Source organism: Falco punctatus, assembly GCF_963210335.1.
Source record: "Falco punctatus genome assembly, chromosome: 9".
NCBI lineage: Eukaryota > Metazoa > Chordata > Aves > Falconiformes > Falconidae > Falco > Falco punctatus.
The window spans coordinates 41,576,662-41,865,019 of NC_137589.1; the positions used below are offsets into that span (position 1 = coordinate 41,576,662).

Here is a 288,358-nt window from a genome sequence, read left to right on the forward strand (position 1 = left end):
CAGGGGTCGGGGCTCAGCTTGGGAAGTGCAGAGCCTGTCAGAAACAAGGACATCAGTGCATAGGTGAGTGTTGCTTTTATTCAGGGGTACACAAGCCATTGAGCAGCCACTAAAAGGCAATGTCTTGGAAGACAGAAAATGTAGGACATTGCATAGAAGCACCAGTTGATTAAGAATGGTGCTAAAGCATGTAGAAATGGCCTTAAAGAAAACAGCACTTGGGGCCTGAGCTCTGGTATCCCTGGCAGCTCTGAGGCTGGGGCACCGTGTCCACTGAAGTCCATAGCACCATGATTCATCTCTGTGGTGAGGTCAGGGATTTTCCCAACTCTTCCACATCACAATGACTCCCAGGTGCTCTGGAAGACTGATCTGATGTCCCTTTGTAGTTTGAAATGCATGGAAGGGGCCATCTCATTCCTGACCCAGGGAAAAAAAGAGTCAGGAGCTTTTAGGTCCCTGCCCTGAGCCTCTCCTCAAAAGCAGGCCATTGAGACCTTTGGCCTCCGGGATGACCTTGCTGAGCAAAACAGGCCAATTTGGGTGTAGGTCTCTTCCGGAGAAGGATGCGGGCATCTTTTTGATCACAAAACCAGGATGTGGTAGAGCCTGATGAGCGTAAGCAAGGTCCTCATGGCCATCATTCCTGCCCACAGGGGCGTCCTTCCAGCCCACGATGGACTTTCCTTGCCATTGAGCGTCGCCACATACCTAGTGAGATGAGTCTCTTCTCCTTCATTCTACTGAACATCAGTATGATTGATCTTTGACCCATTTTCATACGGCCAGTTAACGCCCAGGTCTTCAGGCTAGCGAACAAGGAGATTTTCAGTGGATTTGCCTTTGTCACTTTGCCTTTTTCGTGGTCAGCATGGCCGCCAGTCACAGTCATTCTCCTGTATGGGAATGTGCAGTCTTCATGCCCACCTTGAACTTACTCATGGTATACAATGACTTGTGGGGAGACATGTCTCCCAGATTTAGCATGAGTGCCTGCCCTGAAAACACTTGAGAGATTTAGTATCCCAGTCACAATCAAATTCCGCTATGAGGGACACATCAAGTCAGCTCTCAAGTGTTTTCAGGGCAGGCACTCATGCTAAATCTGGGAGACATGTCTCCCCACAAGTCATTGTATACCATGAGTAAGTTCAAGGTGGGCATGAAGACTGCACATTCCCATACAGGAGAATGACTGTGACTGGCGGCCATGCTGACCACGAAAAAGGCAAAGTGACAAAGGCAAATCCACTGAAAATCTCCTTGTTCGCTAGCCTGAAGACCTGGGCGTTAACTGGCCGTATGAAAATGGGTCAAAGATCAATCATACTGATGTTCAGTAGAATGAAGGAGAAGAGACTCATCTCACTAGGTATGTGGCGACGCTCAATGGCAAGGAAAGTCCATCGTGGGCTGGAAGGACGCCCCTGTGGGCAGGAATGATGGCCATGAGGACCTTGCTTACGCTCATCAGGCTCTACCACATCCTGGTTTTGTGATCAAAAAGATGCCCGCATCCTTCTCCGGAAGAGACCTACACCCAAATTGGCCTGTTTTGCTCAGCAAGGTCATCCCGGAGGCCAAAGGTCTCAATGGCCTGCTTTTGAGGAGAGGCTCAGGGCAGGGACCTAAAAGCTCCTGACTCTTTTTTTCCCTGGGTCAGGAATGAGATGGCCCCTTCCATGCATTTCAAACTACAAAGGGACATCAGATCAGTCTTCCAGAGCACCTGGGAGTCATTGTGATGTGGAAGAGTTGGGAAAATCCCTGACCTCACCACAGAGATGAATCATGGTGCTATGGACTTCAGTGGACACGGTGCCCCAGCCTCAGAGCTGCCAGGGATACCAGAGCTCAGGCCCCAAGTGCTGTTTTCTTTAAGGCCATTTCTACATGCTTTAGCACCATTCTTAATCAACTGGTGCTTCTATGCAATGTCCTACATTTTCTGTCTTCCAAGACATTGCCTTTTAGTGGCTGCTCAATGGCTTGTGTACCCCTGAATAAAAGCAACACTCACCTATGCACTGATGTCCTTGTTTCTGACAGGCTCTGCACTTCCCAAGCTGAGCCCCGACCCCTGGTTGGGAGAAGTGTGAGGGCCTGGACAAGTTTTCACGGGCATGACTCTGGAGATCCCATGGAGAAATTACTTGAGAGAGGCTTGCCTAACCCTCAGGCCTACTCTTTGCCATTATTAATCTGCCTTTGTTCCCTGGCTCATAGACAGAAAAAACAGGCTGTGGCAGAGCCCAATAAGAATAAGCAAGGTCCTCACGGCCTTCACTCATGCCTACAGGAGGCCTCCTTCCCACCCACAATGGTCCTTCCGTGCCATTGAGCTTTATTACATCTCTGGAGATGTGAATCTCTTCTCCCACCATCACCCATGAGCCTAAATGGCCCGCTAGGAGAGAGATGTCTCCCAGGCTTAGACTGAGGCCGTGCCCCGAACGTGCTTGAGAACTGACTCGAGGTGTCCCTAATAGCTGAATTTCACCATGACTGGTGGCCAAGCTCACCAGGAAGAAAGCAACAAAATGAACACAACTCATGTGATGGAAAGCCACTTAAAATATCTGCACAGCTAGCCTGAGAACACCAAGCCAATTGGTCTTAGCAAGTTTGGACACAAATTAATTATATTGATGTTTGACGATATGCAGCAGGAGCAAAACACTTCAGATGAAAGAGGCAAGGGCTTAATCACCAGCAAGGCCTCAGCAAGCAATAACTACTGGGTTTTCAGATGCTTCATGAGGAAGGAATGTCAGTGCCCCCCCAGGGCCCTGGGACACAGCATAAAAGCCTGCGCTGCTCCAGGCCCTGCATCCTCCTCTCTTGCCTCCCTTTCCTCGACGAACGAGGTAAGCCTGAGTCTGCTCCATCTCTCGCTGTGGGCTGAACGGCTGTCATGGTGGCTGCTCAGGTTGATCCTTGGGCTGCCTCATGTTGGCCCTGCAATAGAACTCTTTAAGGGCTGTCACCTCTTTCCCCCTTGATGGGGCTGGCTGGGGAAGAGGGGGGGTTCCTTCCGGCAGAAGGGGATCAGTGGGGTTCAGCAGCAGGGAGGTCTGCCCAACAGAACTTCTGCCACCGGCAGATGGTCTCTAACCAAATGCCCCAGTGCATCCAGCACCTTCTTCAGTGCAGTGTTTTTTCCGGAGATGGGGGTACGATCAGTCTTTCCACAGGTGCTTGAAACCCACTCTGCTGGGTCCTACTCCAAAAGTGAGCCAGCCTTCCCGTGCCGTGCCACTTGCAGGGCACAATGAGGGTCGTGGCACACCTAGGCACGCTGTCCGTTTTTAAAACAAAGTGTGTCCGTGGAGAGAGCTGAGGAAAGGAAGGGCAGACCGATACCGAGGTTCGTGCTCACTGCCTGCTCTGTGTTTCAGCTTTGCCTCCCTCACCGAGAGATGTCTTGCTTCAGACCCTGTCCTCCACGCCCCTGCGGCGCTTCGGGCGCGACCCCTCTTGCAAGCAGCTGCAGTGAGCCCTGTGTCGCCCGCTGCGCAGACTCGATCGTGGCCATTGAGGCCTCCCCGGTGGTGGTGACCCTGCCGGGCCCCATCCTCACCTCCTTCCCTCAGAGCACGGCCGTGGGATCCTCTCTGTCAGCTGCTGTTGGGAGCTCACTCAGCGCTGGGGGGGTTCCCATCTCTTCTGGGGGCTCCTTTGGTCTGGGGGGGTCAGGGCTGTGTCTGCCTATCCCCCGCTGCAGTCTGAACTGCTGAAGATGGCGGATCACCCCCTTTGGAGTGGGAAGGAAGACAGAAACCCTGCAGCAGCTCGAGCATTCCCTTGCCTTAAAGGCAGGTTGGGTGTCCTTATCCCACCTGGCAGGACGGACCCGCGCCTGCTGCTCCTCGCTGTATGGCAGCGCCCCCCACCCCCCCACCCCTGCCGTGTCTCCTCTGGCTCATAAACTGGTTTTCTCTGAGCCCCTCGAGAAAGGGCTCATTCTCTTCTACTTTGCTGAATCTCCTGATGAGAGGGAGGAGGGTGCTGGAGTTAGGGACTGCTCTTGGTGGCCTGGGATTGCCACCGGCTAGAGCAGAATGGGAAAAGGCAAGCGCTTTGTGTGGAGTTTGTCCTTGGGAAATGGGCCGTTCTCCCTCTGTACCTCCCTGAACCCTGCAGACATGTGTCTTGGAGTCTGTTCTGTGCCACTGCATTTCCTCCTTCTCATTAAAGACTTTGTGCAGCATCACTGGAGACTCGTGGTGGTTTGTTCTCCTCCTCCCTCAGTCAGCTACCCGCTCTGCAAGGGAGAGCACGCCTTCTGTCCAGAGCTTGCCACCAGTTGCAAACAGAGCTCCCTGAACTTATTCCAAAACTCTAGAAATAAGGAAGCAGGCAAGAGAAAGACTGGAAAGCATCAGAAGAATGGAGCACGAGCCTGCAACCTGGTGATCACGGCCCTGTGACCAGCGCTCCACCAACCAGGCTGCTGCAGTACTGACAACTGGCCGCCAGGTGGCTGCAGCGCCCCACCGACCCTGTGCTGAGCACGGGCCGGGACCTCGGCCCAGTTCACACGGCCCGACCACGGGAGCTGCTCGCTGCGGCTGCAGGGTCCGCTTCGCTCTGCCCTTTGCCCACTCGGAGCCCTGCCACCATTGCGCGCTGCCTCCGTACCACAAAGCACCCGCGTGGCTCGCGCGGTTAAATCCTTTGCATCTGATGGCTTTAACAGTCGGGTGGTTCGTGGTTCTTTCTGTCCGTGCCTCCACCCCGTTACCGAGGGAGAGACAACGGTATGAGGAAAACACGGCACAAGGCACGGAGGGCGGTGGGGGGCGGCTGGTGGGGTCCTACATATAAGCCCCAGCGATTGCTGTTGTTAAAGGAGAAACTCACACACACGTGGGTGCCACTGGGCTTGCTTTAGTCACAACTCAGTGCTGGGCCACCACCCCAGGGAGTGGCAGAGACCCGAGGGATACAGCGCAGCTTCTGTACACTTACCAACTCATTAGTCAACTTTTATATCGGACAACTAGTTTGCTAGTTGCTGGAGCTCAGACACAAGAGCAGGATGGCAGACATGCTTTTCCCCTTGGTTATGGGACACTAACCCACACGGGCAGTACACTATGACTCCACTGCTTGCTTCAGAAGAACGACTTTGTAGTCGTTAGCTGAGCAAAACCGAGCTTACTCAGCTTCCACAGGAATGTCGGGCTGTTGCATTAGCAGCCCAAAGCCGCTGTTGTGGAAGCTCAGAAGCTGGAGCAGCCTCCGAACCTTCTTTCCCTGCAGCAGAACAGCTGCAGCATCACAGGGTTCCCGTCTTGTGCCCACCCCAGAGGCACGTTCTATTTTGCTGTGGGAAAGAGGGGGTGCATTTGCTCTGTTTGCATTTGGAAGCATCTGTTAGTAACAGCAATGTCAAATTGTTCTCTTTTCAAATAGAAGAGATTTTGCAGGACTGCACTTTTTTTGAGTAGGAAGAAGCAGTGGTGCAAATATATGTGGCTTAGGAAAAGCTCGTGCACATTTTTTTTCCTTGCACAAGTAAGCCATCTCGAGCTGTTGCACGATTTAACCTCTTGACTTCACAGCCGTTCCCTGTGACGGGAAAGCGAGGTGTTACCAGAACGAAGGGGTGCAGGTGGGACAAGGGAGCGGGGTCTTTCCTACGCCTGCCTCTCGCCCCGCGCCCGGTAGCCGCGCTCGGCGCAGCCCGCACCCCGCGGGCGGCCCCCGCAGAGGCCCGGGGGCCGGGTCGGAGGAGCCCGCGGTGGCACCGAGCCCCTTCGCGCCCCGGCGCAGAGCGGGAGCCCCAGACCCTCCTCGGCCGGTTCGGGCCGCGCTGCCCGGCGGGCCGGGGCCGGTGGGCGTGGGCGGGGCCGGCGGCGGTGGGCGTAGGAAGGTGGGTTTATTTCCGGCCACGCGGCGCCCTGGAGCGGCTGTGGCGGTGCGGGGCCTTCCCCGGGAGCCTGGAGGACTTTCGGGCCGGGACGTGCGGCGGCGCGCTGGGTGAGCGGGCGGGCTGAGGGCGGCCGGGGGCCGCGGGCGAGCCCGGGCCTCGCCGGGGGGCAGCGGCCGGCCGGGGGGGCGTGGCGGGCCGGCGCTCGGCCGCGGCAGGGAGCGCCTGGTGGCGGCTGAGGCGGGCGGGCGGCCCGGGGCCGGCGGGGCTGCCGGCGGGTCTCGACTGCCCGGCAGTGACGGTGGTCAGCGGGCTCCTCACGGTGCTGCTTTCTTTCTTTTTTTTCTCGGCGCCCCCCCCCCGCCGCCTGCGGGCTGCCCGGGCAGCCGCCGCAGCAGCAGCTCTCCGCGGGGCTTTGTCTTTCCCCCAGCCGCTGGCCGTGGCCGTGGCAGCGGGCTGGGGCTGGGGGCCGCAGAGGCTGCCTTGGGCCTGCTGTAACGCTATCGCAGGGGGGTGCCTCAGGCGCCTCTTCCCGCCGTCTGCAGGCGAGAGAAAGAAAAGGAAGCCGGCGGTGGGATCCCCACCCCTCGCCCCCGATTGCTGATTTCTCTAAAAAGCATTACGGAACGGCAAGCGCTTAGCTACCGGGGAGGGTCGGGAGGTGTCTCGCTGATCCTGTGTCTTGACAGTCAGCTCCTGGGCCAGAGCAGCCGAGGGGAAGAGGCCTTTTGATTTGCTTCCGAGTGAAACGGGGCTCTTGTTTTTCCTTTGTACCTAGGTTCATCCGGAACCGTACGCTGACAAATCAAGGGGAGCTAAACTGAAGGTCAGTCTAGATGTTACTTTTCCACATATGCCTTGTGCTTGTGAGTCGGACTGCTGACTGTGGAAGGATAACGTCTGCAGTTGCCGAGGGCCGACGAGGTCCTCGAGTGTGCCCGCTGCTTCAGAGTGCTGCGCTGCTGCTTGGGCAGCAGACTGGGAGGAATTGGTGGTCGCTCGTGGTTACGCAGCCAGGCCTGCTGGGCGCTTAAACCAGGGCGTCCAGTCGGGCAGTATTATTTTTCTGGATTGTAAATGAGCCTGAGGTATAAACCCACTTTACATTTCTGCATGGCGGTGTACTTTGTCAGAGAGCTCAGCCGTACTGACAGAGCTGGCACAGAGTTCCCTTGGGACTCCAGACTTGACTGTCTTGTTGAAAGGCTCGAGAGCCTGCTTTGGAAGTCACTTGGCAAGGCTCAGCTTTGCCGTGACTTTTGTACTTGAATTGTGACTGTAATGCCAATGCCACGGGTTAGCCTTTCTCCAGAAGTTATAAAAGCAGAATGAGCGTTAAGAATCTGATTACCTTTTAACTAAATGCAAAACAAAGTTGTGGGATGAAGTGACTGGAAGTCCTGCAAGTCTGACTGGGTATTACTGCCGTGCATGTTATCTGCCTGTCTACCGATCGTTCCTGCCTCTTGTTCTGTTGTGGTAATGCCTTTGGGTAATGCGCTGGGCTCTAGCTGTAGTGCGTCTTGACTTCCTCCTGACCCCCCGAGTTGTTACCGGTCTTTGCCTTCCTCACGTTTAACAGGGCGTGGGAAGGCCAGAGAGACTGGAAGCCTCGGCTCTTGTGTGCGGAGAAGCTGTCAGCCTTCTAAGAGAGCGTGTAGCCGGCAAGCGCATTGTGGTGCTTCGATACCAAGCTGACAGCACAGGCCTCAATCTTTTTTGTGAAAAGGGATCAGCAGGAAATGTGTTGATGTTGAAGGGGGAAAGGTGGCAGGGGAAGAGGTAGGAGGCAGCTTTCAACCAATTTTAGTCTTAACTCCTGTGTTCCTGAAAATGGTTCTGGGCTTTGAGGGGTTTGCTTTTGGCTTTTTGCCTTAAGCGCGTCTGCCTTTCAGGGTAGCGCTTTCTTGGAAGTTGGAAACGGTCCTTCTTGGACACCGAGCCCTGTACCTGAGAGGGCCATCTAGCGTGCTGCACCGTGCGTTTTATTCCCTGTAGGTCACTTGGCCCTAGCAGTACACGCTCTCCCGGTTTGGCACATTTTTACCCTGCTGGCTGAAAGGTTCTGTCTTTGCACTTCCTCAGCTTGCCGCAGGCCGTAACACTTGAGTGTTCATAGACCGCTTTCCGTGCTCGCTGCTTTCAGATTTGAGCATCAATGCCATGGACGTAGCAGGCGAGCAGCAGCTGGACATAGAGCACAAGCCGATTAAACAACGCTTGGATAAAGCTGCCAGTCGTGTGACTCCAGAAGCAGAGAGACACGGTAAGATGCTATTCTGCCATTGTTGGATGCATGTTCTCTTAGTCTTTCCATCGCCGTGTGCCTGCTATGAGATTCATGGGAACAAGGGACGGCTGAATTCACAGTGTTTTAAACACCACAAACTCTTGAAGAGTTTATAGGACACAAATCTATTACCCTGGCAGATCAGACAAGCTCGTGTGTGTGTGTGTGTGTGTGTGTGTGTGTATAATGCTCGGTACTTTTGCGAGGCAAGTCTTTGCCTAGTCCCTCTGAAACCGAGACAAGGACTCGTTGATGCATTTCAGGAGCAAAGCTGCTGAGTGACTAGGCTTTTCCTACTAGAAATCAAGCAGCTGTTCTGGCAAAACTTGACTTGGGTTGCATCTTTAAAGCCTAGGAGGCTGACAGATGGGACGAGCTGGTTCGAGGAAAGAGCCTCTCTCCAGGGAAGGCTCCACTGGACTTGACCCTTAAGCCTAAACTATCATCTTACTGCGTTTACTTGGTGTGTGTTAATGCATACCTGATAACTGATAGATCAACTGAAATATGTTGAGTTACAAGTTGGAGTAAGTGGTCCTCTGCTACATAAACCTCTTGTCTGCATTTTTTACGTGTTACGACTTCATTGTTTAACTTCAATACAAACCAGGAACGATTCTGGTAGTGTTGCAATGTAATGGTAATGCTGTCCCGACTTTGTCTTTCTAAAACGTGAGCTCCTTATTATCTGTTCTGGGAGATAGTGTAGTTCCGTGTATTGGCATGAACTGAGTTTGCTGATTTGATGTAACGCAGATTTAACTTTTCTGTTCTTGAAGCTGAAAGGCTAAACTAAGCCAAGAGCTGAACAGTGGGGTAGGTACGAGAGCTTCTCCTGTTGTCATGGGAATGTGGTGATGGAGTTCTTCCTATTGTGCCACTTAGCAGCCTTTCTGTATTTAGACTCTGTCCCAGGTGATGCATCTTCTCAGTTCCTAGCTCCTCCTTAACTCACATGCTCCTTCAAGCGCGCTTCGTCTTTGAACAAGGAATTCGTATACTAAATTTTCTAAAAACACTGGCGTTTCTGAGAGTGCCTGTGTGCACAAATTGGTCATCTGTTGTTTCTCTGTTCTCCCACTGATCAACTGGACTGGGTTTTAAACCGGCCTTGGACTAGGGCTACGCTAGGGACGAGGCCTGGTTCTGCCACTTAGCTGCTTCGGCGCTTTAAATTTCTTAGTTAAAAATACATTTTCTTTACCATTGACCTTAAATATTATGGAGTGGTATGTGGAGGCTTTTCCTGATCATAGTTGCATTAAAATAGTTAATAGCTTAATGATTTCTGTGGTAGGCTGCATTCTGTGCTGGGCTGTCATCTCATTAATTTCCATTGGATGGCGATAGAGGGTTGAATTTTTTATTTTTTTATTATTGTTATTTACCGCTTCCTTCCTTTTAACACGGGCCGAGTTTTCCAGCGTCATGTGTCATATCTGCATGCAAGTGGAGGACCATGTTAACAGCATGAAACTTTGCATGTGGGGTTTTGCGCACTGCGGTTTCTTTATGGTATCTAAGCTGTGTGCGGTACCTCTGGGTGCTCTCGGAGACTACTCGACGGGGCAGCTACCGATTACATTCGGAAAGCTGTTACTAGTTGCTGTATCTTGAAAGACTCCGTGTGTTGTACAGGTGGTGTTCTTCAAATGGCAGGAATCATGGCTTTGACAAAGCATGGGAATTATTAAGCTGCATTCTTCCCGACACTATCTTTTAGTGTAATTACAGGATCAAAACCCATACTGGTTGAATTCTTAAGCGTCCTTTCAACTTGTCTGAGTGTTGTAAGCTGTAGAAAGTGAGTCTGGTACAGTGGTTTAAGAATGGGTATACTTTCCTAAAAGTTCGTATTTGCTTGACCATGACTACCATAAAGTATTTGATTAAAGAAGCGAGGTTAATGATTGATTTTCATGCATATTTCATACTTTCTAATTTAAATCTCTTTCTTTTTTCTTTTTTCTTTTTTTTTTTTCCCCCCCCTGTGGCTAATACAGATGTCTTTGATACTCACTTCTGTCCACCTGATCTGCCTCCCAATCTCAACAAAGAGGGTCCCGATAACATTTTTGTCCCCTCAGCAGTGTCTGCATTATCACCTGCCCCGGCCTTAGTTATCCAAGAAGCCACCTTTTTGAGGCTCATAAGAGGGTAGTGCGGCGGTGCCTAGACAGTGGGCCTTAGAGGGCTTTTGTAATCCAGCAGACTTGGTCCTGTCCTTCACTCACAAATCCTGAAACAGCCTGGTTTTCAGGGACCTCTCCTAATAGGAGCCCGTGTTCTTGAAAATCTTAGACGTGCAGTTCCTTGGCTCGCTTATTCCGAGCTCCAAAGCTTGCGGACCTTTGGTATTTGTTTTGGTTTTTGGAAAAACAAAGGTCCTGTTTGAGTTTTCTGGAGGCATGTCTTGCCCTTTGGCGTGTTTCAGCTGTCACCAGCTCTCATCTCCTCTTTTACGAGTCCCTCTGCAGCCTTCTGCACTTAAGAACATAAAACTCCGCGAGTTTGTGCCCCAGCTGTACTGTGGCTATGCATTCAACACACAGGCGGCACAGGCACTGGCAGAATTGTAAAGTCGTGACAAAGACAGAAATTCCTTGGAGATTCTAGTAAGCCAGTGGTTCATGTGTGTGCATTGTCAGCACCGTTTTTCTGGAGGACTGAGTGTCAGTTTTCCGCTTGGGAGATTCCCACTCTGATCTAGTTCCGCAGCAATGTATAACTGTGTTCCCTGCGTATCTTGGGACGGGATTACGCGTTATGCGCTGTTGTCTGCTATTTGAAGTGTCGTTTGTGTAACAATTCCGGTATCAGTTGCAACTTGCTGTTTGGGTCTGCTTTAGACAAAGTCTTAACAAAGCCTTTAAAAAAAAGTGACGCTTGCTTGCATCAAGCTGTGTCCCGTCTCTCAATCGCGGCCATCTGTCAAGTTGCGTCCTTCCCCAGAGAAGTTTCTGTCTTGAGGGATTCATGATTCCGGCCTTCAACTTTTTGTTTTGTCCAGCACAACACGGAACCAAGACAGACTATTGGTTTTTTTTCTGGTGAGCGAGACGTTGTCCAGAGGTAGAAGAGCAATGAAGAAAGTTTGCCGTTAACCCTGCCTCCGATGTCGGCAGTCTTGCCCTAAAAACAGAGGAAGGGAGGAATAGAAACAGGCAGATGCTTTGTTCACGTGGGCAAGTTCCAAGCTGCTCAGAACTGTGGGAGAGTGATGTCGTTTCTGCAGCAAATTTCTTTGCCGAGGATTGACTTGGCTGTCTGAATGGACGGCTAAAGTCCTCTTCAGACTTAAGCGCTGCATTAAAACAGCTTGCATCCTCCTGCCAAAATCTCAAAAAGTACGTCGGGAAGCTCAAGCTCCTTCAGGTGCGTTGGACTGGACACCGAAACGTGGTCCCTGATGTTTGCTTTGATGTTGATTTGTTGAAATGAAATCCACCGGGGATTGGAGTCCTGAGCTGGAGTGTCTCTTTATTGCTGTAAAGATGATAAGATGATGACTGTGCTCTTGCAGGTGCTGCGATACTTGTGACGATGTCAGAGAAGCATACAGGCGACGAGGCTGGACCTTTGGGAACCCGGATAGCATAGAGCAGTGCAAGAGGGAAGGATTTATCTAGGAAATGCAGGAGCAGAAGAACGAGGGCTGCCAAGTGTACGGTTTCCCAGAGGTCAACAAGGTGAGAGATGGGTTTTGCCGTGAGCCTGTTGCGTGGTGGTGATGAGCATCAGAAGGCACAGTCGGGGCATTCTGCTCTTTTTTTTTTTTTCCAGCTTTAGGTGTTCTCAGGACTGTAAAAACCCCTGGGCTCAGCAAGGTACTTCTGCTGGTGAAGGGGTTCAGTAGGAGGGTCAGGAAAAGCAGTAGGCAGGGGCTAATCCTCTGTTTAATGAGGTGGGCTGGTAGGAAGCGTGCTGGCTGGAGAAGCTTAGATGGTAGAAAAAGCTATCTAGTGAGTCTTTTTCTGGAGGGGGATAGGCAGCTTCTTTGAGGTTTAGGTGGTCCCACCTGCCCTTCTAGTCTCAAAACGGAGACCACCAGTGGGTGCTGGAGGAGATAACAGTAACCGACAACTTGTCAGCAGAGGTGCTGGAGGGAGCGAAACGTTCCCTTCTTTAGAAAACCAGTGGAATCAAGACTATTGGAGTTGATTGTCAAGGTTGAAGATGCTCAAAGAGATGTTTTTTGCAACTGGTGTATGAAAATGTAGTACAAGATACACCAGATGAGTATGTTACTACCCTGTCATTTGGCAGGTTACCGAGCACAAAACACTTGGACATGCAGGTTACATACCCAAGTACATTCTAGCAGTCAGGCTCAGGCTAATTTTTTTATTTTACTTTTTTATTTCAAAATCTGGAGGGTTTTTTACATCTTTGGGTACTATTCCTAGTGACCACGTTCTTTATTTGGGGGGGGGGGGGGGGGAACCAAAACAAACACACCCCACCCTTTTGCTCATGAAGCCAGACATCGTGTTTTGAGCATCATCATGGGTGCTGAACCATTACAGGACCCTTTGTCACAAAGTGTGATGAGCAGGAAAGATTCAAAGGGGAATGCTGTGGGTAGCAAGGGTCCAGGGGTGGGTGTCACTAGGGATATTTCTGGGGGCTGCTGTTAGGCCCTTGGACAACTTCGCACATCTCCGTTTTCATTAGGTCCGCTGTTAACATAAGCGATAGGTTTGCACAGACATTCAAAGGTGTATTGTAGCATGTGAGCCTGACGCATTAAAATCTTCCGAAGGAGGGTGTATATGGTTGCTAGTAAGTGTCAGAGAGGACTGACATCTAATACCCATATCCTGTTTACATTCAAGGTTAAAATATTAATTACCTTTGTCTTTTGGGGGATATTTGGGGGGGGTTGTTGATGGTTTTTTTGTGGGGTGGGGTGTTAAGTTTAGTGCTTTATTTTTGAATGCAGCTTGTTTTCATGGATGCATACATAGGACCACTGTTGTTTATTGCATTAAGGGTTTGCTTACCCTCTCATTTACTTTCTGCCTCCTTTTCTGTGATACCTTTTTGTATTTCATACAGCAGCAGTTACTTCCCTCCCAGTAGACTTAATTCCTCCTTCTTCCCATTTTTATGTCCACTAAAATACTCTGCATAGAACGGTTATTGTCAACATCAGTACGTGATGATGGCTTTCCACATGACTGCCTGTTAGGAAGAGGGGAAATTCATACCTCTTTTAGGACAATGTTTGCTGGTATTGTCACCCATGAAAATAAGTTGCTTATTGTCTATCTTAAACAAAAATTTGAAAATCCAATGTCTGGTATGACTGCTTGATTTATGTAGATTCAGGCCTTTTAACAAAAGATTACTGTCTCCTGCAGGTAGCTGGAAATTTCCACTTTGCGCTGGCAAAAAGTTTCCAACAGTTTCATGTACATGGTAAAGTATTTTCTTTTCCTGCTTATTGTGACCTTTAGCTTCCAAGTGTTTCTGACCATTTCCTTTGAACATCTTTGCATTGCTATCTGTGATAACAGCAGCACACTGCTTCAGGGGGGAGGACATTGGTGAAATTTTGTTAGAGATGTTTATAGAACTATCAGGAACAAATAGAAAAGTGTTTTCTGAAGGTGCTGCCACATGGGTGTGGGAGAACATGGAGGAGAATGTGTCTGGGCAGTCTCTCAGCCTCATTTGTTCTACAAAACTTTGCTGCCCTGCTGTAAAACAACCTCAAGTATGGTGTTCGGTCCAGGACCTGAATATCAGTATCTCTGGAAAGGATATTTTGGAGAAAAGCTCTTGGGAATTTCAAAGCAATTCAAAACAGCTTAACCTTCTTTTGCTTGAGGCTTAGTTCAAACCCTGAGAACAGCAACTGGGAGGTCTTGATACCAATAGAGGCTTGCTTCTTGACAGATTTTTGCTAGCTGTTGTTTAATTAAATTATTCATTTTTTTTCTACCTGACCACTAGCCTGTGGTCAATAGGGAGTATGTAACTGCCAATCTATACCTAAGGCCTTGCCCACTTGCTACATTATTTTGTCACAGGAGTTGGGTCACCTATCTAATGAGATTACATCTGGGACCCCAAACTGTAGGATTATGTCATTCAGTAACTTCTTAGTAACTTCTCTAGCCTGGTTAGTTCTACATGGGAAGGCCTCAGGCCTTCCAGAAAAGGTGTTCTGAGTACCAATAAGTAATGATACCCCTCTCTTCTTGGGAGTTCTGAAAAATCTATCTGCCAATGCTAACCTGGCAGTTTTCCCTTTCCCTCTATTTCCCAGCTGGAGCTTTATAGTAATGTTAGGATTATTCTTTAAACATACCTCACATTGTTTGGTTATCTGGTTTATTTTTGTGTACAAATTCTGGCACACCAACTTCCCAGTCAAGTATTTACAGAGGGGTTCTACTCTCCAGTGGGTTGCTTCATGGTCTTCTTTAATAATTAACAGAGTTGAGTGCTCAGGATTCATGATCTTCCCATCAAGAGTGCAGAACCACCTCTCTTTCCTACTCGTGTCTAAGTCTTGTATCATTTTTTGATCTTCCTTGGAGTATTCTGGTGTTATTTCATGCACAAGTTTTTTTACCTTCAGGGATCAATGGCATTTGTTACCATCTGTTCTGCTGCTCATTTTGACACTTTATCTGGAAAGGTGTTTCCTATTTCCTGAAGTTTCCCTTTTGATGGCTCCTACAGTGGATGACAGCCACTTCCTCCAGTTCATTCACTGCTTCCAATAACTTCAGAATTTTGGTAGCATATTTTACTCCTTTCCCTTGGGCCAGTAAGAGCCCTTGTTTCTTCCAGATAGCTCCATGAGCACGCACCACTCCAAAGGCATACTTGAGTCTGTCCATATGTTTATTCTTTTACCCTTGGCCAGTGTTAAGGCCTTGTTAATGCCATCAGTTCTGCCTTCTGGGCCAATGTTCTGGCAGGTAACGGGCAGGCTTTGATTACCTTCTGGTAAGTAGTTACCACATATCCAGCTTTTCGTTGTCCCTGCTGCACGTAACCGTTTCCATCAACATACGCATTCTCAGCATCCTTGATAGGTTGATCCTTTAGATCTGGGCAGCTGGAATGTACCTCCTATTGTTTGTAGACGGTCATGCTCTACAGGTCCAGCCACATTGCCACTGAGGAAACAAGCTGGATTGACAAAGTTAGTGGTTGTTATGGTGACATCATCAAGGTCTACCAGACTGGCTCCCATTTCATAAAATGGGAGGGGGATAATCAATGGTTACCCTTTTTGTTCTAAAACAGCAGTTACCACGTGGGACACAAATACAGTCATTCTTTGCTCCAGTGTAAACTTTTGGGCTTCCTGAATGTTCAGGGTTACTGCTGCTACTGCCCTCAGGCAGCCTGGACATCCTTTAGCTACTTCATCCAACTGTTTGGAGAAGTGTGCAACTGCGCATTTATATGGCATGTCCTGGGCCAGAACTCCCAGAGCTACTCTTTGCTTTTCATAGGAGAACAGAAGAAATGGCTTGGTTACATCTGGGAGACTCAAAGCAGGGGCCTTCATTAATTTCTGCTTCAATTGCTGAAAAGCTTTTTTGCATTTTTTTGCATTTAGACTGTTCTAACAAAGTTGAGTTTCCTTTTAATATCTGGTATAATGGCTTAACCAATAGGCCGTAATTATATATCCACAAATGGCACCACCCGGTCATACCCAAAAAGGTTCGTAACTCCTTTACTGTGGTGGACTCAGGTGTTTGACAAATAGCTTCTTTCCATTCTCTCATCAGTTCTTATCCTTCAGATACCTCATATCCCAGATAATGCAGACTTGTGTAACTTATTTGAGCCCTTTGCTGCGGTACTCAGTATCCATTTAATCTCAGGAAATTAAGTAGGCTTACCATCCATTGGCAACAGTAGTCTTTAGTAGGGATAGCAATTAAGAGATCATCCACATATTGTAATAAAGTCCTGTTTTCAGAGGGAGGACTCCATTCTTCTAATTCTTTAGCTAATTGTTTTCCAAAAATCATTGGACTGCTTTTAAAACCTTGGGGTAACGCTGTCCAGGTTGACCGGGACTTTCTTCCCAAATCTGGATTTTCCCATCCAAAAGCAAATAGCTTTTGACTACTCTCTCAGCCAATGGGAGGCAGAAGAAGGCATCTTTGAGATCCAACACTAAAAAACATTTCCACGCAGATTTTAATTTTGTTAATAGAGCATAAGGATTTGGCACCACTGGGTGTATGTCTTCCACAATTTGATTTATTGTTCTCAAATCTTGCACCAGTCTATGCCCTTTCCCATTGGGTTTTTTGATGGGTAGGATTGGTGTATTATATTCTGATTCACATTCTTTTAATAACCCATTCTGCATAAAATTATCAATTATTTCTCTTATTCCTTGTCTACCTCACAATTTCAATGAGTATTGTTTTATTCTTACTGGAGTTGCACCAGATTTGAGCCTCACCTTAATGGGTTCTGCTCATTTGGACCTTCCTGGTAGCCCAGTGGTCCAAACCCCTGGAAACACCTGATCCATCACTTGAGTGGGGATTCCTATTTGGTTTACATTAGTTATTAATGCCAAACTCCTAATTTTGACCAATCTTTCTTCTTTTACTTCACATATTATTTGTCCATTATGAAACTTTATTTTGGCATCTAATTGTCCCAAAATATCTTGGCCCAATAGTGATTTTGGGGACTTGGGCAAATACAAAAGTCATGTATTTCCACTTGCTTTCCCAATTTATATTCTAACTGTTTTAGAAAATGAGCCTTTATAACCTCACCAGTTGCTCCCACAGTGTTGACAGCACTATTTCCCTCATGTTCCTACCTTTTGATTCAACACAGAATATGAAGCACCGGTATCAACTAAAAATTCCACTTCCTTATTCTGTGCCTAGCTTTATTTTAACCAGTGGATCCACTAGGGTAGATTCCCCAGTTTCCCATCATTCAGTATCAGCTTCAGTTATGAGCCTTGAATTTCCTGATTTCTGACAGTCTCTTTTCCAATGGCCCAGTTCCTTACAGTAGGCACATTGGTCCTTCCTAAGAGGGCCTCTGGACAAATTTTGCCAATTGCTTCTTTTCACAGGTGGGTTGTTCCCATGCTGCATCACTACAGCTATAGTATGCCCCATCTTTTTATGTTCTACCTCATCCCAGTTCCAAAATACCTTCCAGGACTCCTCAAGCAACCTTTCCAAATCCCTGACATCCAGTTCTTTCACTTTCTGAAACTTCTTTTGGATATTGAGGTAGACTGTTCCAAAAATAGTGATATTAATTGCTGTTTCCCCTCATCAGATGAGGGATCCATAGTGGTGTATTTTCTCATTGCTGCCCTAAGTTGGTCCAAAAACTCAGGTGTTTCCTCTGGCTTTTGTTTAACCTCATATAGGGTTGCATAATTTACTGATCTAGGAACCACATTAGCCAATCCATATCATACCCATTCCTGGTATTTCTTTAGAAGTTTATACTCTGTGCTATGGTTTGAGTCCCAGGTTGGTTTGACCAAGGGAAAATGCACATCCACCCCACCTTCCAGGGTGTCGGCATTGACATGGGACTGCACCTGGGTCAGTGCTACCTGGATGACCAGTTGTCTCTCTGTTTCTGCCAGCATGCTTAACATTACATCAGAGTCCCCCCAGTCTGGATCTAAATTTCTGATTATCAAATCATATCTTTTAACTACAGCCTCTAGGTTGTCCCGGTATCCTTTTATTACTCTTTCCATTAATCTAACTCTGAGGTAGTTTGCACCTTTCCTCTCCTCTTTGCTATCAGTAATCTGCTCTCCTAATCCTGCATACACAAAAAGCTTTATGTGCAGGCCTTGTCACTTAGACAGACACACAGGTATTACTTACCACCCTGCCCTCCAGCCTGCAAAGTAATTAGACGTGAAGCAGGGAACACAGAGGCAGGTTGGTATATAAGATGTCCTTAGCAAATATATACATATAAGATATTACAGAATTCCACTGAGTGAAACAACTATATATTTTTAAACCTTTACCTGTGTGTATGTCTATAAATATATTATGTGAGGTGTTACCAGTACGACACTCGCCAAACTGCTCCTAGGACTGAGGGTAATGGAGTCCGGAAAAGTCTCACTTCAAGGGTGATCCACATAGTGGAGTCTGGAGCCAGCCATGCATCCCTGGGGCAGGTCTGGTCTGTCCAGAAGACCTCTCATGCAAGGAAGCTCTGGCAGAGAAGCTCATTTTGGGTGGGTAGCAAGTTACTTTTTATAACGTTTTGGTGTGGATACATAAGTGGGTGTATGACACCAGTTCCTAGAATAGTTGTTACTCACTCACTGTTTTCCTAGGTCAGTTTGCTATCGCAGTTTCTTTGCCCTGAACCCATCAAAGTTTTTCTTGTCCTGCTGACTGCTCCCCATCAAGGGGGTTTCTGGCTGAATTTATCAGGGACATTTCAGGGAGACAGGTTTCTTTGTCAGTATGTTTACCATGTCACCTTTGTGGAAGCTCTGTCATACGGACAGTACTTGAAAGAATAAAGTGATTGTTTATTAATGAATGCACATAAATTACATCCAGGAGCGAGTGTATCACATGGCCACAGGGCCAGCATGCTCCCCTTTCCCATGTGACAGCTGAGGAGCCATTGTTGCACCTTTGTCCATCAGTCCAGTAAGGCAGGATTGCCTCCCGCTCCTGCCCTTGACAAGGCGTGAAACTTTGGTAACTGTCAAACCCACCCCCTTGACACCAGTGATGCCAGAGGGTTAATGCATAACCTTAGATTTAATGTACAACCTTAGTATGTGTACAAACTTAGTATAATTATTAGATTGTAATCATGAAGTCCTTGTAGTAGTGTAATCATTAAGATAGTGATCAAGAAGACCTGGTATTGAATGGATAAGATTTACGATCTAACTTGAAAGGAATATCTAAGATGAAAGAAAAGAACTGATTGAATCTCATGGAAACCTAGCAGGTTTTGCCATGTAACATTGCAAGAGGACTAAGATGGCTGGGTCATGATGTATTTAGAAATCAGTTTGGGCTGGTGGTTGCAAAAGCAGCCCTTTGACTCAATTCAGAAGAAACTATGGCATGTGCAAAAGAAGGAGAGGCTAATGTAAATGAATCCTGTGGAAGTTTCTTTGACTGATCTTTCAGTAACACCTTTTTTCCTTCAGGAACAGGATTCAGCTCCAGTATATGAGGGGGAAAAGCCCTGATTTCACCTCTCTGTACTCTGTCTTACCTCTAGAATAAAGCCCCACAAGAAATCTGCACAGCTCTCGGCTCGCTCATTATCTTAGCAGTCTGATTTTTTGTGAGGTCACTACAACATATCAAATCCAGACCGTAGATGAGAGCACAGAGCTGAACTCTGGCTGGCATAGGGGAAGATGACAAACCTCACAGAAGGATTCACAGCCTAGTGTTTAGGGTTCGGGACTTACAGTTTATTATCTTAGAATTTAGACATTTCCATTTTTGTAAGTCATCAATCCTGAATCGAAGCTATAAACTTCAAATCTTGGAACCAGAATCGTTTTTTGGGATTTAGTTTATGGATGATGATAGATGTTAAACTCAGATGCCTGATCAGTACAATAGTAAACTATAAACCCTGACAAATACCGAGCCTCACAAAATAAACTACAACCTGTGGATAAGCAACCCTCAGCTCTGCACTCTTAAAAACAAACCATAAGTGAAAGGCTCTGAACCCTCAGCTTTAAGTAAGAAACCCTAAAGCATGTATGAGCAGGAAAACAGTAGAGAGACCCTGAAGAATTTTTGTCCATAGCTTTAAAAGCTTTCCTGAAGCAGAATAGGAAGACTTGCATGAGAATGTCCTTCCACTGAACCTACGTGCAAAACCACAAGCATTAATTCATCTGCATTAGGAACAATTAACATAATTTTTGGGGTCCTCTGAGCTCCACAGGCAAACATTCAGAGCCAGTGATATTTATTACCAGCAACCAGCCTTTCCCTAAGGAAAGCAAAACCTATTAAGAGAGAAGCATTTGTGACAATTAGTAATATTCCTTCTGCAGTCACTAACAACACTTATAAAACCTTTGCCTCTGGCCAGTAAATTCCACCCTAAAGACTAACCAGAAAATGCCTTGCAGAATGAAGGTAAAATACTGCATCTGGGGAAGTATTTTTTTTTATGATATAACCCAGTAAATTTTTTACTTTGCTTCAGTATCAAACCTCACCGTCTCCAGCTCCTTCCACCCAGCAGCACAAAGATTGTGAACAGTCTTCCCCATCCCTAACTGGAGCACAACCACCGTCTACCCATACAGCCCCCCTCACGGGACTTAGCTGTACCCATGTTAGCCAGGGAATGAAAAAACCATCTACACAAAGTAGAGAAGCAGGCACTTCTTTACTGCAGCGCTGGGTGCTCGGTGGAATCTCCACAAATCAAGTACACCCATGCCAATTTCACCATTACATCTACACACAAAAATTACAAGGTCATACACTTACAGTTACAATGAATAGTTAGTAATTTGCATATAATTATAATATCTGCTGTATCATCCTCTTCTGTTACCATGCCTGCACAGGGAAAACTTCTTCACCTGGGCAAGGGTCTTCCTGACTTGTGGGTGTGTTCTTAAGTACTATAATGAAAGCAGTTCACTTTTGAAACAAAAACCGTAAGTTTTATTGCCAAGTTGGATGGCTAGGTATTTACCTTGCCAAGTTGCCCTGTAACTCATCCTATACACAACAGAACCCAGGTGCTCTGGTTACGGTCTAGATAATAAGGACCTCAAGTAACACAGCCTCCAATGACAAGTAGCTCAGCAACCCATACATCATTGGTTAATAAGTGCTAATGGAATGCTAACATAGAGGCTAGCTTCTTAAAATCAAGGTATTCATGTAGTTAACTGTTTCACAAACAAACACAAAATACAGAAAGATTCATTAAAACTTTAAGACAATCTGCAGTACCCAGGGTGCAAGCCTAAGCTTGTCCTCCATGGCTGGCCACATCCTTACAGAGCTCCCGGCCGCAACTGTCCTTCAACTGCCAGACTATGTCAGCATCTGCAAAAGACAAGAACGGTGACCAAGTGGCCAGGCGATGGCACAGCTCTCCCAGAACTGTTTCCTACTCTGAGGCCTGTAGTGGCCTATGAAGGCACAGACTCCAGTTGTGGTGCAACCAGAGACACTTCATTGTACAGAGAAGCTCATATTTATATCTCTGAGCCCAGACCCAAAGTCCAGCTGTATGTACCACCCGGCTCAGGGCAGAGACCATTCATGCAGTTACGTAGCTACGTATCACTACAAGCATGCAGACACCTATTTGCTACTAGATAACAATGTTTCTCTTTCTTACTCTCCTTCACAATACCCAGCTGTGCTCTCACCTCCCATCAGACCATTCTCCATCCTCCTCTCACACATCTCTCTTCAGGCACTCTCTATCCTCTCACACAGCCCGTAATTGTTCTCACAGTTCAGATTGACTCTAAGCTGCTTTGGTCACATACACAGCTCCCTTTCATTACCAGGATGTCCCATAGCCCTCAATGGCCATCAGGCTCACTTGGGTACCCAGCAATTCCAGGCTTCGGTTGATGTTGGTACTGAGAGAACCAGCAGCACAGACTGACACTGCAATGCTAGAAGTGTTTCTTTTGGCACAGACATGCACACATGCAACGCAGAAAGGAGAAACGAGCAGTCTGCTCTCACCTGCCCGCCCTCTCACCTGCCAAGTGCAGGAGAAGGAAAAAAGCCAGGGGAGCACTGGTGCTTGTGCTCCAGCGCTACCCCACTGCAGGCGTGCCTCTCGGCCCTGCAAGAGCCGGGAAGCCTGCCCACTTTCTTCCCCGCTCCCCTATCACCCCTGCTCCATGTATGCTTCTGCACCAAGCGGAGCCCCAGTCCTCCCTCCGTAGCGCGTGCCGGCTCCTGACTGCCACAGCACCGGCAGCTCAGACCTTCAGGCCGCTCAGAAAGCTGTGTGCAGCCAAGGCAGGATAAAAGCCACGGCCTCTGAAAACCCCCGACACCGGCGGGACTGCGCTGACGGGAAGCTGGCCCTGGCCGGGACGACGGCAGCAGCAGGGCTTCGCTCCCCTCCTCCACGCCTGCCTCACAGACGGTGCTGCGCCCGCCCCGCTGCCGGCGCCGCGGACCCGCGGGCTCTAGGACCCGGCGGCCGGCGCGGACCGGGGTTCGGCGGCCTGCGCCCTGCTCCGCCGCCGCGGGCCCCGGGCTGCGGAGGCGCCGTGCCGCAGCGGCGGGGCGAGAGAGGCGCGGCCCCGCGCGCCCGGCCGGCCCGCCTCAGCGGGGGAGCGCCGCGACCGAGAGGAGTGCGGGGGCGCCGCGGCAGGAGGGCGTCCCGATGCCCTTCTCAGGCGCGCCGGGCAGCTTCCCCGCCAGCTGCTGCTGGTGCCCGGCGCCGCTGAGAGTCCTCTGGTAACTACCGGGCTCGGGGGCGTCCGAGAGGAGCGGGCGCTCGGCCGGCGGGGTGGCGCTCGGAACCGCCACCGCTCCGGCAGCGCGGGCCGGGGCCGCTGCTGGGGCCGGGCGGCCCCTCCGCAGGGCTTTCTGAGGGGCAGCGAGGCTGGGGGGGCCGAAGCCGCCGGCCTGGGGGGGCCGCCGGGGCGCACGTTCTCCTCCCCCGTCGGCAGCGGCCGCCAGCGTGAGAAAACATAGTAAACCCTTCAGAGATTTGTCTTATATAAACCGACAACCAGAAAGGCTCTGAAGAACTCTTCCGAATGAGGCCTGGGTGAACCTCCAGCCCCTGATAAGGCTGCGTTTTCTTTTGTTGAGATCTGTGGTCGGTACCTGTGCAGTTGCACGCGTGTTTCTGTGTGTACAGGTAGGCGCGCAAATGTCTCAGAGGCGAAGGAAGTCTTGCCCACGGGAAAAGAAATTCTTGTCCTTTGACTTAAAAATCACACAAAGCTCTCCTAAGAACTGTACAGGTGAATTGTTTCATTTAGGAAATTCAGAATTTTTTAAAAAGCAAGACATTCTGTTGTTTTCTTCAAAGCTGATATCTTGGTTTTTTTTTTTCTTGATCCACTGCTTAGCTATTTCAAATATTTGAAATACTGAGAATAATTTTTATGAAAATGGATGGCTCAACCAGTTACCCACAAAAATAGCTGGAGTTCAGTCACTCTTTGACAAGTTGCCAGTGCATTTTAGAAGATAATTACTTTAGTTCTAGCTATGCAATATCATTTCACCCTGCCTCCCAGAGAAATACAGTTTGATGGTCATGGTTATTTCTTTGATACATATTTTGTGCATTAGCCTTCATAAAAATACTCATTGAAGTTTTATCCCTGCGTTGGAGTTGCCCTTGGTTGTTGGTGGTTTTTTCCTAACAGCTAGCATTCTGGTTTGGGATTTATTGGGTTTACTGGAATTTGTTTGGATTTTCACCCCTCTTTGCATCAGCTGTGTCATTGCAAGAACTTTTCTTTCATTTCTAGTAAGGCCCAACTGTCATTCATATGCTAAATTTTCCACTGCACACTGAGATTATCTGTCTGCTTGGTGTCAAATGCAATGCTAACTACACTTCAGGGAATGCTATTGTGGCACTTCTTGTTTCTTACTTTCTAAGTTAAGCCTTTATTTTAGTATTTCATCTGTGCACAAACTGTGCTGAGTGGCTTTTCCTCAGTATTCATTATAATGCTGTCTAGGTGCGTCTTGAATTCCTTAGTTTTTCATCTGGCAGTCAAGTCACCATGTTGAGCCCACTGTTTTAGTCACATAGTGTGAATGGAAGTCGTTCTGGCCTGGTGTCTTGACTTGAGAGCAGCATTCCACAGCAAATCTGACCTACCTGCTTGGCTGTCTTGGAACCAGCTAGTTTCTGCTACTTGCAGGCATACTGAATAGGTATACTTTCCAAGGAAAACACTCTGCAGATGGCTGAAATTATATTACACCTTTGCAATCCATTAAATAAATGCTCAGTGCACAGCAGGGTTGTAAGAAGCAGCTCGGGATCTCTGCTTCTTATGAGCCCCTTACGGTCTTATGGTACTGTGGGTCATTCTGCAAATCTCTTTCTCTGAGCATGAATTATTTTCATACTTCCTCTGTGCCAATCATTGTAATTTTTAAAGTCTTCATGTTTTCACCAAGAAAAAATATATATGTAGCTTAAGAGCTTGCATGAAGTACTTTATCTCTCATTCTGTATCGTGGTTTTGCAGGCAGGCTGGACTTGTGAAAGCCTTCAGAGATGGCAAGTAGGCTACACCAAATGTAGGATCTTAAACTTGCCCAGGCAGTGGCCAACTCAAGCCGCTTCAGGTCTGCACAGGTGCATTGAAAGCACAGTGTGAAGGAGAAGGGGAAAGCTTGAAAGTAGTAATGGTAGATAAAGTTTGGCTGTGCACTAGAAATGTCTGTGGCTGCATGGAAGGTAATGCAGACCTTCTAGCTGAGATTCAACTGGTCTGATTTCTATCTAAGTCCCTAAATGGCTAAATACATTTGAAGGTCCAAACCCAGTGAGATGACAGAAAATGCTGGCCGTGTGGACTTAAGTAGAATTTGAACTATCTTACTCTAGTCCTGTACGTGTCCAGGGTTTTCTTGACTTTGTTACTATTATTGCAAACACTAAAAAAAAAAAACCAAACCAAACTTCACACTTCAAATTTTGTGGCTTAGACTGCTTTTGGGAGCTTTGCTTCTAGGTTTATCTTTTTTTTTTTTTTTTTTTTTTTTTTTTTTTTTTTTTTTTGTAGCTGTCCAATTGTAAAAAATATGAGTGGTTTTGATTTTGTTTAAAAAAAGGAAATCAAACATATCTTCTCTTTTTGGATCATTGTATGCTATGTAAGTACTTGTACTGTGTGCTTCAGACAAATGAGAGAGACATCACCAGTGGAGTTACAAAATGGTTTTGCTGTAAAGGGAAAGTTCATCCTTTTAAAGTGTCACTAAAAGTTACTTTGTGGTCTTTCGGGGAAGTCAAGATAAAATGGATTGATAAGACTTATTTTGAAATCTTAATTGTAGTGTTACTCATCGAGCTGAAATAGATCAGCTGTATTCTCATCTAAGAGTCTGCAATCATTTTCAAAGTATATTCCTTGTCTGCAAGATGCTGAGGATCTCATCTGTCCTCAAGTTTGTTGGAAAGTAAGCTTGTTTTACAGTGCCTTAACAAACGTAATGATGAAGAGTCCTTGTTTTAAGAGAAGAATAACCCTGTTTGAAATTGCTGATGATACGGATTTCACACATCTGGTGAATTGAGCTCTTCACCGGTCTTTGTATTGTCTAAACAACATGGACTTGAATGACTCATGCTATTATGAAGGTGGAAGCAGTTTAAGGGAAACATAATTCAGGAAATTAAAGAATGTAGAGGTCTATTTTGATAGACCTTCAGGTTTATTACCATCCTGTATCTTTTCCAGTGAGTAACTTCTTTTTCTTAATATTCCCGTAAATCTCTTTCTCAGACTTTCTTCTTTATATTTAATAGGCTGTGAGCTTTCATGTCTGTCCCTTTAACTATTTTTCTCAGTATATGCTTATAAAATCCATTTTTATATATTATATTGTTTTTTTTTCTTTTGGGGGAAGTATGGAATTGTCATAGAATCAGCAGCAATTACCAATAAAGCTAAGGCAGTTCTGCTATTTGTGTCTCTGCCAGCCTCTTACTGCAGAGGCATGCTGCATCCTGCAACAGAATACTAGAAATATCTATGATTGCTAAAAGCTGCCAACGGGAATCCCAAATTTTAGCTAAACAGCATCCAAGCCGATGCATTTCCAGCATACCTCTTTACACACTTGTTTTCTTAGTTTGCTACTACCTCTTTTATTTCCATCTTTGCGTGTTTGTTGTTTGAGAAAATGGGAAAAGAATTGGTGACAGCGTGTTGTAAGGGAGGCAGTCCTTTGTGTAAAGAATATTGTGGGGTTTATTGTGTTGAAGATTTATTGCAGCATTGAAATTAGAGCATACTACAGAAATGCCTTTTTTTTTTTTTTTTAATGTAAACATTTGAAAAAAAACCCAAACCTTCAAGCTTTCATTTTTTGTGGTTCTTTTTCATGCAGAGGCTCTGTGCTTGCATTCTACCCTGGCTGGAATTTTAGCACACTGTTAGACTTCAGTACAGCGTATAAGACAGGCCCAGAACTTTCTCAGGCTCTCCCTGTCAGTGTCAGAAGGCATATTTAGAAAGAAATAGCCTGAGAAAAAGCTGCTGTTGCAAGGTATGTTTCTTTGCTGTTTGAAAGATTCATTGTGTTCTGAAAGCTGGTACCCTTCAGGGTGACAGAGGGGCACCACAGAGCATTAGGTTTGAGTGAGTGCATGTGTTCATAGAAACTCTTTTATACCTAGTGCACAGAAGGGAAGAGGAATGGGGTAAGTGGCAATTGCATTAAAGTGGAAATTAAGTATTTGTGGAATATTTTTTTTTCTGTTTCATTCTTCCATTCCACAGACGTAGCTTCTTTTGAAGGAGCCAAAGAAATGAAGCCTCATTTTTGGCAATCTTGTAAAGCAGTCCAGATATTTAGAAAGAAGGAAAGTTGTGGTTGTTGCAAAATACTGAGTAGGGCTTATTGTTGGTGTTTCTTTCAATAAATATTTTTGTTTCTTTAGTATAGAAGTTCCTTTTAAGTTATTTTATTGGGCATGCCTATTTACGTTTGTTAAGGTATTGCTTGACATATAAGCGGTCAGCTTTGAGTTTACAGTGTTATTAGTTGAAATGCACTTTCAAGTGGCACATGGCTGGATTTGTGTTCAGACATTTAAGTTATGATGTAATGGGCCCTATACAGGTAGTCTGCAAACAGATAAAATATTCTTTACAGTGTGTTATTTTACTGGGCTAAAATAAGTTATTTCCATTGATTCCCAAAACTGGAAGATCTTTTCCATGCATGGGTCCTTCAAAACTGCTAACAGTATTGAGTGATACAGTTAACTAGTACAAAGCACTGTTTGCAGTAATTAACCAGTTACCTTATTGGAGTTTCTTGCCTATAGACATAGGGTATTTTAGATTTATTTTTAAAAAACAGAGGTGTCATTACTAAGGTGCAGATTCCTATCTCCTGTCAGCTTTGAGGTTTTGTCAGGGGGCAGACTGTACAGGACTGGCTCATGTCCATACATTTAACACTGTGTGAAAGCACAGTAATAGTTAATGAAGATTACTCAAAAAATTGTTAAATGTTTGATTTAAGTTTGATGGCATCATTTCTAGCTGAATGAACTATGAAATGCTGCATTTATTGTATGAGGAAAAAGGCACTGTGCAGGAGAAAGCACAAAGAGAGATTACTCCCAGAGTGCCCCATGCGTGGAATTCTTACACTTCTCTAGGAGTAACAGCCAGTTGTCAGTGGGAGGATGGGTACAATTTTTTTATTTGGACCTGAGGCACCATCTGCCAAACTGAGCAGCTGTGGGACATGTAACTTTTAGGAGGACCTATGTGATGATGTGAGGTTTGGAATAACAGTATGCTGGGTTCTAAATGCATTTTATCCCTTTTATTATGCTTGCACTTTGCTAAAATCAATCATTAAACTCACAATCAAACTGCATCCTGTTAATTCCCTGGTTAACCAAAAAAAGTCTCTCCCTACCATTTTTTAAATACTTTTTCCCTCCTGTTTTTAACCCCAAGTAACTTTACTGAGCAGCTGATAGTGTGACTCCTCAAACACAATGGCAAAATTGACAGCAAAGAGTGGTGCTGTGACTTAGAAGGTGAAGCTAACTGCTGGATGGTGCAGACTTACTCAGAATTGCTGCCAGGGGCTCCGTTGTGAGGCTATCTAGCCCAGGTGTCAGTGTGTTGGAAACTTTGCTGATGGAGGATCCAAATGGGTCTTCAGTCTTAGTAAGCTTTAGCATTCTATGTTGTCTGAATTCTTTAATGTAAAGCTAATGCTTGACAGAATTCATCAGCAGTACATCACTAGCTTGAGTCCAGCCTGGATCAGCATTAATTAAAAGGTGCTCTTTGGTGTCTTCTACTACGTAATGGGAGTCCTTTGCCCTCTTGTGTTACTCTTCATTTTCTAGTGGCTGATAGAATAAACAGAGACCCAGAATGATATGAAATCTGGAAATTGAACAGTCTTTTAACACTAGGGAAGCTTTTCATTAAGTTCAAACCTCAGAGTTTTAGTGTGTTAGCTGAAGTTACTATTTTGTAATAACTGTTGTAAAGAAGGATGAAGGTATACAGAATCACATCATGTAGTAACTAATTAGTTTACTACATGGATGGATGCAGTATTTAATAATGCACAGTAATGCAGTGCAGTTCATTACAAAACATACAATCAATTGAAATTACTGAAGAAATTTGTCTGAACAGAAGAGTCATGCAAGTTAAGATTACCTAAGATACAGGTTGTTACTCTAGCAAAATACTGGTTCATCTTTAGTTGTAATAGTTGATTGCCATATTGGTTTCAAGTCCCACTGAAAAGTTGTAAAGTTCTCATGCAGTCAAACCACTTGCGGTCACCTTGCTATGCTTTGATTCCTGACGCCGGGGTTCCAACCTCACTCCAGGGTTTCTGTCACACGGCGAGCACAGACTATGTTTACCTCCTGAAAAGGTAGAGAACAGTAGTGTCTGTCTGCATAAAAGGAGAAAACGGAGGGAAGAGCTTTACACACTTGAAAGCGCCGCTGTTCTGTTATGCATTAGACTGTAAAAAGTCACGAAGGTGCAGATCGTTCGAGACAGTAGCGCTGCAGTGAGCGGTGCCGGCTCGCAAGCCAGAGACGGCCGCGTCCTGACTCTTCGGCTTTGTTGAAGCCACGATACCGAACTAAGCTGTCGTGCCTTCCCCGTGAGGCTTCCCGCTGCTGGCTCGTTGCGACCGAAGGTGACGGAGGCCGTCAGTCAGCGAGCCGGCTGCGCTGCTGAAGGGGCTGTGCCGCCGTCCCGCGCCTTACCTGACGCAGCAGCGGTAGCGCCGGGCCCGACCTCCCGAGCGCCGCCGGGGCCGCAGGTGAGTGCGGGGACGGCGAAGGGCTGGGCTGCCGCGGAGCAGCAGCCGGCTCCGGGCCCAGGACTCCAGGGCAGCCCACTTCCCCCGCCCTCCGCCGCTCGCCCGTGGCGCTCGCTGCGCGGGCGGGCAGTTGGCGCTGCGCGGCCGGGGCGCCGCGCGCAGGCCGGGACTACAGCTCCCGGCGGGCCCTGGCGGCGGCCGGCGCGGCGCCTGAGTGGCTGGCGGGCCGGGGCGGGCGCGGCGGCCCTGCGCCGGGGCAGCGGGATGTGTGCGGAGCTCCCGCCGCCTCTCCCGCGCGGGACGGAGCCGCGGGAGCGACGCGGGGGCGACGAGGCCTCCGGCCGGCCGCCCGCATGGAGCTGAGCGGCGCGGAGGCGGCTTCCACCCGCTTCCTCGGCCTCACTCAGCGGTACCGGCGCCGGGGAGGCGGGGGCCGAGCTCGGGCGGGGCGCGATGCGGCGCGGGCCCGCGCTGCCGATGGCGGGGAGGCGGTGCCGCGCCTCCGCGGGGGGCGGGCCGGGGGGGCCGCGGGGCGGCGGGACACCGGGGCCGCGGGGGCTGCGGCCGGCGGCGCATCCGGGTTCGGGCTCGCGGTTTGGGCAGCGTTGGGTAGGCGCGGCTGAGCAGCGATGCAGCTCCCCGGAGCGCCCGCCCCGCGGCGGGGAGAGGTCATCGGCGGGGGGCAGCGCGGGGCGCGCAGGCTGCGCCGCGGCGCTCGCACAGGTGCAATCTGCAAACTCACCCCGCCCCGCGCCGCCGTGCCCCCGTCAGACTCCCGATAGGCAAAACTTGTGGTTTGACACCAGGGTCCTAAAAGCACATGCCTACGTGTAGCGCAGCAGTGTGTTTAAACTTGCGCTGTTAGACTTTCGGGACTGTTCCAATGTGGCAGTAGGTTCCGCTGAAGTGGGAGGAAGCTGTCCGCTCTCCTCTTCCTCATGGCTGCGCCTTTACACCGCCCAGCAGATGGGAGAGGGAGGCCCGGTGTGCGCCGGGCGCTGCACGGGTGTGTGTAAGCTGCTCTTTTTTTCAGATGGATAAAGGCTCGTCTGTATTAAAACACTTTGCAATATAAATACATTTTAAATTGTCAGGTCAAACTGATCTGAGCCACTGGTAAGCTAACGGAAATACTTCAGTGCTGGCAGTTCTTCTTAATAGGATATAAACTATTTTAAAACTGGCATAACTGCAGCCGCACTGTTTTTCTGATGTCAGTCAGGTCAGGACTGAGGAAGGATGTAATCCAATGAAGAAAATTAGTAAGACAATCTAATATTAATGACAGCATAATTTAAAAATTAGATTATGTGGTATGTCAGTGAGTTGACGAGTACAAATTTTCGTAGTAAGTGAGAACGTAGAGCCAAAGATGCACGCAGGCTGGCGTTCACTGGGCAATATGTGCATCTGTGCAAATGGGCTGATAATGTAAATCTCACCTATGCTTTAATTGAGGCTAAGATGCTTAAATTTCATAAGGTGGTCTGTTGTATATGTTGGTGTGACATTCTGCTTTAAGTACTTTATACAAAGCATGTGACAAGTATGATATGAAGTAGAAATGAGATACGAGGTTATTAGGTTGAGAAGAAGCAGAGATTAGCTATTGGGTTTAATTCTCATTTTTAAAAGGACTGTTACTGTGTTTGAAAGTTAGGTATGTTCTAAGTACTTTGAGTTGGGATGCAAATGGATAAAAATTAATATTAAAACACTAGTTTTAATTGGTGTTTTCCTTGGATATACTCCTGTTTTTTTAATTAGCAAGGGTGGTGTCAGAGAAATGCTTTTGGTACCAAAGGGTGTGGTTTGTGGTGAGACAATGTATTTCTGCAAATTATTGGAATATAGTTTGTGGAGCAGTAGGTGTATGAATGTTTCAGGCACAGAAACTGTTCTTTATGCTTTTCCTGGGCTTTGTGTTTTCCATCTATATCCAGTGATGTAAGAAAATAGACTTATGTCTCCCATTAAATGTGTTCTCTCTTGGTCTTCTCCTCTGCATTATCTGATGAATGTACCCTGTTTTGCTGCATCTGTGAATCTCTGTACCCTTAGTAGGGCTAGATATTGGGTATTTGGTTTGGAATGGAGCCCTGTGGGTTCACCTTAGAAAGCATGCATGGTTATCATGTCTGTCTTTTTCACCTGTGTTGCAATAGGGGCCTGTGACCATGGGTTTGCACTGGAGGCTGGCCGCAGTACTGCAGTAACTCTTCTTCTCAAGACCTGATCAAGAGTGATGCAAAGCCTTTGCCAGTTTCCTTGAAGAATGTGACAGTGCCATCTTCTTTTTGTTTTATGTATACTGCTGTTGGCTACTGTCTGCGTGCTTATCATTTTGTCTATCATGCAATGACAGAACTCTGAAACAGCCCTGCTGTCATTCTGTGGCCCACAAAGCTGATTAAATGTGAAATGTTGGAATATGTTGGAGTGCCTCCTAAAGGCAGCTGGTTTATGGCTTATCGTTACGGAAATGCTCAACAAAAGAAAAAAAGTATCTAATAACTGTGCTGGGATTGTTTAGAGAGAAAGTGGGTTTTTTTGAGAATCAGGAATAGAGGATATATTCATGTGATAGAGAATAGTTTTGTAGGCCTCACAACAGTTGTGAAGAGCTTTCTATTTGCAAGTGCAGGTAAAGCATAAATTCTTGGATCAGATGGTCTACTTCCACATCCTCTCTCTCGTAGACATCAGGGGGTCTTTATGCTGAACCTTTCTTTCAGTTAATCTTCCTCCAGAATTTTGCTAGAAGCAATGTTGGGTACATCTGACAGTGTGGAGGACAATCATCTTCTCCATGTTGAGGAAAAATAAGATTTGAATGGTAGAACCAAACTTAACTCCACATCTCACATTGTCTTTTGTTTTGCTGTGACTCTCTGGTTGGGAAATGTTACTGCAGTAGTCATTGTTGGGATATCTTAATGATCTTAACTTTAGTCAAGATCAGACCAGTGTATCTGGTCTGCTCTTAATTCTGCCACCATCTTTCGGACATTACTTTCCAGGCTCTTTACCTGGTCTGCCAGGCATATACCTTAATAGGCATTTTGAGGTTTTGTATTTCTAAATAAATGGCTTTCATGTCATGTCCTCGTTTAACTCCGTAACTTACATTAGTGCATTTGTGTGTTGTATGCCTATATCCATTTTTCAGCTATACAGTCTTTGGGTTTGAATACTTTTTTAATGTGTTTTTTTTTTAAGCTTTTTGTTAGCTACTGACTTTATCTCTGCAGCATTAATGTGCTCAGATCTCAGCATGCTTTTCCTGACAGTTTGACTTTCACTCAGCTGGAATATCACCAAATTAAGGTATAGGACTTATACACACTTAGTTTGTGTGTATGCAGATAGTTCTAAAATGCCTTCATAACTCCCTGGGTTTTTCACGCAGGTAATTCATGAGATGGCATTTTCCTCTAGTGTCGTGCTTTTTGCACTTAGCTTTGCCACAAGGCAGAAAGTAGTTCAGTTTTATAAACCTCAGCTTGTTTTTTCTCCTGCTTTGGAGATCTGTGGCATGACTGATGAAAGTCTCTAAAAATTATCCCGACAAGAGATGGTTCCATTCAAAGCACAGTAGGCCAGATGGTCTTCGTGGTGACTTTCTAATATGTATTATATTTGTGTTTGGGGTTGTCCAGATGTTGGACACACAAAACAGTGACCTGGTTTTCCCAAGACTTTAAAAGATTTGTTGTGCTAGTGACTGTTGCTGGATTTTTTAATTTTTTTTTTTTTACCCATTCCTTGAATTGTCATCTACCGTATATTTCTTCATTTGATCAAAGACTGAATTTCAGAGCTCAGTGACAGCAAAATCTCTCTTGACTCCTGTTTCCATAACATTCTGCCACCAATACTGATGGTGACAAGTGTTCATTGATCGGAATTGCTATTACAGTGGTTTCTAAGGCAACACCTTAGCCACAAAACTGAATTTTGTAGAACAAAAGTAGCATCAAAGAAAATGCTAGGACTACCATAATTGCCTGATTTTTCTGTGAAAGAAAAAAAAAACAACCAAAACCGCACTGCCTTAAAATATATTGCAAATGAGGCATTCCATTTGTTGCATGGAGGATCTGCCAAATTTCATGTCAGGAACTCTAAAAATGGCATTTGATGCATTATTACTTTTTAGGTTTTATCTGAACTTTCCAAATTCTCTCCAAGATTTGTGAAGAGGCAAAGAATCGCTTTCAGCCCATACAGAACTAACGTTGGGAACTCTTTTGTTCTATCTGGAAAGGAAAAGAAAATCTGATGTATTTATTTTCTTTGTATAGATACTAATCTTGAAACACTTTGTTACGCAGTCTTAATAACTGCAGAAAAGAACTTGTTAGCCCGATTGATGTGTGTTTCCTTCTGAAAGGAAAGATGAGAACTCATGAATAGTAGCTTCAAAATTTTTCTTTCCCGCAAACATATTGAAGTAAAGTTTTGTGGTTGGTGGTTTGTTTGGGTTTTTTTATACTTCAGATGATGGAAAGATGGAAGAAAGTGATGCATTTGTAATGAAATGTAAACTTTGTGTGATTTCCTTTTAAAATGTAGGAGTAGAGTGAAAAGAGGCTGTCCAAATAAACTTTGAATGAAGATGTCAATTATTGGTATGAAACCACAAAAAGTAGAAGGTAACTGTAACAGAAGTTACCTGCATTCAGTCTTTTCGCTGCTCTGGGCCATCTTCTCTGTTGCAGGCTCAGAGGGAGCTTTAAGCGTTGAGGTGTGTTACAGCTTCTGTGCAGCAGTGCAGCAGCGTTGCAGGGCAGGGTTCACTCAAAGGTCCAACAGCACTAGTGGTAGGTGTAGAAAAGTAATAGACGTGAAGTCCTTGTGGTGTGTGATTGCTTAAGATTTGAACCTGCTTCTGGATGCTCAGACTTCCTGACTTTCTTCTCTTGGTCTCAATTAAGATTGTTTCATCTTTGCCCAGATCATAAGGCTCTGAAAATCCTCAGTGTCACAAATGTGAAAAGATAAAGATGTACTGCTGCAGACTTTGAAAGTGCCATCTTTGGGCCATGCTTTTTTCAGGTAGCAACTTGAAGTAGCTTTCCTTACTCACTGGAGCAGATTCTTATTGTGGCTCGTTTGTAATTTAAATATGTCTTAATTTTTTAATACTGTTTCTCTTATTTTGTTTCCATCTGCTTTCTGGCCTGCTGTGGGGGGAAAAGGAGGAGTTGTTACTCTCAATTAGACTGCAAGCTGTTTGCATTGCAGGCTTTAACATTTTTTTTTTTTTTATATCAGTAAGTACAGTAAGGCTCTGAAATTCTTATGTCTACAAACAGCTCATCATAAGTAATATCAAATTGTAGCTGCTTTGATGACAAGGGCTGTTAGATCAGGACCCAAGCCCAGTTTCTTCTTGTATCACAGACTTTTTCCATCTCTGCTGTGCAGGTTCCTGATACAGGAACTTATTTTTTTCCTGAAAGATATTTCATGCCGATTCTCAGGAAGGTTAAGATTAATAACTGTCCCCAGTCAAACATATGTTTGTCATACAGGCGACCACAAGCTGAAAGCTTAAATCATTGTATTTGTGTTCAGGTTATAATACTTTTGAGTGGTTGTTTAGGAGTTTGTAAACTTTCTTCTGATGTAGATCAGGCTCAGTTCCTGTAGACGATTTTCCTCAAGTCACTTCTATTACTGCTGATGTGGCATGTACGCGTGTGCCCCCATAGATGTCAACACAGACTGTGGCTTCACTGCCTTCAGGGGTCAAACTGGCTGTATTACAGTCTTTTAAGCTTAGGAAGCAGTGCAGGTATGTTTGTGCGACAAGGGGTCTGTCTGAAAGGCAGCTGACTGAGAAAGTACAGGGTATGCGTTACCAGAAGCAAAAGTGTCATATGAAGGTTTTATTCATGTGAAGTTAGAAAGGCAGCTCTGCTGTTGCAGCAACTAACATTCCTGCTTCAGTGTGGGTCATTTAAAATTACTGTTGTCATGTTCTTATTCTTCCCGCATGATTTATATACTGGAAGCAAATACTAGAATTATTTTGGTGAGTTTTAAAGTTCTGTTAGATATGGCTGGTTTGTATTGCTTCTCCTTGGGTAAAGATGTGGAATCCAACTGAACAGAACTCAGAAATATGAATTGCATTTAAGAAATTTTAAGTACTTATAAACACAGATCCAAATAGAAAAGCTGTCTAAGAGTTAAAATGTTTTGGAGTCTGGTGTTGCAGTATCTCATACAGTCAAGAAGCACATAGGAGGATGTTGCATTAAAATTTAGATATTTTGTTTATCAATATAACATTGCAATTTACAGTACTGATAATTCTCAGAAAAATCAGTCTCTTACTGCTGGAGAGTTTATTGTTGTCTTGTTTGGTTTTCCATTAAAATTACTATATTTTCATTACTGTTGACTGAAGGGTGAACTGTAAGTTTGGAATATGATGGAGGGATTGAGCTGCTAGCCCTGGTACAGACTGGGTAATCAAGGTTTATGTTAAATTTGCATCTAAATCTTTATTTAGCTTGTGTTTGTAACACATATATCCCCATTACAAAGGCAGGAGGCTTAGTGTTTATAGTTAGGGAAGGTGTTTGCTATCCGTTTTAGCCTCATGAAGCTGGGAGTGGTGTGCTTAATGTGATATGACGGCATGAGACTGTATGTGATAATGCACATAGATTTTGAACTTTGCATGCCGGGATTACTTTTGCTTGCTTGGTAATTTTATCTTTGTTAAGGTTATTGGGGGGAAAATCTATGAAATGCTGTTCTTTCCTTATGCTTTCAATTAAAGTAATTGTTTGGTTTCTCTTTGGGCATAGGCTAAAAAATGACTGGAAAAATACAGTAGCAACTTACTAAGTGTGAGTTGAGAATAGTGCAGATGTCCTGTTTGAGGCATTAAGTTTACTGTAGGTTTTTCTTCCCATAGATTAAATGCAGATTTCAAACATGTTTATAAACCACCACCCACTTTGGATCTCTGATCACGTCATGACTAAATATTTAATTTAATCATAGCTTTTGCTTCTGTTCAGGACACAGACATTTCTTTTCCTTTGAGGGTAATATGAAAGCCAGACTGCAATGGCTGCTAGAGATTGTGTATATTTTAAGAAGGGTTCCCTGCAGTAATGGGTTTATACACTGCAAACCTTGTTCAGCAGGAGTGGTGTATGGTAATGGCAAGGTACAATGTTGCAGGAGATGTAAGGCTAGTTGACTTGTGTACACTGATGAAGCATTTCTATTCCAGCTCTGTCTCTGAAGATCTGGGTTGCAGACGTGGAGAGTTTAGCAGAAAGCATTATGGATCAGTGGAGCTTGTAAGTTTACATAGCCTGTCCTTTGATTTTGGCAGCTTATAATGCAGAGCTCAAATCTTTTTCATTTCCAAGTTAAAAAGTTGATCTAGTCTGAGAAATGTGCTTTCTAACCTGGACTTGAAAGTTACAGGGTAATAAAAAGAGGCTTCACAGAATAGGTATTACACCTGTGCTAGGAAATCTTTTTACTACCTTATTTATGAATATTTCATCATAACAGGACAGGAAGTGTTATATAGATACCATGTTTACCTCCAGGTGGAAATTGAGCCATTTTTCCTCTTACAAGCTGAAGATTGCAAAATATTAGGGTAGTATTTGAAAAAGTACTTGCAATTATGTGGGTTAAACTATGTGTGCTGGTCTGTGTACATATGTATGTGTGTGTGTGATTTTATGTGTATAGGCCTCAGAGTAGTGGGAGAGGGCTTAAAATTAAAAGAACTGGTCAGAATAAGGATATTGAAAACTCTTCCCTAAAATCTGCCAGTTATTCTGTGTTTGCTTCAAATTCAAAGATTGAGTTGACACTTCATTTTTCTCACAGACACATTTCCCTGCGGTGAAAATAGCAGTGTCAGCACTTAACAATAACATCACTGTATACAAGGCCATACTGAAATTACATAAACTTACTACAGGAAAACAGAAGTGGTGAGGGGTAAAGAAACTGAACTCCAGATCTCTTACTGTGAGAATAAGTCACTATTTTTCTACTAGCTATAGTCATAATTTAAATTTCTTGGATAGTATATTCGTTAATATGTTCGTAAATTGATGGCTTAGTTGCTGGAAGTCGCATTGCAAGAACACCAGGTATCTTTCTTTTCTTTCTGTATGTTCCACGTATTAGAGGGGGTGTTTTAATAAAAAAAAAAAGTGAACTGCTTTCTGCTGAGCGGGTCTTTCATTACTAGTGCTTAGATTCTTCTGCTGGAAAAGAAAAAAAATACTGGTAATTATAAATTCACAGTAAGCTCACACAAATGGACTTGTGTTTTGATCAATTTTCTTAAAATTCTGCTAGTATTTTATGAAAGTGCATCTTTATCTTTCGGAGTATGAATGTATAAAGGTGCTTGTTACCCTTTCAGATTTCTAGATGTTTAATATTGAACCTTTCTTGCTTAATATTTTCCTCAGCAGCATCTCAATTGCTCAGTTATTTCCACCTTTTATTTATTACAGCACAATTATTTTGTCTCTGTCTTAAACATTTTTTCTTATGTCTTTCCCACTGGTGCAATACAACCAGTTGTCCATAAAATTTCTCTTCAAACTTATACAAGACACCAGTATGTGTTGCAGTTTTAGCCATGTTAGTTTATTCCTGACATAGCCTCAGATCACCTCAAATTGGCAAGCAGCAAAGAGAACTTCCAAGTGTTGTGATAACCCTTCCACCAACTAAAGGGATAAAGTATTATCCTAGAATAATATGGATTGCTAGATGCAAGCAAAGAATGATCGGTTATTGTTGTTCAGGTCCCATTTTGTAAGTTTGGTACGATACATGACAATCTCATTTTTTACAGTTTTGAGAGGAGTAACATGCAATATCGTTGGCAGCATTCTCCTTCTTTTGTAGGGAACCTAAGCAGTGTTGCTGAACACATCAGAATTATGTTACCCTATGTTTTACTGACTTCTCAGAAGCTTTTTTTAACAAAGAGTTTCAGTGTTCTGGGACTCTCTAGATTCCCTTATAAAAAGACCAGGCATTCTTTCTAGAGTATTTATGAAACTGTTGAAGTCTTCAGCTGGAAACAAGCCATATTTTCTGGTGTTAATGCTGGAAACGGACCAGGACATCTCCTGTACCTTATGTTGTTCAGTATCATCACTGTTATGTTTGGAGATTCTTGCTGCTCTCCATCTCCTGAAAAAATCTATAAATAAAATGCAGTAAAAGACTGCTAGTCCCAATAATACTGCCAACAAGTAGAGTTTTAGCCTTAACAAGGTTGAGAGGACAAGTATCATCACATCTGTAAGACTCATTGTTTGGAAAGGTGCAAGCTTCGAGATCAGTTTCTGGAAAGTGGACAAGTCCCTCTGTAGGCATTCTGTGTGTTGGCGCAGCCAAAATCTTGAGACAGGAGAATTTCTGATTAGTATGGGATCGAGCAAAAGAGTGAACAGCTCTCCCACTCATGCCTCCTTAGAGTTATAATTGGGTCATTCCAAATCTGTAGTCTAATTAGTAGTAGTTGTGCTGATCCCTTCCCTGTGGGTAGTCATATAATGCCTGGGAGAAGAGGAAGCCATGGTAAACTTTGATTGCTGGTTATATGGCTATTTTTGGAACTAGAACTTCTATCTTAATGTCTCTTATAGCTTATATCTAGTGATGCTGATGGAGCCATTCAAAGAGCTGGACGGTTCCGTGTGGAGAACGGCTCCTCTGGTGAGGTAAGTGGCTAAAGATACTTATAGAAAGCTGCAGAAATAGTTCTGTTTCAGTTATTCTTCACCACTAAAAGATGTATTTGCATTCAATTACTAAGAAAGAGGACTTGAAAATGGTAAATAATAGGAGAATGTGAGAATCTAAGAGGAGGGAGATGGTGGGTCGTCCCCCCCCACACCAAAGTCTAGCTTAGCTGCTCTTTCAAGATTATGTGGTCTTGACAGTTTAATTTTTTTAAAGGGAAAAAATGGTATTCCATTTAGTTTTGGTAATGTTTTGCTCACCTGATCATGTTAGAAGAAAAAGACCTATCTTCTGAATAACACTTTGCATTCTCTAGTTCATCACTTTATATTGGTGTCCTGGTGGTACTACAAGCTGGTTGCTTGAACCCAGGTACTACTGTTTTCAGCCTTTGTGCTTTTAAGTTTTTCCTTCAGTGTGATGAGGTTATAGCTTCATTTTATTCCCCTTTAGTTGTCTTTCAGCAGCTATGCTTATCTTTAAATAAGAGATAAAGAAGCTGAGTGGAGCCTGAGAGTCATTTGCTCCAGTTCTTTTGTGTTCCCTGTAACCTCTCCAGTGATACTTGGGTTTCTACTTATCCTCATTTTTTATCTTCCTTTGCAAAACTTTTTCAGCTGTAGATATCTTAATATTGAAAGAAAGAAAGAAGACCTCATATTCTTGAAATATATGAGAGGTCCTGGTAAGCTTGTATTGAACTAATACTAACAGTAAACAATGATCATCTGTTTGCAGCAGCACTGGGTGCAGAGTTTAAAGCAATCTAACTATTCTGCATTGATTCTCAGGGGGGTCGTGTTCTGCACACTTTTTAGTTCACTTTCATGAAGTTCAATTAGCTTGTATCACAGAAGGATTCTCTGAGTGTGTGATGAATGGCCATATGGTGAATGGATATGGAGAATGGCTTTTTCTCTGCATACGTGAACTTTTAGTGGAAAAGGACTTGAGGGATGCTTGGGGGTTTTATCTGGCCTATCCAGAAACAACATGGAAGAACTTAAAGAGCATGCTCTGGTCTAGCGAGGAGTCTTTGAGGATTATTTTGGGAAGAACTGAGAAAATAAAAAGTTGAAGGCAGAATTCTGATTATTTATATAAAAGTTTTAAAAACACTGGTCTTCAAATTCCAAATTGAAATATCTTCTTTTCAGTGGGGTGGTACAATAGGAAAAGACCGTAGTTACTTAGAAAGAAAAGGGGGGGTGGGGGGGGGTGGGGTTGCAGGGGAGAAGGAGAGGGAGAAATTTTAGTATCATCTGCACAACAGCTGACTTCAGAATAATTCTTTGCTTTTTAGTACACAGCTAAAGCTCTTCTGGTGAATCAGCCGCTCTTGATTGGCTTTTGCCTATATTATGTTCTTTTTTTGCACTTGGCATTTGATCTGACAGTCTCCCAATTCTGTTTCAGAATACAGACTATACTCCAGGTACATGGCACAGAACGGACGTGCATTTGGAAAACCCAGAGTATCATACACGATGGTATTTCAAATATTTTTTAGGGAAAGGTAATCATCTTTTTGCAAATGGATTGGAAGTTTTGATCAATGAAAATGTAATGTAGGTTTGAATTGCTGTTATTTAAATATGGAAAGAAGTATGGTGTTAATTTAGTATTAATGCATTTTCTGTACAGAAAACAAATTATTGTTTCATGTATTTTCAACCTGAAGACAGGGAATGGGTTTCTGTAAGCCATCAAAAAGAGATGTTTTGAAACCCTTCTTGGCCTTGAGGGCTGTACCTATCTCTTGGTTGTTTTTTTTTTTTTACTCATCTGTATGTAAATACATAATTATTTATGTAGATAAGTATATATTTTTACACATGAATGCATGTATTTACACATTTATACATGTGTGTGTCTGGGTCTGTGCGTGCATGTCTGTGTATGAGCATGTGAGCAGGTATGTGTGTCTTCTTTCTCACTATGTTTCTTGTTTTTCCCTAACAGTTCATCAAAATTATATAGGTACAGATGCAGAGAAGAACCCTTTCTTTCTGTCTGTTGTACTGTCTGACCAAAATAATCAGCGTGTTCCTCAATACCATTCAATACTGTGGAGAAAAACAGTAAGAAACAAATACTTAACTGCTGCTCTGACTTTTTGTTTGTTTGCTTGTTTGTTTTGGATATGTTTATCACAGACCTTTTTGCTTTCTTCAGAATTTCAGCATTTAATACATATGTTTTCATTTTATACGATAAGAATATGTAACTCCACCATAGCAGATAAAATTAAACTAGCTTTGTAGGTAACATTATACTAAACTTTCGGACATAAATCTGTAATGTCAGATATTTTTAAATTGTTCTTACCTGCAACCCTGTGTTATTTTTAGAAATGTTGCCTAAATTGTTCTTGTTTATGCCCTGTGATCAATTTAGGCAATGACTTCATACAAAAATTCTAAAAGCAGTATACAACGTTAAGAAAATAGGCAGGTGTGATACTGTTTTCACTAATATTGTTTAATGATTTATTTATTCTTTTCACTTAACGTTCCATAAGAGCCTTTTATCCAAGCAATTAATCTAAAACTCCTGCATGCACACGTGGTTCACCCCTTTTTTTTTTTAAAGAAATAGCTTGTCACTTTTAGTAGTGTCAGCAGTCCTTATATCACATGCCAAGGTAGCCAAAACTAAGTACAAAATAATTTTTTTCACCTTCCATGACTTTTCACATTCCTTTTTTCTTCTTTATTTTTTTCCCCTTTTCAAACAAGCAGTAAATATGGCTCAGTAAAACTAGCACGTTTTTGTTCTTTTTTTTAACTTGTTTTTATTAATATTCATAGTTGAATACACATAAAAATTCACTATGTCCTGTAATATCTCCTAGCTTTTTTCTTTACAGGGTACTCAGAAAATATGTCTGCCTTATAGTCCCACAAAAACATTATCAGTGAAATCTATATTAAGGTATGTATTACCAAGTAAGTTATCAGTTAAGATATTTGTCTGTATGCCTTGTCCTGTAATTCAGAAGCTCATGTTGCATGGTTTTGGTGATAGATTTGTAAAAACAGGTTTACAAATCTTAATGATTGAAGGCAGCAAAAAATGGTTTTAAAGCCTGTTCTGGAATAATCAAAGTGACATCTTAAAGTGGAGAAGAATCCTTAGCCCTTTTTCTTCAGCAGAGGGACTGTTCTCAGGTTGATTGGAAAGCAGGTGCTAAGTGGAACTGCAGTAGGTGAGAAGAGATACCTTTTTAAGTTAGAGAGACAATAAACAGACCTAAGGAACAGCAGAGACTGACTGGAGGGGTGGTTATTTTGTGACCCTAGCAGGAGGAAGCAAACAGGGGAGAAACCAAGAGTTATGTCTTCAGTTAATGGTCTCCCTGTAAGTCTCACCATGGGTGTTACACACAGTGAAGCCAAGAAAATTCCTTCCTTTAGCCAGCGTCTGTATGGGCATGCTTGTACTGTGTCCTGCCTCTTTTGAGGCAGAAGAGAATATAAAGTAAGGAAGCTTGACACCATTTCCATGTCTTTCAACTTTATAATCAGCTGAAGTGGTAGAAGATCTGTTTGCAAAGTGTTCGTTCAAACTTAATCTGCAGTTTTTACAATCTAATCATGTGGTGTGTTTTTTCAACCTCCTCACTAACCTCTTCAAATGCATCTTCTGTAAGGATTTTACCTCCTCTGAAAACCCATAAAAAGTGTCTTTGTTTGCCAAATGGGTAGCATGTGCCAGGTAAACGAGAAGTCTGCATGTCTTCAGAACCTTTGGTCACTATAGAGTATGAGCGAATGCCTCTTGCTTGGTTGAAGCTGGTACGTGGGATAACACTGCCAGTCCTGATGTGAGAGGAGAGTTCTGGGAACAGGGCGTGTGTTGGGATGTGAAGTCAGTACCATCAAATCTGGATTTTCCAACACCTGTACAAGATGTCCGAGAGGTCCCAGACCACTGAATTTGCCAGAGGGGCTAGCAGGTCCATTGAGCCTTGCGTCTTAATTCTGATTTCCTGAGCTGTGGCTTGTTTGGAGTGTCAAGATCGTGAGCTGGAAACACTTCAGATCTCTTTCATCTTTTTCATCAAGATGAGCTAAATGTTGTCTTCTAGCTCCTATGGCACCAGCTTGAGTAGCGTTCCCAGTTGTCAGTACTGCATGTTGTACCTGCGTGAGCACCTGATCTTCCGTGTCTGCCCACCAGTGCTGAAATACCTCTTCCTAGCCGCCCGTCCTAACCCAGCCTCTCTGTCCACTCTCACCCACACAGACATTTTTGGTCAGGCATCCCAGGGTGGAGAAACTGTCTTCTGTTAACGAGAGTCGTAACTCCTTTGCTGAAGTGCCCTCATGTGTTCCATCCTCTGACACTTCACTACTCTACCAAGGAAAGTGCAGGCTTCTTTCAGACCTTGTTCCCTGCTTCTCCCAAGGTGTGTGCCACGTTGTCACATGAAGGGGTGGGGGGGGTGGGGGGAGCGGTACGTAATCCTCTCAACCCCAAGTGTTTGTCTATTAGTGCCCCAGGAAAGCAGAGACCCTTGTTCCCGACCAGTCTGTCAGCGTCCCATTACAGGGACCCTTCACTGAACAGTCCCACTGGATCGAAGGGCAATTCGACTGACTTGTTCAGAGCAACACACTAGCAGCATTAGGGGGACCCCTCAGCGGGTCTTCCCACTTTGTTTGAAAGTATTACCTGCTGCCATCAACTGCCAGTGCCCACAAAGGACTCACACTAACAGTTCACAAAATAACACTCTTTATTAATAGGAAATCGTGACAAATTAAGGTTTTGCCAGTGATAGGGACTCTCTGCAAAAACAGGCTTGGAATTATATACAACTAAACTACATACAACTAAATCATAATCGCTAATAACAGCTAGCATGAGTTAGTTATTTAGCATGCATAAAACAAAGTTCTTACCCGATAGGTGTCCCTATGGGGGAGAAGACAGGTTCAGCCCATCGACGGATCCCAGAAGTTCTGATGGAGTCTTCCCTAATTTCTCCCCTCATCTGCCTACTTCTTATACTTCATAGTACATTGCATATTCATTCATCATACGCAGGATTAGTTACGAGTTTCTCACTTCTAATACAAATCAGTATGTATCCTCAGATAGCACTGCTGAAGTTCTCTGCTAACTACGCGTGCTCCTTAGGCGGGGTTTTGCCCTCCTTTGGGGGGGCTGTTTGAGTTGGAGGTTGTGATCTCCCACTAAGAATAAGGCAATTATCTTTGTCTTATTTTCAACTAATTTTCTGTTGATGTCAGTGGATTGCAACACCTTATCATCCTGTTTCCTCTCGTAGCCAGAACTTTCCTCGCTTGAAGGTTTCTTTCTGCATAACTTCGATAATGGCGTTGTTTTCACTACCTGTTCTTTGTTTCTCATCCTCCCCATGGCTGACTACCTTGGTGAGAAGTCCCTTCATAACAACTATAGAGAGTGAGTCAGCTTGACCTAGCTTTGTGAACACTGAATCAGAGTTGGGTAATCGGGGAGTTTAGACAATTCCCCCCTGCTTTGGACTTAATTTCAGTCCAGGACCAGTCCATTTCCATCACATTTAGGCGGAGCTTGAGTGACTTTAGTCATGCATATTGTTGTTACTAATTGGTGTTGTGTGCCCAGTGAGGTGTAGTAGTACCTTGGAAGCAGGCAGCTTTGAGATGGAGGTGTGCGTTAGTATTACAATGAGATTATTTCAGCTGAGGAAAGTAATTTCACCATAATGGTTGGCTCAGCCACAGACGTCTCCTGGATTCTTCGTGTGACAACTGGTATGCAGCTTATCAGCTGTGTGGTGCCATCTGGTTCCCTTTCCTGCATGGGGAAAGGGAGCATGACAGCCTGGCCGTGGTGTCTCCACTCCGCACCGTCCTCTGTCACCGCTATCCGCGTGCGCTGAGCTGCCAGGAGGTGTTGCTTAGGGAACATCTGTGGTGATACAGATTCTGTGCATGCCAACCATCCTGAAGGCCATAGCTGTGTTTTACCCTAAAAAAGCTTTCTGTAATACTACGCTTCTGTTAGGACGCAATTTTCTCGTAATTCCCCCCCTCAAGGTGATTTTTCCCACACACCTGCAGGCAGCAGGACTAACGTCATCTCCTTTTGCCCACTTGGGCTTGGACTAAAATCCCTTCCCTGACTATTCTTAAGCTTTTACATCCTTTGAGCCTTCCCTCGGGCCTGGTTGATAGTCCTTTGCCATTTCACCCAGTTCACAGCCAGCATAAGTCTAGGTATAGACAACCTCAAAGAATTTCAGTTACATGATAAACCTGCTTTTTTGTAAATTAATTGTAACATTTTAATTGCTTTCAAAGGGAACTACAGGAAATCCTGTACGCATGGTGACCTAGCATAAGCAATGATGGAAAGGGGCATCAGATGTGACCTCTGTGTCAGCTCACTGTGCCTCAGACAGACTGCGTTTGGCATGCTGTGCAGCTCCAGAAATTAATGCTAGGGAAAAAATGGGCAAAAATAATAGTAAATGTAGAAACATGAGTTAGGAAAAAATGCTGTAAGTTAGGTATTTCTGTTGGTTGAGGCAGTTGATCTTACTACTTATTTAAATACTTTTTCCTGTTCTCTTTGTGGATCTTTGGTGCGTGAATTTGATGCTGAACGGCTCGTTTTTCATTTGACTTGCCTTGAATTATTTTAGAAGAGATAGAAGAGAAGCTTATGAAATAGAATAGGTTATTGAGTCTTCCTAAAATACTCACAACGATTATGTATAAAGCCAAAGTGAAGGATCATCGATGGAATAAAATTCTGTGCTTTATAAGTAAATACAGTACATTTAAACCTGATCTCCGTGCAGGGTCCTAGTTATTTCTGGTTTTAAAATCCAAAAGGATTTTAGGAAGTCTTAGAGGTTAGTATTGTGGGATATAAATGGCTCTTCCACAAAAAATTCCACATAAGCAAGGCTTTTTGAACAATTCTTTTTGAAATCGGTTCTAACTACAACCAGTTAACGGTTTAATGTTGAAATGTATACTTGCTCTCCTATAAAGCAGTATTTCATTTGCATTTCAGTGCTATGAGTCTTGACAAATTTGAGAAGAGCCCAAGGGAAATTTTTCATCCTGAGATACAAAAGGTAGGAGGTGACTTCTTTTTTTGTTTGGTTGTGTTTTTTATTATTTTCTGGAAAAATAAGTCATTAAGTATAAATGCTACTGGTTTGTTTCTTTCAGTAGCAGGGTAATAATGATGAGTAGGGTTACAGTGACAAAATAAACTGTCTTTATCAGTTGAACTGGCTACTTCAAAATTAAACAAATATACAAGTACGTTACAGGGTTTTTTTGTGCTGTCTTCGGTACCAGTGTGCTAAAGATATTGTTTTGTTTACAGGATTTACTGGTTCTTGAAGAGCAAGAGGTAAATGTTAACTTATCACTCCTAGCACTTAGTGACTTATAACAACTTAGATATCAATTGCTTATTGCAGTAAAAAAATGTAGTATTTCTGTGCAACATATGAGATAAAAAATCATTTTAAGCAGCAGCATAATATATCTTATTAATAGATCACCAACTTAGTATATCATAAAATTCATAATCTATGATCAAAAGTAAAGTATTAGGTATCTGCTACTTGAGCATGTAATGGAGCTGGTATGAAGTGTGTATTCCCGTGTGTAGGATGTATACAAAAGATGTATATACAAGTCCTTAGAGGAAACATTATTTTAGGTCTTTTGTTTGATTGTCTGTTTATCCTATAATATTTGGTTTTATTTCTCAGGGACCTGTGAATTTTAAATTTGGAGTCCTTTATGCTAAGGATGGGCAGCTTACAGATGATGAAATGTTCAGCAATGGTGAGTTTTTCACCTTTTTCTTAATTGTTTTATTCATCCAAATTAAAAAAATGTGGGATAGTGTCTAGATATGGAAGCCGGAAGGGAGGTGATGGTTTTGGGAACAGAGGTTTTCATGTTCATTTTGGGGGCAAAATTGTAGCATAGAACCTTCTGCTTCTATAAAAGGTCGCTGTAGGAAACCTACTGTTACAACTTGGAAGATACTGAAATTTCTTTTCTAGAAACGGACTATGCAATGTAAGATTTAGAAAAAGGAAGCAGTAAGATTTAGAAAAGGGAGGCAACTCATATTACCTGCAGGAAGTCACTGTTGTTCTAGTTCTTTCACTCTTATTTTGCAGCATGATCATGTTCTATATGTGCTTGAGCAGTGTCTTGGAGTTAGCAAAAGAGGTCACTGTTTAATGTCACATGCTAATGCCTATTCTGCAAGGCTTGGATGCTTTTCCTGGAGAGGTAGAAGGCTTGGATGACATGAGGAGAAACTAATACAGCTGAAACGTCCTCGTGTCCTGGAAGCAGGACCTGTTACTATTTCTTTATTATTTTTTGTAGGTATTCTATTAGTACGTGTGCTTTTCTGTTGTAACGTTTCTTCCTTCCACATGTAGAAACTGGAAGTGAAAGCTTTCAAAGATTTTTGCATCTCTTGGGTGACACAGTTACTTTGAAAGGCTGGACAGGCTATAGAGGAGGACTGGACACTAAAAGTAAGAACTCATCTGAAAAAAAAAAACAAAACCAAAAACGGGGGAGGGGGCTGCAGTATAAATGTTTTTGCTTATTGCATGTGCATATTATGTATATTGTAGAAATAATGCCAAAACAGACTTCCTCATGTGCATGCTAAACGCTCTGCTTCACCAGGGAAAAGTCAGGTTAGCTTAAATCACTGGTGTGAAATACAGTTGAGGAAAAGTATTTATGTAACCTGTATTTTCAAGGTGAATGATTTTATTTTATATTGGAGTGGGGTGAAGAATAACCTGACATGTTACTTTCTTCATGATTGTAGGACATCATGGCTGGAAGAACCATGTGTGATTTCAGGAGGCTAGTTAAAGGATGTCATAGGTTTTAAGTGTGTGAATAAGCAGATTAGGTTGCAAGCTTGATTTTGGACCCACATAAAACATGCAGCGTGGACATTTTCTAAAATGGATCAGAATGACTAAAGAAGGGTTGGTAGAAGGCCCTGAAATATCTTTTGACCTTTATAAAACTTAAAGGACATATTCCTGCTGAGATTGTTGTCTTCCGTTGCAGATGATACAACAGGAACCTGTTCCATCTATACGGTTTTTCAAGGGCATGAAATTATGTTCCATGTTTCAACCATGCTACCATATTCGAGAGAGAACAAGCAGCAGGTACATAGTTCTCGCTTTCTTTTTTCCTATATTTTTTTCCTCAGTGCTGCAGCTAATGCTGAAAATACTGTATCATATCATCTCTATTAAGGTACAGGAGACCCTTGCAAAGAGAGTCAAAATTGATTGACTGAGAAGTGATTTGGTATTCTGTTATTCAGATGACTTGTAATTGCAGCAGTGAAGATCTACTGTTACCTCAAAGAATTTAGGAAGGCTGGAAGTTAGACTTGTGTGTGAATTGTCAGAATATTCACATACATAACATACAGTTCATGTTTAGGTAGCAATTCATGTAGCTTGACAGAAATTCCCTTTATGAGCATGTTAATGGCAAACTTTGAGCATTTGCTCTAAAGCACTGCTGGTGCCCTCATAGATTGACTAGGTAGGTTCTTGCCTGCTTGCTCAAATGTGCTGTCATCCGTTGCTTGAACCTTTCTATGTATTATATGATGAAAAAAATAATAAGCGCATATCTTTACCTATGCATCACATATCCACAATGATTTACTTAAAATTACTCACAAATTACTTGTTTTACTAATTCCTTGTTTAAGCGATAATTAAATATTATGTATTACGATAGTAATATAATTAGATGACATAATTACATTGTCCTTTTTTTATTTCTGTGTCAATTTTCTCATGCTTTTGCCTTGGATTGATGACAAGATCACAGCAGAAACCAGAAGCCAATTGGGACATTTAGTGTTTTTAAAGAATAAATTGGCATCAGGAGTTTTTTTCTGTTTAGTTCAAGTGGTGGATTTGCTCTTTTTGGAATGCTAGGTGTTCTGTGCCAAATTTGTAAATATTAATTATGGAAATAATGAGTGCTTTGCTAACTTAAAAATATGCAATAGCTGCTGGTTTAACAGTTGCCTTGTGTGTGCACCATGGCATTGCCAGGTTTACTTGCTTATAGTTAAGTAATAATTTTATGTTGGCTTCAATTGTATTGACCACAATTTTTCTGTTTGCAGTTTAGGAATATTGTTTTACCATTCTCTCACAGAATTATTAGAGGTATTTATTTATGTCTTGTAAGTCATTGTGTCTTTTTTTTTTTTTTTTTCTTTTTCCCCTGCTCCCTCCTCCCTTTTTTTTTTCTTTTTTTTTTTTTTTCTTTTCTTTTGTTTTTTCCAGGTAGAAAGGAAGCGACATATTGGAAATGACATTGTAACTATCGTATTTCAGGAAGGCCAAGAGTCTTCTCCAGCATTCAAGCCATCCATGATTCGCTCTCATTTTACACGTATCTTTTTTCCTTACATTTCCTAGTTATTTTTTTATTTTTTAAGATCAATATTACTTTTAATTCTACCCTGAGTCCTTCCTGCATGCTGCTTATGGAATTGAAAACTATTTTGGAAAGACAGTTGCATTCTTTACCTTCAGCTGCTTGATTAGGAGTCTTTTAAGTCTGCCTCATAAAACAATTTTTATGTTGAACCACTTAGAACATAAGGTCAAAGTAAGAATGTGATTTTTGATTTGTATTTTTATTGAAGGCATTTAACTGGATCACTTCACAAATTAGATTTTGTGCATTTTCATAAAATACAAATTCCCAAAAGATTTCTATTAATGATGTGAATGAATTTGACATTAACTACTGAATATTGCCTTTTAATGTTTAGATGCTGTTTATTTTAGATATTTATGTATTTTAGGTCAGTGTTTCTCAAATCTTTCAGACCATAAACCACATATTCTCCAGATTTTAGCAGCCTGTGTTTTTCAAACTCTTGGTTAATAACACTGTGAAGACAATATGATTCAAACATGCATCTGCCAGTCACTTGGATTTATCATGGGGTCCTATTAGTAGTCCATAGATCCCAGTCTGGCATCTCTTAGTCTAGATGGAATGGAATGAAGAAAAATGTTTTTTTTTCTGTCTATGCTGTGTTGCTGATTTTTAAAAAATTACTGCAAAGCCTACAACTTCTAAATGTAGTTCTCAGGCTGACTAACTGTTTTTAGAACCTTCTTACTAGTCTCATCCATGGCTGGTCGTAGTTTTTAGATTTAAGCTTTTAATATTGACCTGTTTTTGCTAAATGGAAGAAGTGAATAGAACAAAAAGAATTGCACACCAAAAAAAAAAATACCTGTAGATATCAGAGGAACCTAAATACTGTTAATAAGAAGTGTTTACCAAGTCGATGTACCTTTTCATCGGAGTGTTAGTAGAAAAGGAGTAATTCTTCCCTTATTGCTGTTAGGAGGACTTGTTATGATGCAATTGTTACACCCCACTCTTTCTGATTCTTAACAAACATTTTGAGGTTCAGCTGTCCTTTGTGTCATAATGAGTTGGAGGAGCAGATGTGCCCTAAATCCATAAGGATGTGTTATCATTTAGGTAGTTTTAAGTGATCCACAGCTGGTCGATGCTGTCATTTCACCTTCCTGATGTTTTCAGTTGACAGTAGCCAGAGATAAAGGTGTTCACTGTGGATTGACACTGATCTGTGTCAGATGTGGTAAATCTCAAAGCTGACTGAATCTGTACCAGCACTTCGTATTCACTGTCTTACATACTATAGCACCCCTTTTTTGTTACTTCTACAATGGGAACAATTAGCATACAGATATCCAGCTGTGCTGTCCTGTAAGGATTTGCTGTATGTCATCTGTGGGGTAGGATTGAGTTACCCAAGTAAAAGCATCCAGCACAGATGTAGATGTCCCAACATATCTGAAGTGTCTGTACAGGTCTGGCAGGTATGACTCGGGACCTACAGGAGATCTGTGCCTCTTATAGCAACTGGAGACTAGGCAATATATTGTCAAGCATCCTAAATAGCACTGGATGCTTGCATTGAATCCCATCATAAGTCTTTTTTTTATTGGGCAGTCTCCGACAGTGCTGATCACAGCTATCAGCAAAGCTCTCAACATTCTATCTGGAACAAACCCATACAGCCAATGAAGTTAGTCAGACTTACAGTTTCTTTAACACTGTTTGTAAGGACTGAAAACTTAGAGACAGTGTTAAGGAAATTTATCGAAGCAAGGTGCTTCTAGTTGATTCCATAAAAATATTTTGCAATGCAACCATAAGAATTTCTTGGAATTTTTTGCCCGTATTTGCCCAAAGTTATGAATCAAAGCATTTTTGTGTACTTGCACTTTAAATTCTCCTCTCTATTTTCTTATAATTCTGTTAGCTAAATTATTTCTTTGGAATCTTCTCTTCAGTGGAAAATTTGGTATAAGCCAAGTTCAGAATCCATACTTTTTTATAAACTAAAAGAATTTTAAATCACAAGTCTGTTGAACACATGCACACACAAAACTATAGAGCGCGTTTTATCCTTCACGTAACAGCAAGAAATCTGTATTTGTGGTACTAGTTCAATTTTTAAAACTGTTGATCAAACACAATAAAATTTTATATGGGATCTCCTTTATAAACAGGAAAATTAGTATAATTTAGAATATTTTCTATATTTACAGACATTAATAGATTTTACCTTTATTAAATTTGCAATCTGCTGCAGGAAAAAAATGTATTAAAATACATGTGAGATGCATTAGTATTGAATTAACATCCTTAACTGTGTGGCAGATATTTTTGCCTTAGTGAGATATAATAAGCAGAATGATAGTTACAGGTAGGTGTTGATTGTAACAAATAACTTCACACTGAATTTCTGATGGTTCAGAGATAATGGGGAAAACATTTTGTATTGTCCACTTATGTGTATGCCAGGAAGCCAAATGAATTTATGAAATTGAAGAGCAGTATGGACCTGGATGCAGATGGCTGTAAACTGGCTATGAATAAGTTGCACGTTTCTAACCATCAGAAAAATGAAATTCTGGAACAGGCGTAAACTAAGGGGGCGAAACAAAACTACTTTTTAGATGAAATGTAACAAAGTGATGGAAGATATGCCTGGAACAGTGTGACCTGGTGAGATCAATGACGTAATGAACTACATGTATGATGAAAGTTAGATGTGATGTTGTGATAGCCATGGATTGTAGATCCTTAAAGGTCTAGGTTTAGTTGTAGCTAAGCAAATCAGTTCATTTTTAGGGATCTTAATAGAGTATCTGTACAGCTGGACATCACATACTTAAAACCTATTGGAATTTTGCTGGTAAATAATGTGTTCTTCATCTGTTTTTCAGTTAGCGTTGGTGACCCTCATACTTGGAGGTATATGCTGTCTAAGTCAGAGTCAGTGTCCCAGTCTGAGTCTGTTAGGTTTCACCAATATCTGAAAAGCAAGCATTCCTGCAGCGTCCTGCCTAGGCTTTAATGAAGAAAGTGGGATTAACCAAATAGTTAATCCAAACTGTTGTTTTGAGATTAATGGTGAGATGCAAGAGATATCTGTCAGTCTTAAAAAAACAGAGTGGCAGTGGGATGTCATTGTCTGAGCCTATGGGAGGGATTCACCTTGGACTTAAAGCAAATAAGCAGTAAAGAGAAAAGAGCCACTGTTCAGCTGACTATGTGTGCTGCAGTTATCAGTATACGATATAGACTTACCACTGTTTTTCTCCTTTACAAAGTACTAGCCATGTCTGTAGCAATCCTTTTTCTGTTGAAAGTGTGCTAAGTTATTTACTACTTAGACTAGGTCAAAAAGAAATGGGAGAATCGCATTCTGTTTTGGATATGTGTCTGAGAAGAGGATTGGTTAGGTTTGAAGTCACTGCCGGCTCAGATGCTGAAGTCTCATATGGCTAAAGAATTTATATTAGAAAACCAAAACATATGATTTATCCAGCACTAGAAGGGAAATGTCAAGGCATGAAACTAAAATTATGCCTCAGACTGGAATGTGTGTATGTGTGTGTATGTTGACAACACTCAAAGCTATAAACTTTGCAAGATGGAAGGGTGAAGTCAATGTGTTAGGCTTTGAATGCAAATTTCTAATGGCTGTGTGGGCCTGTGGGGCATTAGTTATTATTTAGAAAATTTTTCAACTGTTTACAAATCATTCTACCCTACATTTGCAAGACAAAGCTGAAGGTTGACAGCATTGGGTCTGCTCCTTTGAGCTGAACTGCTAGTTGGCTTGCAGCGAGAAGACAGACACTGAACTTAGAAATGGATTCCAGGAATACAGGGTCCTTAGATTAGTTTCGCTTCCTCCTTCCTTGACAATTCCATAACCCTGAAGAGTCAAGATTGTGAAAGAGACCAGCAATATTTCCTGGAACTGATCACCTGGCACTAATGCACTTTTTTTTTTTTTTTTTTTTTTTTAACAACCCGTATCAGTTTGAGAGCCAAGAAATACAGCAAAAGTGTAGAAAGCATTCTCTTAGCCTCTCCCTCGGTGCACAGTGTAGACCACTGACACCAGCCGTGGTCCACAGTTTCAGAAGCTGCTGCTAAGATCCAATCACATAGTTCCAACCATTCTAATGTATGTAAATTCTGGCTTGCTTTGGAAGATTTTTATACTTAATAGGCTGAGCAATCTTCATAGTCATCTAAGAATCTGTTCTTGCTGCAATATAGGTTGCTGGAACTGACTAAGCCTTCTTGCCTAGCTCCAAAACTTAACCGTTAGCCATAAGAGTTTGGTGCTTTTTGTGCAACTGCAGCTCCACCCACTCATTGATGAATGTTACTTGAAATCATTTGTGGTGTACATGCGGAAATGCACAAGAACGTGAAGGCGAGAAGAAACTGAGTTAGTTTTAACTAGATTTTTTCAAGAGAGCTTGCCAATAAATTGTGTCCTATCTTAACTTTGTGTCCCTTCATATATGGGAGTCTTTATTTTGGGGCATGCTGGAGGAGAATGTTCATGCCATCCTTGTTGCTCTCGATGTAGAGTATGAGGTGAGACAAAGCATGTATATGCCAAATAGGTGCAGGAGTTGAAAGTCTCCAAACTTGGGTGCTTGAGGTGCATGTATATCCACAGGGGGAGAGATATATATGGACAAGTACACCTCAAAGGTATTTTTCACTAGAAATAATTTTCTTTTTCAATATAGCTAAGAAATCTTGATTCAGTAAGATGAGAGAAATCTGTATTACTGTGTTTCTGCAGCATGCCATGAAGTCTAGCTCTAGAGAAGGATCCGACAGCATGATACTTCAGTTTTCATGAGTGTGGGTTTTTTTCACCCCTCCTACTTGTAGCTAAGGTTTGTTTTGGAAGATGTCTGTAGTGCAGTTAAAAAAAGGAGTAGTTTTATTTTTGTGAGCACCTTCTTGTATTCTTTTTTTCCCAATTGATTGTCCCCATAGATTCTGCTTTGCAGCATTCCCAAGTCTGAGAGGCACAGAACATGTTCATGATTCCCATGTGCAGTAAAATCTGTTAGTTCTTTCCTTCTTTTCTTCTTGTTTTGAGACAGAAACCTGAACGTACTTCCCTCATTAGTCTTTAAGAAGTGAATGTTGTCTTGTAAACTAATAGCCAGTAGATGGGCTAGCCATAGTAAATGCTTTTTACGTTGCTGTTGATTTGGGGAAAAAAATTAGTAGCGGTAAACGAGAAAAATTTGACTCGCCCTGAGTAACTGACTGCTCTTACTAGATCAGTCCGTTTTATTCCTTAGCTGCTTCATTCTGTCAGTCTTAACACATCTTCCATAGTGCATACCACGCAGTATTGTTGCCCTGTGTGACGGGCTTGATACATTATTGTGTATTTCAAATTGGCCTAATCGCATTTCATTCTGTCCCTTCACCTTAGGCCCGCATAGGACTCTTGTTCCTTCTGTTATTTTTTTGTGAAGACGGTCTTCCAAGTGGCCAAAATTTCAGTCAAAAGAAACAGGGTGTACTCTGGGCTGTTGAGGCAAATTTTCCTTGTTCATATGCAATGCCACTGTGAGGTCTGACACTGAATTTCTGCTTGGAATGACTTTGTATTTTATGTCACTGAAGAAGTTTGTAGGTTTGGTTGGTTTTGTTGTGGTTTTTCCTCATCTTAACTCATTCTGCTCTAGGAATGCAAGGAACATTTCACACTCTGTGTAGTGATAAATGATTATTTTTTTAGCAGGATGGAATAAGACATAGGGCATCTCTAAAATTCTGTCTCGAATCTGCGAAACCAGTATTAAAATGATCGATATTCATACTATGTAATACTGCGTTTCAGATCGTATGCGCAGTTTTTAAGCTTTCATGAAAAAAGACCAGATGAATCAATTGGAATCCGTTTGACTCAATACCAGTCAGTCACTGCTGGTTTTTTGGGCAAGAAAATTCTGACTGGTTTGTGTAATAGTAGAGATGGGTTGAATCTGTAATGTTACCACTTAACTTGCTGCAACCTGTCAGCTGCACATGCCACTTGGAAGATCTTTGTCTGATTGCTGTCTTACAGTGAAGAAAATTGTGCAGCCCATCACTTAATATGCCAAGGAACGATTACTTACCTTTAAAGAAGCTACGGCTTGCTGAGCGTATTGTATGCTTGGGTTTTGTACCTACCATTCATACTTTCTATGCCAGATTCCTTATGGATCAAAAGAACTCAGCAGGTCCAGCTGTCATGGGAGTCTATTCTGATTCTTTCTTCCTCAGTGAAAATGACTTTGCTATTCCTGTATTATTCAGCTGTAGTAAGCTATTGTTGTTCAGAAAGAATCAAATATTCCATGGGCATCGTGAATGCATAGGTGAGGTGGAAATCTAGAAGGAGAACATATTTTGTAGGTGAAGAATGTTCTTTTACAGCTTTTTTGAAAAGGACTAGATTTAGTACCACTAAAAACATTGTTCTGTGAGTAGAACTCCAAAGATCTGTTGTAATTGTTAGTGTCACAGTGTTTGTATAAAGGAAGCAGGATTTTGCTGTAGTGAATCATTCCAAGTGAATGTTTTTTGTTAGACCCGTGGGAATTCTTACTTAAGACATACCCAGCTAACCATTTCCCTTTCTTTCTTCCATTTTGAATAGTGTCTATAGTAACAGTGGGTTTTGAATGTGACTTTCAATATAAAGATTTGTTCTTTCAATAGGCTGAAAATATTTTCAGAAGAAAGTGTTCCTCTCTTTGGGCCTCCCCTTCCATCCCCACCTGTGTTTACAAATCACCAGGAATTCAGGGATTTTGTGTTAGTGAAATGTAAGTCAGTTTTTCTTTCACTAGAAACACTTTTAAAATAAGTGCCTTAATAAATTGAAAGTCATGATGCTTAAAATGTAAACACGTTTTCTTGTGTATGCTGCTGTTCTATATAGATTTTTTTTCCCCCAAATCTGTAGCATAGGTGGGATGTCAGTTCCATCAAAGTGTTCCAATCAGATTAACAAAAAACTGAATTTCTGTCCAGTTATGCTTCTCAGGCTGCTAGATACAGACCGATTTCTGCATTTGCAGAATGTGGAGCCATATTTAGCTTAGCATTTTCTTAAAGGACTTGGAGGTCTGAAAGAATTTATAGTTTTCTTCAATATTTAGTAATAGAAGGTGTTGTGACGGCAGCTCTGAAAACCTGAAAATACAAGCTTTTCTGAATGCGTGCTGCACAGGCACCTTTCAGCACCTTTAAGAACTTTTTGATTCTGTAGTGATTCAGTTCCAGTTTCCATTGACCCTCACTTGCCCTTCTAAATCACCAAGAGAGCAAGCTTTGAGAACCGATAGAGATGATTACAGTTAGAAGCTTACCTGACAGGAACTTGACTAATAACTCATTTTGCATATTTAAATTGGTTTAGTACTTAAATTGATTAGCAGTTTGTCTTTAATTTTTTATTGGTTAAGAGGGTATTGGGATGCCTATTACTAATTTTTCCCTTTTAAACTTAAGTGATCATTATTCACTAAAAAAACATGCAAAAAGGAGCAACTGTAAGTTACTAAGGGGAAAACAGGTATTTTTTACAGAGGCAAACTAGAGTCAGTGGAAGCTGTCACAGTTCATTTAGGTAATGTATCTCCTTTTCCATAATATTTTAGTAATAAATGGGGAAAAAGCCACCTTGGAAACCCCAACATTTTCTCAGAAACGCCAACGCACTCTAGACATGCTGATCCGTTCTTTATACCAAGACCTGATGCCTGATCTACACAAGGTAAATGTAAGTCAGAAGTCTCTGCATCCCTCACATGTGCTTTCCTGTTCTCACTAGTAGACTGAATATTCTGTAATCCTAATGAACACTGAATTGCATACACAAGGCTAAATACCAATTGTCAAGTAATTTGTTTTACAGTTATGTGAAAGCTGGGAGTCCTTTCAGGATAGGACTCTTCATACATTTGTTTAAAACAGCTGTGAGAAGTGTAACAATGTCATACTTTGTATTTACCTGCAGCAAGGGAATAGGAAATTTAGGGTCTGCCAATACAGGTATTAGTCTCGTCACCATAAAAGCTGCACTTACTCGATCCATTACGTGTAAATTTGAATCATTTTTACCCTTGGGTAACGATGAGATAACTTTGTTTTGGATGATGAAGACTAATCTTAACTAAAAAGAAGTTCAATACCTCTAAAATTATTGAGGTGCTGGTTTTTTCCCACTGTTTATTTCTCTCAGCTAAATAGATCTTCTTAAACTTTTTTGTCCAAATGTTCATGTCTGTGGTCTTTGTTATGATTGTACAGAACATGACAGTGATGTACAGAACTATGGCAAGCTGGAAATTAAAGCACTCAAGGATTGGAAGAGTTGTAATTCCTATTCTCTGAGAAACTATACGGTTAGATTCATCACTGCAGGAAAATATCCAAAAAAAGACAGAAAACAAACAATATCATTAACTCAGATTAAAAGATTATGGAAACTTTTGGTTCCATTTAAGAGAGAAATGTTTTCTGTTTTAGAACATGCTCAATAGAAGGTCCTTCAGTGATGTGTTACCAGAGTCCCCAAAATCAACACGGAAAAAAGAGGAAGCTCGGCAAGCAGAGTTTGTCCGACTTGGTCAGGTAGGATCAATTTAGGAGGGACGCACCTAGGTTTACAAAGACTGCATCACCCCTTTTGTTAGAGTTGTATTAGCTTGCAGAGTTATGTCAGGACTTAATGCAGTTCTCTGTAGTCAGAAATAGTTTTGTAGTATTGCATTAGTTTAAGCTATGGTAAAGTAAAATATGAATAGAAATATTGATCTGTAATACCTAAGGTACACAACACAATTGCAAATATTTATAAAATACATAAGCTAAAGGAAAGTTGGAAAAATCACACCTTAGAATTAAACCTGAAAGTTCTTTCCCTACTTTGTGGATGTGTTGGGTCTGGCTGAGCCCCATAGCAGCCCTCATAGTACTGTGCTTTGCATTGGTAGCAAGAAGGGTGGTGATAACACACCAGTGTTTTGGCTACTGCTGAGCAGCGCTCGCCCACCATCAAGACTGCCTCTGCAACCTACCCCCACTACCCCCACCACTAGCATGGGGGTGGACAAGATCTTGGGAGGCGACATAGCCAGGACAAGTGACCCAAAGTGACCAGTGGGATATTCCATACCATGTGACATCTGCTCAGATATAAAAGCTAAGAGAAAGGAGGAGGAAGAGGGGGCATTCATTATTTTTAAGCCGCCTTTATTTTGACCCACCAGGGTTTTTTTTGTTCATCTTACTTTCTGTCCCCTTGTTCTGCTGAAGAGGGGAGTGATGGAACAACTTGGTGGGCACCTGGCATCCAGCCAGGGTCAGTGTGCCACAGTGGAGAAGATGCTTTCTGCCTCCAGACAGAAGAGTGCTCTGTCTTTTTCTGTGCTTTGAAGAAACACAATCTTGCATGGGTTTCCTCTATATGTTTTATTAAGATTTCATTTCTTAGAAATCGTTTACCCTGTTTTAGCCAGGAAGAAGTTTCAGCAGTCTTTCTGCTAAGTCTGAGGTTGCCATACATTTTCAAACGTACCAGATGCTGACTGCAACCTTCTGTGAGCTTACTGACATTTTGATTCAGTGAGGAGTAAAACTTCCTGATGATTTAGATGGTCTGGTTTGATCTGAAAGTTCATTGCAGCAGAAAAAAAAAGGCAGTGTCTACGCTCATCTATTCCCTGGTCCCTTCCCACTTGTCTCTTCTTGATCCTGGACTGGTGACATGGTTCTGCTGCTTACCATAAGAATACTTCTTTTCTGAGCTGATTTAACTCAGCAGAATATAACAAAGAAAAAAAATGAAACAACACAAACAAAAACCCACACCACCAACAAAACCCAAGCCTCCTTCCTTCCCTCCCTTTTTTTTTCTGTGTTAGAAAGCTATAGAGTGAAATTGTCTGAGAAGTTCCAGGTCAGGTTAAAGGTAGAGAATGGAGCCAGGTGGTTGAGTGCTGGTGCAAAAGAATCTCAGGGCTGTTAAAGCTTGGCACTAGCCATGCTGCAAAGTCTACTCCCCTTTGCTTTGCCCACCCTTTCACCAACCACTTTGAAATAGCTAGTCACTCTAGGCAGAAGGGAAAGTGAATGTTTATAACATTCAGACAGAAGTAACCCGATGATTTATTCCCCAAGTTTACTAATTACTCTACAGAAGTTAAAGAAAAACATGGTTATTGAAAGTATAGAAGCCTGTAAGTTTGATTGCCTCCACTTCCCTGACATTAAACTGGTAAGATACATAACAAATCAAGTTGGCACCCATTTCTTAAACAAGACTTCCATCTCCGCTGTGGCCTTTGTAAAAGGACGGCCTAATACAGGGGTTTGAAATTAAGGGATACTTGGTTGCTTGTGTTTTTTCTTGGAGGTTCTTTTCACATTTAAATCTTCTGCTTTCCTAAAAGAACTTTCCTCTAAGTTACAAACTGTAGGCTTGAGCACATTACAACATGCCTTCCAAGTAGCTCCGAATCATTCTTGCCAAACTGTGAATGTTGAGTTTTCAGATGGTAAACAGATCTCACTGATGACTGGCTCAGCAGTATGTTCAAATCATTTATTTATTGTCAAGGTGATCTCTACTGACTGGTGGAGTGAAATTAAAATGTTAATGCAAAAAGGTATTTTATGCATCTTCATAAGCTGACAGCCATACTTCATGCAAATGTGGAAATGGTGTATGCAGCTGATTACTGCCACTTCACAGAGACCATGCGCGATGGTAGGCAAACTTTAGGACAGTAAAATTGGTTTAGGAAATTTCTAAACTTTGCTTTAAAGAATGCCATGACAATTCCATGTGGCATCAGTTTATTGGAACACTGCTGTAAAGGTTAGCAATGAAGATACATAGGCTGTATATATGCTCCCTTAAACAAGCTTATTGTGTATCTCACTGAAACTATGTTAATACAGATTTCTCTAGAGTTCTTCCAGTATCAGTTACTTCTAGTCCTTGAATTTGTGATACTGTGACTGTGTGTCCTTGGCACCTCTGGCAATGTATATATATAGCTTGACTTACGGTTTGTTACAAAGTTTTGCAAGTAAAAGGCCAACTTTTATAATTGATAAAAGGATTCTTTATCCAGGTACCTTATAGAATGAATTACATAGATGACTAGCTTGTATGATTTGAGGTGGAGACTTGTCTCTGTTACTGTGTTCAACACTTCTTTTCTGATTCTGAGTTTCCGTTTAAAAAACAAAAAAATAGAACGCCCAAAAAACCCAACCAACATATGTTTTGGCTGAGAAGAGATCTAGTAGCCCTCTGGTGATCATGTGGACTTTGCTCAGGATATACAGAATTCCACTTCTTTGCTAAATACTTAAAATGTGACAGGAATTCCATAATGGAGTTACTTTGTAGTTCTAAATTGTCCTTTCTTTATAGTCTTTATCTTGGGTGTTGGTGACAAAAGCTCTATCTAAATAAAATATCTGTTTGTATTAGGCACTGAAATTGAAAACCACTGTGAAAGGGGATGCCACAGCTAACTTGGCAACCACAAGCTTTTGTAAAAAAGAGGTGAGTGAGCCTGACTTTCTGAGAAGAGTTATGAAAGAATTAAAAGCTGTTGAGTATGGCATTGTGTATCAGTTCTGCATACTGTTTATTTACTTTTGTAGTTAGATGCTGTAGCAGCAGAGATGAAATGTATGGTGTCAAAGTGATTCTGCAGCCTTATCAAATTAATAAAGGATGAGTCTGGAGACAGAAGCACTTCTCAAGTTAAAGCAAGTGTGGATATTTTTATATCTGAGAATATTTGAAAAAAATTACATTTTCCATACGCAGTCATCTTTAACTTCTGTATCGAGTTTAAAACAAAATTCAGTTGTTACTTCCTGTAGTACCAGATTTTGTTCAAGGGCATTAGGAAGTGAAAGATGCAAGCCACACTCTTCTATATGCATCTTCTATACAGAAACTTCAGAAGTGCTTCTAGAATTTCAGAGACTTCAGCTAATATTTAAATTAGGGGCAGAGGCGCAGACTCTTGAGAGGTAAGTACAGAGAACACATGACAAAAGAAGCATTTGACAGAAAGGCGGTTTTAACTACCATGTGCTAGTGACTAGACATCATGAACTGAGCCATAAAATGTAAGCAAATTACATATGCATGGTGGTACATACATTTTAAGTCATTTGAGTATTTCCAGGGTTGCACTATCAGCTGCATGTGGTTTAATTCCAGTGTTTCAGAAACATGTCTTACACTTGCTAGTTTCTAAACCCAATTAATATAGAGGCTATTTCCTCTGTAACAAAATCAACTAAATTTTGGTATTTCAAATTTTAAAAAATACACTGTTTCAAAATGTATCCTGCCAAAAGCATTTACATGTTATTACTTGCCATTGTCCATCACATTCTGTGTCTGTATGATCTGCATTTCTTAGTGTGCTTAATATGTATCCCTTATGTTACTTCATAGCCTTGGGAATCTCAATCTTTCTGCAGTAATTTTCCTCATGAGGTTGTCTGTGCAGATTCTTGGGGCCAGTCCTTGCTGGTTTCTACAGATGCTGGCATCTTGTTAATAGATGGTTAGTAAATGATCCAGTGTTTTTTGTGTCATTTGTTATGTATCTGACTGTTTTCTTGAAAATGTATGTTCAAAAGCTCTCTTCAGGTGCTGGTAGGTCTTCACCTACAGGGATAGTTACCAATCCAAGTGAATTTATTACATTTATGTAACCTAGTTGTAAAAATTCTCTCTGCACCAGATTCAAGCCATATTGGGGAGACAATGTTAATGTAGGTTTCTGAATGTTTTGTTATTTCATATGTTGTTTTCTTGACCATCTGAAAAGACTTACAGAGTCACATCCAAGCTCAAGGAGTGTTTAAATGGCTTGTCTGGATTTCTTAGCCATTGATGACAGCATGAAGCCAAAGGTTTACGTGACAGTGAAAGCCTGCTTCTTCCATAGCAATAATATTGCTAGTTTAGACCCCTTATCTTCCGTGTGTCACATAAGGCCAGTGGGACTGAGGGAATGAAGTTAGTTCTTCCAAAGGGAAGGTCCCTTTTAGGCTTCAGTTCCATAATCTAATCCATGGTAGTCATAAAACTCTCCTGTGAGGAGGTATCAGCTGTGATGCTGTGGTATACATAGCAGCTTTGTGCAGGTTTTTTCAATTTTGTAAGAAAAAAATGAAGCTTTTATTAAAAGAAATAGCTCAAAACCAGTCACTAGCAAATTTTAGCAGGATTTTGAAAAAATACTTGTGTTTCTTTTTTAGATGGTCAGCCATCAGTGCAAGTATTTGATAAAACTCTCCAAATAAAACAGATGCATGTGTTGGAAGCTCTGGATCTTTTGATTGCCCGAACAGACAAAGGTAGGAGAGGTCCCTGTTCTTTGATTCTCATACAAATGTGGCTGGTGGTGGGTATGTATGTCTCATGAGGCAATTGTATCTATCAGTGGCGAGTATATTCGATGCCTTGTTTAGAATAAGGGAGCACATGCAGCAACTGCTGTTATTTTCTAAAAGGATGGTGGGGAGTAGGGGAATCCCTAAATGCTCATTCATGCTTCCTTCAAGGCAAGCCTGAATCTCGTCATATGCTCTTTCTTCAGCCACTGTTAGAACACAACACTCTTCAGAAATCTCCTTGACTGAATTACATGTTTGTTCACTTACACAAAAATATGGGGGAAATTACTTATGCTGTCACTGTTTTACCAAATGTGCTTTATTGGTATTTATTCTGTTAACTGTCACCACATTCTAGTACTATAGAATGTATTTTCTTGAAGGTTGTGGTTTAAAAGAACTTAAGTGTTGTTTGGACTGAGCATATTTCCCTTTTAGCCTCATTTGGAAGCATTAAATGTGCACTTTTTTAACAAGGTACAAGTCTGTGGTTGAATTTCACAAAGTGAACATACACAAAGCAAGAATAGAATCTTTATGTGTAACTCAGAGAAAACAATTATAAATATGATTGTTTGTTACCATATAATGTCTGTTTGTCCAGTATATTGGCTGAAGTTACATTTACCCAAACTCGGGGTAAAACATGGTTCCTTTTGTATCATTGGGAGTTGCTCAGTTTGGCTGCACCTGATGAAATTCCCCCTGGAACCTTACAGAACTGGCTCAAACTACCCGAGAGCCATGTGTAGTTCTCCCAAGACATCTGGAGGGTGGGTGACATTTCAGAAGATCTGAAAAGGGTAGTTGTATCTGAAGCTGTTTGTGAAGCTTCTAGAAAAGATGATTACGTTTAATTGTCAAAACATCTTACTGTTTGGTTAAACCGGAAGAGAGAGATGTGAGCAGGCGTTTTGAGGTAACAGGGCAAGGTATTACTGGCATCAATTCATTACGCTTCAAACATGATTTTATAAAGTCTTACTCATTTAGAAGATTGCAGAGATTTTTAACTCTTGATATGGATGCTTTCTGAAGCATTTAGGAGAAAGTTCTTTCATACTTGTTAGAATTCTGGGCTCCTGTTTTGTATTTGCATACCACATTGAAATTAAGATCTGGGATGGAAGAAAAAATCATACTTGCCTTTCATTTTCAGACTACATCTCAGCAGCAAAAATTACAAAAATGATGAGTTAGATGAGCAAAAAGCATGCTCATATTAGGCTCATAGATTGGATTCAAAGACTGTGGGGTTTTAAGATAAAATGTTGTGTACTACAAGGTTAATTCTTTAAGCTTAACTATCTGCAAGAGCTTATTCAGGTCAACATTCCAAGAGTAGGTGTTGAAGAAGGCACCAGTACAGCAGGTATCAATGACAGCAGCACAAATTGCGTAGTAGCAATGGCCTCTGTTCTAGTGCAGACACAGTTAAATCTAGCGCCACAGTGGAGTTGTTTGGGACATCTGCTGGTTAAATTTGTCCTATTAATGAGAAGCAAGGCACAGAAATGGATGTTTTGTCCTCCAAATACATACAGGTTTTGTTCCAGCTTTATTTTGTGAAATGCCTGTACACGAGAATGAGGGGGAATGAGGAAGAGCTGCTTTGCTTGGAAGAATCAAGTCTGTGGGAGGTTAAGAAAGACTAAAAAAGCCCAGATGATAGTGACTTTTATAGGCAGCCGCAAATAAATCTAACACCATCGTGCAGCTGTTTGTAACATCTGCAAAAGAACTAGTATTGCGAAAGAGGAGTGACGCAGCCTAGGGGGACACACGGGTCAAAGAGCCAGAGCTATTGTAAACAACAAGGAGAGGTGAAGATTTATGTCTGCTGAAAGGCAGGCTTACTGTCAACCTGTGGAGTGCACATCTTGTGGCCTATGGGGATTTAAACCCCAATTCCTTTTTAAAAGCGTATTAAATCAGTTTCAGTGGAGGCAGTGGTCATTGTTGTGCCTTCATAGTGAAACGCCTGTTTGGGAAAGAAGTTATCATATGTATTGTTCTTTGCTGCACACACATAGTATCTTCACAGAGGTAAATATGGCCTGTTTGATGGAAGCATGAAAGGCCCTCTGAAGTTTGGTGTAACCTTCAAGAATAACAGTGCTTAATATGGGTGGTAATACTTGCTCCCCACTATGTCTGCCTTTTTACAACCACTTCTTGATCTGAAGAATGCAGACATTCAGGTTGGCCAGAAAAAGTTCTTGAGTTTTGCTGTGGTTACACAGTTGTAGCGTTTTGCAATTGCCTGCATCACCAAGAATGTTTGTAAAATATCTAGCTGAAATAGTAGCTGGGGTACAAAGACTGAATACTACAGCTATCACTGAAGAAGCAACTACTTAGAGGCAGAATCTAGGAGTAAATGGTAATAAATTTACAGTAAAACTTTTTTTCAGTCTTGAATGGCTGCACTGAAAAGCAGCAGATCTCTGATCTCAGAGCAAGCAATAGCAGTCATAAGAACTACAGCTGATTCTAGATCGGGAAAGATGGCCTTCCTTCAGGTTGTGTCAATAGCTGTTTTAGCTTAAAATCAAAGTTGGTAGAAATGGAAGAGCATTTTAAGGTGTTTGGTCATGTGCAGGTTTTTGTGTACATGGTGGTGTTTGAAAACACTCACATGCAGCACCAAGAATTGTGCAGTAGTTGTAAAACGGTGGACATGCAAGTCCTTGATTACATTCCTCCTTTCATATTAAAATGTTCCATGAATCTGAGAGCAACTTGTGATTCCTTTCCTAAGTAGAGATGCCACAGGCTTGTTAGGGACTTCAGATTTACAAAAATAATCAGTTAGTTGCTAGCCAGCAAGCACAGCCCTCCACTTGTGGGCGTGATGTTGAAATCTGCACTTTCCAAGGGTTGGCAATAAGCTGTGAGGTGTTCTGAGCAGATACCACATAATCATAAGCGGTTATTGCAAAGGTTGATGACAGAGCTAGTACTCGGTTAACTCGGAAAACTCTAATGATACAAGGTTCACCAAATACTGCATTTCCAATACTGACTCTGCCTTATGCCTTTTCTGATGTGAAATCAGAGCCTCCTATATGTCTTTGTGTTGATTTCCCTAGTCCTGTAGGGTGCTGTCAAAAGTCACGCTTGTTCACTGAGAAAATTCTGGATTACAGATTGCTCCGGAGGCCCAGTCAGTTGTCTGGTTTAGATGTTGCCATGCCACTATCAGGTGATCATCAATAGCCACACCCAAAATTACTGTATCTAGCATGGAAGAAGTTAGCTGGTCAAGTGCCACGGACAACAATGGTTTCAGAGAAGACGAGGAGGTTCTCAGATAAATTGGGAAACACCTTACAGACAGCCTTATTCATCAAGATAAGGCTTTAGAAAAGAGCAGCCTCGTATTACCAGGACTTAAAGCATGGACTAGTTGACTTAAAAGACAAACTACGCTGTAATTTAGGCAACTTGTTTGACATTACAAACATAAGATGTGTGTTTTCTATGCCTTGATGTTTGTCTAATAAGATCTGTCCCCACCACAGAAAACTATATTCATGATCTTTGCTGGTTTGAGGAATTTGCTGGATTCTGATGCCGGATTCTTCGGGTTGTTATGTTTGGAATAACTAACTGAATGCCAAAGGCAGGAGTAAGTCCAAAGAGACTCTGAATTGATGAGAGCATTAATACTGTTCTTGAACATTTGTCTTAGCTCATGTTTTTTGGCCTTCACTCCAAATGGGTATGAATGTTGCTTGCCATTCTTCCACGAACTCGTTTGTAGAAGCACAAATGCTTGTGTGCTCACATTCTTGAAAAGAGAGGGATGGCCTATATTTTATTTTCCTTTTGTCAATATAAGAATTTGCTCTCGGAGTCAAATTACTCAATGTTTCAAATTGTGGCATGCTTAAGGAAGCATTGTATCTTCTCTTCTCTTACACTTGCTATGGGAAAAGAAGGTCATGCAGCGGCCAGATGTCCTGATTCATGTTGCTCTTCTCTCAGAATTGAAGGCAGCATCTGTGATTTTCCTTTTGCCTTTACAGTAGGATCCACCCAGCTATATATTAAGAAAGCATGCTTCATTTTTCCAGCCATACCAGCTAGTTAGTAAAAGAGTCCACCTTTGTCAGAAAATCTTGCCTTGCTTGCATTTTAAGAAACTTGATTTCTTAGATAAGGAACTACTCTTAAGTCGCCTGTTTCCCAACTGCAAGTAGTAGTGCATCATTAATTTTATTTCTTTTAGATGTAGAGGTTGTAGATTCCACTCTTACCTATCTGTAAGAAACAGATTTAGCCATGGAAGTAGGTACTGTATTAACTTCTGCACTTGGAATATGCCTTGAACCTAACTTGCCTACCTTTGAAGAACTGATAGGTAAAACCAGTCTGCATCCTAAAGGGTTTCAGACTCTGTTAAGGACCCAGTCATCAGCTGCTCAGCCAGACGGTTCCAGCTTTTAACATTAACCTTTTTGCTCTGTAGTTCATATTTTCATTATCTTGCAAAATTTTGTAGACTTGTGAAATAGCATACATTTCACTGTTTTAATATCATTCTTTGCTGCAGCGCCACCTGATAGGAAACCCAGCTACTGAACTGAATGGGTTACTTACTAGAATTGTAAAGCCTAGGGAGTTCATAAGCAGTCTTGTATGACATTGCAGCTCATCCCCAGAGAAGCAGTATACTTTGTTTATCTTTGCTTTGTTTGTTAGGTTGCTTTGTTTGTTAGGTGCTGCTCCCCTTTGGAAGTATTTATTTCAAACTACCGCCATAATTTTTAACTTCTTGTTTTGTGGCTCTCTTCATCCTTCAGGGAAAGACTCTCGTCTCCTCGTCTTCAGACTCAGTGTTGTCCAAAAAGATATAGAAACAAAGCAAATTATAAGAAGCAAATATGACTGCAGAGAAAATAAACTGGAGAGAACAAAAGGTGATTTTTATTATCCTGCATTTAAAAACATCCACTGTGTTACAATACCTGTAGTTGCCAGGCACTTACTAGCTCTCTTGAGGCAGTTGCAGGTGTTCACCTTTAGTTTTTCCTCTGGATGGTCAGTCCAAACTTTGTTAAGCTTATATGTGAAAATAAGTCTGGTATAGTCCAGCATGACACTTTAGAACTTTGTAAAAGTACCACGTTACTTGGCAGTCACTGCTGATGAAAAGATATAGAGAAAAATATGTTACTTTCAGGACTGAAGGGTATAAGAAGAATTATGCAGGGATGTGAGACTGAAATAAAGGGAATTGTAAGGTGGAGGAACACTGGCAAATCTCCATTAAATAGAAGTGCTTATATTAGTTTGGATGTTGCTGATTTATTTTAGTAGACACAAGCATTTTCTGGTCTTCAGAAGCAAGCTACTTTGGAAAGCTGGAACCTGCAGAATAGTGAAAATCAGTGTATTTACTCTTTACGTGCAAAAGGAGTAAGGGGAAGAATGGACTTTGTAAGAGTAATAGCCTTCTGTCTTTTCCTAGAAATTAATGTTATCTTGTTGGGAGGTTTGTAATTCTGTGTTGCTAATTAATGTATCAGAGCCCTATTGTACTGATCGTCATAACAAATAGAGAAAAAAAACCAAAAACAGACCCTACCCCAAACACTTACAATCTAGAGCATTATTTCCTCAGGCTGCCATTTGTATGCCATTAATACCCATCATGGCAGTGAACTGAGGATTGTTGCAGCTATTCGGAACAAACTACTTCTGGTCACAAAGAAATACCATCCATGCAACAGTTTAACCAGCAGCTCTCTGCTATCGTCATCCGAATCTCCAGTAGAGGAGTTCCAGTACATCCGGGTATGTGTAATCTAATCACTAATTACCTTAACAGACTGGGCAGTGCTCGGCTTGTCGGGAAGGGGCTGCGGGGGTGGGGGCGTCAGAGGAAGACAAAGAGCATGCATTTTTATCTTTTTGAACCTCCAGACAAGTAAAAATGAGAAGCCATATGATGGAGTTCCATTATATATACTGAAGTCTTTCAGATTTTTTTAAGTAATTTTCTGCTTCTTCTTTGTCATGTTGCTGTGCTTAGAGCACATCCCTTTAAACTTACGGAGTATCTGCAGCACCCACAGTAGGAGCTTGAAAAAGAGAATAATTCTGTTATTTACATTATAGGAAATATGTCTTTCTGACCCTCCAGTGGTTATGACGCTGGTGGATGGACCTACTGAAGAGAGTGACAATATGATCTGTGTAGGGTATCGGCATCAGTTTGATTTAGTTAATGAGAGTACTGGGGAGTCCTATAGATTGCATCATGTTGAAGCAAACAAGGTAAGTTTTCATCATTTAAACCTTTTTTTTTTTTTTTTCAGAACCACGCTGAATATAATTTCTTGCAGACTCAGTGCAACGTGTGCTTACCTCCTGGGAGTGTAATTTATGGAGATTCTCATATCTCTTACTTTTTTGACTTATATAACTTCTGCTTTAGGGCACTCTGAGGTATTTGTTCCTTTTGGGATACATGATAATAATCACTCCCAAGAGAGGTAGTTAATAAGGTATAACATGTTGGGAAAGGGCCTGTGTTTCAGGCTCTGGAATATTGCTGTCAGCATAAATTAATTTTTCTCCTTTCTTAGTCAGTTGTTTGCTTTTTGCTTTTTCTTTGTGGCCTCAGTGTTGTATTGTTTAAGCAATTGCAAAAAATAACTTCAGTTGTTGGCCACTGGTATCTTATTCAAATTTGCCTATTTGCGCGTACTAAGGCTGAAAAATTTACACATAGCTTTTAGTTCTATTCAAAAAACTGCTGCCCAGTCAGCTCATAAATTAACTGAATCTTTCTAATGAGGACATGGGGTTGGAATTTAAGCAAATGTTCTGGCTTTCAGAAAAGAGCTCCAGTGTTTCCTGCTGCTGGGAAGATAATGAACTTCAGCATCTCAGAAAATCAGATAATTGTAATGTTTCTAAATATGGATGTTGGTGTATAGCTTTAGAAAAAAGAAGATTTTACACAGTTGATCTTTTTGTTGTTGGTTTTAAATGACCCTTTTCCTCATATTGAGATAAAGAACTACTCATTTCATTTGATGGTTCTTGTTGATAGGTTATTTTCTTTTTAAATCATCTGTATTTTTATTCAGATCTGATGACGAAGAGGTTTGGTACTCCTAGCATGGGCGATACAGTGTAAGCTTCTCCACAGCACTGGAAATCTGTCTTAATCTGGATGAGGAGAAACTACAAGTAAAGAATGGGGACGGGGAAGTACAGCACCTCCACACACACACACACACCATTCCTCTTCTCCCCAGGAATCTTTGTTTTCTTTGAGAACACAAACAAAGCAGACCATTGATATGAGCTGAGCCAGTGACTTTTGTGATGTTGAATGGGATACCAAATTACTTCCATGGGTAACAGAGCAGAAATGGCTTTCAGTCACTACAAAGGATGGGTCAAAATGCATTTGGTATAGATACATGAACTTCCAGGTTGGTTTAACAATTCTTGATCTATAGAGTAACCTTAGATCAAGAGGTGAACATCTAGCTTATTGTACAAAGGAAAGTCAAAGAACTGCTGATCACAGAATTGGTTTCCAGCCCCTCTCCCTGACCTAGTAGTAAATGCTTGTGGTCTGGGAAGCATTTGTCTCATGTAATCTCAGGTATTTCACTAATAAGGTCTTGTTTCCTGAACAGATACCCTACATTTTATGGCCATTTTGGGCTTTTTAACTGTCAAAGACAAATACAGAGTTGAAATATGACAATTTGTGTAGCCTAGTTATGTAAAAAATACTGTGGTTTTATCAGGCATTGGTTCTCAGTTCCTAAATTCAGGCTAGCCAGTAATCCTTGAGTACAGCCCTATCAACCTCTGTGTTAGTGGTTCTGAACCAGTAACTGGTGCATCTGATCTTTCTGCTAGTCATGATGTGCAATGGAGCTTCTTGGATAATTTTTTGAAACACATTGCTGTTTTTAGCACATCATGTTGTTTCACAGCTGTCCTGAAATCACCCTATTTCCCAAAATTTATATTGCCAAATAAGTTACGTGAGGTTTTTATTGCTTTATACTTTGAGTGTGGTATTGAATATTCAGTACTGTACAGAACTGAGTACAAAAGAAATTGATTTCTATCCTGAGAGCATACTGTTTTAAAATTAATCACCGAAGAGGCTGCATCTGAAAAATTGACCTTTTTTTTTTTCTTTTATCTGTAGTAGTGCCCTCCCCAAACTGTATTGCTTGTTAGACAAAATCTGGTAGTGATAACCTCGGTAGCCTCTGCCTATTCATTATCCTTTCCCATTACCATTGCAGGTTAATTTTGTTGCAGCTATTGATGTATATGAAGATGGTGAAGCTGGTCTACTGTTGTGTTACAACTGTAAGTATTTAGGGAAGACCAAAAATGGTAATACCTCAATTTCCTTATGTAAATCTACTTTTCATTGGGGTCTAGGTATGTATTTTAAAATAAAATCCAGCTTTTCATGGAAAGTTTTTCAATATACATTCTTTTAAATTTAAATGCACGTTATAGGGACTAGAAGTATTATTTTATTGCACAGTATGTTGAACTTAGACATACTAGCTGTTAGGTTTTAATTTTGGTTATATAGATGTATGCCTATATATATATATATATATTTATGGATGTTACCACCTTACTCACAAAAGTCCTATTTCTTCAGATCCAGCTCATTCTTTAGTTATACACTTAGTAGGTGTTTTCAAGACACAAGCAATTTAGCGTGCTACTCCTTTTTTCTCTGTGTGGGGTCCTGTCCTGTCTTTGTGCTTTTTCTTCTGCCGACTTCTTGGCACTGTTGTGTAAATGGCATTGTAATTCTCTGTCTCCTGTTATAAAACAGCCTTGGACATAACATGCATATGCTCTTCTCTGCAGTACACAGGTACTTTTTTATTCTAGTCGTCATGAAAATAGATGCTCTTAGCTTGAAACAGCCTTTGTGAGGCAATGCTGAAGGACAAGGCACAGCTTTCTCTGTTGCAGAAGACGTATCCTGTTTGCCTCTCCAAATTGAACATTGGTGGAGACAGGACAAATAAATCTGTGTTCCAGCACTGGTATCAGACTGGTACCATGAGGCAAAGTTTAAATGTCTCTAAACATCTCTTTCTGTGCTCTGTGAGGCTTTATTGGTTCTGGTAGCTTGACAGATGGTACCTGGTTCTGGTTCACTTAGCAGTGCCTCAGAACTACAAAGCTATCTGACAGAGCACAGTGAATTCCCACCTATATTTCTACATAGAATCAATTCCCCTCTAACAGACCCATCACTGAGCCACAGCTAGCAATCTTAGCTGATCTTAAAGTTAAGATAAAGGTGCTGCACAGGCTTGCAGCAACTTGAATTCCTATTTCTAGGACAGCGTCACAGGGAAACCTACATTTGTTCTTTAGAGAGTTTTAGAATTCTGAAAGTGTCATCATAGAACAAATATGAAAACACAGGATTTGGCAGTGTCCTTCATTTGTATTTAGAAAAAGACCTGTAATAAGTCTCTGGATATAAACTTTGATTCAGTCTCAGAAGATCAATTACAGGAAAAAAATACAATTTTGCCTAAAAAAAAGAGCTAGAAGCAAGCAGCACATATTTGAGAGGGTTATAGGTGTTTACCTGAAGCCACCAGTATACTCATAGAAGCTTGTCAAGGAAAAAAGATAACTGCAATTGCATCTCATCTTTAAGCCTTCTTGTTTGCTGATATGACTTTGTGAGTGCTGAGCTTCAATAGATGTTTGATCAGCGCTTGTGCATGTGTATAAAGAAAAATATGTTAATAGTGGAAGGTTAAGTTCCCCATTATCTAGAGCTATCAAAAGTTCAGAATTGTATTGCCAGTAAGAAGCTTTATAAGCCAGTATTTATGTCTGACTCATAGAAAGACTGTTACTTTCTGAATCAGTGGACTTCACAGCAGCTAAGAAGTAGGCTCGCTAGTTATGTGATTAATGAAATCCTGGTGTCTGTAATATCACATGTGTGTAACAGTCTTCAAAGAAGGTAAACTCTGCTAGCATGGCTACTTGAAGGGCAGAGAAGTACAGTTCTGTTGACACTGTTTTCTGAATTTTTCTTGCCTATTCCTCTATCCCTAGACAAGGTAAAGAACCGATAACTTGAAACAGCAATACTTACTTTGTGAAATATGGCAGCTTATTAAAATGTAGATCTTTTTATTCTGATCCTTCAAATGCCGTGTTCACAGAGGAAGCACGTTTCTCTTCTCTGTTTATATATAGGACTACCACATAAATGCTTGGTTATGTATATAATGCCCATGCTTCTGCAAAATCTGCCTATGAAGTTGGTGTTTGTCACTTGTAGTGTAAGGTGATGGATGATGCTTTTTTCTTTATTGTTACAGATGTTTGCCAATACAGAAAGGTATATCCTTTTAATGGAGGTTCTCCACTGGTCCAGCCATCAGCTTATGACTTCCAGTTCAGCTGGAATCAAGTTCCTTATGCTGTTGGTAAGCAAATACCTCTTTTTTATTGGATGGCTGTGTTTTTCATTACTATTTAGGCTTACACTTGGCTCTTGGTGGAATTACAGTATGTGTGCTAGGAATAAGCATGTTACATTCATGGTGCCACTTAAGCTAAGTTTCTGCATATGATAATTTTAAAAAGTGGAGCCTTGGTGCCAAATTCTTCCTTTGCTGAACTTTTTTTTCTGTCGTGGTTTAACCCCGGCTGGCAACCCAGCACCACACAGCCAGTTGCTCACTCCCCCTCACTCAGAGGGATGGGGAGGAGAATCGGCAAGGGTTCAGATAAGAACAATTTAATAATTTAAACAGAATAAAGAGGTAAGGACAACAATAATAACAATAATAATAACAAAATGGAAAGGTGGGGGAAAACGGTAAAGCAAAAGCTGGGCACGCAAGCAGAGCAAAGCAAGGAATTCATTCACCACTTCCCACGGGCAGGCAGGCTCAGCCATCCCCAAGGCAGCCGGGCTCCATCACGTGTAACAGGTACTCGGGGAGACAAATGCCATAATGCCAAATGTCCCCCCCACTTTCTTCTTCTTCCCCCTCAGCATGACATCATATGGAATGGAATCCCTCTTTAGCCAGTTTGGGTCACCTGTCCTGACTGTGTCCCCTCCCAATTTCCTGTGCCCCCCCAGCCCTCTGCCTGGCAGGGTCCAAGAAGCTGGGAAGTCCTTGATTTAGTATAAACATCACCCAGCAACAACTAAAATCATCAGTGAGTTATCAACATTGGTCTCACATCACAACCAAAACACAGCACCATACTAACTACTAAGAAGAAAATTAACTCTATCCCAGCTGAAACCAGGACATTTTCCTTTCTTTTTCTTTTTTTCTTTTTTTTTTTTTTTGTTTTTTTTTTTTGTTTCTCATTTTTCATTCAGTCTGCATTCTGGGCATGGAGAGTGACAGGCCTGATGGAGCTCAATGTCTATCAGTATGTTAGACAACCCTTTTTGTAGGAAAGGCAGATACCAGAGAGGTCAGATACTCAAGAACAGTTCCCATCAAGCATCCAAGAAACATTTACATTAGCCGTTTTTCCTTGCCAAATATTTTTTGTTTCATTGCAGTCTGTGCTTTTCCTTATATCCTTGCCTTCACTACTGATTCCATTGAGATCCGATTAGTGGTGAATGGGAATTTAGTCCACACAGCAGTTGTGCCTGAGCTTCAACTTGTAGCATCAAGGGTAAGACACAGGAAAATCATGTTTGGCTATTTCTGTGATGTGTTAGGATCTAACTCACATAAGAAGTTGCTGCAGCCAAAAACTAAACAAACCAAAACTGAAATATATTCTCCTTGATCTGTGGTAACTGTTCATCTGTGTGCTTTTAGTTTATATCAAGTACAAAGAGAATCAGAATCAATCTCACTGTCCTTTGTTGCTCACAGTAATGTGGATCTGTGATATTTGTTTATGGGGCGAATGCTGTCCTCAACATCACAGATGTTCCCCCATTTATAGTGGGATAACTTTTCCATGACCAACCCTAGTTGACTTAGCAGCAATATAGCAATAGTGGCAGTAGAATGTAGTGGACAAGTATTTGAGCTCTTACTCAGAAGATGGTTAAGAAAGTCTCACTGTACTAATGATGAGTTATTTGTCATTTCAGTCAGATATTTATTTTAAAGCTACTGCTGCAGTAAGTGGATCATCTGACAGCAGCTCTAAGGAAATGAGTTCAAGGAGTTCTCCTCAAACACCAACAGCTTATGAAATGCCAGAATGTCCTCCTTCTTCTCTAGAAGGTAACATGGTTTCCAGGCAACTTGAATTACAATCTCTGGTCATTTCAACAGTTGTTACATCTCAGTACGGCTGATCTTGAGTAAGATGAAATTGATAAAGTAAAAGCTCCTGGCTGAGTTCATAGCTGAGATTCTGGAGATTTTCTGTTTATCCACAGACAGGAAGCACTTGTCTGAGCTTTTGCCCCATAGTATCTCTTCTGAATGAATGGCAGCACTGTTCTGAAGAAATCATTTCTGTAGGAGGGGAGGAATTAAGCTTAAGTAGCTTGATGAATCTTTGGCAATATGGCCAAGCCTAATAATGCAAAAAGAGGTATAAAATTGTGGGGAAACTTGAGATTCACATACACCATTCCTTTCATTTAAGAAAAGTTAAACTACCACTGGATGAATAAAGCTTTTTTGTGAACCAAAAGGAAGTTACAACCTCGAAAGAGTTCATACAGTCAATTTAGTGTAACATGATCTATGAAAAATGAGTCTATAGGGGAACAGTAATGGAGAAACAAGGGAACATCAACTAAATAATGTAAGATGTGTGTATATCTTCCTCACTTAAATCTGCTGTTGCACTGTTGGCAAAAGGGGAAAGGAGAAAGGAATCACAATTTCAGTTTTTAGAAGGCAATGCTATTTGATGGTAAGTTGTTGTTTTTTCTAGGAATTAGGAAAAGGTGGTATTTTGGGTCACCTAAGAAGAGGAGCCGTAATTTAAATGACTTGGGATTCAGGCTCCAATGTACTTGAAACATTAAAATATATGGGGAATACAGCACAGAGTGCAGAGTCATGGTATAACAGTCAGAATACCAGCCTCAGGACATGCACATTTACTTCCTGGTTCCACTGCTGATTCATCGCATCACCAAGAGTCAATCTTCTTTTTCTCTCTGAGTCAAATTGCAAGTCTGCACAATGTGGCTGCCTTTCTTCCTCCTAGTCTTTTTATATTGAAAGATCTCTGTGGCAAGTGGCATCTTTGTTATTTGGGTTGAAAAGCACACAGCACAAGTATAACTTTTTTGCATAACTTTTTGCTTGTAAGTATAAAGAATTGACTCTGTTCTGAAAGTTTAACATTCTTTTTCCTTCTGTGTTTCAGGTGAAGTTCCATGCAAAAACCTGTACAAAATTCCTCTCAGTAATCTGGTTGGGCGAAGTGTTGAACGACCTCTGAAGTCACCTTTGGCTTCCAAAGTCATCACTACTACAGCATCCAGTGGCATTGCCTCTCTTCCAGTTACTCACTCACTATCCTTATCTCGTATGGAAATTAAAGAAATTGCAAGCAGAACACGTAAAGAATTGCTGGGTAAACTCTCTTCATTTTTCAGTGTTATTATCAATTGCCAAGTATATAGTTTCTGTCTGACTGTGGACAACTGCAGTCAGATTTGTAACATGTAACCAGTATTCATAAATAAGTAGTATAAACTAACAAATGAAACTGTGAGAAAACATTATTTGTAAATAGTCTAGCCAGCATCTGTTCACATACAAGGTGACCATATCTAAGCCAGGTAGAAACTGTTTAGTTAATAATGAAAACCAGTGACAGATACCTTAATGTTTTCATGAACACTTTATTTTCTCTTAAGAGTATTAAGTCTTTTATTCCTCTGTTGAGGCCTCTTGGATGAGCCTATACCCAAGTCACAAAGTGCACAGAAGCAAAAAAAGGTTCCTCGAAGACAGTCGGACCCCAAGCAGGAAGCAGTAAGATCAACTAGTAGTGACAGGTAAACATACTGCCTTTAGAAAAGAATCTTAAGTTAGACTGTAAATGTTTTCAGAATTGATTGTTCATGCTTGGCATGAGGCTCACTGATACCTTTGTATACTGATATGAATTTCATGCTAATGTATTTGTTTAGAGTATCAGAATATTGAAAGTACTGAAACTAATACACTTTTTGCTAAAGGCATGTTACTGAGCAAAGCAAGGCTAAATGGGATTTTGTGGGGACTGGCTGCAGCTGAGCCTGTCATTACAATTTGGACTACTAGATTCGCACTGTGCAGGCTCACTTGCTATTTTCTTCATATGCTCTTGTGTTGCTATTTCCATAATACATTTTGTGAAGAAACACCATAGCATTTGTCTGCTTGGCTCTGCTTAGCTGACCACACTGCCATTCTCTCATTTTCATTGTTTTCATAACCTGTGTTTGTGCCAGTATACAGTAGACTGAGATTAACAAAGCAAACAAAATATCCGTTGCAATGTAAAATGATATTTGATTTATTTCACTATCTAGAAATCATTTGGGTGAAGGACTTCATTAACATTGCCTTTTGATGATTTTCAGTAGAGTAAAACAGGGAGAAACTCGGTTTTAATGGTCCCTCTCTGTCTTTAGGATAACTTGATTGAACCTAGAAAATAGCTATTGACCTACTTGCCCTGATGTGTGTATTTTTTTAGTAACTTTTGTCTTCCTCTTTGTAGGATAATATCAAGCTCTTTCGAAAGCTACTCTGAAGGACGTCATCTTTCTACTAGTTCAGATCCCGACACTTTACCAAACAGGGAGGAGAGCTCACCATCTAGCTATCCATTTCAGCTGATTTCTTTATACGATGAAGATGACATTGACTTGAAGTGAAGACAGTCTTAAAACCTGTCTTCCTTACTTAACGTTTTCTTACAACTCTGTGAGCTCTATGGGAATGTTACAAACACTGCTTTTAGTGGTAAAATGTGGTTGGAAGTATTATTGGTGATTAATCTTTATAGAACCCATGTTGTTCTGGCTAGCTCAGCCTGATTTGGTGATGCTTATATCTTTGACATAGGTATGTTTTCTTTTCTCCATTAATGGTCGTTACTTTTTGTGGCATTCTAACAGTAGATAATCAATGAGAGATTTAGGCTGAACCTGAAGTAAACAAAAAGTATTACTTGTTCTGAGCTTCTTATAATTTGAAGTACCTGTATGACATTCAGCTAAGTTAACTGCTGTTATTACTACCAGAATTTGTTTTACAACAGTTTGTCTTGTGGGGGAAGAAGAATTTTATAATATAAATCACTCCTTTTGGTTTTTCAGTCTTTAAAAAACCAAACCAAACAACTTCAACAAAAAAAGGTTTGCAGGCAAGGTCTTTCCAAACAGTGCAGTCTGTCTGTGAAGTGATGCAGCTGTGGTATGTTCACTGAAGAATCAAGGATGTTTGATAAAGATCAGGTAAGATATAAGATACTGCCTTATTTGTTCTGGCCTGTCTGTGCACATTTTTTAGAGAAACTTAAAAACTGTTTTGGCATTAAGAATCCTTGAGCAGGAGACTTTTTGTAGAAGACGCAAACTTTCAAAATATTCCTTAAGAATTGGAAGTAAAAAACCAAAACAAACAGCTGTGTTTCCCCATCTACTGGAAAACTTATTCTAGTGCACCTACAGGTTTTCCCATTACAGGCAGAAGAGCCAGCCCGTTTTTTTCTTCAGACTACACAAAGATTCCTATGCAGGCATCAGCGTTAGCTGTTGTCTGCTGTTGCACCAATAGTGTAAGTCATTATTCCAGATGATGATATCTTTCTAACAGGATCTGGACTGAAATTTCACTTCGAAGAAGCTAGTTTTCTATGATTAAATAGTCATCTTAGATCTTCTGTTATGTTAAAGGACAGGGTTTCATGTGTAAAGCTTCGGTGTTTTTTAACCCTTACCTCTATGCCAAAAATCAGTTTAAAACAGTATTCTGAAAAGGTTTTGTTTTGTTTGGGGTTTTTGCTTTGGTTTGGTTGTTTTTTGTTTTTTTTTCATGAAAATGCAATGCTTCCAGGCTTTTTATATATGAAGATTTTTAGCTTTATTAGCAATTATTTCTTGTTCTATATGTAGAATTACTTCTGTATCCTTGATTTGATTTTGTAATAGTATTCATGTGTCACGATTTCACTTTCTGTCCAAGCATGACCACCTGGAGACGTGTGCCTTTTGCTTCAGTCTGTCTGAATGTAAAACTGTTTTTGCAAAGTATTTTTTGCTGTTTATTGTATATAATGGCTTAATTGCTCCACCTAGGAAAATATGCAAGGCCTTACCTGAAAGGATCATTTTTGCCTCTCAACTGGAGTGGCTGATCAAGGAAAGGAGCAGTATTTTCACAGTAATTATTATAGGAGCAGAAGCAGTATTAACCAGTGGCTACTATTATTTTAGTATTTTTGCTATTATCACCCCATAGATGTGAGGGGTGAACCTTAATAAGCATCTAAAAAGAAGTGCCAGCTCCAAGTCTTTGCAAGAGCTTGTAATTCTTTTGAGTGTAATTTCCAGAGATTGTGTTAATTTACCTTGTCCTGTTTATCTGGGCAGCTAAGGTTTAGGAAAAAAAAAATCAATCTGAAAGTATCACGTGGTGCTTATTATCCTGAAACTTGTAAACACTTCTGTGGACTTACCGAATCCATTTTAGGGAGTACTGCTTGCACTTAGGTATTTTTAGAAAGCAAAAGCACCACCTTTTTCCATAAATGGATTTCTCAGTGTGGTATTTAATTTGTTATGTGGGTGTTTTCAAAGACTGTACCAGTGTGTTGCAAAACTGGGGATTTAGTTAAAATACAATTGTAACTGAAAACTTAGCTTTTCACTGTTAGGGTATCAGATTTTAAATATATTGCAGATGTTCACCTATGGTACTCCAGCATGATTTAACATGACTAAACCATAGTTCAGTAGCAGTTGAAGCATATATGGAGATTTTAAAACTTGTTTTGAAGAACTGGAACACACACATATTTAGGTATCCCGAGAGACAAGCCTTACAGATGGGGCGCTAGGGGGATCGAGAAGAACGAGGAAAACTTGACAGAAAGCTTGACCACAGCCTATGATGGTAGTTAGGATGCATATAGATGTGGCATTTGTGTCATAACCTAAACATGATTATAGAAAGAGGGGCCATAAAGCAAGAGTTACTTTCTTTAACCAGAACCACAGCAGCAGCTATAAAGTATTGCTGTAAATTAAGGGAACATGTGTGTGTCTGCATGTGTGTGTGACATCTTCTGAAGGTATGCCTGTTATCACAGCATTGATGACATCTAGCAGTAACAGACAGCAAAAAGGACTGTAAGGAGTACAAATTAAATTTGATTGCTTAAGCTAGACAAAACTATCAGACTAGCTTCATGGCACTTATCTGGAACCAAGGCACTGGTATAGTTTGAAGGGGGAAGCCCAGCAACAGCCACCCACCACCTCCCACCTGAATTTTATGCTACAGCTTGACTTAAAGGGTCAGGTGCAAGCTGCTACACAGGTCACAAAGGGAACTACCAGGCCTAATAGACTATTACTCATATAGGACAAGAAAGATCTGAACCCTTCAAACTACCTGTCTTCATTCCTAATGTATGCAGTAAGTGCCTTAACAGGGCTGCCACTTCTTGAGTTTTTGCTTCTGTAATTGATCTGCATGTCTTGCAGGAATAATATTAGACCTAGCAAGAGAAGTTGGGAGGGATCAGGCAATGTTAGTTTGATTTATATGACACCTAGAAGTGGTAGCAGAGGCTTCAGGGTCATGTATATGTAACTTCCTACCTACTTACTGCATGACAGCAGCCCAGAGTATAGGTGGAAGGCAGAGAACATGGTAGTAATGTTCCAATTTTGACACAAGCCACGAGAACCAAATTCTGTGAAGGTCTTCATCATATCTATTGTATCAAAAGAAAGTATCATGCAATAATGTGAAATTGCTGGCACAACTGGACAAATAGCCACCGTACAAGGATGCGGTTTCAGTGGGCTCTTAACAGTCTCATCAGACTGCCCTGAGTTATATGCCTTTCAGTGTGATGAGTTGGCATCCTCTGAATTAGCTTCTAGTCATTGTTTCTCTCAAAATATTGTCTTAGACCCATACCATTCCAGCTGCTAATTAAAGTCAAAACAAAAGCCATCTGGTGGTATTGATATATAAGCTCTTGCATATCATTGATAAAGGCAATACATCTGTGCCGGCTCCCCTACTTCAGACCAGTGTCCGATGACAAGGCTTGTTGGAAGGCTACTGGGATGGACAGCTATATTGTCGTGCTCTCCAGCTTTAAAGACATGGTTTTTCCCTTCTGTTTTTCCAGCATGTGTATGCATCTACTCATTAAAACTTAGAAAGCAGTCTTGGGCACAAACTGTAGCCATGCTCACCCTAAGTATAACGCTTCCTACTTTCATATCTTATGTTAAAGCTGCCTTCAGCCTGCATTCCTGGTGTTGGCTGACCATCTCATGGATGAGAGAAAAGATAATCTTTGTATCTGCAGCTATGTAAGATTAAGGTGGGCATTGTTCTAATTGAGAGGAATACTGAAAAATCTTGCTACCGATGGATGGAAGAAATCCCTTCTGTGAAGGAAGAATTGTTACCGAACTGAACACTTGCTATCAAGCTAAGCTCAACTGAAGGCCCATTCTGGACTCGTAATAGATAAGTTCCTGCAAGAAATGTTTACTATCCCAGCATGCAGGATTTGTTGGAGAAGGTGATGCTCAACCCCTTCCGGCTAATAGTAGAATCACCACTTGAGCACTGTGCCTTAAGTCTGACTAAATTATAGGAATGTTGTTTACTTCGGTGGAAGCATTAGACTGTACAGGCAGTTAGTTCAGAATGTGCTTATGCCTCCTTACCAACGTGGGTAATGATGCATGGAATCACAGAATAGTTGAGGCTGGAAGGGACCACTGCAGATGATCTAGTCCAGTACCCAAACCCACACACCTCCATTCAAAACAGCATCAGTGTCAGGTGGTTCAGTGCCACATCGTTGCATTTTGAGTCCGTTCAAAATGGAGATGCAACATTTTGAGTTAGGTACCATCTTTGTCCTGTATTTGCATTACAGCATGCATATAAACCGGACAGCTTTCAAGTGTGACTAGGACTCGAGAGCCCAGAGACACACAAGCTAATTCTTTCACACACATGCAATATGTAGCTCTTAAGGCTGAGGATTTGATGAGCCCTTCCCAAGGTCTACAGTTTGGGCTTTAGAAACTGTTGCAGACTTAACAGTCCAGATCTTTCTTCTAGTGGCAATGCAGTACACATAAATTTTAGAAATGTTTGAAAGTAACAAAACACTTCCTTCTAAGGAGAGGTAAAGACTTGCATGCAATTTGAAAGGCTAGGTGCTGTTTATGGTAGCGAGAGCTCTGGACTTCTAGGTTGAATGGAAGTACGGATACCTTCAGCATCCTGTTCTGTAAGGAATAAGTAGGACCTGTTCTGATTACAATCCTTTCTGGGTTTGGGGCTGGGGTGGGGGTTTCTTTTTTCTGTTTGGTTGCTTTGGTTTCTTGGGGGTTGGGGTGGGGGGCAGGGAGAGAGGCTGTGGGGTGGTTTTGTTTGGTGTTGGGGTTTTGTATTTTTTTTTCGATGCATAGCGTACACTATACAAGTGGCACCCAGAATGAATAGCAGGTTTGCTGTCTGCCCTCATGTAACTATTTCTGTACATATGCAAGTACTTGTAATTGATTGGTAGATTCAAATTATTTTTATTTTTTTTTTTTTTTTTTAGTGCTAGGCTAGTCAATTGAATAACCAACAGCTCTTAATAAGGCAGGGGACAGGTAGCACCCCTGTGAAGTTTAACACTATTACATACCCAGTTAGATATGGTCAAGGTTGCTGCTCCTGACATTTACTTTCTGCTGTTCTATGTATAGTCCACTAAGCCACAGATTCAAGCTCATCCATGTTTTCCTAAAGGTGTGGGTCTATACCTTGTGCTTGCAGATGCAGCAGCTTTCCCAGAGCTGCTGGCTCAGTCTGCATTTGATATTTAATCCTTTGGGTTTGGATTTGTGTTTTTATATATATATATATACACACACACACATATGTGTATATATATACGTATGTATGTATATACATATACATGTGTATGTATCTGTAATTTCTACCACAAGTTTTAAGGGGTTAGAAGTCCTAAGCGTATTCAGGAATTTAAAGTTATGTGATCTTACAAGGGGAGGGAGGGGGACATGGGAAAATCCCAAATGCAAGTGATAAGGTATTTCTGAATCATTTTTTTCGCATTCTTTGTATGAAAATGACTGCCATACTACTGTCATTATTTCACATATGCATGTTCATATGCAGAGTGCTTGCTCAATCTGTTAAAGCGGTATTTTCTCAGATAGGCTTAGCCTGATTTTGTGGAGAAATAAATTACACCCTGAGAATCTAGTATTAACAATATGGGAAAGCGCCTGTGACAATATGCAGCAAACATCTGTACTTGCATGCAGGTTAGGAAGTATTTTTATACTCTTACTTAGTTGAGCACAGCAACTTCACCAGCCTGTATACTGCCTAGCTGCTTCTTTGTTGCTGATCTGCAACTGACTGACTCCTGTTTGCTACTGGAAATCATGGTATTAGCACAGGATTTGAAGAGAAAATTTAAGAATTATTTTCTGCATATTTATTTATAGTCCTATTAGGTATTTATCTGGTTGAATGGAAAATGTTATGTCTCTAAAGGTTCATGCAAAAAGCGTTATCAATCTGGAATGTCAGTTTTAACTAAGTCTTTGAATGTTAGCAGACTGCTTTGTAATTTAATAATTGCATATTGTTAGGACCGTTGCTGTTTGTGATCAGAAACTCTTATCTACCACTTGTCTTAAATGCTGACGTATTACCATTGTTTTTAATGTCACGTGATAGTGTGTATGGCTTGTGTTTTAGATGTGACATCCAAATAGAAACAGTCCTATCACAGCTGGAACTGTTTTAAGTGCCATTTACACTTTTGTGAAGGAATAACAGACTATTTATTTCTTCATATGTGATAAACTATAAATTTGACCTCACTTCTTTCTTTCACACATGCAGAACTAATAGCTTTTCCAAATTTGGCTCACTAGACAAGAAATTAAAAAGACAGGATGTAGTATGATATCGCATACAGCTCAGCTCTGGATTACTGTTTCCATCTGAGTTCTCCAGAAATTTTGTTTCAGAAAAGTCATTCAGTTAGAAGTGCTGTATCATACCTGTGAGATTGCTATTTGTGTCTTAAGCATTACCCATCTTTGATAAGAACTGTAATCCAGCATTGGCTTGTGTTTCCAGGCATCTTTTAGACTTTCAGAGACCTGCTCCAGTTGAAGATCATTACTGCTTAAATTAATACTACAATAGATGTTTTTTCTCCTTTTCTGGCTAAAAGTGTATTCTTGCTGTTGCCAAGACCTTGTAATTCCTTTTGAGAAAGCAGTGCTCCTTCCTGAATTCCAAAATACATTTTCCTAAGAGCTACAGCTTTTGTGATTTAAATACATTCCTAGCCAACTTGACTGCAGTAGGAAAAATAATGCCAGCTCAACACTAACACTCACGAAAGCCAAGCATTCATCTCCGGTTGGGACCAACACTTATTCCATGGTCAGGCATCCCAGAAACAGTAGCAGCAGCACAAAGGTAAAGTACTGCATTCTGAAATCAACATTACCCAGGCTACATAATTAATTTATTCACTGTAACATGAATACACATGGGAAAGGTAAAGTAGAGCAAGGAAACTCAATATATTTATTTTCAAAACCAAATCTTAATTTACATCTTAGAAAAAAATTATACTGGCCAATAAATTTAACAGTCTTACTTGGCCATTACAGTCAGTCTGCACCAGGTGAAAAGAAGATGGGAATCAAAGAATAAAGAATATGTCCAAGACCTACACAACTGAGATCTTACTGCAGGGAGTACACAGAAGTGTATGCAGATCTGCATAGATGGTTTTCTTAAAAAAAAGAATTCAGATTTTACAATTAAAATTAGTTGATAGGAAGTTTAGTAACTGAGATGTCTGTCATATGATACAGATACTTCCAACTACAGCACTGTAATTCATGATTGATAGGAAGATTCTGTATCAACATAAAAAGCCTTAGGCTTACGGTCTTCTGAAGTAGGCCTCAATTTGTTCCAGGGTTTGTCCTTTTGTTTCGGGAACATAAAAGGCTGTAAAAGTTACATTGAGGCAGCAGAAGGCGGAGAAGAGCCAGAAGGTGCCATAGGATGTTAAGCAACCCTGAGGGAGGGGAAACAACAAAAAAGGCATTATTACAGCTCACTAAAGTACAACTATAGTTCTGTATTGCCAGAGAAGACTCTGGCTCAGGGCTCACTCAGAAGCATCTTTAATAAGTTTCCCTATGAAAAGAAACCAGATTGTAATATATGATGCTTACTATGAAATCATTAAATTCTTTGGTTACCAAGAAGGCCATAACCCAGTTTGTTAACACACAAGCACCACTGGATATGCCTCTAGCTTTAAGTGGAAAGATTTCAGATATCACCAGCCATGGAACAGGACCCCATCCAAGGGCAAAACCTGCAATTACAAGGAGAAGAGAATAAATGCAAATTAAATCCATATTAAAGGGAAGACTGAACGATGCCCAAGTTAGTCAGATAAGGACAATGCAGTTTTTCCTCTAGCTTCTTGGCTGATTCCAGTAAGACAGTGCCTCTAGCAGAAGGAAAGAGAGTAAGATATTTTAGGGCAACATGATAAATGCTAGTTTTTCAGATCAATTACAATAATATGCTTCACAAGCAGAAATTCTTGCCCTGAAGTCTCTGAAGTGGTAAACTGAAAAACTGACCTTGTTTCCAACTGCTGCTGCCTTGTACTGTCACAGAATTCAGTGTGGCTTCGCTAACAAAGACCTTTTTTTTTTTCCTCCATTAATGACTGTAAAGCAGTTTAACCTGAGCAATTACTATTTACCATTAGTACAAGGAGGTATAGATTAATTTTCCAGGAAATTGGCTTAACTAAGCTGCTAGCTCTATCACCAGGGTTGTGAATGCTCAGCCCAACTTTGCATTATGCACCGAGAAGGTCTGTCAAAAAACCTAAGTCAGTTCCATTCATCAGTAATGTGACAAAATAGAACAATATTGTCACATTCATTAGAAAGTTTTGAGTTTTGTGTAATCGTTACTTAGAAGCCTGTTCCACTTACCAGCAACAAAGAGCCCTAGGCTCACTACTGCAAGCCAGGATATGCTGCTTTCTGTTCCTGGAGATGCTGACTTTAGAGTGAGCCATACATCAGGATCTGACGAGTTGTTTCGATTTGGAAGGACCATTTTAAAGTAAAGCCCAAACAATGCAGTACTGAGAGCCATGATTATCCCTGAAAAGTAAGCAACAAGCAAGTTGTCACTGGTTGCCACTTGGATATTCTTCTGAAAGACTGAACATAGTTGGTCTGCCAAATACAAGATATGCTGGCCCTCAAAGAGTTTTTCTTAAAAAGACTATTCTTGGAAATAAACACTGGCCTTGACAGGAGTAAAAGGTACTAGACAAGCATTCTAAACACTAGCCAAACAGTATAGTCTTGACAGCAATCATTACTATTGAGTGTCAGCACAAGAATGATATTAAACAGAATTAGTTTTACTTAGCACATGTATTTGTAAAGTTAAAAATTTTAATTATTTTATATAACTGAACAACACAATGCACCATGAAAGTAGCACCAGCCACAGAGAAATTACTTTGAAATAGCCATTTGGTGACAACTTGGGTATGAGAACGTATCATGACATTGAATCTTACTGAGAAAAAAAATTACCACAGTAGTAAGAACTGTCTCAATGACATAACTATTTCAAATAGTTTCAAGGGGTTCCACCTACAATGTACATGTAATATGATAGTTTCCTCTCACAAGTTTAAGTCTATAGTTCTACCAAATGACAACTATAAAGCAAACCACTTAAAAATGCATAAACTTCAATACTTAATTACCCCAGCAATTAAGACATTTTCTGGTACTATACATAGTAATTTTTCATACTGAACAAAATTCAGTAACATGTTTTACCAGATACATAAAGCAGCACTTTTCGTCCAGTTTTATCTATGATAAGTGCAGCCACAGCAGTGAAACATACTTGTATGGAACCCACAATAACAGAAGCCATTCTGCTGTCCTGAAATAAAAGTAAATAGGGAGAATTTACTCTTTCAGGCTGATAAAAGGATCACTTATCAAGCATTACAAATGCATTTGTTTCTTGAATCTGAAAGAAGATGAACTATGCCATAGAATTAATGGTGGGGGGAGACAATAGGAGGGGAAAAAAAAGAAAAAAAGACATTGACAATTAACATAACATACTGTCTCTTAATAAACTAAGATAAGCCACAGCTTCTTCCTAGAGTTTCACTGCATTTGCAACTCCAATTTAGATGACTACAGTAAGATTTTCTATTAGTATCTAAGTTCAGACCAACAAAACACAACATACTTTCCCCCCCAAAAAAAACCCCAGAACATTCAGGTATGCCAGAGTAACACAGTCAAGAGGGTATCTAGAACCCAAACAAAAAAACCCAAAACACTAAACCCCAGACCCTGATGTTTATGACATAGGCAGGATCATTATCAGGTCAGTTTGTTATGTGTTTTAGACTTACAGGACTGACTAAGCTGAAAGTATTACAGACATTTGTCAGTTTGGAAACACACCCCGATTACCTTGAAGTCTGCATCTTCAAAGATAGTTTCTGCATAAAACATAACTGCATTAATGCCTGTTACTTGCTGGAAGAACATTAGAGCCACACCAATAAGAAGCGGCCTGTAGATTGAGGGATTCTTAAATTCAGAGAAATTCAGTCCCTGTTAAAAAGATTATGAAATGATTTGGTGAAAGATTTCATCTTTTGCATCAAAAAACAAAAGCAGTAACAACAAAGAATATCCTCAGAACATTTCAATGTCTTCAGACTAAGTTTCCCATCCCTGCTTTAGCAAAACTATGTGTCTCTAGCAGTAACAATGTTTACATTTGAAGTATCCGAGAACTCCAGAAAAGCATTTTTCCTTCTAGAGTCAGAAATTGAAGTACTTTGTAGAGAAAGGTAACATGAATGAATCCGCGGTTTGCAGAAACCAAACTTCCAAGGATTAGACCTGCCTATTTACGCATGCATCGCCCAAGAGGCTAGACGATGCTTTTAGAGACACAGGAGAAAATGCATTCATACAACACAAACAATAGGAAATTAGTGTTAAAGATGCTGAGCAACCCTACAAAATTCCTAAATAAAGCAAAAAAAAGGATTCTAACAAGAACATGAGCCTGACTGCTGCTCATATATGCTGATGGCAGCCAATGGTGCCATTCAGCAGCTGCAGCTGAAAGGTAGAGAAAAAACATTCAAAGAACGTCACCAAAAGGTTGGGACCACCATTTGTAGAAAAGACTATTAACTAAGCTTTGATAAAACTCTCTTAATTACACTACATGCTTTCAGATATTATCTCCATACAAAAAGTTTTTTAAAGAGTAAATCAGATTCTCATCACCTCTTCCTGAACAGTAGCTTCAATCTGCCTACATTCCCATTCATGGTCCACATGTGGTCCCCGCAGAAAGCGCAAAGAAGCTATGGCTTCTGAGCGTTTGTTCCGATTCAGCAGAAATCTCGGTGTTTCAGGCATGAAGGACATTAACAATAGCATTATGCAGGATGGAAAAGAACACAACACTGCCAGCCAGCGCCAATTTAGTGTTATTCCTGGGTAACAAAAAGGAAGGAAAGAGGACTATGAAAATCAATTAGTTGTACAGACAAATTAACATTCACTTTCAATTCTTCAGTGTTGTTTTTTCATTACACGTACCAATTCTTCTTTGTAGCCTAGAGCCCTAACCTCAATACCTGCAACGTAGACTCCCAGTATGCCAGTCACCACCATCAACTGAACACAAGAGACAAGCATACCACGGACTTTAGGATGAGATACTTCAGATATATACACCTGAAACATACGGAGAAAGTATTTAATAATTACTTTTATCTAATTTGGGCCAAGGACTTGATAAGTAATTAATTTCTGAAAAAACACAGATGTATTTCCTAGTAACTCTCCTCCTTAAAAAAAGCCTCAATAAAATGGAATGAATAGAAAAGCATTATCTCAGAAATGTATACTGGCATTATGAAAAACACTGAGAAAAAGGGAGGACCTAAGCCAGAAGAATGTTGATGCAGTATCAGAATCCCAAAGGTGAATAAACCTGCATTAGTAAGAGCTGCTTTTGTTAGCCATATTCAACAAGAAACACATTATCACAAAGCAGTCCACAGCTTGAAACAGTCTTTGCATAAACACGTAGCCCAAGCCACATATAAAAGTTTTTTGCAATGGAAGTTTTAAATGTAAACAGTGAAACTACTTCATTCTCCATTAAATTCAAAATTGACAGCTCATCTTAACACAGACTATATGAACAGCATCACACCACATCCAATATTCAGGACCAACTTAAACTTTTCAACTATTTAACATCATGACCCCAAGTCAACATCTACAGTTTAGCTGTATACATTGCAAAAAAGAAATCCCTCATATTTATATATAGATTTCTGAAGTCATAGTTCTTACTTTTTCTGGAAGGAAAATAAATAATCCTTATTTCAAAAATGATTTAGAGCTACAAAAACTTGGTATGCTATGTATGAGGAATCTGAAGAGTTAAATATGACTACAGTAGAACATAAAACAGAAGCAATCAAATAAAAGACTAATAATCTTAAAGACCACATCACTGTATTGGGAATGCATAGCACAGAAGTGCCATTAGAAAAAACAAAAATTATTTTATTTATATTTTCTTCATTATTAAAAACAAGCAAAACTTGACTCTATAAAATTCAGTTTCTTCTAAATCCACAAACTGCCTTGGCTGTACTTGGTATAACAAGTTATTCAGTTACTTCACTCAAGCCACCTATAATACTGCTATGGAAAAAAACCCAAACCCAAACCAAAACACAACCACAAACAAAATAGCAACCATACATGCACACACACCGAGAAAAACATCTTACTTACCGGAACGACAAGTGAAGTAATTCCACTGGCTAAGCCTGTCAGCATTCGTCCAAAATAAAGCATCCAAACATTCTGAGCAGATATAATAACTACGTATCCAAAAACATATGGTATTGAGCACAGCATTAGACTCAGCTTTCTCCCAACTTTATCAATAAGATAGCCTCCCAGTATTCCTCCGGCAGCAGCTCCCAATGTTACTACTGACTTCAAAAAACAAGAAAAATTTTTTTACAAATATGAAAATAAGTAACAGCAATTTCTTTTAAGTCTTGAATAGCAGCTTCTAAAAGAACGTGCAAGAGCATGCAGGTGTTTTGAAATCAAACACAATCAAGAACATACTCAGGAAGCACTACTCACCACAACTGAACATCAAGAATTTTCATATTACATATAAAGCTCTTTCAGCAAAGGAAAAAAAAAAGAAGTGCAGCAGTAATTGTTTCTTAATCTGTCTAAAAAGCTGTCCATTCACAAACAGGACTTTCAAGCTATTCTACAGCCCTGAAGAATGTTATCTTGACTAACCTTAAATTCAGCCTGTATCCAAAAAAACAAATATTCCCCATGTTGACAGACTGCACTGCTTCATAATAAAGTTCATTTTCTGTGGTCCCTTAACAGGTACAACTGAGAAACACGAAGACGACATTTTAGCACCAAAAAATAAGTTCAAGTAACAGGGGCATTTCTTCACATATCTAAGAGTGATCAGAGCATAACTGCACTGTTACTCAAGAAAAACTTGAATCAATCACTGAGTTTAGAAAAATAATTTATTTAATAAATAAGATCTGCATGTATGCTCATTCTTAAGAGGAGTAAGACCCCATCACGTAAGCAGCATCTTCCTGACCTATGCTTTCAAATGGAATCACATAGCGTATCATACAGAGACTTACCCCAAACCACGAGGCTTGATCGCCGTGCAGTCTTAATTTAGGATCGCTGATTTCCCTCAGCACTGGAATAACAGGTGAGCTATAGCCTAGCACGAAGCCAAAGCTAAGCGGTCCCAGGACAGCAGCGAACGTGGCGAGGTACAGCTTCTCGTTCCGCACCCTGGGGCACAGAAAGGCCGAAAGGCTCGGACCGCCCCCGCCTCCCGCCCGGCTCCGGCCCCTCGGTGGGGCCAGCAGCGCCCGGGCGGGCCTGGCAAAGGCCTCGGCTCTCAGCTCGCCAGGGCCCGCCCGAACTCCGGCGAGGCCGGCACAGCCCCTGAGCCCGCCGGAGCCCGGCGCCTGCCCTCACCTCGGGTAAGGGTCCGGGCTCGGGGAACCCAGCAGGCAGCGAGACTCCTCCGCAGCCATGCCCAGCCGCGGGGAGCGCCGCAGCGCGGCCGGCGCCGGCCACTGCCCCGCGGGCAGCCGCTATGAGCCGCAGGCCCGGCCGCGGCTCCCGTCCAGGCTGTGCGGGCCGTGGGAGTCGGCCGCGGGGGCGGGTCGCGCCACCGGGCAGGGGCAGGGGCAGGGGCAGGGCCTCCACCGCGGCGCCGCCAGGCTCCAGCCCGGACGGAAACGGCCCGAGCGAGGCAGCGGGGCTTGATGACGTCAGGGGCTGAGCCGGAAGCCGCCTGGCTGCGGGCCGCCGCGGGTGCTGGGAAGCGCCGTCCCTCCGGGAGCCGGCCGGTTCGCCCGGCGCAGGGGCCGCGGCGCGGGGCTCGCCCCGCCCCTCCCGCGCCGGGCGTGGCTGAGGCCCTCCGTCCCGCCCGAGGGCCGCCTCCCGCCGCGGGCTGTGGTGCGGGCCGCGAAAGCGCCGGGAGCCCGTCCTGCTGCGGGAGTGATGGCCGCGGGGAAGCCCCGGCCCGTGCTGGGCTCGGGGGGGCCGCGCGAGCCGTGGCGGCTGCCTGCCGGGGGTCGCTCCGCGCCTGGCCGCTACCTGAGGTGAGCGGGGGTCAGGCGGGCGGCGGCGGAGGCTGTGGGCAGCGCCGAAAGTCTCCGGTCCCGCCATGCCCCGAGCGGGGGGGGCGGCAGCGCGGGGGGGGCCGGCGGCGGCGGCGGGCGGCGCGCCGGGTGCTGGGTAGCGCGGGGCACCGGCCGCTCGGGCCCGGGCCCCGCAGCAGCCCTTGGTTCCCGTGTCAGCATCGTGTGCTGAACACAACAAAAGCCTTGGGGCTCGCCTGTTTCTTACCCATGGGGAGCCTGTCAGGTTTTTGTTTTCAAGAGAACGCGCTAAAGCCTGTTAGAACGGCAAATACATTGTCGGCCGAATGTGCTGAGGAGAGCGGGTGAGTGCTGTCAGCAGCAGAAGTTACTGTGCAAACCTGTGACTTGATAGGAGCAGCTGCTTCTCTGTGTTTGACACCCAGTACCTTGTGTTTTCATCAACAATCGCACACCATGTGCAGCCTCGGTAGTCAAAACTGTACTGTTTGGGTGCTGCTGTGCCACGTTAAGAGGTGCCTTCTAAGATCTTACTCTATGAAGGTAAAATGCCTGCGTAGAAATAAACGTGTTATTGACTCCCACTCAGATTCCTCAATTCTTTGGGTTTGGGAGTTTCTATGAATTAAATTCAGCCAGTTGTCTAATGAATGGAATGTGATCTTCCAGAGAAAAATAAACAGTTACGGCTTTTTAACTGTTTGCCCAATGTTTATCTTGCTAATCATTTGTCCAAGCTTATTGTAGGGACTGGAGATGCCACAGGATAGTATAAATGCATACAGATCGTACAGTTCGGGTAGTAGTTTCAAACCTTCAGTTTCACAGTTAATTCTTTTACCTGGAAATAAACTGAGAAAGTAGGGGGAAAAACCCCAGGAATTAAAAAAAAAAATATCTATTTAGGTCAAAACAGTGCAAATGTGTCAAAACTGATACTAGACCAGCACGATCTACAGTCTTCACGTGAGCCAAATAGAAGGATGGTTAACACACCCTTCAACACAATTTTTCAGACATCTCTATCTTTAAAAAAAAATAAAATAGTTACCTGTGTTGTGTCTAAAATAGTTCAGGACAAAGATATGAATTAAGTTCTGTCAGTAACTAGCTTATCAGTCTGCTTATATGCTTTGATGTCTTCCCTTTATCAGTATAATCCATGAGTAAACTGTAAGACAGTGTTCATTTGCTGTAATAGGTTTAAAACTTAAACTAACCCTTAGCTTTTTGGATTCAGAATTTTGAAGTGTTAACCTAGAACAAGAAAGATGTTAACATTCATAAGGAATGCTAACATGCAGTAGCTCCATAAATTCACTTCTAAGTCTGATGGGGGACAAATGATAGTTCGAAGTGCATGCAAATTTAGTCCTAACCTAATTAATATTTTAAAGTGCATTTGGTCACTTCAGTCTATGTGTTAACATGCCATTTGGAATACTGATGTACCAGTAATAAAGATGTGATGCTTACCTTATTTTCTGAACGGAACTAATACAGTATTTTGATGTATCACAGGTAAATTTTTCCATAACCTTATGGAGAAAAAGGACTTTGAAGCATGGCTTGATAACATTTCTATTACATTTCTTTCTCTGACGGACTTGCAGAAAAATGAAACTCTGGATCACCTAATTAGCTTGAGTGGAGCAGTCCAGCTCAGGCACCTCTCAAATAATCTAGAGATCCTCCTCAAGAGGGACTTCCTCAAACTTCTTCCATTGGAACTTAGTTTTTATCTGTTAAAATGGCTTGATCCTCAGACCTTACTCACATGTTGCCTCGTCTCTAAGCAGTGGAATAAGGTTATAAGTGCCTGTACAGAGGTGTGGCAGACTGCATGTAAGAATTTGGGTTGGCAAATAGATGACTCTGTTCAGGATCCTCTACATTGGAAGAAGGTTTACCTAAAGGCTATTTTAAGGATGAAGCAACTGAAGGACCACGAAGCCTTTGAGACATCCTCTTTAATTGGACACAGTGCCAGAGTATATGCACTTTACTATAAAGATGGACTTCTGTGCACAGGTAGGAAGGACAGAAAACTTGAAAGTCTTACAATTCTTTGCTTTCTCCCCACCCCCACCCCCTGATTAATGACAATTTGCTTTTCCTTTACCAGATAGATTATTTCCATAGTGTAGCACAGTTTAAGATGATTTAAAATTACTTCTTTTTCAATTTCTGAAACACCTGGCACACCAATAAAGTCATTACTCACTTTAATAGGAAAACAAGGAGACCAGTTTCTTTGTTGGTTAATAAAACAATAACAGCAGGTATCATGCTTCAGATTAGTAAGCCCATTTGAAAAGTACAGGTATGTTACTTTTTAGACAATAACTTCTAATTAAAGGGACATTGAGCTGTATGATCACTGCAGTCTCCCAAGGTGTGGCAGGAAAAGTTTGTTGTCTTTCTTGAAACAAGACCATTTCTCTGATAGTCTGTAAGCACTTTCAGTTCTTAACCTAATAGCTTGTATGAAGACCTATAAACTAGATTTAACCTTGCAACTAGTCTGACTTGTAATGATAATTTCAGCTTCCTCCCTGAAGACTGCAGACTTCAAGATTTCAGTTTGAACTTAAAAATACAGCCAGAACAAGTATGAAACATTAAGTATGAAAGAATAATAATAAAGTTACAAACTGCTGTCAGAGCATATTCCGAGGATTTCCCAATCACTTGAGATAACACAGCTATAGAATAAGTTGGGAGTACTGGTTAAGTACTCCCACATTTGTTGGTACATTAAGATGATTACTAGAAACCAACAACTAGACTGTAGCCAGTCTTTCACTTCCCTACTCAGCAGGGAATGTAAATACACAGGAAACACCCTTGCCAAAACTTTTTAGAAAGTGGCACACTTGTGCTGAAACCACAGGTGTAAGGGTCTAGGGTTTTATTCTGCTCTCAAAAGCCAGCTGTCTGGACTTACTGTTATGACTTAACAACAACAAAAAACAAACAAAACAAAAAAAAAAAAAAGAAAAAAAAAAAAAAGAAAAAGAGGAACTTTAGAGAGAGAAAGGAACCTGGCAGGTGATAGGGTCTGGTATTCATCTGCTGTCTTTTGAGATTTGGTGGGCTCCTTTCCTACCTGAAACAAACTAAATCTTGCATTGCAGTCATTGGCTTTGCAAACCTAAGCATTTAAAACTCATGTAAATCATGTAAAACTTCCGTGCATCTCTTTCAGTAGATACTGTCAATGAGAGGCAGTGCTGGAATCTATGGAAGGTGCTAAAAGGGTATGAGGAAACTGGAAGGCCAGACATCTAGTACCTTAATTAACATGAAAACAGGAGTCTTTGCTGTAGTGCTGAGGCCTAAAACTAGGGCTTATTCCCCCATTCAAGCAGCTTGGAAGTAATATTTAATGAGGAAAAAACTCAACAAGGGGAAATGCAAAGCCCTGCACCTGAGGAGGAACAAGTCCATGACACCAGTATATGCTGGGGGCCAACCTGCTGGAAAGCAGCTTGGCAGAGGAGTACCCAGGGGTCCTGGTGACCACCAAGTCAAACATGAGCCATCAATATGTCCTTGCTGCAAAGAAGGCTAACACTATCCTGGGCTGCTTTAGGAGGAATGTTGCTAGTAAGTTGAGGGAGGTGATCCTGCCCCTCCGCTCAGCATTGGTGGCGCTCCACCTGCAGTACTGTGTTCAGTTGTGGGCTCCTCAGTACAAGAGAGACATGTGGACACTGGAGAGTCCATCGAAGGGCCATGAAAATGATGAAGGGACTGGAGCATGTCTCAAGAAGAAAGGCTGAGAGAGCTGGGACTTACTATCCTAAAGAAGAGAGGGTTCAGGGAGGATCTTATCAATGTACGTAAATACCTGAAGTGAGGTTGCCAAGAAGATGGAGCCAGGCTCTTTTCAGTGCGGCCCAGTGATGGGACAAGAGACAGTTGACACAAACTGAAACACAGGAGGTTGCCTCTAAAACACTTTACTGTGAGAGAGAGTGAGCACAGGTTGCCCAGGGAGATTGTGGAGGGTCCATCCTTGGACATACTCAAAAGCCTTCTGGTTGTGGTCCTGGGCAATCGGCTCTAGGTGGCCCCACTTGACTAGGGGGTTGGAAGAGTTGGCCTCCAGAGGTCCCTTCCAACCATAACCATTCTGTGATTCCATGAAAATACTGTATTTAAGACAAATATGGAAGACGAGCATAGGATTGGGAAATATTTACTCTTTGCTTCCAATTACTCTGTTCTTTTATATTCTAGGATCAGATGACTTGTCTGCAAAACTGTGGGATGTAAGCACAGGTCAGTGCATATATGGTATCCAGACACACACTTGTGCTGCAGTGAAGTTTGATGAACAAAAGCTTGTAACAGGATCTTTTGATAACACAGTAGCCTGTTGGGAATGGAGCTCTGGGGCAAAGACACAGCATTTTAGAGGACATACTGGTGCAGGTATGTTGAACTTTTCAATTTGTAAGTTTGCCAGTCAAGTAACATACATCATCGTTAAACAAATTATAATTTAAGTTAGCTCTTTGCACAGTAGCTTTTTTCAGTTTTTTTAGGCTCTGTCCCAGGTTTTGCAGGGGGGGCTGGGGGAAGCAGTCAGAACAGTTGTAGACCTGTCTGCCCTTGAATAATGCCAAAGCTTAGCCATGTAGTGTTTTGCAGTTGCATGGAAATACTACTAAATGCCATGTTTTTTCAGTACTTTAGAGTCTACCAAAAAGATGCAAACCGTAGGTGTCAGGGAGCACATGGCAACAGCAGTTCTTTATATCCCCAGACTGGAGACAGGCTTATAGGGCCTGAGAAGCTGTATTTGCATTTCCCTCATAATTAGCTTCTTTGTCCTCTGCTGCAAAATATTCTCAACTCAGCTGTAGGTCTGTTCCCCTGTGAGTAATGAGATATATCAAATGTACTATTCCTGCTGGAATTGACTTACTAGAACTCTTAAAATAGGAACCAATTTAAGTTTTGCTTTGTGATAATCCAGCCATAAAGGAACCATTGATGTACCTGTTCTTAATTTGAACAAGAATCAGTAATTTTGCAACGATGTGAGCTTAGGAATCCAGAGCAACAATTCACACATATAGTTAAAGAACAACAGTTAAAGCTGTAGTAGCATATAAATTTAGAGGCTACTAGTTAGTGTCTCACAGAAAAACGTATACATAGAAACTGGTATTCCTTATTTAGTGCACTCTTTGCTTGTAGTTTTTAGTGTGGATTACAATGATGAACTTGATATTCTGGTCAGTGGCTCTGCAGACTTCACTGTGAAAGTATGGGCCTTATCAACAGGAACGTGCCTGAATACCCTTACTGGACACACAGAATGGGTCACTAAGGTGGGAATACTGTTTTTTAATAAATCTTGCAAAACACTTACTTGCAATAAGTTTGTGACATGTTCTGTTTCCTAATCCTAACCCTGCACCTAGTTGTGGAATCTGAAGAACATCAGGAAATACCGCAAAATAACATTTCAGCAGAAAAAACACTTAAGCTGTAATCAAACCTTTCAGACCACCGAAGATATTTCTATTCCAAAGCAGCTGGAATAGTATTAGGAATCAGTGTTTGATTCAAAGACTGAATAAAAACAATGTTACTGAAAGAAAGCTACCTAAAAAATTATGTAGAAAATTCTTAATTCTAAAGCTAATGATCTTGATAACCAAAATACGAGCATGAAAAGTGTTCTAAGTCAAGAAACAGTATTTTTTTCTGAGTATTTCAGAACTTGGAAGGTGGGGAGGTGACTCTAGAGGTGAAGTATGTATGTTCACTTATTAATGCAGTACATTGTCACTAGTAGGAACAAGAAAAGTGTATTTTCCCTTCAGTTGCTAGTAGTATTTGAATTGCCTTTATACAAACGTACAGTAAGCAGACTGTCAATGAAGTGAAAAATTCAAATGAAAGTTATTTAATAGCATCGACATAAATCATTACATCCTTCAATTACAGGTAGTTTTGCAGAAGTGCAAAGTGAAATCTCTTATGCATAGTCCTGGGGATTACATTCTTCTTAGTGCAGATAAGTATGAAATCAAGGTATGTACCATATAACATGCATACATCATTTTGATACCCAGGGAAGTAAAATGCTTGAGTGCTTTGCTCAAGTTTACATATTATATGATTTTTTTTTTCCTCCCATATTCCCTGCTTGTAAAGTTGTGTACAAGACATGCAGCTTTTTGGAAGCCAACTTTTCAATGCTGTCCTTCATGTTTAAATTTAAATTATAGCTCTACATGAATGGTAATGCAAATAGTAAGTGCTTTCAGTGCATGCCTAATGTGCTAACTTGACAGGGAAGCACTTAACTGCAAGTACCATTACTGTTGGGGACTTTTGAGTTGGAGAGTGCTCTAAATAGTCTGTGCCTGTGGAAGTGCTTCATAACCAAAACAGTGTTACATTTCTGTCCAATTGGATGGTTGATTTTTTTGCAGTTCTTCAGAACACCCATTTTCACTGGGATTTTTTAGGCTAGAAACAACACTTAACTGCAACAATACTGTCAGACAAGTCACTTACAGAAATTATGTTCCTATCTAAAGGAGATAAATACTTCTGAAAAAACATGCATACGTTTACGTTCCTATCTAAAGGAGATAAATACTTCTGAAAAAACATGCATACGTTTACCCGATGCTTAAAGAGAGACTGTGAGGCTTGCTCTATTTGTGTGACAGCTTATAATGTGAATGTTTTATGGTCTTAACTGTGTTTGAATTGTAGATTTGGCCTATTGGAAGGGAAATAAACTGCAAGTGCTTAAAAACACTGTCTGTTTCTGAAGATCGCAGCATCTCCCTACAGCCCAGACTGCACTTTGATGGTAAATACATAGTGTGCAGTTCAGCACTGGGATTATACCAGTGGGACTTTGCCAGCTATGATATTCTCAGGTAAATCTTTCAGCTTAAGACTTAGTCTCATTTAAATAAATAAGAACATACTATTTTTAATAACTTACTTTAGATGTAGGCCAGAAGAATCTTGATACAAATTCTGTAAACATCTTTCTTTACACTTGCTGGGTTGAATTCTAATTTATCGTCTCCTAATACGAGTCATTTGATTGCTGTTTTGGTTTCTGGTTGCAGGCTAGTCAGCCATCTTTCGTATTTTCAATCTGAAGTGTTTCAATATAGACTTAAATCAGACTGCAGTGCTGTAGTTGTGAATGTGAAACTTTAGTGACTAGAAGTTAATGTTGCCATGGAGACTGCTCTACAGAGAACCAGGTGGCTATTTCTGGGGGTCCTTTGATAGGACAAGAAATTAAAAAGACACTTTTTCCTTATAGCACTACTACTGATCCGTCATTCTCAGTATTGCTGTGGAATGATAGTGAAGTCTACCAGACTGCAGTAAGGGATCAAGCAGGATGGCATTCTGTTTCCATAAAAAGAGCAAGGCTGTATCTGATAGAAATGGTGGCATTAAAGTGAAAACTGAATTTTAGAACTGTTAGCAGACTCTTAATTGAAATGGTCCAAGTATTTATAGAGTATCTACCATTGGAAGATCTACTCCGAAAGAGCTGCTTCTTATCAGTAAGACTAACAGTAATTTCACCTCTTAGGTTACCCTCCCATCCTTCAAAAGAGAAAGGTATTCTCTTACTGCTGAGAACAGATTATCATCTCTGTAGATTTTTGTGCCTCAGTTCTGTCCTTTATGTAAATACTATGATCAAATGTTCAGTCAGTGGTGGAAAACTTGCTCTTTTCAAATTTCTGTTCCGTTTTCTTTCTTAAGGCAAAAATATCCTAAAGGTGTAGAGGAACTAACAAATACTTCTATTTTTCCCCCCAAGATGAAAATGCTTAATTTATACTAAGCATCAGTAAAACAGCATTCTGTTAAGGACCAGTCTTGAATGACTCTTCTTATCACAAGACGGCCTTTCTGCGTTTTACTTCCAGCTTTTAAAAGAGTGGGCAAAATACTAATAAATGGTTTTACCTCTCAGTTTAACGATATCGAGGATATCCCTATGGAAATTTACTGTAAAACACAAGTACATTTGCTTTTTTCTGTGTATGTGGAAATGAGACTCTTTTTTTTTTTTTCCTTGTGCTGTACAGAATCCCTTTCAAACCCTAACCTTATGTTAAGAATGGTCTGTCCTGAATGCACAAAACCAGAACTGAAACCACAGGCGTGACTGCAGCTAAGTGTTCAGTTGCTTAATTGCAAAAATTTGCATCCAGTTCTTTCTGCATCCTTTCAGAATGATGAGTAGACATTCATTTTCTTTAGACGCATAAGGATAGTAATGAGAGTTTCTAACAGTGTTGTCTTGTCTTCCAGGGTTATCAAACCTCCTGACTTCTCAAATGTGTCCTTGCTGGGCTTTGGAGAGATATTTGCTCTGCTGTTCGATAACAGATACCTGTATATAATGGACTTGAGGACAGAAAAATTGATAAGCCGCTGGCCTCTACCAGAGTACAGAAAGTCAAAGAGAGGTTCAAGCTTTTTGGCTGGTGAAATGTCTTGGTTAAACGGACTAAATGGCCAAAATGATATGGGCTTGGTTTTTGCCACCAGTATGCCAGACCATAGTATCCATTTGGTGTTATGGAAAGAACACGGCTGAAAAGCTCATATATGCAGAATCTTCAGGAATATATGTACTGTCAGCAGTGTGTCCATAAAAATCAGACTTTGCATGAACCAAAGTTGCACACCTAACGGTATCATCATGCAATGCACAATCATTTACTTTTATTTGGGCATTTGGGAATGGGTTGTTTTGGACATAATGCAATACAGCATGCTAACAGTATTCACCACAAAATTTTGTCTGTACTCATGTTTAAGCATACCTGTTTGGGCTCTGAAGCCTAGCTTGTAACATTTAAACCCTTCAAATCCATGATCAAGTCTGAAATGAAGTAGTACTTGACCTGACTTCTGACCTATTTTTTGTTGTTGAAACAGAAGGTGAAGCTACTATTTTAGAACCATAGGCTTTTGTACACATAACAGCAAGTACTGGTTACAGTGCATGGCTGCTTAACTCAAACAAGATGATAGCAAACTCTTTCTCTCTCCAATATCATTCTTTTCAAAATGTTTTTCCTTATGATAGCTTTAAATACTTAGCCTTTGAAATAGACGACTCAAATGAGTCCTTTAACTAGGATCAAATGCTAACAAGAATACTTTGGTCAAGTTCAAGAACATGTCAATATAAACTCTCCTTGGTGAGAATGAGCCAACTTTTTATCTGTCTGACAGCTTTCCATCACAATTAAGGTCTGACAGTATTCCATCATATTTGCTGATGGTAACTCAGAATGGCTTGATCAGTATTTTACAGACCGTATTTCCTATAGTTTGTGTGAGAACTTAATTTAGTTCACAGGTAGGTAGAAATGAACAGGAATATGATGGTCAATCTCTACAGCAAGAGTCACTCTCTTACATTAAATATGTCTAGCGGCCATTCACTTTTTCCAAAAGTTGCAGTTTATATAATCATGCACTTAAAAGTAGTTGCTACATCTAGATTTGGAAAGCAAGGGCAAGCAAAAGTGAGAATGACGCATCTTTGGGGGGAAAAAACCCGCCAAAATACCAAAAGTCTGAAGAAAAGCATTGGAATAGAAAAAGGTCTTGTGCTTTGATCATTGTAGACCTGATGTACACATAACTATTGAGTAGCAAATACCTATCCACATACTTTTGTGGTATTTGACATGTACTGAAAAGCTGTACCTATGACATCACATGCTTTAGAAATGCTTTAGGTTGATTTCCCCACCTCCCTTACAATAAAATTTCCCCTTAATGTCTATTTATTTTTTTTTTGACACAACTGGAAAACATGACTTCAGGAAGATAGGCTTATTTCCTTGAAAAGGTAAAACTGCCTAGCATTACCATTGTTAGTGTAATTTTTTTTCATGCTATCCAAGGAGGCCCAATTTCATACTTAGTACTGAACAAAGGCCAAGGTTCCCAAATGTATGCAGTATGAATTACAACAATGGAAGGGGAGTTTTCATGTGCAAGAATCAGTATTTGAGTGATGCAGTAGGAACTGCATAAAGTCACAGTGGAGCAGTGGCTCATGAATGCAAGGCTAGAGTCTTAAGTACTTGGCTTTCCACCTTTATTCGCACAAACTTACTTTGAAAATTTATTTTCTAGTCAAGGATTTCATCAGTTAGAAGCCAAATTCACAGCTCTGCATTCAGACCCCACTGATTGGGGCATAAATGATCTCTTAGAGCTTTGTCTTCTCACTCAAAAGTGAAGAAAACTTACATGAAACATGAAAGCTTTCAATAACTTGTCTTGAAATCCAGTTCCCACCACTCATGTGAGAGTAGCTACTGTGTGTGGTATGTACAGTAACTCAGCTTACTCTATAAAGGACCCACCTATAAAATTAGCTTTGAAAGATTATTCACAGCAGGAGTTTAGACAGAAACATGCCAGAAATGTCCTTGTACCCAAATCAGTGACATACGGAGTAAATATTTGGACCGCAAGATGAGTGGAAAGTGGACTGGCATGCCAAGCTCAGAGTGGTCATCAGCAACACAAAAATCTAACTGGTAACAAGTTATTAGAAGTGCTCTTCAGGGGCTAGAGTTGATTAACTACTTGATTAATCAACTTTATGATGCAGAAGTCCACTCTCAGCAAGTTTCCAACAACACTAATTTGGAGGGGAAGGGGAAACCACGGGAAGGGGAAGCAGTCAATGCGCAAGAGAACTGGGAATGCTATTCTGAGGGTCCTCAACAAACCAGAGAAGTGGGCGGCCAGAAATCTCATTAACTTTAACCAAAGCAAATGCACCACCCTGCACCTGAGACACAGTCACCCCACACAACAGGCAGGCTGGAGCCTGGGAATGCTGTTGCACAGCACATTGAACAGGATTCAGCAATGCGCCCTTGTGATGAAGACGACCCACTGTACTGAGCTGTACGAACACGGACATCACCAGGAGTTCAAGGGAAGGGGTTCTTCACCTCTACTCTGTGCTCAAGGCCACACCTGAGTCCAGTGCTGAGCTCCCTAGGACAAAACAGACACACACTGGAGCAAGTCCTGTGGAGAGGCCACAGAGAGGTGGAACTCAAGATGTCTGAGAAATTGCGAGAGCAGAGTTCAGCCTTCCAGAGAGAATGGTGGGGGATGGGAAGGGAAGGTGGAGTGGGCATGGGGTAAGGAGGCACTGCTACTGTCTCCAGCTACCCAATATGAAGGTATAGAGAAGACAAAGTCAGGCTCGTCTCGGCATCATGCAGCAGGCCAGTGGTCACAAACTGCAACAAGAGAAATTCCAACTAGTTCTTCACTGTGAGGGTAGTTTAAGACTGGAACAGGCTGCCCAGAGAGATTGTGTATCCAGCTCACCTAGACAAGTGTTGACCAAACCATGCTACCTCACCCTGCTTTGAGCTGGGAGCTGGACTTCTTTTAAACTACACAGGTCTACAATTCTAAACGGACCTCTAGCCAAGCAAGACCGTCACTGCAGCAGGCACCGCCGATGTTAATACAGCTGTCAATTTATTCATACAGACCTTGGGAGATGCTGCTGCCACTGTAAAGCAAATAGCAGTTTGTTAACAGCCATGAAGTTGCAGCTGAAAAGGGAGCCTGCCACATGTATTTTACAAGTTGCAGAAAATTTTTCAAAATTAGGAACTCAAAATTCTCCTTTTCTGCATTGTCCCAGAGTATGCAAGCAGAAAAGCATGATAAGCATGCAATACACGCTACACTGCTCTTCTACCCTTTTAGTTTTAGTTGAATGAAGTTTTAGCCTGTTACAATAGCAGCTGATGATTATTATAAACACAATTAGCAAACACTTATTTCCAGATTGTCTCTTGAAGACTTCCAAGTAGAAGTTCCACCTGGACATATGCTAGCTAACGATAATAATCTGCTAATGATGGTGCTTCTTAAGGGCACAGGTATGTGCCACCACAAAGCAGATGAAGGAATGAAAACATGACACTGGTGTAGAAATTTAAAAAAAAAAAAAAAAAAAAAAAAAGCACACCTGCCCTCACACACACTTCTCTGCCACAGACCAAATTATCAGACTATCACTGCCCCTGGACGTCCCTTCATAGGAAGGGTCTAATACATTACCACATCAGTACACTGCACATAGCTTTGGGGGCTTAGCAAACAGAAAAAAATATGACCAAAATTGTGAAGCTACAGTGAGCAAATACTTCATTTACTTTGCTTCCCATCTGACCCTTCAGCAGAAGTTACAAACTACTTGGTATTATTTTTAGGTAGAGGTTGGATGAGATGCAGCCGTACCCTTAAACCTACATAAAGCAGCAACATAATTCAACTTACCCATTACTAAAGGACTAAAATCCACCTAATGCCTAAGCTTTGTGAATGAAGAAACAGTTTGTTATGAGGCTTCATGGCCCCAGAAAAAAAAAAAAGAAAAAGCTATTACACATCATAAGTTGCTGTTCATACCTCCATCTTTCCACCTGGAAACAACCTTTTCAGTTCACAACAGCCTCCTTTTCTTTAACATCAGTCTGTAGCCCTTGCCTCCATTTTAAAGCTTTCCAACATAACTCAGCACTTACCACTTAAGTAATTCAGAACAGCTGTGGGTAACAAGAAGGCTCACCCTTCTCAAATTTACAAGTCTCACAACCCCTGCTAAATAGTCATTTGGATCAGCACCCCAGCAGCTATGTTTACCCTTACAATACATCACCACTTTAACAAACGCTATTTCCAAGAAGATAAGGGGTTCCTTTTTTTTGCTATTGAATCTGGTAGATTCTGCTCGATTATTTTCACAATGTATTTGTTTACCTTTTACTCAACTTGGCACAAATTTAGTACCAGTACAGTGACATACAAACTTCAACAATTAAGCAACATTACCTTCAAAACTGACTGTAGTTGTATTTTTTGCACGTAGGTAGAAAACTGTGGATAGCCTTTTGCATTATTTGACTCAGTTAAGAAATATTGATTTATTGATTTTTAATTGAAAACAAACTCATTTTACATTTTCCAGAAGAAGTAATACCATCTGCATTGATGCTTTGTTATTATTAAATAACTTACGGCTCTGCTACAGATTCCCGTTTCCCATAAGAAGAAATACCTCTAAAAAGTGGCAGTTCCAGCGCTACAACTGCTGTTTTCTTATCTTGCTTCTGTGATTCTAACGAGTTACAGGGTGAATGCCAATGCAGGTCTTCATCTGGGAAACGCTGTCCCAAGCCACCTTTTAATGAGCATTACTAAGCACAGCTGTACTTTTTTGTCCACCAAGTGATTCAGAGATCCAAATAATCAAAAATCAATTCATTCCTTCTTGAGGTAATTCACAGGTTCATTGTACTAGCTAAAACATATGCGAAGATGTGAAAAGAAAAAGAGAGAAAGGTAGAAATCATTAAATTAACTTTCTAATTTCTATATGGTCACCTCCTAGGCCTTGAATAATGCCCTTCCATAGTTACAGGCTATAAATGAGCAATCTTCTCACTATGCCTCAGCTCTCACACCTAACAAAGCTACAGTAGAGACTTTCCCTGAGGAACCCAACTCTGAACTAGCACTCGATCACTGTGGACTCTTACAAGGTACAATGTCTCTATTCACAAGTCAGATGCGTTCACCTTTGCACAGTACACAAAAGGGCTGTTCTCCCAAGCCTCTGTAAGACGTAAGCTTCATGTGAAAGTGATTTTAATAGGATCTTACAATCTGTCCTCTGCCTGCCCACAGTACGGGTAGCTCTCCACTTTCCCTCCTTACAACCAAGGCTGCGCTTCTGAGCTTACAGTACGGTCTGATACAGCACCTTGTTAACGTTCGTGATTAACGATGAGTTGTATCTCCACAGTGTTGTATCCCTGATGAGGGCTTCTCTGGGAAGGTGTCCCTGAAGGGGCACCCGGCAGTGATAAATGAGGGCAACATCCATGGGAACATACACACTGTCCGCATAAGCACGTAGGACAGAGTGGACTGAAGTCTGAATCACCTTTCGTGGATCGATTATCATTTTCCTGGGATTGATTACATCTTGCCTGTCAGGCTCTCTGTGAACATGCTGTAATATGTTAACACCTGGAACAGTATTCCAGGATGAAATGTTGAACATGTGAGTAGACACGGTTTCTGGAAAGATGTGGTTCTCAAAGAGGAAAACGCCAGCCCTCGGGTGTTGCTGCTGAAGGCTGCTCATCATCGTTTTCCAGTCTGAGTGCTTAAGGGGAAGAATTATTTCATCAGCGTCATTAAGAAGTACAAATCGGCTCCTCCGCATGTTACGGTATATACAGTCATTGAGGGCTGTGATTTGCCCATAGTAGCCAATGTGTGTTCCATCTTGCATGAAGAGCCATTTTGAAGAAACCTTGAGGTGTGAGTTTATGGGCCAGGGAATTATCTCTACAGTTCCTTCTTCCACATAAAACTTCAGGACTTTCTCCATCAGATGGCTACAGTTGTTCTTATAGATCACCACCTTCTGTACCCCAAGAATCTTGTACATTTCCATACTCTGTATAAACTGCAAGACGTTGTTGTAGTTTCCAAACATGGTAGAGATGCATACAGTGAAGTCAGCAGAAAAGGTCTCAGTCTTGCGGTTTTTGATTTCAAACCTTGGCAGCTGGTCAATATTTCCATGTGGAGACTGATGAACTGATACGTGTGTTGGATCGCAGCCTTCGGGTTCCAAACAAATTATATCTGCTGCACCGTAAGGGAACCCAAATCTGTCCGAGTGAACGTCAATTGTTGCTTTTGATACATACATCTTTCTATCGTCCTGACAGCAGAACCAGCAGTATAGTTCTTTTACTTCTGCATGGTGAACAATCCCGATCACACGAGTGACTTTGCTTTCTCTGTTGTCAAAGTATGCAGATATAATAAAAGTTCTGTTATCTTTTAATGGTGTTATTGTGCTATAGGTAATTCTCCCTCTACATCTGCTACCTTCTTGAATTATTTTTGGCAGGTAAGAAAGTCTCTGTAACCTAAGGTAAGAAAGTGTGACCATTGAAGTTAAAGTAACAATGCACACAGCAACAGCAAAATAAGGTTTTTTCCCACCACACAACATTTTGAATGTATCTGAATGTGGATGCAGATTTCTTTTTCCTTGCACTTCATGCTGCCACATCTGCAGAAAAGAAAATATGTAGTATGAGACAATATTACTCATGTTTGTTGCTCAAGAATTTCTCAAACAAGATGGGGCACAGATCTCTCATTGTGCACTACATAATCAGAGACACAGGTACTGTGTTTTCATAAAAAATAGATCACAAAACACACCTTTAATTGAATTGACAATACTGTATGTGACATTCTCAATGCCTCTATGTCAGGTGTGTGGAAGTTTCTGTACATGGAAGGTTCTGTGAAAGAATATGACAGAGGTTTATATATAGGAGACAAGGAGCCATTATTCATGATTTTCTATAATCCAAACTTTAGTATATCCAATGAAATAATCGGGCAGTAATTTTTAAAGCAAAACAAAAGCTGGGGTTTTTTTCTTCTACACAGTGTTTATGTAAATTATACACAAATAAAACCCTCAACCAGACTTCTCACAGGCAAGTTAGGGGCAGATATACAAATTAAATGTATACAGAATTAATCAGCTTCATAAAAAACGTGGCAATTGGGGATTGCAGATGATGGTCTAGATACAATTGCTGATGTATCAATTCCCTAATTTGCAATTCACAACAGATGACAAAATACACACAGAGGAAGGTCAACTGATAAAACTCAGAAGACAGGTGAAACCTATGTGGGTATAAAACTCATTCTCAGTTACCAGTTCTGCCCTCCTTAGCACTGTACGAGGCAGGGCTTGCAGGGAAGGTTGCCTTGTACTACGCTTCACGGAGACCTGGGCCCCCCTCACATGGCATTAATGCTGGCTCAGGCCCTGGCATGGTTTTGGGGCCAGATCCTAAACTCTTGCTGCTGCAGGAACAGGCAGGCATCCCCAAGCACCTGGATGGTCAAATTCTTCAGCAGCACTCATGTGCCAGCCAGTGCCAACGCCTGACAGGGAGCTCATGGCACTCTAGAGCCATAATTTCTGCAAGTAGAGCTCAGATTAGTTTCCTTTACAAATTCATCTTTAGGCATCCAGATACGATCCATAAGACAGTAAGGTGACAGCAAGTTTCTTCAAAGGACTGCTTGTACCACAGAGATTCTTGGAAGAAGAGTGCCCCAGATTAATCAAATTCACGTTATATTAGAGAATTGGACTGGCAGAAGACAGTATCCCCGACTGCCAGCAAGAAGCATGGGGTAAAATGTCAAGATAGAATAAACTGGTTCTATTGAACAAGATGAAGAAAATGTTTCTAGTAGGCATGTCATAGCTGCATAAAGTCAGCTGCTGAGAAAAAAAAATCATATCATTAAAAGACCCAGATTTCTATATTTTGTAGCTAAAACAGGTAGCAATGTGACAGCTGCAGCAGAAACTGGAAAATTCTCATATTTCTTGTCCTTTCACTTACTTCTCAAGACTTAATAAAATCACTTGCTTAAGTACTTATTAAGCTAAGTATGTTCAGAGAGTATGCACAAGCTAAATATCTAACTACTTTTTCCAAAGCATATTACTCAGTCTATTCTAAGATAATAATTAAACCTCATATTTCATGCTTTCCCCCCCAGATTTCACACATTGTGTAAAGCTATTTTGAAAGCCTCTATCTTGATACTGTTTTGTGATGGAACAGAAAACTAGCATTTTCAAAGAAAAGTAAGCAAGATACAAAACCAGAACGAACCTAAATCCATAGTTTTGATCCAGATATCATACTCAGCAGCTTCACAGCTTTGGAAGTTCCTAAAATCACTGACAACTTCACTGTTTGGCTTGAAAAATTCCGCTAGGGTCTGGTTTTGTGCTTAAATACAGTATTTTACAACCAGTAAAATCCAGCTTCTGAATCTCAACAGAGTTTAAGCAAAAAGTAACTGTCCACACCTTCAGAATAATGTGCAACATTTTCACAACTGCTCTCTCCTGAAAAAGCAAAGTAAGGAGAAAGATGGTCACAACACACCCCTTAAAACGCCCCATTTGCCAAGGCTGATGATTTATAGCAGCCTTTCCTAGCCACCAAGAAAGTGCTTTCAGGCCAGAAGAGTCACAGGGCCAGAAATCTCCCCTAGAGCACAGTAGGCACAAAGCAGAGCAGCAGCAGCAGCCAGCGCTGGCTCCTCATCTCTGACCTGGAGAATCAATCCCCCCTCAGAAGCCTTTAGAGCAGAACTGCAGGTATGTGGCAAGAGCCTGCTACTGTCGTACAACCTTCTGCTGGGAGATTTGTGACTGAGAAAACCTCACATTTTCTAAGTCTTTTTATTAAACATTCTAAAATCAGGCAAAAAGTTTCCCCTGGGCATTCTTATTCCCAGGTTGCTATATATTTTAGCATTCTTACAACACAGAGCAGATCATATTTAACATTTTTTCCTTGGTCTTGCCTATTTATGACTTAAATTATTGTTTGGCCTTCTAGAATAACTATTTTTTTACTGAAGAAAAATCAAACCATGTCATCATTAAATAATAAAATTAATTTATTACCTGTTATTTCTTCTGCTTTTGCTTGCTATAAGTAATGAACATTTTAAAAAAAATACTTCAACAGTGTTTTGAACAGTAAACATCAGAAAGCAAAAAGTACCTTTTAAAGCAGATAGCTGAGTGAAGTTCTGTCCAGTCCTCCATTTATTTTTGCTAAGGTATAACCTACAAATTGTGTATTCTAAGCAGGTAAAAACTTAAGTATTTTAAGATTAATATTTAATTGCACAAATTGTTCAGTATAGAACAATACTGAGGAAAAAAATGCTAGTACAATACCTAAGGCACTTGCTGACACATTTTATTTCCCGTGGTTAGTGTTCTTTAATGACGTAGCAGCAGCCACACCTACCAGAAAAACAAGTTTTCCTTGTCTTGTGCAAAGCATACAGTTGCCTCCCAAGAACTTCATTTAAATGACAAACTTGAGTGTGGAGTTGAAGCAAATGAAACCTAGGTGCTTGGGTGATTTTTTTAAGGCTGCTTAAGCATCCTTCTGGAAATTAATCCTGCATGTTGATACAACTGCAGTTCATGCACATACTTATAGGATGTTTTTCTAGTTCTCTTTATATCTGTATTTCTTGAGCAATACATTTTTTCAGTAACATACTATAGACTTAATTAAAATAGGTAAATACAAATTCTGATGAGGAACTGTGAGAGAGATCTGAAACAACAGCAGGTTCTAGAAGCAGAGAAAAAGAGCAAAATACAGAACTCAAGGCACACCAGAACACAGAATCTTAAATAAATATGTCATTATTAAGGAGTTAAATTCATGGTTTTCCCAACATGTGACTCATGACTTTTGATTCTCTGAAATTAACTGCACAGGTATGTAGTCAGAAAATATATAGTCAGGTTAATTAGGAACATTACATTTGTATAGAGTGTACTTGGCCAATTTTGACTTCAAAAACCATGCTTCCAGCATACTTAAAAAGTTTATTTTATGATAACAATAATTCATTCTAGTTTTGTGTCTTTTAATTCCAATTACTATCCAGATAGAACACTATGCAGATTTGCTTTAGTACTAAATTTAGCTAACAGTATCAATGGCTACTTTGTGCCAGTTTGTTATTTGTCAGTATTCCCCTTAATAGCAAAAGAGCCCTTCTTCCACCCTATTTCATTTATGGACTGCAGTCACACCGCCTAGTCTTCCCATTTGCTGCTTTTTTATTAAACAAGACAGGCTGTTCTAATACTCTCTCATAAGAAACACTCATTCCTTGACCAGTTGCTCCTGTGCAGTTGGCCCAGTTTCAGTTAATCTCTAGCACAGGAGATGAGAAATTTCTGTTCCTTGTCCATTTGTACATGACAGTGACAAGCCCTCATCACTGATGGAAATATTCTTTCTTAACATATGCCAGGATTACATTGTTTGCAGATGCATCACATTGCAGAGATACATCTGAGCTGTCATCAGCCGAAGATTAATGCACCTACTCAATCTCTCAGCCAACTGCAGTTGCACAATAAAGAGCACTTGTCCCAGTTAGAATCACAGAATCACTGACTGGTTTGGGTTGGGCAGGACCTTTAAAGATCATCTAGTTCCAACCCCTCTGCTGTGGGCAGGGACATCTTTCACTAGACCAGGTTGCTCAAACTAATCACATTTCTCCTTTCGTCACAGCCCTTCTAAAAATCTACTCTAAAACCTTGTACGTGACCAAGATTGCATTTACAAACTTGCATACACTTATCCCCTTCCTAAACCAAGGAACTGCTCATGCTTTCTCTTGCCACATGGTACCACTACACCCATGACACATTTATGAAACACCCGCTATCAATAGCTTCTCTCTTCTTAGAATTTTGGAATGGAAACTATTCAGTATCACCTTCCAACTGGAATGTTGTTTTTACTTTTGCTGTACAACTTCTATTTTCAGACTGTCTTTTCTGTCACCTTTCTTTAACCCTCCACAACTAGCATTGTCCTTAATAAAAGGTGGAACAAAGTGCTAATTTAGTTCAACAGCCACTCCTAGGTCATTATTAATCTCCTCCATGTGTTCTCTGCATTGTGGCCTTCCTTTGCAGTTTGTTTTATTTGCATTGAGACAGCTGAAGGCCTTTTATGCCACCCATTTCAGTATCTTCGCAATGTCTAGACTGAGTTTAATTCTGGTAACTCTCAGCTTACCACTTCATCTCCCAACCCAGGGTGAGGACAAGGAGCAACTGGCAGAGGTGACTGCAAAGTTTCAGTCATTAATATTCAGTTGCACAGGACAATAAAGAGTCTAATCCTTGGTTTATCCAGGGTCTAACTACAAAGAGCATTATTAAATCATTATTTTTGGAAAAAGTTATAGTCTGCCATCTGCTTTATGGTTTTCCCCAGAAGTGACAACATACACCACTGGTGCATAAACAAAAACAAAAATTCGTAAGACTAACAATCATTTACCATCTTTATCTAGATTGTCTGTTGCTAATCTTCTGATATCTTATCTCTTTCAGAAAGACTCTCTGAAACACTGTTGTCCTTCCTCTCTATACGGTCCAAAGTCCACCAACATGTATTGTTTGAAGGATTAAACTGAGGGCAGTATTATTCCATTATTCATAAAATATTGCTCTAAAAAAAAATTAAGCTGGCCGTTTCTATTCTAACCACCCACCAGGCCAGTGTGCTGGCCCAACACCTCCTGACGACCCCACGGCACAGGGCCTGGCAGCGCTCCCCTGTATGCACACACCTCCTACAGCGCACATACATCCCTCAGCAGAACTACTACTGCGAACAACCGGACCTCGCGTGCTTTGAAAATGGGTCCATCAGGCCAAGTAACAATCCTCTGGCAACACTGAAAATACTGTCCTTCCCGCTGCCGGCCTCGCGCACTGAACTTCCTCAGCTGGGACACGGTTCGTCCCGCCGCGAGAGCTCGCAGCACGCTGCGCTCCGGGCTGGTGACCACAGCGGCGCCCGCGACACTGGCTGGGCGCCCACCGAGCGGCCGGGCCCCCCCGCGCCGCGCCCACCTCCCCGGGCCGGGGGTACGAGGGGCGGGGCAGGCCGCGGGGGCGGGGCAGGCCGCGGGGGCGGGGCAGGCCGCGGGGGCGGGGCAGGCCGCGGGGGCGGGGCAGGCCGCGGGGGCGGGGCCCGGCTGCACCTTGGGCGCGGGGCGCGGCCACAGCTGGGCCCACGCAGGGGCACGCGGCGGTACGGCGTTTGTCTCGGCAGGTCGGCGCGGCGCGTCAGGCAGCCCTGCCGTCCTGGACGTGACGGAACCGCCCCTGCTGCGGGGAGCGGCGGATAGATCCCTTATGTCGCTTTGACTTACCTCTCCGGCTGCCTGGCTCAGCCCACGAGCGTCTCTCTGTCGCGACACCGAACTCGCCCCCGCGGGTACGGAGCTGCCGGCCGGGCCTGGCGTGCTGCGCCCGGAGGGGCTGCGCGGCCTTTCCGTCCAAAATCACGCTCCAGGCTCGCAGCGTATTCAGACGGAGACTTCAAAAAAAAGTGTTTTAATTTACCGTTAGACGGTTAGCACCGGCAAACAGCGCCACAGCTGCCCGCCACCGCCTTTGCCATCCCTTGGGTGGAAACGAATCCGGCCTCGCCGAGCCCCCTCCGCTGGGGACGCCGGGTGCGGGCCCCGCGCAGCAGCCGCAGCGCCGGCGCCCAGTCAGAGCCAGCTGCCGGGCCGGGGCCACCCGTCCCGCCGCGCCGCTCCCACCCCGGCACCAGCTGCCGCGGGGCGGGGCCGCTCGGCCGGGCACCTGCGGCTGCGGGCAGGAGAGCGAGGGGAGACCCCGCGGGCCCCGCCCGGGCCGCGCGTCCGGAGGGCCCCAGCGCCCGCCGCCGTCCCCCCGCGGGCCCAACTCTGGGGTCGCCCCGGCGGGTCGCTACCGGTACCGGCGGCTTGCCGGGGTCCCCGGGCGGGGCGCGGCCCCGGGAGCTGCCCGGCGAGCCAGCGGCAAGCCGCACCCCTTCCCGCCCCCCCCCCCCCCCCAGTGCCCGCCGCCGTCCCGGGTTCCCCGGAGGCGTTTGTACGGGGGGGGCGGGCCAGCGGTGCGTGGGGCCGCGGGGCGGGCCCGGGGGGTGCGCAGCCCGCGCCCCGCAGGCGGCCCGGGGGGAGCGGGGCGGCGGTAGCGCTGCTCCCGGCCCAGCCGCGCCGAAGCGGGGCTCAGGGCCCGACCCCAGCATTTAACTGTCGGTTCGTCTAATTGGCTTGTGTAAAATGGAGAAACACAAGCAAGCCATTGTCTTCAAAATGCAAATCGATTAAAAGACAAATGTAAAGGGGAATCTGATAATTAGGTAATGATAAAATTCAGTTGTTCACAAAAACACTTCTTGGAGGTAGCAGCTGCTACCCCAGTCATTGCTACACCAACATGCAATGTTGGCATTCATGTGAGTTCTGTCCTGGGATTTTTTCTAGTGGTGAAAGCCACACATCACAGACCATCACTCCTGTGAATAACAGATGATTTTAAATATACAGTGCATTTATTGTTGGGGACAGCACAGCAGTACATGCCTATTGCAACACCTCTAAATGTCATTAGTGCACTTACAATTGTAGCACACACAACACAGTCAACTTTCAGTGCCACAGATGTGTAAGATACCTCCAAAGGGATATATCTCTAGTAAGAGGTATGTGACACCAATTTCCTGTGGAGACAACAACATCATCAGGCTTCTCCCAACGGTGTGCGAACATCTCTAGGAAATAGTGGTATGACGCCTCAACCACCCTTTTTGGATCAAATACATTTTTTCAGTTTTGAAAATCTCTTTCCTGGATACCTTGATTCAGTTCACAAGTCAGATGCGTTCACCTTTGCACAGTACACAAAAGGGCTGTTCTCCCAAGCCTCTGTAAGACGTAAGCTTCATGTGAAAGTGATTTTAATAGGATCTTACAATCTGTCCTCTGCCTGCCCACAGTACGGGTAGCTCTCCACTTTCCCTCCTTACAACCAAGGCTGCGCTTCTGAGCTTACAGTACGGTCTGATACAGCACCTTGTTAACGTTCGTGATTAACGATGAGTTGTATCTCCACAGTGTTGTATCCCTGATGAGGGCTTCTCTGGGAAGGTGTCCCTGAAGGGGCACCCGGCAGTGATAAATGAGGGCAACATCCATGGGAACATACACACTGTCCGCATAAGCACGTAGGACAGAGTGGACTGAAGTCTGAATCACCTTTCGTGGATCAATTATCATTTTCCTGGGATTAAAAACTTTTTTCCTGTCAGGCTCTCTGTGAACATGCTGTAATATGTTAACACCTGGAACAGTATTCCAGGATGAAATGTTGAACATGTGAGTAGACACGGTTTCTGGAAAGATGTGGTTCTCAAAGAGGAAAACGCCAGCCCTCGGGTGTTGCTGCTGAAGGCTGCTCATCATCGTTTTCCAGTCTGAGTGCTTAAGGGGAAGAATTATTTCATCAGCGTCATTAAGAAGTACAAATCGGCTCCTCCGCATGTTACGGTATATACAGTCATTGAGGGCTGTGATTTGCCCATAGTAGCCAATGTGTGTTCCATCTTGCATGAAGAGCCATTTTGAAGAAACCTTGAGGTGTGAGTTTATGGGCCAGGGAATTATCTCTACAGTTCCTTCTTCCACATAAAACTTCAGGACTTTCTCCATCAGATGGCTACAGTTGTTCTTATAGATCACCACCTTCTGTACCCCAAGAATCTTGTACATTTCCATACTCTGTATAAACTGCAAGACGTTGTTGTAGTTTCCAAACATGGTAGAGATGCATACAGTGAAGTCAGCAGAAAAGGTCTCAGTCTTGCGGTTTTTGATTTCAAACCTTGGCAGCTGGTCAATATTTCCATGTGGAGACTGATGAACTGATACGTGTGTTGGATCGCAGCCTTCGGGTTCCAAACAAATTATATCTGCTGCACCGTAAGGGAACCCAAATCTGTCCGAGTGAACGTCAATTGTTGCTTTTGATACATACATCTTTCTATCGTCCTGACAGCAGAACCAGCAGTATAGTTCTTTTACTTCTGCATGGTGAACAATCCCGATCACACGAGTGGCTTTGCTTTCTCTGTTGTCAAAGTATGCAGATATAATAAAAGTTCTGTTATCTTTTAATGGTGTTATTACATTTTGAGCAGGTTCTCCTCTACAAGATTGATATGCTGGACTGGTAGTGGTTGCCTGGGGGAAGTGTTTCCTAGTTATGTTATTCTGTTGCTGAACATCTTTCCAGGAAGAGATGAAAATGGTTGCAAAAATAAGGATACATGCAATAACACCACAAATATTTTTTTTTCCACAGTGCATCATTGCTGAATTCCACGATTTGGAACTTAACAGACCTTTACACTGTCTTCTATTCACTTTCTCTGAAACAAAACAAACACAGAAAAAAGCACACTTTCAGCGATTTGCCAAAAAGAAATAATCTTATTTATTGAACTGTATTCTCTTAAACACAATAGTTATTGTTTTGATTCTTCAAACTTTATTATGAAAACCTGACTTTTCATAGAGGTTTGGAAAAAACTGAGAGACTCTTTTACACCCCCTGATTCCAAACTTGATTATATATTTCAGTCTATGACTGGGCCCAGTGCAACATTTTCAGCTGTTTTGGTATATACTAATGACAATAGAGTGCAATTTGAATCACTTCGGAGCATGGAAGAAATTTTATGTTACTGAAAACCCACATTCTTTAACTTTTGGTATTCTGAGAAGCATTTAAAACTGTAGTTATCCATTCCCTTCTTCTTTCTAGAAAAGGTACTGTTAACAAACTCAAACTGCATTCTTTTGTATTGGGTAGGAGTGATCCTGTCACAGTCTCTCAGTGTCCTGCTTGCTATGTCATGAAGGAAATGCTTTCAGAGCCTAGTAGGATCCTGTGGTATTCAACATTATCTAGGAAAACAGGTTTGAAAAGAATGACCTTGTTCAACCTTGTTGCGGGTGAGGTTACTGTAAATGTAAATTGCTTTTGCCACTAAAGATGTCAAGTGTCAGACCTCAGTTCTAAATCAGGAGTTGATTTCAGTAGGACTTTATGTGAATTTTGTGACCCTTCACTAGGACCATATGCACTACTGAACTTCGTAACCTTGCCATGGAAACTTCATGTTCTCCAGGATGTTACCAAATTCAGACTATACAGTGAAGGTTTTCAGTATGCAATCGTAGGTTGATATTCATACGTCCTTAAACCATCAAGTAGATGAAAGGCAAATTAAAACAAACCCAATCCTTGCTTTATTCTGTGAGTGGCCATGAGGGCACGCACGATATAATGTGACACGTCACAACAACACATCGGAACAATAAACTATTGTCTGTACAGTTTTTAAGTATTCTGTCCTCTTTTGTATACACTCAATCTCAGCTGAATAACAACCTCTTTCTAATTACACACAAAACTGACACTTTAGTTACAGCTCTCTTCTGATTTCATAGTACAAGGTTTGAAGACCACGATGAAAGCACTACTGCCTGCTGTAATTTGTAAATTCAAGATGTTGCTCAGCTGTTCTTTTTCACTTTTTGGCCTCAAAAGCTTTAAGAATGTTGTATAATGACCCATTCTCTAAAGTCAAAATCTTGTGTTGCTCTCTGCAAATTGTCATGTGAGTTCTAGTTCTTGTTACTTATCCCCAATTGCTTTTTTTTTTTTTTTTCTTCTCCCTTCTTTGGAGGTGGGATTTAGCTGTCAGTGTTCCCTTTGAAAAAATCAACAGAATTCTTCAGAGATGGGAGTAAGTCTGATGATCAAAAAGCATGTAACAAGGACAGGAGCTTTAACGAGGCTGTAAAAGTAGAGTAGTTTATGGGTCCAATCTTCCCATCCATGAGAACAACACAGTGACTGAGGAAGGCAGAGAAAATCTGAGAATCCTGGTATAAACTTTTCTGGGGAGGATAGGGCAAATTTGCTAAAGGGTGAGATTAAAGAAAGCACTAATAAAGTTCCTCATCATTAATGTCTGTCATGTTTATTTACAGAAATACAGGTTCCAGGGGTTTGGACTTGGTTTTGGGTTTGGTTTTTCTATACCAATGGTAAATGCAAAAATCATTACACAGTTCTGGTGAAATACATTTTCAACTGCCAGTCTTACACCAGGCAGTAACATGCCTTAAAAGCTTCCTGTTAAATTAGGATTGGGAAATTTACATGAAAATTGCATTTAAAAGATTTAAGAATGTTAGGAAACTAGTAGTCTCTTCCTGCAATAAAGACCTAATGTTAAAGTCCACTCATGGCAAGTACTCTCATTTACTCCCTCTTCCTTTTGGAACACCACTACTTTCTAGCCAATGTAAAAAGAGAGCAATTCCTGCACACCCCTCTGCACAGAAGTCTCCATCTTAGTTTTACGTGGAAGTTACACAAAGCAGGAAGTTCACTCAAAAGCTCTCTTGCATTGCACGTCTTCTAGGTGAATCAATCTGTTGTCAACTTTTAACTATGCACAAACAAACTTTTGATACAGTTTCTCTTCACAAATTTTGCATGCATACATTACACAATTTGGGTAATGCAAATTCATCCTAATAGCTTATTTTTAGACTAATAACAATGAGTATCAGCATGCCAAAAGCATTATTAACCACTTGATCTGGAAAAAAGCAAACTTGCATTCCCATCAGAAACCAGAGGCTTCCTCGGGCATGAACGGTGGCTGTGAGTAAAACTTTACAGACAGGGACAATAAATAAAACAAATAGGTCCCTTTTACATAAAGAAGTCTATAAAAACATAGAGATCTATATTGTCTGCTTAAATAACCTACTGTTTTCTCCTCAAATATTTTTTTAGTTTCTGGAGACCTTCAGCGACTGCTACTCTACCATTTCAGTGTTTCATCTTGACCTGCTCAAAGGGAGATTAATTGATACATGAATTTTACAGGAAAAGGATGGCATCAGTTCCCAAATATGAAATATGATTTTGGGTTCCAGCTTGCGCCACCTCATTTGGAGTCCACAGGCTGCAGCCATTAGCTGATGTCCACTGAACAAGGTGACTAAAAATGTTAAGTTTCTCTTTTTCTGGCTGGGATGGGATCATTACAAAAATGCAGCATCTCAGCTATTGTCAGAACAATAATTTCTGACCAGAAATAGCCACTGTCATTCTGAAAAAGGCTTGTACACAATGTTATTAAGAGATGCTTATTGTACTGTCCTTAGTTCATGATGTTATTAAGAGATGCTTACTGTATTATCCTTAGTTCAAATGGATGTATGTTGGCAAAGCCTCACTGCATGCAAAATAATGACATTCCAATGTTGAGCGAATGATCTCTGTTCCACCATGCGTTATATCACTATGGTCTGTGTTACTGAAGAAAATACTTCGTGTGCTCTGAAATGAGAAATTATCCCTCCTCTTTAAAAGAAGGGTTTTAAAATGTGTTAACAGCTCTGGACCTTCTCTGCCCATTCAGGTTAATACCACTTGCAGTACAGAGAAGAAACAGGAACACAATGTTTTACTGCAAGGTACGTTCTATCAACAGAGTTCAGGACACTTATTCACACAACACAGCAAAAGCCTTGCTTTTAATAACTGTTTTAGTGAAGCTTTATATAACTGTCACTCATTTTGACCGGCATAGTTAGACAACGCCTCAGCATTTTTCAGTTGATGCATAAAGAGAAATAATGGAGTCTCTGCTTGCTATATGCAGTCTTCATATTTCACCAGAACACACAAAATCGTGCACTCCTGAACATAAGAGGAATCAAACGGTAGCGTACTTACTCACCGTTTCAAGCCTCTTTGTCTAGCACTTTGTGCTTTCCAGTGCGCCAGTTCTGCCTTACGCTCCCACTGAGAGACCTTGCAGCCTTGCTTGTAACCCAACATCTGCTTCCTCTACAATTATACCAGTACTTTTGAGTGTCTGAGGGAAATCCCGTGACCTGGGCAGCTTCCTGTACAGCACAACAGTTTGCGTTCCTTTCTGTCACTTTCTCAGATAAAGAACTTCTACTTCATTAAATTATACATTTTTCAATTGATATTTATACCACCTCAGCCTCTAGACAGTCATATCTGTTAACTGGGAGAATGGTAGATGATAATTTTCCTCTGTTTATGGTGTCTGTGTGTATGTTCTTGATGATTTATCTAGATCAGGATTTAAATGCTTCCCATTAGATCAGCTGTAACCAAATGTGTTTTAACGAGTCTAATCTTAAAGAGACCCTTGTGTTTTTCAGAGGAGCTTTTGGGTAAGCTTAGTCCTCCTTTAAGATTATCTCTTTCACTGTATAATGACACAAAATCAACAGAGCAATTGTGTGCACCGTTGTGAAACCAGAAAATAAAACTTAGCATTTAATGATACCAACATTTAATCTACTACATCCGGTGTCTGAAATGGTAGGTGGATACAGCCTGAGTCAACACTTGACAGGCTGCTGGAGTTGTATGAATAACTAACATAAATACTAACTTAAATGGGAGAAGTAGACCGGTAGGGAGACATGCAGAAGAATAGAACAGTTGATTTTCTGGGAGCAAACTGGATTTGCCTGCTTTATTAGCTATTTAGAAAGAAAAAATTCCCTTTTTCTTAATAAAAGTGTTGTGCTTGCAATGTTTACTTTAAATTAGTTCTATTTCTATGGAAAGACATATATCTTCAGCTGTCTTAGAGGGAGAAAGGGAAATTGCAGGGGTGGCTTGATTACAGCTGAAGTATTTTGAAAGGGAAATTCAAATTGTAACTACTCAGCAATGGTAATTTGTGACTAAGAAACTATCTGGCATGGAGAGCAAGAAGGCCTAACTGCCGAGGGGGTTAAACTGTCTTAAGCTGTCTGGGAGCAGGTACACCAGGAAACATAATGACTCCAGTGAAGAGAGAAAACTCCCTTGCTGGTAAGATAGGAAATGCTTCAGCAATTGTCAGGTAATGTGTAATGATGGATCGAGCAAGAGTGCTTATAAGCCACCCTTGGCCAGCAGCACTGGCACCGGGGGATGGTCTCGATGGGCTGAGGATGCCATGCTGATGCTCACAGCATGGGTGCTCATTCCAGTGTGGCAGGGGAGCTGGCTTCTGTCACATCTTTGCGGGCTCCTTGTAGAACTGCTGATGGCTGTGGGACTCTGTCCAATGCAGTGTTCATTAAATCTCTATAATTAACAAACATGCTTAATTCACCTCAAGGGGAACAATAAAAATTCCCCAGCAATTTTTACTGTTATGTCTGCTTGTTTCTCTACTATCATGTGTCAGCACAGTCACTGGAAAATAAATAAATAAAAATAAATCAACAGAAGAAATACGTAGTTTTCTCCTACCTCAGAAGCTCTTCAGCAGTGTCTAGGAGTACAGCAACCAGCAAGAACTGTCCACCACTGCTCATGCCTGATGTGAGGCTGCTTCTGCTAGGTTATTGTGCCCTTCAGTTAATAAGTCTCCATGCAATGATAACATTAATATACCTTTATACACACTCCCACCCACCCAGTAAACAAGATAACTAAAGCTAGCATCAGGAACCCATCAGTAACCTTGATACTAAGTAAAACTGATTATGACACGACTAATTGCCTTTTATTTAAACAAACAGTGTGATTTTTCTTGCTAAATAACCTGTTTCAGATAGTTAGGCAACCTTTTATGACTATTCCGACATTGTTTTGTCTTACTGTACATAAAAGCAGCCCTCTCTTTTCTCATCCTATCTCCCCGCACATCTGTTCTTGCAAAAACCTCCCACAGCACTGTGCAGTTCTAGAAGCATTCAAGATTTTTGCTAGGGGGAGACACACTTTTCTGCTTCCCTCCTCATCCTTTTCCCCTTCAGAAAAGGCATAAACTGGGCCTAGAGTTCCGAGCAGGTGTGGATGCTTCTGTTTGTCAGGGCAGACAGTCACAGGGAACATGTCAGAGCTGCAAAGGCTGGGGGCTCCGCACGCAGGAAGCAGCTGGGACCCAAGGGGATGGGGCAGCTGGTGGGCTGGGGGCCTCTGCAGCCAGTGCCCAGCCCTCGCTACCAGAGCGAAGTGAGGGGGGCTGGCCACGGCCAGGGCCAACACCCCCACCCGGACCACCCGGCAAGCCCATGGGATGGGACAGGCCCGAGGCCAGGCGGGGAAGCCAACCCACAGGTCAGGTGCAGCGGCTGCTGGCCGGGTCCGTGGGGATGAGGCAGGACCGAAGCCAAGCCGGCCGGCTGGTGAGGGTCTGCGGGGTCGGTGAGGGGCTGGGCCCCCTCAGGCTGCGTAGCTCAGGTGGGGGCTGAGGGCCTGGAGCTGAGCTTAGGTGGGCTCCTGGGCCCATGGAGGGGGGTGTGGGCATCCCAGGTGGGGCTGGTCAGGGCCATTAGGGCAATCAATGCCCACAGGGCCCCGACAGAATGTTTCCAAAGGTACTTACTTTTTAACCAAGTACAGGAACTTGACATACATGCTCATCATGTAGGGCAGTTACTTAAAGAAACACAAACAAAAAACCACCATGAGAAGCCAAACAATTATTAGAAAAGGAGTGTTTCACCTTTAAGACTTCACATTTACTTGCGCAGAACTGTACCATGACACCAGAGCTGCATCATTTTGCCCTGGGCATTATGAATTTTCCAAAGGGCTTGTGCTCAAGCTTGGAGTCCTCTTCTCCTTTTCTGAAGGATCTGTGTCACCTCATAGGTGGAGGTGACTCCAAATTCCATACTTACCATTGACTTCCAGTTTCTTCAGTGAAATCTCCATTCTAGGAGGGCTTCCCTGCCCCCTGTTGTGATGCTGGGAGGTTACCCAGCTGGCAGGAGTGGCAGTCAGCAAGAGGCAGGTCTCTCAGTCCAATCCTTTGTGTAAACAACCAGCAGAAAGAACCAGGCCATTATCAACTGGACTTTGTACCAATACCTCCATCTTTGCTGGCATGGCTTTCCTTGGTGGCTACATTAATTATTAGAGAGAGGAATGTGTAAACATCCTAATAAACATGCTGAAATGCACTGACAGGTTTCTGTGGAACAAGGAAGTTCACTGAGCATTTCTATTTTGTCCGCCTAGCAAAAGATAAGAGAGAAACAAGGAAGTTCAGAGACAGGTGGGAAGGGAGTCAAAAAGGTCAACCTAAAGACATGAAGGAATCACTTGGCCCATTTACCTTAAAGCATAGGCAAAGAAATTAGCTCATGAAAAAGATTTACAAAATAGTAACTGGAGGAGAAAAAGGAAACCCCCCCCCCCACTCCCCCTCACTCCCCCCCTCCCCCCCTTTAAGGCTCCTTCTTCTCTCATTCTCCCTTTTCTCAGTTCAAAAACTCAGCAAATTTACAAGAGTTTTAAACCTAGACATAATCATCACTTGGTGATCTCTTCAGGGCTGATGGAGCCCTATGCCCCTCAGTGTATGCCAAGGTTGGCATACCAGGTTCCTAAGATTTAGTAAGTCAAGGACTGTGCTACTACTTTGCCATACTTTTGCACCAGAATTCTGAGTAAAAAAGTCCTTGTCCAATAATAAAGCTCAATCTATGCAACGTAACACTCACTGAATGGCAAAGAAAAAGAGAACAGCTAATTACTTTTTTGACCTTCAGTTCTATGAGAAAACAAAATAAGTCAGGAAAAGAAAAATGAAAACCAAAGAAGTTTGTTCCAGCTTCTACTTTGTAAAGATTAAACAGAAACAAAACCATCTAGGGAGCCAGCCACCACTAGAAATCTAAGTAACAGCAAAACCTAAATAAATCTCAAAAGACAAGCATTTAATAGAACAAAATTCACACAAGCCTAGACCCAATCTTCTCTAACTACTGAAACAACATTTCAGACACAGAGGAACTGGATAAGAAGAAAAAAAAATCAATTTGCAAACACCTTCACCTAGACTGCCAGTGTATCATAGTACCAAGAGCTTACAGTGAAGGTGTATCGGTCCTAAACCAATTCACCACTGAGACAGAAGCTCAGCAGGCATACAAAGCTGTAGGGGAAATTCCATGACATCAGCATGCCGGTTTCAACCACCATTAGGATGGTCACAGTTTTACAGAGTGATCTCAAGTATTAACCAACAGCCTTGGCTTAATCAGCTGTCATCTGAGTTCACCCTGGGTAATACACACCCTATGTCAGTCCTTTTCTTGTTTCCTACCTTTTATGATGCTGCAGCATGCTATGTTGTCCTCACTCCAAAGTAAAACATTTGACTTAAACAAATGTGCTCCTGCCATACAGTATCCATGAGTCAGGGGTAGGTGCAGAAGGTGGTACCTCTGACGTTAAAAGGTCTCCCACTTCGTCTCCTCAGAGCACACCGAGGGCAGCAAGACAGAGGCAGCTTGATCTCAAAAGATGTCTAAGGAACTGGATAGCCTTACATATTCTACAGACGTTTCCTCCAATGGTTAATCACAGTCACTGCTCAGCAGTTGCTAGATCTCTTTATATTTTCAATTTGCTGCTAAATGAATGCAATTATCTCATTGGAATCACAGTCTTCTGCATTACTGGAGATGGAGCATGGCCGTAAGTGATTGCATGAGCCTGCAATGAGGGTAGGTATTGACAAGAGCAGTGCCAAGGGCATCCTCAGGTCAGGGTATGCTATGCTGACAACAGTCTCTCTAATGCCTGAAGGGCTTTTATTAACATTAGCAAGCTCCTGCCTCTAATCCTGGGGGAGGACAACTGCATTGTTCTTTTGAAACAAATGCAGAACAACTGTATAAATCTGATCAACCTGCTTTGTTAGAGGTGAGTAGCCACTACCCTCTTCTAACTGGAGACTGCTCCAGAAATTTAATTACTGAAAGAGAAATTTAACTGCGTGCTACCCTACTGTCTTTGTCATCTCATGTTAGTTCTTCAAAAATTAATTATAAATCTGAACTATAATGTGAACATTCTTGTTTGTGTTGCTCTAGGACCTAGGAACCTCTCTCTGGTTGCGGAGGGGTTCCATACACACGATGCTTCTGTTGAAAACAATCAATCTACGCAAAACAGTATATACTGTAGTAACTCTCAGATACAACATATAAGGTGTGCAGCTTCACACAGCGATCCAAAAAATGGCTGGAAAATGGTGTTTTTAATGAGTGACTAATTAACTTTCATAACTGAGTAGCTGTGCCAAAACATGCTTTTACTCTGCCACCTGCACTCACCTTCAGGATGTGAAGATCAAGTCTCCTGAGCAGCTGCAAGTGTACCCTATTTAAGGCTGGTAGGTGAAACAAAAATTATTCCCTCGCCCAACTGTTGAAAGAATTAGAACAACTGTACTACTGAACAATGCAGACAGGACTAGTTGGACTTCCAAGTATGCTGTGCTTGCAAGCAGCAAAGAACATCTTATAATCTTCCTTTTTTTTTTGTTTCTTTGCCCCATGACAGACTATGACATTACCCTCTATAAGACAAGGCATACGTTCACTGTGTTCGCATCAAACAGGTTCACATCAATAGTTCTGTATTATTACAAGAAATGGTAACCATTTTGCTATAATTAACTTTCAGTGTTTCCAGGGTTCTAGGGAGTTCCTACATCTTCAAAAATGACATAAATAATTTTATTAAGATAGTGGTATCAATTAACAAATCATATGTAAAATAATTTAGCTGGTGGTTTACTTTTTTTATTCTACAGAATTGGGTAGACTTTTCTCTATATGTACACCAGAACAGATCTGTTTCTTTTCTGACCTTGCTTGTTTGCTTTATATTCAGTTATATCATGCTTGCAAGCCCAAAGCATGGAACATCTGAAGCAAGTAATCACTTGGAAAATGATCTATTCTTCCTTACAGCTGAAAAGCCTATTTCCAGCACTAAAAGCATGGCTACAGACAAAGTCCAGAGACATAAAGGATACTTCCTCCAATTCATCACTAGCTACACTTTCTTATGCACAACTGCGTTTTAGTTGACGCAAAATGGGTGTTTTCATCCTTCCTAATATGCTTATCTGACTTGCTCTCGCATCTGAGGTCTACTGAAACATGTAAACTTTGACTTCTTTTCTTTTTTCTTTATGGTCCCCCTAAGGAACGATCTGGTATATTTTCAGAATTTGATAAACAAATGTTCATAGTAATGGATCACAGCTATGGAAATACCACAACCACTTCTACTGATTTCAGAAAAAAATTGATGCAATTTACCAGTGCCATCACTTAGAAATCTAGCACAGCTTGACACCTAAAGTAGGAACAAACTTATTAAATATTCCGTTTTGGTTCTTCTCTCCCAGGTTACAAAACAGGTAGTTTGGACATAATGAGCATTTAATAAGCTCTTCAGTACTCATCTTTGGGTGTTGTATCGCAAAAGCATATTACTAATAATGAAATACTGCAATGCGGAAAGTAGTCCCCTTTATCCCCTACGATTTGTCTCTATAACAATAATAACAGCAATCTGGAATACAGTGATTGTTGCTTTTCCTTCCTAATGTGCTCACTTTGTTTCTTTTCTATTATATTGCCTATGGGAATGAGAGGAATTTCAATCAATTTTCCCATTTAAACTGATGCTATCAGCGAAAAGAACCATTTGGCAGATAGAAGAGGCACTTATTGATGCTTCTTTTACAAAATATTTACAGTGAAACACTGGACATGAACCTGGAGGAAAATTGTACAGATCCAAGTGATTTCCAAGACTACAAAGCAATAAAAAAAAGCCTTGAAGCAGTCTTCCTGTTTCTGGGGGTAACAGGAAAAGGAGGTCATTTCAGGAAAGAGGTATGTGCTTTCCTTTCCAGCTCCAAAAGTAGCTATTTTGTATGAACTTATTTTGCTCTCACCTTCACATTAAGCAATTAGGCATCTCTCAGGCAACTGCTCATTAAATTCTGTTTCTGCAGAAATTAAAGCAGCCTCTTTGTCAGTCATGCTGTAGAGCTTATTTACCTTGAATGGGGAATCATGGAATGGTTTGGGTTGGAAGGGACCTTTAAAGGCCACCTAGTCCAAGCCCCCTGCAGTGAGCAGGGACATCTCCAACTAGATCAGGTTGCTCAGAGCCCTGTCCAGCCTGGCCTTCAATGTTTCCAGGGATGGGGCATCTGCCACCTCTCTGGGCACCCTGTGCCAGTGTTTTACCACCCTCATTGTAAAGAATTTCTTCCTTGTGCCTACTCTGAATCTACCTTCTTTTAGTTTAAAGCCATTGCCCCTTGTCCTGTCGCTACAGGCCCTGCTAAAACGTGTTTCTGTCTTTCAATACTTAAGGGGGCTTATAAGAAAGACCACTATAAGGTCTTCCTGGAGCCTTCTCTTCTCTAGGCTGAACAACGCCGACTCTCTCAGCCTTTCTTTAAAGGAGAGATATTCCATTCCTCTGATCACCATGTGACCCTTCACTGGACCTGCTCCCACACATCCATACCTTTCTTCTACGGAGGACTCCAGAGCTGGACACAGTACTCCCGGTGGGGTCTCACCAGTGTGGAGTAAAGGGGAAGAATTCCCTCCCTCAGCACACTCACCACGCTTCTTTTGATGCAGCCCAGGATATGGCTGGCTTCCTGGCTCATGTCCAGCTTTTCATCCACCAGAACCCCCAGGTCCTTCCCAGCAAGGCTGCCCTCAGCCCCCTCCCTGTTTTGATACCGGGGGTTGCCCCAGCCCAGGCACAGGACCTTGCACTTGGCCTTGTTGAACCTCATGAGACTCACATGGCCCTGCTTTTTGACCCCATCCAGGTCCCTCTGAATGGCATCCCATCCCTCAGGCATGTCAACTGCACCACTCAGCTTGGTGCCATCTGCAAATTTGCCGAGGGTGCACTCAAACCCACCATGTATGTCACTGATGAAGATATTAAACAGTACTGGTCTCAATACAGACCCCTGAGGGACACCATTCATCACTGATCTCCACCTGGACATTGAGCCATTGACCACTACTCTCTGGATGCGACCATCCAGCCAATTCCTTATCTACTGGATAGTCCATCTATCACATCCACCTCTCCAATTTAGAGAGAAGGGTGCTGGGGGGGGGGGGGGGGGGCGGGGAGGGGGGTGGCAGTATCAAAGGCCTTACAGAAATCCAGGTAAGATGACATCTGTAAGTTCTTACCTTGTCCACTGATGTAGTCGCTCCATCATGGAAGGCCACTAGGTTGGTAAGGCAAGACTTTATCTTGATGAAGCTGTGTTGCCTGCCTCAAATCACCTCCCTGTCCTCCATGTGCCTAGCATAGCTTCCAGGAGGCCGTGTTCCATGATCTTCCCAGCCACAGAGGTGAGGCTGACAGGTCGCTAGTTCCCAGGGTCCTCCTTTCTACCCTTTTTTAAAATGGGTGCAATGTTTCCTTTTCCAGTCTCTGGGGACTTCACCTGATTGCCGTGACTATTCAAATACCATGAAGAGTGGCCTGGTAACTACATCAGCCAACTCCCTCAGGACTCTGGGTTGTACCTCATCACATCCCAACTTATGTATGTTCAGGTTCCTCAGGTGGTCTTGAACTCCTCTTACAGTGGGAGAGGACTTTGCCCCCCCGGTCCCTGCCATGAGGTCCACCCACTCGAGAGGTGTGGGAAGAGGGATTGCCAGTGAAGACTGAGACCGAAGAGTTGTTGAGTACTTCAGCCTTCTCCCTGTCGGCTGTTACAGGTTTGGCAGTTACGCTCATTGCAGGGGTACACTTTCTTTGACCTTCCTTTTCTGGCTGACATACCTGTGTAGCTTCTTTTGTGTCCCCTGCCAAGTCCAGCTCCAGCCATGCCTTGGCCTCCTGACCCCATCACTACACAACTGGGCAACATCCCTATACTCTTCCCAGCATACTCGTCCCTGCTTCCACTGCCTGTGCATTTCCTTCTTGCCTTCATCTCGATTCATCCACGCTAGTCCCTTGCCTTCCTTTCCTGATTTCTTACACATGGAGATCAAGAGAAAAATGATACATACAAGAGGAGAAATTACCAAAGATGATGGACACCCGTCAATATTTCCATGATCTTTTCCAAGAGAAAGTTCTGCTGGACCTCTGATTGCTAGGCTATCCCTTGTCAGCTGTGCTCAGTGTTTCAAGGTTCTCAGTGAACCTTGATTTCATTACTGAAATCAGAAAGAAAATTTTGGATTTTAATAACAGAAGATATTATTATACACACCTACACTGATACACTGTGTAACGAAGGGCAGATCATTTTATTAGTGGATGAAGTGTTTTTTTTCCTATTGATTTCAGTGGGTGGAGCTGGGAATCCAAGTGTGTAAATAAAGTTTAATTGTAAGTGCAAAGAATTCACCTTGTTACTCAAGTCAACATGCAAGTTTGGCAGCAATAAACTGCATTTCTTAGGAAAACAATAGGATAGGTTCATCTCTACTTCTCTGGACTTTCCAAATCCCACTTGAAAGAACTGCAGGTTTGGAGGTTTTTCAATTTTCTGTTAGAAATTTGGATTCTGTTGTATTTATACTATTAAATGGCTACACATTGTGCAATAAAGTCTGTTCAACTGTATTGCCATTCATTCACAAATAAAACATGCTTGCTGCCTTTGAGCTAAAATGTTCCTTCTATACCTCTACTATTCTTTTTCAGAATATTTTATTGTTAACAGTATACATACTCTGCACAGTTTTAAATTTACAACCAAATGCAATTGCTGTTGAAGTAAACAAACTTTTTTTTTTTACATTAAAGTATTTAATTAGTGAAACAATCATTATCAATGTAACAAACTGAAAAATACAGCAACTCGATACAAGACTGAGGTAACAAAATACTTTGCCAAAAACCTAGATTCCAACACCAGGGTTATTATGGGTGAGACAGTTCACAAGAATTATAGAAAGAATCCTTACACAAATGGCATGCAGTGGACTGCTGGAAAATACAGCCAAAAATAGTGCAACAGTTTTCACACAAAACAAACCAAAATGTTGAGATTGATTTACATTATAATGTGACAAATAAGTTGCAATTTGAAAACTACCTTCTTTGCCTCATTTTAGTGCTATTTGGAAAAAAACATGCATTTTGGCACTGAATTACATGAAAATTGCACATTAATAAATTTATAAAATTGCCTACATACATTTTATATCTTCACAACTCTGAAAGTAGTACTTTCAAGATAATGTTTATTTTTACACAACTATTGCAGTTATTCTCTTTGATGGATGAGAACTTGTATGGTTTGTGATACTTTTGTAAAAATGCTGTATTAATCAGTACTGATATGCAATATGTTGCGTTTCGACAGCAGCTTTCAATTCACCTTGAAAATACCAGATGACAAGCAAATGGTACCAAATGACAGTATGAAACCTCAAATCAGCAGCTACAAACTGTTTAATACTTAAACTCATTTAAAATTGGTTTAAGATATTTTAGTAATATTCTTACACTGCTGTAATTCTGATTTTTTTTACATAGTGCAGCCATTTCACAGCTGTGCTATGCTGAAAAGATGTTCACCTGACTATTGTGTAAAACTATTATTTGCTATGTTGAGGATTGAGTAGGATTGAAGGGTTTAATTTCTGCACAGATTAATCCTCTGACAGTGACAAATGACATTGCCTTTCATTCATGCCACATTGTTCTGGGGCTCATCATGGTTTCTGGCAAAGACACTTCCTTTCTAGTTGGGAATCCGTTTTTCAAGCAAGTGAAAACTGACCCTTTTGTAACTTCTCCAATAGACTCTGTGGCTTGCAATTTTGAGTAAAAGTATATTTTTGAAGGCTAGAACACTCTACATCTTGTCCATACAGTAACATATATGAGACCCTTAAACTCTAAAAGCCATTAAATTCTGAGTACGTACAGGCTCATTCTGTCGCCACTGAACCAGTCAGCAATTACTGTTCTTTCCGAGGGAGGCTTGTTAAACGTAGCCCAAAGTTGTTACAATATCCATTACTTTATCTCAATTGCAAGATGCTGGAAAAAACGTCATGAGTCCTCATTAGTGTTCACTTCCACTACATCACATGAGAAATGAGTAAGTAGTTACATGCCTCTAATATATGTACATTTCATGCCAATAAATATTCCGTTTCAATTTTAGCTTATAGTTAAGACAGATCAGGTGAATCCCTTTTAAGGAGAAAGGGCTGCTAATAAAGTAATAAACTTTAAAAAAACCTCTTGACTTCAACAGTTCTGTTTCGCTTAGCGTGTCATCATTTTGGTCACCATTCTGCATGTGGTTCAAACCCTTCAAATGCTAGTAACACACAATACGCATGGTCACAGGTGGCATATTCATTAAAATGGCAGTCCACGCAACACTTGCATCTTCATAAATAATCTCCTAACTAACCACAAAAGTCCACAGGTACAGAACAATTCAAATTGTATCATAGTCTAACAGTCTGAAGTAATTTACTGGTGACAGGATTTTACTTCATTCATTGTCTCTAATGGCACTGCATGCTCTGCCCTCCCAGATACTGGTATTTTTCCTAGTTCAAAGCTGTCTTACCTTAGCAAAAAAGGAGAAAAAAAGGTATAAATATATTTTGCATTACACTCTTTTCACAGAACTCCTGAGCTATCAAAGAAGTTTTCTCAACTTTACAAACACTTTCACATGTCCCAGGATCTAAATGCATTTGTTGTCAGGAACTGGTTTTCTTGAAAAGCTGGTATGTATTAGGCTTCATTCTCAGGTTTGTAACATGAACACTTTAAATAACACAAAGGTTACAGATTACCTACATTTAACAATATGAGTATTTTTTTTGTTGTCATAAGAGAAGTTTCAGTATCAAAAATTAAAAAATCATGTAAGTCCACAGAATAAATACTCCTAATGCCAGGCAGCTTGTTCTAATACAGGCTTTGTTCAAATAAACTGACTTCCATTTTTCTCATAGTTTGTCACCTAAAGGCTGGCTTGCAAATTTATCCTCTGTGCAATCTTAGGAAACTCAGAAGAAGCTTTTGGATGAGTTCTGAATACTGATGCCTTACGGCAAAAGAGTTTCAAACAGAAAAAGTGCCAAACTTAGCATGGCAACAGAAAAAAAACCCCAACCACAGGAGCACTAGGGCACAGCAGGGACACAGCTATGGATGTGGAGAGAGTTCTTTCAGAGGAGAAGGCTTAGTTACATTCTTTTTTGTTGTTGTTGTTTTCTGGACACTGGTGTGGAAGATTCTTTGTACTGGCTCCACTGTCAGACAGTCTTCCCTAGCTCTCATTGCCACCATCATCTCACAATAGCAGCACCATGTGCCGGCACTGTATGTCATAAAGTTGTGTCATGTACTGGAGTTGAGTGGAGCCGAGTCACCCGCAGACAGAACAGAAACAACAATACAGAATCACCCTGAGGAGCCAGGGCACGTGATACGTAATACCCGATTACCTGCTTCCATGTACCGGGGGATTTAAGATGAACAACATTCAGACCGAATTAAAAACCAAACTTGTAAGCAACTATGCCACTGGTAAAGAGAATGAAAGATGACCTTTAGCACAAAACAAATTTAAACAGCCTTAAATCCATTGTCAGGCCATTCCTGAGTAACAACTGAACAAAAAGAAAACCAACTGTCCTGTGCCAAAATACATTTTTCCCAAATAGCTCAAATGTGAACAGCAGAATTGTCCAGAGATTTGATACAAAATCTGAGGCAGCCACTTCGCCAAGCAACTCAGTGCACTTAGATTATAAAAATGTTGTTCCACAATTTTCTATTCTAGTTGACACTTTGCAGCAAGTTAACACTGTCAATCATTCTGTGCATTAGAAAGAACTGAAACCCAACATGGGCCAAATATTCTTCAGTCACACAAAGCAGCTTAATAGTAAAAAGAACCGTTTAAAAAAGAATAGGCAGAAGATATGATGCTCAGTTTGTGGTCAAACATCAGTTCCTGGCAGTCTCTGACCACAAAAAGTTGAGTGCTCTGGAATCCTGCAGGAGTCGGTATTAATCTTCTGTCCATTTAACCTTCTGCTTTCACTCAGGGCATGAGACTACATCTGGTCCTAAGGACAACATTCACTTTCTGCTTTTAAAAGCTGTGTCAGAATCACTTTCAAGTTACATAGGAAAGTGCTGAAATATTTGTGGCTGGCTCATGTCAGAAAAAACATTCTCCTCTTCCTCCTCAGAGAACAATAGCTTGTTTCTTCAGTTTGGCACTTGAAGTCGCACCAGGTAGGAGAGCAAATTATTCGAATGACATTAGATTAGCAGGTACCTGGAAGAGAATTTCAATTATCCAGCAGCATAATGCTCCTGAGCCTATTATGGCATTGGGAAACTGCAAGGTTACAAAAGGCTAATAATTTATTATCCAATGTGACGAGTGGAATCAGTCCCCAACAGACGTGAAAAAGTGCTAACCCCATAAATGACAGGAAAGATAAAGACTCAAATGACTTTCCTATTCATGGACCAAACCCAGCCAAAGTATTCTAAGATGTCATCAGTATGCAATGGGGGGTGGGGGATGCGTGTGTAAAGAAGATTCTCAAGCTGCATCCTGTTTTAGGTCCTATATGGATGAGCATCCTATTAATTTAACCTCTGGAAATCCTTTTAAGAATGAACCTTTTCCTCAAGAGAAGAATGAGACTGCTATGTAAAGGACACTTTTTTTATAGGACACTCTTCAGTGGCACTTACAGATTCCTCCAGTCATCTGAGGAAATGTTAGCATGTTTGCTTTCTTTATCCATGAGAAAGCCCCTTCTGAAGTAGAGATGTGGTTACCTCACTTGAGGCAGTGAGTGCAAAGGTTATATGCTGTTAAGGGAACCAAACCTAAATCTGTACAAAACCTGATTTGGTGGGAATTCTGTAGCTTTAAGTATTTTTTATTTCTCCTATTGGAAAGCTTGATCAATGTACAAAATGAGAAGTTACATCTGTCCCCACAGGATATGTGTGCACACAGATTGAAAAGAGTTATCTTTTCTAGTAAGGATTTTCTGGAAAATATAATAAAGTGGGTAGAACTTAAGTTTCACAGCCTTACCTGAGGCTTGTTGCTTTTGCATGCATCATCCAAATGCTTATGCCACAATATTGCATGAAACCTTGAACCGGTCTGGAACTTGTAAACATTGCCTGCAAAAATAAAATCAAAAGCTCTAAATTTGCAGACAGACATGTAGTTTCAAGGGATTCTAATTTCTGTGCAGAAGCCAAAATCCTGAAGTAAGCTGTTAAATTTGCACCTCAAATGGTCAAACAGGACATTGCTCATATAACAGAGACCATGTGAAGCATGTTATCCAGCAGTCCCTGGGCGAAGGCAGTATGGGAACATACGTGGCCTGTGAAACTACGAGGGGTGTGCAGGCAGAGAGGCCAAACTACAGCCTGAATTTCTTCTACTCCTAACCACAGTTAGGAGTTGTGGTTACTGCCAAACTTCATATGAACATTTTTTGGTATTTGTGAACTCAGTTTTCTTCAACGGCCTATTGCGAGTTCCCTCTGTGACCCGTTATTTTGTAAATTGTTTCTTGCAATCTTTGTGCATTTTAGTCAACACCCAAGAGATGCACTTTGCACAGTAGATGCAAACGCATGTCCAGCACCGAAGCTGAAAATGTGAAAAGTGAAGGAAGCCTCAAAAAACTTCATGTAACTACTCAAAGTGCAAAATAACTCTGGTGGCTTTCTGATCTTTTGAAGTTTTTGAAGTTTAATCAAGGGATGTTTGAAGGATTTTTGTAATATTTTAATTGGTCTCAGTGTAAGTGACATTGACCAACTTTAAGAAAGCTATTCAGAAACCTGGAGATCAGGGTATGTGCACACATGGACATGCCACAATCTCATACTGGTTCGGCAATTTCTGCAAAACTTACCAGTAACCGTCAAGATACAGCAATACCTCTGTAGGCAGCACAGAAGCACTACGACATATTGTAGAAGTGTGTTCATTTGTACCCTCCCTTGAAAATACTACATTGAAAATCTTCCTCTTCAGTCTTTTAAACGAGTGGCGCTGCAAGCTCTATAATCTACAAACTCATTAACAGAGTATTAATCTACCTCCTGTCACAGAAATATAATGCAGACAATGTCCATCCTGCAACATCTACCTTTGTCAGGGTTATTTAGCTGGAAAATATCAGGATGCTCAGGGTCGTCAGGCAGTGCCACCATCCAGCCCACAACGGAGACTTTTTTACCAGGTGTAGATTTATACTGGAAGAGACAGACAAGTCAGTCACAGCTGAGACTGTAGTAGGAATCAACTTTTGATTATAAAAGTTGTACAGGCATATGGCTTAGCCTGGAACAGCAAGCACACTTCAAACACCCTTCCAGATCTGCTTACGCATACACAATTTTAGTTTATAGAATAAATTCAAAGCTTACATGTTTTCTTTCGGTGCCTCTTAAAGATTTTGCTCCAAAGTACAGAAGAGTTGATCCTGAAAGCATAACCCAGTATCTAGTCCATGAGGAGAGCTGAATCAGAAAGGAAAAAAAATTAGGAAAAACTTTGCTTATCTCTGACAGTTCAAAAATCTATTCACAAACAAGTCCAACAGCTACCGAAGTTAATTTCAGAAGCAAGGGAGAGTTAGGTAAGGAGTATCTCCTGGTATAAATCTGCCTGGCTACCTAAATTTGGATGGATGGCTGTGAATACAATCCATCTTGCGTATCTCATAAAAATATCAGGACTGATTTCTTCACAGCAACATAGCGTGCTGCCTTCTGCTGGACAGATCTTAGACTTCACGCTTGATCAGTAACATTTACTGAGAGGACACCTCTGCAATTCTCAGATCTTTTAGCACTGAACAGTAGGGTTGCACATAAAAAATAGTAACTCTTCAGAAAACAAAAAATTACCAAATGCATAGGACTGGAACCACGTGAAACCTGTGAATTTAGGTTAAGTATGAATTACTGTGACCTTTATGCTACGGGTGGATGCCCTGCAGCCTTCCCATTTCACCACAATACTAAAATTGCTGCCCTCACAGAAATGCATACTGATTTACAGAGCTGCTTTACTCTTGCTCTGCTGTCACAATCTAGAGTCATTACTTGCAAATGCAGGGAGAAGCAAAACTGCTGTAGATCAAATGACATAGAAAAGTTACAAACTTGTTAGAACAGTTAAAACTCTGAACAGAAAATAATTTTAAAATTGATAATAACAAGGAACATTGCTTTGCATGGTGTAAAGCTGCAGGTTTGATCTAATCCTGCAAATCAGAACAGCCACTACTGAATTAGAATTACAGGAAGAATTAGAATCACTTACAGTAGGTTTCTTGCCCTCTTTGAGCAATGTTTTTCTTCTTAATGGCCCTTCCATGGTAATGACTCCTGTGGAACTACCTAATGTGCAGCTGCAGGCGCCTGTTGGGCTGGAAAGACAAAACATTGCTGTATTTGAACAGAAAAATAAGGACAAGAAGCGAGCAATATAATTTAGCTCCAAATACATTTTTCCTGCATTCCCTTGTATCATCTGACACTTGACGGTATATGTATATGTATTTTTCCAGACCTGCATAGCAAATAGGAACCAGGATCCTTGAAAAATAGCAAATCAACAAAAGGTTCCATTCCAGGGGCTGAGACATGTAAAAATAAACCAAAACACAATACATTTTGAGGCTCAAAGTCAAAGGGAAAACAAGCAATTTTCTGTTTTATTTTGGTTAAATTACAGAAATGATCTGGATTTCTGGAAACTGACAGCTTAAAATTTTGGCACTAAGAACTCCCACAAATGTAATTTTATCTTATTATAAACTCTAGCTATCAAAAAATAATGTAAGAAACTACCTTGGCTAAATGGAAAGAAGTTGAGAAAACTTTGTAACAACGTCAAATAATTTACTGCACAGCAATTAAAATATTTTTTCCTTTCCCAGGACGAACATAGAGCTTCCCACATACAACAGTGAAAAGGTGATACAACTGAAAGAACCCATATACAGGCTAAGTTTGAAATGTAAACAGCCATTAATAACATAGCAACCAAAGACTGACTGGTAAGTAATGATTTATTAGAATTATCTGCTCTCTTCATGGCCACGTGACCACAGCCCTGATATTCCTGTAAAGGACAATGTAATCTCGCAGAGCCAACTAAATCATGTCTAATAATGAATACAAGGAAAAGGACATCTGTGTGATCTACGACTCACTATTCTGTCTATGAACAAGTATGACGGTGTCACACAAACACAAGCTGGTTAAAGTGACATACACAGCCACACCACCTGTGCAAGAACAGCACTCCAAGTTGGCAGGTGCATCCCCTTGGATTACATGGAATTGCCTTATCTGTGCTAATGTGTATTGTTGCCAACTCTAGTTTTCTGACAGAAGTAGTAGAAGATTCCAGAAAAGGAAGAATGAACACAAGCATTAGATTTACTTGATGGTGGATTAACACAAGAAATGTATTTTAAGGAATAATTCTTCTTTGTAGATGTAATAGGTTTTTCACATTATCTTCTTACATTTTATATTTCTAGCTTGTATACACTTTTGAAACAAATCTACCGTGGACATGTTAAGGGAGTATCTTCCAGAAGCAGGTATAATAGCTGAAATACTGTTCCAATATTTATTTCTTTACTTATTTATAATGTATGTAGTTTTGTTCCTGTCTAACTTCTAACTCGTGCTGCTATCAGATGTTACTAGCTCATTATATCAACATTTCTACACTACCTGAAGCAAACTAATTTATATGTAATAAAAACTGACTGGATTTAAACTCCAACTAAATCTCAGTATTTGCAGAATACTGTTTTCAGGGCCCTATTTTCTTTACGGTTTGTATATACTTCTTCACTTCCCACTACCACTATAGCTCTGTGACACAAACAGATGTTATGGGTAGCTGTCCTGCAAATCTGGAAATAAATTGTGAGAAAGGGTCAGGAAGGTATACTTCTGGTATCATTATTTGCCATAGAAGGCAAAGGTGGCCTTTGTGACAAACCTGCTTCTGTAATGTCCTAAAAACCGGAAGGAAGCGCTAGTGTTCTGCAATGTGGAAAACCAGATATAGTTTGTTAAATCAATAGCTAAACTGAGTTTTGTCTGAACGGGCCACACCCCTGCTTTAGCACGAACAGTAATTTTTACAAGCAGGAGGGGAAGACTCCCACCAGCTGATACCGCCGTACAAGGATACTTCTGGACACAAAAGGCGTTATGCTAGGAAAGTGCAGAGACCTAAATGGAGGTTTAGCACCATACACTGAGCAAGGCAGACCCTGAACTGTACCTGTAGACACAGCTTCGACTCCTAGGAGAATTCCGGATCGGTACCCTCCAGTTAGGCCCCAGCGTGGCATATAAACGACCCCTGTTTGTGAATGCAAATATCTGATGAGGGAAATTCTAGTCTGAGACTTCAACAGTTACGGTTTGGTAAGCATGACAGAGATAGTTCCCAATCTTTTTAAGTCCACAGAAAGAAAAAGCACAGTAACTTTACACTGCTTTGTTTCAAAATGTTTGCCATTTTTTCCTAACTGATCAGTAATTTGATAAAAATAACTACTGATTTAAGGCTTACCTGTGTTAGGGATAATTTGTGAATTTCTTAGCTAAGCCTGTAAAATGCTCAGTGAGTGCACATGAAGACTAACCTTTCAAGCCCTGATGGCAGCTCCTCACTAAATTCTGAGCTTTCACTGCTATCTAGAAAAAAAAAAAAAAAAAAAAAGAGTAGTACAGAGAAGGAGTAAGAAAACCACCCAAGAGAAAATACAAAGCCAATGTATGTGGATCATCAGAATGATCTTTATATAGTACCATGGAAATTGCTTACTCAAATCATGTTTCATAGTTGAAGTCTTTAGAGTTCATAGTAAAATCTGAAGTTGGAAGAGGCTTACATGAGCCTTCCCATTTATAATATCTGATTGATGAACGAAGTCATTGTCACCGCTGTGTTTAAATACCAGACATCTACATGTTACTTTAATTTTCATTATGCTGCTTTTCTTTTAAAAGCTGACAACTTCAGGAACACAAAATACAGTTACTTTGGATGACAAGATTTCTACCACAAGATCTGTAAGTGGACTGAAGTTATTAGACGTGGTACCACTGTTTGTTTTCAGCACGCAAGCACACCTGTAACAGGGGATGTGCCAGCTGGCTGCTGCTGCTGGGAGCCGTAACAACCAAGGTGACGGTACCGACAACGATAGTCCCTACTTATCCTCCCGTGACCGATCATCCCTCCTTTCCTGGAACAGCTCTTTAGCTCAGTTTTAATTTGCCTGGGACTGATCTTCTAATGCTCTGCGTAACACAACGAGCTCTGCCTGTATTTTCACAAGTTCAAAGATCATCTCAGTGTCAAACCCTTCCCGGCCAAGCACTCCGCCACCTTCACAGTTCATTTCCTACTCTAGAAACAGCCTGAGCTGCACGGAAAGTGCCTTCTCCTGCTCAGAACACAGATTCTCGATCACTTTGGTTTTATTATAATTGTTTTGTTAATTACAATACCATAAAGTAATTGCCGTCCTGTTTCACACGTTCATTTCGTCTCTCTTTTCAAGTCACGGAGAGCGCAGCCAAGAGGTTTTCCCAACCCCTAAGCGACACCGTTCAAGCCGCAGTGTCCCCCGTGCGGAGGCAGCCGGCCGGACACGCACCCCGGGTCAGCGGCGCTCCTCCCCCCGGCGAGCGCCCCGGACGCCGCGTCCCACGCGGGGCGCCCCCGCAGCCCCCAGCCCGCAGCCCCCGGGCAGGCGGCGGGGGCCCGGGGCCGGTACCTGCGCGGCCGCCCCCACGGCTGCGCCCCGGCGCGCGCCGCCGCCCACCTACCTACGGAGAGGCCGTTGGCGAGCGGTGCGCGGTGCGGGGGGCCGCGGGCCGGGCTGTGGGCCTCCAGCACGCTGTCATCCAGGAGGTGGCGCGGCTTCTCCGAGGGGAACGTGGCGCTTTTGCTCTCCACGACGCTGAGCTGGCACATCATGCTGGGACGGGAGAGAACGCAGCCCCCTGCCGTCACCCCAGGCCCCCGCCCGGCCCCAGCCCCGGCCCCAGCGACGCGTTACTCGGCGGCAGGCGGCAGCCCCGCTCCCCGCGCTCCCCGCGCCCCCGGCCCCGCTCCGCACGGTGGTACAGCAGCGCGGGCCCGGGCTGCACGCTGGGCGCCCCTCACCCAGCTGCACCCGCGCATCAACGCGCCGCCAGCGGCCTTCTCCCCGACCCGTTAACTGTGCAATGCGGTGGGTGCTGCGGCCCCACCGGGCAGCGGGTGCTCTCGCTTAGCTGGGCACATGGCAGAGGAACGTGTTTCTAATCCTCGCTACCCGGGTAAAACAGCGCAAACGGGCACAGCTTTCCTGAGTACGGTGTGCCAAACAGCTAGTAAGTCTCCTTAGTTGCATTAGCAAGATGTTTAAAAAGCAAAAGCAAAAAAAATGTATCAGTTACGCACACCAGGCACAGACAGACCAAAGTGGATACACAGCTTTCAAGAACTGCCAGCGCCTGGCACTAGCAGAGAACAGTGTCAGCAAAAATAACAAAGTGTCAGGAGAACACCTTGAGAACACCCAGTGCAGCGGAAGCACTCTCGCAATACAAGAAACAAGAAACGGAAGAGACAAACACCAGAGTGCTCTCTGCTGCTATCTTAAACCTTTGTGATGCATGAAATCGCCCAGCGTGAGACAGCCCGGAGTACCCACTTGTTTCCCAGGCTGTGACTCTTCCTGTGCCTTGGTACAGGAGGTGTAGGTAGGCTGGCTGCTACGGAGGCATCAGGACATGTGGGTCTCCTGCTGAATTTCATAATTGCTGACACATCAGACGGACCTAAAAGACAAGAGACCATTTAACATTGAACTGATGCAAAACCCAGAAATGTCACAGGCCTCTGTGTTTAGCCACCGATTAAAAGGAATTGTTAGGATAACCAAAAGGCACAATTTCTGAAGAACTGTTTCTTGTGCATTAGGGTTATACCATCCATTTCTGTTACGAATTCATCTCTATATTCTTGAACTGTCTGGAAGTAATTTCTAAAACAGCTTTGCACATACTTTTAACAATGAACTCCTACAAAAAGTCTTGGCACCCTTGCAACAGCTGGATGTGCCAAAGTGTAACATGCAGAGCCATGAAGTCGGTTTGTACTTCGGGTGTGAGCAGGAATGCTCACACATGTTTTGAATTTTGTTCACAACTCTGTGTTGTAAATAAACTGTAAACAGTCTGCTCACACTGACTCACAGCTTGAGCATGTAAGAGAAAGCAGGGGCTTTTCATGTATCTAATGGCCAGACAGATGCATTACTTCTCAATCATCTATGAGCTCTAGAGATGTCTAACTGCAATTATCCCTCCTCTCATTTTACAGATTTTATGAGGCCTCACAGAAAACATGGACAAGCTGTTCTTTTTCCTTTTCCAGTTCCTTGATGCTGTTTGCAAAAGGCCGGCATTGAACTTTGCAATACAGTGGAGAACAACATCGCCTATTGTCATCCACAGCGAATGCAAGACTATGCTCGGCTTCACAATAAACAGTTGAGATTTCACTTTTAAACATTTAGTTGTGACACTGGTGCTTGTGAAAGAAGTGGGAACAGTGGTCATGAAAGTGTCATCTGCCCTATATCTACCTCCAGACTTGGTAAAGCCCAGGCAGCAGCGAAACAGACTTCCCCCTGTATCACAGGAACCACTTCTTGGAGGCTCTAGCGACCTTAGCTTTGCCAGCTTCTGGCCTTTAACCTAAAACCACCCATTAAGAGATTGACACATCACACACAACTGTCACCAGAATCCTTACAAAAGCACTGGGACTCAAACTAGTGATAAACAGAAAAAACCACTAACAAACAAACCCCTCGCATTCCAGGGCACAGTTTGACAAGAGGGTACGAAGGTTCGCTTCTAACAGATGGTTCTGAGAGGGTGGTTGGAGACTGCAACAGGCTCCACAAGGAAGTGTTCACAGCACCAAGCCTGTCAGAGTACAAGGAGCATCTGGAAAATGCTCTTAGTAATATAATTTAGTTTTAGGTAGTCCTCTGAGGAGCAGGGAGTTGGACTTGATGATCCTTATAGGTCCCTTACACACTGAGATATGATTCTACCTGCTATACAGGCTACTCTATCTCTCCCCAAGCACGAAGTTATTAATCAGTTTCTTCTGCCTTGAACAGAGGATTCATGAGTCGCAAGAAGAAAAGAGGACAGCCAGTAATGAGCTTGTCCTAGTTAGAGGCAAAAAAACACAAGCAGATGAAAGATGCTTTACTGTTAATACCCCCTCTGCAATATAGACTTGTAACAAGTTGTATGAAATAGAGGAGTTAATTCCAAATTATGTGTATTTTTATTTCCCCATAGCCTCATGAATTTCACTAGGAACTGGGTCATGACTAAGAAAAATTGCAAAGGTTTTTCCCTAGCAGGAAGGGAAAAAAAAAATCTCATCCACACAGTGTTCTGAACAGTTGAGCAAACTGTTCATTGTGCTGTTTTGTTAACAATGAAAGGAGCCTCAAGACAAGCAGAAAGAGGAAACTGCTTCTAGCAATAGAAAAAGGGGAAATGAGTTTGTTAGAGGAACCTTCAGTCGTATCACTCATCAGATCATCAACTGAGTGGGAGAACAAAAAGAGAAAACAGTTACTAATCCTGTTTTCTACCACATTGCTACATAGCATCTTATATAGGACAGCATTTTTGCCTGCCTGTCTTTGCTACCATCATGCAATTGAGAATTTGTGAAATGTGACACCACTGGCACAAGTCACTGGCATAATGTGGCTTCAAAGAAGATCTTATGCTTAAAGGCCACATGCAGTTTTTTTAAAAAAAATAATAGTAAAATGTACTTTTAATCATTACTTGATTCAGAGTAACCAGAACCATACACCTGGGAGGTCGGAAGAGGGCTCAGTACAATGTTCTGCTGCATTTTCAATTAAAATTTTGCATTTGGTCTATAAGATGACGTCGGAAGCTTTTCCTCTAAAGACAATAGGGTCCATCTTCCTCTACTCTGTGGAGTCTAAGCACAAGAATATAAAAAGTATGAATCTGAGCAAAACCAGGTGGTGACTAAAAACTGTTTGAATTCGTACTTCACCATTAGGTCTGAAAACATTTTCTGTTGCATTACTAGCAAGAACATATATTCTCTGAAGTCTTTTACTACAAGTTTTGATTATGAATTCTTAAAATTTCTGCAGGGACAAACCAAATGCATCCAGAAGTTTCAGAAATGATCACAAGCTCTTTTACTTGAAAACCTCCAGCCCTTCTGACTAACTACGTTCACAAAAGGAGTGCTCTCTACGTGTTTTATTTGTATTGCCTTTCCATCAGATATTTTTCAACTCGCAAGCAGTAAAATACTTAGGACTAGTGAGGTGTTTACTACCTGCTAAGAAGCTTTTTAAAATATATTGGAACTGAGACCCAGTAAGAAGACAGTGGCAGCTGAAAGAGAATTTCCCTGAAAGTTATGAGCATATATCAGTAAGAGTTTAGTCTGGAACTCAGCACAAACTTCAGTGTTCAGGCGGCCACTCTGAGGTTACCATCACACCTTGCAGTGCATTAAGTCACTACTTGTCCCTTCGTTTGGCTGCAGGCTTGGTTCAGTTTTCTGTTGCTTCCTGTCATGTCATTCTGCTCGCTCTTTCTGTGCCAGTTCTCAACCCTGACTTACAGTAAGTTCCTTTAAGTGGATGACCTCATAGTTCCCCGAGAGCTACTGAAGCATTTTGTTTAACAAACTGTTGAAACTGCAGCCTGTGAAAGGGCAGCCATCTCAAGGTATAGCCCTAAATGAGTACCAGTATGGGCCAGTGCTTTTTCACACAGAAACTATGCCACATGTTAAAATAACTGTAATACATTAAGAGTTTAAAGGTTTAAATTTCTTACAGTGGAGAGTCACAGAGCTGAAAGCAATAAGACTGATTAATCTGATTCTAAGACAATGTTCATTGAAACAAAGCATGGAGACTGCACCAAAACGACTTTATCCACCAAAGGAACAGCAAAATAACAAGTCTTGTGCTGACACAATCAAGCCATTACAAAATCAAAGCCAGCTGGATTTGACTCCAGGTATTTTAAAGTATTTATAGGTTCAAACATTATTGCTACCACAACCTATAAAAATTAAGAGATGTCTACCAACAAGAACAGTACTTTGAGAGATTTCACTCTACACTCCCTAAGTTCGTTAAAAAAAACCCCTGTAACAAATGATGTAATGCATCTAAAAGGACAGCCTACCTTAGACCGAAAATAAGATTGTAGAATCAGACTTCAGGTTAAAATACTGCCAGGCTAAGGTGAGATGTATGAAGGGTGACAGAATCTGTGGAAATAGGTACAGGAGCCGTACAACATAAGCCAACAGTTCCTGCCTGGATACCTTGCTATTACACGTGGCAATCACAATTGTTTTCATCAGTCCTGTGAAAGGAGGTAATGGACTGACTCCAATTCCTAGTTAGGTGCCTTTAGTGAAGATCGGGATGACAGAGAACAGAGTGCTTTGTGGGGTAAGACGAAGACAGAAATATCAGCTGTGCTGGTGTCACTGGCTGAAGCAGCCATTTTCTGTGTAGTTCTGCATCCTCCTCATTTCCAAGACATGAGATGAAACTAGATACAGTTTGGCTCTGTTAACTCTGTGCTAAGGTAAAAAGAATCTGAGCTTAAAAACCCTTACACCTGCTCTGCTGCCAAATGTCTACGAAGAAGAACTGAGAAGTTGGGAGTTCTCCTTAGGCAGGACCTGTGCTGCAGGACACACTCAGTTCAGCAAGGGGTCTGGGGTGCAGAGGGTGTCAGCGTGAGCTACGGGGCACAGGGGAGGTGACCTCATTTCTGTAAAGGGGTAAGAGACAAGAGCGCATGTGCCAAGAACAATGCCAAAGAGGGTAACTGGTGAGATACTGATGAAAACTGCACAGACCGAGGGATGTTTATGGACATACCAGACTGCTGAGCAATTAGCTGGGGAAGCTATGCCTGATACTGCTGATAACAAAATTCCAATATTTAAATTCATTTGAGACTGAGTTATTTTGCCCCTTTTTTTCCAGTAAGTGAAGTCATCTGCTACTGCTAACTCTCCCCTTTACTCTCCTGGCTCCACTCCTAGTGCATACTGTTACCATGATTGCTATTCTGTTATTTTGCCGTTCACGGAGACAAAGCACTCTTAGTAGGATTTTCCAGTCAGCTGGCATGAACAAGGGTTAGTTTGGTTTTCATTATTTCTCAGCATCATTTTCAAGACTATGCTGACATGCACAAAAATAATGTATAAAAATATTTAAACATTATTAAGAATTTGTTTGCGTTGGGGAACGTGAGACAACTTCATCAGAGTAAGCGGAGTGCTGTTCAGAGATCTGCAGCAAGAACATTTGGAAAAGTTTACACATATCCCAAAGGAACTCACTGTTTTTTCCTTTGCATAATTTTTCCATGAATAATCCTTCAAATGTTATAAATGAATGTTACTTTTGCAATCCTTCAGTGGACATGTGAACATTTACAGTCTCCAGAGCTTTTTTTTTTTTTTTTTTTTTTTAATTTTTTTAAAAAAGGCAACAGGGTGAAGGAGCTACAGTTCACAATTTTTCTCCACTAAAAATCTAATCTATCGATAAAACAATACTAGGCATCCAAACAGAAAACTGAAGATGAGTTGCATATGATGTTTAAAAACAGAGTGACTTTTCAGGAAGGTAAAACAGCCTCAACTATTTACTATTTTTTGGTGAGCAGCTAAGAAGTACAACTGACACTTACCAGCTCTGTTTCTAAAACTATTTAATAAAGACATTCCAAGCCGCAGACTCTCTAGTTAAATCTTCTCTGTAAAGTTTTACTGTTCTGTTGCCATTGTAACCAAAGTCAGTGGGTGATAATTAAAACTTTCAAATAGAAAGACCTACTTACAAAACACACAATAAAGAACTTAAGAAGAATTCTGTGCACAGAATCAAGAATGATGCAAAAAAATTAAATCTAGAATGACGGCTATTGTAAAAGCATAGTTTCAATTTTCAGAGTATTGCTTTGTAATTCAGCTAAAGCCTATCAATGCATACAATATGCAAGGGACATATATGTTAGGGCTGCTTCTCAGACGAGAGCAAACTAAGAACAAGAACCAGTCTTTGGTTGCACCTCTCCATGCGCCCCCAAGCCTCCCAAAAGCCCATTAAAAAAGAAAATGTGTTTTGGTCAGACCAACTGAAGCCTGCCTGCCCTCTTTGGGAACAGTATGCAAAGGATTGTGCTGCAGAGGTCAGGAAGATGATTTTGGTTACTGAATGAAAGTACTCTTTTTTTTCTAAAGGACTATGAACTTTTTCCAATACCATGCCCTGGGAGTAAAGGGAACATAAGCAGGATTTTGTACTTCTGCCACATGATCTCTGTTGCTGTAATTAGTGTCCTATTCTAATCTCTGCCTCCACTCTACCTAACAGCAAAAGGTACAGGCACATTCATAAAAAGAAATTTGGAAACCTTATTGTGTAGTGCATTTTCATTATTTATCTTTTTAACCCTAAGGACAATAATTGGTATGGAATATTAGTCTGTTTACTTTGGCAATCAAAAATTTCTAATTCTAGGAGTATCATAGGAAGGAAAAGATCAATTCACTGTTTCATTCTAGACTTTATATTTTTAATCTTCCCCAAATCCTCATTCTTTTTTTTTTTTTTTTTTCATTTAAGAAGAGTATGTTAAGTCTAGGGAAACATTCAGTAGAAATCATGATTAAGATTGCTGCAAAAATACTGCCCAGCTTTGCTGCACTGCCCTTTCCCCCTCTAAAGTCTTCTTTCACTGACAGTCCAAAGGAACCACAATTTTCTCAAATGCCTTCTACTTCCCTAAAGCACGTCCTGCTGTTTACATTTTCCTTCAAATCATTCTCAGCTTCTTTGGTTTCTATCTTCCACTTCTCCAGCTATAGCTTGTTCTTTTTTTCTTGATTCCCTTCAGATTCTCAATGATCCTTTATTACAGCTTTCAGCAGATTTTCAGGGTAAATGAAGAGGTTTGCTTTCCTTAAATAATCAGAAAACAGCTTGAAGAAGTGTAACGCCAAACTTCATTTAGTAATCAAAAAAAGCCACGATACCGACATTTCCTTCCTCCCTCAAACTCAACTGATTTGCTTTGCGCAAGTAACCTCCCATCCTAATCTTAAACAAGCAAACAAAAAATGAGAGATTGAGACCCAGAGTACATGGTATTCTTTAGCTTCACTTTACTTCTAGGTTCTATTTTTTAGAACCTATTTTATGTTTACAGGACTACAGAATACAACCATTAGAAGATGTTTCTTCATAGCCTCCTCAAATCTGTAACAAGAAGTTTGGCTCCATTTTTTTTTTACAAATGCTACACCATTTACCAGTGCCAAGAATGCCTGGAACAGATACACAGTGTGTATCATCTCTCTCGATGTAGTCTTTGCTTTACGTTCAAATTTGCATTAATTTAAAGGTTAATTCCAAATGCATGGCTTGCAGTGAGGGAATAAACACTGACATGTATGTCAATCTTCTGTAATGTCTATCAATAACAACAATTATGAAAAAGAGAACTTTCAATCACATGGGCATGTTAACTTACAGAATTACTGAATCACAGAATGGTTTCAGTTGGAAGAGACCTTAGAGATCATCTAGTTCCAATACTTTTTCTTCCCATAAATTTAAGTGTAACAGTGAATCATGCTGGGTTGTTACCTCAGGATACTAACATCCCTTAATGGGCCAGTGCAGCTTAGGCAGGTGCAGCTCCGTTCACTCTGTCTCCCTTGCTGTTATGAAAAACCTGAGTGCATGTGTGAGCAACTAGTTCAATCTTCTTGGACCATTCAATTCTTGCTTACTTTTTTTGCTATGATTGCCAGAAAGGGACCAGTTCAGTGATGTGGACACAGAAGGTAGTCTGTTGATACTCACAGATGAAGCATCAAAACGTACAAAACAGGTCCTAGCAGAGTTTGCCCAGTAGTACTCAATCCAGTATCTCCAAGAGTAGGACTGTGGAAGTACGTTAATAACGTAGTGAAAGATGAAATTACAGTACAGACAAGATCACAAGTTTAATATAGTTAGCAAGGACAACAGCAAACTAGACAAGTGCACCAGAAACCTGGGGCACCTTTGGCTGCACCACTCTATCAAGATCAACTAACCATGTCTCTAACATAGTTCAGATGCACAGCAAGCACACTTGAGTGTATTTCCTTCAAATGCTTCCTGAATGGAAGTGGTACTTTCCATTTCAGGTGTTACTTCTATGGAATCGCTAATTGTCAGCATTTGTGTTAGTTACACTGTGCGAGTGGAATGTGCAAAACCGGTACTTACACTTCAGCAAAAATGTTCAATTTCTTGCAGCTGGATCAGCAGGGTAAAGCATGAGCTTGGATGACATCCCTGTTGGCAGTGAAGGCATACCCATTGTGAAAGCATAGCTGCAGGGGAACTCTGAAGTTTGGGTTCAACAAAATACATTAACCAATCCTTTAAAAAAACCCACTTTTTGCAGAAATTATTCCAGGTGACTGCTCTGGAGACAAAAAAAACCACCCAAAACCAAACCAGAGCAGAAAAGTCCCTTGTCCTCTGGCTCTTCTATATATTCATAATATGCCTTGGGAGTAATGGCTTGGTAGTTAAAATAAGCATCAGTAAACTAGGACATTAAAGAGACTTGCTTGGTAGGAAGTCACAGAAAGCAATAGAAAGTGGTAAAGTTAAAAATCAAGCATGAACGTTCTCTTCCTGATAACTTTATATTTGGTTTGACAGAACAGTCCTCTGCAGTTTTGGTGAAGCTTTGGTCTATTAGGAAAAAACACACAGACACTAATTCTGGATGGATTTAGCGGTTGGTAACAACATGTAAATCCCTCACATTTGTCTGGTATTAATATCTTTCAAAAGTACTCAAATGAGTTGTAAAAATTTGTAGGGAAAGTATCACAGAGGAAGAGACTGGAAATGAATGTAAGTCTGAAACTAAAGAGCAGTTTTCTGGATGGTCTGTAAACTTTTGTGACGAAAACTTAATTCTTCCACTTCTACCTTAAGTACAGCGTAAGAAAAGCAGACACTATGGACATGAAGCAATAACCAAGCACTTGCAAAAGGATTAGACAATCCTCATTTCCACAGAATGATTGGCTGCTAAAGCACTTAGCACAAACTATTTATTAGTTGCCAAAGCAACCAGTAAAACAAATGGCAAAATTAAATGTCAAACTCAGTGTTTACATGGAAAATGACGGCGTGGGTTTTGCTTTTTTTCATTCTAAAATGCTGGGACTGCTGTACAGACGTCATCAGTGTAGTATACCTACTTTCAGAGGGTTACAAATGTGTAAATATCCCAGTCTTTCTTCCTCCTGCTTCTACATTTTCTACATTTTTAGGTCCTACATATCAAAAAGCTGAATGGACTCAGCATAGTGGGCTGAATGTTACCCCAACAATAAAAAAGAAAATACACCCATTTCAGACTAATTGCTCCAGATTCCTGACAGAGTGGTAACAAAAAACCTCTGGTCTACTTATTCTCCTCTCAAGAATTATACCAAGACCTACTTGGAAAAAACAAAAAGGAAAAAAAAGGAGGGGGTGAAGGCCCATCTGTGACTATCGCACAACGAAACCCCCAGAATAAGGGCTGTCCACAGCTGAGGCACGGCTGTTGCTAAAAATGATTTCTAAATGCTAACTTCAATGAAGAGGTTTGTTAAAAATCACAGAATCATGAAGACCAGCCTTTCAGTCACTTCAGATTAGGTATGATTTTCTGGATATGGTAATTATTGTGACATTATTTTATCTTTTCATGTTGTCTTCCAGGACAGGATAAACACTGTATTTCAGAGAACAGGTACCCTGTTCTATATTCTGATTAGCACTACACCCTTAACTTTTCAAAATAACATTAAGATGATAAAAGAACATGCATAAAGTTTTGTATACTGAGCTACACTTGGTGTGCAAATCCTAAGGAACTTCAGTTGCTTAGAAGGGTAACTTATTTGCCATATATTACATAGAATATTTTCTTTTGTTCTGGGAAAATGTATTGAGTTATACCTTCCAAAACAATCTTGTCTAATAGCTGTACCATAAATGTACTGGGCATCTCCTAGCCAGCACTGCAGGAACACAGATGTCTTTTACAGCTAATTCAACTGGAAACTGTGAACAGTTAGCATGCTGTAAGCTCTCAGCTACATTCTCTCTCGCAAACTGTAACAATGCAGAATGAACAGACTTAACTTGCTGCCAAGGAAGTTGTGTGAATCAGAGTTCCTTAAAGCATACAATTTAAAGCTCCTTTTTAAATTCTACTTGCAAGAGACAAGAATCTCTGCAGCGTTATGGAAGGCATAAAATCTTCCTGTGAAAGCACTATTCACAATTATATATGCATTTGGTAATTAAATGAGACCATCTTAGCCACTAATACACAAAACATAGCTTGTTGTGAGACATTCACTTTAATCAGATGTCTGCCTCCTGTTTGAATTTACTGGAAAACCAGTTGGCAACCAAACTGGAAAATGGACACATGGTTTTCTCCAGTACTTTGCAAACAGAAACATTGAAGGATTTAACTGTTTTTATTGAGCCACACACTCATAAAGATACTTTAAGGGGAAAAAAAGAAACCCACAATGTCCCTGGCTATAGTAAACTGTTAATCTTCTTTTGAAAGAGAGAAAACTGAAGTTAGGTAGGAGATAAAGTCATAATGATGGGAAGGAAAATCCACTTCCATCATCAACACAAGTAATTACACTTTAGGACATGAAGACACCACTGTTACCTGCACTCAAATGCATTACAGACTTTGGAATTATTAACAGTGACATCAAGCTTTTTCTCCATATCTGGAAACACAGCAACCTGTAAGAAGGCAGTATGTCGCATGCACAACTCAACTAGACTTACTGCTATTAGAAACACATTAACTTTCAGACTATCAGGAGAACTGAACTGATGACTGCCCCTACGGACTATGCCTTAAACAATTGACAGGAACATTAAATTACTGCCTGAACTATTCTGATATCTTCTCTTATCGTTAAAGCTTGCTGACTGCAAAGGATTTACTCCTGGCACACAATGGCTAAAGCGGAAATAATCTCAAATTATAATTTGAATTCAAATAAAGTTGACGCAAGTATCTCAAATGTGCGATTTTAAATTTTTCATGGTCAAATATCTCATTACTGATATCTGAGTATTTTAGCTCAGATTTATTCAAGACTAATATATGGCTATACTTCTATTTGTTGATGTTGTGAAATAAACAATCAATTATTGCCTTCATGCTTAGTTAGATTTCAGTTTGAATTCATGCTAACTTACTTAACTAACCTTCACCAGGAATTAATTTTTTCAGAAAAAGTACACTGGATTCCCTTTAGTAGCATTTTTGCAGCCCCATATGTGCAGGTCACTAAAAAAATCATGTGGGTATTACAAAATGCTGGTGGCATTCACTGTCTAACTGGCAGTAAGTGAGAACTTTCCAGCTAAGCAAGAAATACAGCAGTCCACAAGGGTGTCAAGCTTTGGAAGGAAATACTAACAGAAGAATGGAGCAATCGGAATGATTCAAGACTTGGTTTCTAGTAATCATATTAATTCTCACTCTGAATAAAGCAACTTTACAGAGCAGACAGGGACAACTGCAGATTCAGAAGGGGAAGTTCACCCTCCCCTAACACTGCCAGATACCGTATGATCACACATTCAGCTGAAGAGATACTACCGAACATTGTCCTCCTCATCAGTATTTGTTGACTCCAGATGAGCTCACTGCAATATAAAGCCATATTAATTGCCTGGCTCAGGACGGTTCAAAGTTCTTGTTTCCAACTTCGGAACTATATTTTTAATTGCCTTCCATTACAGCTGTAATAAAGTGTAGTCCCTCAATTCAGAACTGCAGAGTATTGGTCATAATCACACACCACGCTGCTATGACTGAAGTTAGAACTTCCACAACCATCCTAATGAAATGTTAATATCAAAACCCTAGTGTAAAGCATTTAAACAGGAGCAATACAAAGTGAAACCCAGAAAACAAAATAGTTCACGTGTATGTCTGCTTTGCATATGTAAAATATAATCATATGAGAACAACGACTTAGTTTTAAATTTCAAGGTTGAGAAAGTAAATCCTCATGGAAGTAAAATCACCTATTACATGAGGTTGTGGGTTGACCTCGGCTGGCTGCCAGGAGGCCACCGAGGCGCTCTATCACTCCCCCTCCTCCACAGGACAGGAGGCAAGAAAATAACCACACACACAGACAGACACACAGACACATGAAAACAAAAAAAAAATTATCCTCTGCTTCCCATCAGCAGGCAGTGTCCAGCCCCTGCCTGGGAAGAAGGGCCTCAGCACTCACAGCAGCTGCTTCAGAAGACAAACGCCTCAATGACAAATGCCCTCCCTCCTTTCCTTAGCTCTGCCTGCTGAGCACAGCGTATGGCCGGGGGGATCTCTCTGTGGTCAGCTCGGGCCAGCTGTCCTGGCAGTCTCCCCTCACAAGCTCCCACCGGCCTTTGGCAGAGACAGCCTGGCCGCTGGGCGAGCACCGACACTGCTGGGTGAGCATTGACACTGCTGGGCGAGCATCAACACCGGTGCCTTCCCAACACCTTCCAGGTACCAGCACCACGCACAGCACTGTGAGCGCTGCTATGGGAAAAGTTAACTCCTACCCAGTCAGACTCAACATACATATGTACAAAGAATGTCTTAATTCAGAACTCCTTTTGAACTTACCTGTTTTTTTAAAAAAAATTCCTCCTATTTCCTTGTATTTTACACTACAATTAATAATACTAAGCACTGAGGGAGAAAGTGCCTTCCTGAAGAAATGTTCTCTTCCCAATTATTATTTCTATAGATTTTACTCCTTATTCCTTAGAACTGCACAGACTGAAGACCAGGTCAAATATTTATCTGACTCTGGGAGCAGCACTCACAATCCTGACAAATGAGAGTTTCCCTGTAACTGACTGGCCATGTGATACTGAGAAAGGGTTTCACAGCACCCAACACGAAGAGCTGGGACGCGGAAGAAAAACACCCTTATTTCTTTTTCTCTTTCCATACTTAGCATCTTCCTTTTTGACTTCTCTCTTTCATTCACTTTGCATGTCCCTCATTTGGTAAGAAAAGACATTTTGAATGCCAAATGAAACTGCTTGTCAGATGTGCTCTAGACCCCTTGGGTTTTTCATATCCACACATGGTTTAACGTAATTTACGAGACAGAAAATTGGCCATTCAGGTTTAAGAGATTAAAACAGAACAGCTTTTGAGCTAATGGCTCCTATAGTAGTAAGTACATTTCACATAGTCTGATGTTTGTTTAGCCTGTTCATAGAAATGAACTGTGTTGTTACAGCTGACTTGTTTTGGTCAAGTTATGGATGGTACTGTCATTTTTTAAAATGTTGCTAAAAGCTATTACAAATCTTTTGTCCTCCAGCTTTACACAAAGAAATTGTCTCAAATGTATGTGTTCACACAGAAACCTGAAAGAATTTCCCATGTTATTGACTGCATTGATTTGTTTGTACCGAAAGAGTGCTCTTCCTTCTTCACTTATTAAATGGTAATGAAAATGTACGCATTTGTTAAAAAAAAGTAACACGATCTGATTTCTGTTCCAATGCTAACAAACACTCACCCTGTGTTATCCCTCAAACTGCGACTGTGCATATACAAGTCAGCAATCTTTACTGATGACTTATGCTACTGTTAATACCTCTGAATTACCAGGTTTGGCTTCTGGACAAAGCAGCTCACAGCAATACTACAGGGAATCACAGCCCCTCAGTAGACTCTGAAATGTTAACAAGGTTACTGGGAGACTTGGTATCAATACTCGCAACCTTGGCAATTAGCACTGCTCAATGCCAGGGATTAATTTTAGGCATACTGCACTGTAGCTGAGTTTTCAGTCTTGGCAGAGGAATGTCCAATAGGCTTTATGGTACCTATTAAAAATGTGAAATCCACTAATAAATCATCTTAAAAATGCTCCCCTCTGCCATCGAGGTCAACCTGTTCTCTGGAAAGGCAAATAACAGTACACCCCTCCTCTACAATCTCTGCAAATTACATCTCACTTTTGAAATCAAGGTGTTTTCACTCAAGATCAATGGATTTGTTTTCCTAGTCAAATGAATGCTGGTATGTGTGAAAGCAATCTTGATATGTGCGATATAATTTGTTACTGTAAGAACCTCCAAAGGTGAATATCATAAAGGAAGAAAATTATTTAAGACAAAGGACAGTACTAACCCAGGTACAAGATGGCTATGTAGAAATTTGCAATAAAAATCAGATCTTTTATAACCATCAGAAGGGTGGTGTTCTGGACCAAGGATGTTCTGAAACTGGGCATACGCATGGAAAAGGATCAGTTCTCTGATAACCCTTACAAGATAATTCTGTAATTGCAACAAAATCTCGTATTTAAAACTGATTAATTCCTCCAAAAACTCTCTGATACAAATTGGGTTTTCCCATATACTTCAGTGGAGGACTTCTGAATTAAATTATTTCCTTACTCAAATTTTTAAATGAAGTTTTATACCTGCAAGATCTTCTTTGGAGGAAACCAGTCGAGGAGAGCTGTTACCTGGCTCAATTCTTAATGATAATCTGGAAAAACAAGTTTTTAGAGAAATTAACAAAAAAATTTTCTCAATAAAATTTGAAAGAAACTGAAGAAAGTAATTATTTTGGCAGTGGTTAGCAGGAATTTCACTTTGTTGGAAGTGCAGTTATTTATTTTGTGATCTAACAAAACAGTATTTTTTTTTAAAGTAAATCACTACCTGTTAGATCCAAGAAAGAAACTGTGAGGGACATCTATGAAAACAGAAATGGAAATTGATATTTATACTCCCTACCAGTGTAAAACCTGAAGTTCATACAGTCTTTCACCTGGAAAAAAACCACCCTCCAAAAGTTAGTCAATTTAGATACAAACCTAATAGCAAACATTTTATTTCCTCTGTGCACAAAAAGTGAATTTATTCTGTTGCCATGTAGAAATGTGCACTCAGAAATAGCTATTTGGAAATATTAGTTACTATGGCTTATAGAGAAGGAGTGTAAGTGGGTAGAGTGACCAACACTTAATAGTAAAAGAAGATAATCAGAAGAAAGTTAGAATATTATATGCCCCTCTGCCTCACTCCAAGTGTTTTATGGATGCACTCACTGTTGCCTTATCTCAGCACTCCAACACACGTCTTGATCTTCCAGTGCTTATGGCTTCTGCCACCTCTCAAGTTCATGCACTCTTGACATTCATGGGTCCTTTTTTCTGTACCAGTTTGACAAAAAAGTATGGAGGACTACAATGTTAAGTAAATTTTAATGGAGTAGGCAAAACCCCAAAGGAAATAACAGCTGTCATTGCACAGCATTAACATGTAAAAAAGTTGTGCAGGTTTCCAGCTGCAGCCCACAGTACACTGATGTACACAAACACCAGTGAAAGCATTTCTAACTGTAGAAAAAAACATGCAAAGGAGGGGGGGAGGGTAACCTATCACATTCTAAAATACCATGTATGGCTTAACTGTCACGTTCCTTACTACCTTGTCTTTCCTGTACACAGAGTTTTATGGGGAATACCTTCCGGTCCATTCTCCACAGTATTCACACAGTGTCAACTATGTTTTAGGGTGAAGTTAGTTAACAAACCTATGGTTCCTTTTCATGTTTTAGGATTTCTGTTTTTCTGTTCTTTTAACTATCCAAAGTGATGTATTTCAAGTAGGTAATGAGCCACTCCTTTCCAGACTATCTCTTCTTTCTGTCAACATGATTTGTGTGACCAAGGAGTGGCAACATGCCTCCGCTAGAAGCCAACAATGAGAAAGTTGCAGTAATGTAAGTCAGCGCACAATTCAGATGTTAATCATATGGGAATTCCTTTCAGTATGGAAAAATGGCAAACCCCCCCCCCCCCACCTTAATGAAGACTTTCCCTGCAAATGGGGCCCTCCTGTGTGAATTTATCTTCCAAGACCAAACTCTTTCATGATGGAAAAACAGCACAGGTGAAATACTGCCTACGAGTATGTACAGAAGGGGAAGTGCCATGACCTGCTACCAGATTTAAGGCAAGAGCATCTGACAAAAGCAGGAAAGATCAACTTCCATCTAACTTGCACTATGCTATTTCTCTCTTTCTGTTTAAAACTATTCTTGTAAAGAAGAAAAGGGGAAGGTAACAGCAGAAAGTAAGACCTAACACCTTTATGCTTTTAAAAGGCATGTATCTTTACACAAGCTAGAAAGCACCTGTGGTGTGTGCTGCACTTAAAAAGTTCACTGACAAGTCACCAGTGAGTCTTCAGTACTGTAAAATGAGATTACATCACTCTCCACTGGTCAACTCTTTAGAAAATGTGAAGTTAGACACTGTTCCTTATCTGTTTGGTTATGTTAGAGTATACTCAGAGCTCGCAGCCCTTGCTAAGTGTCTGACAGTTTGGTCATTGACTTCAACAATGCCAGAAGTCTGCAATGTTTTCAAAGTGACAAAACCACAATTTAGCTGCTCAACTTAGGAAAATCCAGGATGCATTAAAAGAACAACAAATAAATATTAGCCTAAAATTGAGTTTTGGTAAATATAAAATGCTTATGCTGATATTTTTAACACAATATTTAAAATAAATGGTGAGAAAAGGGAATATGATCAGACAATGAGATGTCATTCCTGGACCAAGCTTATTTCCTCCTCCCTCTCTCCCCAGAAGGCTGGAAACAATCAAACCCATTTTTATTTCAAAAGAAATTCACTGACATCAGTACAGTTTCAACCAGTCTTGGCTTGTTTGTCACCACCCAAACTCATTTTTGCAATTCCTCTGACACTGCATTTTCCACTGAGCACAGGTGAGATGCATGCACACACATGCTCGTCTGCTCTCACCTTGCCACATGTGTGTACAGTTATGCCAGCAGCATGAGCAATGTCTCCCAAGTAGCACTCAGAGTCAGAATCTTTGGCCCCTCTGAGGTTTAGCGTGATACCATCAATAGGTCTGTGCAGACTCTGACCCCCAATGTGCTTATAACCAATGTTCATCATTCATATCCATCACATACCAAATTATATTCTCACAGCTCACTGTTGCCAATGATACCCACTAGTATTACTACAAGTAAAAAACTACCTTTGTTCCAGCATGCCTAATAAACCACTCATTGCTCGTGAAGACACTCTTTTGTGTGTTTGCACCTGTATATGATCAGAACTTCATCTCAGAAGTCACTAAAATTGTCCAATATCACAGCACTGTCAGACATTATTTTTTTTTCAGGAATTCTTTGCAAAACCAAAATCCTTGCTTTACCATGGCGAGGAAACCTACTCTTAGTGCAAAGTCTAAGTGCTGACATGAAATTTCAACATTCCAAAATTATCCAGCAAGAGTTCAGCTAACAGACATGCCAGGATAAATCCTAGATACCAGCCTCAGAAACTGCCCATTAGAAATGGGAATTCCCAAACTGAGGAGTTAGCATTAACAACCTAAAGTGAAACAAAATTTAGAAGTAAGGTTTCTAGGAAAAAAAAAAATCCACCACAGAGATTTACTGAATAAACAAATGATCAATTTACCCTCAGGAATTAAGGCAAAGCTTTTAAAGAACAAGGCACAGGGGTAGTAACTGAAGGCTTCATTCCTGGATAGTAAAAAGATGACATAAACGATTTATTTTTCCTTTTTTAGAAGCCTGATACTAAAAATGTTTTCTGGAATGTGTTAGGGCTGGTATACTCTGCAAAGGAAACTGGACCTCTACCCAAACCTAGTCGTAAATAACACTCTGCTACTGAGTACCACCATATAGCTCATTTAAGAGTAACCTTCTCAATAAGCAGGAAAAGAAGAACCTAACATAATGCAGAAAATAAAATAGGTAGCCAGTCTTGAAGATTGCTTTTCTTCATGGGAGTATGCTGGCCATTGCAGGATGAAACTACTGCTAGGATAGTAAAGCTACTTTTACTCAGTTCACCTAATGTTAAGCAAGTGAATGAAGACACAGAATAGCCTCACATGAACAAGAAATTTAGCAGCTCCATGAGGAGGCTGAACAAAACTTATTCATCTTTCTTCAGACAAGGAAGGTCTAAGTTGCAATAAAGCAGTGTGGTCCTCAAAGCTGTCACTCAGGGCATTTCTGACCAGCATTTGTGTACGATGCAAAAGGGGTCTGACATATCTGGACACTTTGAGCCTGTGTAGCACTTAAACAGTAAGTCCAACAGTTTTTGGAAGCTTCACTGTCCCTGAGAACATCCTGTGGATGAGGTAGCCAAGTTACAACTATAGCTATTGGATCCATATGGCCACCGGAGCACTAGAAATCTCGAACTAACAATGAAGGCTTCCCCCTACCCCTGCCTTCGACAACCATTCTTGGTGGAAAAGCTCCAGGGAGTATAGCTGCCTGGGAGGCCTATTTAAGATGGACTGTGGCCAAGGTTCACTGTCGTAAGTATTAATATTTTAAGCACCTGCCATACAATTCCTGTTACCGTAAGACTAAAAACACAACAGTGCAGCTGGCACTTTTATAGCACCATCATTGTTAGGAGTCAGTATTATGTTGTGATTGCCTATTAATTTCTCTTGGACACTTTCAATAGGATTCTGACTATCTGAATCTAAATTTTAATTCAATTTTCTGTAAATCCTCTTACTAGTGTATGATAATATCAGTGTCTTGCCTAATATGCTCTAAAGAACTGAATTGTATGTATAGATAGCAGCCTACAGAATGGGATTCCAATCCTGATTGCCCTGTCCAGGTAACACTGTAATACAGATAATAGTCTTCAAACTGGCTTTATTAAAAGAACAACTTGCAGAGAACAGCAAGGCCAATTTAGACCAAGAACAACTATGGAGAATACCAGGCCTGACCTGATGATACCAAAAGGTCAGCAAAAAATTGTTTCAGAACTGCTGCAAGGCATGGCAGGTTAGGAAAGGATGTGGCACGGTGTCACGATGTTTGGCTAGCGCTGCCTGGCTCGGGGAAAACCTGCACACCTGGGCCAAGCACTCTGCGCAGATCACTGCTTACGTTGCTGGAAGAGGAAGAAGCTTCTGCAGCCGCTGCACCTTGGTGCCTCTGAAGCCCACTGTCTGCCAAGGATGCCCTGAGGTTAACGAACAGCAACACCTTTTGGGTATAACTGGAAGGAATCCTGATGCTTTAGGTCCTATTTTTTCCCCCTTAGTCTTGTAACTAGCAAATGTTACAATTTCTCGGCTTCTGCAGAGAACAGTATATGGGCTGAGCAAGAAAGATCTGTTATTTTTAGGCTATGACATCATTGTCAGGGGTTTTCTGGAGTGTTCCTACTTGCTGACAGGCACGAACCTAAAGCAAGCCATTGGATTGGCATAAAAAATTGTTGAGAAAAGCTTTGTTTATATAAAGGGGCTGCCAAATTTTCCTTTTCAGTGTAATTGAGGTTCTCATTTGGCAAAACGTGTGCTGGGATCCTGCCAAGTACATTTTAGGGCAACTATCTAAGCTTTTCTCCCTGACAGCCTGGTACTGAGATAGTTCTGTTCTCCCTGCCAAAGGTCAAGCATGCATCTCTTTAGAATAGGCTAACGCTGTCCTGGCTCAAAAAGAGCAGTCACTGGAAAAAAGAGAGAGGAGATCCTTTCCCACTATAAAAACTTAGTAATCTTTGCCTTTTGAAGCGTTACAGTTTCTTCTGGCGTGGGACCAGAAAATGCTATGAAACTCAAGATGCATTAGGGAAAAGTGAGACCAAAATGTGAAATCAAATATTCAAAACTAAATCCAAAAACTTCTTATCAAATACAAAGGCTTGAAGAGGAATGAGAGTTCTTTTTAAGGTTAGTTGTGATGAGTTTTGATGAATACAAATTTTTAAATTACAAGCTTTATTCTGATGAAACAAACATGGTAGAAGAAGGTCACAGTTCTCCAGTGTATATAAACTGCAGCAACCTTACTAAGCTAAGACGCAAATCTTTCCCTCTGTTAAATATGTCTTGTGACTTCAGTTTTTCCTTGCCACAGTGAAGCCCAGAAAGAAAACTAAGTTTGATTGAAATATTCTCAAAAGTGACCAAATCAAAAGTACTAAACAATCTTTAAGATACAGCAAATATCTTCCAGCATTATCAGCAAGGTTGCTGCTAAAGTTAAAATTATTTTCAAATTTGATCTGGAATTACTCATGATTTGTAGTTTTTCCAAATACTATGTTATAGCATCACATACTTAGAGATAACACTTGTTTAATCTACAGTTCATGAAAGCTATTGCGTATATAATGTTAACATTATGCATCATCAGGGAACTCCTCCTAAAAAACAAACTAAGCAACATGACCCATTTCCTGAATCTAATCCAGGGGCTGTAAAGCCTATACTAAATCTACAATTCTCCTTTACAAATTACTACTCAGTTTAATTTTGCTCTGTTTGCGACTTTAATAAAGCATGGAAGTATGTAAGGAAATTTGTAAATAATGACCATTTGTTATATTTTAACACCAAAATTTACGTCTCGGACTACCCTTAACACAAGTCTTGGACTGCCTGACCTCCAAAGGCTGTGCCCAATGCTAATGTTCAACACGCATCTGCTGCGCAGTGCATTCCTATTTGCGAAACACATACAATGTCATGAGCCTGAGAAAAGGAAGAACATACGCATTCTATCATCCGTACCCTGGCAGGAATTCTAATTCCATGAAGCAGATAAACTTTGCTACAAAAACATCACACAAACACATTCTTTTCTTCCAAGTAATTTTCCTACAGAAACATCACTATTCTTAGTATGCGTGATCAACCAGACACAAAAGCACAAACCTATCAAACCACAGGCAGGTGGGATCCCCTGCAGTGAACGACCCAATGCTGGTTCAGCTTCTGCTGCTGAAGGTTACCCTAAGCAAAGGGACAAATTCTGGACATTTTCTATTTGAAGTATGTCCTGATAATACTCAGTTCCAAAAGAATACCTCGTCTGAATGGTGTTACTTTTAGTATTCTTCTCTCAGGAAAAGCAAAGTTCCACACACATTTATCACAAGAATCCATACTGGCAGATCTGGCCAAGGAGCAGCACCGTATGCATGCTGCCCTGCCCACAGCTGAGTGGCACAGCGTTGGCCACTGGAGTTACCGCCAGCTGCAGCTATGTTCAAAATCAAAGAGAAAAGACAAATTGCTTGACTCATGCTATGCTCAAATGTTGGGTTTTGTCTCTGTTATCTTTTTCTCCTGAAGTGTCTCAGTACGATTTTGCATCTGTACGCCAGCAATATCAGCTATAATTGCAGCAAATGTAGAATGGTTAGGGCAGGGCATTCTTTACGCTTGTACATACATGACCCCACACTGGTAATACGCAGTCTTCTGATGCACTGAATCTGTTCTTTTCTTTTCACAAACGTTAACTGGTAGCCTTCAATTCATTAACTGATCAAGTTCTGACTTAAAATTATTTACTTATTTGTTTCACTACCTGATTAAGAAGCTGTTCCAGGCTTCCATTACTCTGCTAGTTAGGAACCACATTTCAACATTTAGCTTAAACTTTTTAACTCATTTATCCTTGTGCTACCATTACAACTTAAATTGCTCTTTACCCTCCCTATTTTCTCCCAATTGTGTTGATACAGAGTGACCATATTACCTAAACTTCTCCTTTTCCAGGCTAAAGCCAAACCTACTTCTTTCATTTTGGTGTTAGAAGACAGAATTTACTCACTTGATTGCACTAGCATTTTTTTAAACCCACCATAAGCATGGATGGCCAGAATTGCATACAGTACTCGACATAAGGTCTTACGAGTTCCTTTTGAAGCAGTATTAACAAATTTTTATAGCAACGCTGTATTTGACAGAGAGGGATGAATTTGTCTTTTTGTGCCTTTATCTCACTTCTGACACACATCTACTGGTCAACACTATAAATTATTGTTAGAGTAAGTATGTAACATTTTGATTTTTGTGTCACTATCATTTTAGTCATCAGGCCATCTAATTCTTCCTTGTGATATCCAAATCATATTCTATTTCCAAGAACCCTTCCAACACTTTCATTAGCATAGGGTCCAAGTACACACAAGTTCTGAGACCAATTTCTTAACTGAAGTATTTAATAAAATTGGTAACAAGACTGGTTTTAAGAAATTCATTAGCAATCCTGCTCTCCAAAACATATTCTAAAATCTTTCATAACACCGCTGTATTACTGAACATCTGGTTGCCTTGAATACTTTAAATTCTGTTCACCTAAATAGAGGTACTATATTTGTCAACAGCTAATTATACAGCATTGCATCAACCTTGGTTGAGTTATTTAAAACCTTGGCTGCTAGACCTATGATTTAATGTGCTAGTTCTTTCAGAATTATTGGACAGGGATTATCACCTCTTTTACTGGAGCACATTCAGATACTGACAAGTGCGCTCTACAGTGTCCATTTCACACCATTGTGTGGGTTAGCTCTTCTCCACTTCTGTAATCGTTGCTTTAACAAGCTTAAGCCCCCCAAACTGTCAGGTTCATACCTTATGTATCGGCTTATAAAAAATAGTTATTTGAAATTGGAAGATGTTTTTAATGTGTTATTTACAATAGCATAGAATCAATCCTGGACATGTTGGAGATGGCTTTAGGGTTTCGGAACAAAATTCCCAGAATATAACTATGATGTAACAGAATAAATACTCGATTTTCATCTGCTTTTAACTTTTACAAAGATATTTCATTTTGGAAATCTGGTTGGCATCGTAAAGGAAGACTGTCATTCTGGATTTTACTCAGGCATGCTGGTATTATCAGCTCCATTTCTAGTATTAAGCACACCAGACAAACCCCAAAACATCTTCAGTCAATGGCCTTTTGTTCAATTCTTAATACCAGCCAAGTGATCTCTCCATTAAACTCCCCAAAACCTGCAGAACAGAACAGTACTTACTTGTAATTGTCATCTTCTACAAATTTCTGAAGTTCTTCAATGTAACGGACAGACTTCAAATACTTTTGCACATGGGGCAGAGTTGTAAGATGATCTGTGCAGTGTTCAAACAAACAAAAAAAGAACATTCACGTAATCCAAAACTAATTATTCTTTCAGGGTTTTATTCTGGTTCTTAAGGCTATCTTTGTGGAATCAGAGAATTTGAACCTTCTTAAAGAACCAATCAGGCAGAAGCATTACTTTGACTCTAAGATGTTACAGATTTGATTGAGCAAAAGTGATGCTCAGTTGTTGAAGAAAACACAGATGCATTTCATCATCATGAAAGTTAGTGGATTTTATTATATACTGTCTCACAGGTGGAAAAGAGTTACTTGCTGCAAACCCTGCTTGAATTTTGTGCTTACTGTTCTGCAGGAAATTGGAGCCTGCAGCCATAGCTGTTAGTGATTCTCATACAAACATGAAGTGACTTAAAAATTACAATGTTGAATGCCAAGACAGACAGACACTAAGTTCAGAATGACAGAAAAATTCTTTGGTGCCTCGTACAGGGACAGGAACACGCCTTGCAGCATCTAACAACTTTTATGCTCTTATAAAGACAACTGTTTTAAAGGCCCCTGTATTCCAGAATATTGTTTCTTCAAGGCCATATAACAATTTTCATTCTGATTTTAACAAAAGTACTCAAAAATAATGCACAGCAATGCTGGAAGATGCCAAAACTGTAAAAAGGAAAGGGTCAATGAAATAATGAGGCTTCTTTGTCAGTCAAAGTATTGTAAGACAAAATGAAACTTAAAATAACAAAGGTGACAGCTGAATAACCTAGCTATTCAGAATCCTGCACCGCTATGCCTAGTCCCTACCTTTAAATACTTTATAATACCAAAGCTGACAACAAAGGACAAGGGCTGGATACGTAGGCATCCACAAGTAACTTCTCACCTCGTTTTCTTACAATCTAATTTAAATTTTTTCCTGTTCAAAACTCTCCAAAACTGTAGCATTTAAATGTTTTGAATTTATTTAATTGCACAGCTGCTCTCAAGGTTTTCCAGCTTGTTTCATGTTTAAGCAATCAAAAGTCATGCTGTTAGCAACAGTACACCGAGTATTTGTCAAGACTCCAAAACCAGCACATTTTTTGACATAAGGCTTCACTAACAGGCTAGAATTGCATAACTGAATTTCGGAGTAAAATCTTGTTAAGAGAAAGAAGCAGCCCCCTCATGTTCCTCACTTCATCAACAAGTGAGGTATGTGGAAAAGCTTAACACACAATTTAACAACTGTTCTATAGATTGAAATATGTGGATTTTGTTTTGTAAACATATCATCAGGATGCTAACAATGAAATGCTAATGAAATTAACGCATTCTGCACTCCAGAGACATCATATCTACTGTAAAGGAAAGGAAAGACATTAAGGTAATTCTCTTTGACTGCCTGGGATGGAAGTAGAATATAATCCAGATGCAATAGCTGTACTTGAAAGTATGTCATGTCCACACTTAGCATTAAACTCTGCACAACTTCTGTAAACAGTTTCTACAATTCAGGATACATGCTCATTTGCCTAATCTACTGATAAGATTGAAACTGCACGGAAGTGGAAGCCACATCATTTACTAGTGTTCAGTTCTACCAATGTTAGCCTCTTGTGTTGCCTTCACACAGGGCTGACACTGGCTTTCATAATGTTGTACTAAACTACAATTTTAGTTAAGGCTTAATAGGTATAACAAGATTTACCAACCATAGTTACAGGAGACTTGCAGATCAGCTATTATTCGGAGAATATTGTTCATTTGATTGGATCTTTGTTCATTCTCCATAATGCTGCCTGAAGCGGGATATGCAGAATCAATGTAGATTAAATCCAAGAGATAAATTCCTGAAACAAACAAACCAATCAACCAATTGATCTAGTGTTTCAAACAGAAATGGTTGCATAATTTTTAACAAATACAACAGACAGCAGCTATTTAGCCCCACTGTGCTCTGGGCCCATTAAACAAAGGAGAGCTTGGGATCTGCATGTTGAAAAATGTCCTAATTAGTGCTTGAGTTCGCTAACACCTCTTAAAAAAGGACAGAAAAATTCTGCTCATGTGCACTTGTATAAGCTAACGTCAACTACAAGCAGTCTGCAGGACCATAACAAGGACACTGAGAACAGAGCAACAGCTGCCACGAGCCGCTGATGGTGGCACGGGCAGCTGGCATGGAGCTGACGGCAGCCCAGCAGCCTGGGCCACGAGCCGAGCTCAGCACCACAGCGCAGCACCTCCTGGGCACGGCCCTCCTCCCCGCACAGCCACTGCTGCGCCTCGGCTGGGGCTCCAGCCTGCGTCTGCTGCAAGACAACAGGAGATGATGTTTAGGTTTTGATTATGTCATGATTTAAAAAAACATAAAGAAAAGGGGTTTATTTATGAATTCCTTAACTGAAAAAAAATGCAGTTATCTGCCTAGGACCATATTTCTTAGTAAATACAGAAAGATGGTGATTACTGTAGTTGCTAAAAATGCCGATTGTTCTAATTTGTATTGCGCTTTTCCAAAGCACTGCCCAACAAGACAAAACTTCATTTTTGGTTGGTAAAGCAGCACATTATATACAGAAGTCACATGTGGCAAGACGTTAGCTACCATCACCATCCAAAATATATCTACATCCCACATTTGATAGGCAGGTATTTTGCAGATTTAGTCTCTGTTGTACAGTACTTTTACCTTCACAAATATCTAAGGAAGAAAAAGGCAGGCTTAAGGCTGAAACGATTTCATGATACAGCATAACATCTCTTGCGTAGTACCCAACTGCTTTTTATCAACACATGCCATTCAGTACTGCACATACCATTATGATTTGCAGCAGGCTTCTTTTACAGCCTAGAGCAGTTAGAGAGCAATCACAGCCCAAGGGGGTAGTACATACAACGCACAACCATCGAGTCTGAGAAAACTGAACCATCACCAAGATCGCCTAGGAAGTTTAACTCTGTAAAACTGAAAGGCAATTCTGCAACACAGTCTTGCAAGACTCATGAAAGCTACTATGAAAGCATAATGCAAGGCCCATCTATTTACTTCAGTAATGAACTGAATGCATTTAAATGAAGATGAGGAAGAGCATCACTTGCTTTTGTGAGGATACTTTAATCAGTTTTAGTATTTCAATTGTATGAATGCAGGGAAGGGGTACAGAGGCTATGAGCGTGTGTGTAAAATTAATTTATTTTAGGACTTCTAGCTATGCTCTCTGTTGATCAGGCCTTGGGTGCAGAACACGGGAAGGAACAAAGTCATAATGCACAGTACTTAATCTCTTAGGGAAGTGGAACAGTTAGTCTGCTGAGGCAGAGTTACAACACACTTCATCTTCAGTGTGTCCTCAGACACGGGCACTCTGTGAATAAGACCTTCTGAAACAAGTGAGGGCAATCACCGTATAAAGGAGACTTGCTGCCCTTTTGCCTCTTCATGGAGCCATGCAACAGCCAGAGATACCCAAACTAGACAATACAAAGAAGAAAGTGCAGCTTCATCCACTCTTAACTTAGGTTTTACTTTTTTTTTATAAAAAAAAATAATCTCATAACTGCACGCTCAATCTGCAGGAAATACGAAATGCTTAAATTTGTAATCAATTACCTCTGAATGCAGGTTTACACACAATTTATACAAAATTTACACAAACACAAAGCCACTGCCAGTAGTGATAAATAAGAATGAAGTGGATGCAACCTAAATACTGTAATACCACTTACATTTGAAATCTTTTCTGTAGAGTCTTCAGTTTTCTTACTTCTACTGATAAACTGAAGTGCAGATCAGATTTTGTGGGATATGCATTTCAAAAAGGAAACCACAGTTTACACAGTGAACTTAGAGCAAAATATAACTAAGTTTATCAGGACTAAATCGATCTTTTTGCATCACAAAATTTAATGATTCTGTATGAGATAAAAAAAGAAACAGAACAAAGCCAAACCCCCTCTGTACAACAATGTGTGTCACTCGCTGTGATTCTGTTAAGCACTCCAGACAGCATGAAAGCTTGTGCCCAGAGAGGCAGCTCAAAGCACTAGTCCTTTATCTGATTTTTGCATATCATACAGAGACAACTGCAAACTAAGGGCAGGGACACATTCATCAAATTTTTTGAGTTGACACAAACATGGTCAAACTAAATTCTTTAGCTACATATTATGTACCTGTTTTGAGACAAGGCTCTATTAAGGTCCACTCTTATCAGCTCCTTTCTCTGGGTGTCTTGAAATCTTACAGCTATCGATGTTGAACATTAGTTAGCAACAGATCATGTTCCATCCGAGAACAGTTTTAAAAACAAGCAAGTAGAAATATTCTAATCCTCTGTTAGATCTGAAATAGAATCATTCTGAAACTATGCTGTAAAGTTTCTGTTGAGCTGGAATCCACTGGGAACAAACAGCACATGGCAATGGTAACATGTGAGCCCTTCACACTGCTTTTTCAACGTTTCACCTTACCCTTCAATTCACATATTCTTCCAATAGTTCAGTAACAGCACTGGATATGCTTTCTGACACTTGTCACAATAAAGTAAGATTTATACTTTTAAATTCCTATGAACTATGGAAAAATGTCTTAAAACATCACAGAACACAAACGTTAACTAAAACACTAGAATTGCTGTGAATAGTGTCACAGAAGTCTGACTTGACATCCACATCCTCCCCAAATATCCCACAGAACACCTTCCTCCAAATCACGGAAGAAATCAAAACCAAACTAAAAGCTCTAAAAGCCCAAACACAGCAGTGTGATCCCAGAAAGCTAACCTGATGGATGTCTTGGGTTTATGCAGGGTTTTTTGGTGTGAATTCAACTGCTAGTAGAAGAGAAGTAGATTAAAGAAACAGAACACCATACTAATCCTTTATGTATGTGTTAGGGACTGGATCAAGAAGTGTGCTTTATGTGTTTGCAAACCACCTTATGTATTAGGAGTTACTAAGTGATCTGTGGAAGATACTGTTTTACTATTAGCTATATACAAATATTAATTGTTTCAGATAAAAATCAGTATTTCCTGTGAGTGATAACTTTGCTCTTTCTGGACTAATCAGATACAATGATTTTTTAAACATACCCTGAATTACCCAAACTAAAGTTCTATCCCAATAACTTCTTTTTTTCTTCCTACTATTATTAGTTCACATACATAATTCCTTTTCTGATCTTGGTCTGCAAAGAAGGTGGGTGAAATTTATCTCATCATTCTTGTTTTCTGAGTTCTAACGTTTGTAAAAAACTCTCTAATACTTTTTTATAGCAGTGCAATGGTATTTTTTTAGAGAAGAACTAGAATCTTAGGATTCCAATCGGTGGCACTTTATGCACACTTTGTGCTGGCATTAGTCATCATCACAGGGTCACTTTGGTCAGAAGGTACGTCCAGAGGTCAATCTAGTCCAATCTCCTGCTCAAAGCAGGGCTACCTCGAAGCTGGAAAAGGTTGCTAAGAGCCTTATAAGTTTAGGGATGGAGACTCTCTGACCAACTTAAGTCGAATGCTCCTTAGCCATTCTAACAGTAGTTTTTCTTGTTCGTGTCCAGTTCTAATATCCAATGTTTACTGCCTCTTGTCCTTTTGCTGGGCACCTCTGAGAAGAATATGACCTGTCTTCTTTATAAGCCACCCCTCCCTGACAACAGAATGAGGTAACGATATGTCCCTCACTTTGCAACCAAATAAAATTAGAAGACTAACAAATGGGAAATCCTATTGCACAGAAGTAAATGCACTAACACACTCTCAGGCACAAATGAAAGATTTCTCATCTGAGTAATGGATGAAATCTAGAACCTGACACAGATTCTTCTACAGCATTAAATTACCAGTTTAATAAACTGAGTAAGAACAAAAACATTGCATGTTTTAAACAACAACACAAACCAGAAACTTAAATCAGCTTTATAAAAGCTTTTCAAGAAGAAAAGGGTAAGCCAGCCTGAGGACTTGAGATGCACTCACATTTCTGGCTTTTCAGCAAATTCATTAGCAGGCAGATGTAACCAACCTACTACCAAAATTTGCTGGCATAAGAGCACAGCGCTACCAGTATCTTCGATTGTTCACTGTTGTGTCAACCAAGAACTTCCTCAGGAACACAAGATAAAATGTCAGTTCTGTAGGAGAACTGTGCTGTGACTCGCAGGAGCAGCGCAGCATTTCAGTGCAGCTCACAGAAATGGGCAGGACAGTCTCAGACACAGCATCTGCCATGAGGCTCTGCAGGGAGGATGGAACCTGACACATTTTATCCTTTCCAAAAACAACCACAGCTTTTCAGGAACACCTTTTTACCATTTATAAAAGTGCTGAGTACAAAAGCATTGCAAGTTTATAGTTGTTACTCCAGTTCAGAAAATACATTAAAAAGATGTTTTTAGTTCATCTTAAGTTAGTGAGCACCCCAGAATAAAATACCCATTAGAGAAAATATTTTTGTGTAAGCATATTTTGCTCAGACTGCAAGGTATTACAGATTGTCCAAGTCCTGGGACTTGCATTACCAGTACTCGATTGCCAAGAAGTCTCAGAAACTTGACATTCCTGTGCTATTTGCTCTTCCACCTCTGCTGAAGCCAGCCTGAAGCTCCTAATGTGTAAATCCTAAATACTTTCCTTGGACAATATAATTCCTATTTCCAGGCTTGAGAAGGAGGGTTAGTAAATGCAGTATCTTTTGAAAGCATTAATGATATACAGATTAAATACTTTTCATAAGTCAGTATTCAGAAAAATCACTATAAAATGACATGCAGTAGAAAAAGCAAGCATCATGTGCATCTTTGCCTAGTTAAATGCTACTATTTTTTGGCTCTGTGATTTAGTTAAAAAGCAAACAACATAATCTCCTAGCCTCCGATGTCATTCATGAAAATCTCACTGACCTCAGTGGTCCTGGAAGGGAAACCCTTTATGAATGCAGAGAGAAAATGCTGTACAAGATGTACCGAGCCTGCTGTGAACGCTGTATTCAGACAGACTGAATAGAAATCACTGTACGTGTTCCATTCAGGGATACTGCAGCTATTGCTAGAGTGTATCAAGAATATTAACCTCAGTCTGATTTTCTTTAAAGGGCTGCTCAAACGTCTAGGGTCAGCTAAAAGGCAGACTTTGATTTAATGTATTCCTAAACTATTCTATGAGCTGTGCAGGGAAGTTAGTGCTTCTTTGTTGCATAACGAAGGAACATTCTTTTGAGCAGGAAAATAACTTGTGCACCATAAAAATCTACCATATTTCCACATGAGATTTTCCACAGTGCTTTTTGAGCATGTTTATAATTAACGACTCTGGCTCCGCCCCATGTTTTCTTGCCCTGCCTTCAGAAAAAAACACTCTTAGTTTCAGGAAAATAGCTAGCTGGCTCACTTTCACTCTCCTAGCTTTAGAACAGTGAATTTTCTCAATAAATTCCAGCTATTAAACCAACAGGAAATGCAACTATGCTAGTCAACTGCAATTTTTTAAAAGGGAAGGAAAGCCACTATGATGAAATGCATACAGCACACCTAAGCAACACACTCCTGAGAGAATTTCAGTAAGCTTATATTAGTTACTGATAATAATCAGATCTCTGGAAGTGTATTAAGTTTGTGCAGTGAAAACAAATTATTTTCTCCTGGTAGTAAGTATGCCTCAAACTTACTCAGATAAAACCAAAATAAAACAAAACACTGGAAATAAGATTTCCATCTGGGAAAATAGAAATACTTTCCTGAAAACAAAATGTTCTTATGTGTTCTCTAGTAATGTCTCATTACTATCATGTAGAGCTATAAGTTACAGACCACCAGCAACAGTCTAGCAAATTTAAGAAAAGTCATGTGGCTTCCAAAGGTTTTCTTCTTTACAGCTTATGGAAAAAAAAGACAGGCCTGGCAATTTTGTTAGATTTTAATAAGTACTGAGTATATGCATGAGCAAAACCTCATTCACATGTTCAGTATATCCCATACTTCACTATCACCTAAGTTTTATAGCTAAGATTCAGTCTTGCCATGGAATTTTGCGTATCTGAAGTGCTGTCTGGAAGATCTCCATTAATGTTTCTGCTCCGAGAGTGAGGAAATCTCTTGCAAGACTTCTCACTAGAGCTGTGCCTGCTATGTATCTGCTTCTTCAGCTCTCCACCACCTTGACAAATAAGTGGCTCACTGGGTGACACTGGGTTATGTCCAGCTTAGCCAGGCTGCAAGCGCGTACCTAATGTCTTTATAGTTTTTAGCCCATTCATTTATGCATTCTGAAAAATCCTACTGCTTAGGGAGGAATAGGTGAAGAAATGATGTGAACTGGCACTGAAAAATCACGAAACGGACCCAGAGGCAGCGACAAGCAAGAACAAACTGTTCATTCTGAGCTGTGAACGCTTTGCTAGGAAACCACGAGGCCATGACTGAGCTGTCCCTCGACCTGCCTCCAACCTGTGCATCTGGACCAAGAATGAACCTTTCAGACCCACTGACATGGTAGGTAGGTAGCACAGAGGGTGCTGCAGTGTTCAAAGGCAATTTGATAAACCCACCAAAACCAAACAGGATGTTAGGTCCTTGTAAAGGAGTGGAATAGAGTTGGATTAACAACATATAAGCAAAACGGAAATTCCAGACACACTGGAGTGAAAACAAAGAAAAAAGATACTTAGAAATCAGGTCAAGTTTTACAGTCTAGTTTAACTTCCTTCACTAGCCCAGACCAGTCCTTTAAAAATTGTCTTCCCATATTAAAAATGCTCTCTCTTGAAGAAGCAATCTCTCTCTCTCATAGCTATGCGTATAGATTATAAAGACAAGGGTCCTCTGCCTCAGACTATCTTAATGCTTTTAGCTTAAGAGCAACTTGGGGCATTTACTGCTTTCTCCCCAAAAAGTACTTACTAAAAACCATCCTGAATTTTTCCTCATTTCCATCTCTAGAGAGACAGAACTGCGTATCATTAAAAGTTACGTATATTTTGTGTAACTGTTTTATTTGTTCTGTTTACTAACAAAAACAGCCTCCGTTTTTGTAATCTGCACTAGCAGTTTGGGGTTCTGGACCCATGGATTAAGTATGCTGATATGCTGCTGCTTCTCTCAGCTACAATAATATCCCAAGCCAAAAGATGGGTGATATTTGAAGGAAGAGGGAGTGACTGAGTTTGCTTTCTGTGTATGCTTTGAGTACAGCTCTATTAACTTTCCACATCCCAGTCTCAGATTTTAGGGGATGAACAACAACCACCCAAAGACCAACCCTTACTTTCAGCTCCTCTGAACTTACCTGTTGCAAGGGGCCCAACCATACTGGGGCCGCGCTTCAGCTGTCACCCAACACACAAGTTACTAACTCCTACATGCTGCCAGCGCAGACCAGGCACCCCACACACCAGAATGAAAGAATGAACCCTGATTTCCCCAGTACCAGGATGACTCTGTAGCAGTCCAATGCCAAGTAAAACCAGACTGAACCACCCAAGATTTCTCCATGACCTGGAGATCTTACCTAGATTTCGAATTCACATTGCTGCTCTTCACTGTCCCCTCTTATCAAGCGGCACATCAAAATGTAGTTAAAGACTCTAAAAAATTCTATTTGCTCAGAGCCTCTATGGTGCAATATGCCTCAAGGCAGCCTCGTTCAAGACTAGATTCTGGCTATTTTGAGCAAGTTTGCAGATATTCTCATTGATATCAAGGATGTAAACACCCTTCCCATCTGTATCAGTAGTCATAGGCATTTCTTCCAGACAAACAGTAAATCTTCCAGGACAATATATGGATGAGGACCGATGAGATACACAAGCAACAAAATGGATGGGGGTGTGTGGGTTAGCATAGCTCTTGTCAATTCCAAATAAAAGTGCAAGGAAATGGGCTTTTTGTGGGTAGTGGGATGCAGGAAGAAAGAAACAAAACTGATGGATGCCAATAAAAAATTAAACTGAATGCTTAATTAATGAATGCTGGCATACAACAGAACATAACCTTTGTAAATACACATCAAGCTACACCTTTGCAACGGTGTTTCTCTCCCTCTGTCCTTTTAAATCAAGAAGGATGATTAGGTTTTTATGATTTTTTTTCAGTGTTATCAGCCTTCATCTGGGCAGTGGCATTATGAACTCTTCTATATATATGACGTGGTAATAGGAATAGATGAGAATCAGTTTATTTTGCTCAAGAGGAATCACAAAATTACTCATTTCGGCAAAAGACTTTAAGATCTGCTTCTCAAAGGAAAGGCTCAGGATAGCCATATGCCAAAGAAAACACACAGCACTAGCTTTTCAAACCTTGGCTTACATTTGTGCTACTGTGCACTGAAAAAAGCTCTCTAAGATGTGAAGCCATCAGGATATTTTCCAGAGGGTGAGCTCATGGGCAGTTGCTTCTACAGGCAAAACATTTTCCAGTGATACTGCTTTTCTCCATTGTTCTTAGAACTAATTTTGCAGCTGTATCATTGTATGCCAACAACACAGTATTCATTAGTTTATGGTATCAGGAAATAATAACACAGACTAAGGAAAAGCATGGGCAAGTAATCCAAAACTAAATTTATCAATGGAAATCACACTGTGTCAAGGGGATCGATTATTTTGCAATTGCCAAAAGAACTATAATAGCTAGCTCTTAATTTTTTATTGAAGAGCTCAAAAAAAAGCAGTAATATTACTGACAGTTTAAAGATTAGGAGGTCGAAGTAAACCAAGAAAGTGACCTTGAAATGTAGTAGTCAGTAACACCCAGATCATGCGTTTTGAGCGCTCCATCCACCAGACAACTTCCAAGGCTACATTTTATTCAAAAAGTATTTATGGAGAACTGCACGTTCAGCAGGATGCAAACCTAAGTCTGTATATTTGTGTCCATTCAGTTAGGCTTCTCCTATTATTTCTTTATTCAATACTCAAGGCTTCTGAGAAAGAGCGAACAGCACTGAGGCAGATAATAAATAAGCAGACTTTGGAGTTGATGGGTACTAACAACATCATCTTAAGAAATATAAACCTAAGCCAGGGGTTATTCAGCTTCACCCAATTCTGATGAACCTCACATCAAACGTACAAGCTTTAAAATTTTCACCAGTAGCTATGGTGTGTGATTTGTTCCTCATTAAGGAAGACTGATGTAACATGCTCTGAAACACAAAATAGTTTCAGTCTAGTAAAGCACATGTACAAAGTTATACCAATGAGAAAAGCTGGGTTGGTGTTACTTTAAACTGCAGTGGCAGAAAGAAATGGAAATGCATTTTCTAAGGCATGTCCCTGGAAGTCAGAAAATCTGGACTCAAACGTACTGTTCTCTCACAGATTTCTTTGACCTGGGCAAGTTATTTTATCCTCTATTTTTCACGAGTTCAGTGAGAGACAGCAAGCACTTTCCTGTCAGAAAGATCTCATGAAAATAAATATTATTACCAAGAAGACATAAGAAAAGCGGGGTTTAAATACCTTCTAGAAAATATGTAATGATGTGCAGCTTGCACAAGGCGCAGCAACATTTGTTCTTAACAATTCAGAATTTCAAATCTCTTTTGGGGATTCACAACAATTTGCAGGCACAAGGTGTAATCCAAAACATAACAGTACCTAAAACTGTCTCACAAATACACACAGATCATAAGAAAACAGTGCAGATAAAGACTAAAAACTCGCATCATTCTCAACTGCATCCTCTTTTTTGGGTTTTGGTTTTTGTTTTTTTTTAAAATGTTTATGCAAGTAAGTTCGGAAACAGCTGCTGTACAGTATTTTCGTCAGTCAGACATTCACTACTTTACAACGAAGAATAATTAGCTTTTGGGGAAGTATATCAGATTAGCCTGGGGACTTCAATTTGTTATTCTTAACATTTTGATCAAGTACTATAATAACCTTCCATATTTGTTTAGTAAATTGTACTGTTGCTGTGACAACCACAAACGCATGCTATAAGAGGAGAAAAACAGAAGTTTAGTTTCCTACTTATCATCACGTACACTTCCTAAAGATATTTCCAACTCAGAAGCCCCTGAACGCACACATGTTGCAATGTACCATATCGCGTTCTTTTTGTACAGGAAGCAGTGACTACAAGACACACAGTAACTGGCACGTGTAACACAAGGGAACCTATGGAAAATAATTATTTTCCCTTTTTTCTCCCCAAAAGTTGAATAATGACACTGGTTTGATAGGAAAACCAGAAGAGACAAAAATGTTTCCAGTCTGTAGTCAGCTGTATTTATGAAAGCCTTTTCCCACATACAGTAGTGTGGTTGTATCATACTAAATAAAGGAGAGGACAGAGAGAAAGCAACTTATCAATTAACTCAGTGGTAAAAAGTCCAAATCACTACAGTCAGCAGTCTGTAAAACCAGAGACACCATTCTTAGGAGATTAGGTCATAGTCAGAAAAGCCAACGGTTTTGTGGTATCATTGGTTTCGAGACGACTGGATATTTTCCATGGACTAAGGGCTGGAAAATTTTTCTACAAAACCAAAATGTATATACTGGTTAACCTCGGTAGGACTTGGAGTACTCTAAAAACAACCTAAGACAAATCTTTGCCAAGGCAACAATATGTGATTTGTAATGCATGCCGCTGGCAGAGTGGCCAAGTGAATGGGATCACTCCCAGGAAAGTAAAGGTGGGATTAGGACCCGGTTTATCGCTTCTGTCTGATGCCGGCTAGCCAGAACACAGCATCACACACGCACACAGATGCAGAACTATAATGAGGCAGGTCAAAAAGACAAAAAAAATTCTCAGTTAAAAGGATTTGTATAATTTTTACTTACACAGCTCTGAATTCCCTAACAGCTGTTCTTGCCATTCTCTGGCATCTCCCCTTGCATATCATCAGTCTAATGCGAGTGTGAATACTCACCTCAATAGCTTTTTTCCAAACGCACACATAAAATCAATGCCTGCAGTGATGTTGCTAGTAGGGGGAGGTAAGAGGGGGTTGCTAAGAGGGGAGGTAGCTAATATGATTGCTTTCTGGAACGTTATTTCTTCAACACAGGAATGAATTGAAAGATACATTTTCTGTATTTTCCAGTCTCTTCTTTGTTGTTGTTTTGTGAACATTTACCTACGTCAAAGGGAAAACAATAATGGCTTCAAACTACATGACTTCTGTCTTTCAAAGACAGTACTGAGAAGTATCTTAAAAGCACATCAGTAAGAGAATTTTCCTTATACAAATTCTCATTCAAGGAAAAATGCAAACTTTCAAAATAGATGCCTATCTTAAATAAGTTACAAATATATTCATTGGAGCTTAAAATGATTATTTAAATTGCTTTAAAGCATTTTAATGATGGTTGCTACAGTGAGAGTTGCCAGAAATAGCCGGACATGAAAATATGGACTACAACTGTTTTCACATTGAAACTATGCTACACAATTAATTTAACTTTTCAGCTCTTGATAGACTGGAGAACCTCTGCTCATTATTTACACTTCCAATAGAAAGACAGATGCAGATTTGCATACATATATTTAAATCAGAATCTCAAAACTGTTCCCCAGTGGGGCTTCATGGACAAGGATTTAAAGTATAGATTCTGTCTACATTTTCTTGTTAAAACAGCAAAGCTGCCTGGCAGAATCCACACTAATACTACAAACACTAAAACATGGATTGAACTAAATCAAAATACTCACTTCTGTAGTTATTTTATTTATCGTTTATGTTACCACACAGGTATGTATTCAGGACAAAATGTCTCAAGAGACATTAAACAATTACCATGGATGGTCACCAAGAGGACTACAGGGTTGGAAAACTTGTCATAGGAAGAAAGGTGAAAGTCGCTGGGTTTGCTCAGCCCAGAGAAGTGAAGGTGCAGAACGGGAATCTAGCCAGGCTGCCAATAGCTAAAGGGCAGTTACAGAGAAGATGGAAATACTCTCCTCAGTGACACACAGCAACCGGACAAGAGGCAATGGGGGAAATTCTGTCTGCAATTTATAAGCAAAAATTCTTCAGTGTGCGAACAATTAAGCATTGAAAGAGGTTTCCCAGAGGAGGAGTAAAACTTCCTTGTTTGAAATATTCAAGATTTGGCTTGTTAGGACGCTGGATAACCTAACCTACAGCCCTCCTTTCAACAGAACGTTGGACCAGATGACCTCCAGAGGTCCCTTCCAGCCACGACGCTATTTATTCTATGATAAATGTGCTAAATGTGCTAGCTTCTGCCTACACATCTATTATTGTAGGACAGTCTGGAGTACAGCAGTTATAGGGACTGATTTGTTACAGCAAGGCTATGCATGTACAGGCAGACAACAGTCACTGATTTTAACTGTGAATAAAGTACTTTAAGCAATCTCTTTTATCATGAGATATAAGCAAAACTGACCTTATAAAAATGTGTGGGTAGAGAGAGCACGTTATTTTGGCTCAATCAACCTCAGCAACATCAACTAATGAAATTAAAATTTGAAGTAGGTAGGATACACATTTAAATATGTTCTAAAGCTAGTCTGGCGAATAAGGAAGAATGTGTTAATTATTTTAATTAGAGATAATCAACACCAACATTGTACCTGAAATAGCATTACATCTTATGCTGAGCAAAAAACTGCAGTAAGCATAAATGCAAGCCTGCAGTATTTTCTTACTTGGAATGGCAATATATCAACCAAAATCCCAAAGATGTTCTGTACCGGGCTGTTTGTAGATTATATGTAATTTCTTAATTGGATCAAACTAACTTCTTCTCATACCAATAATAATGCATATGCTTACTATACGAACAACAATTCCTCTCTTTTCTGTTTCAGAACCAGAAAACAGTGCTGGAGTGCCACATTAGCACTCTGGGCTTGTCTATACCTGGAAAGCACAGACAAACTATTTTGGAATATTTACTCTGGAACAGATAGCCTATTACAGGCCCAGCATTCCTCAAGAATGATCACATCCAAATTGAGACATTCACTGGAATAACTACTTCAGTAAGTTTTCAGTGCAGACAGCATTCACCTGAAAAAAAACTTAGGGATCTTTGAGGCAAAGGTACTTCATGGGTTCAAAAGCTGTGTCACTGTAACACTGACGCATAGCATAACTCGAGTATACAACTCCACATCCATTAATTAAACAGAAAATCACAAGCAATTGCAGTGAACATTCTGAAAATTATTTTACTTCATGGCAAACAAGAAATGTTATTAGGTACAATTAGTAACAAAAAAGTAAAAATATTTGTAGTCTGTTACCTCTGTCAGAACACGATCCAAAAAGTTTATAACTGTATTTTAAAAAAGACAGTATTTCCACAAAGTATTAAAAGATTTGTTCCAACTGACACAGTTATGGCAAATACATTTTTTAAAAATGGATAAAAACAGTAATGGAAACAACACTGTCATTACTGTACTATGTGCCTGAGTACAAAAGCAGTTCCACTCACAAGCAACAGCTTCAACAATAGGATAGAATGAGCAACTACATTGTTCCTTAACACATCCCTTGAAAGGCATGAGCATCTTCAAAATCAAGTATTCATTCAACAAAAATCAAACCAAAATTCCAGCACTGATACAACTGCCTCCGCCACCCTCTGCCAAAAGCATCTCCTATACTGCCCTGTTTCTTTTGGCTCCTTCTGTACCCAAAACAAGAAACAATGATCACCAGCTCCAGAAAAAAAGAAAGCGTTCATATCATGCTGCCTTCTCAGAAGCGGCACCACCTATTTAAGTCTTAGGTGCTAGCCTGAATGCTTCGACTGTTTAGATACGCCTGTGACCTACATGGAAAAAAGTAACTCTCCAGCCACCTTCAACTTTTAAGAAAGCAACATTACAAATTTAACTTTATTTTTAAGGTAGATTGTGACACACAGTTTGCAGGAAATGCCTTCTTATAACATGCAACGTTATGGCATGCACAGGGGTGGCAACCCAACAGCATACAGCTTGTTTTCAAAAGAATTGTGAAGATAAGGCGTGTTTCTATCTACTCAGCAGTAGTGAGGCTGCCTCTGGAACACCACAGCACAGCCCTGCTGCAGCCCTGCACCGGCTGGGCGTTACACTGGAGTGAGGCCAGCGGAGGACCACGTCAAGGCGGGCGAGCGGCAGCACTGGGCAGACGAGGACAGGCCTAAGAAGCTGGGCTGGTGTGGCCCGAAGAAGTGACAGGGTCAGTGGCAGAGAGTGACTGTGGCCATTTCCCTAACAAAATGGAGTGGCGGGGAGCTGCAGAGAGACAACTTTTTCTCAGAGATGCGCCATGACAGGACAAGAAACAACTGACAGAAGCTGCAGCAATGGAAATTCCAATTTGAACAGGGAAAACAAATACACACACACACACAAAACCAAAATCCGACCACCCCCAAAAAATCCTTTCAGAGGGGTCAAGCACTACGCCGCTGCCCGGAAAGGCTGTGAATCCCTGTCTCTGGAGGCCTACAGCGCTCAGCTGGCCAAGGTCTTGAGCAGCCTGCTCCAGCGCCAGGGCCAGCCCCGCAGCCAGCCCACCTACAGGTCCCCATTTCCTACGGGACCTTCTTCCGCCCCCCTGTAACTCCTCATGTGGCTACGGAACTGCCCTGCACACTGTACTGCATGCTTGCGGGCAGACGCCTAGACAAAGGAAACTACCTGTGACAGGTATTTTAGCAGATTATGCCCTTACTAAATACTGTGCTTTTTACAATAATATGAGGGTGAAAAACGCTACTTGCAAAATGTGTATTTAGGTAAAACATAAGTATGCTGTGGGGAATCATTTCAGCACAGATGAACAAATTAGTGGCACAGTATAAGAACATATTCTTTCTTGACACAGTGAAATTAATTTTACTTTTGATGTGTGCATCAAAAAGGAATCAAAATTCTTTTCACAACATTTACAGAAACTGCACTAAAAAGAATCTAAGTAGGAAATTAAATCCTAGTCTGCCCCTTTCGCTCCAGAGGCCTAGGTTAGTCAAAACCCAATCCCACATTACGCTAAACTTCCCTCACAGCCTTTGGAGTCAGAGAACAAGAAATACACATGTTGTAACAAAGTGCATGTGTTTTGTTATGGAAAAGCTGTAATCAGTATCAATGAGTACCAACATTTAACAGAGACTTACATAAACAAAAAAGATGCATTAATCAATAACAATACATCTTACCAAGACAGCTCCCTTGAGCTACTCACTTGAGGGTTTCATCAAATTGTTTCTGGTCTTACTATGGCCACATAAAGTGTATCATGTATCTAGACCTGACTTGGTTCCTGAGTTAGACTCGTCCCATTGATGACAGCTATGAGAAATGAGGCAATATACATACAGCCATGTGATATTTAAGCCTGAAGCCCACATCTGTTTCATACAGCTATTACTACAAGTGCTGTTTTCTCATCTCATTACCTCTATAATTATTTTAATAAGTAAATCAGTCTTTAGAAAACTCTATTATCGAAAGATTCTCAGTTAAAACACAAAAATCCTTACCATACCATGTAATAGCTTGCTTCCTTTTTACAGCACACTTTTGCTCATTCACTCTACCCTAACAACCTGCGTACCTCTGTACTTTCTGAAATGCAGATCTTTAATTAGTCTGAGTAATTCAAAAGTATCTTATACTAGACACTATACTGCAGCGTTATGTTAGAAGTCCAAGATTACATAAACAGAAGAAAGGAAAATAAACATAAGGCAGGTTACTAAAGATTCAGTGGACATATAAAGCAGAAAAAAAATACTTCTTTTTTCACTGAAGTTTTCTCTGAGAAAGCTGGTAAACTGGAAGCTATGAGCATTCTAGTTCTTGGATGAGCTTAAAAAGCATCAAATCTTTTCCCTGGTCCAAGTCTGACAATGGCTCTAGCCATAAAGGCGACTGTATAATGCTTACATTTTTCTTTCCAATCATATCTATTTTGTGGCCTGAGTCATAAGCACAAAGATTAAGAACAAAGCCAAAGCACAACTCAAGTAAACGTGTCTCAAGCTGTTCAATCTAACTCTTCAATTCTCTTAAATATTAACAACCGTTAATTAAGAAAGAGTAAGCTTGGAGTTAATTACTTTTCACCAAATAGTAAATTAGTAAAAAACGTGGTTTTAGTCTTTTCTCAACTATTTGTGAATTGAGTTTAAATTCACTGAGTAGTTCTGAATGGAAGTTTTTCTTTTCCTGAGCTTCATTTGCTAATCAGAAGAGTAACTGTAATTTGCTTATTTAATCAACAGTTCAACGCTGAAACACTTACCTTAGGCAGAGCACTCTGCTAACTTAAACCATTAAATTGCACTTCATTTTTCTTACTTAACATTTTCCTATACAGTTTTGATATTTTTTTTTCTAGAAATAAAGGAAAAAAAATAGTCCTTTCAAGCTTCATTCACCTTGCCGTGGTTTATCAGGTCTATCATGGCAGCATTTATTTGCATGGAGTCCTGTTCTCCAAAGAGACTTTAAACTAAACTAATGGGTAACATCAGTCCTGTTAGGAATACAAAGAATGTAACAGTGACTCCATATGACAAGCATTTTCTACTAACACTTGGCAGAGACAGCTGGAAATACTAGTGCTTGTACAGTGACATTTCAGCATGGTTACAAATTCACAAGTTTTAAAGGAAATGAAAGCAACACAATTTCAATGAACTGACTCTCCAGTTTGACAGTTGGTTTAAAGTGCTTCACAGAAAACACAAAATTCCTGAAAGACATTCTTTCTTGCCTTTTGATAGATGCAATCCTCAACTGAGCAGCCTGCCATCATGTTGTGTCTCATGCAAAGACTGCCACTGATCATTATAAAGTTTTACTCTTCTTCACACAAGCACACTGGTGACTTCAAAGGAAAATCTTTCAGAAGCAGGGCTACTAATCCCGAAGGCCACTCAAGAGTGTCTGTAAACATCTGAGAGTTCTCAGAAAGTCACTATTACCCATAAGGCTAAAGAAACCTGTTTAACTCAACAAACTCATTTTCCGCCATTCCTCTGGTCTATGCTTAATGAAAGAAAGAAAATATTATCACTGCTTCATACTTAGCCCCCCCGAAACTAAGAGAAGGAAACAATCCTGTGGTGTTTCCTGAATAACCTCACCCTAATGGATGACTGCAATTAGTCATTCCACCTTCATCACTGTAGCAATGAAGCCTAATATAGAAAACCAGACAAGTCAGTGCAGTATAAACCAAGCAACTTTCAAAATAAGATACCAGTGCATGAAAGAAAAAGTTACCAGTAATTCACCTAGAATTATATTCAGGAATTTACACCTAAAATCACTTTGGACTGGTGCAAATCATTCTCTTAGCCACTAAAACAGTCAAAAAAAATTCTGAAGCTGTCTGAAGCTTCCTAGTAAAGCTTTCACTCTGAACAAATCAGAATTTCTCAAGAGTATTGCCCTCCCCCCCAGCCCCAACCCCAACTATTTCCTAATGCTTTTCCCATGAGTCAGGAAAAGTATATTACAGAAGATTAAATATTTGTAATACTGATTCACTTCAACATTTTAAAACATATGTTATCCAGTGTCAGAAAGCAGAGAATGCTTCGAAAAGAAATATAGGGAAAAGGCAAAGGTACAAGAGTTGTTTTCCAGATGTAGCTTCCTGTCAGCAGTGAGCTGTGGTTTAGGGGCTTCCTGAGATAGATCTTGTATAAACACTTTTGTGTTTAAGTCTGGGTGGTATTTTTTCTTTACAGTGTTTCTTCTCAGAATCTGTCTGTTCACTTTTTCTTTTTCCTGCTATTCCTACACACAAACTTTTTTTTTAAATTACCTTTGGTTTCAAAAGATCTTGTGGCAAAACGAATTCAGCAACTGAACAGCACACTATGTGAAAAACCCACCAGCTTGATTTCTTCAAGTTTGCCTTTGTAAGATTGGTCCGTTTCTATCTATTTTGTTCACCTTGAGCTTCCAATCACTGAGTCAAAGTTAACTTCTAGGACCAGCTGGTTTACAGTATTTTCACTGTTTCTCAAAGCCAAGTCTAACACCAGACCACTCCTTCCTGACTGAATTACTCTGGTGAAGACAACTGTCAGCTTTCACAGCCAGAAATAACTGCCTATTAGTATCCTACTATTAGGAGGATCTGTTAATTCTCCAACCATGGATTAAAACATAAGCTGATCTTTGAGATTCTCAGTATGAAAAGCAAATGGAACAATTACAAAATGTTTTGAAAAACATGTAACTCAGCCTAAAGTCTTTAACAAAAGCAATGAACTCCACAGTACTACAAATCCAAGGAAAAGGCATTGCCGTTTGGTCCAAGCAGAATGCCTGCACACAGGCTAATCCCATTTTTCTCTTCAGTCCTTTCCAAAGGGCAAACACCTAGCCTTACCCAAACAATTCAGATATACTACAAACACCTAGCACATCCAAATAAAAGCTGCCTGTCACCTATCAAGTTGGCACAACTTCCTTTTTCACAATAGACAAAACTGCAAGAGACAGAAGAAACTGAGCAGCTTTGTCATGCACAGTTTGGAGTGACCCATACTCAAAAACTTCCAGGAACGGGCCATTTAGCTTTAAAAAGGCAAAAAAGCATTCAGCACTTAATCAGAAAGTTGATCTGTGGAAGAGTATGCTGCTTCTTATTCAGAAGAGCGGATGAGCAAAGAAATAGGGTTTGGCTATTTTTTGATGTCTTGAATATTTTTATTTATAACACCATTATCTGTAAGAGAACATTGATGACTAAAAAACACACCACAAGGTAAGTCTCTAGTCTCCTTCACTGGGTAAAATTTTTAGGCATATAAGTGCCTTAAAATCGATGGAACTTAAGCATGTGTTAAAGAGCTTAAAAGAGATTATGGGTAACTTATGAATACAGTCCTAAACAAAAAACTTTATCCTTGGGAAATCTTGTACTTCCAAGGACTTTGGTGCTCTGGAGCACAACACAAGTCAGAAACCTGTATTTTTCTACAAAAGCAAAGAATCTTAAAATACTAATTTTAAAGTGAAAATGGAATACTCAAATAATATAACGTAGGTAGGGAATCACCTTTCCAGCTCTCTTAGTAGTCAGGAAGCTGAGAAACGGATCAGGGCAGGAACAGCCTGCTCAGTGCCTCGGGCAAGGCTCGGGCAGCCCACTCACTCCGCTCTTGCACCCCCCCACCTCTGGGCAGTTGTGGCTGAAAAGGCCCCTGGGCAATAATCAAGGAGTGTGAATCATATGCCAGCTGCAAGAAAATTTAATGGGCCTATTGCTAAATCTGTCAAAAGTGAGTAGAATCACATTCTGGTTCAATTAAACCAGCTTTTTCCATATCAAACCAGTGCATGGGAAAAGCTTTTGGACTGCTTTAACCCCAAGTATCTAGACTATGCTACCCCATAGGGCTGAACTGACTTCAGTGCCTGGTTTTGTGCCTCCTTTCTTTCAATATGGAAAGGTGTAAGTTTTTTGAGTTAAATTAGAAAATGGTGGTAACATAACAACAGTAACTAATAAATGGCATTAATATTCCCTGCAGGAGTCCCAGGCCATACAGCGGAGGTGCAAGAAACTTAAAAAGCCTAAGGCATACCGAATTACTCACGTAATACATTTCCATGTGGTTTTTTCCTGACACAGTAGACATTCATTCTTACAATGGAAATATCTGCTCCTTGTCCACATTTTAACATGGACAGTTTATTTTAATCCAGTACCTTTAAACCTCTTTATTTGCCCTTTGATTAATCTAAGTGGCCTTGTATTGGTTTGCTCCATTTCTTCAAAACCCAGGTTCTTTAAAACTGCCTGAAAAACCATGAACAAATATATCATGTCCATGTGGTACTGCTTTCTAAAGATGACTGTGAGATACAATGACTGAAATAAGTTCGGTTTGCTAAAGTGCTGACAAAAAGTAGCTAAACTGTTTTACATTTTTATACATTTGAATACTATGAAGTTTCACTTTTAATTTTTAAAATTTCTTTGCAAGATTCCCAACAAGTTATAAATGCATCTTTAAAGACACATTCGACGTTAATTCAAACACCTTGGCAGGCGGGTGGGCCCGCCGCAGCCGCACAGCGAGGCCGGGCAGCGGCCCCAGCCGCCGCACGCCGGGCACGGCGAACAACGACTGAACACACGCGCCGGCGTTCCGCCGCGTTACCGATTCTCAACCTGCGTTCGATCATTTTAAGAGTTTGCTTGAATTTGGACAATTTCATTTTCCTCCGTTTCTGGGAGCTGGCCGTTTCCCGACAGGCATGTCCCGGGAAGCAGTGCAGCGGCGCTGCCCCGAGTAACGCGGCCGCGCTTGCCGCTGCCGCCCGGCCCGAGGGGCAGCCGAGGCGCGGACAGCGGCTGCCCGGCAGGCCCGCCCGCTCGGACACTGCCCCGCGACCTCCGCCCGAGGCCGAAGGTCATCGCTTTCACACGCAGGGGGTGCGGCGCTTCTCACGCTGGTCGGCGGCCAGCCCTGAGCCGGTGGCCCCCGGGGCTGCCGGCCCGCCCGCCGTGCCCTGCCGAGCCCGCGGCTGCCGGCGGCGTGGCCAGAGGCAGCCCCGGGCGAGCGGGCGGGCCCGCGGCGGGGCCAGGAGGTCTGTCGCTGGCGGGTCCCGGCGCCGGTGGGAGGAGGAAGCGCGTTTGTCCAACCAGCTCCGTGCGGCCCTGACTTTCTTTTTTTTTCCCTGCCTTTTCCCCCCGCCAGGATGTGAGCCTGCCACAAAGGAGCCGAGGTCCGAGCCAGGCTGCTGGCGCCTGGCGCGGGGCGATGGGCGCCAGGCTGTGAATCCCAGCGCTGGGCTCGCCCCTCTCGCCAGGAGAAGGTCCCGCCGCGCCCCCACGGCAGCGGGGCTGCGCCCGGGGAGCCCGGCTGCGGGGCGCCTGGAAGAAGAAAAACGGAGAAGCCTCTGGCAGCCCGCCGCCGCCGCGCAGCGCTCCCGAGGCTGCCGCGGCCGAGCGGCCCCGCCGCCCGCTGATGGAGGCGCGCTGAGGGCGCAGCAGCGCGGAGCGCGGCCCCAGCCGGCCCGGGTAAGGCAGAGCGCGGCCGGCGCCGGGGCCCCCCACGGGCGGGCGGCCCGGGGCGGGTGGGGGGCGGGGGGAACAGTGCTGCGCCCCGCGACACCCAGCTAGAGCCTGCTCGTTCCTTTCAAAAAAAAAAAAAACAAACCCACGAACATAGTAAAATACAGCTGTAAAGATAGTTGAGACATTAGACGTAGTGTCTCACGTTGAGACACAGATGCCAGGCAGCAAAGAGCCTTCTTGCCATGATTTTCAGGAATATGAAATCTTTTCAGTCTCATCTAATTCTGTATGTAACTCTGGGCTTCATGCTTCCTCTAATGCACCGAAAATGTATACTTGCCTTTCAACAAACTTTCTAGGACATACTAATTTCTGTGATCGCTTTCCTAAAGGACCACCTGTGTCTCTTAACTCAGTCTTACCCTCGTGTCTCATCAAGGGGATGTAAAAGTTCCTGGAACTTCAGTCTATACAATAAGTATTTGAAAGATTTTGCAAAAATTTCATTTAAAAAAGAACCCAGCATTTACGAGTACCTCTGTGTAAGTGTTACATATTTACTGTATGATCTAACTGCTATTTTTCATGGGCAAAATGAGTCACATTTATTAAGACATGAATCTGTTTAAGGACTATTATGGACAATCTGCATGCGCACATATGAGCACACACAGTATGAGCACCTTTTAGTGGTGATTGGATTAAGTGAAAATAAGGTGAGGCCACTGTTAAGGGAAGCAACAACAAAAGCAGTGCCCTCTCAATAATTACATTCCACATCTATGACAGAACTTTAGTAAAGCACAAAAAACAATCCACAAACAGCATGACTAAAATTCTTGGTAATCCAGACAGAAAATTTGTACTTCTTATAACTAAAAAAGCTACCTTTTGCCAAAACTTAAAAAAAAAGTTACATGGCAGCAAAAGATACATAGTTTCTTGCAGCACTTAATAGTACTTAAAAACAAAAGCTCTCCAAGAGCTAATTAAGTTACTCTCATTCTGAAGCGCTGATTTAGTCATCCATTCCCCTCAATGAAAAAAGTTTTCCTTTTAAGAATGAACTAGTGTTTGAACTGAAATTTCACCACAATTTTAAGTAGACAGAAAAGCTGAGTATAGAATACATTGTAGTAAAAGTATCTAAAGCAATTAATTGGTTTCTGATAGTGTGACACTGCTTACAATGTAATTTGTAACTAGTGGCAAACCCCCAAAAATCATTCCCCCTGTGAGTTTGGGGTTAAATTGTTCAATTTAGTTTTACATCATGTTTTCATAATTGAAGCTGCATGCTGTTAGGTGTCAGCCCTTCCTTATCCTCTATGATATATATTTACTTTGAAACTTCAAATGAAACTTTAAAGCTTTCCCTAATACATGTGGCATGCACGGTACTGTGCTGTATTTTCACTGTGAATTGCCATTTCCTTTTATGAAACTGGAAAAAAAAATCCTATCTGTGATCAGGTTTTTAACAGCAGTACTCTTCATCTAAAAATCAAACCACACTAGTTAATTCTGAAAGAAAACCCATACCAGTGGAAGTCTCTCTCCTTAGAAAAGGAGCAAAAATTAAGTCACATTAAATATAAAGACTACCTGAAAAATTGGGAGGATAGATTAATGTAATTCCATGCAAGAGAATGTTTTGGAGAAGGAGTAAGAACAGAGCTCTGAGAAAAGGGGCAGGGAGTAAGAAAGAAAGTAGCTTCAGAAAATTCATGCTTATCTATCTTATCACAATGATGTTGTGAAATCCAGATCATATTACTGGCCTGGTGCCTGGAACATGCCAGCTAACTGCAAGTCCACAAACACTGACTATCAAAGGATACTGCAGAAGCAAGAACTAATGTTTGTTAAGAAAAAACCAAAGCAAGCCCTCTGATCTTCATTTTCGACACCCTTGCTCCATTGTTTTTACAATCCAATTAAAATGTAAAACTGCACTAATCTAAAAATCCCTTTTAGCATCAGAGACAAAAGTATTAAAGAAACAGTGAAGATCTGTTGCTGTTTTTAATGTTTCTTCATGATAGAAATGTGAATTCACACAATCAAATAAAACAGTTTATCTTTTCAAGAATCAATGTGGTAACAGCTGACACCATGCCTTTTGCGAATGTGCCTTCATTTATATGTCTAAATGCTTGAGCAGTTTGCACAAAAGGTACCGCAGCATGTAAGATATGTAGGAAAAGCCAGCTCACTGAATGACTGCTAGCCTCGTTATATTAATTATGGCCAGCACACAAGAACTGATTAACCCACAGAACTGAATTTTGTAACAGCAATTTAGCGTAGCAAAATGAACTCAACTGTATGTAGGATATCACTGCTACCGGTTTCTTCTAAATCAAAACAACTGTACAGGGAAAGGTCAGAAAACTGTGTTGTGCCAAGAGTGTGTACCTCATCCTTCTTATATATGTGTTTTTTTCATCATCTGGGTATTTCTGAAAGGCTCTGAAGTATCAGTTTTGTTACGGTGCATTAGATTCTGGCATGTCAGACCTGCACACACTCTCACCAATCCAGCCTCTAGACTACAAGCCCTTGAGTCAGAGCAAGTTACAAGGATGGGAGCAAGCTGTCAGTGTTGGACCTTGCCTATCCACTCTTTAAAGAAATTAAACTCACCTATTAACAACAACAACAAAGAATGTATGACACAAATAAAACCATGTATAGAAAATAGAGAGTGAAATAATAACACACACACACCCCACTTCTGGAATTAAGTCTCTAAGGGATGTAATACTCTGGGAGCCTTTTTAGGGAGGCCGAGTGACAGCGATAGAAAATGGTAGTGGTTTGTTGTAAAAACAATAGTTGTTATCCCAAAGGTAAAATTACTTAAATGGAGAATCCTATTTTATTTTGACAGTTTACTGAGCACTCCAGCCTAAGTGTAAAAAGTCACATAGGAAAATCTACTCCTTCACCTTGTTTACCATAATTATTATAACTGAAGCCCTGTAAACTAAAAATGCCTCCTTAGTTCCTGAGCTGTGACATACAAGCCATTAAAAATCTAGTCTCACTTTTTGCAGAATTCCTTCTATCTTCATTATATTGCCAGGTTCTGATGTATTAGATCCTCAAACAATCTAATTAAGAAAAAAACCTATCAATTTTACCATCGTAATAAATTCAACTATACTGCCATTCAAATAGTTAATGAAGTCCCCAGAAATCCCCTTCTCTAATATCCTAGTTTTAGCACAGAAAATTGCCTTCTCTGTAAAGCAGTCCCCAAGGATAGACAGTGTCACATATCGCTCGTACAAAAGCTGCATTTATGTAGCTCAGCGCATCACACTTTCATACCTACAGTCCTCTGGCTTAATAACAGTTTACTATATATAGAAAAACAAGAGCAGCAGCAAAAACCAGTTTACTACTTTTACCTACTGGGTTCCTTTATGTTCCTTTCCTGTAGGAGTAACCCATGCATACCAATGCAATTTAAGACAAAAAATTTATATTCCGGTTTGAAATCTAGGCAGTTGTTTTCCATGTTTGTCTTAGTTAAGAGGTTTTCCACACAGGACTTACACAGATCATTATTTTGCTTTTGTATTTCTCCAAAAGGCTATACTACAGGTGGTGTCTTCCTTCAATGTCAAAACATTTCCTCCTTGAACAGACTTGTAATCCAAAGCAAAGCATAATAAAGTTCAGTGTTCAGCCACCACGCAGTGTTCTTCCTATAATCTCAGCTCTTTTTTTGCAAAACACTGAAAAGCATAGCTGTAAAAAGAATATTGTATGAACTCCCAGAGGCAAGTTGCCAATCTCTCAATGGCTGAAAGACTCCACACTGCAAAACTACTTGAGGTCTAGATGCAACACGGCCCACAACATACACTCAGGCTTTCACGAACACCTTTCTTTCCAAAGCAACACTGCAAACATCTATTTTATGAACAAATTTCACGCAACAAAGAACAGCCATAGCACTGAAAGACTATTGGCAGTATTTTCAAATAAGCTTAACGATGCTTTATTTTGTTATTACAAATATATTTTTCATCTGATGGAAACATACCTTTGTTCTCTTCTGTAGAAAGAAAAGCCCAAGAATGAGTAAAATATTTCATAAAACCTGAAAGAGATAGTCAACCCGTCTATTTTGTAAAAATGAGATCCTCTGAAGCATGGCATCAGAACTTATAAATAATGAAAAAGGTATACGTGTTGAAATATCCACAATGAAATGTGTTCAGGTAGCTTAAAAAAAATAAATTAATGCTTCCTCTTATGGCAAGCTGATTAAAAAGTGAGCATTTGCCAAACAGTGATACTTCGCACGTAGAAGTATTTTTGCCTTGTATTATTTCAGGATCATGACAGTGATTAAACTACACGATGTGAAACACCTGCATAATTTTAGATGGTGAAATACTCAAATCATATATCCGTAACAATCAAAAGGCAATATATTTTGACTAACCAGAAGTCCCATATAAGCATGAGAGAGTACAGGACAGAAAAATATTTCAAAGCACAGCCAAAGAAAGATTTTCTTTACATTTTCCCTTTAAAGGACAGGAAAAAACAATCAAATCCTGAAACATCTGATACCCTTTCAGAAAGTTTATTTCCTCTTTTTTCAGCAGATCATGGGAACATCCTCAGTTGGGCAAACAATGAACAAACAAACAAACCAACCTATTATTACCTACTTTCAGTTATATACACAGATAGGGGCCAACATTTGGTCTACAAACTGACATTTCAACCAAAGCACTTATGCTGGCTAGGAGTATGAAAAATACTATGATTATAATCCACACAACAACGCTGCCACAAGTTTTCATACAGATGCAGTTATACTAGCAAAAGACAAATAAGAAAAAAAACCCAACACCAAACCCAGCCATTTTGCCTGAATAAAGCAATCTATACTGCCCAGTAGGGTAACCAAACACAGTTTGAAGTGTATCTGCACTAGGGCAAGTTTGTTCCAACTGAACTCCCATGAAAAGTGCTTTTACGTGTACAAAAGTCTTGAACAGCCAGAATCTGGAAATGGAATTATTACAAACTTCCATACTTTTCCTAATTAGAAGTTCTATTTGATTTTTGATTAAAATGACACATATCTATCTTTCTAAGTGTGCTTCTTTCACTTCTCCTGTTTTTTGTTTGTATGCTTGCTTGTTCAAGTTTGTCAGTGTGCAGGAGGATAAAAGACAGACGTGCTCCATTTCCAGTAATTAAGAAAATCTGCACCAAACCTGCAAGCATGCTTTTGTATAGTGTAGCTTTGTGCAATGGTGAGCTTGAAAAGTGTACAGCTGCCTAAGTGCAGTTCTGCGCTGGGGACAAATATGGTCCAAGTGATACAGTTCCCTCCCAGTCCATGGCAGAAGAGTTACTGGGAGAGGGAGAGAGGAAGAGCAGGGCTGAGCCAGAGAAACAGGAAGAACAGCAATCAGCAAGCAACAGCACTAGTTACGTAAAAAGAACACTAGCTATTACTTGGCATGAGCGCAATAGAAGAAAACTGAAAGCTAGTGTGTTAGACATCAAATAAATAATATCTTCCTCTCCCATGGGAAGAAATTCTGATGTCCTCCTACTCAAAGGGGAAGACACTAAAAAGCATTAAATTCTTCCCTGAAATTGTTCCTCTGGCTTCCCTCCCCACTTCCTCCAGTAAGCTTTTTTCCTCCCTGAAAGATTAATCATTGAGAGTTGCTCAAATAAGCATGATTTATGAATGTCATTTAAATCCAACTGCAGAAAAGAAAGAATGCCATTTATGTTATGTAGTCCATCACAATATGGAAAAAATAGGGCTCATTCAGAACACTTCTTTTTTTAATTGAACAAGTACAGACAAAAAAAGACTTAAGAGATCACTTCATAAACAGACTGCAGGAAGAAGGACATCTGAAGACAGTATGGTGCTTGCTTCTCTTGGTACAGGAGCATTCTCTTACCAATGTACTTTTCCTTCCGGTCTTTTTTCTTACAGGAAGAACACCTTAGAAAAAGTGACATGCAGACAAGGCCATGAGAGAGAAGCATTTCAGCATGGCCTAATCATGCTGGTGTCATTCACTGATGGCTTACCTTCTGCAAACAGTGGTCAAGCCCCAGAAGAGGCATCCCAGAGAGGTGGCTGATGCCCTGTGCCTGTTAGTGTTTAAGAGGCATTTGGACAATGCCCTTAATACTGTGCTGTAACTTTTGGTCAGCCCTGCAGTGGCCAGGCAGTGGGACTAGATGATCATTGTAGGTCCCTTCCAGCTGAAATAGCCTGTTCTGTTCTATTTTGAAAGATGTTTGAACTGATACGTTAAGACGAGTCTGATGAACTCTGTTCCATTTTTTTCCTAAACAGTTCTTAAACAAAACTGGGGGAAAATCAAACTGTTATATGTTGCTCTGTATTTCCTCAGCCTGGAAAAGAATGTGCACCCCAAATGCTCAACTGAAGACATGAGATGCTCTAACAAAGACAAGTGAACTGAGGAAAAAATTAGTTTCTTTTCAATGGTCACAGTAATTACAGTTGGGGGGGGGGGAGAATTTAAATTCAAACAGTGAAATAAAATCCATTTTACACCTATATGTGAGACACATTTGCAAAAACAGTCCATCTGTGCAGGAATATGAGCCTTGGAAAACTGCCAGGGTTTCCAAGTGTGACCTGCTGTGCAAATGCTTATTATGCAAGTTAAAGCTGTCTGGGGTGAATTTATGTTCCCTGTTTTCCAGGGCTCCAAATACCATTCCTTTACTTACAGAAACCATGTCAAACTACAAACTCTTATCTCATAAGTTTTCAAGATTTTTGACAAGTTCTGAAAAGCACAATTCCTTTCCATTTGCAAAACCGAAAGTGAGTTTATTCCAAATAAGAAACTGAGGCAAAAAGGTATATCCAAAAACTTTAAGAAGGATCAGGCCCTGGCGCTTTTGTTTGAAACATTTACAGTAAGTTCTATGGTTTACTGCAAAACAACAGAAAAAAATCTGAGTGACTAACAACCCTATGAATAAGTATTTTAGCATGCATATCCATCAGTATCTTGAAACTCAAAAAAATTTCTTAAAACTCAGCAGCTGCCTAGAATCACAGGACAATTCAGACTGGATGGGACCTCACCTTGATCTTGCGAAGCAAAGCTAATTTCAACATTAGGCAATGCTGCTCAGAGCCTTGCCTAAATCGAAACTATATATTTCCAGGAATGGAGATTCTACCACCGCTTTGGTCCTTTGTCACACTCACTGTGAAATCCTTTTTTTCTAAAACACAAAATGCATTTTTCCTGCAGCAATCTGTATCCATTGACCATTATACTTTCACTGTGCACTTCCAAAAAGAATCCATTTTTACAAACACCCGTTAAGTAGCTGAGGACAGCAGCAAGATGTCTCCTTCACCTTCTCGTCTGGAGGCTAAACAAACCTAGCTCTTTCTGCTGCTCCTCATATGTCATGTCTGCCAGCCTCCAGCTATCCATGTGGGCAGTGCTCAGCTGGACTTGTGCCAGCTTCTCACAGCTGTTACAATTATCATTTCAAGTCATTAAAAAAAAAAATCATTGTACTGAAGATGACCAAGTAGAAAGGTGACAGTTATTTAAGCTTATTTCTTGTTAATTCTTATTTCATGTGCAGTTTTACAAGCAAAGAAAAATATGATGGCAGCACCAACAAAAAGCTGGTAGAAATACATGCTAGCAGAGTGCTGTTCAAGCAGCTGATAAGACTGGTCTGTGACAAGGGCATTCCTGGCAATAGTGACAATGCTAAGCTCATGTTTCCAAGACAACTGTTGCCTACAATGTTCTGGTATTGACTTACTTCTTAAGAGACTGCGATGCCTCAAATTTCCACCTTGGCTATGAGTCTCCTCTGAGAGCTAAGTTACTTTAATTCCACCAAAAGGGTACTGTTGCACTACATCAATAAACAGTACTAGCTAATTTTAATAGCTGGGGGTCATCTTTGCCCATCATGCACATATGTGTTTTTACCCTTCCAAGAAAGGACTAAGAAGCTAAATGATCAGGTTGAGTGTAAAGACAGTGTCTATAGTAAGAGTCACAATAAATATTTTAGTTGTAAATTCTACTAGTCTGGAAAACCAACAAATTTTTCTGCCTATGATATCTGGGAAGTAGAGTTTTTATTTTATAATTATAAGGACTAATATGGAGTAAGTTTTTCCTTTTTTTTTTTTTAACTATGAGGTTCAATACTGCTGACTAAAGTAAAATTGTTACATTTCACCTAAGCTACATTTCCTGCAACATACCTGCAGTTGTAAAATACTGCAAATGAGGTATTTGATATTTTTAGAACTTTTAACAGCACATATTAACTTACATTCCATTTACATTTAAAAGTTATATTTGTAACTGTAAGAAATGAAAATATAATTCCTATTAAAATGAAAACACCAATCCTGGAAACTTTTGTGGTACTTGCCTAGAAGAAAGAACTCTTCAAATTCTGGCATTTATTACTTAGTTTCTTGTGGTTCTTGGCAGGGTTTAGATACACTAGCAACTAGTAACCACAGAATGACACAACTATTGCCCACGACGTCCTTAGCCAACAGAAGATCATGCTGGATAAGAAAAATACCTCATTTGTATGCAGACATACTAGTTACTGTGTAGTATTTTGTAAGTTGTAGAACAGATTATCAATTTTAAGTTTGCATTGATTTCCTATTTGTTACTTACTGTTGAATTTATTTTAAAACAGATTTTAAAAGCTTCTTTGCAGAAGAATATTTGACCAGAACTAGAGGATCATGATGACAACAAGATTCATCTGTTTAATGCTAATCGCTGTTGTGGGAGCTACTGCTAGCAAAACACAGGAATTTGAAGGCAATGATGAGGAAACAGAACAAGAATTCATTTATATGAACAGACATAAGCGTTCCAGTGACACACAGGACAAATGCACTTATACCTTTATTGTACCTCAGCAGAGAGTGACAGGTGCCATTTGTGTTAATTCTAAGGAGCCTGAAGTTCTACTTGAAAACAGGGTAAATAAACAAGAATTACAGTTACTTAACAATGAACTTCTTAAACAAAAGAGACAAATAGAAACTCTCCAGCAACTGGTAGAGGTGGATGGCGGGATTGTTAATGAGGTTAAACTCTTAAGAAAAGAGAGCAGAAATATGAATTCTCGTGTCACACAACTCTATATGCAGTTACTACATGAAATTATCCGAAAACGTGACAATGCCTTAGAACTTTCTCAACTTGAAAATAAGATTTTGAACCAAACTGCAGATATGTTACAGCTTGCAAACAAGTACAAAGACCTGGAGCACAAGTACCAACATCTGATGTCAATTGCCAATAATCAGTCAATAATAATTGCCCAACTGGAAGAACACTGTCAAAGAATGCCACCCATAAAGCCACTGCCACAAACTCCACAGCCACCAAATAAAGTATACCAGCCTCCTACTTACAATCGCATTATTAACCAGATATCTACTAATGAGATTCAGAGTGATCAGAACTTAAAGGTTCTGCCACCTACCTTACCAACTATGCCGGCAGTTACTAGTATTCCAACCTCAACTGATAAACCATCTGGTAAGTAATATTATTGTTATTGATATATCTGCATTAGTTTCTGCTACTATGCAGTGGGGAACATTTTAACTGTAATATAAAAAAATGGAGACAGAATTTATTTAGCAAAATAAATGCAAATTAATTATTTTTAACTAAGTGAGATTTCTTAGATCTGAGGCTGTCTGTATATGTCTTGTGTATTTTTCATATATGTGTTGTACAAGCACAGAAAGGAAGCAAAAAAAAAAAAGAATTCTGAATGTAACAGATTCAGATACACTAGCCCCACAGATTTTTCTCATGTTAGTTTGCCAGGACAAACCCACCATTTATATTACATGTTTGGGATAAAGGAGCTGCAGAAAAATCTTACTAATCAACAGTCAATCATCTAAATTTTATTTACCTGTGCCCAAGACAGAACTGTTACAATTCATGACATCTGAAGGGGTTTGACACTCTTTGTGTAAACATTTATGAAGTTATTACAGATTAGCTGATCTAGCATGTGATACTTTTTGTGCTCATGTAACTCAAAAAGGATTATGTATCTGCTCTGTACCTCCTACAGGGCACTAGTGTTCTAAGGCAGGAGCAAAGGGAAGCAAGTGGTGGAACAGTAAGGGATAATACACAGCTCTCTAAGAGTCTTAAGAGTTCTGCTGTAAGCAAGATTAGAGGCATCTGAAATCACATTAGAGATCAATTGATCTACATGATAAAGAAGTAACAGGTAAAGAACCCAGTTTCATATATGGTGCCACATATTTAAAAAATGTAGTTCAAGTAATATGTGTCCCATACAAGAGAAGTCTGTTCTTCAGTGTCTGGGCAACATGTACTTGCTTCAGAAAAAAGATGGGGGACCAAAAGATACCTGAAACTAAGACAGGCACACAAACTGCACTCAGAATGTATTTCAAGGCTATCTGCAACATATTCCAAAAGACATCATCGAACTCTTTAAAGTTATCAAATAATACCACTGTCACGTTAAAAAAACAACACAAACCAACCCAAAACAAAAACCTTATTTCTCCATGGGAATATCCACAATGAAATAAACTTGAGCAGGTCTTTCAGTCTAAAGCAGTCTCTAAAGCACTTTGCTACAAAGCAGTTTTTCACAATATTGCCAGAGATTAACTCACCAAAGCTTGCATTTTGGCATGCAGAACCTCAGCCAAAAATATCATGATTCTAATGTTCTATGTAAAAAAAAAAACAAACAAAAACCAACAACAAAACCCCAAACAAACACAAAAACAAAACAGAAAAAATTCAGGTCTATTACAATTTCTTTGGAGCAATACACTACAGGATAGCCTCTTTAATAATTACATCTTGACTTCGATCTCAGAGTAGGTTCAAGCTTTATTTCCTATCTTTCTGTAAGTGAAGTATCTTTCAAGTGTTAAGACCTTTCCCCTTCCTGTACACTCTTGTGCTTTTAAGTACCCAAACTGGAGCTGAGGCTTCACCATCACAGAGCAGAATAGAAAAGTTACTTCATGTGCAGAGTACTTTTGTTGATCTATCCTCATACAGCACCTTCCTTTTTTGCAAAGTAAAACACAGACTTGTCAGCAACTTACAGCCCTCTAGAACCTCTCTAGATCTTCACCTGAGGAAGTGCTGCTTTGCTTATCCAGCTATTTTTCATGCTCATCTCCAGAAGTCCCTTCCTAAGTCCACGATTCTAAAATAAGATTTGACACCTACTACTTCTCCCTTATCTATATAACTTATCAGAAAAAGAAGTCTCACATTTCTTCTGCACAAATCCATTACAATGCTCATTTCTCTCTATTTTCTTGTTTGCAGCAGTTTGGTTTGTTCAAGCAAATTTCTGACAACTCAAGTTAAGCTATTCAACTGTTCACATCCAGGGTATCCTCATCCCCTCTCCTCACCTTCCTTTTTGGGCAAGGAACACGTAAATACCTTTTCCTCATCCTCCAGAATATTCTCCCCTCAAAAAGCACATCTCAAACAAAATCCTATCCCACAATTAATGGTGTAAATGATGCTTCAGCCAGGTGTTTAGAATGCACTAGGAGAAACCCACAAAACCACCCCTACCACCCCCCAAAACAAACAAAACCCACCACACAACTCCCCAGCCACTGGGAAAAAATCCATTTGTCCAGTCCTTTCTATACTATGTCTTGAGTTCTCAACCTTTGCCAAAGCTCCTGGCTCTACTAACCACTGATGACCCAACCTAGGCAATGAAACTGAGGCAAAACGGAAGAAAAATGTTAAATGCCTTCTCAAGTTTAATCTGTTGACAGCTCTCCTTCCTCACAAAGGATCAGACCACTATTTTCCCTTGATCATAGACTTACTAGTGTCTTACTACTCTCAGTAGCTTTATTTCATTTTATACGTTTTGTCTGCACTGTTGGGTTTTTTTTTTTTTTGGGGTGGGGGGCTGTTGGTGGTTGTTTTGTTAAAAACAAAGAAGGAAACCAACCCCGCAGACAACAGCCATGCCTAATACCTGAAGCTAGCATCTGCTTTGTCTGAGCCTTCTTCATATCTCCAAAGCTACTGGAAAGGTCATGATTTAGCCAGCTCAGTTTCTTATCCTTTTCCATAGCCACCTTCTACAATAGCAAAGTCTATTGCAACGTCCTCGGAGACTCTTCAACAAACTCAAACTCTTCACTTGTACTGACTGTCTAAAGCATTTTCTCTGTACACACTCTGAATTTGCTGGTGTCTGTTACATTTAAGTTCATTTTCTTAGTTTTGCTTTTCACTTTCCTTTCTTAAGAATTGTGGCCTCTATTATTTCCCAACCACGATCACCTACACTGCTTTCCATTTCACACTTTCAGTCAATTCTTCTCTACTAACTAGGTTAAAATATAATATATCCTGTGGTTTTTTGCTTTCTCTATTTTAGGTATCTATGACAACCTCATCCCTAACAAATTCCAAAAACTTGCTATGTATTTTTTTTATTTGCTGTATTCTTTTCCCAACCAAGAGACAGTTGGAAGAGGTAGGCAACAAGTGTCAAAACCCACACATTTAAGTTAATTATGCACATAAACTGTGTAGAATGTGACTTCAGTTATTTCACTGTTTTAAAACACATCTTGTATTTCCTTTACATTTGTGTTAATGATTCAAAATTAATTAAAAGCTACGTGGACCCAAGCTTCCAGTTCCCCATGAAGCACAATATACGATTACAGACTCTCACCAAATCCATAAAAGTCATATACAAGAGCCTGAAATATGAAATCTAATTTTTGTAAAAAATAATGCAGTGTGAAAGTATTAGTGCAGAGCACAATTAAGTGAATCTTTAATTCATAAAAGCAATTTACATGGACCTGTTGGAGCAGGTCCAGAGGAGGGCCATAAAGATCTCAGAGGGCTGGAGCACCTCTCCTGTGAGGAAGGGCAGAGAGAGTTAGGGCCGTTCAGCCTGGAGAAGGGAAGGCTCCCCGGAGACCTTTGAGCAGCCTGACAGTACCTAAAGGGGCTGGCAAGAAAGCAGGAGAGGGACATTTTAGCAGGGCCTGTAGTGACAGGACAAGGGGCAATGGCTTTAAACTAAAAGAAGGTAGATTCAGAGTAGGCACAAGGAAGAAATTCTTTACAATGAGGGTGGTAAAACACTGGCACAGGGTGCCCAGAGAGGTGGCAGATGCCCCATCCCTGGAAACATTGAAGGCCAGGCTGGACAGGGCTCTGAGCAACCTGATCTAGTTGGAGATGTCCCTGCTCACTGCAGGGGGCTTGGACTAGGTGGCCTTTAAAGGTCCCTTCCAACCCAAACCATTCTATGATAATCCTAGCACCCTCTCCTTTTTATTTTTTAATTGCACATTAAAAAAATATTTGAGAAAATATTTGAGAACATGTTTAGTACAGTTTAATTATTCAAGTTAAGGTCAAAAAATAAAATATGATTAGAGAAATTTTTTATTAATCCAAACACCATTAATGGCTGCAGAAAACAGAAATAAAGGAGATGCAAGACAAAAACAGTTGGGGAAAAAAAAAAATCACGTGGTTTGGGTTAGCAGAATTGCAGATGCAATTTTAAGACTTATTTCACCTTCTTCAACTTGGCATAAATGGGTGCACATCCAAAGCAATACAGTACATCTCACACAGTCAGTTATCAAAACCTGTTCTGGTCTTTATGTAACATAAATGTGTGGTCTCTTCATTACACAGCTGTATCTCCACCCTAGACGTCTAATACGACCAAACTTTTGTAGTTAAATGTGTTTGTGCCAGTAAACATGTACTGTTTAGATGACAAAGGTACTATTCCTCAAAGGTCTGCCTCACTCCCTAGAAGTGATTTTATCAAAATCATCTGTCTGAAAGTCAGGATGCTCTCCTTTTTTCAAGGGAGAACAAGATGAAATCAGAAGGAAGACTTAACATTTTGTTATTATAAAAATAACAGTCCTAGTAAAAAAACCCATCCTTTTCTCCTAACAGTGGCACATAAGCTATAAAGGAAGTTTACACAGTTGCTGCCCAATTTTTTTTGCAAAAAAAGAGGCAGTATCTGCTACTGCTGGCCAACCAGTAATATGAGTGGCCCAATTGCATTTACCTTAGTCAAAACACAGGAATCTGAACTGGAGAGCATAGTAACTGCCACAGAAATGAATTTTAACCAAATTATAAGTCATGTGTATAGAACTCTCTTTAAAGTGCTCATCTTATTTCTACATGAGTATTTTTGAAACAGCCTACTCTGTAAGTTACTTATAATTCAAAATCTTAAGAGCAGTGGCCCTTTCTTTAACAACTTTATGCAGTACTAGGATACTAGACTCTTGTGCTTACACTCAGAGGAAGGCATTTCAGAAGAAAACATTATTATGGCTATGATCTAAAACAAGACAGTAATTCTGAAGTATTTCTCTGGCATATCTGAAGTGGCAGACTTGAGAGACAAGACATAGATGAATAGCATCTTGCTAGAAATTTACTAGTAACATTTGAAGCACTGGGAATTTCAGAGATGTCATGGTCTATTGCCTCTTCAGATGATAAAAGCTGATGACTACATAACAACATCAGCAGCAAAGCAGAAAAACATGATGTAGATAAATTAAAGAACCCCAGCCTCACAGTAAAATGTTCTAGAGAAAAGAAGCTCAAAGAATGTATTGTAAAATGTGGACATCATTGGATATAAAATAATTTTAGAGATACACACATTATAATAGACAAGTTAATTTCTCTGCAAGATCTACCATCATACTTTGATCCACGCATTTCCCATAAAGTCTTATTTTATGAAGTGTAAAAAAGATGCCCCAATGCTCCTGTTGTGCATTCTTTGCAAAAATAAAAGAAAATGTAAAAAATACTTGGTTTTGATTCAGAGTAGAAGAATTTGCAATTTTATCCATAAATGGTTTACTTCAAATTCTTATTTGTGCATTCTTGTTTCCCACTTATGCCCAAAAGAATAAGTTAGGTAAGTTTAATCCTCTCTGCGAAATACTGAACATGTACACATCACTGAAATTCTACAGAAAAATAAGAAAAAATTTAAAAATATCAGTAAATAGCCAGTAAGTCACCTGATGTCAACACCACGATTGTTCAAAATGACTGCAATTATATTGTATCCATTCTACTAAGCAAATATTAACTCCAAGTAAAATTTCTATAGTCCTATTTAGGAACATTGCTCCTTTAGACTTGTTTGAAAGAGCTAGAAGTCTAATGAAAGACTTAAGGATTAAATGGTTTAGCTGTGACACTAACAACAACCCCTTAGAGTTACAACCCAGAGGTTTGGGGTGGGAAGGAGGGCTATAACATACCAAACCCCAGCAACTTTGCATTCATTAATGCTTAGTAACTGCAAGTTTTAATATACCAATGCAAAAATTAGATGTGGTTTATCTACAACAGGTTTTAGTTTACAACATCAAAAAGTTTATCTCACAAGGTCAGTAACTCAAGCAGATCTGATACAATAATTTCTTAGAATGTAGAATTCTACACGCAACAGGACAAGCACTGTTATGTGAAGCACTGCTACATATTCTGCATAAACTAGAGTTACATAAATAGTTTATAAAAATATTCTGCTTTGTATGAATTTGCTAGTGCAACGCTGGAAGATGACTAGACACAAGACAAATGAAAGATGAACTTGAAAACTGAATGAATATGATTCATCATCTTTACCCAACAAATCAACCAATTTTTTCTGAGAACAAAACATTTCCTAGCCAGTTACACCAATTGTATGAATGATATGAAATGTATGTTTTCTTGTGCAACTGCTGTGGAAGACATTATTCCTAGACAAACATGCACACAAACCAGTTCATTATACTCTACCAGATAAAACTTGCAGGTAAACATTTTAACCCCATGCTGCATTATAAAAAATACAGTGAAATAGTTAAATAATGAGCAGCAAGCAATGCTGCTAAGGTTAACGTAATATTAATATACAGTGTATGCTAATCTTATATGGTCACACACTTTTTCAAAAAAGGCATTAGTAGCATAGAAAATTAAACATACATAGTAACAAGACAGACTATATATTCATACTGCTAATTACGGCTTAATGAAGCCGGTGGTTTGAACTGATACATTTTTTAGCTGAAGCAATGCAGATTCTGTAAAAACTCTGGATAGGAGCAATTCAAGTAAGAAATACTGAAATGTGATCTGAAGATTATTTAAACAGGGTAAAGAAGTATTATGCCAATATATAAATGCAAGGGCAAGCCAATCATGTATGTGCTTCCAAATACTACCACTTAAACAAAACACACACATAAAAAAAAAAGGAAAGAAAGAAAACAGATCCAAGAACTAGAAAATCGGGGTTTTAGCAAAATTTGATATAATAGCCTATCCGAAACATGGAGTCACAAACGACACAAAATAGCAGAATATTCTAACAAACAAAAATGCATAAACTAGAAGTGCTAACTGAAAAGGTAAAAAGTTTTTAAGTACCATAGAGACTGTTTAAAGACACCCTACCAGAAATCCAGAACTATCCTTTCATCCCAAAAAAAGGACTTTGAGAAGACCAGGCAATCTTGTCATGGTTAAGCAGCTTGGTAAAAGAGCAGTATTACAAGAAAGATGACATCACTCAGAGCACTGAAGTCATGTCCAAATCAGGAAATAAGAGAACAACCTATTCTGTCAGGTTAAATATAAAGACACATGATTATCTTAAGAATTACTTGCAAAAGGAAAAAAGGGCATAATAAATCTGATTTCTAACACATCAGGAACAGGAAGCATGACTAAAAGTTTATAGGGAAATATAAGATATACTCTCAAAAATGAAGGCAACAGTAGAAAATCTAAATTAATTCTGGTATGAGTATTCACTGAGAGGACACTTTGAGGTTCCCGTGTTGACTAGGTTAGTGGCGAAGAGGGAACCCTGCAGGATTTATCTCAAACCGAAATGTTGGTAGAAGAGGATATAAAGCCAATGGATAGTGAATACTAACAAACTGCAAAGAGTAAAGCACATCTGCCAAGAGTTCTAAAGGGAACTGAATATGAAACAATTAACTAATGTGTAATCTCACAGAATTGCCTTGGTATGTGAGGAATGAAAGGTGGCCAATGTGATATTGAAAAAAAAATATTTCCACTAATTGATAGAAAATATGCTAAGAACAGTAGAACAAGCAGTAAACCAGTCTGAATCACATATCATCATCCAATCACCTTGAATAAGAATCAGCTTGGGTTTTGTAATACCAATTCTGTATCACTTTTAGAGGTATTTGAAGGGCTCAGTGCCTATGCAGACACAGTTCTTGTTGATAACTGTACATACATATTTCCACAAAGCACTGAACAGGTTTCTTCCTAAAGGTGTTGAAATTAAGCTGCAAAGTACAAAGAGCGAGCCACATATAAATAAACCATAAATATCCCTTAATTATTTTTTCATGAGGCAGAATTAGTCACGGTCTCTTATAGAGATCTGTGCTGGGGCCAGTCATCTTCAGTATGTTCCCTTTAATTTCTGGTGCCAGATGACAAATCTCAGACTATACAGCTCAGTAAAAAATTTTGGAAGTCTAACCACCTGTCATGGAAATGTAGTAGCACACTCTGCTTTGAAGTATTTATAACAGTTTATCTTCATCTTAAAGCACTTTCAGAGAAAAGAATCGTGCAGTAGAGCACTGTTGCCATGTGGCCTAAAAAACTTGCAAGATTAGAAAGCTGTAAATACATCATACGCTGCTATGTATTTATGAAGACAAGATGAAAGAACTGTGGTTTACTGTTTTAGGAGTTTCTTCAATAATGACTTTGAACTGACATGCTCTTTTTTGGTTTTGGTAAGTGCCACTCCACACACATTGTGATAAAATAAACAAGAGCAATGTGAAATACCAGCACTCATTACATTTGTCTTCTTCCACGCCACAGAAGTAGCCATGCAACTGTGTCAGACAATACTGCATCTACAGCTACACTGCCAGAAATCCAAACAGTTAGTCACAACAGAAACGGAGAAGGGGCTTAGAAGCAGCACTCTAGGAACAGCCTGTGAACATGACTAAGGAAAGAAGAGCAGCACATGGGTACAGATCAAAAACTTGGACTGCGCCTCTTGGTACACCGACTTGTTGATGAATTAGTCAAAAAGACCAAAAAACCCCCAGCCCAACCCTTCAAACCACTGAGGTTGTTTCTGTAAAATTTACTTAGTACTAACTCAATTACGGAGTACGAGGCTAGCTCTATCATTACCGGTGTTGGAGAGTGAATTACAAAAAAGGGTAGATGAACTGAAATAATTTAGAAGATAAATTACTCTTGAGAGCAACATATGACTCCTCATTCGGGCGGCAGGGGGAATTAATTAGGTCTCTAATCCTAAGGATTCTTGTTGACTTCACCCTTGAACTCAGGCAGCAAAGTAGCTGGGGAAGTCTACCTGCAGGTATCACCACAGACTGGTAAATCGTTTGTATCTAAATTCCTCAAATTCTTAATGAATCTATCTATCTTTCCACTGGAGAAAGTGTCTATAAAAGTCATGAATGTAAGATACTCTTTTTGAAAGTAAGCTCTTTATGGACTCTATAAACTCAAGGAAAAAAGTGCACTCTCCTTCTGAAAATAGGAGAGCAATATCTGTAATCTCTGTGAATGCCAAGTATTTTAAAAGTCTTCTCATTTATCTAAAATCTCTCTCACAATATAAATGGCCATTCCATGTTACAAATCTTCATTTGTATCTTGTGTTAGCATTTATTAAGGTAATACCTGCAACAGTAACACCTACATTATTAATTTGCGCTGCCAGTTCCATTGTTAATATCTGTGTCAGTGACATTTTTGGGGATCTAAAAAGCTGAATTTCTCAAAAATAGAAAGAGTCAAACCACATTTGTTTTCTAAAGGAAATTATTAATACTTATCTATGGAGTCATTCATATTTTGTTTCTTTGACGATATAATCAATGTTGTAAGTGTGGCTGCCTTACAATACATTTTTTAAAAAATATCTACCTTTTATCAGTAATTCATTGTGAAATGTTCCAGAAATGAAGTTACAAAAAACGAACCTGCCTGCAAACACTTAGCAGATACTGTACCTTCAATAAGAGGAAAAACAAATGTACTATTCAGCAGGAGCAAATCTACTGTAAAAATCTACCAACTGAAAACTGGCTCTGCAGTAAAGGTATGCTCAGCTGCATTGTGATGCAGAGTCCTTCTGTTTTGACACAGGGCCCTGGAGAGACTGTCTACAAGCATTAGAAGACGGCCACGATACAAGCTCCATCTATCTTGTAAAACCAGAAAACACAAACCAGCTTATGCAGGTCTGGTGTGACCAACGGCACGACCCTGGCGGCTGGACAGTCATTCAGAGGCGGCTGGACGGCTCTGTCAACTTTTTCAGGAACTGGGAGACATACAAGGTTAGGACAAGTGAGCAGTTTAATGTTTTCTACCCTCTAAAATCATCAGTAGGGTCAATAAGAAAGGTGATTTTAGAATCCGGCCAACAGCTTACTTGAAAAGGAGCTTGTGTTTACCCTTCCAGAAGGGAAAGTCTCTATAAAATAAGTTACTGTGGTTTTCTACTTAAGAATACACTAAGATTTACCACTAAAACAGATACGCAACATTAACATGCTTCTCTTGCTTCCTTTACAGCAAGGATTTGGTAATATAGATGGAGAATACTGGCTCGGATTAGAAAATATTTATTGGTTAACAAATCAAGGCAACTACAAACTGCTCATAACAATGGAAGACTGGTCAGGTCGAAAAGTATTTGCTGAGTATGCTAGCTTCAGGCTGGAGCCAGAAAGTGAGTACTACAAGCTGAGACTGGGACGCTACAATGGCAATGCGGGAGACTCCTTCACTTGGCACAACGGCAAACAGTTCACCACGCTGGATCGGGACCACGATGTATACACAGGTACGAGGCCCCTTTCAGCTGCATTGCTTTTTTTGCCTTGCTCACACCCCTTTTATATTTTTCTTCTCCTTTTTTAAAAAGGAAAAATACTTAGACATACACAGACACGCAAAAAAAGAAACTACATTTTTAGAGATTTGTCAATTAGTAACTTCTGAAGCACAGACTGCTGTGTCGACCCTTATAGGTACTAACACCGAAACAGAAATTCCCATTGAAATATTTATCATTTACACTAAACAAAGGTGTGTAAACTACACTATGGGAGGTTATTTGAAACAGTAATGCAAATAAATTTTCCGGCAAGGGAACGCAACACTAATGAGTCTATCTGTAGAACCTAGCTACAGAGCTGGCTCCTGAAGAAGCCTAAATTCACCTCATACTACATAGTATCTACAAGTTAAACACGCAGTCAAACAAGCAAACAACAAAAAACCAACAACCAAAACCAAACTTGGTTTTGTGCTTTGCTTGCTTGCTGTAAGATTGTTCATTTACTCCTAAGACTGAATCAGAGCTGTCTTTTGCAGGTAACTGTGCTCATTACCAGAAGGGAGGATGGTGGTACAATGCATGTGCTCATTCAAACCTCAATGGGGTCTGGTATCGTGGAGGACACTACCGCAGTCGGTATCAGGATGGTGTTTACTGGGCTGAATTCCGGGGAGGATCATATTCACTGAAGAAAGTTGTTATGATGATAAGACCTAACCCAAACACATTCCACTGAAATAATTCTTGTGTTGGTTTGCTCTCTTGTTCTAAAAATCATGTAAAGCTATGATGTTATTACCTGGAATTATCTTTTCAGAAATGAGGAATGTAAGATATTGTACATTTATTGCTAAGATGTGAAGGATTGTATATTGTATTTTCAATAATCTTTCCAGAAAAAAAAAAAGCTGAAGAAAAAAAAGGAACTGAAATGACATAACGTTCAGAACGTCTCTTGGTACTAAAAGTAGTTCCATTAAGCCTTTTAGAACTGGCAGTTTAGACGGACTGTTGATAAACTTTCTGGTTTTTATTCCCTGTAAATTAAGTCTGGATGGTAAAAATACTGCCATAACATTTAAATATTTTTGTATGTTATGTATAAATATTCTCAAAATACAGGAAATATTACAAACTGTACAGCAAGAGTTTTTTATTATTATTAGCAATCATTTGACACAGGAAATTATATCCTTTGAACTGTGTAGCTGGTATATGTACATTAGTGTGATTATTCTGATTTAATCTTTGTTAACTGCGTGAATGAAGTTAGTACTACATGATTTGATTTCGAGAGCAGATACCCAAACCACTACTGTCATGATAAATCCAGTCCTTCTCCTTCACTTTGAGCATTTTAATAATCTGCTCCTTTAAATCAGAATTCACATTTGATTCAAGTATTTTAGATTAAAAACACTAATGATTTTTCTTACCAAAATGACGTAGCTACCTGCATATGGAAATTCATCCAGATTTAAAACATATAAAACATGCCGTATAGCCAACAATGTTATACTACACAATAACTGTCACAGTATTTTGTACCTGACTTCAGTCATTACCTGCTGCGTAGCCTCTGTAATCAGAAATGGCTGTATATAAATTAAAGGGACTATCCAACTTTGCAGGCAAATGATGGATACCAATATATAAGCTATTTAATATCCTTAGCCAGTAGACGAAAATTATATAAAGAAATAACCTGTAGCCAAGAGAAGTTATATTTACCATATTTCACAATTATAACATATTACTGTCAAATTATTAAATAGATTTACTCATCTATATTTAGAGGTCAGTCACAACTACGAAATACAGACTGGGATAATTCTAATATTATTCTGAGGTAGGTTTCTAGAACAGATTGTTATAAGACCCATTTCAAAACAACAACTACTAAGAAAAACGTAAGTTATAGAATGCGTATAAGAGGGAGAGCAAAAGCCTCTACAAGTTAACTATAACCTTCAGTAAGCCTGTAGAATAATTACTGTGTGTTTGTGTGCGTGTGCTTGCACACTTTTTCCCTTATTACCTCATCACTTCTTTACAACAGTATGATGTGCATTAAACTGACAAGTGATGTAGCATGTGTTGTATATAACTGAAAGCAGGGTTTTTAAAATATTAGATTACCCCTGTAATATTGTAATCTGTTAATAAAGCAACAAATGTTATTTTGACATGTTCAGATTTCATCCTCTTTTAGTTCAGATAACTCATAGCAAAGTACAGATAATTACTTACTTTCACACCACTCTGCCTCATGACTCAGACACGTAACTACTATTAACATGTGTGAAGTGTATAAATATTACAACATCAAAACCAAAGCAATTTTCAGCTGAATTTCCACATATCTCAAGGAGGAAGAACTTTCTGTAGGTCATACGAAAACCCCAAAATTTTCAAACAGCATTCAAACTTTATCTTCCTCTGGTTTATCTACTGGACTATGGAAAACAGTTAAGTTTTAGGTAAGAAATATTAAATGCATCTACCAGCTCTAGATCCTGGCCACAGTGCTCTAACAATTAGGACTGTAGTATTAAGGCAGTAAAACTCCTGCTGACATCTACAACTAACCACTGTTTTTTTCAGAAGAAAACATACGCAGTAGACTGATGCCTACATTAGGAGATTTGCTTATGAGCTTCTTCAATGTGCATGATGTGTATATGTACATTCAACTTATATGTCTGCAACTAAATCATCAAAACATCCTGAAAATACTTAGCATGGCAATATCCTTACGTCAAGTTCACACTCCACTCTCTTCTTGCGCTCCTTTGGTATCATGCTATCACAGCATATCCAGGTAGAACACAACACATAACCCCAGGACTAAGATACAGGGGCCAAACACTGAACAATGCATTAGCCATATGTGTAACTAGTTTAGAAGAACTTCATGCTGCTGGCATAGAGCTAACTACTATGGAGTGTTTGCTCACTTTTAAAACAGGTCACTATGAACATTACTTCCCTATACTCACATGCTGCGTGAAAGACGACAGCAAATTCAAGACTTCATGGTCAGCTTGGTGACAGAATGCAGAGAATTGTGAAAGGTCTTAGCTTTTCCCATTTCTGTAATTGTTTCCAATTCTTTCAATTACATTCTTGTTTCATTGCTCCCCAAAGTAGTACATCTCTGACAACACTACGCTGTCTAAAAAAAATCACATTAAAATGATTTTCCTACCATTACCAAAAGCCCATCAGGTGAGTTTATACAGGAGAACTGCAGCACAATGGAGAACAGTTGTAACAGCTCCAATTCTCCTGTACTTCATCTTCATTTCAAGAAGTACTGTACAGCTAGTCCTGCAGCTGCAGACCTCCTAAAAACTTAGGCTGCTCTCCTGACTTTCTGAATTATCTCTACCTTTTTCAGAACAGTAAAGGAAATGCTAACTAAGTGTGGCTCCACCCATAGCATTTAGACAAAAGGCTGTCTCACAAGATTTAAGAAGACAACTTATGTTGTTATGTTATGAAGTATCACAAGATACTTCAGGAGACAACTCATGATTCTCTTACACACGTATTTCCTAAAACTTATTTCCTGAAACCGTTAAATTATCATTCGAAGTTTTCACCATTATCCCACCATTATCCCCACTGTTATATTCCAAGAAAAAAAAACCAACAAAACACCACAACTCAGTGAAACCTGCAGACTGTAACAGAACATACCCATCTTCATCCCTTCTATAACATACAGACACAACCTGAAAGATCACCTACAATGAAGACAGGAAAAAGCTGTAGCGAGCCACTGCACCCACAAATTTTCAAAACAATGTGATTGCTATTTGTTCTTACATCACACTGGGGCTAAATGCTCCCAGCAGTCCAGACCAACAGCCTTGCCAATCTCATGTTGTGGGGTTTTTTCTCTCTCTCTATTTTAAAAAAAAAAAAAAAAAAAAAAAAATCGAAGAGCTGTCTGAAAAGACAACAACTGTTAAATGTTTTAACATAGTAAGGAATATATTAATCTCTCATATTGTAGCTTGAGGTTGTAAACATACAGCTGTGTTCATCTGGTTACACAAAGGTTCAACTGCACCTCTTGGGACACAGGGAAAACCTCACTTTAAAAGAGCTGCAACACTGCTCAGTCTTTGCCATCACGAGGGACTGGCTCACTGTGATGTAGGAAACCCAAGGTACAACACATGCAGGACAGGAAGCCTAAAGGAGGTTGGCCAGATACTAGCAGGAATTTCAGATTCAACCCTGTAACCCAGTAACATGGATTTTTTCCTTTCATTTTCATTATCTGCGTCTTTAAGTAGGTTTGTAACACTTTTGTCCATTTCAGAAGTATTTTAAGTTTAATTAAAACTGGCTTGGAGTGATGTTCCAATAACTAGATAGCACCAAAGCACTTCTTACACAAGGCTGTGAGCCAGTTCTATAAACCAGAATATTTGGATAATTTTAGCAGTTGTTTCACTCCCCAGCATGTTCTCTTGACCATCTCATCTCCAACTGCCCCAGATGAAATAAGAACCAATGTAACTGTCTTGCAGTGAGAGACAAGAGGCTCTACAGCATGAAATGGGTGCCCCACGAACTCTGCTAATCTTCAGAGACTTCATCACTCTCATTCAGTGTTTTAAGTCCACTATTTACTCCTAATCTAGATCAGTCCACTTGTTCATTTAAGCACATTAAAGAAGCTCTTCCATACCTAATATTGTGTCCCTCCAGAAGATAATTACTCACTGAAACAAGTCCCCTTTTAATATAATCTTTTGATAAGCTAAACATTCCTTCAAACCTGAAAATATTTTCAAAGAAGTTTCTATAACTCATACCATTTTTTCAACACATTTTAAGTATGGCCATTAGGAATGGCTGTCAAATTTATTTAATAAGAAGTATTTTACATAAGCAGGGCTGACTATTATTCACAGGAATTTGTGCTGGGACTCATGCTGTTCAACATATTCATAAGTGACCTGAAAATGGGAGTGAACAATGGAACAAAAATCTGCTGATATTAACTGATTGAGGCAATTGTTAATTACAGAGCAAAGAGAAGGGCTGACTGACAGGAACTACAGAGGGATTTATGAGACAAACTGCTTGGGCAATATGACAGAAGATAAAAAAAATATCTAGACAGTGATACATGGGGCTGGGCGGGGAAAACCCTACTTTCCACATAAAACAGAAAGAGCAAATAATTCCCAATAAAGGGAAGAACTTGGGATTATAATAAACAGTTTCTGAAAACAACTTGCTTTTTTGATTGCTACTAAACTTTGAGCTAACAGAATGTTGGGAATTATTAAAGAAAACACAAAAAACTTTCTGAAGTCACTACATAAATCCAACATGCACTTTATCTTGAATTTTGCACACAGTCCATGTGCACTCTCTTCCCCTAAAAAGGATGTAGAACTGAAATGCTGCCAAAAGGTTGTCAGTGATGTCAAGTGGCATCTGTACAAGGCACGATCAAGTAATCTAAGGACTCCTCCTTTTGGAAGAGAGGTAACTGAAGATTTAGTGTGAAGACAACAGATAATGACTGAAGTCCATAATGTCAGGAGTAGCCTCAAGAAATTGCATTGAGAGCAACGCAGGGTTTATCTAGTGAAGGTAGAAAATGCCACTTTTAGATCGAGGAAAAAAACCAAATGGTACTGGACACAGCTGGGTGCTGTGGATGCAAGGAGTCTGCATGTGTTTAAAGAGAGAGTGCATAAACTCATGGAAGAGAAATCCATTGAGGCATTGACACTCACTAACACAAGGACAGCAATTCTGGCCCAGGAAGCCTATGCAGAAGTCTTGAGCTCCAGTTATCCAGGTATAGTGATTTAAAACCGTACCCTTTTTAGCTCCAGCATCACTATGTCAGCATCACTACCAGCTCAGTCTCTATCACTAAATAAATTCATTAAAGTTCACCAGAAAAAACAGGACCTTGGTTCCCCTCCAACTTCCAGCTAGAGATGCTCTCCAGACATATGCATTATTCATTACAGATGCAGATACAGAATAAGGTACATTTTATGCACATTTAATAAGAAAGCCCCACAGGGAAGAAACAAAATTCTGCTTCCAGTGATCATTAAAGCTACCAAGACAACTATTTTCAGCCAAAAAAATCCAGACAAGAAGTAGCATACACTAAACCAATACAAAAGCAATCATCAACTGGAAGGACTAACAAAACTGTTGTCACACAGGAAGGCTTAATGAAAAGAGGTTGCATGATACGAGCAGTCTGTCCAGATAACAATTCTGAACACGCTTGAAATAAATGGAGGTAAGCTCTGGTATGTCATGCAGACATAGCCTTTTCAGACCTATGCAAACAACCTTGAAGAGAAGATTAGCAGAAAAGATATAGTATTTTATGATTTTAACTTTGACCAAAATCAAACTGAACTTGAACTCAAAGTTCATTCCTTCAAAGGATGAAGACAGCTTAACAGACTACTGGCAGGACAGCCATACACAAAGAGTACACAAATGCATGAAAATTTTACAGTCCTGAATTTATGCCAGTCTTCCACTTCCTAAATACAAATACAGTAAGTAAAATATTCCCAGCTATTGTTCATATCCTCTGCGTCCTAACCTAGTATACTGCCTTTTCAGCTTTTTAAATTAGACTGTCCAGGACAACGCATTTGTCAACATGACTTAGCACATCTGTTTACCAACAGACTGCTGGAAAAGAACAGAACGAAAGCAGTTCTGCAAAGAAAGGGTCTCAGCTTTACAGATCTACAGCCCTTGTTTTGGGGAGGAGGGGGGACACAACAACAAAAAAACCCCAACCAAACCCACTAAACAACTATCTCCTAACCATTAAAAACAAATGCAATACCATGTGTCAGGCTTTTCTTCTGAAGTATGTGTGTTAAATCAACAGAATAAACAGTGAAAAAGGCAAAGGAATTAAGATTCTAAAAAGCCTACTGTGAACTAGATTAAGCTACTGACTGGTTTGAGTGCTTACACATCCACATCAAGGGTTTTTTTTGTAGTCCCTTGGACATTTTAGGACCACAAATAAGCTTGAGTTGCTAAAAAGCCTATGCAGAGTTTTCCTCATGTATCTTTCTGAAATTATGTGAGTATGTCAGGTTAAGTAAGAAGTAACACGATTATGAGAAGCCTCCTAAGAATACAACACAGTTCTCTAAAAACTGTCATGTATCGTTCCTAGAATACTTAAATTTTATTGTCATACATGCGGCTGTAATTGTAGATCATTAGCTGGAATTCCTATGTCAGGAAAACAACCATTCCTAGTACTTCAGGTAAAGGAAAGGTGTATTTCACATCTGATTTTGTGGAGTTCATGTGGCTAAGCACAAGGTTTTTAGATCCCACATCCCTTAGATAAGGGAGAAAGTTGCATTAGAAGTGGAGTTTGTGGTTACACCAATACTTTAAAATGTTTAAGATGTCTCTTTATGGTGTATTCTGTTGCTTATAACTTTATCAAACATTAGCGAATTTTGCTGAGTATCTGTGATGAAAATTCCAGACTTAGTTTGATTTTTCTAAAATATATTTTTTTCTGGAAGTCATATTTACAGAATGTTCAAAACAGGACCATAATTCACATACATGAACTGCTATAGAAAAATCACTGTATTTGTCTTTTCTTGGCACTAGAAAATAATTATAATGAATTATCTTATTGTTTCTAATATATCGCTTAAAGAAAACATAATTAAATACCTTCTTAGGTTAAGTCCTTCTTTTAAAGACCACATCACTAGAAAGATATTCCAGTGTCTGAATGGCCTTGTTTAGTAGGAATCTGGCTCTTGCAGCTTTCCTCAGAAATGCTAGCACAGTTAGTAACAGGCAGGAACTGAGAGTTAAAAAAGTGCTGCTGGGGAAATAATGATCTAGTGTGTCTACATGAATAATACTGGAAAGACAAGTCAATCAACTGAATTGACTACTCAGTTTGTATCTGTTTTCAAAGTACTTACAAGAAACTGACACAAACCAACTACAGCTTAAGATACCAAGTTATGAGGTACCTGAAAAAACAACCCTGCAAAAATGAAAGCTACATGACTGAGGTCTTAAATCACACTCAAGACACTTCTGAAACCCAATGCTCTTGCAAATTCTGAAGACACCAAAAGACAAACTTGTAGTTTCAGATGTCAGTAGTGCCAAAAAGTCACAGATCCTATACAACATATAGCTTAAAAATCTCCACCAGGTCTAATTTTTATAATTAGGAAATGAAGTGAACCATACCTTCTATACAGTGTTCTTCAGGCACACAACATTATATTACATTAGCGCTTGTTGGTCAAAATGAGCTGCAGATAAGTAAAGTAATTCTTCACACTCACCTAAATATGGAATCGTAGGAACCATTTTTAAGCTTCTGATGTACTCCCGTGTCCTTTTATAATTATCTTCCTTAGACAGTAAATAGTCTAACTTCTCAAAGGTGGTCTTGTCTTTGCGATTCAAAAGCTACACAGAAAAAATGAAGATCATAAAATGTTAAAAGGCAAATCCACACAAAGACAACAATAAATAATAAAATGTGTGGAATAATTTTTACCACAGTAAAAAAAAAGCATAGTCAAGATTATATTCATCATCACTACCCAAACAGCACAATATTTGCAAATGTGCTGCCTGTTAAAAAAAAAAACAAACAGCAATTCAGCATGTCTTCAGATATGAACAAATACGATTACTTCTGAAGGGTTTATCAATTATTCATATATCACTACCTCAGAGTTTTGAATAACCTCAGCAATATTACATTTTTAGAGGGAAAAACATATGTTATTAAACTATGAGAATGTTAGTGACTGTATATCAGAATTGCTCAAAATTCTTTTAATTTGAAGGTAGAAATATCAATGGAAAACACTCTAAATGCAAATTGTGCCATTTCAACAATGCCTTATTATATTATGATAAAACATTTTGGGAAAAAGCGTAAGGAAAGGAAATCTCTATGGTACTAAAATCTCTTTTCTATTACTGGACTTACTACAGAAAAATCAGAAAAGTATTTAGCAATGCGAAAGATCCTAAAGTGACAGAGGATTGAAAAGTAAACATGAAATATGCAACTGTAGCTACAGAAACATATTCCCTATTTCAGCTGTTTTCAGAAACACCATCGATGCTTTAAAGATGATTTTAAAAGCCAACTGAGTCAGAATAGAGTGGAGAATTACAGCACCGTACGCTGGGTCTTGCAGTTGTACTTTCTGACAACAGGCAGCTGTTCCACAGCACGTTTCTTAACACAGCTCTTACTCTGTGAAATTCCACCGCTTGTAGCACAGGGCTGTAAGCCTGGCTGTTCTGTCTCTGGAGAGCTGTGCGCCTGCCCTTGTTGTATGAAGATGGCAGCGGGTAGGCAGGAGTTCACTGCTTCCCTCCATGCGGGGCTGGGCTGGGGTCCCCGCAGGCAGCTGCGAGGGGAGCCCCCAGGCCCCTGCAGGCCGGGGCAGTGCTCACTGCAGCACAGTTAAATAAAAAGTAATGCAAGAGGTCCAAGAGTGAAAAGATTTCAGAATAATTTGGCTGTTTTCTTTCTAAACAGCCCTGAAAATTCCTTGAGGCCCTAACTGCACGGTGTGGTATTTTTCAGCTACTGTGCTGACAAAGAGCCTCACACCTCTTCAGGTCCAATTCAGATGATTCACACGCTTAGTTTTCCCTATTTAAGTTCCAACTTCATCAAGCTGCTCAGAACAGCAGGCACTTACGTTTTCACTAGACTATAGCCTAATTCTGAGCAATCAAACCATTACAAAGCTACAGGCATTTTAAAGACATAACAAACTTAGGTAAGTGTTAAGTATAGCTACCTTTATTTATCAGATCTGAACAGTTAATGTGATCCTTGGGTGGAAAACTAAATTAACAAGAATTACCTAATCCTTTGTATATTTAAAGATTATGGCAGGACTGCACTGTAATTGTGTATTCCACTTCAAAGACATAGCAAAACCTACAGTACATTTAAATAAGATATTCTGCCCTTAAGAGAACAAATTTCTGAAAAAGAAATTATCAATGCTTTTTATTTCAAAAAAAATGAAAACTGAAATGCATTGTACAATAATCACAAAATTAATGCTCCTCTATTTGTAATAGACCTTTTTTCTTCCTTCCCTTTAGGGAATGTATTAATGACACACACGATGATTTGGATAATGGGCTACTGATACACACTCTTTAGGAGGGTCTTCTAAGATTACTCATCAACTAAAGTCCTCTTGAGCATATAATCAGTGGCTTCTAGAACAGACAGAAAAACAGGAAACTTCTTACAGGAAAAAAAATAGGCAGACATTTAAACTCTGCTTTCACAAAACATGTAACAGATCACTACTTCTGCTATGATGATACCACAAAAACAAGGACATAAAGAATCCTCTTCCACAGCATGCAATTTGACAATTCAGAAGAGTTCAGGAAAGCCTCAGAATTCAAACAAGACAGAAAAGACAATGGCCAAGAAATAACTTACGGCCCAGGTTTTGGTCAGTCTGAAGATCGGTGCACTTTGCAGGGCTGATACCACGGACATGAGAGAATGAAGGTTATTCAGTTCTAGAAGCTTCTGAAAAAAGTGAATAACAACTTTTAGCACATCAAAAAGGGAAGCTGCATTAATCTCAAAGTTGCATTAATAAAATAGAAAGTTTTCATCAATGACTGCAGAAAACACCAACTACCCAATACTATCAATGTGCAAAATTCTTAAGACCACTTTAGCAGTTATAAATTTTCCAAATATTCTCCTCAAAATAACAGGCATTTCAGCTGTGATCATACAAATTGTATTTAATTTTAATTTATTATTTTCTAAGGCTGTTCCTTCAGGAACATAGAAAGTACAAAAATATTCTATGATGCATTGTTCTTGAAAATGAGTAGAATATGGAAATTAAAAATTTAATCAAGCCAAAACCATCAACCAAGTATGCTGATGACCCTTTCAGAATTAATACAACTTTGTAATTTGTAATCTGTTTTACAGGACAAATTTTCCTCACTTCAACGTACTTTCAATTCACTCTGCGTTGACAATTACTCAAAACACACTGATGTCAAAAGAGGTAATACTGTGGAATAAAGTTGTCTTAAATGATAAAGTTTCCACAACATAGATCCAGAAAGATAGAAAACTGAGAACAGTTGCCACGTAGCTTCTTCATAAATCTTAAAAAGAGGCTGGCTGGATTCATTCTTGAGCAATCAATATACTTATTGCTCAGGAACATTTGAGGGGTATCTCGATTTTACAGAGGGAAAAGAAGTAAAGGGAAAAAAGAAAAAAAGGCGGCAGTGTTTTCCTTTTTACAGGGGGGGCGGAAATCAACCCCAAACACAAAAAACAACCCTCTTATTTCCAAGAGCAAGCTAGCACCTTTAAGCTGACCATTCTCCTAGTACCTGGACTAGGCATTTGTGCCAGGAACTCATTCTGCATAAGCACAAAACAGCCAAGTAAACTGATTGGAAATATTCACAATACAAAAAAAATAACTATTACATGGGAAATGTTATTCTAATACCCACACACACGCACAATTTCACATACACAAGATTAGCACTCAGGCCTTTGATCCAAGTGCTGTTGTCTTACTAGTATTAGTAAGTGTCACAAAAGGTCATACAAAACAGAATGACTTCAGGTCATGAAGCAGAAAAATATTTTTTTAAATAAATAGATTTTTTTAAAAGTTAAGAATGACTTGTAAAATGCAGTGTTCGAGCTCATTACAATAACTGAGCTTTAACAGCAGTGCTTCATACCAGTAACTACATGTTACAGGTAGGAATACAAGTCTCACAATAGCCATTTTAGAAGCAAGAGATTTCTTTTGATAGAAGGTAAGTTTGAATGAGGGAAGACAAAAACCAGAACAGTTTACAACGATGTTCAGTGTTGGCAACACATAGCTGGCCGCCAACAAGACAAACCACTTTTAAACTTGTCAGGCAAAGGCAGAAGAGGACTTACACTGAAGTGGGTAGTTTTATTTAACCGAGTATAAACAACAGATGTCATACCTTTATCTTATTCATGTGGTACAACATTGTAGATATGCTAAAAAAGAACGTTACCCTCTGTAATCCAACAACAGTTCACAGGAGTTGTGCAGAAACAAACAAAAAGGAAATAAGATTTTGAATGATAGTACAAGAAAGTTGCACTTACTTTAGCTATTTTCACAAAATGGCTCAATATTTCTGCCCTTATTTTTAAGGTCTGTGCTGTTAATATTTCTCGTACAACCCAGAAACTGACCTATAAAGTAAACACATATAACTGAATTTATTTACAAAAAAATTACTTTATCAGATGAAATATTTGTATACTTTTATGATGCTCCAGGGAGGAAACAGGGTAAGGAAAGAAGAGTTCTGACCCCATGAATTCTCATCTATATAGCTGCAATTACTGAAGAGCATTACCACTGGATGTAAGAAGCAGGCAGAGAGGTGAGGTAACACGAAGATAACTGAATGAGCAGGTGAAACATAGAAAAAGGAGGAAAAGAATTGCTAATGTTGTACCATGACAGATCAGCAAAAATTAGGAACCAATGGTCTCGAGGAATAACAAGAAAATTTAGACAATGCAAATGAGAACAGGAACTGCCATTTTAAAATTTTAGGTGTGTTTTTCAAAATGAAGATTATGTTTTAATTCACAGGAGTAGTTCTATTTAACTTCATACTCAAAGACAACTGTCAAACAGTACCTGCTCATCACAGTAATCTAATAATTTACCTGGTTAAACCTCCTAGTAAAGGCAACAATATTTGGAGCGAGGATATGTTTTTCTTTCTTATTCCATCCGCAGCTGGCTAGTTCCTAGAAAACACATTTAGAAATTTATTAAAAATTAGTAATGTTGAAAAACATTTAAAAGTGTAAAAAAATGACAGAAGCACCTATCAGATAACTACTAAAACCAACCCAAGGCACCAATTAGATGCCAACTAGTCTAACTGAACACCTCTGTGTTTTCCTGATATAATCTGTATATTCTCCTGATACCAGAAAAAATAGGCATCATTATGAATATTCAGATACAGAGGGACTGTATCAGCCATAACTGATGTCTCTGAAGTTTCATTCTACATTGATTATTTCAGGCCAGGATTCTCTCATACAAGCAACTTGGCAGACACTGCAGTAAAGACTTTGCTAGTGTATAATCTTACCTGGTTCAAAACTGAAGCTAAAGCTAAACACATCCATGAGAGATATTTGAAGTAGTTCAAAGTGTACAAAATTCAGCTGTGCAACTAGAGGTGGGAACCTAGCTATTATTCCTGAATGTCATCCTCATTATTACATTTAATAAAACACCCATGAATACACCACAGTTTGGCATATTCAATCCCTAATTTGTTTTTATTAAAATGTGAGACCTAAAGCATTTGAACAACACTATTATGCAATTTTAATATTACTGTTTACAGTAGTTACTAACTAATTAAAAAAAAAGCTGACATCTCTGTACGTGATACTCAAGACTTAAGAGAATTTATCATTTGAAAAAGGCTGCACAGTAACCATCTTAAGTCTGAAGGTCTTCTGGTGGATAGAAGGTTGGGGTTAGAACTCTGTTTTACTTTGATTTTTATTTTTTTGGCCTGTTTTTAAAGCCATAAATGTTTAGCCAGACCTGACTGGAGTGTGGCATGTACTTAAGAATGCAGATTAGTACTTTGATGCTAATAAAGCAAAAAGTTGTCAGTAGGTTGCACAGTTCAGTCACAGTATATAAAACAAATTCTTGAATGCTCTTTCATTATGGTGACTACTTTGAAGTCAACCCAGTTCAAAATAATAAGAAAAATCACAACTTCTGTTGTACACCCATAACCACAAATAATCAATTTCAATGCACAATAAAATTCCAGTGCTCCATGGCAAAAAATAATCTTTTGCTGGAACTGCAAAATAAATAGTAGAAATTCCTGTGGGACCTACAAAGTAAACAGAAGAGCTAAAAAGCAGGTTAATGATTTTCTCCTTGAATAAACTGTATTAAATTATGCATCAAAAGAAATATGTAATTACAGTTACAAATTTGATTTAGCAAGAAGGAAAGTGTCCATTTTCCAATAGTTATTTCAGGCAGTTCCAAATATATTTAGACAGCCTGGCTCTTTTTAATTAGAGATTCAAGTTACCACATATCTATACAGTCTTTATATTCAGATCTGACAAGTGGTGTATACATACATACTTGAAATGAGTTCTCTGTAACACCAGTTCTAAATCACTCTTCTGTTTTTAGAACCACAAATTTCAATCAAAATGTTGTTCAACTTTCCAAATGTATGCTATTAACTTTAGATATCTTCACACGAAAAGGCAGAATCAGCCAAAGAGAATTTTGCCTCTGAAAAGCACTTTCTACAGTCTGATAAATGAAATACACTCTCAGGATACAGAGGTCTGCATGTTCTTCCGTGAGCACAAGAAAAGCATTTCCAGTTCCAAACATATTTTGTATCCCAATCTTCCAGCATTTAAGCCTTCTGCAGATAAAAATGCCAATTCACATCTGTCAAGACACAGATTCTCCACATGATTTGTGCACATCTGGTCTTAAGAGTCTGGAAATTACATGTTTATGTGGAAAAATCTCAGTCACTCTACTAGGGACAGCAAAATTTACATTTCTCAGAAAAGTGGAAGAGGTCAGCAATCTAAGGATTTTAAGCAGTTGCCAGAGGCCTAGTGAGCAACAATGGAAAATCCTGTGCCTGGTAAAATCGTTTGACTAGGTTTAAAATTGGGACAGAATAGGAAAGTTGATAAGAGTAAATGATCCAATGTGCCTCTGACAAATTTTTCTTACGCTGTTGAAATGTACTGTGTTCTGGAATTACACATCATCTTTTTGTACAGAAGGATGCAGGCAATTTCCTCAGTGCACAGAGTCACAAGAAACTTTCCAATCAAGCATGCAAGAAAACCTTGAAATGTGTGGAGATTGCAATTTCCAGGACTTTGAAAAAAACCTAAATTAAGTTATGCAGAAATAAGCATAGTTATTTCTGCCAGAGAACAAAAAATTGTTAATCAGATGTCCTCTTACTGAACCCTTCGAAGTAACATGCAAATATGTTTTTTTAGTAATAGCTCAAGCAAAAAAAAAAGCCTCAGCAAGTGCTAGGTTTAAAGGATGTTTGTGTGTTTGAGATAAGACCTAGCAACCGGAACTTTAAAATCTTAAGTTTTCCATCCATGCATAAGCTCATGTTAAAGGCTAAAACTTGAAGAAAAAGCAATGTAACACTCTACCTCCAAACCCAAAATTCAACAGGTAGCTCACCAAAGCAGCCATCCCAGCGGCTGCTGATGAAGGCAACCTCCTCTGTGCAGAGCTCTGCCCCGAAGCTTAGCCACATGGCACCTAGCAAAGCATTTCAGCCGCTCCAGGCTTCCTTCTCGCCCCCCTTTCTAGCCCAGGAAACTGGAAGCGCTCCCTCTCACAGCCAGCTACATGTCCACCATCATTCCTGCGTACAAAAGCTGATCCCACAGAGAAACTGCGACCACCTTGCACAAGCAAATACAAAAGAAGAAGTAGGGACCGAACTCTGCCTTCATCATACCCAGCGACATAATAAACCAAGTATCACACAACACCAGTTCTAGTCAGAATATTGGCCTTTCCTTCTTCCATGCAGCACACGGACACCAAAGGGCAGCTCTGACAAAGTGCATCCCAGGGTACAAGGGTGGGCAGCTGCCTGGCAGCGCGGGAGCCAGCGACACCTGCATGCCGCTGCAGGGCCCAGGGCAGCCCTGCACAGGGCATCCACGCTTATGGACACGGGACAACGAACACACCAACTTCATTTAAACAGCTATGGGGCCTCACACAAATGCAGGCAAATACAGACAACACATTAATACATGATCCGACTGGAAAATTTTAACCATCTTAGCCTAGTACCTTACCTAGTAACAAGAGTCAGGTAGATGACAAATACACAGGCTATATCTTGCTTTAAACCCTAGTCCTACAGCTAGCAGAATTTCAGGACAGGAGCAGTTGTTTTAATTGTTTGTTTGCAAAAAGTAATTATATTGGCAATTCCAGCAAGACTAAAGTTGGAAAATACAATTTCAAACTATTAACTTTGTGGCAACTACTACTTCTACGTAGACTTGTATTCTGACAGAAAGTGAACATATGATGTTAGGGTTTTTTCTGGTCATTTCTCACCAAGTTACATCTCTCTGCCAATCCATCAGAGTAGTATTTCAGGAAATTTAATTTCTAAAAGACAAAATGAAGCAATGACAAAGGAAAAGAAAAGCAAATGAATTTTGGGTTTGGAGGTTTTTTTTGTACAAAATTCTATGGCACATATTTCATAGCAATTAAAGCAAATGCGAAATTCATTTTAAATCTGAACATCTAAGTTTTGTGGTTTATTTTGTATTAATTCATCTCCTCAGGGTATCACATTACCTCTGGTTTTGGCGAGACCTTCACTTTGGTCTAACTGATGTTTTTCTTCACAAAATTTTCTCATAAAAAAGCATCTATGTATCTATTTGCAAATACTGATATATTTGCATTAACAGATTTTTCTACAGGTACTGCTATTTTTTTATTGCATTGCTCATTTGCCATTTTTTTCTTTCAGTAAAAAACAGACTTCCTGACTGCCTGGAGAACACATGTAATTTCAGAAGCATGAAAGTGTTTTCACCTACAAAACTGTCTTGGTGTTCTTGAAAAAAATATAAATTAATCTGACAGGGAGGCCAAACAGCAGATAGATTAGAAGCCTTCTATTTTGAGAAAGTACAGGAAAGAAAAATTAATCTCTCTGAACCACTGTAACATACGATGAATTGTTTTGTTAGTGACCAGATTAGACGGATGAGCACCTTCCAAACTGGACTGCCCTTTCTGATGCCAAAAATTCAGTTCTGCTAACATTATAGGTGGGTTTTTTGTCCTTTATGTATTCATGATACTTCACCTAGGCACAAAATAAAGACAATAAAGCTTAATGGATCTAAGGGTATGTCGTTATATTAAAGAACATGAATCTGGAAACATGCAATTCTTGTACCTTTTGCAGAAGATAAGATTATTTTCTCAAAATACTATGTGATAACATATGACTTTTATGCAAGTTTAACATTCTGCTATCTACCATCATTCATTTATAAAATTCTTGGTTCTGATTTTCAAATATCTATGTTAACTTTCATTGCTTTTTCTCAACGGGCCTCAAGTTTCAATCTGTGCCTTTCTTAAAAGGTTAAAAAAATAAAGGACACTAATACATTAACTTTTAAGGGTTTGGGCTGATTTACTCCCTCAGAACTGGATCTTAGACATGAGAGTACAAATCAAAAAATTTACCAAGCAGCTGATACAACCTAAAATACAGGCTACAACTAGAGGCAGAAGTCAAACTCTGAAATCAGGTGTGAATTGAAAAAACAGGAGCAGAAGGCAGAGTAGAGAATTTTGACATTTGATAAATTTATCCTGAAGAAACACTCAACACAAAGTAGGACTGAAGATTTCCAGAAAAAACATAGTCATCTCTTTTGGCAATAGATGACAAATCAAAGTAAATCAGGCTGGGTTACAGATTCACAGTGCTAACAAGGAATACGTCTAGAAGAATATTAGTGCAGTGCAAGAAGTTGAGCACTTCTGAATGAAAAAAACGTTACTTAAATGGCTACATTTCCTCAGGCACTGAATTCCAGAAGGCAAGCAGATAGTTTAAGAAAACCTACCTCAGGCTGTATAGCTTTAAATACTGGCACATCCATCAATGTAATCTGGCTCTGCAATAATGATACAATTTAAAATAATGTAATACAAAGAGTTAACAATCATGTATTTACACCTACCCTTCAGTAACTACAAACCACAGTCACATGTTCTCCATAGACCAGAAGTGACTGGCAGCGAACCCAGCCTGCCCTGTCCAGGCTAACACACCACAAGCAGGATTCTCCATCACCCCGAGCACCACATGTCACCATATGCTCCTACCGTTACCAGCTGTAACCAAGTGAAGCTTTTGAGGAAAAACCCACGTTTGGGAGTCTTTGTGTCAAGTCAATGAAGGACCCAAACAGTGATGGCAGGAAGAAGAATTTGCCTTTCACGCAGAAAACAGCAAACATTTCACATGCACTGGGTTGAAAGGCAATAAAGCACTATGATGTGCTAATTAGTCATGATTGGAAGATGTTAAATACAGAGATTTTTAGTCTCTGATGAGCATGTCCTGATAAGACATTATAATGGTTTCAAAGCCAATGATTTTGAAGGAAAAAAAAAAAGCTTACAGAACATTTTTAGCATCTCAGTGATAAGATACTTGAATTGCTTCAAGTGATCAAATGACATTATGTATTTGGTAGTTATGTAAATTATGTCTAACCAATAAGTACTTCAATTATACGTTAGTGTATAAACCTAGAAAGCTTTTAACTTTGTAATTTACATGACTGAATGCATTAAAGAAAGCGTCAAAGAACACTTCTTTGGATCTTTCCCCAGAAAATCTTCTCTGTTGGCCACTTTGTTACACTAAACCCTAAACAGCAAAAACTTGCTAATCCCCTCTCAAAATGCTCATTTGACTCCACTAATTAAGAATAACTATCTATTTAAATGTAACTTTAATTAGGTTTCTACTATTTACTATGATTCCTCAGACATGAGCCTATTAGTTAGAGGTCCATAAAATTTGACAGACCTGAAAAAAATTTTCTTCTGTAAATTGCTGATTTACACTATCTCTTGCTTTTATATTATGCTAAGTCAAAGATTTTGCCACAAAGCCCTAGATGATCACTCTTTGCAGCCAACAGTTTTGTGATTTATACTTCAGAAGAATGTTTGGATATTGCCAAACTCAGACTCACTAGGATCTCGTTCTGGTCCTAGAAAAACTAGTTACATACATGTTTGCAACTTCTTGTCTCCTACTAAGATGCACAAGAGAGGCTCCAAAAAGTTGACTATAAGCCATACTACGTGACATTAATAAAGTTTTCAGCAAGAATCAGTAATCATTTCAACAACACACAGGTTCAATCAATACCACCAAAATGGTGAAAACAAAATTCAGTAGTATTGACAAGCTGTTGGTCTTTTCATTATGTACGTTATTACCACCAGGGAATTTCTCCTCAGCTGCTGCTAATTTTTAAAAAGGAACACAACACACTGAAGTTGAAAGTGACCTTAACTCGGATCCAGTACTGAAAATGCGTTATTAAGGAATGCAAATAGTTTCTCACTACAACCTTCATTCCTGCTTTTAAAAAACTGATTTTTCTGAGAAACTGACATTTCAGCAGAAAAGATGAGAATTTGTGGTTTCAATTTAAAAAAGGAAAAAAAAGAAAGAATCACCGACTGTGGATAACACCTTTAAACCTATGCTAGCATCTTCTAAAACACTAAACGAACTTCAAACGGCTTTACACAGAAAAACAAATACACTGTGTTAGGTCAGTACCAAATGATTAAATCCCAAGACATGTTTACTTCATTAAAAGTTCTTATAATAAGAAATTTGTTTTCAAGAACACTGGAAGCTCATCTTAAAAATTTTTCTATTTTAATAAATAAGTTTTATGTATTCTTTAATATCCTGCAAGCCCTGAATATTATACAAGATTATAGGCAAAAATAACATTTCTACTTACAGCAAACTCCTCAGGAGTTACTTTCAACACATCAAATACAACTGCATCATAGCTTTTATTGGCATAATCTGAACTTCGCCCTTCCAGAGAATCTGAGCTGCTACTACCCTACAAAGAAAAAAAGGTAGGCTTACCTGCAGAATGATGAATTTCATGTCAAATTCAGAAAATAAATATATGCAAATATTAACAAATGACAAGAAAATGCATAAACTTCAAAAGCTTCAATGAATCATAAAATTCAGTTTAGCATCGTTCACAAACGTTTCCAACTAACTTTCTTCTCCCAAAGACTACAGCAACATACAATTTTAGCTCTGTGAAATTTCCAGCTTTAGAAAGCCATTTCTAAAACCAGACTAGAGAGTTGTCAAGAGAAAAAAAAGATGTGTTGGGATTTTGAAGATTCATATTAAATAGAAAATTTTAATTAAATATGCAAGGTAAAGAGTGGGTAGATCCAAATCATGTCGCTCTATCCATAACATTATAAAAAGGAAAAACTCACATGTCCTGAAATTTAACACAATGTTAGCTCCAGGGTACTTCAGAATAGTACTGTGTCTTGCCTTAAAAACTGGTGCCTTGCCTTACTTTTAAAGTTTCTGCCCTTGGGCTCAGATGCAGGCACTTGTGGCTCATTCTCGTTTCTTCAAGAATAATGTGATTTAATAATAATAGCATTATTTTTCTATTTCTTATCTTAAAATTACATACTGAATAAAAATAGACGCACATAAAATCTTAAGCCCTTACTTCACTGAGGTTATTTGCTAGAAAAACACTGTTGTCAAAACATGATGTTTTGGCATCTTAACTCACTGTGACATGTAATTCTCACTTAAAACTGACTTGGTAGCAAAGAACTGGAGGGAGATAAAACAGATGCCGATTCTTTCTTTCTTTCCATACAAAGTATCTGGGGGACTACTGATTAGGAAGCCTGGTATTTGTACTGGGCAAACCCAAGAAAAGAGTAAAGGGGGATTAGTAGAAATACATGTAGTTATGCTATATCAGGAAAGTGACAAGTTTGTTTAGAAAGAGAAAGACTGTCTCAGTATCTACAGACGCACGGATAAAGAAACATGATTCATACAGTCTTGCCAGACTTCCAAAAGATTTCTGACATGGTTCCTCACCCCAAAGACATTAAGGAAACTATGCAGCCCTAGCATAGCACCTATCCTTGCAATGATAAATAATAAATTACAAGACAGTTGTTACAATCACTGAGAATATGTGAATCAGCAGATAATTAAGCTTAGATAAGTGATGATTATCGTATATTCAACAACCTGGAAAGGCGGTGAACAACGAGGTGAAAATGTGATCTTCATTTTATTTAGTCAAAATGGCAAAACAAAAACCAAAAACCTGGCAAAAACTGAAAAGGGACTTCACAACACTTGGGAGGGTCTGGAAAAGGAAAAGAGAAAATATATAATGGAGTGTGAACACACCCCTTTATAAATCCATGGTGCACCTGAACTTGGAATACATATGCAGTATTTATTATTAAGATGGAGACCAAAGAACTAGAAAAGTTTCAGAATGAGGCAACAAGGATGACCACAGGTATGGAAGGGCTTCTTTACAAAAGAAACACTGGCTATGCCAGAAATCTTCAACCTGGAAAAGAGGTAGTGGGTTGTGGGGAGGAAGTATAATAACCAACAAAGCAAGCAGAGGAAAGACAGGAATGGTCTCTCTTTGCCTCACCTAACACCAGGAGAAGGGGTATTTAGTTAAAATTAGAGACCAATTTCACATTAGTAAGAGGGTAAAGGTCTTTATACAGCATATAGTTAAGCTGAAAAACAGCTTGTTAAGGGATTCTGTATAAACTCAAAGTTTACACACATTCAAACAGGGGCCTAGGTAAGTTTACGGAACACAAATACATTGCAAGATAGCAAATCCCTGGGTTGCAAACAGCTGTGGGCCAGGACGGTACCGGTGGGATGTTTCCTGTGCTTGCACTGCTCTCGTGCCCCTCTTCAGGCATTTGCTGTTGGCCACATCAGAGGCAGAATAACGGACTAGAAGAATCTTCAGTTTGACCCTGGAGACTTCTTATGCTCTGATCTATGACAGATATTTCTGTTCTGAGAAAACAGTGTGAGAAAAGTCCCCTTTTTTTTTTAATAAATATTTTGAAGAGGAATTTCAAAACTGTGTGTTTACATACTCAAATCAAAATGTCCCCCCTATCTTGAGAGAATGAAAAACTATTTTTCTTAGTCTGAGGGCATTTATACTACGTTTGAGAAAATGACCTTCTGCAGGGCACAGCTGTATTATGTACTTTTGTTGCAAGATTTTTAAAAATCAGATCACTACTGAAACAGCTGATTTGTTTCATGAAAATGAGGATAACTGCTTTGGCAGGATCAAGTTGTGTGTGCAAAAGGCACCACTACAATGGAAAAACTTGCTTCACACAGCTCTTCAGCTGTTTTAAGAGATGAAGCAGAATTTTTCAAGCAGGGAAGAACTGTTACCTTTTAAAAAAGCAGAAAGTACCTCCAATCATAGACTTAAAATGTGTGCTTTACTGGGCAAGCTTTACTGTAGCTGATTTATAATATTTCATCATAATATTACATGAAAGCAAAAAAACAGAAGAACTCAGTAGGGTAACTAATTCCCAAGCAGTCTTCAGTTGGCTGTCCTGGACAGGCAAAAACAGGCTGGTGGCTGTGCACAGCAGCTCAACACAGAACTAGGCAGTTTTTGGAAGCAGCACAAAGTTGCCTGGTCTCCAAAGGATACAAAGGGTTAAAATGAACAAAATCTTACAGAGCACTTTCTAACAAGTAGACTAGTAAATTCCAAAAAAAATCAGCTGGAGTATTTCTGACTGGCTCCATTTCGATGGTACATTACATTACTTTTAACTCAACAATAATAAACAGCTGCTGTTAAGTTAGAGAGCAAACAGGTCAAAAATGCTATTTAAAACTATTCTGAATGATTAATCATCATCATAATCAATAAAAAAATGATTGTGAACACTGAGAACCAATGGAGTGTTCTAAAATTACTCTGCTGTCAAATATTATGTCATTCGTAAGAAAAAGGACTGATATGACCAGTAGTGGAAAGGTGAATCAAGCCAAAATTTCCATTTTGATACAGAAGCTAACAAACCCCAAGGAACTGTACCTCTGGAGTGGCGGAGGTGACCATCACATTGGCCATGAAGTCATTCCTTTTATACATGCTCTCCCCGAGATGCAGGAAGTTTCAGCTCAGCCAGCACTGGTGAGACAACATGATGAAAACAGAATTCCTGCAAAGCAAATGTATTTATGCAAATAAATAAATAAAATTAAACAAAAACCCCCATCAACAATGCAAGAGATTTCAGTGTTCTTTCTCACAGAAAAGAACTTCAGAAACAAGATCATCTTAGGAGCTTTCAGGTACCAACTGTGGACAATTATAACAGAGTATTGCTAAATCCATGCCAAGTCTTTATCTCCACTTCCAATCAACTCAAGAAAAGTAGGAAAAAATGTGTATTTGTCATTTATGATGAACTAGGTTTTATATTAAGTCCATGCTAGGCAGTATTCATCCAGAAACTGCAGGTTACTGTAATGTATTTTAAAATAAGAAATCCAGGCTATCAACTGACTGAAAAATGGTGCTTCTTCACTTTCCACTGCTCATCAATTAGTCTCATAACTGGTGATTGAAGTCCCACTGTATCTGTGTAATGTACAAAGTCCTACTTGCAGCTGCTTGGGCCTCCACTAATATCCATACATACAGGTGTGCCTGAAAAAGCACTTTATGTCAGGACCCAAAGAACAGAAGTTTTCCAGAGAAGAGAACCAGCCAACACCATCCTTCTTAGTTGGAAGGATGAATCTCAAGGATCTCAGCTAACCCAGCAACAGCACTGTCTGGAGTGACTTTTTCCAAACTGGATTAAGCAGACAGATGCGGTTCCAAATTGGCTTAGGACTTCACGTATGTAACATACCTTAAGCTTCCTCCAGAAACCAAAAGACTGGACTGCAAAAAAGTCTGAGTATGTGGTACTACAACGAAGCTGCCTCTACCCACCTGGATCAAATAATTCATTCCAGAATTACAAAGTGTTAATGAAAATAATAGAAGAACCCAAACAAAAACCACCAAAAAAACTCCCCAACACTCCATACTGCAGTTCTGAATCAACAAAGCCATTGACCACAACAGTAATACTCTTATCTAAAAGAACTGTCAATCTTGAAATAAAGCACAAATAATTAAAAGCATATTCCTGAGTACTGAACAAAGGTAAGAATTTATAAATATTTATCTACCTAATATCAGGAAATCAGATTTCATCTTCTTGGATATATATTAATTATTATATGCTAAAGGATACACACAATATGGACATATGTGAATATATAATTCCACAGATCCAATTAAATTGTATCTCATTCAGAAAAAATAAATACATATAAATAGGCACAACTAGAATAAGAATAACCGGCACGATTACAGACTTCATTCAGATAGCAAGGGTACTCACACAATAATCACACACACATTTTTAAATAAAATCACTTACCCAATGACACTTCCAGGCACAAAAACATTCTTTGTGGTCAAATTTCTATATAAGGGGAAGTGAAGGGAATCTTAAGCAATTTTATTTTCAAATATACACAGCAAACAAAAATTTGACCATAAGGGTGGCTAAATCGGAAAAACGCTCAGAAGGCTTTTTCATGTTACCAATGGAAACGTCTGGTCTCTCCCTCATACTGGACCTCTGATTATTGCTGTGAAACTTAAAGAATTAATTAATTCTCTATATTTATCTCAAATGAAGTAAAATCCAGAACCAAAACTCCAATTCTACTCTCAAACACAGCAAAACCAGGCTTCACGCTAATACTGTATACCGTGCATTTTAGGCATCCATACTAACCACTAGCTTACCAGGTGAAAGCTGCCCTTCCATTAATGATCCAGTGTGCCAACTGGCACAATAACATAGCACCTGCCAAACTCCGTCAGTTAAACATTCAACATCACACATTACACTCTCATCTTGATCACTGAAAATCTTGTCAGCTAATACATTGTAACGATGTATTTGAAGTTTATGCTCACTGAATCACAATAATCTCAAATCTAAGACTACTCTTAAATCGTAAACAATCTTACAGGAATATATTAACAGACTGTTAGGACTACAATGAAATGGCTGATTAAGTACATGAGGGGACAGCTATGGTGTTTACCAGCCTTACTGAAGTTACAGTGTTCAACACGACCCGTTGCTAACATTCTTCATAGAGGAGGTCTTAGCAGAGGATCAGCCTCTCATTTTGTCAGGCAAGCGATGCTTTGTGAGATTCAGATCCGAGAACCCACATGGAACCTTACGTGAAACCTTGTTAAAATGGGTTTAAAAAAAGCTAACACAGTCCAGACCTGCAGGACTGCACAGAAGAAACTGCTGAGTCCAAACATCTGCCTAATCAAAAGAAAGAACTCTTCTTCCCAAATTAAATAATCAGTGTTATTCCCACAGGGTGAAAACTGAACTACCTGAATGTTTCTATTTATTAAACCTAAACTAACTGCTAGGAACAGGTTAAGGTACAGACACCACACAGCCCTGTTTCACTGTGTGAAGAACTGGCAGTGTTGCAGAAAGTTTACAGACGCTTCAAGCATGCTGCTAGCAGCCAGCTAGTAAAAATTTTTCAGATACAGCATGCACATACATACATTAAGCACAGAACCATTCATATGTGTCTCTGCAAGTGTATAAGCGTGTGCACACACAGAAAACAAGAACTGCTTACAGAATTACCAAGTCGGCTCAAGCACTGATTCACTTTAAATCAAGAAAACAGCGCGGTTGTTTCATCACTCCCTGCAGCACACACAGATGAACCCCACAGCAACCACCACCACCAGCTCCAGCACATGTGCTCTTTCAGCAAAATCTGCAGTTACTGCCACATCTCCCTTTGCGTCCTCACACCTTCCCACACCACTGATCACAAACAGGAAAATGCTGGAAAAGCAAGCAGCTGAGAAAAAAAACAAAACACACCTCTTATTTTACTCCCTTAAGATCCCTGCAAGGCCTTACATGACAACTCTTACCATGACCCCATGGGCACACATGAAACTGCCCTTCAAACAATGCCAGAATGTCCTCATTAAAAAACAGTCAAGAAGCAATTTCCTTTATCTTGTGTCCTGATAAAATTAATTCATATTTTGAGCACTAACAGACTGCAAAGTACTTCCAGGTCTGGAGTTGCCCCTGTAAATAGTCCTTAGAGATACTGAAGTGGAAAGCAATTTTCATGATGTAATTTCTTTAAAATGTGGCATTTACATCAAGGCCACAAAAATGTTCTCGTCTCCTCCTTCCCCGCCTTTCTGACTAGGCTTTCCAGTGTGCGGGGGCTCAAAAATGTTCTGAAAAGGGAAAGAAAAATCCCATATGTGATCTTGTATCTCGTCCAAGCCTAGTTTTACTCCAAGTTTTAACATTCACTAAACCAAAAGGAGACAAAAGTGCATTAATATCTGAAACTAAAAGCACCAGTGTATCTCTGCCTTTCAACATTCAGTACATAGAAAAAGCTTGCAAGGTTAGATATTTCCATTCTAATTTTTTTTTCCCTCAGAACATTTCAAATACAACACAAGCATTAAAAATGCACGGCCTTTGCCTATGTGCGTATGTTTCTCCAAGACTCATTCCTCCTATGAAAAAATACTCCACACATCTATTTGTCTTGCTGTCTTAAGGAAAGTCTTAGGGAGCAATTTAAGCCAAATCCATGGAAGAGTTTTTCTTCTTCTAGTATCACCCCGTCATTTGAAGTATTTCCACATCTGCTATCACAGAAGGTATTACTCTGCAAATTTAACACTGGAGCTACTACAAAGCCTACTGTAACAAAAGGCTGTCAGACTACATACATAAAGATATCAAAATCTAATATAAAACCTACTCCCCCACACTTGCAATATTTCACTCCAACAAGACTAAAAAGAATTTTTTGATAACTTTCAGAATTTCAGAGGTCCAACGTGTTGGCAATAAAAGGTAAGAAGTCACTAAAGTGACATGTGATTTCTTTTCATAGCTCTTGTTTTTTAAAAATTCTTTCAACTTGCTCAGGTTAATCATTAAGATGACGCATTACACAAACAGTGCTTAAAAAAAAAACCAAAGAAAAGACCTCATCAGTTTGTACAGAAGGTTCACAGGTACAGTAGATCTTATTCATAGATTGCCAGAAGCAAAGTGGATAAATCAGGATGCAAACATACATACCACCAGAGGTTGCCTGTTCTTCTTTGCCAACTTAAACCCATTTAGATTTGTAGTGCTCTCTGAAGCAAAAGTGGAGACAGTACAAGAACAACTAAACTGGAAAAAACAAAAACAAGAAACCAAAACACCACCATCAAAATAGAGCACAAAAGTAATCCCTATCACCATTCTTTTACCAGCGTTTTTGAAATTTTGTGACCTGTGGAAAAGAAGTAACATTCCCTGAAAGCATAAATGCAAATTTGACATTGCTGCTAGTAATATTGCACGTATGTCAGTTAGACGTACTTATTACTAGTTATCCAACTCACAAAAAGCCTCCTAAGCACTGATACCCCCTCTGGCCAAGGAAATCCCTGTGCCCTAATTTCTGAATGTGAGCAGAACAATCTGGGGAAGTTAGTAACTGTTCACACTGCTCCCAGCAAATATGAGAACAACCACGTGAGCAACCACTGATTGCTATTGTTCTAATAGATTTTCTTGTTGGAGGAAAAAATATTGAGCTAGACAGGCTTTTGATATGATGCGGTATGCCCATTCTGGGCTCCAAAAATTAACTGTCTTAGCTGATTTCAAACCCTATTTACTTACTACTTCCACTGGTTCATTATGATTTTCCAAATATCACTGAGTCATGAGCTGACAGCTGCAGCATGCTTGTAAGAAAACATGCTTAAGTCTCCTACCAAAAGATAAGTGTACTTCAAACTTAAATTAGCTGCACAACTGGTTCAGTGAAGACAATTAAAGAGCACTAAGGCCCTGTCTGGGCACTGATAAACTTGGATGGAACCAACAAAATTAGCAGTTGGGTTTCTGGGGGTTTTTTTGTAAATAAAGGTCCAGTTGGAAGCAACCTAGTTCCACTGCCTGACCACTTTCAGGGCTGACCAAAAATTAAAGCATGATGTTAAGGGCATTGTCCATATGCCTCTTAAACACTGACAGGCATGGGGCATCGACCAACTCTCCAGAAAGCCTGTTCTTGGGTTTGACCACCCTCTTGGTAAAGACACTTCTTAAGTGTCCAGCGTAAAACTCCCCTGATGCAGCTTTGAACCATTCCCAAGGATCCTGTCCCTGGATCCCAGGGAGAAGAGCTCAGCACCTCCCTTTCCACATCCTCCTCAGGAACCTGCAGAGCTATGAGGTTGCCCCTCAGCCTTCCTTCTCTCCAGACTCAAAGTCCTCAGCTGCTCCTCAGAGGACATGCCTTCCAGAATATGGTATCAAACATCAGAATGGTTAGCTGTCATCAACTAAGATAAGGGAATGAAGACTACTGAAAGAATCCTACTTTTTAACTCCAGCAAGATCAACAGTATACTATTCCACTTCACTGGCAAATACCACGACCTAAGGACATATTTACAACAGACCATACAGAGCTCCATATTAAATTCTGAATTGTTTTTCATCATTGCACTCATCTTCCTCTTTCTTCATTCTAAAACTGTTCCTCCAGATGTTCACCATAATGTTTCTTTCCTTGATGAACCTTGAACAAAGTCATATTCAGATGCTGTGGGCGTACAGTACAAATGAGAATATGTTAGCACAGTTAACGTATTGGAAAAGGAAGATGGGATTGCATTATGAAAACAGGATGAAACAATAATGTGGTTATACTTGAGTCCCTGTGCTTGCATTCAGCCACTGATGTGAAACTTGTATCATGATCTACATCACATCCAGCTTCAGCCCAGAGGCTTGTAAGAGGGGAGAAGCAGTCCCATCTTTTTGTGTTACTGCTAAATAAAGATAAAAAGGCAATTAGCATCAAGGTATGTAAAACCATGCACGGCTTGTTCTCTGTATCTAGATATTTACATACCTTTTTCCCCCTCGCTAGGTTTCTTTTGTTTAGTACCATAATTTTAATGTTAAAAATAGAAAAAAAAGTGTATTTTCAAAATCCTTCTGAGTCTGAGCAATTTACAGCTGTTTTGTTATTGCAGTGACAGAGCAAGCCAGTCTGGAAGGACTTCTAAAGGAGAATTTCTTTAAATCTTTCAAAGAAGCAGCTGCTTAGTGCTACAGGGATACTTGCTAACCTAGAGAAAAATTAACACACAAACCCCAGAAGCACTGAGGAACACTGGTGTAAACAGTTTTGTTCCTGACAGCATCCCCTCTGAAAAGTTTAGTGAAGACATAATGTAGTGTTTGAATGTACTTTCCTGAGTGCCCCTGTCCAGTCAAGTATCACCTCTCAAACCCCATTTCTCATCCACTCACGTACAATTCCTGCAAAGTGGAGAGGAAAAGGACCACATCTACAGTAAAGGCAGGAATTATCCATGTGAACCACACCTCCATCAGAAAAAAGCAATCTTCTGTATGCCATTCCCACATGTCAGACTGGACAGTGTCTAGTCACAATGCTTTATATGAAAAAGCTCTTTTAATTTTAAAAGTCCTTTTGAAATAATTCAACATTAGACCTTGGTGGCCATTTTGTACAACATGAAAAATTCTAAAATATTCAAAAGCCTGTGTTTCAATAGTAATTGCCTACAGAAGTGTAGTAAGAAAAAAACAATTACGCTACACAAGATTAAAAAGCCATTACAATTACAGGACTAAAGATTCTCCTAAAAGAAAACTGCCTTGTGTATTTCCAGTAACGTATTTCATCATGCTTTAGGCAACAGTACCACCTATAGATAAAATATGCCATGAACAATTTAGTAGCTTCATGCATATTCTTCTCAGAGAAACTTCTTGCTATTGTTAATAATAATGAAAATGTAATGGAAATAGTATTTATAATTTAGTATATAAATCCCTGTATCAAGCTGTGACAAGATCCAATGACAATACACCTTTTGAAGGGAAAGAGCATTTCAAAGTTTAGTGCAGCAACTTACACCAGTCACTGTTACACTACCAGCACAAATACAGAAGCTGAGCAGATCTAGCAGTGTCCCAGATTTAGGGCCACCAGACCTATCAGTCTTCAACAGACTGTGACAGGATTTTAACCAAAACAACTATAAACTTTATTAAGAGGCCATCAATTAACTATGTGTTAACCCCACTGATTTAACTGACCACAAACTGAAATCACTGAAGTAAATAAATATTCAATAACATGCATCACTACTGAGCAAACAGGCTGAAAAACTGATTCTTGCAGCACCTCCCAACAGCTGCCAATGAATCAAGTCTTAACTCATGAAAAAGCAGATTCAAAGTTGATTTCTTACTAAAATTGTCTCGACTTTCCCACTCCCGCCCCTCTACTGCATGTACACTCAAATGAGTTCTGCTGTAAGGAAAGAAGTGGCTACTGTGATGAATTTGAGAAACAACTTCAGAATCTGGGTCCCAAACTGTTTGGGGTTTATGAATACACAACTAATTTGAATTATACCTAATGGCAGGATAAAAACAACATTGGATGGTCAGGTCACGCTTTTACGATACATTCTACTTGACTAGCCACATGTGGAACTATACTGCCACAGAATCCTCTGTCATAGCCAGGCTGCCCTACAACAGTGCAAATCCTGGATTTTCAAAATAACTTTTCATCATAGGGCAATCGGGACACAAAGAAATCCATGGCAATCACTACACTGAACAGGTAAGCTGACATTCGACAAGCTGAATAAAAATAAGGCCTTATCAAATTTCAGAATTATAGTGAACGGGAAGTCTCAGTCTTAATAGTTTAAGAGCTGTATGCACAACATCGTAACAAAAAGGCTCTTTATAATGCTCTTAAAACTTTAATAAATAAAATTTATACTTTTAAAATAACTAAACTTTTAATAAATAATTATTTCAAAATTATTAAATATCTCGTAGGATCCTTAGCTACTAAAACCACGGCAGAGCAGTAGGCTGCAAATGCAGGTTTGAATGTGTGATGCTATTTTTATCCTGATGATGTCCCACACCTTTACTACATCCACTGAAGAACTGAAAGAAATGCTGCTCAACCGAAGCGGTAACTTGTAGACAAATATTGCATTATGATTTAAATTTCTTTGCAAAACGAGCTGAAGTTTCGTATTTAGTACCAGTTCAAGATCAGAAAGACACCCTGCCTGTCACACATAACGTCATTAACATATTTTGAAACAGCATCTACGCAATATATTACAAAGAGGAACTAGTATAGACTAGCATTTGCAATATTTGCCACGAAAGCATAACAACCTTTGCGGCTTCCGAGTGTTCTAGTAACAATAAGCTGGTTTTGCAATCAAATGTTAGAAGTCAGCAGAAGTATCTCACATGTTCTACTATAAATGGGGAAGAAAAAAAAAGCTGCCTTTCTTAAAATGAAGAATAATGACTATAAGCTACTCCAAAAAAGAAATATAGTATCCTTTGCTGCCACTTGGAATCTCTCATTCTGCGTCAACCATAACACCCTGTGGATTCTCCTCTCCAAATCTTACCTAATCAAGTTTTAAAACACTTCAAAGTTTCCGACGTTCCACTAGGTGGCACTGACTCTTAACTTATCCCAGGCCCGTTTCCAAAATGCCTTAAAATATTCTGGTTTAATATGTAATCCTAACAATAGGTACTATCTTTAATTGATTAAGAAATGAAAATGGAAAAAAGTACTTTCTAGGTTTTAGGGTGGGTTTTTTTACACAATAGAGTACTCTAAGAACCTCTGTTACAGCATCCCTTAGAAAAATAACGGAAATAAATACAGAGAAAATGTCACAACTTGGTTATTGTGAATTCATTCAAAAGACAGTACTAGACTGCGCTGTGCTCCTAAGCCCTGAAGAACAGGATTTACTCAGGGCTAGACAATAATTTATCCCTCGCAGTTTCCATCATTCCAAACGTAGTATTAATACTGCCAAATCATTTTGGCTGTAAAAGCAAATATTCTGGAAGAGATGTGCAAAGTGTAGGAGGCAATGATTACCATTACTACCTTGCCTGTGATTTAACTTATACTCCAATGGTCAAGATGTTCACGTAGGACTGTGACAAATATTCCTTCTTTAGCATGAAGAGTTATTTACAACTACTGCCACGTTCCTTCACTGCTTCACCCGCAGACAGTTTAGAAAACCTGCTGTCTCTCTCAGACTCTGTAATACCCACAACCATAGTTAACTATCTTTCCACTGAATCACTGATGCTGGAAGGGCCCTCTTGAGATTACATAGTCCAACACCTCTGCTCAAGCAGGACAGGTTGCCCAGGACCATGTCCAATTGGTTTTTTTATCTCCATGGATGATGGAGATAATCTCTGCTCAACATGTTCCGGTGCTTGATCATTCCACAGTAAATAAAGTGTTTTCTTGCGTTTTGGTGGAATTCCATGTGTTTTCCATGTACTTTATTCTAATTTGTGCCATTGCCTCTTCCATTCACTGGGTGCCACTGAAAACTCTGGCTCCCTATCCTTTACACCCTCTCATTGGGTATTTCTATACACTGACATCTCCCTGAGCCTTCTCTTCCACAGGCTACGCAGCCTCAGATCTCTCAGCTTTTCCTCATACAAAAGATGCTCCAGTCCCTTAATCATTTCTGTGGCTCTTTGCTGGACACACCCCAGTAAGTCTGTAACTTTCCTGAAATAGGGAGCCCAGAACTGGACACAGCACTTGAGATACGGCCTTACCAGTATTGAGTAAAGAAGATGGATCACATCCTACAACCTGCTAGCCATGCTCTTCCTGGTGCAGTCCAGTATGCTTTTCCACAGTATCACAGCAGCCAAGAAATAACCAGTAAGGAGGGGAAAAAAGGCAAGACAAAGTGAAGAGTGCCTTAATTGAAGACAAATGGATGAAACAAGTTCCCCTTCCCTCCCCTTCCCATTTTTTCATTGAACTAATGCTGAGCACTATGGTGGCAGAGGCTGACTTAAAATAGTCCTAGGAGCCTTCATCACTGAACAAGAAACAAGAGTCTTTCTGTGACTCACAGTACATCAACAAAGAAAATAATTGATACAGTGTTATCAGGAAATGGGTCAGTAGCATAAAACAAGAATTAGATAGGCTTACAGACTACAAGAAAACTAAGAGAACAGAAGAGGACTACATGTGACACCAGCACTTCTGAGTTCTGAAAAAAATACTCCAGCTTTATTTCTTAGAAATAACAGGGAGCAGTGAATCAAGAAATTGAAGCAAAAGCTCTGATGACTACTCATTTAAGCAAACAAAATAATGGTTGCTATCCAGAACCAACCTGTTCTTCAGGTCTGAATCCCTTAGGTTGTTAACTAGAAAATTGCTGGGTGATGGACTTTCCGAGCGCTTGATGAGGCCTATTCTGAATATCCTTGACAAATGGCACCACAGTTCAATTAGAGCAACACTCATTCTCTTTGGCAGGCTAGAGTGAGCGAGCAGAATTGGTACGCTTGCTGCACAGGAAAGATTAGATGACTTGGACAATTTAACTATTAGAAGGCCCAATGTAAACTTAAATAAAGATCACAAATTATGTAGAAATTGAGACATAGAGATGTTTATTATTTTGAGAGTATTTAAGTATTTAAGACTTTACACAGTGTAAATGTCTACTTACTTCAATTAGCATGTTCCAGATGCCAACTGCAAATCCAAGGCTCCTGTATCAGAAAATTTAGGAAAAACACATGCATACAGGAGCTGTTCAGAGATCGTTACTGGTTACAGGGCTTGCAGTCACTGCAAGAGTGGGTTGTGCTTCCAAAAAGCTGTAACAGATAGAGTCAGTACCAAAGAAAACCAAAAGCTGACACACTAGAGTCTAGCCAACAAAGGATGGATGATGGTGTTCCTTGTCTGCAAGTTTATAGGAATGAGTTCAATGTTCCTGTATTCATCTTTAAATCCTAGGAAGGAATCACCTACTGAAGAGACAGAGATGACAGAATGAGGAAGAAAAAACAGAATGACACAACAGAAACTGCAAAACATTTACCCAAGTAGGTATGTGACAACAGTACTTGCACTGTCTTATGCATGAGAGGATCTGAAGTCAGGAAGACCAACCAGAGATATGTACAGATGGGGATTAAGAAACACACATGAAGGGAAAGAATTTATATAGAAAACTCCAGGTTTGTAGAAACCTGCCAAAACCAGATGCTGAAGGACAGAAAAATAAGCAAGAAAATTACTTATGTGAGAATATGACCATGTAAAAAGAGCAGAGAAAGCGACAGCATACCAATGAAGCAAAAAGATTGATCCATTTGCCTCTGTTACAGAACAAGAAGTTGCCTAATAACGGGATGGCCAGAAAGTAAGAAAAGAAAATCAACCTCAGCAGAAAAGAGTCAGGGAGGTTGGGTGGGCTGAATGCCAAAGTTCAAATGCACTAGAGGCTTACCATTTTTACAAAAGCTATCTGGAATTTTAAATCCAAACAAGAAGAAAGAAGTCAGTGATGCTGCTCAAGATCCACAGAGATGAATAATCATCTCAAAAATGGTACTAGGGGTAAAAAGCTGACAGGGAAATGGAGGGGAGTAACCCTGACTACCAAAAGACCCCACAAACGTATATAATGGAAATTAGAGAATAAACAGAAAATAAGAATAGCCCAAAGCCAACTTGACATGAAGTCTTCAACAGACTGCAACACGAAGATTAAATAATTTTTTTGTCACATTAATAACTGCACACTGTGGGAATGGTTCAGAGATTAAGAGTAAGCAATACACAGCTTAGAATTTTAAGTCTGTCCTTTAAAAAAGAAGAAAAAAAGAAAGGTAAGTGTGGAGGAACTACACTGTTAATGGAAATAACTACAAAGAAGTAGAAATCGCCACACCCAATACAGTAAACTCAGCTGTGAATGTTTTAAACAGTACACATACTAGAGCTGGTAATCTATGTAGCTAAATAATTTCCCAACACTCTAGGCCAATAATTCAGTCTGCTTAATTTTCCTAATTAATTTCCAAATACTCCCAGATGACAGAGAAAGTACGTTAACAGAACATTTATATTCAATATGACAGAAACCCTATAGTTCACTGAATGCAATATGACTGGCCACTTACAAGCCATACAGATACATATAGTGTCCAGAGAATACGCATGAACTTGAGAAAAGCTCCGTCCTCTCCCAACTGGCTTGAAGGTGCACCAGCTGGTGTGTAGTACTTACTAGCAGCTTTTCAGGGCCATAGCAGACACAGGAGGGGAAAAAAGCCATCTCCCCTGAGCTAATTCTTTTGTGCCTTTAGGGTTGCACTGTCAAGTTTGAAAGCCAGAATAAGGCATCAGCTATCAATGTGCTAAGCCAAAAACTAACCCAATGTAGATATAATATAGAAATATGCATTCCAAAATTCTGAAGTACTGGGTGGAAGAATCTGAACACTTTATGTGTACAAGTCCCAGAGCTGATTATTCAGTTAGCTAACACACTTCTCAAGAGCATCAGACTACCAATTTCAATTGCCTCAGGCTTCCTCAGAGTTAGAGAGTAAATCACAGAATGGCCAGGGTTGGAAGAGACCTCTGGAGATCACCTAGTCCAACCCCCTGCTAAAGCAGGTTCACTTAGATAGATCTAGGTGATAAATCTAGCAGAGATATATACCCCATGCATCTCAGAAGACTGGTTTAAAATTAACTGGTCTGGAAGCAATTCTCCTGCCAACAGACGATTGTGTGAAGACATCTTGACTGTAATACACACACCGATTCAAGCAGGCTATCAGACCAGATTTTCTGATCTAGCCTCCCACTGACACTTTTTGGAAGTAATGTCCTTGAACTGCTGGTCTTACTTTTCCTGGAACAGTGAAAGAACTCTATATTGCTATTTCAGGGGCCACTTTTTTCCCATAATGGAGCTGAGGAGTTTTGCTGTGATACATTACATTATCTTAATCCAAACTACATGCAGTTGATAGTCTGCAGTAGCCACACCCTTACAAAAGCATTCATGGAGGCTGCCTGTTGGCATGTGGAAAAAAAAAATAAATCAACTTTTATAACCATGTAAACATAGTTACCCTATGGTAACTGGCAATGACTTCTCGTAAATGAAACATGAACACAAACTCCATCTTAGCAAATTCTAAGAACCTGAAGGATTACTATATAACACAGGGAGAAAGCACTGCCCCGTTGAAGGGAACAAAGTAGAAAATATTTCTAGGTTAACAACAATAACCTACAAAGAACAAATAATAACAAAAAAACCCTCAAGTTAAGAACTCAATACCATCTTGATCAATATCAAGACAGATCTGCAGTTCTTTCTCCAGCCAAAGTCCTCCCCCAAAAGCCATTACTCTTGAACCAAGTCTGCTGACTGGTATAGGTTAGAAGGACAAGATAGCCTTTAGGAGAGTTATATTTGGGGGGAACCTCAATAAAACAGTCACACGAAAATAAATATCTATCTGCTGAATTACAGTATAATACTATCACAACTCTTAAGTTCTCTAAACAGAACTGACAATTTCTCATACCAAACAAGTGAAAATAGGCAAATACCTGCTACTTGAATTACAATTGCATACTTACAGTGGAACAAGGTAGCTCTGTACTCATTCAACCCATTTTGCTGCACACCTCCATCAGTCTGTTGTTGGGTATAGCTCTGGCTATTTAGTAAGTTTATCTTGTTTAAAAGCATGACATTCCTGTAAATTAACAGAAAACAGAATTATGGTGACGTTTATTATATAACTCAGTTGTTCTCCAACTGTGCATTCCTCACCTGAAACATGCACTATGGTATTTCTATTCTTAGCTCTCCCCCCTGGCTTTGATGGCTAGTTCCCCATTCTAGTTTCACTGGTATGTGACAAATTGCCAAGCACAAAAGAACTAAAGAATACATCCCAGAGGGAAGAGCAACATGTAAGGAATTTCATAACTATTCTCCAAATATGTACCTGTAATTTTTCCTCACTCCATCAATGAACACAAGGTCCAAGCTGACGGGGTTTTGCTTATTGGTTTTAATCACTTCTTTCAAGGCACTTTATGAATGGTAAACACTACTCATTCTCACTTCATCTTCCTAAGACTTAACTAAGAACAGTCACTTAAACAAAGAACAGTCACAAAACCAAATACAATCATTCTTCTTTCTCTGTACCAGCAAATCAAGCTACAGTTCTTCCACTCAACATGATCAGCAGCAAACCTGAGAAAATGCCATGTAGGCAACTCACTTGGTGATATTTAGACACACCTCTTCCTTCTCCTCCTCTTTTGCCTTACATTAACTTTTATACCAGCTAATGTTTAAGAAAATTATACATCAAAATAACCTCAAAGATAGATACTTTGATATGGAAACTACCATGAAAACCCCATTAAAGCCCATGTTGCTTTGATAAAGTTAAAAAAATCACTGCAGATCACATGGTGTTACTACTGTGCCTCTACTACAGTCTCTATTCTTCTACTGTTAAGGAGCTTCCACATACAAAAACACCGATCTGCTAGCCTTTAAATACATTCAATTCCTACTGGCAAAGAAAGCTATCTTTTGCTGGAAAAGCAGCATTCTCTTCATATGCTCAAAACTCATTCAAACTCTGTATGTGTACAGCAGTTACTCCCTGCATAAATAAATGACCCTAGTTCATAAAAGATGAGCTACAAATGAGCTAGCATCTACTTAAGTATTTCAACCAACTACAGACATAATGTATGTTCACATGCCATCCCAGCTTTGTCAATCAGATTGGTTCCCTGGTAATTAAATTTTTGGAGTTTGTGTGTGTGCCTGTGCGCACACTCAATTCTGTCTACTTCTTTCATTTTCAATGGCTTTGAAAACTAACTTTCCATGTAACAATTTGATACATCTGAAAAAAATGCCTTTGCAAACTCTGTGCTGGCAGTCTCCAGTGTATCTGAACTTTTCAATTAGGCAGCATTAATTCTTCCTGTTTCTCCACCTCCATCATGCTGTTAATAGTCAAAGGCCATTTCATATTGCAGACAGACATCAATTAGGCAGAAAGAATTTATCAGGAACAGATACACATGCCACCTGATGTCAGCAAACAGAAGTCCATGAAAACATTAACAAATGGGAGAAACAGCCTCTTGTTGAACAAAATTCATCAGTATTTGGTATCCTGCATTAAAGACTACCTCTGTACCTCACCACAAATGAACTGAACAACTTTTAAAGGGACTGACATTCATTGAAGTTAAAACACGTTTCACACAACAAACCCAGTAAAAAATAATTTTCTACAATAATCTAATTAACCACTACAGTTGATGAAAAGCTTTGAACCAAGGAAAACATCTAGGACTACATATTCAAGGGATGACAGGAATCAGGAAATATAACCTATAGAAATTAGGTAATCTCGAACTACATCTTTGGTAACTGCAGAAGAGTGCAAAATCCTTATGTTTCATTCTACTTGCTAAAGGAGCTACTAAAGCTTCCATTAACCTTGTATCTTCCTCAACATCTTTGGTGCAACATGTTCCATAAGAGGGTATCTAAATGTTTACTTTGGAGAAATTTCTGCAAGACAGCAAATTGCTTTCAGATCCAAACATGAGAAAGTATTATTTTTATTTTTTTTTTTTTTACAAAAAGTGTAAACTAGTTTACTTTCTTAGTTAAAAGTTCTTGTACTTATTTCTAAGAGATGCGATACTTCTGAATATCTATTTCTGACTGCTTATGAAACCAACAGATGTAGTCATAAAAGAAAATTGAAAGCAGCATGATTTAACAGTGTTATTTAAGCAGTCTTTTTTCCTTTGGTAAAGGGTCAGCTATGCTTTGCTGCAACACAAAAGCGGAGTCTACATTCACATACCAGTTGCAGAATTTTTTATTCAACTTTTTAAATCTGAAAACACCAAATGGTATTACAAATATCTAAAACTTTCTGCTATTCACTTTCTATTACTTGAAGATAGCATTTAAAAGATAAACCTAAAGATATTAAAAGTAATATTGAAACAAGCACAAGGATGTTGAAATAAGATAATTTTCTGGAAAGCCATCCTAATGTAGTTTCAGAAAACAAATCTAGACTGAAGACTTCATCTAGCATATTGCTCAGGAAATAGAATATATATGAGATAAAAGGCCAGCTGAAAGACAGCTGAGATGCAAGAGGAGAGGCTGAGCGAACTGGATTTGTTCATCTTAAAATGACTATGCTAAGGACTGATCTTGTTGCTGGCTCCAACTCCTGAATGGGAAATCACAGAGAAGACGGACCCAGACTTTTCTCCAAGGCAAGCAATGAAAACGCAAGAGGCAGCAGACACAAGTCACAGGAAGGTAAATCCCAATCATACATGAGAAAAAAAATATTCACAGTGAAAATGCTCAGGCATTGGAACAAGTTGCCCAGAGAAGCTATGGAATCTCAAAATTCCAAACTCAGGAAGATGCTGAGCAACCTGCTCTAAAACTGGCTCTGCTCTGAGCAGGAATTTGGACTAGATTATCTTTGGAGATTCCTCCGCGCTCACAGTAGCCTATGACTACAGTAATTCCTTATTCTAAAAGCTTCATGTTTTCCTCACATGACATCATTTCAGCCTAAAATAGAGCCTGTGAATACTTACTTAAGCATACTGTTCCACATCCCACCTTAGATGTCTTGGATTGTTTTGCAAAGTTATTCAAGAAATGTTTGGACAATGCTTAGATACATGGTTTAACTTTTAGGTTGCCCTGTATGAAGCCAGGGGGTGGACTCAATCCCTGTGGTCCCTCCAAGTTGGGATACTCTGATTCTATGTTACATCAGTTTTGAGTTGAGGCTGGACACAGAACAACACTACGCACCCACTTAATACTTGTTCTTTGGTCTTCTCATGTAAGCCCTTACCACCAACACTTCTCTGATCACTTCAATGTTCTCACAGATACCTCTCTCGCCTCTCCTAAAGAGGCTGACTGCAGCAAACATTTCCCTTTTGTGCTTGAGACCTTCCTTGATCCTGCATTTAATCAATACAGCTGCTCTTGCTTTTCAGCTCTCCCATCAAAAATTCTTAATACACTTCCACTCCTAATTTTGGGGCGCTCAGAACTTTTAACCTTCCTTTTTAAAATGAGGATATCAAAACTGCATATTACAATCCAGCATCCTTTTCACTAAACACTTTAGGACTTAAAATCTTCTTCCTGATTCTGCTCATTACTTCCTTGTCTGTTTGTTTAGATAGAATTAACCCTTTTTTTCCTGTAACAATGCACTGAGAGTTCTTGTTGCATTGCTTTCCTATTTTGAATGCCTGCAACATTTGCAGAACGTCTGCACCTCAAAACACATTTGACTGTGCTTTAAATGAAGCCTACAGGTTCAAATATAAGTATTTGACCTTAACACACTCTATTCAAATACATCATGTGCCCAGTGGTCTACTTCACCCTGTTCAGACTGACTGTCTTAACTGTTCACATTTTCAAGATGTTATCTACAAATGTTAACCATGGCATTCACCAATTTACTGCCAGATGACTGATGAAGCTGTGCACTGTCAGACCTAGCACAACTCCCTGTAGAATCATTCTTATAAGAAATGGTTCTTTCACAAGCAGCTAGTACATCTGATAGACAGTAAATGATCAATTTTGTTGTTTGTTATTAAAAGGATAATACATTGTTATTTTTTTAGGCCAAGTATCACACAGTATTAGAGTGCCTGATTAAGTAAACATATCTGTAGTTTTTACCTAGTTACCTTTGTCAATTCAACCTAGAATTGCATACAAGAATAAAATTTAGTTTGGTTAGCAAGACAAATTTCTCATAGAACCATGCTGTCTTAACTACCCCAATATTTCTGTTCTTCAACATATTATTAAATAAAGCCCATCCTATTTTCCCCTATTATTTTGTCTGATATGGATAATCAAGGTAACATTAAAGAATAAACTCCATAGAGCACCTGCCTTTCGTTAGCTCAACACTAGAACTTTAAAATAGGGACTGGCAGGCCAGAGATCTCAACGTCTATCTAGCGATTAAGAAGAAACCTGGTTCTCAGGCTTTTAAACTGTTTATCATTGGGAGATACTGTCTGACATTCATTAACTGAAAATAGTTCAGTTCTTACCTGATATGACATCCTCTTTCTCACCAGAAAAAAAACACACACCAAACCCAACCTTATTATACAGACATTGATGGTTTTCCCAAATTAGCCTAGCAACAGACAAACATATTGCTACGCTTCCTCCAGAACAGATACCAGTTTTTCCTTGCTGTCCTGAGCCCTGGTAAGTATAACTGGCTCCAAAACTTTTGGTTACTTTTTCACCTATGGTACTTTCAAAATTCCAACTTATACAGCTGCTACCTAGCTCCCCTACTCCCATTTCTAGATCTTTAGTTTCAAAACTGACGTGTTTAGGAGTGAAAACAAGTCAGTCTTCTGAGCTGCTGATGAAAAGTGTTACTCTTCTGAAGTATCACAGGAATAGATTTTTAAATGAGGCAATCTTGCTGTTGAATTCTTCCTCCTCCCCCTATTCCATATAGGCTAATACCCCAAGTATGATGAAAAATGGGAGCAAAAATGTGCAGAAAAAATGTTTTAGAGAATTGTTGAAATTTGAAGTTTAATTAAAAAAACCCATATGTTTGAGCAGTTGAGAAAGATGAGCTTTTGCTGACTGTCAATACAATGTATTACTTTAACCAAAGTGACTGAAAAACAAAAAATAAAACACTATTCAGATGCACCATTGTTAGCCACAGCAAACACTGACTGGGACAGAAAATATAGCAAATATGGTCACCTAATAATTACTTTTAAATAAGTTTCTCAGTCTCATAGTCCAACAAAAGCCATGCTTCCTATGGAAGTTCGCTTTAAAGATATTTTATGTTTGTATACACAATAAATGAAAGTATCTTTCATTTTCTAAGGTGCTCATTAGTAATGCTTTTAAACACACTATCACATCTGTATGTAAAGCTTGATTACAAAACGTGCCAAGAGACTGGAAATACAAGTTGTCAGGGAACAAAAAGCAAAGCTCACCAACTATGGCCCATCTTGATTTCTAGATGTTGCCCCTTTACTAAAATAAGGTCAATAAACAGAAAAATAATAAAACAACTTGGTTAAAATAAAGTTTTCTGATGTTTTTCTTCCAACTGGTGCTATGTCTGGCAGGGCGGACAACATACAGAAAATGAACAGACAAGTGCCCGTAGTTCTGCCCTTGCTCCATCCCCTCGCTGTCCTTCGCACACATAAAGAACATCCACCAGGCACAGCACCCACAGGAAACCAAATCTGGCTGTAACCACAACTGCTGGACCTAGAGGGCAGAGATCGCTACCTTCAGTGATAAGCTCTACAAGGCAAGGAAGATCTTTCCACATCTTAACAGGGGTCCAACCCAGATTTTTTTTTTTTCAGTAATAAATAAAGACAAGAGATTACATAAATTCCATTTTCTCGGGTTCAGAACAACAGACTAGAGACAAAAGGCACACTGCGGCTACACACTGAATTCCAACCACAGTTCTTCCTCCACCACATCCGAAACCCTTGGGAGTACCTAATCCTGCTGAAGCCGGACCAAAAATTATCTGATGTGATTTTAAAACAGGCCGCGGCCAACCAAGGCTCCTCCACGGCCCCTGCACGACGCCGCTCCCACCGCGGGCACGGAGCTGCCCGGTTGATTCGGAAGGTGCAGAGGACACGACCAAACGCGGGGCTTCAGCTGCTCCCCTGCACCCTGCACAGGCAACGCGCCCCCCGGGGAGGCTCCTCCCGCCGCCCCCCGAGCCCCGGGGCGCCCAGTGCCCCCCACACCCGCGCCCCCCGCACCGCGGCCCGACCGGGCTCCCGGCGGTGGCAGCGGCGCTCCCGGGCCCAGCGCCACAACGTCGCTTGGCAGCCGCGCGCCGCCGGGCCGAGGGGCCGCTCCCGAGGGGCCGCCAGCCCGGCTCCGCCGCCTCAAGGCCACGCGGCGCTCAGACGGGCACCCGCCGCCCGCCCCCGGCCACAGCGCGGCGGGGCCCCGGCCCAGCCCCCCCCCGCGCACCTGCCCGCGGCCGCGCCCGGCCCGCCCTGCCCGAGCGCCGGCAGCTGCCCGCAGGCGGCGCGGCCCTGGCCGGCGGAGGCGGGGGGGGGGGGGGGGGCTCTCGGCCGGGCCCGCGCCGCAGAGCTCCGGTCGCGGCACACGCCCGAAGCGGGGACGGCGGCGGGCGGGGGGCTGCGGCAGCGGGCGGGCTCGCAGCCCGCGGGGCGGGAGGGGCGAGCGCGGCCCCCTCGTGCCGGGGCGGGGGCCGGCTCCCACCTGTCCCGGCGGGCACGCAGGGCGCGTCCCCGTCTCACCTGGCCGGGAACGGCTGCGCCCAGCGTCGCCCGCGAGCGCTCTCGGCGCGGGGACCCCGCCGGCACCGGGACGGGTGCGCGCCCACAGCGCCGCAGGCCGCCAGCCCGCCGGACCGAGCCCCCCGCCCGCCGCAGCCGCTGAGGACGAGGCCCAGGCCGGCGGCGGGGGAGCGAGGGGAGGGGCCGGGGCGCGCCAGACTGACGGGCCCGCCGGCCAACCGGCGCTGCGCACGGCAGCGCTGGCCAATCGGCGCGGGGAGGGGCGGGGCGGGAGTGTGCGAGCGCGCAGGCACTGCGCAGAGGCCGTCACCGCCTGCAGGTGCGCGGCGTCTGGCGGTGGGGTCGCGGCCGCGGCGGCGGGCAGGGGTTGGCCGGGCCTGGCCGGAGGTGGTCACGCGCTCGGGCTGGCGGCGGCCGGGGCCCGGCTAGGCGCTCCCTGGGGTGAGGCGGCGGGGTCAGGCGGCTCTTCAGGCGGGAGGGGGCCGGCGGGCCGCAGCCCCCGGCGGGCGCTACCGCGGACAGCCGGCCCAGCCCGGCCGCGGAGACGAAATTCCCGTTCTTCCGTCCGGGCAGCACTTGCTGAGGGACGGGCCTCGACTCAGAGCAAAGGCTATCTGTCTGCCCCCGGCCCCTGGGCGCGGGCCACGGGCGGGAGGCAGCGCCGAGCCCCCGGGCGGGACGGGCCCCGCGGCCGGGCCGTGCACGGTAGCCGGAACGGCGGGAGCGCCCCCGCGCCAGATCCGTCCCGCGCGCAGTCCGCGCTGGGTCCCGCCCCCCCGCGAGCGCGCTGCGGCGGCGGGCGGGGCCGTGGTGCGGTGCGCTCCGCTCCGCCGGCCGGGGCTCGCTGCCGGGACGCGGGGGTGCCCGGGGGTTCCTCGCCGGCTTTGGGAGGGCGCGTGGCGCCCGGAGGACATGCGGGAGCTTTGTCCTTCCAGCCTGCTGGTGACTGAAGGGCTTCAGTGCCTGTCGGATCCAGAGCGGGTCAGACCCTGCAGATACCCCAACGAGACGTGTATGAGCTTTCTTTCCAAAGCAGAAAGATTAAATTTGAGAATAAACTATAAACATAATTTTAAACGTAGATTTGGGATCTGCTTGTGAATGCTGATGCTCATGACTCAAACATCCACACTGGAGCCAAATGCACTAAATGGAAAGGTGTTTTCTCTACACCCCGCACACAGTGGGTGAAGAAGTAAAATTAATGTCATGTGAACCTCCAATCATTTCATAGGCATAGACTATTCATCAGAGTTTATCCTGTTGGTACTGCTAAGCTACATGCGCTTCCCTCTAAAACTAGCATCAGCTCCCACTACGGCATGTGTAAAGGGTTCTCTGGCAAAATGTTTTCCACTCTCCTATATTGCTATGTCAAGACATTAAAACAGCAATTCATGGTCTACAGTCCTCTTTCAAAAAAAAACCCAACAAGTATAGCTCCTTGTATTTCTCAAAAAATTCCCCCAAAAATCTGTAAGCTAGTTACTTCTTATCCTAATACTTACAAGAGTCTCAGAGTTTCTAAACTGCTACTCAAAGGACTGCAAAGTAGTAATGTCCACTGCCTGAACAGGTCTTGTGCATGACAGCAGGACACCCTCTGAAATCCTGGATAAAAACACTGCCTTGCTACGAATGGAATTAATTACTCAGCAGTTGTTCATGTTGAGGGTATCATAATAAACAAAGACTGGAAACTTCTTTTTTAGTTCCTGTTTCAGGTTTCTATGAACAGCACCTTACGTTATCCCTACGTAACTTATATTTCAAAAAATTGCCCAGCACCCTCTGGTGGAAAAAAAATATATAGACAAGATTTAGAGTTGTACTGTACTGAGTTTTGTGAAAAGACTGGCAAATTGCATAGCTAAATAATGTAACTTCAGACAATGCCATTAGCCATGTAATTCCCCAAAATTTTAATTAAATGTTTCTGTCTATAGTTCAACTGATATTCGATTGAACATTCAATTTAATTTTTTCCTAAATTCATGCACAATACAATTGTAATATGCAACTGTATATTGCTAATGAGATGGAGGATCCATGGGATCAGGCTCCATTTTTCCTGCATGATTATTGCTGAAAAAAAAAAGCTATGCTATATCGTGTTCATTGGCTGTTGTAGCATCCCCTCCAGCTGTTTTCAAGAAGTTTGCACTATTAGAAGTTAAACAACCTGGAGTGTGTCTGCATGTACCACAAAGATCGGCTGAACAGAACTGTTCCCTTTTAACCTGAACCAATTATTTTCCTTAGCCTTCTTAACTTCTTTACAAAATCTTTGTCTTCGATCTCCTGCTTTGCTGAAAGTGGTGCTTTATAGGACCTTTTTAACAAGTACTCAATCTCAGAGTCGGTTTTTTCCCCCGGATGCCGAATTCAGATGCACCAGCAAAGGTGAGAAAAGTTGAGGTATTTCAGAGCATTCATGGAATCAGAATGGTTTGGGTGGGAAGGGACCTTAAAGACCATGCAGTTCCAGCCCCCTGCTGTGGACAGGGACACTTGCCACCACACCAGGCTGCTCCCAGCCCTGTCCAGCCTGACCTTGAGCCCAGCCGGGGCTGGGGCACCCATAGCTGCTCCGGGCAGCCTGTGCCAGTGCCGTGCTGCCCTCAGCATAAAAAAAAATTCTTCCTTATGCACGATCTAAATCTGCCCTCTTTCAATTGACAAATGCTGCCCCGTGTCCTGTCACTACAGGCCCTGGCAGAAAATCTTTCACCATCTTTCTTACAAGCCCCTTTGATATATTGAAAGGCCACAATATGGTTCCCCTGGAGCCTTCGCTTCTCCCAACGCCAGCTCACTCGGCCATCTCCGCAGCAGAGGGGCTCCAGCCTGGCTGCCTCCAGCCCCGCTCCGACAGGCCCGTGTCCCTGCTGTGCTGGGGCCCCAGAGCTGGACACAGCGCTGCTGAGGGGGTCTCACCAGAGTGGAGAGAAGGGCAGAGCCCCCTCCCTCGCCCTGCTGGCCACGCTGCTTGCCGTGCAGCCCAGGGCACGGTTGGCTGGCCTGCGAGCACACAGTGCCAGCTCGTGTCCAGTGTTTTGTCCGCCAGTACCCCCAGATCCTTCTCCACAGAGCTGCTCTCCATCCTTTCATCCCTCAGCCTGTATTGAAACTGGAAATTATAAATCATTATAAATGGCATTAATAATGGCATTATAAATAGCAAATTATTATATATAGCAAACTATTATATAATTTTTATATATTAATACATAAACATTCTACTGAAATTACAGGCACAGTTTAGGCAAGCAAGTTATACTATGTATGAAAGTAGGAAAAATGAACCAAATGAAAGTAGTTGTCATAAGCAGTTCATGGTTTGTGTCATCTTGGATCAAGAAGTTCTGTTTGTTATTTAAAATGATGACCTATTAAGTAGTTTCAATAACCAAACGTTTCTGTGTGTGCACTTGTATGTCAGCATTGCTTGAGACTGATACAGAGCAAATCTTTTTTCAGGCTTTACCAAATTAGTGCTTTGGAAATAAGTTACTTTCGTTTATGTAATAGAATTATTTTGTTGGACATCTCTGCTGAAATAGCCTAAAGTATTTTCCAAGTTATTAGGGACAAACTCTAAACAAGCAGATAAGTTGAAGTTTAACCACACATACTGTACTATGGCACTGTAATTATTGCCATGGATTGCAACTTTAAACAAATATGAACTACCCAAGGTCGATGGTGTATCTCCAAATAGAGCCAGAGGAAGTTAGAATCCCATGCAGCAAAAATGCAGTAAGGTTAGCTAGAAAAAAGGGGGTTAAAGAAAAACCTGAACCATTTCTAAGTGTTGAGTGCAAAGAACATCAGAATTATTCTAACAGTCTAGAGACATTTTTAAAATCTTAAAATAATCTGATATACACCACTACAATTTATCTTATTGCCACATTATCTTCATGTGGACAAAACAGACAAGAAGGGGCCTTTGAAGCTACCAGCCAGTTTACACAGGCGGTTGACCTATGTCATCTCAGAGAGGAGCACAGTGGAACGCCACGTCTTTGTATCAGAAGTTTTTTCCTCTCTATAAAAGGAGAGAAACCCATCTTAAGAAAGACTATTTAGATACTGTGAAGACTTCTGATGTATTATAAAGAGCTCTTGAAGTGACAGACCCTGTGTTTTACATAGTGTGAAAATCTGGTCGTAACATCGTCATTTCAGTTTTATTTGACTACCTTGACAAGTTTTGACTCGTTAAACCTACTGTCCTGGTTTCAGCTGGGATAGAGTTAATTCTCCTCTTAGTAGCTGGTGCAGTGCTGTGTTTTGGATGTGGTGTGAGAACAATGCTGATAGAACACTGATGTTTTCAGTTGTTGCTGGGTGATGTTCATACCAAGTCAAGGACTTCTTAGTTTCTCAGGCCCTGCCAGCGAGGGGGCTGGAGGGGCACGGGAGACTGGGAGGGGACGCAGCCAGGACAGGTGACCCAAATTGGCCAAAGGGGTATTCCTGACCGTGGGATTTCATGCTGAGTATATAAACTGGGGGAAGAAGAAGGAAGTGGGGGGGACATTTGGCATTATGGCGTTTGTCTCCCCAAGTACCCGTTACACGTGATGGAGCCCGGCTGCCCTGGGGATGGCTGAGCCTGCCTGCCCATGGGAAGTGGTGAATGAATTCCTTGCTTTGCTTCACTTGTGTGTGTGGCTTTTGCTTTACCTATTAAACTGTCTTTACCTCAACACACGAGTTTTCTCACTTTTACTCTCCTGATCCTCTCCCCCATCCTGCTGCAGAGCAGTGACCGAGCGTCTGCCTGGGGCTTAGGCGCTGGCCAGGGTTAAACCACAACACCTACGAACAGAGTTTTCTAATCTTGTTACTTTGGTCATATCCCTTTATAGTTTCCCCAAGTCTTTTCTTCCAAAAGCAACTGTGTAAGGTATCTTTGCTTTTAAGGGCTTTTCCATTAACCCTCAGTATCATCTTATCATAGCATTTCACTTATATCTAGCCAGGGTCACTGTCCTTTGCCTGCTTACTATGTTTTCTAACAAGCACCTTTGCACTTTCTCTGATACTGCCTCATACGGATGAATTCTCCATCAGCCTGGCAAAATTGCCTCAAAAAATCATCCTTCAAAGTCCCGCTTTGTTTCAATGCCAGAAGTCCATGGGTGAATCCAAGTTGTCGCTCTGATCAAAACCCTTTTGTCTTTTCCTCTCCTGTCTACATCTGTTGTCTTTTATTTTACACAGTATGGGACTTCTGGGAAAGTCATACAGGAATATGTCTTCCTTTAAGCATGAGTCTGATGTACAGTGCCACGGCAGTATAGACAGACACTTTTTCAGGGCTCTGCACTGCCTTCGCCAGCCTTCTGCTACACTCTGTCCTACAGATCTGCCCTGAGGTATTTTACCCTTTTTCTCTGATGTCAGAACTGAAAATGTTTGGCAGAAATGGAGATCTCTTGTGCCCACTCAGTGTTATTAACTCCTACACATGTAGTTCATATGCAACTAGAAAAAAAGCTCAATTTGCACAGTGTACATAGAAGTATGAGCCTTCATTAAGAGTACGCCCTTGACCTTGACCAGATACCACTACATTCAGGGACAGGTGACCAGGACCAGTAGTTCACCGCTACCCATAGTGCCATATTTACATTGTGCTAGAGCTACAATTTTGTGCTTTTCAAAATAATACAATTTTTCAATGTCCTGGAAAAGATGCAATTTAAAGGAAAGAATGTTTTATTTCATTAACAATTTAAGTTACCTTTACAATTCACAGTACCTCTCATGCTACAGGGCACCTGACCCAGATGCTGCTGCACGCACGATGCATGTGTGTTGTTCTGATGGTGCAAAGATATACACTCTGTTCTCACTGGAAACCGCATTTCCAGAAACACCAGACACGTACCACTTCTATGCGAAAGAAGTTCCACGTTACTTTCCCTTCCCCCATCGCTCCCAAGAAGTTTGGTGCCCTTTGGAACAGTGTCTGTTCTAAAGGGTAAATTTATCTAGAACTCCGTAACTTGGATTGTACTTGCATAGCGTTGTAAGCAAAATACAGCCTGTTTGTAAGTAAAGTAAGTACAAAGCAGCCAGCCATATCACAGAGGCCACTTTCCACTTGCCTTCAACCAGAAATCACTGATACTGGGGCCTGTTACCGATGCTGCGCTGCGGTGCAGCCCCCTCTGCCTACTTGCATGCTAAAAGTGATTTCCACAAGGTGCCCAGTGTGGTGTGACATCTGCACCAGCATCCCGCCCACGGGCTGTCTGCTGTAAACAAATCCACGATGCTTATAACACAGCTGCTGAGGGTCATGTCAGCTCACACTCTTCCCAACTCACAAGTGTGCACAGGGAACAGCTACATCTGCTTCTGCTGCAGGTGGGGGGGTAGCAATGTGTATACAAAGGAAACACAGCAAATATTTTCTGAAGGAACTGGTGAGCAGCTTGGCTTTAAAAGTTAACTGCATCAAGTTCCACGGACACAACCTTGCTGCATCTTATTTCTACCCACAATGGTGACCTGCAGGATGGAAGACTTCTACCAACCAAACCAAACCAAGTGTGGAGGGGAGTGTAAGTATGCTGGGTTCTGTCTCTGCTCTCAGGGTAAAAGCAACATCACATTTATTCTTCTCCTAACAGTCACGTCTTGTTTACCCGGTTCTGCATGGCTTTTCAGACCTTAGTAAGCAAGGGGATTTGAACAGATGTTTTGCTAAAACAGTCATTCTGAATCTGCCCACCAGGGTCTCAGGGGACCAGCCAGCTAACCACCACCCCCCAAAACCCCACAGCCGGCCAAGATAATGATACCCTTCAGCTGCATTACTGTTACACAAATACACCCTCTGCTGCCCTGTGAGTTTAAAACTCATTTAAATTTAATTCAGCTTTATTACAGAACAAAAGTCTTTGCTGGCATACATCTGATACACAATGGAAAACTGGCAACAATGTTGGTGAATTTTAACCAAATTTAACAGTATTGGCTTTGTTTCCATGAATCTAAAGCAAAAATTCTTTCTGCAAAATTCCAGTTGTCCCAGGAAAGGTCGGTCTTGCTCAGAGACCCAGCATTAGTATACAACTTGGTTGAGGATGTATTAACTCCTCCAAGAAGCTGCTTGTTACAAAGGCACTTACACGAGCTGCCGACAGCCAGCTGCCACGAAACGAGTCAAGACTGCGCTATCAGCTGAAAGTAACGAAGCAGTTGCTGGCTACTTGTGTTGAATTCTGGCTTGTGGGCTAGAAGCTGTACCCTACGCTCACCAAGAACAGTATTAGCTCTACTGTTACATCTGGCATAACATAAAATGCAGATGCTGCTGTGGAAATTAAACATTACCATCCTACCCAACTGACTTGCCTCTGGCTTGTCACCCAGGCAAGTGTTTTGCTTTGCTTTGAGAATTGGACAAGGTTTTGGAGCACAAAACTCGAATGATCATCCGGTCAGAACTAAAGAAGCAATGCTGGCAAAAAAGAGAAACTTCAAGAGTAGTTTGTCTCTAAAGCTTTTAGATTCCTAGTTGGTACATGAGTATTAAACCACAACTTTTTACAACACTACAGGGAAAGCATCTAAAATGCAAGTCCCTTGGTAATTAAATATCTAAATGTAGACACTGACACCATAGATTTGCTCTAGAAGCATTTTAATTTACAAACAGCAATTCCCATTGACTTTATACCATAAAAAAAGCAATTTACAAGCAAGAAACAAATTCATCAGAACAAAATAAAGCAGCACTGAAATATTCATGTCACAAATCTAAAAACAAAGTGAATACAAGAGTAAAATATCATTTGAATAAATATTTTAAAATTCATGCTATAAAATAATCCTTAATGGCAAGTTATTAATTGTTACAGCATCAGCTTAGCTAGCTTCATTTACTTCATATGGTGATGAAGTGTGGAGTTGTGAGGTTACCGGTTTATATTGCAAGATAATGACAACAAGTCAAGTCATTCAAACTGTTCAATTATTTATCATGAAAAACAACCATACAAATAAAAGTTATTTAAAAATACAATTTTTCAGTCAGAAACGAAACACTGTTAAAATCGTGCAAGAGCTCTACCTCTAATCAGATACACAACCAGAGGCTTGCAACGCAAGCCCAAAGGCTGAATTCATAGCATATGTAAATGGGAGACAGCAGTTTATGGTATCTACCATAGCAGGAGTTACTTGCATAAACTAGAAGCAAACCTGCTCAGCTACTGATACTTAGCTTCACATCCCCTGAAGAAATACAGGAACATGTGTCCCAGGCTTACTTGTTTGTTTAGCTTTTTTTTTTTTTTTTTTTTTTACATGTAAACTTGCGTAACTTAAGTTAATGCTGTCACAGGGATGTGCAAGTAGTATTAAATCTACAATATTAAATACAACTATTCTGGCACTTGTTAAAATATATGTAAAATGCACACAGATTATAAACTGAACATTTTGAATGACTTTACGAAACTTCCAATTTAATCACTGAGTATTATGAAATTTACAATTCATGAAATAAACAGATCCATATAAAGAATTTACATAATTCCCCAAATACTTTCAAATATAAAATTTAATAAATAACCCTGACCAGTCAAAAAGCACCATTCAAGGGTAAAATTCCCTTGGAAAATAGATTAGGTGTTGCATATTTGAGTCCCTTTCAATGGTTTCATATGAAACCTGTTTAGAAAAATGACAATAAAAGAATCACAGTAAACTAATACAAAAATTCAAATTATATATATATATATATATATTTAAAGGTAAAGCTCATTCAATCTTTTCCCAGCCCTTGATTTTATTCCTGCTATTCTTCCCATAATTCAGCCAAAACATATTAAGAGGCCTTATTGTTTTGTCTAAAAGTAAACCAAAGGCTTCAGCACAAAACATGAATTTATGCTCGGGAAGACTGCATTAAGAACTATCAATTTAGGCCTACAGTATATTCTGCTGAACAGTGAATTGACAGTATCCTTTATGCTATTGAAAGATTTCACACTAAAAAAGCAGAGCCAAACTTGAGGCCTTATTGACCAAACTGAACTCTTAATATACTGTATTTACAAAGCTGTTTTCTAAATGTATTTACAAGTTTAAAAGAAATAATATGGAAGATAACTGATTAAGAAAACTAAAATAACTGTTTAAAACCACAAACATTAGCAAAGGTATAAAATCCTCTATTTTCACAGTTTGTCATAACAGGTTAAACATCTAGAGGAAAGGACACTGTCACTGTTTTCACATTTGTCTATAATTAAAAAGGTAGATTAAGAAGAGACTCAATTATGAACCAGCCTATATAATTTCATGATTTATTTTGCTGTCAAATATTTCTTCACATATTTTATTGACTTCTGCATTTATTGTACATGAAATGTGTAACAGCTCTGTGCTAACTTAAAACTGTACAGAGACAAAAGACACTGTACAGTACTTCTGTTAATTCACTTAAAATAACACAGCATACTCTGTTTTGGTGGACTTGTGAAATGAACTTCAATCAGATAATGCTTCATGTTTCATGAGAATGTTAATCCTGGCATACCATTATGTGACAAGGCACAATTTAATTGCTGTTGCCAGGTTTGAAGTTCGTTTTCTACCAGAGTCACACACTTTGTAAGTGTAAATGTTAATGCTTGATGATGTTTTATGCTCACCTACGTATGCATCCTTTGAAGCACTGCTGAACTTTACAGTACTGTGTTATGGCTTGATAATTATTAACACTGCTAGCAGTGGAAAGGGTAAATGGCGTATCGACACAAAGAGGAGCAAGCAGAATTTACAAACTGCTGAATCATGATTTTTTAGAAAAAGTCATCATTTCCTGCCCCTTAACAGTCACGTTGCAATGTTTTGAACCTGAACCTGTACAATCAAAGTGATGTTGGTTTTTTGTTTGTGTTTGTCAGAGACAATTTTGGATAAGTCACTCTTTGGTAAACTCAAACCATTTGAATACATTTACAAATACAAAGAACTAGATTTAAATAATGTTAAGATTGTGACACAGAGAAATTCAAGAAATATAAAATCAGTACCCATATCCTGCTATCCTCAACTCATACTTCCATGGAAAAAGTCACACCAAAGGCACCACAGCACAGGTCCAAGATAAAGGGTTAAGAATAACTGTACATTTCTTGGATTTTGCATGTCTCAAACTTAATTTATCAAAACACTTTTTTTTTTTTTTTCATTTAATTACTCAAAACAAACATTTAGGAAAAAAAACAGTATCAGAAACACCAACATGTTTTTAAGTGGGTAAACATATAGACTACCTTCCCTAGACACAGACATACACTTTCCCTTACCGGAACCAAAAGTTCTCTTGTTGCTTCAAGGAGAGAAACATGGAAACAAACATCTCCCACCTTCTACCTCTTTATTTAGGCAGTTTTAGGACAAAGAGGCAAATTATGTACTCAACTGAACTGAAACTGCTCCAGTGGAGCAGGTGGGGTTTATACTGTAAATTTGTATTTAATGAAATTAATTCTTATTGCAGACTGTCACAATATTAAGAACTAGTGTATTTAATAAAGCTACTGCACAAATACGTCCCAACTTCACAGGAGCCAAAAAAGCTTCACAAGATAGCAAACCTACCCTTTTTGCTTTCCTGTTATTTAGGAATGAGCTTTCATTTTGTAAATTTCAGGAGTTTAACAGCATGTTCACAGATGTATTTTCAATAGTTGCCAAACAAACGTAAGGCCCAATTATAGAAAACCTGTATTTTAAAGAAGCATGTGCTTAATTTAATTCTGTTCATCAGGTAAAATTTTACACAGTAGTGTTTGCCGGTTCATGCTTTTGAGGTCTCTTAAGCTATTGTGTTTGTGTTGTGGTTTGTTTGTTTGTTTTGGGTTTGTTAGTTTGTTTTGGGTTTTGGGGGGATTTTTTTTTTGCTTTCGCTTAACTGTTACCATTATGTTTCACATTTTGTATATTATACTGACCTAAATGATGAAGTTAGCACCGTATTAAAAAACATAATTTGGTGAAACAGAAAGATTTAAGAGTATTTTTAAATTTGTTGGTAGTTCCTTTATGCAGAAAACAACCACTGAAAATAGTAGGGAAGCCATAGCAACTCTGTAATACTCACACAAGAAATAACAGACATATTGCTCGAAATTCCCATAGAGTATTTGTTGGTTTTTTTTTTTAATACAAAAAAAAAGTACAAATTCCAAGTGCTGACATATCACTTGGAGCTTTAAGTAGGAAGTCAATGTGCACCTGAAAACAGCTCTCTGTGAAGAGACCTATTAAAACACTGCTTGGAAATACTGTAGTTTAAACTACATCATCTCTCTCAGGTTTTAACCAACCATGAAGAGTGATGAAGTTAAATTTAATTACCTGGTATGGTTCTACAGTACGAAATGAAGGTAGATTCTGAGGCCAGTAAAAACACACTTAAAACCACAATGCTACTTTTAGGTTTGCTAATATTTTTTTTTATATATATATATATCTATCTCTATATATATAAAAAGGTCAGCACCACAGGTTGTCCAGCTTGCATTCTAGACAACAAAACCCCTCAACAATTTAACCATAATTTAATAGATTTATGGCATTTGGTTTACATATGTTATAAAGCAAAGCTATTAAAAAAAGATAATTCACTTTGCTCACTTTTGCACACAAAGTAATAGTTTAAGAAAATGAAAACCAAACAACATTCTTTTAAAACCAAAACCATCCTCCCAAAGTCTGAAGTCCTAAATCCTAAGCAGAGAGGAGACCTAGCAGTTGAAAGAGTGGTACATGTATAAACCTTGACATACTTTTACGTTCACCTCAACCAGAATAGGAAAAGTGAAAGCATTTTATATATATAAAGCAAATTTATATATATAAACAGACTAACTACCAAAACCAGTTAGTAAAAGCAAACAGATTTCATCGTGACACACAGAAGGAATCAAAGCTATAATATTCTCTCTCCCCACTGCTGTGCAACTCATTACCAGCAACAGGACTTAAGAAATAAAATAAGGAAAATTACAGCTTCTTTGTGTATCCAGCAGAGCTGCCAATCTTATTCTAATATCTTTCTCCACTGGAATTTGTGTCTTGCCAGATCAACCAGTAGGGACACTTCAGCAGACTCTTCCTATCCTTTCCCCAGCACACTGTCTTGTATTTTGAGCATCTTCAAAAGTGGGGGAAAAAAAACCACAACAAAACAAACAACCCAGCCTCAAGAATACTTATGTAGTCTTCTCCAGAAACCATTTCAAACTGATTTCCGGAAGGTTGGGAAAATTAAAAGGCTGTTATACTTGTACTGAAGATTACTAAAAGAATAAAATATTTAAAAAATACATTAGTAATGTGCTTGTTTGTGTTGCACTTAGAATGTAGTATTTTAATCAGATGTGTTAGACATTGCATGAATTTCCATACTAGAATCCATAGCTTCAGAAGCTGAAGCATCATTATCTACTTTCTGTTCCACAAATGCTTCTGTTCTGTCTGGAGACTCTACCCTGTTTCTTACTTCTGTTACCCCAGGGTGGTTTTTTCGCAAATGCTGGTTTAGTGTACCCTGGAAAGGAAAACATTTTCCACAGATCTCACAGCGAAAGGGCTTGTCATCTGTGTGACCACGAATATGATACTCAAGTTGGTCCTTGCGGGTATATTTCTTCCCACAAAACTTGCACACAAAAGGAGTTATTCCCATGTGCAATCGCATGTGTCGATCAAGGCTCCCTTTCTGGTTGAAGGACTTCCCACAGTAAATACAAATTAGCCTCTCATTGTATGGGTACCAATGACCTCTTGTATTTCTTTCCCGTGGACTGTTTTCATATCCTGGGTTACTCACCATGGATTCGCTGTCAGCCCCTTGCACCAAGCCCTGAACATCACTATGCAAGTGACCAGTGGATACCCGTTTTTGGCGTGCGCGGCCCCCTCTGAAACAGCTCAGCATTGACCTCGAAGGACTCGTATTGCTCAGGCTTCCGAAGGTTTCAGACACACCTGTAGCCTGTGATGAGGCATGGGTAAACGAATAAACATGTTGTAAGACAGACCCATAGGAACCAACATTTACTGCCACCACTTGCTCTCCATCCACCATTTCAGTATGATATCCATCATCACCAAGGGAAGAGCTATCAGAGCAGCTTGGCCTGTCAGACTTCTCCATTTTAACTTTCACCTCTGCAATCTGACTTTCCCTTACTATCAAGTCTCCTTGCTCATGATCACCTTCAATCTGAATCTCATATTCAGAGATACTCCCACTGCTTCCTCGATCTGAATGCCCTTCTTCTTGCAGACGACTACGTAGAGTTTTGCCTGGAGTAGTTTCCATCCTAAGATCGCTGCCTGCTGTTGACTGTCGCACCTGAGAGCAATAGGGGGGAGATATCTCAATAGGGTTGGCAAAGTAGCTGCTGTCTTTAACTCCATTGCGATTTTCTGAATTTTCTTCAGCACCAACAGTGACAGAGTCAACATCACCAACACTGATCTTTGAATGAATACTCTCCAATATCTGTGTGCATTTATCAATGACGCACTGCATCTGTAGAAAGCTAGCTGCAGTTAGAAAACTAACAACATCCTTCAGCTGTAAGGACATCCTTCCAGTGTAACAAAAAGAAAGCAACTGTTCAAAAACATTGGGATTTTTAATAACTGATATTGATAAGCCACTCATGGTGCTTAATGCTGAATGGTCACGGAAATACGGAGAACTGGCAGCTAAGACAGCTTTATGGGCTCGAAATGGCTGACCCTGAATATGCACAATTATGTCACATAGCTTTCCTTGCAAGCGGAGTTCATTTAACTGGCTCAGAACAGTGTTGCTGTACTCGGGCACATCAAACTGAATGAAACTGCTGCTGTCCATTTCTACTGATGTAAAGAGTAATCTGAAAGAAAAATGAGAAGATTTACAACTGAGAGTGAATACAGAGTTTTCCATTTCAAAAATAAATGCTTGCACCTGCTGAAGTTAAATCACCAGATCTGTTTAAGGTGCGTTACAAGAGAATCTACCCATTTCTTGCATTTCTGTAATTTGAATTATCCCTCTGCAACAGTCACAATTCAATTGCTCATAATACATCACAGACTCCCTGGGACGGTCTAAGTCCAGTTTCTGGTAAGAACTGCAGACATACACCCACCCTCCCAAAAGAGTAATTTCATAGTCACTAGACAATGTAAAAGCTTCAGAATCTTTAGTAGGTGTTCAAGCCAGAGAATACATTGACACTTGCAGGAAACTGCATTGTTAAATTGCCCAAGAATGATCTGTGGAAGGTGCTTCATCAAGTTTGAAAAACCTGCCAAAGAAAAGCCACAGGCACATATGTGTGCGTGTGTGTCTGCATACACACACACAAATATTTAAAAAAACCACCATTCCTTAGGCCTAGATAAGTCAAACTGATTTCAGAGGCAATGAATATACTACACCAATGACATTTCTGTTTAAACATTTACCTTCTTAGAAAACAATCTCAATCATTATTTTTAAAAAGTAAAAATCAATCTTTCAATATTCACATCACAAAATAAGGAAAACCTAGTGAAAGGAAACATTTTACTCGTGGACTCAATTCCAAACTATTTACCCAGTGTGTCGGAGGTTCCCAGATAATATTGAATTTGCATCAACAGGAGGCAGCATTTGAAGGAAAAGCATTAGAGCCACCCATAGACTTTCATATTTTTTTTTTTCCTTTTGTGATTTTAGGTTTTGGTTTTTTTTTTTATAAACCATGATGTGAACTTTGAAGCTCATCTGACACAGCAGTGGTTTCCTAGCGGAAGTGATCTGACATTTAAATTCTAACCTAACTCAAAAGCCATGGGTAGGTAACTCAAACTTGCCTGATACTAAGGGAAAGGATGTTCCAAGAGGCTATAGAGAAGCGTATACATTTCAAGACAAGATCTAAAGAAAAACACTTTACCGGTTTTTCAGAGTATTATAAAACACACACACACTTGCCCCCTTGAGAGTGTCTATCTGTAGCAGAGATCACCTTACATTTCCAAGACTGGGCCCCCAATTAAGTGCCCAAGAATCTGCAGTCTTTTATTGCTATCCTTGTTCTTATTAATGTAGAAGTCCAAACACATAGTATTGCCACCATACCTGCTTTTCCAATTGAACAAACTGATCTCAACATCATCCATTGACTTCTGATGCAGGAAGCATGTCCAATGTATCACAACATACTAGTGGATTATTTTTTTTTCCTATTTATGTCTTATGTTACATGCTGTAATGGGACACATGAACAATTTAAATCAAATTATGAAAATTCAGGCACTCTAAAAACAAAATCAACAGGCAGGAATATGATAAAAAGCCTCTACAAGGAAGAAATGGAGCTGTATCAGCTGTCGCTCAAAACTAACATTCATAATCTTCACAAATGGAGCGTCTCTTCAGCAGAGAACCAGGACTGCCAGCTTCCTGACTTGACTAATATTATGTCTGATCTAGGGAACTGTCAAAAACTCTCACAGAGCATTCAAAAGGTTATCAGAGTTGCTAAACATGTTCTGTAAATTACCGATGTGTCATAGATTAAAATGGGCAAAACAGACTTCATTTGAGATGTTATAGTTGTTACATAAAAGCAGGGGAAAAGACATTTTGTATGTTCTTTTCTCTGATGAAGGAGAAAAGGAATAAACCAGAAAGTGGTAAGATCGCAGCCATGTATACAAAGATAGCTTTGGCAGGACAGTTTTTATTCAGCGAACAAAGCTACAAAATGATTTGGAGCTTGTGAGCTGATGCAAGTCAGACATAGGTCAGAAATCAAGTATTACACAAACCAACCCCAACTGAACAGTGCGGTTTACCCTTGTTATTCTGAGCATCCCTGCATGTTGTGCAGAGGACCACTGTTCCAGTCCCTAGCAGATACATCCACTCCATGGGGAAGACAGAAGTCTCCCCATGTTTGCCAACTTCACTCTCATTTAACAGGGCAGTAGGCTTCCTTAAAAACCCAACATAGGTCATTACCTTTAATTTGTGGGGCTTACGAACTATGCACAGATGCAACATGAAAACATCCCTGATTAAGCTTCTCCTTGCTAAGTGGAGGAAGAGCTTTTGTTGACCTGAAGTGACACGTTACCTAGGCTGAGGACTGCGTACAAACTAAAAGACCAGTCCCCAGCAGCAATAATTTGTTGTTCCTGCATCATTTCAGATCCTTGAACTAAGGAACCAGATCTTGGTCAAGCCTCACACAAATCCCATCAGAAAGACTCGGGGGGTTGTGGCTAGAACGTACAGAAAGTTTGTCATTTATAGAAAGCAGCCTTCTTCCTTGCCCTATATTTCCCTAGGGGCTCCTACTCAACAAAATGGAGAACTTAAGACAAAATATTAAAATACAAACTGTCACCACTAGCACTAGTCCAGACAGAAGGAATGAATTAAGGACAATGAGTTTCTATACCCATCTGCTCTTAAAAAAAGAAAGTGAACAAGCTACAGCACGCACTTGTGACTACTTTTCCACCTTAGTTTCTTCCTTGAAGATGCATGCTTCCTGTGATCTTGAAAACATCGGTAGAAAGCTGGGGTTAAATAACAAAAATTTTGAACAGCAGCAGCACTTGACAGAAGGGAAACCTTCTTTCGCTTTCAGCCAAACTCTGCAATCTCTAGCTGAAAAGGTCCTGGAACTGACGAGGTTGCCAATGAACACCACATTCAGGAGTAGGCGGGACTGTAGCAGGAACAGCGCAGACTGCAGTAATTTTGCTGGGTTTAGTACCAGGCTCCCCCACTTTCTTGCATCGATTTGGGAAGGCAAGACCCGGGGAAAAATCTGGGCATTACACATGTCAGAGAAGCAGGCACCACTACCAATGTTTTATTGATGAATAATGATTAGAAGAACGATCTTATTTATTCACATAAATCCCCAATGTCACTATCTAGAAAATAAAAGTAATCTTTAGGTTATATTCCCATACACAAGAAGGTTTTATTTTATTTGTATACAGAATCAAGTTAGCAGTTCCATAATCAAATTCCAGTAGAATTAACCAAAATACTGTTCAGTGGGGTACTGTACCGTAACAATACTCAATTATTCATCAGTGCTGGCAGGCCAGTAGTTCTTTCAAGACTTTATGATTTATGGTTGAAGTATTTCTGAAACAGTCCTGGGAGATCACTACAGTTTGAAAAAGCTAATTAGAAATGCCCTATTTTTTAACAGCTTTCTCCAAATTGAAATGTGTCTCCCTAACCTCTTCTCTTTTGGGGTGAGGTGAGTAGCATTAAACCGAAGCAGAAAGGTACTCTAAAACACAAATTAACTTTGGACACATCCACTGTATGCTCTGAAGAAAAAAATTATCACTACAGTTAACCAGACAGTCATAAGGAAGCTCTGTTTCCCGGAGCAGTAAGAATATAACTAATTTACATCACAACATAGAATTAGCAGAGGTGAAGAAAAAAATAATTAATGTATATTCAGAAGTCACGTCCAGCACCTTCCATATTTCAGCACATACAGAAGTAACCTGTGTTCTTTAGGTCCAGGACCACAGTATAGTAGTTCAGAATGAAGAAAATTTTATTTGTATTATACAGACTCAACCATTTGGGAGGTAGTGAGAACCAAGACAACTCATAGCAATGTTAGGTACTCTCACTGTTAAAAAGTAATGCATTTTGTCTTGCTTTGGCTTGCTCCCCTGATTGTGGGATAGTGTAATGTTACGTTAAAGTCCTGTAAAATTTAAGTTCACCTCTGGGCACCTGTCTATGAATAGGTCCTCTCTCAACTCTCCTGCGAGTAAGTAGATGAAAGTGCTTCAGTTTTTCACAGATATTATGTGTCCAAGACATTGGCTGAAAGCTTTCTGATTTTAAAGCACTGCCCAGAACTAAGTTCACTAAGTCTTAGCAGGGCTCTGTGTTGAGCCTCCTGTCTATTTCTGTAGGAGATGATCCAGTCACACTCAAAAGCATCATATCAGTTCTCTTTGCGTCTGTATTACATTTATTCATCAGGGTCTTATACAGCAAACGCAGACCATAGTACGAGTTTACTAGTAGTGGATCGCTGCCCTATGTCTTCAAACAAAAGTGTTCATTGAAGTAACCTGTGAACATGAGAGTGATATGCATTTAACATTTCTCATTAGATTTCAGAAGAAACTTACTTTAAAAATTATGTTCTATGAAAGCTCTTATTTCACTTAAAAAACAAGAATAGATGGTGACAAAACACATTTGGTATTTAATTTTACTGACATCATACAGTAGCAGCAGGGAAGCATCATATAACTACAACACGAAGCTGTGGGTCTGCCAATGTCGTATTAGTTTCTGCTTCTAAGTCTGCACCTGTTTAATTTCATTCACTCACTGATGTATGATTTGCTGTTCTCGTAGACACATGCATGATAAAATTATGCTCATTTTAACTCACACAAAGGTGTGAGAAAAGATCCCTTGCATTTTCTTTAGTTAGCTCAGCAACGTGGGTTCCTTGGGGAAAAAACACACATGATAAATGATTACTGCTGTAGCATGTGTCTGAAAACAGAAATACATAGAAAAGTTAGGATGGTCATAATGAATATTAAGACTGAAACAAAAAAAAGTGCTCCATGACACCAGGAACAGATACTCCATGCATTACTACTCAGAACACAGAAAAAGCAAGAAAGGAAACAGGCATATTTATAAATCAGTGCACTCCTCCCTTGCATTTTGTAGGGTTCAGTAGTTACTGCACCATCACTGCAAAAATGTATTATCATTCAAGAGATTTTTTTAGCCTAGCAATGTAATCCTATCAGCTGTGATCATGGAAGTTTTAGGGCAAAAATCTTCCTCACACTCCTTTCAGTCTGCACTTGCCTTAGTGTTCAGATTACAGCAGCCGCAGTAATTAATGCTAGTTGTACCAAATTAAGACTACAATCAGATCTGTTGCAGTCTAGGGGCATTTCTAAGACAGTCCAATTTAAATAATCTCTGAAAACAGGGAAGAAACTGATCATATAATTTTTTACCAGTTTACACCTCTCATAAGAGTAAAGAATTATATTATCTTTTAAGAGTCAAGACACAGTACCCTCGGATGGCCTCACATAGCGTGATGACACACAGCGCTGCTGCTTCACTAAAAATCTGGCCCCTGAAGTATGGTAAGCTTCTCTACAGCTAGAAAACATATTTTAATATTGTAGTCATAAAAAAAAAAAAAACCAAAACAACAAACCAAAAGAAAAAAGGGCTACTTTCCCAACAATTGAGATAATTTTGTGCAGAACTACAACACACTTACAGTAATATAAGCAGTACTATGTAGATATGTAGTGCTGGTTTTTTGCATCAGTTCTTCCTAAATTCAAGCAGCCATTTTCTTAAGAACTCTCCAGCCTTTAAAGATCATGAAGGAGACTAAATTATTTCCTATTTATCTCAAGTGAGATAATCAGATACTACTCTTTTTTAATATAGATCAATTGCACTAGAGTCTTTTTCATAAACACACAAAAAATAATAAAAGTAGAGCCTTGTGTATTTTCAGCTCATTCACGCAGTCTATTTTGTGGTCTATACAACACACTGCCAGAGGCATCCTCCTGGTGACGGAAAATATACCTAATGACACACTTCTCCATGTAATTTGTGCACTAAAATGATAGACATTCATAGACATATATATTTACAAATTGAAAACAACTCCTTTAAACCACAGAAAAGATGACTGGGGGAAATGTTTCTACTTGATACTTAAGAGAACAACTGGAGCTTAATGGAAGTGATACATAAAATAAGTCTTTGTGTACTAACTAGATTTTTCTAAACTGAAGGCACTACATAGAACTAACATTTAAAAGCTTTTTTAACATAACATCACATAAATCAGAGCACAACAGTAAGTAAAAAACTGAAAACTTTACTCTTTTTGAATTTGGTCACCTACATCTTAATCTCGTAGCAGTAATTCACATGCACATGACTGTTAACTAAAACCAAAGAAATTAATGACACATAGCAATAGGCTTTAAGATTGGTGATAAAATTGCAAGAATCTCCTTGAACACATAAAGTGACAGTTTCATCCATTTTCTTTCAAAGCTTCCCTTGAATATAACATCAAACAAGTATGGACTTCACTGCTCAAGTATTTGTCATGTCCAACAAGATAGTTTCCTAAATCACTATTACTTATACTCTTCCTTTGTGGACTCTTGGTTTCCAGAGAATTACAAAGCTGAATTCTAGAAGCATTATTATCCATAGAAGAATAACTCAAACAACAATCTTTGCTTAGGTTGATTTGTATTACTTGTTTTTAAACTCATTAGAACATATTTAAACTTCGACACACTGGAGAGTACAACTAGAGAAAATGCTGCATATAAATGTGAAAATTTGGAGTCTCAGGATAAATAAACTGTCATGGGCTCAGATGGAAGTTTAACAAAGAGTTGATACACGGATCCTAAGAGACGCTACAGAATAACAGAAAATTCTGTTAATACTTCTGTTGTAGCATGAAGTTTTGTTTTGTTTGCAGCTTCTCCAATAGAATCTTTTGGCATCTTTTACATCTACAGCAACCTCAAAACTCTTTCCAGCTCAGTTCAACTCATCATTCCGTTAAATTTGCCTCTAACAGGTAAATAAAACTGCCAGTATGATTTAAAACAGCTAGCACAAGCCTGTGTTTACATATAAACTCCCTGCCCATACTTCTGTTAAGTTCAGTCGCATTTTGAACAGTCTACAGAAAATCCATCCAAAAAAACCCCAAACCCTAAATGAGAACTGATCTACTTTTCCAGTAGGCCAGTAACAGAGCAATGCAATCTTACGGAAACGACCATGTCTCTCAAAACTACCTGGCTATAGAAACAATTGTTTATTTCCTAACAAAACAGGATTTCAAATCCTCATTCCTCCAAATGTTAACCATTCACAAATCATTCTATAGACCTAATTCACAAGCTGTGTTAAGTCTTGGGAAAGTCTGACCTAAGCTTAAATGCCCACTAGAATCAAAGGAAATACAGACAGTTTGGCCAAAACTTGAAATAGTGAATTATCTGTAGTAAAGCATACAATAAAAAGGTGAACGTGTCTTGTTACTCTTCAGAAAACATCTTTGGAAATGAGTCTGCTTCACTTCTATTTTAGACTAAAACACAGAATCTGTTATAGTAGTGGAAACTACACAATAATTTAAACACCTCACTACATTACCTCATAAAAATGCAGGAATCCCCCAGTTTCCTCAGAAAGTGAAGCCAGTTAGCACAGGCTGACATGTAGTTACTACAAAACTTAGCTCTTGCACACTTTCATCAGTAGATATCTGAACACCACAGGGAAAGTCAGTGTTGTTATTCCTCCTCTGCAGACAGAGAGGCGATACTCTACTCAAAGTACTTAACATCTACAGCAAAATCAAGAGTAAAGCTTGTGTCTGTCAGGCAAGCCCTGCTGAAGTGTCAGAGAACACAATCCCATCATTTGCATGGGTGAGAAACACATTAAACTCCTATGCTTTTAGCTAACAAAAATTGAAAAGGATTGATTTTTACCTCACCAACATTCACAACATGATGAATAGAAAACCACTTGCAGGAGTGGAAGATTTTAACATCAAAATTAAAACCAATTAATTTATATGTATGTATATACATACACGCATGCTAATACTGCTAACCCTACAAACCTATTCTCAATCCTTACTATGGTGCAGCAGGGAAGTTATTGGAATTGCATATTTAGCATTTCATAGAAAAAACGCAGGACCCTCTTATTTGAGCAAATATCCAAAGAAAGCAGTTGTGAAACTGAAGTCCAAGGGCCACCTTCATCCCTTATTCTCAAACTGTCTTCCTCACAATTGCTTGCCTGTATGGAAGTGATTAAAAGAGTGAAAATGAAACAACTATTGATGCATAAACATACTTCCACCCAACGATTAGAAACCTCAATACAAATAACCTCTAAATTTTGGCTCTAGCAGCCACGTTAGTACAAAAGCAGTTACAGGTATGTATCTATTTCTGAATGCAGAAAAGAAAAGTTACTAGAAGGCAAACTGGAGATAGCCAAGATCAGCAAAAGCACTGTGACAGACAAATAAAAAAAGGGGGCATATTTATGATACATACACTTTAAATCAGCAAGATCTTACAATGATGACAAACATCTATTTTGTGCACAAATTTCGTAACATGCCTATTATGTAATCCTAAATAGTTACTGTCCACATTTTCTGAATATTTGAGACATATGCTTTGAGAACCCACTATCAGCATAAAACCCCCACAACTGATAGGATGAAACTTGCAATATTCAAACACCCAGAACTTTTAAGAAGTGGGGAAGGAAAGGAGGGGGGAACAGGGCTTTTGCAGCTTCTACTATTACAATAATAAATTATTTGCTACCAAAGTAATACTTGGTTATTATTATGCGTTTTAACCGGTCTACTTTTTTTTTTTTTTTTAAAAGTTATCAAATCATAACTTTTTGGCTCCAGTGTTTCTTTTAAGCAACGAAGAAGCTACGCTCTCTAGATCCCAGCAACATTTTTTCTGGTAGATTTAAAGTAGCTCTGAAGAACACATTTTCATAGTATTTTCCCAGTCTGTTATTTCTGACAGACTAAGCATTTTGTAGCTCTCATTGAACAGACAATGAAGCACAGGCACGTTCTGATTCCAAACGTTGAGGATTCGGTGACATGTGCCACCTGCAGCGCAGCTTGTCCCGCGCCACCTTTCCTTGCTGGCAACCGGGCTCTCCCACAGCGACGTTTCTGAGACTGTTCAGGCTTGCTCCAAATTCACTCTCAACTTTGTTTTATTATAAAACAAATCCAGAGCTGTATGCTGTGCACACCTGCAGGGATTTTGAAGGGCCTTCGCAACTGCAGAGATCGGGCATTCCCGAGAACTTCCAGCTCCTCTACCGGCCCCGCGGCGGCTGAGGGGGCTGCCAACGGCGCCGGCCTCCGCCCGCCGAGCCCCGGCTGCCGCTCGCTTTATGCCTCGTTCGGCTTGGCGGAGGACCGAGGCACTCCCGCGCTGGCCCTGCCCACCGGCCAGCCCACCGGCGCTACGGACGCGGACCCAGGTTACGCGACGGCCGCTCCCGGCGAGAGGCGGCTGGGAGCCGAGCGGGGCCGCTCCCGACGACAGAGCCGCTGCCAGGCGGCCCGCCCCGCCGCTCGGCCCCGCGGCAGCCGGCCGGCCACGGCACCGGGCCCCTGTTCGCCGCGCGGGGCCGCGGCCGAGCCCTGCGCGGCGTCCGGGCCGCCCGTCCCGCGGCCGCCGGGGCCTGTCAGCGCGCCGGGACCCCCTCCCCGGAGAACGGCCTCCGTCCCGCGCGGGCGCGCCACGCCGACCCTCGGGCCGGGCGCCCGCTGCGCCGCGCCGGCCCGCCCGCTGCTCACCTGGAGCTGTCAGGGTCTCTCACATGGCGGGTGCCCGGCCCGGCCCGTCTCCTGCCCGCTCCCACCGCCGCTTCCCGCCCGCTCCCACAGCTACTCGCACCCGGAACCGATTCCGCTGGCGGCGCTTCCGCTTCCCGGTGCGGCAGGCGGGGCCGCCGCCCCGCCCCGTCCCGTCCCGCCCCGCCCGGGGTTCCACGCAGGCCGGGGCCTCCCTTGCGGCGCCGCCCCCCGGAGACCTGTGGGAGGTTTGAGCTGGAGCTGAGGCCGGTGTGTGCGGGCAGCCCCGTTCCTGGGACTCGCACGGCCCGCACCTTCGGAACGGGACACGCGTCCGGAAACGTACCGGTAGCGGCCAGTTTCAGACCGCAACAGCGTCAGAGGCGACCGCGCCAGCTGCGCGTTACGTGGGCAGCGTCCCCTCCCGGAACGGCGCTGTCGCCTGCGGTCCCAGTCCGCCGTGCTGCTGCCCCGCGCCCGGGGGGCGGCCGGCCCGGAGTGAGCAGCGCCTGGGGGCCGCCCCAGCCCCCGCCCGCCGCCCCCACGCGCACTGCGCGCCCGCTTCACCGGCGCCGCTGCCCCGGCACTGCGGGCGGCTGCAGCAGCGCGCGCAGCTCTGGAGCTCATCCTGCCTCTGCTGCCGCTTGTGGAGGGCAGCGGCTCCGCTTCGCCGGGCAGCTCGGGCAGTGCCGGAGGCTGGTGCCAGCGGGCACCGCTGCCGCAGCCACACGCTCTAACCTTGGACGTGACGCTGTCTCATCTGCAGGTACGTCCTTCTCTCCCTATGAAACACGTGGAAGACAGCCCTCAGAAATTAGACATCGAATGGTAACCAGGTAAAATAGCAGCCCAGGGGAGCATCCTGACCAGGGCATAAATAACAAAGTTAAATTACAGACGCAGAAATGATGTTTGTTCACACATACCAAAGAAAATCAAACGACTGCTTCTGAACAGACAGAATACTTCGGGCTTGTTCTTAGATGCGTGCAGTAAGTGTAACCAACAGCAATAGCAAATGTATTTGTTTGTACCGTATTCCATTTACAGCTGCCAAAGACTGAGAAGTGTGGTACACAAATACCGGTTTCTCCAGGAATTAGCTGAATACGCTTTTAAGTGAGAGCGAGCTCATTTTCTGTTCAGACAGCAAGCATTAGGCTGCTGAGTAAGGAGCATCAGCTGTGCCAGTTCCATGCGGACTGAAGAGATGGAGGTTGGACACGGTGAGTTGATCAGCAGGAGTACCTAAATTTAGTCAGGGAGAGGAGGAATCCTCACAGCAAGATAATGGAAACTTAATCTTTACTACTGCTTCATTGTACTTTTTCTTTCATGCTTAGACACATTATATGTCCCTATTTCAAATTTACCTGAAGGCTTTTTGGACATGCAGTTGCTGCTGCTATGAAGTGAACATTCTGGAATTTTCCTGTCTGCCTGTACATTCTGCACTGTAACTTTAGAGATCACAGTTCTGCGAAACCCAGTTATAATAAAACCTGTTTGGTAAGTCTGGGCTAACAGGGGAACTAATTACCTAAGCACTACAGAAATGGGCCCGATTCCACAAATTCATCAATTTACTGTGTTATAAAAATCAGGTCTTAGTGTTTTCTTAGGCTAGGCTGGCATGTTCTCAGTATTTCAAGAAGACACAGTACTAGATACACATTTTCTTTATATATTTAATAAAGTTATATATCAACAACTTTTGGATTTGTACTTTTGTTTGAGCATTTATCATTTTGGCAAAAGTGAAATATTAAGTACTAGAACTAGACATGCATTCCTTTCATTCAAGCTTAAGAAAACATTTACAAAGTTGACAGATAACATTTATTAAAACATGTTATACAAAAAAGGGGCATGGGACTCTTCTATAAGAAGAAAATACTGAACAGTAACATTAAATTAAAACCATGCTGTACAATTAGGACAGCAATATTTATAGACAAAACTATCCCATCTCTGCAATACAGGCATAACGTCTCACAAAATATCAAGATATGCAAATTTACTATTATAAATGACTTGTTTAGAATAAAAACTTATAGCTCATTAAGGAAGATTCACGTGACTTGCATAAACAGTTACATTTCTGGAAGAAATATGGAATCCCATGAATAAAAAAAAGGAGCAGCAATTGACAGACACAGGCTTCAAGCAAAAATCAGAACTTACAATTTAATCACATTAAAAATATACCATTTTGTTTTCCAGCATCTTCCCCTAGGGCACTGACAGTTTACAGCTTATAGCTAAAGAAACCTAGCTATCCAATGAAGTATTTAAATGACAAACCCAACAACTTTCCTTTGTTGTTTTGAGAAAGGTTCTAATTCTGTTAAAGCGAAATACTCGGTATACTGCTGTAGGCTGTCATAATTCAGAGATGGGTCACCTTTCTGGCACCAAAGCAGAAGTGTTGAGATTACAAGACCTAACATGCCTCCATTCTTTCAGGCTCAATAATACAGGGACATCAAGTATTCTTTTTATAATGAGAAACCAAATACATCAGCCTTTGGTCATCCACCTCGCTTTTGATACAGGACAAAGTTTCTCAACCCCAGAAACCTCTCAGATGAAAAAAGCTATGACCAAAAATTGTACTGACAGTACCTTCTAGAGTCTACCTGCTCTCCCATAAAACAAACAAGGTAATGTTTAAAAAAACAACACAACAAAAAAAACCCAGCAGCAGTGGTGTGTGATATGGGAACCTCCTCCCTCAAAAGGGTCAGATACACACCTAAGCAGAGATCTTAACCCTGCTAATAGTTGAATTTTTCAGGATGGCAGTTACACAGATTTCATGCTAATTAACATTTTAGTTACAAAATGGAATGAAAAGGAACTTAGCTGTAGTATCATTAAGCATATAATTTCTTACCACATTAAGTATCATTTCTTACCACTGATAGGACAATGAATGGCTTCAAAGTAGCAGGAAATTCTGAAAGCCTCCAGTGTGTATGTGTTTTCAGAAGACATTCACTTTACTACAGCCAACAGCAAGCAATATAAAAATGCACAGATGTTTCTAAGCCATATCATTAAAGATGATGAAGCTTAAGGGAAGATTAATGAAATTCATCATATACATATGCATTCATATTTTATATATATATATATATGGATCACTTCCCTACTTTCCACAAACAAGAAGTAATTTCTCGTACCTTGAACAAGACCACTCCATTAGCAAAGATAAAAGCTTGACAGAAGCTGCATCTGCATATCTTGGTTTACTATGTACAACTTTATTGGCCATGAATTGCAGGGTTTCAGTAGCAGGGGGCTGCGAGGGTGACACGTGGCCAGAGGTTGCGAACTGTCCTGTGCTTGGTCAAAACAGGTTCCAGCCTGCGTTAAAATGGATGTAAATGATCTACTGCACACCAAAACTTCAACCAGAGGTACGTACAGTGCCTCTGCTTAAACAAATGTAAGGAGTGGCAGCTGCTAGCAAGAGATGCAAGGAGACGCACAAGGAGAAAATACTCCTGGGGAAACACATATGGAGAAACTGAAGAGCTGCTCTCGGGAAAACATATGGAGAAGACACCGAGGACATGTACAGATACACTCTCACAGAAGGACACACTCCATGCCTGAGGAGATTCACTTCTGAGGGGACTTTGGCCTGTATCTAAGCCATGCCAGAGCAGGCATACCTCTGAAGTAACTGAGGCCCACAGGAGACTGAGGCTGTAACAGACACATCCCTGAAGGGACTATGGCCTGGTGTCACCATGAACAGTGACACTGACCAGCCCAGAGCAGCAGAGGACACCCACTAAGAAATGAAGAGTGTCAGACAAGCCAGCACGAGCCCAACCTCCTCTGTGATCTGTCACCTCGCTAAAAGAATTGGCATGGGCTGAATGCAACTCTCAGTGAAAACCAGGGAAACTGAGACTACAAAGGCAGGGAGGAGAGGTGTTAGACTTAAGCTAAGCCTGAGGAAGGGGGAGGAAAGCCATTTTCTTAAGTGCTTAAGTGATTTTTTTGTTATCTTTTTCCCCCAATACCTGATTCAGTGATTAGAAGTTTGTCAAAGGGTTATAAATTAAGTTCAAGAAAACCACCGTAAGTTAAATGTTTTGCCTGTGATCAGCAAAAGCAAGTATTTTAGACATGTATCTCAAGCTTCCCTTAAATCATCAATCCTCTCAACTAGATCTCAGGACAATCATATCAGTATTTTCCTGCGATCAATTGGTTTCATGTATATCAACATCAGAAAGTCAAGTGCTACAAAATCAGCGGAGCAACATTTGTTGGACTTTCAAGACAATGTCATAATATGGGGTAAAACAGTAATAGGCAAATATTAAAAAGTTACTATTTGTGTTAAGTCATTAAAAAAAGGACACGGTTCTATAATATGATCTACTGGACCTGTTATAAAACCTTTAAAGTGTCTCTCGCAGTACATTTTATGTTAAAGCTTTATTTCAAAGTAATCTAACTGCAAACAGGAGTAATACTTAACTTTGAAATGTCCCATATAAAAGTCATTCCAAGCTGGTAAAAGAAACAGTTTTGCTGGCAGCTCTGTAGGATGGTCTGGGTTTAAGAGAAACATTTTTTTGCTTGACCATGGTTTTCAGCCTTGTGTTTCTGACCAGCCTTTTTTTATGGTTAAATGGGAAGAGGCACCCTTAACCTTTTTATGCAACACTGAAGTGACAATTTGAAAGGGGTTAAGAACTAATATAATATAGAAGATCATTTTTGAAATGAGTATGAGAATACCTTCCCTCAAATGTGGTGATGGTACTTGCAGAAATGACACCCTGTATGTAGTAAGGCCTTGGAGAATGGAAAAATAGGGCCACTGAGCGCAAGAACCCTTTCCTCTACACTCATGTAAACAGGTAAGCATTATTATATTTTTTTTAATATTAAAAAAGACAGTGTTAGCAGTGTGGAAACAAACCATAAAGGGAATATAATTTCTAAGTTTAAAAAACATACTTATAAAGTTTTACGGTTTTTTTGTTGTTTTTTTTTTTTTAAATACAAAGTGCTTCTATACATTAAGCGAGCTACAGTGTTAGTGAGCAAATCCCTGTTTAGTTACCTTGATTACAAGGGTTATATATGGCCACCATAGTATATTGTAGAGTTCAATTAAATGCTAAGAATAGGAACTCTGTGGTGCTGACCATTCATGCCCATTGCCAGCAATGGGTTCATCATATTTGGGAATATCTGTTCTAAGAAAATTCCATATGAAAAATATCTGAAGCATTAGAAGATTAAGAATTAAGAGCCTCTTAAAAAAATTGAAGTTCATAAGTAGAATGCCAGAAAAGAAGTTACAGTAATTACAGCCCACTGAGTAAACCCCCACTTGTACCAGACATTCACGTTCAGGATACAGTTCAGTTGTATCTTAAGACAATTTGTAACTGGGAGTTAAAAAATGCATCTAAACGGTAATTATCTTTGTGTGGTTTTGCTTCACCATACAGGGTCATCTGTTTAAGCATGTTATCCTGCATACTGTAGTATCTAATACATAAACTGGGGGCAGACAGGCCTAGGCCTTCAATGCTGGTTAACTTTTTTTCCCCTATGTTACCAGCAGTGTACTTGGACATCACCTGTTTGTATTACAGTCTATGTATGCTCTAAAGGCTCTTTCCTTTTTATAATACGTTTTAGTAAACTACAAAGAAGGGTTAATTGCTTTTGCATAAGACTGCATTAAGCCTTCAACCCCAAAAATCCTGTTGCCACCTTTATAATTGATGCATTCACTCTACCTGCAGAGCTGGCAGCATCTCTCAGAACTACGAACACTCTTCTATCTCCAAGAATGAGAGCCCAGCATATAGATCCTCATCCTAACGAAGCAGAAGTGCCGCTTTCTCAGCAAAAATCCAGACTTTGGACATGAGCATGGTACCATGTTCTGCAATACCATTAATAGATCCAAATACCATACTTTCTCTACTTTTTTCCACAAGCAACTTCATTTGAAGAAGTAAACAACTCTGGCTGCTTGTGATCACATGTAACCAGTCACAGTAGTTCAGTACCAAGACTCTGTTATATAGATCTCACTATTCAAAGAGTAAAGAATTAAAAGTATAAATACCTATTCATGACTAAATTTTCCTAAAGCAGTTTTCTAAAACTAGGTAGAAGTTCTCAAAGAAGTTTTTGTACCAATAAAAAGTTAAATTGTGAATCCGCAAAGTTTGGTACTTGCTACTGTAGTAAGCCACAAAAATCTGAACAGAAAACTATAGTTTATGTTTGATTATTTTGGGTAAGTTCCAAATGCAACTTTTTTTGTCTTTTTTCTTGACAAGGCATGCTTATTACACACATTTCTAGAAGCTCTCATGATGTAGCAATCAACCAAGTCAAGCCAAGAGTCATACAGCATGAGACCTTGAGGAGCAAAGACAAGTTATACTTAACACAGATTGAAGTCTGTATAGTGCTCAACTATATTTAAATGCTTTACAGACTCTAAGTAGAAATTGGCACAAAATTAGACAATGTTTGTTTTAGTGAAGATGGTTAAAGAAATGGAAGACAGATAAAGGAAAGCCAAACCATCTTTAACATTAACACAGCCTTTCATTAAGCAATACAGCAAAGGCTATTTAATAATGTAGACTGTCTAATAATGTATGTTAAGTATGTTGGCAGTCTCCAGTCTGAATTCTGAAGTAGAATTCCAATTTTTTCCATTACAATGTGAATCATATAACCTGGTTTGGTCATCCTAGTTCTTTTTTTCATTAAGTAGGGCGACCTGAATTCCTGCTTCATGTATTTGCAGGATGTGGGTCAATTGAGAGCTGGGTTTTACTTTGAATTTAGAAGACTCAGAATAACAACAGGACTTCTAAATACTGCTGTGATTACAATCAATGTCACAAAGACCTTACAGACTTCATTCTGCAAGCACCTTTCAGATTAACCATTTGCACTTCACACATTGAACACCTAGAATAACACTGTGGAAAATAAAGTTTGGTCTGCTTATACCAGCATAATCATTAAATTACAACTTAAGGTGGGTTTTTTTGAAAATTTACAATAGCAAGTACCAGACATTATTTGCATAATTATACTCTACTAAACAAAGCAAGCACTAATGTCTTAGTTCATCTCAGTAGTACTCTGCTCAGCTTTAGAAGCCTGATATGACTTGGTACAAGAGGTCACATGCCGATGAAAACTGTCCCGCCACATAAACCTTTTCCCACAGATGTTACACTCATATGGTTTTATGCCTGTATGAATTTTCATATGGCCTACAAGATGGTGTTTCATTTTGAATTTCTTACCACAGACACCACAGCCATAAGGTCGAAGACCAAGGTGCATACTCATATGCCGATCTCTCTGACTTTTGTGTGTAAAGCTTTTTCCACACTGACAAGGATATAGCTTATCAGCATGTGAGAATCCTGTGAGAGATGTTTCTTCTTTAATTCCTGCAGCCATTTCAATGCCTTCACTGTAGCCTGCTGCTATCATAAGATCCTGTCTGTGAGCACCTAAATTTCCATCTGCCCTTTCACCAGAAAATTCTTCCATAGAAGAGCCATAGAAGTCAACTTGTTCATCATAATTACTTTCATCTGCTTGTTCATCAAATTCTGCTTCCATCTTTTTGTCACCTATATGAAAGTCTTCAACACCTGAAGACTGGATTGAATGATCTGCCTGAATGGCATTCATGGATTCAGAAACTTGGTGTTCATCATAAGGATTATCAACACCTTCACAGTCTTGTTCAAATCTTTCTGGTTTCACATGGATCCACCGCTTGTGAGACATGATGCTGGGTTTGCTATACATAGGCCTGGTATACTGATACTCTGCACTATCACTGGTTCCTTCTTCACCGTCCTGACTTGTCATTCCAGTGCTAAGTCTATCATGTTCTGTTGAAGAATTACTGGGAAGGTACTCGTGTTCTGTCAGTTGACATGACAGTTCATCTTTAGAGCTCTCTTCTTCATTTTCGCCATCCCTTAGCTCCTGCACTTTGTGGAATTCCGTCTGTCCTCCAGAGCCAAGTTCAAAGGTTTCTACGAGGCCATTGTAATTACTACTGCTTGGGGACTGGTGATCACTGCCATGATTCATCTTCTGACACAGCACTGTTGGGTTCCCCTCTAGCACTTCAGTGCATTTATCGACTACATGCCACATCTGAAGGAAACTTGCTGCTGTCAAATAACTAACAATTTCTGGAGCAGGCATTACCAGCCGACCTGTATAGGTAGACAGAAGAATGTTTTCAAACACTCTGGGATTCATCACATCAGGCAGGACTATTCGCTTGCTGTTTTTTAGGAGAACCTGATCACAGAAATAAGGTGAACTAGCTGCAAGAACAGCTTTATGGGCTCTGAAGAGATGGCCCTGAACTACAATAGACACGTCGCATAATTGTCCTTGCTGGCGCTGCTGGTTTAACTTCTGCAAAATGGTGCTAGAAAAATCTGGAAATTCCACTCGAAATGAGCTTGACCCAGACTCCATTTCATTACAAATTTAGTGTTGTGCTGCAAGAAAAAAAAAAAAAAAATCAGAAATTCTGCTTAGTAAAGTATTAATCTTTGCATTTCCTTCTACATTTTTTCTTTAACAAGTAACACTTAAGCAGACTCACATGGAACTCAACATTTTCTGGAACCTATGTCAGTGCTGTACTTCTATTTCTCCCACCCCACCTCATTTCTCTCTTTTCTGAAAGTTGTACTGAGGCCACTGATTGCTATGCCAGTGCATTTCACTGTGTTTCTTCTATCCAAGAGGACTCATCACCTACAGCAGAGCTACAAGCAGCATGTTACCCAGCTGAGATAGATTAAGCATTTCAAGCATGAGTTTAGGACAAGAAAAAAAGTTATTTGATGAAATTACAGCAGTACAGTTCTAATTCCAGGATGTCCCAGTGTTTATAACAGCATATGAAAAATTGTGCATTTCAATTGCCAACAAAATCATCTCACTAATCCCCCAATACAGACTGACTGTACTCTTATGAAATATTCCACTTTAAATGCTTTCAAAAGCCAGCATATCAATTCATACAATGACAAAGGCAACACACATAGAACCCTAGTGAGAATGAAGCTCGTCACTCTCCTGGGATGTCTGCCTGTTTTATTAACTCAAAGGTGGAGTAGCAACATCTTGTACAGCTGCAGGACTATAATCCAATCTTTTAATTCTGTGATTTTCCAGATGTTATTATAAACACTCCTTACTTTAAGAAAACCTTACAGAATTTTAAATGTTAATCAGGAAAGCAACACCTCTGCTGTACAGATTTTTTCTGTATGTACCTTGTGTATTTGTAACAACACAACAATTATATGCTAGAAGCTCGGCTAAGAGTTCACAAGAGTCTTAAGGTCTCTCTACTCCCATGATCCAGATGTCTTATTACAAAGTTAATGGTCTTTTAAGCAATAATACAATTCTTTAAAATGTCTATTAAATTTTAAATTTAATTTGAGATATTTACATGTTATTATCACTAAAAATAATGACAGAAATTTAAATGCAACTACAAAAGACCACCATTAACTGCCTAAGTTAAACTTACGCAATTTTCAATTTGATAAACTGTAAATAGGACACAACGGAATTCCCAAAGAGCCACGGAGTAGCAAGCAGTTTTCCTCCATCAAGTTATGTTTCTCATAAGTGGGCAAGTGTCAAAGTTTCAACAGATGGGACTGTACACCTGAGAACGAATACTTATTAAATTAGCAGATAGCGTATATGCCCAGAATTTAAAGCACTTTGTTAATATAGTGCAAAAATATAATTTGCATTACAAAAACTTGGAGGACTGAAGTGAAAGTACTTCTATGGAAATATGGAATCAAGAAAATATGGTTGTGAATCCTTGCTACAGAAAGCCTGTACAATAACCATAGTACTTTCCATACAGTTATGTAACCATCAGCAGACAACTGTTCATTTGGTGCTCTGTGTTAAAATGCTGACACATCAGCACAAATGTATGACTCCTAAGTGCAGAAAAAGCAGCAGTGTTTGCTTACAAAATGCAGACTACAGTGGAGTGATTATGTAAATCACTCAATGTTTAATCAACAGCTTATGGTTACATAAGCCCTTCCTTACCATTCTGATCAGTCTCCCGACTCATATTCTTAACAACTCAACCCAGGCCCTCCCCATCCAAAAACTCAAGTGTTCTATCTCCAAAATTTCAGAGCCAGAAGAGGGTGACAAGCGCATGGAGCAGAGATGAACACAGACTATTCACTGTTATTTTACATAAAGGTGAACAGGTTTTCCATAGAAAAGAGAGCATGGGAGTTTGGAAGCCATCCAGACTTTTCAATAAATACAGGCCTAACCTCCTTGTAAACATTGAAACTGTCATCTTCTGCAAAACTGTGAAGAAACGGCTTTTAAAATTCCTTTTTATTTTTCACTAGAAGCATGTTAGCAATCTGACTTTCTTATGAAGGTCTCTGAAGAAAACAAACTGGGAAGAATAACCTGTTATTTATGAAACCCATTTGTAAACAAAAATAATCACAGCAGCATAGTCAAAAGAAAAAAAGGTACCTTTTTGACCACAGTTTCCTTCCTTCTTCAGATCTTACGCTAATTTCCAGTGCTGGTTAGTGGGAGGAACTGAAAGCAATGAATAAAGCTCCCACTGGAAGACAGTCAAATGACTGAAAATTTTGCAGTTGACCACCATAACTTGCTGTATACGGTCACATTCATTTTTACATTTTCATAAAAGGTAACTTTTACTGGTGAAACAAGTGTTTAACTTGAGGTGTTTACCAGCTACCTTGGGATCCTCAGATTCAAGATGAGGATCCATCAACATTTAAGTTTTGGTTTTTAAAACACTTGGTGGTACGAGGTAGTTTTCCTTTGACTGCTTCACATAAATCATGGGCGAGTAGTTGCATTCTGCTGAGACAGTAACCAAGGTACATCAGCTGAGGAAACAGCCCAGAAGTTGCAAATCTAGCACACTGCTACTTTCAAGTGCTTTGACTAACAATGTATGAAAGAGGAAAGCACTTTACATCACAAAGCGTTGCTCCCCAGAGAGTTCTCAGAGCTTGCTTTAAATATTTGACAAACTAGAAATGATGATGCATATCCTTGAACAGGCTTCTTGAGATGTATCCCCAGAAGCGTATGGAAACTTCACATGAAGGTGCAAACCAGAAAATAGTATCATTTCCCCACCTTTCACGTGAAATAAAAAGTCTAGGACAGTAATCAATTCCCCAGAAGTGAATTACCACAAACTGTCACACCTCAACTGTAAAGGTGAAATTTGGATTGAATACTACTACATTTATAACCTAGCTGTCATACAGCCACTTTTAGCTAGTCCAAGAACAATCTGTATGATTGGCAATATAAACAGTTCAGTGGTCTGACTGTTCCTTAATTTAGTAAATCAAATGGAATATTAAAAATCTGCTGTTTCTAAATTACTTTCCTTGGAAAAGAAATCTTTGAAAAGCTTGCACTTTGGCTGATCATCTTCAAGTTGTCACCTACATAACAGCTGACAACCACCTTTAAATTTACTGTCTTCAGCACTCCTCAGAGTTTTCTTCCTCAACCCATCAGTCCTGCTCTGTACCCATACAACCAATCCACCTCACCAGACCACATCAGCTACCCGGATTCTTCCAGCCAGTAACAGTATACTATGCCTCCCAGCTCAGTTGTTAATTTCTCTTAACATATTGCTTAAAACAGCTTGACAACGTTATTTATTTGAAACAGTAACCTTAGATCTAGTATACATTATAAAATATCTGCTTCTTTTAAACAAATGGATTTTTTTTTAACGCACAGTTCTCTACCTCCTTTCAGAATATTCTCAGTTTTAGGACTACTATTTTTCAATACTTGCCTACAAAAAAGATGAGCCTTCAGGATATGGCTCAACTGAAATTTAAAGAGAGGCATCTATAGACCTTATATAATTACTGCTAAACTGCCACCTTTCAGCAAGGACTCGGCATGCCACCCCAGAAACAACTGCAGGTGGAAGCAGACTTTTATACATTTTAAGTTCTCATGAAAAGCAAAGCCATCAAAACGTAGGTAAAACATTTTCTATTGGTAAAGCCATACGTGTCAAGAAAACTTTGTTTTTCCTCCCTTTAAAACCTGTTCTGTTTCTCCATTCTCCTTATCCCAGCCCACAGAGAACAAAGTCTTTCTCTTTTAGTCAACCAAAAAAAAAAAAAATCAGTCTCCATGCTGCAACATGAAGTACAACATGAAAGGCACGTATGGCTTGCTGAAAAATTAAACCAAGTGCAAGCAAGCAGTTACTTCAGTTCTCCATACGTAAGGCTTCGGCAGAAATTAATCTCCGACATTTGCCACGGCAGCACCTCAGAATGCGGCAGCCCTGGCCGCACCGGTGAAGCCCTGCCCGGGCGGCGCTACTGACCGCCCCGGGCCGCGGGCCCAGCCAGGCCAGGCCCCCGCGGCGGCCGACCCCGCCAATCGGCTCCGCCCGCAGCAGCCCGGAGCCAGCACTGGCCTCCCCACCACCGCCCGCGGCTCCTCGCTCCGCCGGGCAGAGCCGCGGCGGCCAAGAAAGCGGCGCGGGGGCCCCCAAGCGCGGCGGGGCGAGGGAAGGCCTCGCTCGCCGCCCCGCCCCGGAGCGGGCCCACGGAACCGGCCCCGGCGGCAGCGCGGCCTCCCGCGGGCCACGGGCGTGCGACGTCTCACCTGCGGGCCTCTGAGCGTCTCGCATAGCGGGATGCGACCCCGGCCCCAGCGTTCGGTGCAGCCGGCACTGCCTCCGCGCCCCAGCCCGGCCGCCGCCGGAAGCAGGCAGCCCGCCCTTCCTGCGCACAACTTCCGCATCCCGCTCACGTGGCGGCCCGGCTCGGCCCTGCTGCTTCCTGCCCGCGAGGGGCCGCGGTGGGGCGGGGCCGCGGTGGGGCAGGGCCGCGGGGGACGCCCCGCCCCTACCTCGCCGGGCGACTCTTACCCGGAGCAGCGCCGGCGCCCCCTGCTGGCGCCGCCTTCCTGCGCGGTGCCGCATGCAGCCTCCCCGGCCCGGGAGCGGCGTCCTTCGCCACCGGGCCAGCGCCTTGCGGGACCATTCGCCACCGCCCGGGCGGCTGCGGGGACGGCGGCGCTCTCGCACCCCGCAGGTGTCCGCGCCTTTCCGCCGCGGGCGGGCGGGCAGGCAGGCAGGCAGGCAGGCAGGCAGCTGGGCCGCGGCCGTTCCCAGTGAAAGGCCGCTCTGCTGGGAGAGCGCCCTTGGGCCCTCCCCGGCCCGGGCCCGTGCTTCCCATGGCGCGGGGGCCGGTCGTGGTCCTCGCTGGCCGTGGGGCTGCCGTGAGCGCTGCCTGCGGCCTGGGGTCTTCGCGGGGAGCCGGAGCGAGCCCCGCCGGTAACGGCCGGGAGACAGGGCCAGGTGCTACCACGAACGGCAACACAAGGGGAGCAGGAGCGCCGGCCTCTCGGACGGGCAGCGCTGCCGGGCCGCCCAGGGGGAGACGAGCGGCCTTGTAACTCCCTGGAGCAGAAGTAACTGACTGTCCACTGCGGCGTCACGTCTTCAGCGGGGCTGCCAGCACCGGGCGGCGTCCCAGTGCCGGCCCGGGGGCGGTGGGAGGCAGCGGGGGCAGCCGGCCTGCCCCGCCGCTGGGGGGCTCCGCTGCTGGGGGCAATACAGTGCTGCAGAGACAGAGCCGAGCTAACGTTCGGTAGTGGCAACTAAAGGGAGCATTATCATTTCATCAAAGTTTCTTAGTTGCTGAAAAATACTGTTACAAGGCTGAGACTAATGCATGTACTATAATTTCTTACGAACAATATGGAAAGCATTAAGCCTTCAATGAGCACCAGATCTCTAAAACAAGTTGTTTGTGTTACATAAGAAAAGAGGCACAGTCCAACAAGGCATCAAAAGCAGGTTACTTTACACATTTCACCAAACAAATGCAATCCAATCCCTTGAAAATGAACAAAGGAGATAGGTTTTGGAACAGAATAATAATCTTCCACAGTCCAGCTTTTTTTTTTTTTTTTTTTTTTTTTCCCCTTGGCAAGTTAATGTGCATTGCAGGGAAGGGTAACAAATTATGCAATCTTGTAGGAATTTATCCACGAGAAAATTTTATGTTTAAATTTACTTTTACCACATTACTAGTTGTCTTAGTATGCCTTCAGGCATTATTTTTCTGTCTTTATTTTAATGTTAAAGACGACTTCTTACAACTCTTTAAGTACTTCCTGTAATTTTCTGAGTGGGACTTAATGCATATCTGTATGGAGGGACTGAATCCCCTGTAACGCCATCTCCCTACATTCTAAATACATGTTTTTCACATTCTTCAGGCCCGTTTCTTTGGATTAATGTGGCATTCACCTTTCTCATTTCCTGATGATCTAGAACCAAGAATCACTCAGCCAGAACTCCACGTGTAGAAATGCAGCACAAGATTAATGTGTAGCAAGCTCATCTCTAATGAAATCATTGTTAATAAATTGTTTTGTGTAAAAGAGAATGATGTTTCTGTATATACACTGTGGGAGGTGCCATTTATGTATTGGCAGAGGAAAACTATCTTTGGCCTGCCCTCAATCTGCTGGTATGTGAGAGATACATATGAGTGGACAAATATGATACATCTTAGTAAAGTGCATATTTTCCAGTTTTTCCTTCCTTTCTAAAATATTTCAATGTGAGGTTTAGAACAATATTATTTGTAGAATTTGTTTAATCATGAAATAGTTTAATTGAGGAAAGAAATGGTTCAGGAACTGGCCCCAAAGTACTGTGTGTTGTTGCTGTACCGGCCATGAGAAAACGTCTTAGAGCTGAGTCAAACTTCAAGTCTCTAGCAAGGCAGGCAGGAGCTGTGAAAGTGGTCTCAGAGGGACACAGAGGAAGCTGCTCTGCTCATTCCAAATCCTCTTGTGGGCAAAACTACCAGGTTCTCCAGCATTATTTTGCAAGGCTGAGGTTTCTGCCCAGTAGTCAGGTCAGGAAGAGAAAGGGAGAAAGTATGAGTTAGAAGGCAAGATAGGAGGCATGTAGGAGTCACTTTTATTGGTGACAGTTTGAAGAGATGGTTGCTTTTGCATCTTGGGGAAATTGGGGTTTGAACCAATATTGGGTGTGCAACTAAGTGCCATATTGGGGATAATAGTCAAAGTGATAGACTGGTCAAGGAGGTAACTTCAGAACGTTCACCTCAGAGCTTTAACGAGTAAGGGAAAGCAGATTCATGTAGCTTTATCCCAAGTAGAAGGATGAAGGAAAAAATACTGTCATGCATGATGAAGCAGCATGAATTAAGCATTCCATTTGATTATTAATGGACTTTTCCCCCCCCTTTTTCCATTTTCAACTGAAATTTAACTGCAAATGTGCACTCCCAGATCATTCTCCAAAGTTAACATATAAGGAGGAGCAGACACTTTCGTTTTGGAATCTTCAAGAAAAGTTTGTGTATGGCGATTGAAGAAGTACAAAGGGCAGTAACTCCATCCTCCAACAGTACTACTGGTTTTGTCTGGATAGTAAAGTATATTAGATAAGCATTGTTCTATCTATATTGTGAGAACTGAGAGGTTCGTTTAGTGATGAAAAGCCAGAATGTATTAAGCTAGAATTTAAAGAATACCCATGCAGTGTACTGTTTATAATTCCTCATATATCTACTGAATTTAACCCTGCTTTAAAACTGGCTTTAATGACAGTCATTGGGGACAGGGCGGAGAGCTCAGTCTCTGCAGTTCACTTCTAGCTGCATTTGCTTCAGAAAATAAATTTAATGCAAAATCAAGCACAGGACAATTAAGGAGTTGCAGAAAAATCACCAACATCATACGTGGTGTACTGAAGAGATGCATTTGCCACTCAGGGACTGTGATAATGCTTAATTGCTTTAAAGATAACTTTCTCTTTATGGTTTCATTTGGGAGTT

General features: G+C 40.5%; 9 protein-coding genes and 2 long non-coding RNA genes across 38 annotated transcripts; 4 read left to right on the forward strand and 7 right to left on the reverse strand.

The window, feature by feature from the left end:
* The first annotated feature begins 1,031 nt into the window (after positions 1-1,031).
* GARNL3 (GTPase activating Rap/RanGAP domain like 3) lies at positions 1,032-84,299 on the forward strand. Of its 10 annotated transcripts, none has more exons than XM_080401445.1 (29): positions 29,459-29,591; positions 36,441-36,510; positions 38,848-38,922; positions 40,361-40,460; positions 40,907-41,025; positions 41,799-41,878; positions 45,983-46,046; positions 46,304-46,330; positions 46,698-46,773; positions 47,388-47,486; positions 48,043-48,146; positions 49,296-49,404; positions 51,727-51,772; positions 56,113-56,219; positions 57,057-57,178; positions 57,928-58,032; positions 60,905-60,979; positions 61,892-62,003; positions 62,704-62,802; positions 67,650-67,766; positions 68,471-68,643; positions 68,968-69,126; positions 71,133-71,199; positions 73,212-73,319; positions 74,423-74,541; positions 74,972-75,107; positions 76,213-76,422; positions 76,738-76,849; positions 77,560-84,299. In XM_080401445.1, the coding sequence occupies exons 1-29, from the start codon at positions 29,536-29,538 to the stop codon at positions 77,714-77,716; spliced, it is 3,003 nt and encodes a 1,000-aa protein (XP_080257571.1). In that variant the 5' UTR covers positions 29,459-29,535; the 3' UTR covers positions 77,717-84,299. The 10 variants fall into 10 exon arrangements, with proteins under 10 accessions (XP_080257577.1, XP_080257580.1, XP_080257578.1 ...); XM_080401447.1 differs by having other exon boundaries at positions 57,057-57,172; XM_080401448.1 differs by having other exon boundaries at positions 41,814-41,878.
* On the reverse strand, positions 17,537-28,060 carry LOC308069342. Its single transcript, XR_013930347.1, has 2 exons — positions 27,953-28,060; positions 17,537-21,226 (listed from the first exon to the last, which is right to left on the reverse strand). It is a non-coding gene; the product is annotated as an uncharacterized lncRNA (long non-coding RNA).
* Positions 84,300-84,651: 352 nt separating the features above from the next.
* On the reverse strand, positions 84,652-91,408 carry SLC2A8 (solute carrier family 2 member 8). Of its 2 annotated transcripts, none has more exons than XM_080401474.1 (10): positions 91,268-91,408; positions 90,919-91,078; positions 90,014-90,220; positions 88,837-88,936; positions 88,481-88,692; positions 87,647-87,790; positions 86,990-87,098; positions 86,120-86,293; positions 85,337-85,482; positions 84,652-85,176 (listed from the first exon to the last, which is right to left on the reverse strand). In XM_080401474.1, the coding sequence occupies exons 1-10, from the start codon at positions 91,324-91,326 to the stop codon at positions 85,039-85,041; spliced, it is 1,449 nt and encodes a 482-aa protein (XP_080257600.1). In that variant the 5' UTR covers positions 91,327-91,408; the 3' UTR covers positions 84,652-85,038. The 2 variants fall into 2 exon arrangements, with proteins under 2 accessions (XP_080257600.1, XP_080257599.1); XM_080401473.1 differs by having other exon boundaries at positions 88,481-88,720; positions 88,799-88,936.
* A 150-nt stretch (positions 91,409-91,558) lies between these two features.
* FBXW2 (F-box and WD repeat domain containing 2) lies at positions 91,559-101,719 on the forward strand. 2 transcript variants are annotated; one of them, XM_080401482.1, is made up of 7 exons: positions 91,559-91,899; positions 93,513-93,930; positions 96,145-96,339; positions 97,111-97,244; positions 97,867-97,953; positions 98,647-98,816; positions 100,228-101,719. In XM_080401482.1, the coding sequence occupies exons 1-7, from the start codon at positions 91,561-91,563 to the stop codon at positions 100,514-100,516; spliced, it is 1,632 nt and encodes a 543-aa protein (XP_080257608.1). In that variant the 5' UTR covers positions 91,559-91,560; the 3' UTR covers positions 100,517-101,719. The 2 variants fall into 2 exon arrangements, with proteins under 2 accessions (XP_080257608.1, XP_080257607.1); XM_080401481.1 differs by having other exon boundaries at positions 91,762-91,899; positions 93,421-93,930.
* Positions 101,720-104,904: 3,185 nt separating this feature from the next.
* Positions 104,905-113,509, reverse strand: LOC308069336 (uncharacterized protein). 3 transcript variants are annotated; one of them, XM_080401475.1, is made up of 3 exons: positions 113,033-113,509; positions 107,236-109,879; positions 104,905-107,080 (listed from the first exon to the last, which is right to left on the reverse strand). In XM_080401475.1, the coding sequence occupies exons 2-3, from the start codon at positions 107,371-107,373 to the stop codon at positions 105,725-105,727; spliced, it is 1,494 nt and encodes a 497-aa protein (XP_080257601.1). In that variant the 5' UTR covers positions 107,374-109,879; positions 113,033-113,509; the 3' UTR covers positions 104,905-105,724. The 3 variants fall into 3 exon arrangements, with proteins under 3 accessions (XP_080257601.1, XP_080257602.1, XP_080257603.1); XM_080401476.1 differs by lacking the exon at positions 113,033-113,509 and having other exon boundaries at positions 107,236-107,318; positions 109,811-110,084; XM_080401477.1 differs by lacking the exon at positions 107,236-109,879 and having other exon boundaries at positions 113,033-113,494.
* Positions 113,510-113,989: 480 nt separating this feature from the next.
* LOC308069341 (beta-1,4-galactosyltransferase galt-1-like) lies at positions 113,990-120,527 on the reverse strand. Its single transcript, XM_080401483.1, has 2 exons — positions 119,286-120,527; positions 113,990-115,886 (listed from the first exon to the last, which is right to left on the reverse strand). The coding sequence occupies exon 2, from the start codon at positions 115,825-115,827 to the stop codon at positions 114,508-114,510; it is 1,320 nt and encodes a 439-aa protein (XP_080257609.1). The 5' UTR covers positions 115,828-115,886; positions 119,286-120,527; the 3' UTR covers positions 113,990-114,507.
* An 8,517-nt stretch (positions 120,528-129,044) lies between these two features.
* RALGPS1 (Ral GEF with PH domain and SH3 binding motif 1) lies at positions 129,045-249,072 on the reverse strand. Of its 12 annotated transcripts, none has more exons than XM_080401466.1 (23): positions 248,896-249,068; positions 242,113-242,231; positions 232,638-232,733; positions 228,488-228,614; positions 226,618-226,738; positions 225,320-225,427; positions 223,388-223,438; positions 218,378-218,461; positions 217,802-217,891; positions 216,104-216,196; positions 213,951-214,077; positions 164,308-164,445; positions 162,543-162,636; positions 154,116-154,183; positions 140,137-140,263; positions 139,265-139,416; positions 138,073-138,124; positions 137,706-137,786; positions 135,717-135,822; positions 134,816-134,908; positions 134,536-134,641; positions 133,458-133,549; positions 129,045-132,677 (listed from the first exon to the last, which is right to left on the reverse strand). In XM_080401466.1, the coding sequence occupies exons 5-23, from the start codon at positions 226,657-226,659 to the stop codon at positions 132,648-132,650; spliced, it is 1,734 nt and encodes a 577-aa protein (XP_080257592.1). In that variant the 5' UTR covers positions 226,660-226,738; positions 228,488-228,614; positions 232,638-232,733; positions 242,113-242,231; positions 248,896-249,068; the 3' UTR covers positions 129,045-132,647. The 12 variants fall into 12 exon arrangements, with proteins under 12 accessions (XP_080257592.1, XP_080257591.1, XP_080257590.1 ...); XM_080401465.1 differs by lacking the exon at positions 226,618-226,738 and adding an exon at positions 227,277-227,407; XM_080401464.1 differs by lacking the exon at positions 226,618-226,738 and adding an exon at positions 227,277-227,427.
* Positions 185,433-207,776, forward strand: ANGPTL2 (angiopoietin like 2). The gene is made up of 5 exons (XM_080401479.1): positions 185,433-185,571; positions 194,311-195,167; positions 204,891-205,084; positions 205,323-205,593; positions 206,127-207,776. The coding sequence occupies exons 2-5, from the start codon at positions 194,360-194,362 to the stop codon at positions 206,324-206,326; spliced, it is 1,473 nt and encodes a 490-aa protein (XP_080257605.1). The 5' UTR covers positions 185,433-185,571; positions 194,311-194,359; the 3' UTR covers positions 206,327-207,776.
* Positions 249,073-260,364: 11,292 nt separating the features above from the next.
* ZBTB34 (zinc finger and BTB domain containing 34) lies at positions 260,365-272,622 on the reverse strand. Of its 4 annotated transcripts, none has more exons than XM_080401471.1 (3): positions 272,385-272,488; positions 264,065-264,191; positions 260,365-262,829 (listed from the first exon to the last, which is right to left on the reverse strand). In XM_080401471.1, exons 2-3 carry the CDS (start codon positions 264,103-264,105, stop codon positions 261,308-261,310), a joined length of 1,563 nt encoding a protein of 520 aa, XP_080257597.1. In that variant the 5' UTR covers positions 264,106-264,191; positions 272,385-272,488; the 3' UTR covers positions 260,365-261,307. The 4 variants fall into 4 exon arrangements, with proteins under 4 accessions (XP_080257597.1, XP_080257596.1, XP_080257598.1 ...); XM_080401470.1 differs by lacking the exon at positions 272,385-272,488 and adding an exon at positions 265,437-265,645; XM_080401472.1 differs by lacking the exon at positions 264,065-264,191 and having other exon boundaries at positions 272,385-272,622.
* On the forward strand, positions 272,615-274,246 carry LOC308069343. The gene is made up of 2 exons (XR_013930348.1): positions 272,615-272,729; positions 273,148-274,246. It is a non-coding gene; the product is annotated as an uncharacterized lncRNA (long non-coding RNA).
* Positions 274,052-285,335, reverse strand: ZBTB43 (zinc finger and BTB domain containing 43). Its single transcript, XM_080401480.1, has 2 exons — positions 285,141-285,335; positions 274,052-280,933 (listed from the first exon to the last, which is right to left on the reverse strand). Exon 2 carries the CDS (start codon positions 280,908-280,910, stop codon positions 279,516-279,518), a length of 1,395 nt encoding a protein of 464 aa, XP_080257606.1. The 5' UTR covers positions 280,911-280,933; positions 285,141-285,335; the 3' UTR covers positions 274,052-279,515.
* Between the last annotated feature and the right edge of the window lie 3,023 nt (positions 285,336-288,358).

What these genes read in the sequence shown, in the direction of transcription:
- SLC2A8 (XM_080401473.1), bottom strand. Translation starts at nt 91,326, where the DNA reads ATGGCTGCGGAGGAGTCTCGCTGCCTGCTGGGTTCCCCGAGCCCGGAC. An exon ending in AGCCCGGACCCTTACCCGAG is followed by an intron (nt 91,079 to 91,267) that starts GTGAGGGCAGGC and finishes TCTGTGCCCCAG; the next exon opens with GGTGCGGAACGAGAAGCTGT. An exon ending in TTGAAGATGCAGACTTCAAG is followed by an intron (nt 87,099 to 87,646) that starts GTAATCGGGGTG and finishes CTTTTATTTCAG; the next exon opens with GACAGCAGAATGGCTTCTGT.
- ZBTB34 (XM_080401471.1), bottom strand. Translation starts at nt 264,105, where the DNA reads ATGGATGATGTTGAGATCAGTTTGTTCAATTGGAAAAGCAG. An exon ending in TTGTTCAATTGGAAAAGCAG is followed by an intron (nt 262,830 to 264,064) that starts GTATGGTGGCAA and finishes TTTTTCTTTCAG; the next exon opens with ATTACTCTTTACATCAGTAG.
- ANGPTL2 (XM_080401479.1), top strand. Translation starts at nt 194,360, where the DNA reads ATGATGACAACAAGATTCATCTGTTTAATGCTAATCGCTGTTGTGGGA. An exon ending in CTCAACTGATAAACCATCTG is followed by an intron (nt 195,168 to 204,890) that starts GTAAGTAATATT and finishes GTTTTGACACAG; the next exon opens with GGCCCTGGAGAGACTGTCTA. An exon ending in GGACCACGATGTATACACAG is followed by an intron (nt 205,594 to 206,126) that starts GTACGAGGCCCC and finishes TGTCTTTTGCAG; the next exon opens with GTAACTGTGCTCATTACCAG.
- LOC308069341 (XM_080401483.1), bottom strand. Translation starts at nt 115,827, where the DNA reads ATGATGCACTGTGGAAAAAAAAATATTTGTGGTGTTATTGCATGTATC.
- FBXW2 (XM_080401482.1), top strand. Translation starts at nt 91,561, where the DNA reads ATGACGTCAGGGGCTGAGCCGGAAGCCGCCTGGCTGCGGGCCGCCGCG. An exon ending in TAGAGGACATACTGGTGCAG is followed by an intron (nt 96,340 to 97,110) that starts GTATGTTGAACT and finishes CTTTGCTTGTAG; the next exon opens with TTTTTAGTGTGGATTACAAT. An exon ending in GCCAGCTATGATATTCTCAG is followed by an intron (nt 98,817 to 100,227) that starts GTAAATCTTTCA and finishes CTTGTCTTCCAG; the next exon opens with GGTTATCAAACCTCCTGACT.
- LOC308069336 (XM_080401475.1), bottom strand. Translation starts at nt 107,373, where the DNA reads ATGAATAATGGCTCCTTGTCTCCTATATATAAACCTCTGTCATATTCT. An exon ending in TATTGTCAATTCAATTAAAG is followed by an intron (nt 107,081 to 107,235) that starts GTGTGTTTTGTG and finishes TCTTTTCTGCAG; the next exon opens with ATGTGGCAGCATGAAGTGCA.
- ZBTB43 (XM_080401480.1), bottom strand. Translation starts at nt 280,910, where the DNA reads ATGGAGTCTGGGTCAAGCTCATTTCGAGTGGAATTTCCAGATTTTTCT.
- GARNL3 (XM_080401445.1), top strand. Translation starts at nt 29,536, where the DNA reads ATGGAGCTGAGCGGCGCGGAGGCGGCTTCCACCCGCTTCCTCGGCCTC. An exon ending in TTCATCCTGAGATACAAAAG is followed by an intron (nt 46,047 to 46,303) that starts GTAGGAGGTGAC and finishes TTTTGTTTACAG; the next exon opens with GATTTACTGGTTCTTGAAGA. An exon ending in CAAGCTTTTGTAAAAAAGAG is followed by an intron (nt 60,980 to 61,891) that starts GTGAGTGAGCCT and finishes GTTACTTCATAG; the next exon opens with CCTTGGGAATCTCAATCTTT.
- RALGPS1 (XM_080401460.1), bottom strand. Translation starts at nt 228,544, where the DNA reads ATGTATAAAAGGAATGACTTCATGGCCAATGTGATGGTCACCTCCGCC. An exon ending in AGTCACAGCCTGGGAAACAA is followed by an intron (nt 139,417 to 140,136) that starts GTGGGTACTCCG and finishes CTCCCGTCCCAG; the next exon opens with CATGATGTGCCAGCTCAGCG. An exon ending in GCAAAAGCAACAAGCCTCAG is followed by an intron (nt 132,678 to 133,457) that starts GTAAGGCTGTGA and finishes ATTCTCTTCCAG; the next exon opens with GTACCTGCTAATCTAATGTC.